Genomic DNA, 288,358 nt, shown 5'->3' with positions numbered 1-288,358 from the left:
TTCCAATGCAGGGGTTGTGAGTCCAATCCCTGGTCTGGGAATGAAGATCCCACATGCCACATGGCGTGGCCAAAATATTTAAAAAAAAAAAAAAAAAAGGTTTAAAATAAAAGAACAAAGCGAGTCACATGAATTTTTGGGTTTCCCAGTGCATATAAAAGTTACATTTACACTATATTGTAGTCTATTAAGTGTACAACAGCATTATGTCTAAAAAAACAATGTTCTAATTTCATTCTTTTACATGTAGCTGTCCAGTTTTCCCAGCACCACTTATTGAAGAGGCTCTCTTTTCTCCACTGTATATTTTTGCCTCCTTTATCAAAGATAAGGTGACCATAAGTGTGTGGGTTTATCTTTGGGCTTTCTATCCTGTTCCATTGATCTATCTTTCTATTTTTGTGCCAGTACCATACTCTCTTGATTACTGTAGCTTTGTAGTGTAGTCTGAAGTCAGGGAGCTTGATTCCTCCAGTTCCATTTTTCTTTCTCAAGATTGCTTTGGTTATTTGGGGTCTTTTGTGCTTCCATACAAATTGTGAAATTTTTTGCTCTAGTTCTGTGAAAAATGTCATTGGTAGTTTGATAGGGATTGCATTGAACCTGTACATTGCTTTGGGTAGTACAGTCATTTTCACAATGTTGATTCTTCTAATCCAAGAACATGGCGTATCTCTCCATCTGTTTGTATCATCTTTAATTTCCTTCATCAGTGTCTTATAGTTTTCTGCATATAGGTCTGTTACATAGGCAGAACACTCTATGACATAAATCACAGCAAGATCTTTTTTGACCCACCTCCTAGAGAAATGGAAATAAAAACAAAAATAAACAAATGGGACCTAATGAAACTTAAAAGCTTTTGCACAGCAAAGGAAACCATAAACAAGATGAAAAGACAACCCTCAGAATGGGAGAAACTATCTGCAAACGAAGCAACTGACAAAGGATTAATCTCCAAAATATACAAGCAGCTCATGCAGCTCAATATCAAAAAAACAAACAACCCAATCCAAAAATGGGCAGAAGACCTAAATAGACATTTCTCCAAAGAAGATATACAGATTGCCAACAAACACATGCAAGGATGCTCAACATTACTAATCATTATAGAAATGCAAATCAAACCTACAATGAGGTATCACCTCACACCAGTCAGAATGGCCATCATCAAAAGGTCTACAAACAATGAATGCTGGAGAGGGTGTGGAGAAAAGGGAACCCTCTTGCACTGTTGGAGGGAATGTAAATTGATACAGTCACTATGGGGAACAGTATGGAGGTTCCTTAAAAAACTAAAAATAGAACTACCATATGACCCATCAATCCCACTACCGGGCATATACCCTGAGAAAACCATAATTCAAAAAGAGACATGTACCACAATGTTCATTGCAGCTCTATTTACAATAGCCAGGACATGGAAGCAACCTAAGTGTCCATCGTCAGATGAATGGATAAAGATTTGGCACATATATACAATGGCATATTACTCAGCCATAAAAAGAAACAAAATAGAGTTATTTGTAGTGAGGTGAATGGACCTAGAGTCTGTCATACAGCGTGAGAAGTAAGTCAGAAAGAGCGAAACAAATACCGTATGCTAACACATATCTATGGAATCTAAAAAAAAAAAAAAAAGGTTCTGATGAACCTAGGAGCAGGACAGGAATAAAGACACAGACATAGAGAATGGACTTGAGGACATGGGGTGGGGGAAGGGTAGCTGGGACAAAGTGAGAGAGTAGCGTTGATATTTACACACTACCAAATGTAAAATAGATAGCTAGTGGGAAGCAGCTGAATAGCACAGGGAGATCAGCTCGGTGCTTTGTCACCACCTAGAGGGGTGGGATAGGGAGGGTGGGAGGGAGATGCAAGAGGGAGGAGATATGGGGATATATGTATACATATAGCTGATTCATTTTATTATGCAGCAGAAACTCACACAACATTGTAAAGCAACTATACTCCAGTAAAGACGTTAAATATATATATATATATACTTGAAGCAAATAAAAGAAATATTAACCTTCAAAAAGAACAATGTACATAACTTAAGTTAAAAATACTTTATTGCTAAAAAAAAGTCAAGGCTATTGTAATAGTAACATCAAAGATCACTGATAACAGATCACCATAACAAATATAATAATAATGAAAAAGTCTGAAATATTACGAGAATTGCCAAAATGTGACACAGAGATAGGAAGTAAACAAATGAACCCATAGACTTGCTCAACGCAGAGTTGCCACAAACTTTCAATTTGTAAAGATGCAATATCTGCAAAGCACAATAAAGTGAAACAGATTCCTTGTATCTGTACAAGGAATGCAAATATTTATCATATGGTCCTCACCTCAAATGTGGCTTGAGATATGGTCCCCTTGAGATTTATAGGAGGAAAAATTTTACCTAATTAGATGTAATATGAACTATACCCCAATATTCCCAACTTCCCACCACTTATTGTTGTTCATGTGTTGCTGCTGTGTCCTAAGAGTAGGCATCAATCAATTAGAAACTATAAATGAAATGTAATGTAATTAATTCAATTAGTTTGAACTGTTCACGCTTAATTCCATTAAAGATGTACCATGAAACTGGTAATAAAGAAACCTTCCCAGTGAAAGAAAAACACATAACAAATATACACAAAGACTCCAAACACACTTAACACATGTTGCTTGGAATCAAAACCAATACCAGGGGCTTCCCTGGTGGCACAGTGGTTAAGAATCCACCTGCCAATGCAGGGGACACGAGTTCGAGCCCTGGTCCGGGAAGATCCCACATGCCGCAGAGCAGTTAAGCCCGTGTGCCGCAACTACTGAGCCTGCGCTCTAGAGTCTGAAAGCCACAACTACTGAGCCCACGTGCCACAACTACTGAAGCCCGCACGCCTAGAGCCCGTGCTCCACAACAAGAGAAGCCACAACAATGAGAAGCCCGTGCACTGCAACTAGAGAAAGCCCGTGCACCGAAGACCCAACACAGCCTTAAATTAATTAATTAATTAATTAATTAATTTTAAAAACCAATACCAGCATGAACTCTCTTAGCTCAAAATTATTATTAATAAAATATTATTTCAAAAGTGTGTGATAAAGAGAAAATGTATGCAAGCTATATAAAGAGATACTTAGTTATGCAATTCACGACTGGGAAATTTTTGAACACTTTTGCTGAGGATTATTTGTTCATATTAAGGCAAAAGAAATGAGACAAAGGGCATAGACAGTGTGTTCTAAAGCAAAGCACAAAAGCTAGGACTGCTAAAACGAGTGACTGAAATGTCTTACAGCGGTGGTGAGAGCAACAGAAGCGGACAAGCACGTGCCTGCAGAGCCATCCCTAAGTCCTCAGCCTGTTTCCCTCTTAGCTTGAGCTCCAGCAAATAGGATAGTATGAAAAGAATCATTAGTGATTCCAATAATTATTTTGATTTTTTTTGCATAAATAATTAAACTTTTTTCTAATTGAAGTATAGTTAATTTACAATGTTGTTTTAGTTTCAAGTGTACAACAAAGTGATTCAGTTATACATATATATTCTTTTTCAGATTCTTTTCCATTATAGGTTATTACAAGATATTGAGTATAGTTCCCTGTGCTATACTGAGGTCCTTGTTGTTTACCTATTTTATATATAGGCGTGTGTATATATTAATCCCAAACTCCTAATTTATCCCCACCTTTCCCTTTGATAACCATAAGTTGTTTTCTATGTGAGTCTATTTCTGTTTTGTAAATAAGTTCATTTGTATCATTTTTTAGATTCCACAAATAAGTGATATCATATGATATTTGCCTTTCTCTGTCTGACTTACTTCATTTAGTATGATAATCTCTAGGTCCATCCATGTTGCTGCAAATGGCATTATTTCATTCTTTTTATGGCTGAATAATATTCCATTGTGTATATAAACCATATCTTCTTTACCCATTCATCTGTTAATGGACATTTAGGTTGCTTTCATGTCTTGGCTATTGTAAATAATGCTGCTCTGAACATTGCATGTATCTTTTCGAAGTGTAGTTTTCTCTGGATATATGCCTAGGAGTGGGATTGCACGATCATATTATTTTAATATTATTAAATAAAAGATCAGATAGACTTTTGTAGAATATGTATAAGCATTCATATTTGAATGATATTTTTCTTAAAGGATTTCCCTCATTTTCTTTAGGGGGTACACAACACACAAACACACACAGTAGTTTCCTCAAAAACTGGCTATGAAAGGAAGGTGCCCCCATGGTCTCAGATGATGGTTCACCACAAATGTTCACATCCACAATGTAGCAGCTCTCAGGATATGAGTGGGAGGTTATCATGTTTCAGAGAGCTCCATCTCCAGCTTAGATGTGAATAGTTGCCATAATATGTTTTTCAAGTCCCAGTAAATTTGGTACAATTTTTCAATAGTGTATTCATCCAGGTCCATCTGGAAATAACAGCAAAACTAAATATAATTTGGGTCTTAAAATTAAAGGAAAATTAGATTTTTTTAATTTGGATTAAGAAGCATTTAACATGCATAGGAAGATTAAAAGTTATGGATGGAAAGAGACTAGCAAGATAGGGCTTCTCTGGGAATTACTGGGAACGTGAGGACATGTTATCTCATAGTCCAAACTGTGCCTTACCAAGCCTATGGAAAGCTAACAGATCAAGCTTTGCTGGCTCCTAATACTTCTGTCCTTGTAGCAGAAGCACTAACTACTGGTGTCATGACCAAAGAAGAAACAAGTACCTGCATTAAAAACAGAACAGGGAACTCAATTCTAAAATCAAGACAATTATCTGAGCAGCAATAAGATGAGTAGCTTTTTTCTCCTATTGTAACAACTAATCCCCCAGGGATGTTCCTTCATTATAGAAGATAATGAATGATTATTCATCCATACCTAACCTTACTTTTACCTCATAGCCAACCTTGCAGAGGTTGCAAATAATTCACATTCAGGAGAATATCCTCTCTGAAATCTGGTTCAGAGTGCTCAGAACCTCTAGGTTGAAGAGTTCTACAGCTCACCCCTACTTTACCATTTCGTTCTAAATATCACTAGAAAATAAGCAAGCCTGTTTTTAGTAACATGGAAATAACCATCTTGTTTATATTCGTCATCTCAGAGTTTTTCTGCAAGATATTGGAGATGGTAAAGGCTTTAGGGATTAACCAGTTCAGCCTCAAAGTGTGAAATGACTTCTTCAAAACATCGGAAAATGAAAACACTTGTTTTCAGTGATTTCCCACCATTGATGTTGGTTTAGAGTTGAAAGTTTGTTCACCCTGTGTAAACCAATGACCCTCCCTAGTGGCGAAGATGGGAGGTCCTAGCAAGTAACCTTGAGAGCAAAGAGATTAGTTATGAACCTAAATTTCCCAAAGGGTATTCCAAGAGACGTTGCTAAGTGCTATAGGAAAGAAAGATTCTGGGCTAAAACAAGTTTGGAGAAATCTGGGCTAAAAAATGAAAACAAATTACTATGGGACCTCTCTAAGTCTTTAATAAGCTAAAGTTGTAGTGAATGTTTACAGGAAAATTATGTCATGCTGAATTTCCCTAAATAAGACGACCATGAAAACTTTGTCCATAAATCATCTTCGGGGACTCTGATGATTCACTAAGCACACCTGTCTCTTGGAATAGAAACTCTCTCTTGGAATAGAACCTAGATTAAGATAAGTTTTTATCTCATATAGGTCAAATAGTCAGCAAAGTTCTTACAAACTCCAGATGGTGATAGCAGGAATGGCATTTTTCTTAGAGGGCAGTTTCCTTATAGGTTCCCCACGTGCATATAGATACACACATTCACACATGTGCACACATACACACACAAACAGGGCAACAGCCTCACAAGAATTCTTGGGGTAAAATGACAGAAATAGTAAGAAGATGAGGAAATATTTGTGGCTGTTCAGCTGCTTTATATATATGGTATCAGGAGGTAATCTTTGCTTCATTTGACAGATGAGAAATGTGAAGTTTAGAGATCCGAACGCAGCTGGATCCTGCATAGACAAGTACGGAGCTGGGGATCAAGGCTATTTCTTGAGCAAGCTCCAAAGCCTGTGTTTTCCCCACTGCATTATACCACCTTGTTTTCTTCCATCCAAAAGTTCAATAACAAAACAATTGACAAACAAATCAATAACAAAAATTACTAATGCCAAGCACTGTGCTAGGAGCTTCAGTACAGTTCCTGACCACAAGGAGTTTGTATCTAGTGGAATAAATACACCCAAAGAAAAAGACAATTAAAATTGATGTTGCAGTCACAATTGTTGTCTATTCCCTAACATCTGTTCCACCCCAACAAATCAAACAAAACCATGAAGGCAATTCTATTCTGCCTACCAGTGACTCATTCAGGAAAGGGCATGTGACTCAATCCTTGCCAATTACACATGAGGAGAGGTAAACAGTGGGGTTCTGGGAAAAGTATTCCTATTCTCAAGAAATCAAGAAATAGGAAAAGTATTCCTATTTTCAAGAATTGCTTGCATCATTTACACACTGTCATATCTGGATGTGATTCCCTGAACTGCTGTCATCATCTTGCTGCAGGAAGTGCAGCAAGAGGGAGCGATGAGCAGGAGATAGAGCTGGAGAAGTAGATAGCAATCAGATTGTCATAAAGCGCTTTATATTTAGGGTGACTATACAATTTACCAACCAAACTGAAACACTTCTGAGAGTGAAAAGGGATGCTACTAATAAATAAGCTGGGACAAGAAGCACAAAATAAATGAATCTACTTACATAACATGCTAAGGAGTTCGGGCTTTTCTGGGTCTGGCTACTTCATGAGTTTTAAAGAAAGAAAGGTTGTAACCCATCCATATTTTAGATACATCTTTCTGGCCACAATGGACAGATACATCTTTACATATTTACATATACATCTTTACATCTTTACATATTTACATCTTTACATCTATACATCTTTACATATTTTAGATACATCTTTCTGGCCACATAGGGACAGAACTAGAATCAGAGGATAAAACAGGAGGCATGGTCCATATGAGGGAGGTTGAGGGACTAAATATGGGAGGGTAGTGAAGATAAAGAGGAGGGATAGATTTGAAAAATGTTAAAGAGGCAAATAATTAAGAGGACCTGGTGACTGATTAGGTTCTGAAGGGAGAAGGTAAGATGGGATTCTGAGAGGGACTCAGGTTCCTGGGTTGGACATCTGCCAGAAAGGTGTTGCCATTTCCCAGGACTGGGAACACATGAAAAGCAGAGTCTTCACCTCATCCTGGGGACACCTAGGCAACTGAAAATCTAAGACTGGGGGAGGCTAAGCTCACTTGAATCTGCTGAGCGGGCTTGTGCCTGAGATGATGTCTTGATGGGAATCACAGAGAGTAAATTAGCGGTGGGGGAGATCGTTAGTTCTCCTCTCAATCTCTCTGGCAAAGATTAAGAATGAGAGAAAAATTTGAAGGCAGAGAATCAGTTAGTGGCTAGAGGCACAGAACAGGTAAAGGAGACAAAACCTCACCTTTGTCTGCAGGAGCTCCTCCATGCCTGGATTCTAGACAATAGCCATGCTGTAGCTCTAGTCAAATCATTCCCTTCCTTCCAATAATCGATCTCTCTCTCCCTCATTTTATCACCTTACTATTTTATCAGTTTTAATATAATTAGGGGGCCTGACTTTTATTAAGCATTCCAATACACGGCTAAGATAGTATTTGAGATATGGTGACTGCCAGCCAGGCAATAAAACATTCACTGTCCTATTGTTTGAGAATTCATTCATTCATTCATTCATCCAACAAATATCTTAAATGAGCACAATTAAGTGATAGATGCTATCCTTTTATTCCAGAGGACAAAAAGCAAGGCATGATCAGTGCATGGACAGCCAACTTCATGGCTATTTATTCATGCCTGTGAATCTAATCTAATAAAGACATCTGATAGTCTAGTCTGTCAGGAAAACACACTACTCTCTCTCCCCTCCCAACTTCCCCTTGATGACTTCATCATATACCTTTACAAGAGCCAAAAGAGCAAAAAGCGAGGAAGCTTACCTGAAGTAAGCTCTGAATGTGACCAAGATAAAATAATACACAGTTTCTGTAGGTTAAAAATGAGTTTTCTCCTTTCATGTTATAGAACTTTTTTTGCAGAAGATTGTTCTCAGTCTTAGAAGACTTTCTTTCTGTGCTCCAACCTCAGTGCCTTCAAAACAACAGTATTTATTACAAACTTACAGCTGGTAATGATCAAAGTGAAAGTGGCCTTGCGATGACTTAAAAAGTAGTTAATCTCTTAAGGGAAAACTACCTTCAGTTAATACAGAACTCTCCTTTATTTGGTCATTCATTGATTGCATGTTTATTGTGTACTCTATCCAAAGTCCCCATCCCAGGTGTTGGGAACACTGAAAACGTGCATATATAACCCTCCCTCTTGGAGCATTTACTCTGGCAGGGGAGCCAAACAATAAGAAAGTAATTATTCTATTAATTTTTAATCATGGTTATGATGAGTGTTAGAAAGAAGTACAGGTGCTAAGAAAGCCTAAAACATATGTGCTGACCTAGTCTGGAGAGTCGAGGAAGGCTTCTAGGAGGGCAGATGATCAAGCTGAGATCCGATGGGAAGGAGAAATCGGCCAGGGAAAAGGAATGGGTGAGGTAGAGAGTTTCCGGAAGGAAGATAAACCTGCGTGAAGGACCTTAGGAGAGAAGCTGCGTGGGGTGATGGGGGTCCTAAAAGAAGAGCAGTATGGTTGGAGCTAAGAAAGAGAAAGGGAGGGGCTGGGAATGAGCTGAAAAGGTCTGTAGAGAAGGCAGGGGCCTCACTACTGAAAGTTTTCAGTTAAGCAACATTAAAATAACATACTTTGGGAGATTTATATAATTATTTCCAAGGCATATGGTAGCACAATGGTATTTCGGGAATGGATTCGGAGACTGGGGCTTTTGTTGGAACAGCTGTAACTAGATAGGAAATGGGAATGTTCTTGACTCACACCAACCCAAGACAAGTGAGGTTCTGGTGCTGTTCACCTAGTACCTTACACGGAACAAAACTTACCAATCCTGTGTTCATTTGTTACTTCTCCAGGATTGCATATACCTGGAAAGTAAGCCAGAGGAAGGGAGTGGGACAGACAGCTGAGCAGTGTCCTTGCAAATTATTTAAAAGAAAAGAATCTCATGATAGTTGTCTTCTTCTCTCAAGCTCTATGGAGTTCAACTTAGCACACGCTGGGTCAACACAAGTATGGATCTCTAATCTCCTGGGACCTTGAAAATGGAATGGTAACAAACCCCTCAACCATAACTAATTCAACATATGTTATAGACATCGTTTGGCATAGAATTATTATTAGTCTAGTTTTCCAAATGGAATTGAAGAACAAACACATCCAAACCCAGGTTAGACAGACAGTGAAGGGCTAAGTCTTGTGCCTGCTAGAGCAGCTTATCCTATCCAAATTACTGAACAGGACAAAGAACTGAATCTCCATTATAAGCTCAAACATTAATATGAGTATAGATACACATATGCACAAGCATGTACATTTATACATATGTGAATAGACACAAATATTCATTACCATATTTTATCTGACCCAAAATGCCATATTTTATAGGATGCAATATTATGTCATGTACTAGTAAGAGAGAAAAAAATGTCAATTAAATTATGACATGCTATTGACTACAAGATGCATCATAATTTCAAAGAAATGAAAATGAAAATTTCAGAACTGACAAAATGAGGTGTATCTGAGTGTGCATATCGTGTGTGTGACACACACATACTTTTTAAAAATATCCTTCACCTGTGAAGAACCAAACATCATGTTAGAACTAAAATAAAACCTTTGGTGATAGTCTTCTATCGCCCAAATCATAAGAAATCAGAAAAAAGATTACATGAGCTAAAAATTAAGATTACGCTGAAATCCCTTTATTCCCACTTAAGTCCCACTTAATGCATGAAGCCTTTTCCAACAGATCTCCCTCTCCTGGCACTGCTGGAACACCTGCCATCTGCACTACACAATTCTACAGTTGAGGAGAGAAAGTCTTGTTTTGACCTCTCGTTGTTTCTGTATTTAAATTGTGTTTCCCTGTCAAGAATTAAGGTCCCTGCAATGTCTGTGTGAGGGGGGGATGGGGTGACTGGGGTCGTGTTTTCTATCTGTCCCCTGCAGTTTAGAGTGAGCCGCCATAAATACCCTGGCTCTTGACTTGCCTCCCATTTCTGTAAAATACAAGAAGTGAGTGCCCTCAATAGGTTGTTCATTGGTGTTCTTGGAGATTTTCAAAAGGGAAAAAGGCCATATAGGAAAATCAATTTAAGATTTCTCACTGTGACCACAAATTCCCCTTTTACTAAATTCTTTACTTAGTTTTAATCCAGGAGTATTTATGAAATAACTGCTAGGCCCTGCTGGGCTAGGTGCTGGGGATACAAGGGGAAGAACTAACACTTGCTGCTTGCTGAGCACTCACCTTGTGCCAGATGACGGCCTGGAGCTGCTCAGAGAGCGGAGTGGGACAGACACACCAACAAGCAAGGACTATGCACGCTGACCTTCTCACGTGACACAAGGAAGGTCTGGCAAATAGGTTTGTTTCTCATGGGCCATAATTGCAGCTGTGTTGAGAAGAATTCTGAAACCCTAACACTTAACAACATATCTGAACCCTTGTAAGGCATCATTGTGAAGGAATTCCTTAAAAAAGCACAGCTGAGCAAAGGAAAGAAGACAAGTCACTCATTAACAACTTGCCCTATTTTGGTAGTTTAGCCAGGGTCATAAAGACATAATTTTTAATTATTTTGTGATTGAATAATGTATGTTAATTGTTGGCTTTTCGAAAGTAAAAAACATGTTACAGGGAGCTAAAAATGATACATAGTCCCACAGATAGGAGAAATACTGTCAACATGTTAGCATATTTCTTTCCAATCTTTTTCCTAAGCATCGTCAAAAAGGAGGAACATTTCAACAACCATATGTAAAGAGAAACCTTCATCTTTTGGTTTCTGTTAAGGAATGGAGAACAGTTCCCAAAGCATATTCATAGAGCACTCTTACCACAAGATACTCTCAAAAAGGAGGTCCGTGTTTAAATATATCTGGGATACACTACAGCCTGTATCCCCATCCTAGGTTTGGGTGAGGGGTAGTGGTAACATAGTATTAGTGTAACCAAGCAGGACCCTATGGGCCTTCCCGGGACAGACCCCACCTCCACCCCATGTCCTCTGTCTGCCTTTTTTCTGTAAAAAAATTTTAGCTTCCTAGGCCTTCCCTGTGTTCCAAAGAATAAATTCAATCAGAGAAGTGAGAAAATGCAGAAACAAAGGAAAGCAGTCAAGCAAGACAAAATAATAATAGTTTAGCCACTAAACAAAGTCAAGGGCCTTTAGTTCCTCCTCAAGGGCTATAGATTATATTCTGAGCCATATTCTTTGAGCTGTTTTGCAGATACAGAAACAGCCACCAGGTGGAAGAAGTTAACTGTATGAAGATCCCAGACAGGTTGAAAAAAGAAGGTTGATGATGTTAACTTCCAATTACCTCACCACCAACCAATCAGAAGAATATCCATGAGCTGATCACAATACCCTGCAAACCTCTCCCTCACCCTGTCTTTAAAAACCTTTCCCTAAAAGCCTTCAAGGAGTTCAAGTCTTTTAAGCACTAGCCACCTGGATTCATTGCTTGGTTTCCTTCAATAAATGCTGCACTTTCCTTCACCATAACCCCGTGTTGGTAGATTGGCTTTAGCGCACACAGGTGAGTAGACCCAAGTTTGGTTCAGTAACACTAGCATAGCAAAGATTTTGAGAAGTTCCACAGAAAAGAAACATATTCTCGTGAAAACTTCTCTTTTTTCTTACTTTCTGTCTTCGTTCCTTCCCTTCTTCTTTTCTCTCTCTCTCTCCTTTCCTCTCCTCCTTCCTCCTTTTCTTGCTTACTTGCTTGGATTACCAACTAACACCTTGCAGCGGATTTACATTCCTGCAGAATACACTTGGGAAATACTTTCTCAGTTGATGTTCCCAGGTTTCCAAATTTATATGCTTCCCAGGTCCAAGGAGCCAAGGTGAGGGAAGCGAGCCTACCTCAAGCAAGATGGTAAGTGATAGGATGCTTGCCTTGTACCTAGTGGTACTCGCTGAGGTATAGTCCCTCAGAAAATACTGTGTGAGCTGAATAAGTTTACCAAGTAAAACCCTACCAGGCTGTACCTACTGGAATTGGTAGGAAAAAAGTCAAAGTGAAGAACTAATAAGGTTTGAAAACTCTTTAAACTTTCAATTTACATAGAGATCTGCTATCTTCATTTCCCAAACCTAAAATTTCTCTTCTATGATCCAAAGCGAAGGCATTTTTATAATTAAGACATATTTCTTACCCACCAACAGTATGACGGGTACCAGCAGCCTCCAGACTGAAGGAGGCAGAACTCCAAATATCAGGTTGGTCATAACTGCACCTGGGCATTCAGCACTGGAACGTGGGCCTTAAGGATGCAGACAGAGGTGCTGTGAGGACCTTATGTCATCAGATTTGTCCCAAGTTGTTATCATCTGCAAGATACCATCCTAAGCAAATGTTCTTTTAATTTTCCTTCAAACTGGATATCTGTTTAGTTTAACAACCATATATATGTGTCCACTATATGAAAGGAGCCTGGAATATAAAAGAAAACTTCCACTTTCCAGAAACTTCTAGTATAAAAACATTGACAGCTATCCTGTGCCTTTACCCAAGAAATGGCTGGGGGTGGGGCAGTGGTCCCAGAGGTGTAATATCCATCACCTCTAGCTTGAGGTAGGAGCTTTCCACACCAGGGAAGCCTCAAAATGAGACACTTAGCCTGGGTCCCATCACACTGGTAAATTCTGCCCCTGTAAAGAAAATCTCAGTCTGCACAGAATTTGTGCTGGCTTTTAGCTATTTTATTCCATATAAAGGTACAGCTTGATCTTTAGTGATTTATTACCCACAGCAGAATTGCTTCACTGTTTTATCTAGTTTAATTCTGGGTGATTTAGTTTAATTATTGAGCATTTATTTTTTAAACATATTTATTATTTGTAATCTTAATTTTAATTTATTTTAATAATAATTTTAACAATTATATGTTATATAACTATATGTTATGTAATGTTATATAATTATAGTAATTATGTTCTATAGTTCTAATTATCATATATAATAATATAATAATTATTTTAAATAACAAATTATTTTAATCTTAAGTTTTAATCTTATTTTTATTCATTTAAGTGAGGAATAGAAAATGCCAATGTGAGTGAGATAGTCCATGTTTGGCCTATGCCCCAAATAAAGGACACCTATGCCTTCCTTACCCCAGTCAGCAGTATAGAAATCTGTTAGCCCTTAAAGCAGATCTCCTGTTGAGTTCCATACATGGTTAAATAAGAAGCTCATAATATCCTCCAGGGAAGGTCAGGTGAATAGTCTTAGACTCAACATCATGGCCTTTGGCAACTCATTATTTATTTTTAATTTATTTTAATAAACACTAATACAGCAGTAGCTACTATATCCCAGATACTGTTCTAAGCATTTTATAAGTATTGACCCAGAGCTTTCCCCAGAAAGAGTAATGAGTCCTATCTCAAGGAGAGCTGAGAAGAGCTGAGAGCTCTGTGTTTCTATCTTATGTTTAGAACTAACACTCTGTCCTTAGTTGAGGAAATCTTTGAACTAAAACTCAGAGTCTCCAACACATAAATTAATATTAGACGAAAAATAAGTAGACAGGAAGTCACAGCCTAGTGAGCCCCACATTTAAATCCCACCATGGGCTTAATTCAAGGAAAAAGGCAGGTGAACCTGAGACTTTCTATAAGAGGTGTGTTGAACTATTAAAATCTGTTACCCTGCTTCTATGAAACCAGACAACTACCAATAGCATAATTCTTTGAAAGGAATCATAACATTGTATATCAACTAGAATTCAATTTTTTTAAAAGGAATTTTCTAGTTTAGTTCTTTCCCAGGTCCTTCCTCATCAAGAAAGCCAACAGGTACTTCCCTGGTGGTCCAGTGGTTAAGGCTCCACGTTTCCAGTGCAGGGGTCAGGGGTTTGATCCCTGGTCAGGGAACTAAGATCCCTCATGCCATGTGGCCAAAAAAAAAAAAAAGAAAGAAAGAAGGCCAACAGACTCTTCAGAAAGGAATATTCTATCATTAACTTATTCCCGCTTTATAGAACACTGAGTCTCAAACGTCCCTTGGCAACTGTGGCTTAAGTAAAAGTCCAGATACCCTCCAGAACAGAGAATGAATAACATTTGCTGACCTCAACCAGCACAAGCCCAGTTTGTACAGGCTAAGCAAGAGTGACTGAAATCAAAAAACTTGACCAGAGAAAGAGAGGGAAACAAATGAAAATGACACCACTGCCACCCAACCTCCCTTCAAGCTACAGAGAGTCTATTATATGTGCATGTAGGAGAACTAAACCTTAAAGACTGTGAACAGCAGTGCTAGATAGTTACACAAGATGGAGATAGATCTGAAAGGAAGATCGGCATAAAAAAATAAAGCATTAATAGGCAAATTTTAAAGTGACAATAACTGGAGATGGTGATGTTATTACAGCAAGTACCTTGAAGGAATATGCTTAGGAAAGTACAAGGAGGATGAAATGTATTGAAGAGGAGGTACAGAAGCCAACAGACTGGTCCAGGACTGGTTAGGTGTTGGAAAGACCCAGCTCAGAGACATGAAAGTGGAAAGATTAGTAGTAGCTAAAGGTAGTAGCTTGTGGCAGACCCAGGACTCACTGCTTTTATATCTTACTAGGAGGGACCCCACGAGATAAAATCTAGAGAAGCATGTTAAGAAAACAAATATCTGGGCCTGAAAGCAAACAGAAAATAAGGCACTAAGATCCTACAAATAGTGTTAGCTCTACATGTGGTGAAGGAAAGGGACAAAAATCGGGAAACAGGTTAAAATTTTAAAAGCTCAGCAGAGCCGCCTAGGAACAGTAAAACCTCAAAGTAAATCTAACGCTACTCGCATAAATTATTCAAAGCTTCCAACACGCAAACAGTGAGAAAGGGTAAAGTTTGAGGAATGCTTGGCAGAACAAGAATTGGTTTTCCCTGGGTCCCCTGAAGCCAGAATCTGGAAGCACTAAGGGCAGCTTCAGTTCAGGTATATGTTAAGGATGATTTTCTAGCTGAGATAAATCTATGACAAGGTGGAGACTCTCCCTAGGATGAAGTTTATATAGGCCTAAAGAAATTCCAGAGCAAGAGACAGTGGCAAAGGCCACAGTGGCATCAGGCTAAAAATGTCTTGAACCCTTTTGGGATGGAGAAACCCAAAGGAAGAGCAAGAGATCAGGACTCGGAGAAGGCCAGACAATTAGCTGTGTGCTTGGGACACACCTACCCCAAATATGTCACTAGACAGAGCCCAATGTAACAGTGCAGCTGGGGACACAGCACTTAAAGGGAAAAAGAAGTGAAAAGGTCTTAAATAGGCACAGAAGGAAAAGAGGGAATTTCAGGCAAAGGCCAGGTGACTGGCCACTATTGTCAACTTTTTAATTTGCAAGATTAAATGCTTCAAATGCTCCTCTCTGACAAAATATGCTTAGGTTCATTTTCCTCCATATATGGTGAAATGTCTTAGTGAACCTCATGACAGGTTATTTCTTCCATAGGTTAAACTCCAGATAGCTGACAGAAAGCCCAGCATCTGGTGAAACTGAAAACTACAAGATTTTCTCTACTCTCATTTTTCACTGTCTACTCCCTTCTCCCCATTTACCACCAAGTCCTCTGCTACAGTCTTTGGTGGGAAAAGCAGCGTGGGTCCTGATGTTTGTTTAGGATGGTTGTGACAGGGGCTCAGGATTTGTCTGTAGTTTCTAAAGTGTTTCAATAGGGTGGAAATGATCAACTGTGTTAACTGCTACTGATGGATCAGTAAGATGAGGATCATTGCAAGTAGCAATGAAGGTCATTGTTGTCCATGATAAGAACTGTTTTGGTAGAGGGGTGAAAGTGCAAGTCTGATTGAAGTGGATTTAAGAGAGGAAGAGAGGTGAGGCATTGGAGACAGAGACTAAAGACAGGTCTGAGTTTTGCTACAAAGAAGAGAAAATAAATGGAATAGTAAGTCCCTTAGGGAAATGGGATAACAAAGTGTTTTTTGTTTGATTGATTTTTTTGTAAAGAAGGAAGACACTGACACCTTCATGCATTCCAGGAATTACTAATTTCCTATTCCATCCTGAAAAACAATCCAATTTTTGTAGTGTCCTCGAGACTTTGAATCCCATTAAAACATCCATGTCTAGCAGCATTTCTCATAGTAGAAATTGTCCTTTCATATTATGGCAATACCTATTCCTACTTATTCACCCTATTCAACATCCCCACACTTTTATCACCACTATTTCATAAATCAAGGACAAAACTAGGCCAAAAAATGAAGACTTTAACTCCAGTGAATACATCTAGAGTACAAAAGTTATCTTGAAAGGAGGTCAGAGAAAAATGCTTCATATTCGGCAGAGGATTAAACATGATTCCAGCGTTTAGATATGCAGTCTGATCTCTGAAAACTGTAAGTGAAACATAAACATGGTATTGTTAGCTACAGCTAGAAAGTCATCCAAGATTATGACAACAAAAAAAAGAAACAGCATTCTTCATTTCAAAAGAAGATAGCCAAAGGAATTGAAATACAATATCATCAGGTTGTAACAGGGAAGAAACTTTGTATTCTATTACAAGTTAATCACTGAAAGGACGTTGCCTATAAGCCTAAATTATACATAATGGCCCATCTCTGCGAACCCTGCCTCCCAGGTAATGAGCATTAAGCTAAAATACTTTTGTTTATCTCACAGTAAACCTCCTGTGAGGCCCACCTGTGATTGGCTGCAGCAAGGACAAAATTAACCCCTCCTGGCCAGAACCAGGACTTTAGCCCCTCCCCTGTTAGTAGAAAAGAAGCCTGACTTCTAACTTAGGGAAGATGGTTCTTTGAGACATGAACGCTTTCTCAGTCTGCTGGCTTTCCAAATAAAGTCTCCATTTTTTGCCCCAACAACTCGTCTCTCAGAGAGCAGTCTGAGCCTGAACTCTGTAACAAATTGAGGTGAAGCCAGCCAGGAACCTTGCTGCCCATGGCTGGCCAGCCCTAGTCAGGGAATTTTGGGGTAAGGCCCTAGCAGCTGCCGGGACCACTTGTCTTGAGGATCTTCCTCTCAAAGTTTCCCGGAAGCAGCACCGGCTACCCCAGCACTTGGCAGTGGGAGAAAGGAATCGATGTTTGGGAGCCGACGGACTCCATACAGCAGGGTAAGTCGCTCTGGTGTGGACAGCCAGAAACTTTACTCCTCTCTGAGGCTTTTTTCTCCAGAATAAGCCAATTTGTTTTGTATTTGAGTGACATACCCTGTTAGAGAGAGGAAAGTACTTTTACCCTATTTGTGAACCAGTTTGTTTGTTACATTGGTTGCTAGCATTTGTGTGCACCATTTGTGTTTTGTCTTTGTATTTCTGTTTTTTAAAACTGAGGAATGTTTCAACTATCCCTAAAGAAATTCTTCTGAGGCGCGTTTGGGATCAGTGGTCTGATTATAGCTAGGAACCCATGACTAAGAGGAAGATGAACCAAGTGTTGGCCACAGTACATGTTTGGATCTCCACAAAGGGTTTAGGCAGGGTTATCTTGGGACCCCGTGTACCACGTACTGCCACTGCTGCTGTGCTAATTACATTGTTTCTAGTTTCCTGTGTTGTTGGTATATGTAAAACCCCAAGATCAAACTTGAGGGTTTATTTAGGGTTTTCCGGGGTTTTTTGTTTGTTTCATTTTGTTTGGTACCATTTCTCCAGTTACAGCCAAATCAGTTTTGTGATTTTTAAAACCTTTACTGATGTCAGATGGAGGAAGTGAACAGAAAAAAAACTCTGTCTGTTCTTGTCTGAGAGTGGGGCATTCCCAGAGACAAAAGTCCCATTTTGTTCCTAAAATCACCAAAAACCCCAGCCCAGAATTCAGCACAGTTGGTTGATGCCAAGACAAAACAGTTAGAGAGGATCAGTTGCTACCTGTGGTTTTACAATAAAGCACTGAGGAATGGTGGCCTTTGAATGGCTCTAAACAATCCTGCAATTAGAGCTATTCTGTGAAAAAGCAGGGAAGAATGATAAAATCCACTATGTGCAAGCATTTGTGTTGTTACATCAGGGAACATAAGAAAAGGAAAGGAACAAGAGTGAGGATATGTTGCTTCAAACCTTAACTCCTAAGGCTGAGCTAGCTGTCACAGCTGCTCCGGCTGTTATGCCAATATATCCAACCCCTTCCACCACCTCCCGTTTCCTATTCAGCCCCAATTCCCAACACTGAGGCTCAGGAAGTGGTCAGACTGACTCCCTTCCTTATAAGGGTCAATTAGAAAATCCTGTTCGTTCCTGGAGCAGAGGGACCCGGTCTGGTATCATCATCTAAGACCCAACAGGGCACCCAGTTGGGGCGAGGAGCCACTCCTGGGGCAAGGCAATTTCCCTTATGCCATTATCCCGTAGGAGGCCTAAATGCAAACTGACAGCCAGCTGGGATTCTACGGATACATAGTTCTTTCTCCGCCTCAGACATTTAATTGGGAAGATCACAACCCTCCTTATAGGGAAGCTCCTCTCTGAATTGTTCACTTCTGTTTTTGCTACTCACTACACATTACGGGCAGACATACACATTCTTAGTAATATGATGCTTACAAGAGACGAAAGGAGAATGGTCATTGATAAGGCCAGGAGAGAAGTGTACCAGCTCCACCTAACAGACCCAAATGGTACACCTGAAGCTTGGCAGTACCCACAGCTGAACCAAATTGGGATCCCAATGAGGGAGAAATGCCCTTATTAGAGCACTACTGTAAGTGCATCTTGGCAGGGCTTTCAAAAGGGGAAACGGGGCTTCCCTGGTGGCGCAGTGGTTGGGAGTCTGCCTGCCGATGCAGGGGACACGGGTTCGAGCCCTGGTCTGGGAGGATCCCACATGCCACGGAGCGGCTGGGCCCGTGAGCCACAATTACTGAGCCTGCGCGTCTGGAGCCTGTGCTCTGCAACAAGAGAGGCCGTGATGGTGGGAGGCCCGCGCATCGCGATGAGGAGTGGCCCCCACTTGCCGCAACTGGAGAAAGCCCCCGCACAGAAACGAAGACCCAACACAGCCATAAATAACTAACTAAATAAATAAATAAATAAAAATTTAAAAAAAGGGGGAAATGAAGTAAAGGAATTTGAACAAAATTCAAATTCAGCAAAAACCAAATGAAGACCCCTCTGGATTTTTGGAAAGGACGTATCAGGCCTACACACATTATACTGATGCAGATCCCAAAGCCCCTGAAAATACTAGAATGATAAATCTGAACTTTTTTGGGCAAAGCACCTCAGATATCCGGAGAAAGTTGAAAAAAATTAGATGATGCATTTGGAACAAACTCTTCTCAGTTGGTAGATGTTGCTTTTAAAGTATTCAACCACAGGGAACAATGACAGAAGAAAGACAATGCAAAATGAAATGCCGTTTTTCTGGCAATGGCATTAGATTCCCAGAAGGTAAGTAACACCAAGAGGTAAGCCACCATTGGGGAAGGAATGGTGCACTTACTGTAAGGAGGAAGGGCATTGGAAAAAATAATGCCTTAGGCTTAATAGAAAAGAAAACAATAAAAGAAAGACAGGAGCTTCTCAGGTGGTAGAAAGAGAGGAACACTCTGATGATAAATGAAGAGGCCCGCAGACTTCCTTGGACTTAAGGCACCCAATTCCAATTTCCCCACAGGAGCCCCAGGTAAAACTGACAGTGGGAGATGAGCTGATTGACTGATAAGTATGGGTGCAGCATACCATAAACACCAAGGTGGCACAGAAAACACCTTAATCCATGCCGGTCACGGGAGTCTCTGGAGAAGTACAAAATCGTTTGTTCTTAAAGAGGACCAAATAGTGGGGTTTCACTCTTTTGAATTTTTAATTGAGATATAATTCACATACCATAAATTTTTCCTTTTTAAAGTGTACAATTCAAGGTTTTTTAGTGTATTCACAAAATTCACTATTTAAATTTAGAATATTTTTATCACCCCACAAAGTAAACCTGTACCCATTAGCAGTCATTTCCTATTCCTCCATTCCAACAAGCCCTGGAAACCAGTATTCTACTTTCTGTCTCAGTGGATTTACCTGTTTTGAGCATTCCATATAAATGGTATCATAAATGTGGCTTTTGTATCTGGTTTATTTCACTTAGCATGTTTTCAAGGTTCATCCATGTTACAGCAAGAATCAGAACTTCATTCCTTTTTTTTATTGACGTATAGTTGATTTACAATGTTGTGTTAGATCTGGAATACAGCAAAGTGATTCAGTTATATATATTTTCCATTATAATTTATTACAAGGTATTGAATATGCCTCCCTGTGCTGTATAGCATATCCTTGTTTTCTATCTATTTTATATATAGTATTATGTATCTGTTAATCTCAAACTCATTTGTCCCTTCCCAACCCTTTCCCTTTTGGCAACCATAAGTTTGATTTCTGTCTGTGAGTCTTTCTGTTTTGTAAATAAGTTCATTTGTATCATATTTGAGATTTCACATATGAATGATATCATATGATATTTGTCTTTCTGTAACTGACTTACTTCACTTAGTATGATAATCTCTAGGTCCATCCTTGTTGCTGCAAACAGCATTATTTCATTCTTTTTTATGACTGAGTAATATTGTATATATATACCACATCTTCTTTATCCATTCATCTGTTGATGGACATTTAGGTTGCTTCCGCGTCTTGGCTATTGTAAACAGTGCTGCTATGAACATGGGGTGTATGTATCTTTTTGAATTCAATTTTTCATCTTTTCTGGATTTATTCCCAGGAGTGGGATAGCTGGATCATATGGTAGCTCTATTTTTAGTTTTGTAAGGAACCTCCATACTGTCTTCCATACTGACTGCACCAATTTACATTCCCACCAATGGGGTAGGAGGGTTCCCTTTTCTCCACACCCTCTACAGCATTTATTGTTTGTAGACTCTTTGACGATGGTCATTCTGACTGGTGTGAGGTATAGTTTTGATTTACATTCCTCTAAAAATTAGTGATGTCCAGCATCTTTTCATGTGACTTTTGCCCATCTGTATGTCTTTTTTGGAGAAATGTCTATCCAAACTATTTTGAATAAAAGTGGCAAGAGTGAGCATTCTTGTCTTGTTCCATTTCTTAGAGGGAATGCTTTCAGCTTTTCACCATTTAGTATGATGTTAGCTGTGGGTTTGTCATATATGGCCTTTATTATGTTGAGGTATGTTCCTTCTATGCCCACTCTCTGGAGAGTATTTATCATAAATGGGTGTTGAATTTTATCACAAGTTTTTCTGCATCTATTAACATGATCATATGATTTTTATTCAATTTGTTAATGTGGTATATCACATTGAATTTGCAGATATTGAAAAATCCTTGTGTCCTTGCGATAAATACTTGATCATACGGTATGATCTTTATTTTTTTTTTACATCTTTACTGGAGTGTAATTGCTTTACAGTGTTGTTAGTTTCTGCTGTATAACAAAGTGAATCAGCTATATGTATACATATATCCCCATATCCACTCCCGCTTGCATCTCCCTCCCACCCTCCTATCCCACCCCTCTAGGTGGTCACAAAGCACGGAGCTGATCTCCCTGTGTTATGCAGCTGCTTCCCACTAGCTGTCTATTTTACATTTGGTAGTGTATAAATGTCAGCTACTCTCTCACTTTGTCCCAGCTTACCCTTCCCCCTCCCTGTGTCCTCAAGTCCATTCTCTCTGTCTGCGTCTTTATGCCTGTCCTGCTCCTATGTTCATCAGAAACATTATTTTATATTCCATATATATGTGTTAGCATACGGTATTTGTTTTGCTCTTTCTGACTCACTTCACTCTGTATGACATACTCTAGGTCCAACCACCTCACTACAAATAACTCAATTTCGTTTCTTTTTATGGCTGAGTAATATTCCATTGTATATATGTGCCGCATCTTTATCCATTCATCTGTCGATGGACACTTAGGTTGCTTCCATACCCTGGCTATTGTAAATAGTGCTGCAGTGAACATTGTGGTACATGTCTCTTTTTGAATTATGGTTTTCTCAGGGTATATGCCCAGTAGTGGGATTGCTGGGTCATATGGTAGTTCTGCATTTAGTTTTCTAAGGAACCTCCATGCTGTTCTCCATAGTGACTGTATCAATTTACATTCCTACCAACAGTGCAAGAGGGTTCCCTTTTCTCCGCACCCTCTCCAGCATTCATTGTTTGTAGATGTTTTGATGATGTCCATTCTGACCAGTATGAGGTGATACCTCATTGTAGTTTTGATTTGCATTTCTCTAATGATTAGTGATGTTGAGCATCCTTGCATGTGTTTGTTGGCAATCTGTATATCTTCTTTGGAGAAATGCCTACTTAGGTCTTCTGCCCATTTTTGGATTGGATTGTTTGTTTTTTTGATATTGAGGTGCATGAGCAGCTTGTATATTTTGGAGATTAATCCTTTGTCAGTTGCTTCATTTGCAAATATTTTCTCCCATTCTGATGGTTGTCTTTTGGTCTTGTTTGTGGTTTCCTTTGCTGTGCAAAAGCTTTTAAGTTTCATTAGGTCCCATTTGTTTATTTTTGGTTTTATTTCAATTTCTCTAGGAGGTGGGTAAAAAAGGACCTTGCTGTGATTTATGTCACAGAGTGTTCTGCGTATGTTTTCCTTTAAGAGTTTTATAGTGTCTGGCCTTACATTTAGGTCTTTAATCCAATTTGAGTTTACTTTTGTGTATGGTATTAGGAAGTGTTCTCCTTTCATTCTTTTACATGTAGCTGTCCAGTTTTCCCAGCACCACTTACTGAAGAGGCTGTCTTTTCTCCATTGTATATTCTTGCCTCATTTGTCAAAGATAAGATTACCATATGTATGTGGGTTTATCTCTGTGCTTTCTATCCTGTTCCATTGATCAATATTTCTGTTTTTGTGTCAGAACCATACTGTCTTGATTACTGTAACTTTGTAGTGTAGTCTGAAGTCAGGGCACCTGATTCCTCCAGCTCCATTTTTCTTTCTCAAGATTGCTTTGGTTATTCGGGATCTTTTGTGTTTCCATACAAATTGTGAAATTTTTTGTTCTTGTTCTGTGAAAAATGCCATTGGTAGTCTGATAGGGATTGCATTGAATCTGTAGATTGCTTTGGGTAGTAGAGTCGTTTTCATAATGTTGATTCTTCCAGTCCAAGAACATGGTATATCTCTCCATCTATTTATATCATCTTTAGTTTCTTTTATCAGTGTCTTATAGTTTTCTGCATACAGGTCTTTTGTCTCCTTAGGTAGGTTTATTCCTAGGTATTTTATTCTTTTTGTTGCAGTGGTAAATGGGAGTGTTTCCTTAATTTCTCTTTCAGATATTTCATTGTTAGTGTATAAGAATGCAAGAGATTTCTGTGCATTAATTTTATATCCTGCTACTTTACCAGATTCATTGATTAGCTCTAGTAGTTTGCTGGTAGCATCTTTAGGCTTCTCTATGTATAGTATCATGTCATCTGCAAACAGTGACAGTTTTACTTGTTTTCTGATTTGGATTCCTTTTATTTCTTTTTCTTCTCTGATTGTCATAGCTAAAACTTCCAAAACTATGTTGAATAATAGTGGTGAGAGTGGACAACCTTGTCTTAGAGGAAATGGTCTCATTTGTCTTAGAGGAAATGGTTCCTGATCTTAGAGGATATGGTTTCAGTTTTTTACCATTGGGAACAGTGTTGGCTGTGGGTTTGTCATATATGGCCTTTATTATGTTGAGGTAGCTTCCCTCTATGCCTACTTTCTGGAGAGTTTTTATCATAAATTGGTGTTAAACTTGTCGAAAGCTTTTTTTGCATCTATTGAGATTATCATATGGTTTTTATCCTTCAGTTTGTTAATACGGTGTATCATACTGATTTGTGTATATTGAAGAATCCTTGCATTCCTGGGATAAACCCCACTTGATCATGGTGTATGATCCTTTTAATGTGCTGCTGGATTCTGTTTGCTAGTATTTTGTTGAGGATTTTTGCATCTATGTTCATCAGTGATATTGGCCTGTAGTTTTTTTTGTGTGTGTGACATCTTTGTCTAGTTTTGGTATCAGGGTGAAGGTGGTCTCATAGAATCAGTTTGGGAGTGTGCCTCCCTCTGCTATATTTTGGAAGAGTTTGAGAAGGATAGGTGTTAGCTCTTCTCTAAATGTTTGATAGAATTCACCTGTGAAGCCATCTGGTCCTGGGCTTTGTTTGTTGGAAGATTTTTAATCACAGTTTCAATTTCAGTGCTCGTGATTGGTCTGTTTATATTTTCTATTTCTTCCTAGTTCAGTCTTGGAAGGTTGTACTTTTCTAAGAATTTGTCCATTTCTTCCAGGTTGTCCATTTTGTTGGCATATAGTTGCTTGTAGTAGTCTCTCATGATTCTTTGTATTTCTGCAGTGTCAGTTGTTACTTCTCCTTTTTCATTTCTAGTTGGTTGATTTGAGTCTTCTCCCTCTTTTTTTTGATGAGTCTGGCTAAGGGTTTATCAGTTTTGTTTATCTTCTCAAAGAACCATGTTTTAGTTTTATTGATCTTTGCTATTGTTTCCTTCATTTCTTTTTCATTTATTTCTGATCAGATCTTTATGTTTTCTTTCTTTCTGCTAACTTTGGGGTTTTTTTGTTCTTCTTTCTCTAATTGCTTTAGGTGTACGTTTAGGTTGTTTATTTGAGATTTTTCTTGTTTCTTGAGGTAGGATTGTATTGCTATAAACTTCCCTCTTAGAACTGCTTTTGCTGCATCCCATAGGTATTGGGTCGTCATGTTTTCATTGTCATTTGTTTCTAGGTATTTTTTGATTTCCTCTTTGATTTCTTCAGTGGTCTCTGGGTTATTTAGTAGCGTACTGTTTAACCTCCATGTGTTTGTGTTTTTTACAGTTTTTTCCTGTAATTGATATCTAGTCTCATAGCCTTGTGGTTGGAAAAGATACTTGATACAATTTCAATTTTCTTAAATTTACCAACACTTGATTTGTGACCCAAGATATGATCTATCCTGGAGAATGTTCCATGAGCACTTGAGAAGAAAGTGTATTCTGTTGTTTTTGGATGGAATTTCCTATAAATATCAATTAAGTCCATTTGGTCTAATGTGTCATTTAAAGCTTGTGTTTCCTTATTTATTTTCATTTTGGATGATCTGTGCATTGCTGAAAGTAGGGTGTTAAAGTCCCCTACTATGATTGTGTTACTGTCGATTTCCCCTTTTATGGCTGTTAGCATTTGCCTTATGTATTGAGGTGCTCCTATGTCGGGTGCATAAATATTTACAGTTGTTATGTCTTCTTCTTGGATTGATCCCTTAATCATTATGTAGTGTCCTTCTTTATCTCTTGTAACAGTCTTTATTTTAAAGTCTATTTTCTTCGACATGAGTACTGTTACTCCAGCTTTCTTTTGATTTCCATTTGCATGGAATATCTTTTTCTATCCCATCACTTTCAGTCAGTATGTGTCCCTAAGTCTGAAGAGGGTCTCTTGTAGACAACATATATACAGGTCTTGTTTTTGTATCCATTCAGCCAGTCTGTGTCCTTTGGTTGGAGCATTTACTCTGTTTACATTTAAGGTAATTATCAATACATATATTCCTTTTGCTATTTTGTTAATTGTTTTGGATTTGTTTTTGTAGGTCTTTTTTTACCCTTGTGTTCTCTTCTCTTGTGATTTGACGACTATCTTTAGTGTTATGTTAGGATTCCTTTTTCTTTTTTGTGTGTATATCTATTATAGATTTTTGGTTTGTGGTTACCATGAGGGTTTTGTAAAGCAGTCTATGTATATACGTGATTGTTTTAAGTTTCTGATCATTTAATTTTGAGTGCAGTTTAAATACCCTGCATTTGTACTCTCCTCCCTTCATAATTACTATTTTTGGTATCATATTTTACATCTAATTGTCTTGTGTATCCCTTATCTGCTTATTGAGGATACAGACGATTTTACTACTTTTGTCTTTTAACCTCCCTAATAGCTTTGTGTTTGTATGATTTCTTACCTTGACTGTCTGTTTTCCTTTACTGGTGAGCTTTCCCATTTCATAATTTTCTTGTTTCTAGTTGTGACCTTTTTTTTTTCCACCTAGAGAAGTTCATATAACATTTGTAGTAAAGCAATGGTGCTGAATCCTTTTAGCTTTTGTTTTTCTGTAAAGCTTTTAATTTCTCCATCAAATCTGAATGAGAGCCTTGCTGGGTAGAGTATGCTTGGTTGTAGGCTTTTGCCATTGTTCACTTTAAAAATATCATGTGACTCCCTTCTGGCCTGCAGAGTTTGTGCTGGAAAATCAGCTGATAACCTTATGGGAGTTCCTTTGTATGTTGTTTGTTGCTTTTCCCTTGCTGCTTTTAGTATTCTCTAATTTTTGTCATTTTGATCACAATGTGTCTTGGTGTGTTCCTCTTTGGGTTAATCCTTTTATGAAACTCTCTGCACTTCCTGGACTTGTGTGACTGTTTCCTTTCCCAGATTATGGAGGTTTTCAGCTATTATCTCTTCAAATATTTCCCCACACCCTTTCTTTCTTCTCCTTATGGGACCCCTATAATTTGAATATTAGTGTACCTGATGTTGTCCCAGAGATCTCTTAAACAGTACTCTTTTCTTTTCATTTTCTTTTCTTCTTTCTGCTCAGTGGCAGTAATTTCCATTACTGTCTTCGAGCTCACTGATGTATTCTCGTATAGTCTACTATTGATTCCTTCCAGTGTATTTTTTTTTCATTTCAGTTATTGTAATCTTCATCTCTTTGGTTGTTCTTTATATTTTCTAAGTCTTTGTTAAAAACTTCTAAGTTCTCATTCTGTGCATCCATTCTCCTTCCAAGTTATTTGATCATCTTTACAATCAGTACTCTAAACCCTTCCTCCGGTAGATTGCTCATCTCAACATCACATAGTTCTTCTTCTGGTGTTTTATCTTGTTCCTTAGTCTGGAACATATTCCTCTGCCACCTCATTTTGTCTCAGTTGCTATTTGTATTTTTATGTATGTGGTAAGTTAGTTACATTTCTCAACCTTAGAGATGTGGCCCTCTGTAGGAGGTGTCCTATGCATCCCAGCAGGGTACCTCCCCTCTTGTCACCCAAGCTATATGCTCTAAGGGTTCCTCCTAAGAGAGCTGCATGCGTCCGTCTGTTATGGTGGGATATGTGGACAGTCTGGTAAGTTTGGTTGGCCCTTAGTCTGGTTTGCTGCCAGGCCCTGCCTTGTGTGGATGCTGCTGGCTGCTCTTCAGTGGAGCCTGGTCACCAGGTGGCTGGTTGTAGAAACCTAGGGGGCCCCAGGGCTAGTGCTGGTGCAATAGTGGGCGGAGTCAGGATCCCGAAGACTCTGGGGCTGTTGCCCACCAGCTGGCAGGTGAACCAGATCCTGGGGTTAGTGCCAGACTACTGGCAGGCACAGCTGGTTCCTGGAGTCTGTCTGCAGGGCCCAGGGACCTCAGAGCTTGTTTCAGATTGTTGTTGGTGGTGGGGGTGTGATTCCTGCTAGAGTTGGGAATGGGATCCAGGGTATCCAGAAGGTTGTGTTTGCCTGCTAGTAGGCAGGGTCAGGGCCCAACTTGTCCCAGGGTAGTGTCTGGCCTGCATTGCAGGATCATAGTTTTCTTGCTTCTGGTGTCTGCCCCTGGTGGGTGAGGCTGGTTTAGAGGCTTGTTCAGGCTTCCTGGTGGGAGGGGCCAGTGCCTGTCCACTGGTAGGTGGAGCTGGATCTTGGCCTTCTGGTGGGCTGGACTGTGTCTAGGGACTGTGTCCATAATGGCCCATCTCTAGTTACCCTGCCTCCCAGGTAATGAGCATAAAGGTGGCTCTGGGCTCTTTAGTCTTTAAGCAGCCTGTCTGCTGATGGGTGGGGCTGTGTCCCTGCTCAGTTAGTTATTTGGCCTCAAACTTTCCATCACTGGAGCCTACAGGCTGTTGGGTGGGGCCAGGTCTTGGTACTAATGATCCAAGATGTCAGCTGACAGGAGTATTAACACAGCTGAATGTTCCCCAGTATACCTGCCACCAGTGTTTATGTCCTCAGGGTGAGCTGCAGCTACCCACCACCTCTCCAGGAGACTACAAGACTAGTAGGTAGGTCTAGCCCAGGCTCCTATCAAATCACTACATTTTCCCTGGGTCCCAGTGCACATGAGATTTTGTGTGTGCCCTTTAAGAGCGAAGTCTCTATTTCTTCCAGTCCTGTGGGGCTCCTGTAATTAAGCTCCACTGGCCTTCAAATCTAAATGCTTCCAAGCCTCATCTTCCTGGTGCTGGAAGCCTGGGATGGAGACCCTGATGTGGGGCTCAGAAGTCTTACTCCTCTGACAGAACCTCTGCAATATAAATATTCTCTAGTTTGTGGGTCACCCAACCTGGGGGTTTGAGATTTGATTATATTGTAAGTCCACCCCTCCTAACCATCTCATTATAGTTCCTTCTTTATGTCTTTACACATAGAAGATCCTTTCTGATAGGTTCCAGTCTTTTTCATTGATTGCTGTTCTGCAGATAGTTGTGATTTTGGTGTGCTCATGAGAGGAGGTGAGCTCAGGGTCTTTCTACTCAGCTGTGGTGGCTGCTTTCCTCTATTTCTTTAATTTTGTTCAAGTAAACAGCACAGGAATTTATTATCTGTATTGGGAACTAGAACAAAACCCCAAGTTTAACTACAAATTAGACAACAAAGTGCTAAGGGGTTTCATCAGGTTTAAATAGTTGTAGATAAAAAGGGATAGAGGACTGTACTATTAAAAGATTCTGAGGAATATTCCCTGTATAAGGCTGATTGACTCCAGTCTAAAATCACCTCTTCATCACTCCATTGCTTCATTGTTCTGCAGGAAGTACTCAGAGCAGTTTTTGTCTCTTTTCCCACAGGATAGTGGAATGGATCATTGACAGTGGGAAATTGTAATAGGGAAGAAACTTTGTATTCTCTTACAAGTTAATCACTCAAGGAATGTTACCTATAAGCTTAAATTATACATAATGGCCCATCTCTAGTTACCCTGCCTCCCAGGTAATTAGCATTAACTGAAATACCTTTGTTTACCTCACTGGAAACCACCTGACCAAACCTACCTGTGAATGGCTGCAGGAAGGACAGAATTAACACATCTCCTCCAGAGTCTGGCCAGAACCAGGACTTTACCCCCTCCTCTTTTAAATGGTATAAAGGAAGCCTGAATTCTAACTTGGGGAAGATGGTTCTTTGGGACACTAGTCCACCGTCTTCTCATTCTGCTCACTTTCCAAATAAAGTCATTATTCCTTGCCCCAACAACATGTCTCGATTTATTGGCCTGTTGTACAATGAGCAATATGAGATTGGGCTCAGTAACAAGGTTGTCTGTTTGCCTTTTGTCCAGATAAATTTACAATATCTGGTTGAAGGGACCTCCCCAGAAGAGAAGACCCTTCCAGAACTTCTAATCAATGTATTTGTTACCACCTTTCCATGGCTCACACTCCGCATGTCCTCACTGCCTCCCTTACCCAGGTGAGATTCCGTGATTTATCATAACCTTTCCCATTTGACTGCTCACTCTCACCCTCACTTAACACCCTCATTTTGGGATGATGTCAGGTAGGGGCATTTCTCTCAGGTTCAGAAGACTGACCATTTTGGCTCTAATCAGTAGCCCAAGGAGATATTTTTTTTTTATTTTAAAAATTATTTCATTAAAGGGAGGAGGGAGCCCATACTGTCATCAAATGAGAGTTGCTCTTTTCCTTTTCTCTATCAAGTTTATCTTGAGGTAAATTATCCTGCACATACTATGCAACTGATACCTGTGTGTGATTAAAACCACCAATGGCAGGTGTTAAAGACAGCAGGCTCATTAACCAGTTTTTAAGTTCTTTGGGGCAAATACAGTGTCATGATTAAGTGTAATCAATGCAGTTAGGAGCAAACAGCAAATATTTTCTGCATGAATTACTGATTGAATTCATTTTTACTATTCAGTATGAGGAAATACCTAACAGAAAAAGGGAGTCTGGTGTAACAAAGTACGTGTTTGGTTTTGTGACACTATCTTTCATTGAACAAATTAGAAGTTTAGAAGGAAGAATGGAGGAAATACAAAATAGGGACCAGGAAGGAGAAACTAGGAGGAGTAGGATATGCAAGGATACAGGTGTTCAAAGGAAGCCAGGTCTTCAGAGGAAGAAAACAGGACTGTGTATTTAAAAGGCAACAACCCTGACCTCTCATTGAATATCTTTGCTGTCTCCCTCCCACATGGTGACAAAATGTTTCAAACGTGTTCTACAATGTGTTCTGAAGGTATAAACTTAAGCAGCTGTCCTATAAGCACAGAGCTGAACACCTTCATTGTGTATTCTTCCTTCACTGAGAAAGATTGTCTTGCCTTATTTTTACATACATTCACAGAGAGAGAGAGAGGTTGGGGTGAGAATGGGAGGGAGAGAGATTGAGAATGCACATACTGTGACCTTGTGAGACAATTTTAGTGTAGTAGTTATGAATACAGAATCTAGAACTAGATGGCCAAGTTTGAGTCCTGACTATTGCTTGCTAGCTCTGAGCCTTAGGCAAGTTACTTAACCTTTTTGCCTCATATGTAAAATGAGAATAATAATTGTGCCTGCCCATAGCATGAAGATTACATGAAAAACATAATACACTTAGATCAGTGCTTGGCACCTGGTTAGTGCTATTTAATTTTTTAACGTAGTTTAATAACAAGATTCTATCTTGTGTGCATTATCTAGGCACTGCTGGGTGGAAAGATCTATTGCAGGAATTATTAAGGAGATCAATGAAAAGGGAAATGGTGAAGATTCAATGGGCATGGCAAAGCTGCACTCATGCACCTAAAAATCTATTTCAGTTAATAGAGAGTGTAGGTAAATACCGTCAATGCTATGTAATTTTAATTGAGACCTTTAAATCTAGTGCCAGCATAGACTATAAATGCAGATTCCAAAAGTAGTTGGTTAATGTCTACAGCCATTTCTTTCCATGCCCCTGCACTAGAAAGGCAAATAAAGTGAAACATCCAGAAACAGAGTCAGCATGCTGAGACACTGAGAGTTCTGGTTGTCTTTGATCCTTTCCATATTCAAAAGGTAAATGATTCTTCCTTCCAATGGGTTAGTCATCGAGTAAGAATTGACAGATGCTACCACGCGGTCACCACAAGCTCTGAGGGCAGGGTGCCCAGTTCCTATTCTGCTTGGTAATTATATCTGGTTGGGGGAAAAGCTCTACACACATCAAACAACTAGAACCATTACATGGCCATGTGGGTCAGGACCACCGGCTCCGAGTGGGGTCAGGGACAGTTGGTTGGTCTTGCCCATCACACTTGGATCTGTGTGATGGCAGGACTCCAGTTCCTGGAGTCTGGCTTGTTTCAGTTGTTCATTCCCCATGCATTCAGGGAGGGGAGCTGAATGTGACAGGATCTCAGCCCTGCCAGGTGATGCAGCCACTGGTCACAGGGTCCCTCGACTCAGTTGGTGCTTCATTTGAGGTCTGGGAGAAGGCGCTCACCTCCTCCCTGATGACCACAACCACCTTCTCATCAGCGTGGTGGGTACGAAAACCAAGCACCCAGCAGCAGGACCACAGACCACAGTTTACTGAATAGTACTTATTTCTGCACCCTGACTGACCCTGTGGCCCCGCCTGTGGCTCAGCTCTTCATCCTTGCCACACCTGAACTGGCAGGGCAGGTAACACGGGCTGTGGGCCCCCTCCACTCTCCTGCTGCCCACTGCACCGGTTCAGCCCCATGCTCACTGCTCAACACCTGCCCTGGTGGCTGTCCCAGGAGAGAGGCCCCGGCTGGCCATGAGGCAGGGCAGGGCCCAGGACCTGCCACCTGTCACACTGGACTCCACATGGTTCCATGTAGTTCCCCCATTGCTTCCATGCACATCCTCCACCACAGGCTTGAACTATTTCTAAAGCTTTTTCCTAGGAACTACAATGTTGAATCATTATTTCACTTGTTCTCTTATCTCATTTTGAATGCAAAGATCAAGCCACTGTGTCATTTGAGTTCACATTCCAATCCTTCATTTCACCTTCTCTCCCGCTGTTGCCATCACACTACTAGTCATGACATCTTAGAGAAAATTCTTCATTTGTCTTGATTTCTTTGTTTACAGGCTGAAGCAGAAAGTCGATTTTGATAAGGAATTGTATGTACTATCACAATATATATAATTTCATGGTGTGGAAGAGGTCATCCACTTCAACTGCCTATGCATAAAACTGAACCTCCATAAAATATTTCGATTGGTTTCTCTTTTTATCCACCTCTCTGGACCATCTTGCCAAATATCCACCATCAAGGGAAGTGACAACTTCATTGTAGGAGGCCTGGAGACAGAATTAAATATAAACCAATCATTTAATATCCTAGAGATTTTTTTCTTTTGGAGCAATATGCACTGGAAAATAAAACAAAATATATAAACTAAAAAAATCAGTACAAGGGGAATGCAAAAAAAAGCCTATGACCACTCTTCTTGTCTAGTTAATCTTCCCAGAACAGCCAGTTACCCTCATAAAACCCAGGTTTTTTATAGGTCCTTCCAGAGATTGTGTGTGTGTGTGAGTGTGTAATACAAATGAAAACAAAGTGTACATACTTCACAGCATCTTGTTTTTATTCACTTTGATAATAATTTGATAGAGATCATATTAAATCTGTAGATTGCTTTGGATAATATGGCCATTTTAACAATACCAATTCTTCCAGTAAAAGACCATGTGATATCTTTCCATTTCTTTGAATCATTTTCAATTTCCTTTATCAATGTTTTATAGTTCCCAGGATATAAATCTTTTAAACTTGTAGTCAAGTTTATTCCTAAGAAATTTTTTGATGCAATTTTTAAAGGGATTGTTTTTGAAAAAGATATTGCTGCGATTTATGTCAAAAAGTGTTCTGCATATGTTTTCCTCTAGCAGTTTTATGCTACATGATCTCACATTTAGGTCTTTAATCCACTTTGAGTTTATTTTTGTGTATGGTGTTAGAGAATGTTCTACTTTCATTCTTTTACATGTAGTTGTCCAGTTTTCCCAGCACCATTTATGGAAGAGATTATTATATAGTCTTGCCTCTTTTGTCATAGATCATATGACATTATATAGTCTTGCCTCTTTTGTCATAGATTTTCTCCATTATATAGTCTTGCCTCTTTTGTCATAGATTAATAGCCAATAAGTGCATGGGTTTATTTCTGGGCTTTGTATCCTGTTCCATTGATCTATATTTCTGTTTTTGTGCCAGTACCATACTGTTTTGATGACTGTAGCTTTGTAGTATAGTCTGAAGTCAGGGAGCCTGATTCCTCCAGCTCTGTTCTTCTTTCTCAAGATTGCTTTGGCTATTTGGGGTCCTTTGTGTCTCCAAACAAGTTTAAAATTTTTTGTTCTAGTTCTGTGAAAAATACCACTGGTAATTTGATAGGGATTGCATTGAATCTGTAGATTGTCTGGGGTAGTATAATCATTTTGACAATATTGATTCTTCCAATCCAAGAACATGGTATATCTTTCCATCTGTTTGTGACATCTTCAGTTTCTTTCATCAGTGTCTTATAGTTTTTGTAGTACAGAACTTTTGCCTCCTTAAGTAGGTTTATTCCTTGATATTTCATTCTTTTTGATGTGAGGGTAAATGGCATCATTTCCTTAATTTCTCTTATCTTTAATTATTAGTGTACAGAAATGCAACAGATTTCTGTGTTTTAATTTTATAACCTACAACCTTACCAAATTCATTGATGAACTCTAGTAATTTTCTAGTAGTGTCTTGAGGATTTTCTATGTATAGTATCATGTCATCTGCAAGCAGAGACAGTTTTACTTCTTCCTTTCCAATTTGGATTTGTTTTATTTTCTTCTCTGATTGATGGGGCTAGGACTTCCAAAACTATTTTGAATAAAAGTGACAAGAGTGGGCATCCTTGTCTTACTCCTGATCTTAGAGGGAATGCATTCAGCTTTTCACCATTGAGTATGATGTTAGCTGTGGGTTTGTCATATATGGCCTTTATTTTTGTTATGTTCCCACTATGCCCACTTCCTGGAGAGTTTTTATCATAAGTGGATGTTGAATTTTATCAAAAGACTTTTATGCATCTATTGAGATGATCATATGGTTTTTATTCTTCAGTTTGTTAATGCAGTGTATCAGGTTGATTTGTGGATATTGAAAAACCCTTGCATCCTGGGGATAAATCCCACTTGGTCATGGTGTATGATCCTTTTAATGTGTTGTTGGATTCAGTTTGCTTATGTTTTGTTGAGGATCTTTGCATCTATGTTCGTCAATGATATTGGCCTATAATTTTCCTTTTTTTGTGATATTTTCATCTGGTTTTTGGTATCAGGGTGATGGTGGCCTCATAGAATGAGTTTAGAAGCGCTCCTTCCTCTGAAAGTTTAAAAACTTTAAAATAGTAGTTTCAGAAGGACAGGTGTTAACTCTTCTCTAAATGTTTGGTAGAACTCGCCTGTGAAGCCATCTGGTCCTGGACTTTTGTTTGTTGGGAGTTTTTAATCACAGATTTAATTTGAGTATTTGTAATTGGTCTGTTCATATTTTCTATTTTTTCCTGGTTCAGTCTTGGGAGATTGTACCTTTCTAAGAATTTGTCCATTTCTTCTAGGTTGTCAAATTTATTGGCCTATAGTTTCCTGTAGTAATCTTTTATGGTTCTTTGTATTTCTGTGGTGTCAGTAGTAACTTCTTTTTCATTTACAGTTTTACTGATTTGCATCCTTCCCCCCGGCTTTTTTTGATAAGTCTAAGGGTTTATCAATTTTATCTTTTTAAAGAACCAGCTTATAGTTTCATATTTTCTATTGTCTTCTTAGTCTCTATTTCATTTTTTTTCTGCTCTGTCCATTATGATTTCTTTCTACTAACATTGGGTTTTACTTCTTTCACTAGTTGCTTGAGGTGTAAGGTTAGGTTGTTTATTTAAGATTTTTCATGTTTCCTGAGTTAAGCTTGTATTGCTATAAACTTTCCTTTTAGAACTGTTTTGCTGCATCCCGTACATTTTGGTTCATTGTGTTTTCATTTTCCTTTGTCTCCAGGTATTATTTTAATTTCTTCTTTGATTTCTTCAGTGATCCATTGGTTGTTTAGTAGCATATTGTTTAGCCTCTGTGTGTTTTTTGGTATTTTCAGTTTTTTTCTCATAATTGATTTCTAGTCTTATAGCACTGGGGTAGGAAAAGATGCTTATATGATTTCAATTTTCTTAAATGTTCTAAGGTTTGTTTTGTGGCCCAGCATATGATCCATCCTGGATAATGTTCCATGTGCACTTGAAATAAATGTGTATTCTGCTGCTTTTGGATGGAAAGCTCTGTAAAGATCAATTAAGTCCTTTAGTCTAAAGTGTCATTTAAGGCCTGTGTTTCCTTGCTGATTCTCTGTCTGGATGATCTGTCCATTGATGAAAGTAGAATGTTAAAATCCCCCACTATTACTATGTCACTGTTAATTTCTCCTTTTATGCCTGTTAACATTTGCCTTATATACTGAATTGCTCCTGGGTTGGGTGTATATATATATTTAAAATTGTTATATCTTCTTCTTGGATTGATTCCTTGATCATTATGTTGTGTCCTTCTTTGTCTCTGGTAACATTCTTTTTTTAAAGTCTATTTTGTCTGATATGAGTATTGCTACTCCAGCTTTCATTTGATTTCCTTTTGCATGGAATACCTTTTTCCATCCTCTCACTTTAAGTCTGTATGTGTCTCTAGATCTGAAGTAGGTCTCTTGTAGACAGCATATATACTGTTCTTATTTTTGTATCCATTCAGCCAGTCTGTGTCTTTTGGTTGGGGCATTTAATCCATCTATGGCAATAATGCCATTTTGTTAATTGTTTTGGATTTGTTTTATAGGTCTTTTTTCTTTTTTGTTCTCCTCTCTTGTTATTTGATGTTTATCTTTAGTGTTGTGTTTGAATTCCTTTTTCTCTTTTTTGTCTGTATATCTATTATAGATTTTAGGTTTATGGTTACCATGAGGTTTTGATATAGTGGTCTCTCTCTGTCTATCTGTCTGTCTGTCTGTCTGTCTCTCTCTCTCTCTCTCTCTCTCTCTCTATATATATATATATATATATATATATATATATATATATATATATACACACACATGATTGTTTTAAGTTGCTGATGTCCTAAGTTCAAATGCATTTCAAATATCCTGCATTTGTACTATCATCCTCTCACAATTACTCATTTAGATATAATATTTGTGTGTGGATGATTTTCTACCTTTACTGTATATTTGCCTTTACCAGTGAGCTTTTTCCTTTCATAATTTTCTTTTTTCTAGTTGTGGCCATTTATTTTCTGCCTAGAGAATTTCCTTTTAGCATTTGTTGTAAAGCTGGTTTGGTGACACTGAATTTTTTTAGCTTTTGCTTGTCTGTAAAGCTTTTGATTTCTCCATCAAATCTGAACAAAAGTCTCACTGGCTAGAATATTCTCGGTTGTAGGTTTTTCCCTTTCATCACTTGAAATATATCTTGCTACTCCCACTGGCTTGCAGAATTTCTGCTGAAAAATCATCTTATAACCTCATGGGGATTCCCTTGTGTTATCTGTTGCTTTTCTATTGTTGCTTTTAATATTTTCTCTTTATCTTTAATTTTTGTCAATTTGATTACTATGTGTCTCTGTATGTTCCTCCTTGGGTTAATCCTGTAATGAACTCTCTGCACTTCTTGGACTTGGGTGACTGTTTCCTTTCCCTTGTTAGGGAATTTTTCAGCTATTATCTTTTCAAATATTTTCTCAGACGCTTTCTCTCTCTCTTCTCCTTCTGAGACCCCTATAATGCAAATATTGTTGTGTTTCACTTTGTCCCAGAGGTCTCTTAAACTGTCCTTATTTCTTTTCATTCTTTTTTCTTTATTCTGTTCTTGACAATGATTTCTACACTCTGTCTTCTAGCTCACTTATTCGTTCTTCTGACTCATTTTTTCTACTATTGATTCCTTCTAGAGTGTTTTTCATTTCAGTTATTGTATTCTTGAGCTGTGTTTGGTTGTTCTTTATATTTTCTAATTCTTTGTTAAAACTTCTTGTAACTTCTCATTCTGTGCATCCATTCTTTTCCTGAGTTCTTGGATCATCTTTATGATCATTACTCTGAACTCTTTCTCAGGTAGATTGCCTATCTACACGTCACTTACTTGCTCTTCTGGGGGTTTATCTTGTTCCTTCGTCTGGAACATATTCCTCTGCCAACTCATTTTGTCTAAATTTCTTACTTTATATTTTTATGTATGTGGAAGGTTAGATGTTTCTCAACCTTCAAGAAGTGGCCCTCTATATGGGATGTCCTACTTGCCCCAGCAGTACACTCCCCTCTCATCACCCAAGGGCCAGGCACCAGCTGGTCCCAGGGTAGTTTCTGATCTACATTTGCAGTCTTGTTCCTCAGGCTGCAGGATTGTAGTTTTCTTGCTTCTGTGTCTTCCCCAAGGTGAGTGAGGCTGGTCTAGAGGCTTGTGGAGGCTTCCTTCTGGGAGGGGCTGGTGCCTGCCCACTGGTGGGTGGAGCTGGGTCTTGGCTCTCTGGTGAGCAGGGCCATGTCAAGGGGGATGTCTAGAGGCAGCTGTGGGCTCAGGAAGTCTTTAGGCAGCCTGTCTGTTGATGCATGGAGCTGTGTTCTTGCCCTGTTGGTTGGTTGGCCTGAGGTTTCCCAGCACTGGAGCCTACAGGCTGTTAGGTGGGGCCTGGTCTTGGTGCCAAAATGTTGGCTCCAGGAGACCTCATGCCAATGTATACTCCCTGATACCTCTGCTAGCAGTGTCGTTGTCCCCACAGTGAGCCACATCCATCCTCCACCTCCTCAGGAGACCCTTGAAGGCCAGCAGGTATGTCTGGTCTAAGCTCCTATGAAGTCACTGCTTTTGCCCTCGGTCCCAGTGTGCATGAGACCTTGTGTTCTTCCTCCAAGAGTGGAGTCTCTGTTTCCTCCAGTCTTGTGGAGCTCCTGCACTCCAGCTTCACTGGCCTTCAAAGCCAAATGCTCTGGGGGTTTCTCCTTCCAATCCAGAACCCCAGGCTGGGGTGCCTGCAATGGGGCTCAGAACTCTCAATCCTGTGTGAGAACTTCTGTGATATAATTGTTCTCCAGTTTGTGCATCACCCACCCAGGGGGTGTGAGATTTGATTATATCACAACTGTGTCCCTCCTACCATCTCATATCTATTTTATTCAAATTCCCATACATCCATCTTGGCTTAGAACTAATGTGTGAGATAGGATTTTTTTTCATAATATTGTTTTACATGATAAATAGTGAATTATTACTCATAGGCCCCAAAGAAAACATATTTTTTTCTTTCTAAAAGTTTCAGAAGTGAGAAAATGAGTGTTTATGACTATGCTTTTTTTCTAAATACAGAATGTAAATGATAGCCATAAATGGAAATCATTTTACAATCAGAGAGAAAATATAGCATCATTACAGTTACTCAATAGAATAAAGTGGAATAGAGTTACTTCCTTGCCCAAAAAAGAAAAGAAATCTAAACATTGCCTATATCTAAAACTGTATTTTTAGCACCTATCCACATTTAAACCCATTCACGTGTCACTACCAAAGAAAAAAAATGTGTGTTTCTTGAACGCCAAGAGTCTCTGGGATTTTTCTTTTCCACTACAAATCCTCCAGAAAACCTCTTAGAATTCCTGTCCTTGAAGAAGGAGTCAAATTAGATAGTGAGAAATAACCCTCAATGAAGGTGAGATGAGCCCTCTCTAATCTAGTAGTTTACTGTCCATTTCTAACAGTACCTGTCTATATTCTCATAGCTATAAAAAATGAGATTTATCACATAAAGAAAATCATTCAGATTTTCAGATGCCAAATAAGAAACATGGTTATTCTCTGGAGTTTCTTTACTAGGAATAAGAATAGTATTACTAGGAAAGACTAATTTCTTTACTAGGAATAAGACTCATTCTACATTCTGGTGGTTCTCAGTAATTTTTAGTTGTTTTCCATGAGAAGAAATTGTATGTATCAGCACAAGGCAGTCTTCTAAGATGATGGTCACAGCAGACAGAGTCTCAAACTCTGGCTTGGTACTCCCAACACCATTATAAATTAAGAGCATGACATTTTCATACAGCAGTTTTTTTCTTTTCTTTTTTTTTTTTAAATAAATCGAGTAAGGCTGTAAAACAGACATATCAAAGAGCAAGATATTTTTATTCAAATAAACCTTTGTTTAATGAATTGCTCAGATATTTATTTATGCAACAAGTATTTATCAAGAGCCTTCTATGTGCCAAACATTGATTTAGTGGTGGGGATACAATAATTAACAATGAAAAAAAACCCCACACAAGTCCCAACCCTTTTGGAGTGCATTCTTTGGTAGGGTTGACAGGCAATAAATGAGGTAAATAAGTGAAAAACACATGATAGTAATAAGTGGTAAAAGAAGAAAAAATGTAGATGAGAAAACTTGAGGGCCATGATGAAATTTTAGATTAGGTGATCAGAGAGGACCTCATTGAAAAGTGAAGAAAATGAAATGAGAATCAAAACACTTCAGCTAACTTCATAATTATCCCTTCTCCCACCTTCAAGGAAACAACTGCAAGGGAGAAGAAAACTATAACACAACATACTAATTTGAACTATGCACATGTGTGCACAATCCAACTTAAGAAATAAAACCTTACAGATACTAATATAAAATCCCATATAATTAATGTTCTACCACTGTTTTATCCCACATTCAAAAGTAACCAGTATTCTTAATTTGGTGTTTATCACATCTATAATTTTTACTTTTCCTACATAGGATTTTATTTCTAAACCACGAGTGAAATCAAACTATGCATCCTTCTGAAACTTGTCTTTATTCAACATTACATATTTTCAGGTTTATCTCTATTGACAAAAATATTTCTAAGTCATTAATTTTAAACTGCTCTATAGAATTTTGTGGAATGACCATCTATTTTCTTGTTAGTTAATGGTCATTTAACTGTTTCTTTCTGATATAGAGAGTTCAGTTGACTTACTTGAAAAGTTAATATGTATTTCTACCTTATTGATCATTTTAATTTTCAGTATAGACAATCATGTCATCTACAATACTTTGTTACTTCCTTTCTGATCATTAGACATTTTATTTATCTGTCATGTTTTACTCTTCTGGCTAAAACTTCTGGTACAGTGTTGAAAAGAAATGTGCATAACAGTCATACATGTTTTGTTCCTATCTTTAAAAGAAATGTTTCAATATTTCATCATGTGATGTTATGGTTATTTGCTAGTTATGTTTGGTTTAGAAAGTTATCTTCTCTTTTGAATTGAAGTATAGTTGGTTTACAATGTTGTGTTAATTTCTGCTGTACAGCAAAGTGATTCAGATTATATATATATTATTTTTCATATATTTTTTCCATTATGCTTTATCACAGGATATCAAATATAGTTCCCTGTGCTATACAGTAGGACCTTGTTGTTTATCCATCCTATATATAATAGTTTGCATCTGCGAACTCCAAACTCCCAATTCATCCCTGCCCCAGCACCCCCTTGACAACCTCAAGTCTGTTCTCCATGTCTGTGAGTTTGTTTCTGTCTCATAGATAGGTTCATTTGTGTCATATTTAGGTTCCACATATAAGTGATATCATATGGTATTTATCTTTCTCTGTCTTATTTCACTTAGTATGATTATCTCTATGTCTATCCACATTGCTGCAAATGGTATTATTTCATTCTTTTTTATGTTTGGGTAGTATTCCATTGTATATAGCACCACATCTTCTGTATCTATTCATCTGTTGATGGACATGTGGGTTGTTTCCATGTCTTGCCTATTGTAAATAGTGCTGCTATGAACATTGGGGTGCATGTATCTTTTGAATTATAGTTTTGTCCAGATATATGCCCAGAAGTGGGATTGCTGGATCATATGGCAACTCTACTTTTCGTTTTTTAAGGAACCTACATACTGTTTTTTATAGTGGCTGCACCATCTTACATACCCACCAACAGTGTAGGAGGGTTCCCTTTTCTCCACACCCTCTCCAGCATTTGTTATTTGTAGACTTTTTAATGATGGCCATTCTGACTGGTGTGAAGTGTTACCTCATTGTAGTTTTGATTTGCATGTCTCTAATAATTAGTGATGTTGAGCATCTTTTTGTTTGCCTATTGACCATCTGTATGTCTTCTTTGGAGAAATGTCTATTTAGGTCTTCTGACCTTTTTTTTTTTTTTGATTCAGTTGTTTGTTTTTTGCTATTGTTGTTGAGTTGTATGAGCCTTTTGCATGTTATGGAAATTAAGCCCTTTTCAGTTGCATCATTTGCAAATATTTTCTCCCTGTCTATAAGTTATGTTTTCATTTTGTTTATAGTTTCCTTTGCTGTGCAAAAGGTTGTTTGATTATGTCCCATTTGTTTATTTTTGCTTTTGTTTCTATTACCTTGGGAGACTGACCTAAGAAAACATTGCTATGATTTATGTCAGAGAATGTTTTCCCTGTGTTCTCTTGTAGGAGTTTTATGGTGTCATGTCTTATATTTAAGTCTTTAAGCCATTTTGAGTTTTGTGTGTGTGTGTGTATGGTGTGAGGGTGTTCTAACTTCATTAATTTATGTGGGGTTCTCCAGCTTTCCCAACACCACTTGCTGAAGACACGTTTTTCCCATAGTATATTCTTGCCTCCTCTGTCAAATGTTAATTGACCCTATGTGTGTTGGTTTATTTCTGGGCTCTCTATTCTGTTCCATTGATTCCTATGTCTGTTTTTGTGCCAATACCATGCTGCTTTACTTACTGTAGTTTTGCAGCATTGTCTGAAGTCTGGGAGGGTTATGCCTCCTGCTTTGTGCTTTATCCTCAGGATTGACTTGGCAATTCTGGGTCTTTTATGGTTCCATATAAATGTTAGGATTATTTGTTCTAGTTCTGTAGAAAAACGTCATGGTTAATTTGATAGGGATTGCATTAAATCTGTAGATTGCTTTGGGTAGTACGACCATGTTAACGATGTTAATTCTTCCTATCCAAGAGAGTAGAATATCTTTTCCATTTCTTTGAATCATCTTCAATTTCCTGTATTAATGTTTTGTCTTTCTCAGATCTTTCACCTCCTTGGTCAGGTTTATTCTTAAGTATTTAATTTTTAGATGTGATTTTAAAAAGGATTGTTCTTTTACATTCCCTTTCTGATATTTCATTGTTAGTGTAAAGAAATGCAATCAACTTCTGTATGTTAATCTTGTATCCTGCTACCATTTTGAATTTGTTTATCAGTTCTAGTACTTTTAGTTCAGAGTCTTTAGGATTTTCTTTATATAGTATCATGTCATCTGCATATAATGACAATTTTACCTCTTCCCTTCCTATTTGGATACATTTTATTTCTTTTTCTTGTCTGATTGCTGTGTCTAGGACTTCCAATACTATGTTGAATAGAAGTGGTGAGAGTGGGTATCCTTGTCTTGTTCCAGATTTTAGCAGGAAGGCTTTCAGTTTTTCACCATTGAGTATTATGTTGGCTGTGGGTTTGTCATAAATAGCTTTTATTATGTTGAGATATGTTCTCTCTATACCTACTTTGGTAAGAGTTTTTTTTTTTTTTTATCATGAATGGATGTTGAATTTTATCAAATGCTTTTTCTGCCTCTACTGAGATGATTGTGTGGTTTTTGTCTTGTCTTGATGTGGTTCGTCACATTGATTGATTTGCATATGTTGAACCATCCTTGTGACACTGGGATGAATCCAACTTGGTTGTGGTGTATGATCTTTTTTATATGTTGTTGGATTCAGTTTGCTAATAATTTGAGGATTTTTGCATCTATATTCATCTAAGATATTGGCCTGTAATTTTCTTTTTTGATAGTGTCTTTGTCTGGTTTTGGTATCAGGGTGAAGGTGGCTTCACAGAATGTTTTTGGGAGTGTTCCCTCCTCTTTAACCTTTTGGAAAAAATTTGAGAAAGATCGATATAAGTTCTTTTTTATCTGTTTGGTAGAATTCGCCTTTGAAGATATCTGGTCCTGTACTTTTGTTTGTAGGGACTTTATTTATTTATTTTTATTACAGATCCTATTTCACTTCTAGTGATTGGTCTGTTCATATTATCTATTTCTTCTTGATTCAATTTTGGTGGGCTCTTATGTTTCTAGAAACTTGTCCATTCTAGGTTGTCAAATTTGTTGGCATTAATTGTTCATAATATTCTCTTATGGTTTTTTGTATTTTTGTGATATTGGTTGTTATTTCTCCTTTTTCATTTCTTTTGTTTATTTGGGTCCTCTCTCTTTTTTCTTCTTGTTGAGCCTGGACAGAGTTTTGTCAATTTTGTTTACCCTTTCAAAGAGTGAGCTCTTGGTTTTATTGATTTTTTTTCTATTGTTTTTTAAAACTCTATTTTATTTATTACCTCTCTGATTTTTATTTCCTTCCTTCTGCTGACTTCAGGTTTTGTTTATTCTTCTTTTTCCAATTCTTTTAGGTGGTTGTTTATTTGGCTTGTGTCGCTATGAACTTCTCTCTAAGAACTGCCTCTGCTGAAACCCATACGTAGAGTTTGTATGGTTCTGTTTTCATTGTCATTTGTCTCCAGGTATTTTTTTTAATTATTTATTTATTTATTTGTTTGTTTATTTATTTATTTATTTATAGCTGTGTTGGGTCTTCGTTTCTGTGCGAGGGCTTTCTCTAGTTGCGGCAAGCGGGGGCCACTCTTCATTGCGGTGCACGGGCCTCTCACTATCACGGCCTCTCTTGTTGCGGAGCATGGGCTCCAGACGTGCAGGCTCAGTAGTTGTGGCTCACGGGCCCAGTTGCTCCGCGGCATGTGGGATCTTCCCAGACCAGGGCTCGAACCCGTGTCCCCTGCATTGGCAGGCAGATTCTCAACCACTGCGCCACCAGGGAAGCCCTGTCTCAAGGTATTTTTTAATTTCCTCTTTGATTTCATTGTTTGCCCATTGGTTTTTTAGTAGCATGTTGTTTAGTCTCCATGTAATTGTTTTTTCTCATCTCTTTTTCTGTGGTTGATTTCTAGTTTCATGCAATTCTGGTCAGAAAAGATGATTGAAATAATTTCTATAGTCTTAAATTTGTTGAGGCATATTTTATGTCCTAGTTTGTTGTCAATCCTAAAAAATATTCCATGTGCACTTGAAAAGAAAGTGTATGCTGGATTTTTTTCTGTGGGGGTGTGGGGGTGTGGATGTAATGTCCTGAAAATATAAATTAAGTCTAACTTCTATTGTGTCATTTAGGATCTCTGTTGCCTTATCGATTTTCTGTCCAGAAGATCTCTCCGTTGATGTGAGCAGGGTGTTAAAGTCTCCTACTATCATTGTATTCCCATAATTTTTCCCTTTATGTCTGTTAGTATTTGCTTTACTTATTTTGGTGCTCCTATATTGGGTGCATATATGTTGACAACTGTAATATTCTCTTTTTGTATTGATCCTTTTATCATTATACAGTGTCCTTCTTTTTCTTTCTTTATGGCCTTTCTTTTAAAGTCTACTTTGTCTGAGTATTGCAACCCCCACTTTCTTGTCATTTCCTTTTTACGAAATATCTTTTTCCAACCCCTAATCTTCAATCTATGTGTGTCCTTTGTCCTAAAGTGAGTATCTTTTAGGCAGCATATTGTAGGCTCTTTTTTTTTTTTAATCCAGTCTGCCACTCTTTGTCTTTTGATTGAAGCATTTAGTCCATTGACATTTGAGGTAATTATCAATAGATATGTATTTGTTGCCATTTTATACCTTGTTTTCCAGTTGATTCTGTATTTCTACTTTTATCCCTTTTGTTTTTCCATTTGTGTTTTAATGACTTCCTTTCGTATTATGCTTGTGTGTTCTTCTTTTTAGATTTTGTGAATCTGTTATATGATTTTGATTTGTGGTTATGCTATTTTTCAAGTATGCTAACCACTTCCTATTTCTACTTGCTTTAAATTATAGTCATTTAGGCTCAAACACATTCTTAAAAAAAGAAGAAAAAATCTACATTTTCTTACTATCTTCCTCCAGATTATATTATTTTTATGTCTTGTTTTACATTTTCATGTTTATCCTTTTGCTGTTCATTGTGATCATCATTGCTTTCAAAAAAATTTTTATTGAAGAAAAATATGTATACTGGCTTATTTAAGTGGTTTACTTTCCAATTGTGATTTTCTCTTTCCTATAGCTTCTTGCTTCTTTTCTGTTTAGAGAAGACCTTTCAATATTTCTTTTAGGATAGGTTTAATATTGCTGTATTCTTTTCGTTTTTGCTTGTGTGAGAAATTCTTTATCTCTCCTTCTATTCTAAATGATAATCTTACTGGGTAGAGTATCCTAAGTTGCAGATTTTTTTTCCTTTCAGGCCTTTGAATATATCTTGCCACTCCCTTCTGGCCTGCAACATTTCTGTAGAGGAATCAGCTGATAACCTTATTGGGGGCGGGAGTCCCTTGTAATTAACTCTTCTTTTATCTCTTGCTGACTTTAGAATCCTCTCTTTATAACTTTTGCCATTTTAATTATAGCACGTCTTGGTGTAGGTCTGTTTGGGTTCATCTTGTTTGGGACCCTCTGTGCTTCCTGTCCCTGGATATCTGTTTCCTTCTTTAGGTTTGGGGGTTTTCAGCCATAATTTCTTCAAATACATTTTCAATCCCCTTTTCTCTTCTCCTTCTGGAATTCCTATTACACACAGATTGACCCACTTTATATTATCCCATGGTCTCCTATGTTGCTTTTTTTTTTTTTTTTTTTTGGCTTTCTGTCTGCTGTGATTGGGTGATTTCCATTATTCTATATTCCATATCACTTATTCATTCTTCTGCATTATTCATTCTGCTATTCATTGCCTTTAGCTCAGCTTTCATTTCATCTCAGCAAAAGAGTTTTCTAATTCTTCTTTGCTCCTCTTTATAGTTTCTAGTTCCTTTTTATAATAACCTTCATTTCTATTGATAGTCTTTCTTAATTCCTTCAGTATTTTCATTATCTCCTTTTCAAACTTGGTGTCTACCAGACTAAAGAAGTCTGTTTCATTGTTTTTTTTCAAGGGAGTTCTCTTGACCTTTTAACTCAGAGTGGTTCCTCTACTTCTTCATTTTACTTATTTCTCTTACTCTGTGATTTTAGGAGAAATGGTTATCTACTGTGGTCTTAGAGGGCTATTTATATGTGGGAGCATCCCTGTGTAGCCTCTGTTGGTTTAATATTTTGGTGCAAGGGCTGTTTTTAGTATGGTTGTCTGCCACCTCTTTCCTCAGTGTGTCATGGCCCTTATCCCCTTGATAGGGGGTATGACTGGTGGTGTGGTGACCACAGCCTACACTAGATGTTGATCAGGTCATCCTCTTTGCTCTGTGGTTGTCACAGCCCTGTCTCAGGTAGGGTCTGCTCCCTAATTGTTGGAATAGAAGCCCCCAGATTCATTTCTGAGCCATGTTTCTGATCTGCAGTGTGAGGTAAGTGGGATTGGAGGGCTCCCACTGGGAAAGAAACCACTGAGTAGTCCTCCACTGGAGCTGTCCACTGGGGAGTGTACTCTGCTGTGCCACCTGTCACAAAGTACACTGTTCTTGGTACTGCCCTCAACCCCTCCTCAACCGTGGGAATGCCAACAGTTGGCCCTGGTGTCACTCAGGTATTGTTTTCAAAAGGCCGCCAGTGAAGATCCGCTGATGTCAAGTCCCTGGACTGCAGTCGTCATGCACCTGGACCCACTATGGGAGCTATGGAAGCAGCTCAGACCCTGGCCCAGCCCAGCCCCCGTGTGCACGCACCCACAATGTCCACACCTGCTAAGGCCAAATCCATCTCAGCCACAGGAGCACCTTTTGTCTGCTCTGATGCCCCGCAGGCACCGAGTTCACAAAGCCAGTGGTGGCTTGCACAGCTGTGGGAGAGATTTCAGTTCTGCTTCCTAAATTGTGTGGCCCCTGGGACTCAGCTATGACTTCAGCCCAGCCTCTCTGTGTGGGCCACCCACTGGCACCTGCTTCAGGAGCCCGCTGAGGTGGCAGCTGGCATGTACACTCCCAGAGCCCACTAAGGTGGTGACTGGTGTGCAAAGAGGCTGCTGTCATGGGCTGCACCCCTCCCTTCACGTGCCACTTAACAGTGGCACTTCACTTCTGTGGCAGGCCCTGGCTTCTTCCATGTACACCCCTGGTTGCAGCCATACCATGCTCCAGCCCCTTCAGGCTGTCTCCGTGCAGCCAACCCCAGTCCTCTCCCTGGGTCTGTCCTCTAAACCCCGAGTTTCAGCACCCAGCCCCTGCCCTTACCAGGTGGACGCACGTCTGGTGTTGGGAGCACAGGAGAGTGGCACAGACCATCTGTGCAGGTCTCTCTCGTTCTGCCTGCTGCAAACTGGTTGTTGTGCTCTCCGCTGAGCCTCTGAAGCTCTCCCTCTGTCCTGGTTGATCTCCCCGCCAGTGAGGGGACTTCTCAGTGATTGGGAAACTTTCCTCTTTCTCAGCTCCCTCACAGGGGAGCAGTTCCCATCCTGCTTTCTTTTTTTTCTTCTTTCATCCTACCCGGTTATGTGGAGATCTTTCTTGTCCTTTCAAATTTTTAACGTCTTTTGCCTGTGTTCAGTAGGTATTCTGTGAGAATTGTTCCATATGTAGATGTATTTTTCATGTATTTGTGGGAAGAGGCGAGTTCCACATCCTTCTACTCTACCATGTTGATTTCAATTCCAGAAGTTTCCTTCTATTACTGATTTGTTAAGATGATTTTATTATACATGAGTGTAGAATCTTATTAAATGTATGTCTGCATATACCAAAAGGATCACATTACTTTTCTTCCTTATTCTTTCAACATAATAAATTATATTATTAGCTCTTCTGGTGCTGAGCTATCCTTGCATTTTTAGTACAAATACAACTTGGTCATGTTTAGTTGTGTTTGTTAATATATTGCTATATTCAGTTATGAGATCTTTGTATTAAGTGAATTTAGCCTACAGATTTCTTTTAAAGTATTATATTTGTCTGGTTTTGATATAAAAGTTATGCAAGCTTCATAAAATGACCTTGGAAAAAGGTACTCCTTTACAAATGTCTGGAATAGTTTGTGCAGGATTGAGATGATCTGTTTTTGATGTTTGGAGGAACTAATCAATAATCCTATCTGACATTTGGGGATGATGTATATTTTTTAATTGAAATTTTTATTGAGATAATTGTAAGGTTGTAGGAAGGAGTAAGAAACAGTAGAGATCCCAGACACTCTTCTTCCAGTTTCCCCCACTGATAACATCTTGCAAAACTATAATTCAATATCAACCATAATATTGACATTGATACAATCTTTTTCAGATTTCCTGTTTTGCATTTATAAGCCTGTCTGTGTATGTATGTGTTTTTTTGTTCTATAGACAATTTATCATATTTATAGGTCTTATGTACCCACCACAATAGTCTAGATACAGAACAGGCCCATAATCACAAGGATCTCTTGTATTGCCCTTTTATAACCACACAGAAAATGAGTGTATTCTTAAAGCATGGTATTTCTTTAATGGTTGTAGGTCCGTTCAGGTTTTCTATTTCTGCTTGTGTCCATTTTGGAAGAATACATTTTTTTCTAGGAAACATTTTCCAAATATTTCAAACAATTGTATGTTTTTCATAGTTTCCTCTCATTTTAAAAATCTCTACTTCTGTAGTTATGTTCCCCTTTTGGACTTAAATTGTTATTAGTGCCTATTCTTTTTTCATATATCCATATCACCAGAAGTATGCCTATTTTTCTTCAAGTGAATCAATTCTCATTTAGTTGTTCTCTTTTCTAATTCATTATCTTCTGCTTTTTATCTTTACATTCCTTCTACTTGTTTTGAATTTGTTCTTTTCTCTAACTTGAGTAGAATGAAGTCAATTTTCAGTCTTTTTTCTAAGCTATTCACGTAAAAATTTCTTAGTCATTCTCATGTGAGTTTCACGCATTAATATGTAGAATTTTCATTGTTGTTTAGTTGCTAATATTTTCTAATTTTCAATATTAACCCTCCCTTGACCCATGAATTAAAAAGTGGTAAAACAGGAGGTTTCATTATCATTTTTTTTCTTTTGGTTACCTTTTTGGAAATGATCTGTGGTCAGAGAAGATGGTTTGAATAATACACATTCTTTAATACTTGTTGAGACTTACTTGGAAGTCTAGTATTCTATTAGTTCATAAATTGTTACATGTTAATTTGAAAATAATATGGTTATCCAACTGGTGACTTGTGGATACATATTCATCAGATCAAGCTCATTAACTGTGTTCTTATGTTCCATATGCTTACCAATTTTTTGTGTGATTAATAAAACAATAAGTGATGTCTATTTATTAAAATTGTGAAATTGTCAATTTCCCCCTTATAATTCTGTAAACTGCTTTTTATATTCTAAGCATCAAAGGTACATATGAATTTATAACTATAATAACCTTCACGGTGTTTTTTTCCTTGTCATTTAGTCCTTCAAAATGCTTTTGCATTTTATCTGGTATCAATATTGCTATACAAGCCTACTGACTTTCATTAATATTTGCCAACTGTATATTTTCTCATCCTTTTACTTTCAACCTTTACATATCCTCATGTTTAAAAAAAAAAAAATTAACCACTCTAGTAATTGTTCCTTTAACTAGTTTATTCCATTTATATTCATCTTGGCCTATTTGAATATATATGTATATTTTTTTACATTCTTGTAGCTTTTTTAAAAAGTTGAGGCTATTGTTGTACAGTATTATATAAGTTTCTGGTATACAATGTAGTGAGTCATAATTTTTAAAGGTTATGTTTCATTTATAGTTATTATAAAATATTGGCTGTATTCTCTGTTGTACAGTATATCCTTGTAGCTTATTTTATACATAGTAGTTTGTATCTCTTAATCCTCTACCTCTATCTTGACCCTCCCCCTTCCTTCTCCTCACTGGTAACTGCTAAAACTAGCAGTTCTCTATATCCGTGAGTCTGTTTTGTTATAATCACTAGCTGCTTTATTTTTTTTTAGATTCCACATATAAGTGATATCATTGTATTTGTCTTTCTCTGTATGACTTAGTTCACGTAGTATAATACCCTCTAAGTCCATCCATGTTGTTACAAATGGCAAAATCTCATTCTTTTTTACAACTGAGTAGTATTCCATTGTATATATAGCCACATCTTCCTTATCCATTCATCTGCTGATGGACACTTAGGTTGCTGCAATATTTTGGCAATTGTAAATAATGCTGCTATGAACATTGGAGGTATAGTATCTATCTTTTTGAATTAGTGTTTTGGGTTTTTTAGATATTTACCCAGGAGTAGAAATGCTGGGTCATATGGTAGTTCTATTTTCAGATTTTTGAGAATATTTGAATATATTTTAAAAATCGAATTGGGGGATTTTTATTTCTCTTTTTTTCTATCATCATCTGCTTCTCCTTTCCATTTTATTTTTTTGGATGGCTTGGGTATTTTTTTAATACCTCTGTTGGTTTAGAAATTGTATATTTTATTTCTGTATAGTAACATTATGATTAAAAATGTAATAAGTACATCAGATATGTTAATGTCTAAAGGGCTATGATTTGTTCTCTATTTTAGGGAAATTGGATGAAATGACTCAGAAAATATATAGAGCACCAACCTACTGACACATCATAAATGACTTGAAATCAGGATTTAGTTCATGTTTAAAATCTCCTTTTGTGTACTTCATGTGGGACAGAATTAAATAATGTTATATTAACTGTGAGTACATTAGGCTATAATATCACAATTCTGCAAGGTAAGCATCAGTATTTTTTGTAATAATTAAGTTGAGGTATAAATTGAAGCAACTTGCCCAAACTCATGCTAGTTAATGGCTAAAATTTGATTCAATGTCTGCCCAGTCCCAGAGCCCACACTCTTCCCCCACATGCTCACACTTGACCTGATGCTGCTCCTAGGTGATGACTCAATATTCGGAAAACAGAGTGGGGAGAGTGGCCATGATGGAAGAATATAGAAAGACCCTGAGCTCACTTCCTCTCACGAGCACACCAAAATCACAACTATATGCAGAATAACCATCAGTGAAAAAGACAGGCACCTACCAGAAAAGATATTCTATAACTAAAGACATAAAGAAGGAACCACAATGAGACAGGTAAGAAGCACAAGCTCACGATATAATCAAATCACATAATGCCTGGGTGGATGATTCACAAACTGTAGAATTATATTGCAGAGGTGCTCCCACAGAAGTAATAGTTCTGAGCCCCACATTAAGCTCCCCAGGCCAGGGTTCTGGCACCAGAAGGATGAGCCCCCAGAGCATTTGGCTTTGAAGGCCAGCAGAGTTTAATTGCAGGAGCTCCACAGGACTGGGGGAAATAGATACTTCACTCTTAAAGGGCACACACAAAATCCAGCATGCACTGGGACCCAGGGCAAAAGCAGTAATTTGATAGGAGCCTGGGTCAGACCTGCCTGCTGGTCTTGGAGAGTCCTGGAGAGGTGGGGGGCAGCTGTGGCTCATCCTGGGGACACAGACACTGGTGGCAGCCATACTGAGGAACATTCAGCCACATTAACACTCCTGGCAGCTGACATCTTGGATCATTAGTGCCAAGACCTGACCACACCCAAAAGCCTATAGGTTCCAGTGCTGGGATGCCTCAGAGCAAAACAACTAACTGGGCAGGGACCCAGTCCCAGCCCCAGCCATCAGCAGACAGGGTGTGTTAAGGCTAAAGAGTCCACAGCAACCTCTGGACATGCCCCTAGACCCAGCTCTACCCACCAGTGGACAGGTACAGGCCTGTCCTGCCAGGAAGCCTGCACAAGCCTCTAGACCAGCCTCAACCACCAGGGGGCAGACACCAGAAACAAAACTATGATACCACAACACAGGTCCTACCCTACCCTGGGACCAGCTGGACCTGTCCACTAGCAGGCCAAAGCAAACTTCCAGACATCCTGCTGCATCAGAAACACCCTCTCCCTGCAACAATCTGAAAAAAGCTCTGGGATCCCTGGGACCTGCAGCCAGACTCCAGAAACCAACTCTGCCTGCTAGTGGTCTGGCACTAACCCCAGGATCTGGCTTCACCTGCCAGTGGATTGGTAACAGCACCAGAGTCTTCGGGACCCTGCCTCGCCCACCAGTGAGCCAGCACTAGCTCCATGGCCCCCTAAGATTCCACAGCCAGTCACACCATGACCAGGCCCCACTAAACAGCAGCCAGCAGCATCTGCACAAGGCAGGTCCTGGCAACCAACAAGACTAGGGGCCAACCAAGCCTATCAGACTGCCCACAAAGTCAGCCACCACAACAGAAGGACCCATGCAGACCTCTTAGGGGGAACCCCCAGAGCATATAGCTTGGGTGACAAGAGGGGAGTGCACTGCTGGGACTCACAGAACGCCTCCTACAGAAGACCACATCTCCAAGGTTGAGAAACATAACTAACTTACCACATACATAAAAATACAAACAGCAACTTAGACAAAATGAGGAAGGAATGAAGATGATTGATAGAACTCCAGAAGAACTATGTGGCGATGGGCAATCTACCTGAGAAAGAGTTCAGCGTAATGATCATAAAGATGATCAAAGAACTTGGGAGGAGAACAGATGCACGGAGCAAGCAGTTAGAAGTTTTAAACGAAGAGTTAGAAAATATAAAGAACAACCAGAGATGAAGAACACAATAACAAATGAAAAATAAACTGGAAGGAATCAATAGTAGACTAAATGATTCAGAAGAAAGAATACGTGACCTGGAAGACAGAGAAGTGGAAATCACTGTCACTGAAAAGAAAAAAAATGAAAAGAAATGAGGACAGTTTAAGAGACCTCTAGGACAACATCAAGTACACTAATATTTACATTAGAGAGTCCCAGAAGGAGAAAAGAGAGAGAAAGGGCCCAAGAAAATATTTGAAGACATAACAGCTGAACACCTCCCTATCCTGGGAAAGGAAACAGTCACCCAGGCCCAGAAGTGCAGAGTCCCATAGAGGAACACACAAAGACACGTTGTAATCAAAATAACAAAGATTAAAGATAAAGAGAGAATACTAAAAGCCAAAAGGGAGAACAACAAATTACAAGGCAACTCCATAAGGCCAGCACAAAATCTACAGGCCTGAAGGGAGTGGCATGATATACTTAAGGTGATGAAAGGGAAAAACCTACAATCAAGAATACTTACCCAGCAAGGCTCTCATTCAGATTTGATGCAGATATCAAAAAGTTTATAGGCAAGCAAAAGCTAGAAGAATTCAGTACCACAAAACCACTTTACAAAAAATGCTAAAGGAACTTCTCTAGGTGGAAAAGACAACATCACAGCTAGAAACAAGAAAATTAAAGACGGAAAAAGCTCACCAGTAAAGTCAAACATACAGTCAAGGTATGAAATCATCCACACACAAAACTAGTAGTGAGGTTCAAAGACAAAAGTAGTAAAATCATCTGTCAACAAGCAGTTATGGGATACGTGAAACAATTAGATGTAAAATATGATATCAAAAACAGTAACTGTGAGGGCAGGAGAATACAAATGTAGGGTATTTAAAACGTCTTTGAAATGAACAGACCAGCAACTTAAAAATAATCACATATATAGAGACTGCTATATAAAAACCTCATCGTAACTACAAACCAAAAACATGATATATAGAAAACAAAGAAAAAGGAATCTACACATAACACTAAAGTTAGTCAACAAATCACAAAAGAGAACACAAGGGAATAAAGATCTACCAAAACAAATCCAAAACAATTAACAAAATGGCAATAAGAACATACATATCGATAATTACCTTAAATAAAAATGGACTAAATGTTCCAACCAAAAGACACAGACTGGCCGAATGGATACAAAAACAAGACCTGTAAATATGCTACCTACAAGAGACTCACTTCAGATCTAGAGACACATACAGATGGAAAGTGAGGGGATGGAAAAAGGTATTCCACACAAATGGAAATGAAAAGAAAGCTGGAATAGCAATACTTATATCAGACCAAATAGACTTTAACATGAAAACTGTTACAAGAGACATGGAAGAACAGTACATAATGATCAAAGGATCAATCCAAGAAGAAGACATAACAATTATAAATATATATGGACCCAACATATATATTTACATATAAGTTCTTCTGGGATTCTCTAATGTGAATATTAGTACACTTGATGTTGTCCCAGAAGTCTCTTAAACTGTCCTCATTTCTTTTCATTCTTTTTTTCTGTTCAGTGGCAGTGCACCTTAATATACAAGGCAAATATTAACAGATATAAAAGGAGAAATTGACAGTAAGACACTAATAGGGGCCTTTAAAACCCACTTATATCAATGGACAGACCATCCAGCCAGAAAATCAATAAGGAAATGCAGGCCTTAAATGACACATTAGGCCAAAGAAGTTAATTGATATTTACAGAGCATTCCACCAGAAAGCAGCAGAATACACATTCTTTTCAAATGCACATGGAACATTCTCCAGGATAGATCACAAGCTAGGACATAAAGCAAGCCTCAGTGAATTTAAGAAAATTGAAATCATATCAAGCAACTTTTCTGACCAAAACACTATGATACTAGAAATCAACTACAAGAATAAAACTGCAAAAAAAATCCTAAGAACACATGGAGACTAAACAATATGCTACTAAACAACCAATAGATCACTTAAAAAATCAAAGAGGAAATCAAAAAATACTTAGAGATAAATGAAAATACTACAGTCCAAAACCTATGGGATGCAGCAAAAGCAGTTCTAAGAGGGAAGTTTATAGCGATATGAGCTTACCTCAGGAAACAAGAAAAATCTCAAATAACATAATCTTACACAAAAAGCAACTTAAGAAAAACAATCAAAACCCAAAGTTAGTACAAGGAAAGAAATCATAAAGATCAGAGCAGAAATAAATAAAATAGAGACTGAAAAACAATAGTAAAGATCAGTGGCATTAAAAGCTGTTTCTTCGAAAAGAAACAAAATTGATAAACCTTTATCCAGACTCAACAAGAAAAAAAAAGAGGGCCAAAATCAACAAAATCAGAAATGAAAAAGAAGTTACAAATGGCCATAAGAGACTCCTTCAAGCAATTATATTCCAATAAATGGATAACCTAGAAGAAATGGAAAAATTCTTATAAATGTACAATCTCCCAAGACTGAACTAGGAAGAAATAGAAAATATGAACAGACCAATTACCAGTAATGAAATTGAATCAGTAATTAAACTCCTAACAAAAGTCCAGGACCAGATACCTTCATAGATGAATTCTACCAATCATTTAGAGAAGAAGTACCACCTGTCCTACTGAAACTATTCTAAAAAAAACTGCAGAGGAAGAAACACTTTCAAACTCATTCTATGAGGCCACCATCACCCTGATACCAAAACCAGACAAAGATGCCACAAAGAAAATTACAGGCCAATATCACTGATGAATATAGATGCAAAAATCCTCAACAAAATATAAGCAAACTGAATCCAACAATACATTAAAAGGATCATACACCATGATCAAATGGGATTTATCCCCAGGATGCAAGGATTTTTCAGTATCTGCAAGTCAATCAACCTGATACAACACATTATCATATGGTTTTATCCTTCAATTTGTTAATCTCAATAGATGCAGAAAAAGTTTTTGATAAAATTCACCATCCTTTTATGATAAAAACTCTCCAGGAAGTGAGCATAGAGGGAATATACCTTAACATAATAAAGGACATATATGACAAACCCACAGCTAACATCATACTCAACTGTGAAAAGCTGAACACATTCCCTCTAAGATCAGGAATAAGACAACGATGCCCACTCTTGTCACTTTTATTCAAAATAGTTTTGGAAGTCCTAGCCACATCAATCAGAGAAGAAAACGGAATAAAAGGAATCCAAATTGGAAAGGAAGAAGTAAAATTGTCTCTGCAGATGACATGATATTATATATAGAAAATCCTAAAGATGCTACCAGAAAACTACTAGAGTTCATCAATGAATTCAGTAAAATTACAGGATACAGAATTAATACACAGAAATCTGTTGCATTTCTATACACTAACAATGAAATATCAGAAAGAGTAATTAAGGAAACAATCCCATTTACTATTGCATGAAAAAGAATAAAATATCTAGGAATAAACCTACCTAAGGAGGCAAAAGTCCTGTACTCCAAAAACTATAAGATGCTGATGAAAGAAATTGAGAATGACACAAACGGAAAGATGTGTTCTTGGATTGGAAGAATCAATATTGTAAAAATGACCATACTTCCCAAGGCAGTCTACAGATTCAATGCAATCCCTATCAAATTACTAATGGTATTTTTCACAGAACTAAAACAAAAAATTTTTAAATTTGTGTGGAAACATAAAACCCTGAAATGCCAAAGGAATCTTGAGAAAGAAAAATGGAGCCGGAGGAATCAGGCTCACTGACTAAAGACTATACTACAAAGCTATAGTCATCAAAACAGTATGGTACTGACACAAAAACAGACACATAGATCAAGGAACAGGATAGAAAGCCCAGAAATAAACCCACGCAGCTATGGTCAATTAATCTACGACAAAGGAGGCAAGAATATACAATGGAGAAAAGACAGTCTCTTCAATAAGTGGTGCTGGGAAAACTGGACAGCTACATGTAAAATAATGAAATTATAACATTCTCTAATACTCTATACAAAAAAAAAAAAACAACTCAAAATGGATTAAATGCCTAAGTGTAAGAGTGGATACTATAAAACTCCTAGAGGAAAATATAGGCAGAACACATAAATTGCAGCAATACTTTTTTGTATCCATCTCCTAAAGTAAAAGAAATAAATAAAAGCAAAAATAAACAGGACCTAATTAAACTTAGAAGTTTAAAAGCAAAGGGAACCATCAATAAAATGAAAAGACAACCTACAGAATGGGAGAAAATATTTACAAACGATGTGATTGACAAGGGGTTAATTTCTAAAATATACAAATAGCTTATACCACTCAATGTTGAAACAAAACCAAATACCCCAATCAAAAAAAATGAACAGAAGACCTAAATAGACATTTCTCCACAGAAGACATACAAATGGCCAAAAAGCACATGAAAAGATGCTCAACATTGCTAATTAGAGAAATGCACATCAAAACTACAATAGGTATCACCTCACACCGGTCAGAATGGTCATCATCAAAAAGTCTGCAAATAGGGACTTCCCTGGTGGCACAGTGGTTAAGACTCCACCTGCTAATGCAGGGGACATGGGTTCAACCCCTAGTCCAGGAAGATCCCACATGCCATGGAGAAACTAAGCCCATGCGCCACAACTACTGAGCCTGCGTGCCACAACTACTGAAGCCTGGGTGCCTAGAGCCCGTGCTCCGCAACAAGAGAAGCCACCACAGTGAGAAGCCCACGCACCGCAACAAAGAGTAGCTCCCGCTCGCCGCAACTAGAGAAAGCCTGCGTGCGCAGCAATGAAGGCCCAACAGAGCCAAAACATACTAAAAAAAAATGTCTACAAATAGTAAATGCTAGAGAGGGTGTGGAGAAAAGGGAACCCTCTTATGCTGTAGGTTGGAATGTAAACTGGTAGAGCCACTATGGAGAACAGTCTGGAGGTTCCTTAAAAATGTAAAAACAGTTACCATATGTCCAGCAATCCCACTCCTGGGTATATATCTGGAAAAGATGAAAACTCCAACTGGAAAAGATACAAGCACCCCTATGCTCATAGCAGCACTATTCACAATAGCCAAGACATGGAAACCACCTAAATGTCCACAGACAGATGAATGGATAAAGAATATGTGATACACAGACACACACACCCACATACAATATACAATGGAATACTACTCAGCCATAAAAAAGAATGAAATAATGCCATTTGCACCAACGTGGATGGACCCAGGGATTATTATACTAAGTGAAGTAAGTCAGACAGAAAGACAAATATCACACGATATCACTTATACATGGATTCTAAAAATATGATACAAATGAACTTATTTATAAAACAAATAGACTCACAGACAAAGAAAACATGATTATGGTTGCCAAAGGGGATAGCAGGGCTGGGGGAGATAAATTAGGAGTTTGGGATTAACAGATACATGCTACTATGTGTAAAACAAACAACAAGGAACTACTGTATGGCACAGGGAACTATATTCAATATCTTATAATACCTATAATGAAATAGAATCTGAAATATACATATATATAAATAACTGAATCACTTTGCTGTACATCTGAAACACTAAGTCAACTGTACTTCAATTTAAAACAAAACATTCAGGAAACAGAACCAACTCTCAGTCAGATGAGACGTGGTCACTCAGTGCCTTACACAGTAATATTTCAACTATGACACTCTGGCTTATTAATCTCTAATAAAAACTTTGTAGTCATCATTCTCAAAAGATGCTCTTTAGTCATTCACATATATCATTGCATTTAATGCTCACTTCATACCCATGAACAGAGGAAGCAGAAAGATAATTCCTTCACAGATGAAGAGTTTGAGATCCATAATAAAGTCCTTCTTCTCAATTAACTGCGAATGAACAGAAGATCAAAAACCAGCTCTGCTTTCAGCTCTCCAACTTTACCCTTCTTTCTTGAAGACAGTGGAGTGTTCAGCCCTCATTTTCACATATGTTTATTGTTATTAAAAATATCTTTAGCAACAAACTTAAAGTATAACCAAAAATCCATACTTTAAAATGTAAAGAAATTATATTTACATATAATTTTTCACATTAACTCATTCAAACTGTAACTCTATTACAGGTGTTGGTTGAAATATCTAGGCATCTTAGCATTTTGTCTTCATATCATGCAAACTAAGTCCTAACCACTTTCGACCACTACTGATACCAGGAGACATTCCACCAGTAATTATTCAATTGGAAAATTTCATTGAAACAATCTGAATAAATCATTTTTGCTGCAAGATTACATCCAGTAAAACGTCATGAAAACGAGTGGGTCAGTAATAAATTTGCAAATTGTGTTAAAGGTCAGGCCCACTATTAACATGGACTAAATCAATCTCAATAAAAGACGTTTTTAAAATAAGAAAAAAATAATTCAAGTGGCCCAAATACATATACTTTTGTTACTATGATTAATTACATGGGCATCTGTATTAGGATTGGTAAAAGCAGCATGTGGAAGAAGAAATAAGGTACAAGACCCAGGAAAACTACTTGAAAGGAACAAGGCTAAGATGGTCACTCAGAGAATGGGCAGTATTTCCTCCTGCTGGGGCAGGTGAAAAGGAGAACCAGTGTGTGTCTGTGTCATGATTATTCAAGTCTACACCTCATCCCATGAAGTGTAGCTGGGGCTCCAGTTCGCAGAATAAACAAATTGTGACTAGCACAATTCTGATATAACACCATTCTTAAGAATATATGATATTTTATCCATCTTTTTCTCACATGCACAAACACATGCACAGTCATAGAGGTAATTCTGAAACAAAGAGACAATCAGAGCTCACAGTTTACCACAAATGCACATCATCCAACTCAGCAGAAACCCACGTGCTCCAGAATCCACAGAAGGCATGAAAATGGTGCTCAGAGAGCACCATTTTCAGCTCTGGTTTTTGGTTTTTTGAATGGTGACCCTAATATCCTTTTCCAGTTCCAGTAAGTTTTGGTAAAATTTTTCAGCAGTGTCTTCATCTAGGTCTATCTGGAAAAGAAACAAAGATAGGGATGACTACAAAGGAAAAATGAAGTGAATAGTATTTGAATAAAAGGGAGCCGTTTAAATAACACAGGTAAGCGAATCCAAAATAGGGCCAGTTGGAATGGGCTGCAGTGGCAGCCATGTGGGGAATGTTAGGAATCCTGAGGACACAATAACTCTCCATCCAAACTCCATCACTCACCAAGCCTACTGATGCTTCCCTTAAATAGCAAGACTGAAAGATCTGAGCTTTGCTGTCTCCCCTAACTGCTGTGTACCTAGTAGCAGAAGACACCAAACATCTGTGTTATAAAAAAGGCCAAAAGAGAAAAATCAAGAAATTTTTTTAAAAATTCCAACTGCTACTTACTTCCTAATATCCACCTTCTTTAGTAAAAGCGCCCTGATCTTAGCTGAGCTCACTGCCCTGCAGATGAAAGACTACATTTCCAGCCTTCACTGAAGTTAGTGGTACCAGGTGACTATGTTCTGGCCAATGAGATTAAGTGGAAGTGTTGTGTGGTACCTACCCAGGACTCTCTTTAAAAGGAATGGGGCACCCCTTTCTTTCTCCCTGCTTCCATGCTGCTCCCCAGAGCTATAAGGATGAGGGCCACACCTCAGGGATGACAGAAGGAACCTGGGTACCTGACAATTTGCAGAGCTGCCAGGCCAGCCTAAGGTTGCCTCTCCAAACTGCTTTACACGCGAGAAACCTAAGCTTTTATCTTGTTTAATCCACTATTATTTTACATTCTTCTGTTTTATGTAGAAAATCTAATTTTAACTTACACACTGTATGTAAAAGCAAACTTTCAGCCCCTATAAAGTGTTATCTCTTTCCAAGTCAACACAGAGCCTAAACTTAAAAAAAAAAAAAAAAAAAGGCTCTTTCTTCATAAAGCTCAAAGGCTAAAAAATGAAAGAAAACTTTATAACATTTTGGAAAAAAATATTTATATTCATTCAATCATATTAGTGTTTTTTCATGTTGTAACCGGAAGAGACATTATAGCTCTCTTTAGTTCAACCCAACCTTTAAACAGAGCAGAGAGCTGACTTCCCAAAATTAATCAAAGGTTAAAACATATTCTGCAATGCATTTCCATGAAATGCTAATAAAATACTTTGGTTTATAGAATTAAACGTTTTCTCCCCTTGGTAAACCAATCATTCCTTTGAGATCAGTAGATAGTAAGTTCAAACAAATTCTGAGGGCCTAAAAGTAAGCTCATTAGTTTACAATAGAGTTCCCAAAGTGTGTTCTTTGGGATGTTGTTAAGCATTATGTAAAATTTAAAGAGAAAAGAAAAAGTTGTACAGTCAAGAACAGCTTGCAAACAGCAGGATGAAACATGTCACGCTTATTTCTTAACTGTATCAACTTCTCAAAGCCTTTACTGGGCTAATGTGCATTGTGCATGTCTCTGAAAGAGGGAAATATAATATAAAGCATTTTTCAAACTTACTTGGCTGACAAACTGCTTTCTGCAAATCTTCTCAAGGAACTATCCCACAAAAGGTATTTTGGAAAACACTGGTGGTTCATAGGTTCATTTTCAGTAAACATATACCATGGGAAGCAAAGAGCCGGGTTCCCCTTAGACCTCAAGCTACTGACATAGACAAGATCACTGACAATTTTGACTCTGACTTAGCTAACTTATTTGCTTCAATCTAATTTTATTTTATGCCGATTCTTCCTCACAATAAGCTAGGCAGTGAAAAATGGGAGGCTAAAGTAAACCTTACTCATGACAAAAATACAACAAAATTAGGACTTCCCTCGTGGCGCACTGGTTAAGAATCCGCCTACCAATCCACCTACCAATGCGAGGGACACGGGTTCGAGCCCTGGTCCGGGAAGATCCCACATGCCTCAAAGCAACTAAGCCCGTGCGCCACAACTACTGAGCTTGTGCTCTAGAGCCCGTGAGCCACAGCTACTGAGGCCCGCGCACCTGGAGCCCGTGCTCCGCAACAAGAGAAGTCACCGCAATAAGAAGACCGTGCACTGCAGTGAAGAGTAGACCCCGCTCGCCGCAACTAGAGAAAGCCCAAGTGCCGCAACTAGAAAAAGCCCGCGCACAGCAATGAAGACCCAATGCAGCCAAAAAAAAAAAAACCAATAAAATTAATCCTTACAGGGTCAAAATAAAATCTTTTTCATTTTTCTAATATGTAACTATGTTTATTTTTATCATTTACTTATCTGGCTGTGCCGGGTCTTGGTTGCAGCAGACAGGATCTTCGTTGCCGCGTGTGGGATCTTTAGGTGCAGCATGCGGGATCATTCTTAGTTGTGGCATGCGAGATCTAGTTCCCTGACCAGGGATCGAACCCGGGCCCCCCTGCATTGGGAGTGCTGAGTCTTAACCACTGGGCCACCAGGGAAGTCCCCTGTAACTATGTTTAATTTCATTTTAGGTTACACAGAGTCTACAAAACACAGCATTCATTTTTTTTCCCAAACTCCATCCCGTACCTCTTCAAAACACCAGTCTATTAAAGCTAATAGTTGACATAAGTGGAACTGAACACTCAAAGGGAAGCTAACTTCACTCAGAAAGATGCTTTATATTTCATCCAACTTGTGACACATTTCTTGAGCACCTGCCATGTGCAAGGGAACATGCTAGGAAAGGGGGTGCAATCCCCCCCTCCTCATGGAGCTTATCCTTGGACAAGGGAGCCCGCTACTGAATGAATACTACACAGAACTGGCATAAGAGGTGAAAAAAGCCTAGCATGAAAGCACCTGACCTGATGTAAAAGGTCACATGAAAGCTGTGATCTTAAGGATGAACAGTAGAAATGAATCAGTAGAAAGAAGAAGGGGAAGAGCAGTTTAGGTGGAGAGAAGGTGTGCCATGGCTGAGAGGCAGGAGAGAACAGAAAGAAATGAAAACAGGCCCATGTGATGCCAGCGAGTGGAGACGGGAGCCCCAGGAGAGAGAAGCTGGGCAGCTGGTAGGGCTGGTCAGGAGCCCAGCAGCAACCTCTTCAGTGAAACAAAGGAAACATTTACCTTTTTGGACGTTACGTAATTGCTTCCAAAGCCAGTGGTGGCACTCAGATATTTCACCAGGGGATTGAGAGACTCGGGCTTTTGGTGGAAAAGCCAGACCTGGAAAGGAAGAGGGTGTCAATGATTCTTCTCTTCTGCCCAAGGTGAGTGAGGCTGGAGGGGATGTACAATCACAATCAGCACTTTACAGAGCCCCAAACAAATTCTCAAAGTCCCCCTGAACAGCAGCAGCTAATTGTGATGCCTTCATGAACCACTACTATAATTCGAAGGAAGACAGCAGGGCAGCCTGCTTAATAGCATACTTTGAAAATTTTATTTAAAGCAAGAAACCATATTTTAGCTGTCTCTTCTCTTAATCCCCAAATTAAAGTTCATGGCATGTGAACCTGAGCTTATTCAGAGTGGATACTCAGCTCACGCCACAGTAAAGTATGGGTCACTGATGTGATACTTTATGAATAGATAAGCACACACACGTACAACTTGCAAAAGATGTACATGGTAAAAGGTCTTCCTCCCCAATTTTCTAGCCACCCAGTTCTCCTCTCTGGAAGCAAACACTCATGCTAGCGTTTTGTATATTCTTCTAAGAAAATCTATTCGCTTAAAAACATATTTATCCATTTCTCTTATGCAAATGGAAGCAAGATATACACACTACTCCACACTTTGCATTTTTCACTTGAACAGGCCTTGGAGATACTTTCAAATCAGTATATGAAAATTTTATTCTCTTTTAAAGTAGCACAGTATTCCATTTCATGGATGTGCCATACCTTATGTAATCAGTTTTCAACTGATAGACCTAGAGGTTCTTTCCAGTTTTTGCTATTACAAACCTCACTGTGATGAATGATGAATACATCATTCCATATAAGTTTGAGTACATCTATAAGATAGATATCAAAGATGGAATTGCTGGGTTAAGGGTATGTGTGTTTATTATTTTGAATGATCTTGTCAAAGAGTCCTTGATAGAGGCTATATCAGTCTGCTCTCCCCCCAGCAATGTAGAAGAGTGCTTATTTCCCTAGACCCCTGCCAATATAGTACATTATCAAACGTTCTAATCTTTGCTAATCAGAGTTGAAAAACAGTTTTTCATTATAGTTTTAATTCACATTTCTCTTAGTAGGAGTAAGATTAGGCATCTTTTCATATGATTAAAACAGTTTCAAAACTCTCTGTTCATGTCCTTTGTCTATTGTTCCAATAGGTTGTTTTTCTTGATTTGTTGAAGCTCCTTAAATATTAAGAAAATGTAACCCTTTATCTATGGTATGAATAGCAGGTGTTTTTCTTCCATTTTGTGGTTACTCTTTCGAGTATATGTGTAGTGAGAATTTTAGTCATGTAAAATTTTTTTAATTTAATCAAAATTTTCAGTCTTTTCTTTTATGGTTACTGGGAGTAGCTAAGCCTCCACACTCTTAAATTATTTTATAACTTCCCCGTTTTTGGTGTTTTTTTGGCAGCACCAAGCAGCTTGTAGGATCTGAGTGCCCCCCCCCGTATTTTCTTCTAGTAACTATATATTTTAATTTTTATGGATAAATCTTTTAACTTACCTAGAATTTTATTTGACTGTAAGGTATGAAGAAAAGATCCTATTCTATTATTTTCTGAATAAACCATCTTTTCCCCATTGTTTTGGAAGGCCATCATTATCATATACCAAATCCCTGTATGCTATGGGCCTATTCTCAACTTTCTATTCTGTTCCATTGATCTGTCAGTTCACATGCCAGAACTATACTTTTTTCATTAAGATGGTCTTCTTTAAAATCTTAAATGCTGAAATACACAGAATCCTTTACAGTAAGCCTTCTCTCATTTACTCCTATAATTCCTATTTTATAGTTAATAGTAAAAAGGCTTAGATGAGTGAAAAAAATGTGCCCAAGGGTTCACAGCCAGAAACTGGAGAAATGGAATTTGAACAGAATTACTATAATTCCATAGTAATAGAATTATATATAGCACATTCTTAACCACTGTGCTTTAGGCCACTCAGGTTCAAACCATTTAAGGAGATAAAACTTATCCAAAGATTGAAGAGCTTCTTGCTACACACGTGGTGTGCTCAAACCCTCATCTGTATCCACCAGCATATATAACCATCCCTAAGTGGTAATTACATCCTACCCATCCAAACTGAAGGAAATTACAGCAGGGTCACAACAAACTTTTTAAACTGTGACACCGGGGTCATGCTGCTCATCTCATCCAAATCCAACCTATCCTTCAGAGCCTGGAATAAGCCCGACTCGGCAAGCAAAGCCTCCTCCAGCTAGTCCAGCCCCACTGTGACCCTCCTTTCTGATTATTCCTACAGTACTTGCCACCAGATGACAGAATGTCTTACTTCCTTGTCTGTTTTCTCTATTCATTCTTTTTTTCTAAACATGACTCTAAGCTCCTTAGTAACTTCTAACTATTTTGACTTCTAACTAGATTTTGACTTCTATTTCCACACCGCCGACACTCAATATATACTTGACCTCTAGACTTGATTTTCAGGGACATAAATGTGCGGAATGAGTACCCTAAAGGACTATTCATTATCTTAAATAGTTTGACATATACATTAAGAAATAATTAAAATTAGTTTAAAAGTACTTGCTTCTACTGTGTTTGTGTCTCTACAATAAATGCATTTGGGCCTTCCCTGGTGGTGCAGAGGTTGAGAATCTGCCTGCCGGTGTGGGGGACGTGGGTTCGAGCACTGGTCCGGGAGGATCCCACATGCCGCGGAGCGGCTAGGCCCGTGCACCACAACTACTGAGCCTGCACTCTAGAGCCTATGAGCCACAACTGCTGAGCGCATGAGCCACGACTACTGAAGCCCGCGCATCTGGAGCCCGTGCTCTGCAACGAGAGAAGCCATCCCACTGAGAAGCCGGTGCACCGCAGTGAAGGGTAGCCCCTGCTCACTGCAGCTGGAGAGAGCCCGTGCGCAGCAACGGAGACCCAACGCAGCCAAAAATAAATTAATTAATTAAAATTAAAAAAAATAAAAATAAAAAAAAATAAATGCATTTGTTTCTGCAATGTTTACCAAAAGAAGAGTGCCAAGTCAATTCCCATAACGTTTGCCTTAATTTCAATTCAGCTACGATTTAAGAATCTTAAGTATGAGCGCTACAGTGCTAGGCTCTCAGGTTTTCAAGATGCCTAGCAAAAATCCTGAGGGAGCTAAGTGGAGAGAGGGAGACACACACACACACACACACACACACACACACACACACAGAACTGACTTTAATACAATAGAATTTCAACCAGATGGTGTAAAGCACAGAGGACAAATAAATGTCATCTTGTATGACGATTCTGATCCATCAGTAGTGGATGTCTTTGGGCCTTGAGTTGAAAAACACTCAGAGACATCATTTATGTAAACAGAACAGAGTATTATGATCCGTTAGTCATGTCTGCCATTGATGAGGAAACACATGCAATCCACCCATGTGTGATTTAAGGAAACGAACTTGTTTTCTAATAAAGTAACAACTCGATTCTCGAATATTAACAGAGAAAAGAGAATCTTCCCATAAGGAAATGGAGCTGGACTTCGTTGCCTCTACTCTTGACCCATGGAACACACCTTCTCCACAGGAAATCGCACACTGACTGCCCAGCCACCGCCTCGCTTTGCCTGCCGCTGCAGTATCCCACGCCGTGCTCTCCTCCGGCTGCTCATGTAGTTTGCTTCTACAGAAGTGCTGCCCCCACAACCATGGTACCCAGTGCCATGAAACATACTAAACTTTCAAAGTTCACTCCTAATGCTCAGAACTTAGTCCTAAACAGGACCTTGATTGTTCAGAGCTTGTTCTCTTATCTTTTCTGTTAAGATTGTTTCTAAGCCAGTGAACTTACAGTCTACATCTGCGAAGTGAATACAATCTATTAAAACTCTAGTAACATACCAGTACTTCTGTTCCATTGTATGGTGTCAACGTGAAAGCATTTGCAAAAAAGCGTAACTAAGAAAAAGAAAACCAGAGTCATTGCGTGGTGGTTTAGAGTCACAAAAGCATTATTCATTTAAATATTAAAAAAAGACAACCTGCATTTCTTATTATAGAGCACTTTTTTAAGTTTCAAAAAATAAAGAAATCTAAATAAGAAGTATCACTTAATCTCCATTACTCCAATCAACCACTTTTAACATGAAGCCATATTTCCTTCTCATCCTTTTTCTCTGCCTGCTATAATGGAGGGATATTTTTTCCCGAGCTCTACAAGGGAGGGACATTTCCTAAAAGCAACATTTTCTAATGTGTGCTGGAGGACACTGGTCCTGCAAGATGCTCAAAATACAAAACAAACAAGCAAAAACATGATTCTATGATCATACAATGCACAATCATACACTTTTGGGGAACTTTTAATGCATCTGGCTACATTAAAAGCTCAGAGAAATCCAGTTTGATATCGTTTAACTCGTTATTGACCAGGGGATTTTTGCAGAAACTAATGCCTGTTGCCGGTGATTTGTTATGTAAATGAATATTGAAACGTCTCCAGTCAATAACGTTCGGGTAACAAAAGACGTATTAATATGTCTCTGAGGCGTATATAACATATTATTGAGACGTAATATATGTCTCAATAATATGTGAACACAGGTTTCCCAAAATTATATAATCATAGAACTCTTGGGATCTATGGTGCATGATCAAAGAAACATTCCCTTAAAGAAAAGTGGACACTCAGATGGTGGTACAGTCAGAATATCAGGTAGTATGAAGCAGAGATTACATACTAAGTAATGTCAAAACCCTTGAGTGAAATGGAATTCTGCCACCTTCAGATTCAATTTCTTATTTCCCAACCCTTAAACACAACTTTTTGGTTCCAACTCGAACAGCTTAAGTAAACTAAGACAAGAAGGATTCATCACTTACCAGCCATATGATTGGCATGATCAACGTCCACACAAAGGGAGGCATAATTCCATATGTCAAATTGGTCAGCACCGTACCTGGGCATGCCACACTGGAATACAGACCCTGGGAACACAGAGAGGGGTAGCAATTAATTTTAATTCAATATACTTTGAGTCACTTATGTGCTAGTTAGTTAAAAAAGGAGATACACAAATGAGCCAGCAAGCCAGGGCATCAAGGATTTATGCTCTAAGTTGTCCTTGAAGCTGGGTAGACCATTTCAGTTTAAGAATCACGTACTGAGAACTCACTATGAGAGGCACTCAGGATGCAAAAAATAGTAAGATAAAGTCTCTACTCTCAAGAAACTTAGAGAACAAAGAATAACCAAGCTTGAAGCTGGACGAGAAAAGTAGGACCCGGTTACCTGAGTTTTCCATGTTATTGGCTTAATTGAAGATCAGTTGACTAATCAAAATAAGCAGTTAAGATAAAAAAAGACATACACAGTAAAGTCTTTGCCTGCAAGAAGTTTCTGATCTAGTAAATACAGACAACTAAACCTCAACTGTGTCTCTGTTTCCTCGCAGGTATATAAGGTCCATATCTCTAGCTTGAATTGGGAGCTCCTGGCATCTGAGAGGAATGAGGGCTGTGTGTGGTTCCACAAAGCCCTCCTCCAACTGAAGATCTCTAAATCAGGTTCTTAGCTCAGGACTCATCATTTTAGAAAGATCTGTTCTATAAAGAGAGCCCCAGTTAACATACGGCACATATTAGTATTAGAAGAGGCCCTGGGTGGTCTTTAGTAATTCTTGGAGCACTGGGATTTGTTTTACTAGTTTATTTGGTTTAATTTTCACTGCATTTTACCTTATTTTGATGTTGACCATTTTAATTCCTATTTTTAGTACTTTTAATATTATTATTTTTCTTTTAAACAAAAATAGAAAATGCCAGTGTAGCACAGTCAGTTCAGGGGACGGAAAGCACCCTGAGCATCAAAAGCTGGAAGGTCTTCTTCCTTTATTCAGTGCTGCAAGGGCCTGGAGGCGCCTGACACGGATAATCCAGCCCCCGAGAGTCCCCCTGATTTACCAACAGTCCCCTGAAAAAAGTCAGGAGTCTTAGAGACCAAAAATTCTCCCCAAGAATATTTTGCCCCAAAGATAGTTAAGGAAAATTTCTTATTCTGGGAACTAGCCAGGAACAGTGAGGGCCTTTTCAGCCCTAAATGAAGACATCTGTGAACTAAAATCCAGGGCTTCCAACACATACAACTTTCTGACATTAAGCAACAAAAGAAACAAGCAAGGAGGCCGTCTTATCCAAGACTACAGTCACCCCACATGTTTAATCCTAGGGAATGAGTGGGACGACCCTGGGTACTTCCACAAGGCCTGTGTGAGGGGTCATTCATGGATGGTTAGTTTTGCAGGTAGCTTGTACAGACCTAACAACATTTCCAGTCCTACAAGCCTTCAAAGGGAGGTAGTTCTTTATTAGCTACTTCTCTATTCATAAAAGCCACGGAGAAAAATCACAGGCTGCAAAACAATCACACAGATTTTAGGAGGCAGCAGCATTAGCTAAATCTCCCTTTTCTGTAAAAGATGAAATCCCAAAACTTATTTGACAAGTGAGACAAGCAAAATCCCAGAGCTTATTATGAAAAGAGAAGCTAATCCACTCTGACCTGACCCCTAAAAGGGAGTTTCCAGAGGACAAGCAGTTGTGACAAGTTTTTAAACATCTCAAGAAATCTCAGGAGGAGGCTCAAAACTGGACCAACACACTGAGCTCAAAGAATAACAAGAAGAAGAAGAACAGTCAACACACAAACACACATAAGCACATGCACACACAGGTGCAGACCACATGACCACAGACACCCATACCCAAGCACACGTACCACATATACAATCACATTCATATACATATGCACACACCCAAAAAACCCACACATGTGCATGTGGATAGGCACACTCACACATGTATGCATGCACGTAAGTACACACCCTCCCACCCATTCACACCCACATGTGTGCAGACACATGCACACATGCACACACGCACACACACACACATACACACACACATTCTGAGCACAAAGCATGGCTGCGACTGCTGCATACCAATCCCATCATTCAAGCCTCCCAACAAATCTGTGAGGCAGGCACTATTATTATCCCTGTTTCTCAGATAAGGAAACTGAAGTACAAGGAGATTAAATAATTTGTCCAAGTTTACAAAGCTGGTGACAAAGCAAGGATTCAAATGCATTTCTAGAGAATATGCTCATAGCTTCTACTTTTATACCACCCTCTTCACTAAGAGGCTTGATTCTAAGAGCCAGTTCTCAGAAGTGAGAATTCCACCTGATGAAGGTCTCCATTGCAGAATCAACCAGGTCTAGACCATTACCGTAAGGCTTAGATTGCTGTACCTAAAGCGTGATCAAAGAACACGGGCAGATAGTTTCTGCATTATCTTTTTATTCTTCCTTCCTCCTCGATTCTAAGCCTGAGCCAGTACCCTAAAAATGGTCAGTCTTTTGTAAATATTAGTGGAATTAAATTTCTCCCCAGTGCCACAATCAAAAAACACAGTCAAAGCAAACAAAGGAAAATGCCCATGGGAAAGACCGGAGATTTCCAGTTAAGATTTTGGACCTGGGCAAGAGAGACACACAAAGAAGCACTAAGTTCCAGACCACAGGGGCCACAAGGAGCCAGCATGACTGATAACAGCTGCTCTCAAAACCCAGGTCCTCACAGAGACAGAGCTCCAGCCTCACCAAAGGTCACTACTCTCCAGAAGGCTTTCTAAGTACCAACTGTCCTATAACATCAGATATAATAAACACTGGTGGCAGCATGGCTTAGTGGGAAGAATCCAAGCTATGAAGTTAGCCGTGGGCTCAACTCTGAGCTCTACCCTTTACTAGCTGCGTGACTTCTGGGTAAATGACTTAAGGGGCTCCAAACTTTCGTGTCCTCATATGAAAATGGGAATACTCAGACCTACCTCACTATGATGGGAAAGGTATTAAATGACATACATAGATAAAAAGGACAGCACCTAAAACATAGCAAATGCTTAACAGTAACTATTGACATTGTTAGTAGTATCATTCTGTTATATAAAATATAGCTCTTGAAGAGCTATGGAATGGTGAGTGAACCCCCATATATCTAAAAGGTCAGGAGCTAATTATCTCGGCCCTAAAACTTTCCTATACACCAACTGTCAGTCTTCATCATGTATTATCTTCTCCTCATAGCAATCCTGCTCAAGAAACAATATTTCACCTTCTAAACTACAATAGTTAATAGAAAGCCAGCCATCTTACTAGGAAATCAATGGTAGTTCAGAAATCACTGCCCTGCCATTTCCATAGCACTGAGACAGGCCTCACCCGCTGGTTGAAGTTCCTGTTCAAAGCCACACTCAGAAGGTCAATAGCATATTTGGAAGAGCTGTAGGGCTCCTGGCCTTTGCTGTGCTGGATGTCCTCAAGGCTGAAATTAGATTTCACTGCATTACGAGATGATGTCCAGATGAGCTGAGACGGACTGTCACTATGACACAGGAGAGATTCCAGTTCCCGAATCTGAATGAGGAATAAAAGAAACAAAAAATGTATCAAAATATACTGGGGGAGTACTAGATAACAATTTTGAAACCGATACAAATGTACACTAGAATTGAACAGGTATGTCATTGGTAGAGTGGGACACAGGTACGCAAGAGAAGGAGACTAGACTGATCTATGTGGTAAGGGATTAGAGTCAGAGACATCAGTGTGAACTCGTGATTAGCTTAATAAAGATTCAGATGGTTACATACAAAATATTTACAGATATTTATACATACATGGGTTAGTATGCACATAGATACATCCTTGCTCTGTTAGCTGAGAGAGCCCAGAAGCAAATGCTATCTCAACAGCAATAAGCACCCAGACCTTGGTTTCTAATACAATTCTCCAATAAAAGGAAACAGATCTCCTTAGGAAAATGGCTGATTCTAAGACTGGGATAGGAAATACATAAGATGAGTCTTAAACACCATGTGGTGCCAGAAAGGATGTGCTCAAAACAAAACCAGAAAGCCATAATGATGAGGGTATGTCAAAGATATAGAGGTTCCACAGGACAGAAAGCCTAGAAATAAACCCATGCAGCTATGGTCAATTAATCTATGACAAAGGAGGCAAGAATATACAATGGAGAAAAGACAGTCTCTTCAATAAGTGGTGAGGGGAAAACTGGACAGCTACATGTAAAAGAATGAAATTAGAACATTCTCTAACACCATACACAAAAATAAACTCAAAGTGGATTAAAGACCTAAATGTAAGACCAGATAGTATAAAACTCCTAGAGGAAAACATAGGCAGAACATTCTTTGACATAAATTGCAGCAATATCTTTTTGGATCCACCTCCTAGAGTAATGAAAATGAAAACAAAAATAAACAAATGGGACCTAATTAAACTTAAAAGCTTTTGCACAGCAAAGGAAACTGTAAACAAAACAAAAATACAACCTACAGAATGGAGAAAATATTTGCAAATGATGCAACCAAAAAGGGATTAATTTTCAAAATATACAAACAGCTCATACAGCTCAGTATCAAAAAACACAAACAACCCAGTCAAAAAATGGGCAGAAGATCTAAACAGACATTTCTCCAAAGAAGACATACAGATGGCCAAGAGGCACATGAAAAGATGCTCAACATCGCTAATTATTAGAGAAATGCAAATCAAAACTACGATGAGGTGTCACCTCATACCAGACTACAAATAATAAATGCTGGGGAGGGTGTGGAGAAAAGGGAACCCTCCTATACTGTTGATGGGAATGTAAACTGGTACAGACACTATGGAGAACAGTATGGAGGAGCTCTACTAAAAATAGAGCTACCATATGATCCTGCAATCCCACTCTTGGGCATCTGGAGAAAACCATACTGCAAAACGATACATGCACCCCCAATGTTCACTGAAGTACTATTTACAATACCCAAGACATGGAAGCAATCTAAATGTCCATTGACAGATAAATGGATAAAGAAGATGTGGAGTACATATATATATACACACACACACACACACACACACCACAATGGAATATTACTCAGCCATAAAAAAGAATGAAATAATACCATTTGCAGCAACACACTAAGTGAAGTAAGTCAGAGAAAGACAAATATCATATGACATCACTTATATGTGAAATCTAAAAACATGATACAAATGAACTTATTTATGAAACAGACTCACAGACATAGAAAACAAACTTATGGTTACCAAAGAGGAAAGGTCGGGGGGAGGGATAAATTAGGAATTTGGGAATAACATATACACACTACCATATAAAAAATAGATAACCAACAAGTATAGCACAGGGAACTATACTCAATATTTTGTAATAATCTATATGGGAAAAGAATCTGAAAAAAAAAGATGTGTGTGTGTGTGTGTGTGTGTATATATACACACACATACATGTACGTATAACTGAATCACTTTGCTGTACACCTGAAACTAACACAACATTGTAAATCAACTGTACTTCAATAAAATTTTTAATAAATAAATAAATTTTAAAAAAAGATATAGAGGTTCCAACTGAAAGAGCTCTCAATGGCCCAAACTAAAATAATTTGAGCAAGAAAATAAAGCAGTATTTATAATACAAAGGAGAAAATATATATCCATGAATCTGAATGGATATAACAAATGATTTTTTTCAGTTTTACTGAGGAATAATAGGCCAATAAATAAGTGATTGAATAAAGATTTAAGTGGAGGAGAATAGACAAATCTCCCTTGCATAAAAATTCCAAGTAAGTCATATAGCTACTCTACTCTTAAGGAGGTCAAGCACAACCCCTTAAGTGTGGGCTACACATAGTAACTCTCTTCCAAAGAGTACAGTATGTAAAGGGAGAAAGAAACAAGTAACTTAATAGTGGAAAAACCTGACAAACACTGATTCAAGTCAGGGGATCAAAAAGAACATCAATATACCTAGAGTCTGTCATACAGAGTGAAGTAAGTCAGAAAGAGAAAAACAAATACTGTCTGCTAACACATATATATGGAATCTTAAAAAAAAAAAAAGGTTCTGATGAACCTAAGGGCAGGACAGGAATAAAGACGCAGACGTAGAGAATGGACTTGAGGACACGGGGAAGGGGAAGGGGAAGCTGTGACAAAGTGAGAGAGTAGCACTGACATATATACACTACCAAATGTAAAATAGCTAGCTAGTGGGAAGCAGCTGCATAACACAGGGAGATCAGCTCGGTGCTTTGCAACCACCTAGAGGGGTGGGAGGGAGACGCAAGAGGGAGGGGATATGGGGATATACGTATGCATATAGCTGATTCACTTTGTTATACAGCAGAAAGTAACACAACACTGTAAAGCAATTATACTCCAATAAAGATGTTAAAAAAAAATCAATACTGATAAAACATATTGATTGGATGTGATGAGAATGGCACTCCATCTCTGTGGTCTTCTTCCTAAAAACACATTTTCTCAAATCTAACCATAGGAAAACAGACAAATCCCAATCAAGGGACCATGCACAAATACCTGAGCAGTAATCCCAAAACTGTCAAGGTCTTCAAAAACAAGGAAAGTGTGAGAAACTATCACAACCAAGAAGAGCCTAAGGAGATTTGACTATTAAATGTAATGTGGTATACTAGAAGGGGTGCTAGAACTGAAAAGGGACATCACACAAAATTAAAGAGTTCTGAATAAGGTATGGACTTTCATTAATAGTAATGTATCAATATTGGTTCACTAATTGTGACAAATCTACCATACTAATGTAAGATGTCAATAATAGAGGAAACTGGGCATAGTGTATGCAGGAACTCTCTTTGCAATAATTCTATAAATCTAAAATTATCCTAAAACTTTTATTAAAGAAAAATCTAGGAAAGCTTCCAGATGTGCAATGAACATTTACATCAAACACAATCAAGAGAACTCATGAACATGAGATTAAATCAGTTACCTGGTTCCACAACTGTAATACTGCACTGTGCCTGGAACTTTACAGAAATTCTCTCTACTCTTTTAACAGCCCTAAAAGTTTGGTCATTTATAATCAAACTGGGGATGGATCCATTTATATAAAGCATTTACATCTGGACATAGAATCCAAGTTTGTGATCCATAAAAAGTTGTAGGATTCCTAAAACTAATTTGGAGAGAGTGGAAGGCATCATAAACCTTCCTATCATTTTATTTGATAAATCAATCCCAAAACCCCTGCTGACAGGCCTACCTATATAAGGATACACAAGGATAAGTCATGTCACAAGGACACCTATAATAACTGTGCCTTTGGCCACAACTCTCCTCTGCCATTCCCCCAACCTGGATTACCCCAATACTAGATTTCCCTGACAACTTAATTTTTTAAACAATAGATTCATCAAAAAATTAACAGACTATTAACAGTAACAATTAACTTACCCTCTATCATTGCCAATTAATTTAGTAATTTGAAAAGAGGGCAAAGAAAGAGGAGAGGATAATGAAAAGATAAAGGAAATATTAGATAATGAATCCCTGTAGAGTTATAAAACATGACCATGTAAGAATTCAATCCCATCCTGAACTATATTTTAACTTTTGTCATTGAAAAGGTAATACCACGTATTTTTTTTTAAGATCCATGTGTCATTGTAAAGGATCTAGAATGACACGTGAATCTCCCACTCATCCCTGATGCTCTGGCACCCCAGTTCAAAGGTATCCACTGTTCCCAATTTCATCTGTATCATTCTAGAAATAGTATATACATGTATATACAATGTGTAAAGATATATATTTTTCTGTTTGTTTATACAAATGAGATCACACTATACATATTACAACCTGCTATTTCTTCTCAATTATGAAATACTAGAGGCTATCCCATGTAAGAGCAAAATATTTATCTTATTTCTTTTAGTGGTTTCACAATATTCCAATGTTTATGTATATCTTAAATTATGTGTATACAGGCTAGTCCTCAAGGAGGTCCAATTTTGAGGGAAATTAGGTTTAAGGTGAAAAAAGTGATCATGAATATAAAAGTGTCAGAGATACAAGTTCTATGCAAGCAAACCCAGCATTAGAAGGAGTTCTTCTAGCACCAAGGAATTAAAAGCAACTGGCAACAGATCTGGCCATTACTTCATCTAGATATTAAAGCTGTCCTGTGAGATTAAACCTGAGGCAAAAGCACAGAACAACCTAGACAAGTTACACATCCCTTGCTTAACTTTATAGTTGCCTGAAACTGTAACACACCAGACTGGATGCTTAAAAAAATCACAAATCAAGATAGTAAAAGATGAACCATGAAGTACTGTTTAATAATGGCTTCCCTGTCACCCCATCCTATCTGATGCAAAGCCCAGTTTCAAAGACCATTTAGAACAGTACTGGTGCACTTTCTCAGTTCTGTACATTGTTTCTGAAGGTGCTTGTGTGTTTATACCTTACTTTCTCTCCAATCTCTAAAGCTGATGTCAAAAGAAAAAATACACCAGTAGGCTGCTTTAAGCAATGTCTTCAAAGAGTAAAGTGATCACCTTATTTAAATACTCAAAGATTTAATGCTAGCCATAAACTAATGAGCTTAACAAAACAGCACTGTGATCTATCTGTGCAAGTGTTTAGGATCACAGCACTAAATGTTGGCTTATAAAGCCCAAAGCCTTTTTACCAGGATAAAGTGGCCAAAGACATTGGTTTCAAACACCTCCTGGAGGCCATCGGCAGTAATCTTTTCACTCTGGGTCAGCACTCCTTCAGCTGTGGAGAATATATGAATCGCTTTTCTGAAACAGCAGAAGACAATTGCATGATTTTTTAAAGCTTCTTTAACTGAAGATACTAAACAGACACCCCCTCCTGCCTTCCCCCACCCCAAAACTACATTTTCCTTGATTCTGTAATAACAGGAACAAAAATACCTATTTCTCAGAGTGGGTTATCATGAGTACTAAATCAAATGCAAAAATGCTTTCTTGCCCCAATTCACAGAAGGACTTACATAGTTATAGCTCATACTGCCAATAGGAACCTGAGTCTCTCAAAAACCTGCTGCAAAAACTCTCGTCACCTCTTTCCAAATCAGGTTACAAGTCAACTGCCCTGGGGGAATAATAGCTATGCCAAGCTATGCCCCTGAACACTGACGTTTAACTGCGGAACAAAGTTAAACAGGCTGTTTTATTATCAGGAATTCTTGAAGCATCGAATATACTAATTGATTTGCTGTGAGATCTATGTCGTAGGTCAAGACCAGCGTGGAATTTTGTGTGTAGGGCTGCGTGTGTTTAATGGCAGAGAAGTAAAACAAAAGTAGCAGTATAGGAAATAGCATGCAGTAAGAGTAATATCTATTTATGAATAAGTACCCTGGGTCACAAAATAAGATTTATTTCTTACTGTAGGTTGTGGTTAAACATTTTTGGAAGCCACTATAATAATGCATATTGAGAATCTCCCAGGAAGGTATTTAGGTCTGTACATTTCCCCAGCCTACTGGTCAGGGCACCGGACATACAGCTGAGAAATGCTTCTAAAGTTGCCTTCCTGGGTATTAGAGTCTCACTGACAACTCTGCCTAGTTCTGAAATGTTCTTGCTAACAGACACAGTCAGGCAGACCAAAATTGACCTGCCAAAACGTCCAACCACTCAGAATGTCCTGGGGACCAAGAACACAATAAGAATCATGACTTGCAACATTCCTCACAAAGACGAAACCTCCTTTCATGACATGGCTGAAACACGCCCTTTCTGTCTTCATTCTTCTCAACACCCCTTCCTCTCCTCAAGTTATCCTACTGAGGGCAAAACTAGGCAAAGTAATAAACACCTTCCTTCCAATCAGTTCACCTAGAAGATGGAAATTACCTTGAAAAGAGGCCACAGAAAAGTGCTTTGATATTTAGCTGTGGATTAGGCATGATCCCAGCATTTAGATATACATAGTCAAATCTCTGAAACCTGCAAGTAAAACCAAGAAAAGATTGTTAGTTATCTCTTTGAGCAATTAGAATAAAGAAGGCCTATGAAGGACAGAAGTACTTTCTGAACCAAAAAGATGGCCATAGTAAGCTAAAGCATCAGTATTACTTTCTCAACAGTTTTTCTTGAGCCATGGTAAATATTTGAGTATTCTTTTTTTTTGATGGGGGCTTCAAACAGAATTTGGAGAGCTATAACGGGCTTTGAAGTCAAATCTCTGATCAATACTCCTTCCAGCTTAATCCTCCCAACAAGGCACTGAAGCAACTTTCTATTAAACCCACTCTCCTTCTGGTCTTAGAAAGTTTTTTGCGTTTTTTTTTTTTTTTTATTATTCACATCTTCCCTCATTGACAAGTAAAATCTATATAATCTGATCCATCAGTGCTGGAATCTGAACGCCAAGATATCCACTAGAGCATTAGATCCATGTGGAAACCTCTCCTTGTTCATGGCCAGGTGCTCTGTGTCATAAAATGATGAAAGCTCACAAGAATACAGTGAGATTATAGAAGCTGAATGGGGGTAAGGTACTCCCGATAGGCTCCCTCCAGGACACATGTGAAATGCTGACTTGCAAAGCCTTTTTCACCAACATAAACCTTGATCTAAGTGTATTCTTTTTGAACTAGGTTCAAGGTAAGTAGAGCCTGTGCTCATAATACTTACAGACACCATGAATATTCAAAATGTCGCCTAGAATTCTGTGCACCACACTGTCTCCATGTCCTCCGTATAACCCAGGACAACACGGGCCACAGCTACTAATGCTGGTACCTCAGGATCATACATGGTTACCAATACATACCACACACGACATTTCCTGATCATCCTATAAGTAATCAACAGCCGCATGGCTCTAATTATAAACTGACTGTTTAAATTGCTCATACTGATACCATCAGGTTATCCATGTAAGAGTCACAAAGACAGTACGGGTCCAGCTATCTAATTTGCAAACTTTCATCTAAGTATACTAACAAATCTCGCTGGGAATGGAGAGGGAATGTTTAGCAAAAAGTGGAAATGGCAAATTTCCAAATTCAGGTCTGGCTGCAGTAAAATGGCATAGTACCCTTGAAAGCTTAAATGACTGATACAATTGCTCTATTCTGGATAAAACGGAACCACTATTCCTTATCAGTTTTCAGCGGCACATATCTAATAGAACAGAGTATCACAGGTGGAAAGACCAGCATCAGGAATGGTGCTGCTTCAGCCAACTGGAAAGGGCCCTTCTCAAGCTCTCTTCACCTCTAAATTTAGGTCCATAGTCGAAGATATCCATTTGGGCCATTAAGTGTAAGACATCCTTCATATAAGCAAGAGATCTATCTGGACACTGTCACATATGCCCAAATTTGTCAGTATCACTACAACCATCATTTCCTAAATTCGGATAATATCACCCACCTCAAAGAGAGCTGTTTTGAGGATTAAATAAATACATCAACGCTGCACTTAAATGCTGACAGGCAGCTGGGACAACACATCGTCTTAGTGCTGCCTTCTTCCCCACAGCCTTCCCCCTTATGTTTGGGTCAAATTACTAAATATCTTACTAAATACTAAATTACTAAAACTGTGATAACCTATCCTGAGCCTTTGAAGGCAGTTGAGAATAGCCAGTACTATGAATGTCGCAACTTGAAATCTCAAAACTGTACTGAAATGGGCTACAACTAACTGAGGATGAAGGTTCTATTGTGCTAAATAAGGAAATAACTAAGTCTATACAAAACAGGATGAGCGAGCCAACTGGCTGAGACGGTTTGGGGATAGAAAGGCTGCAAACACGACTGGAAACTCATAACTGCTCTCCCGACTTGAGGGTTTTTAAATCAGTAAGGACACTGACTGTACAGTTTCACAGACTTGGAGACAAGTTATGGAAAAGCAGATGTGAAACCTAGAAAAGCTCAGTTTTCAGAAAGATAATGTGACAGAAAATTCTAGGAGCTCAGCAGTAGAGGAGAGCAAACCCTCATTTACAAAGGGCTAAGGCTGCAGGGAAAACTGTGGCGAAGTAAACCAGTTTCACTTTGTAACTTGTACATGTGGAACAGGGTAATGCAAATTGCTATCAATAAACATATATAAAATGCAAACTATTATTCTTCAGCCAACGCTTTAACCAAGAAGGCCTTCCTTATGTATACTGGAGTTCATTTTATTGTCCAAGGAAATAAAGCAGCTCTTGCTTTGTGAGGGCCTCAATTACAAAAATGTAATTAATAATTTATTGATTAAATTAAATGACTGATTAAATTTAATTATTCCAGATATTGCTAGGACTCAGCATGGACTAGTGCAGGGTTCTTGACTTTTTGATCATAAATTCCTCTTAGAATTTAATAAAAAGCATGCCCTCTCTCTCCAGAAAAATGCATTGTGCACCCATATGCAATTTATTGTACACAATTTCTGGGAATTTATACATCCAAGGACACTATCCCTTCATATACTAAATATTTATCAAATGTTTATTACATGCCAATTACTGTCCAGGTATGAACAAATTTTTAGTGGCCTGGGGAAGTTTCTTCACTTGTCAGTACCTGCCCTACCACTTAATGAAGTTCTTATGTGAAGGAAAGATGCAAAAAAATGCATTCAAACATCAAAGGAGTTATACTAACATAAGGCTTCACAACTGACCACATGTCAAAATACACTGATAAATTAATCTTCATGGAATGGTCATGATTATGACTGAGAATGAAATTTTGGTACTGAGGCAAGGCAATAACGGGTCACTCTATACAGATTTCCTCAGCGTAACTTCTTTTTATATTGCACCTATTTCTTTTTTAGGTTTTCCTATCCTCTCTTATTCTATTAGCTGTTGTGTTGCACAATCACATGAGAGAAAAGCCATTCACAAGAGGCATACCTTTGCTTGAGCTCCTTGGAGGCCTGGAACACTGACGGCAGGCTGCTGACATCCACCTGCACGGTGGAGACCTCGGCGGTGGGGTGGGAGGCCAGCAGAGCAGTGCGGACGGCTTCCGCTTTGCTCATGTTCCTGCACGCCAAGCACAGGTGAAGCTCATGGTCTTCCTCCAGCAACCGCCTGCAGAGGGCTAGGCCAACGCCACTGAAAGGACAATTCAGATACGGAATATGCATTAAATGAGATGGTGCCAAATAGAAGCATTTCTCCCTGGCTCAGAAGACTGATTTTGTCAACTTGAGCCCCAACCAGGAGCCCAGGTAGACAGAAAGAATTCAAAAATTATGTAAAGAAGGGGGAACTCTCCAACTCTAATAGTCACTGGCTCAGGACGCTGTCCCATTTGTGTTTCTTTCATTCTGCAAAAGCTCGATGACCCAAATAACTCGACTGCAAATCAGAGTTCTCCTTTAGCATTTCTTTTAAGACACAGTTTATCCTGCCAGTGGTTTTCATTTTACACTGATTATGACACTCATGAAAGTGATTCAGTACATCACCAGCAAATGTGGAAAAGAACATCTTATTAGTGTTTTCCGGTGTGCATGTTTTACTCTGCTGTCTAAGTTCCTTAAAGGCAAGGGCTCTACTATCTGTTGGTATCATGGCCACCATCAGGAGCACCAGAAATTCCTGATAAGGAATGGATGAATCTTTCAAGGAAAGGTATAAGTAACATGGCAGGAGATACAAGTCCCTCTCAACTACTACGATTGAATAACCAACAGGAAGAGAAAGAACTCAACATGATTAAGTAGAAGATAGGAATGGGACATATAAGATGGGTACCAGGAGAGAGAAGCAGGGATGAGTACAAGTGTCAAAGATAAATGACCTCCTTCAGAAAGAGCATTGTGAAACCATATAATGGCGAAAGCATTCAGACCAGGTTGGCTGATAACAATGAAAACCTGAGTAAATGGGTTTTCTTCCAAGACTTAAGCTGATTCCAGGCAAAGAGCTTAGTACCATCAGTAACCTGAGCATCAAATATAGTTATGTTTATTCATCCCCACTTGAGAATAGGCCTTTACTATAAATATACAATTGCACATATCACAATATTTGTAAAAGAAATAAACACACAAAATCAAGTCTGACTTATTTAAGCAACTTCCACATAGGAAGCACCGAACCAGTTGTTAAAGTTACTCAGGTGAGGGCACGCTAAAATTCTGCCCATTACAGACACCTGCCAGGTTTGGCTTAATTAACATGGACATGGCCAGATAACTGAAAGTGAACTAATTTTAAATGACATTTAACATATCTTCAGTCGTAATCCCCGCAAAACTCTAAATGCAACAATTAGAAAAATGGTTTGGTTACTTTCATCCTCCACACAGTTCACTTAATTGCAAATGAGAAGTAAAACACACTCTAGAAGAGGCTGAATCCAAATGCCCAACCTGGAGTAATTACTCATTGGCAGTATGGTTACTTGCACTCCTTCCATGCCTTAACAGGAAAAAGTTGCTTTTCTCTGAGTTTCTGAAGAGTATATATACTAGGTGTCTAGCACTGTGTTACATGGAATGAGATTTTTCCCCCCACTGTTCTAACGCTCATGGACGCTGAAATTTACCTAGGGCCAGAAGTCTAGCACAGAAAAAACAGCTGGAATACAAAATATGGCGACCTGGTCACGATTAAATTACCAGTGATGAGACAGTCAAAGACGGGAAGGAGGCGAGGTCTGCGTGGGAAGCGCCCTTTCCCTGGATACTGACAGAATCGGCACTGAGACACTCATCTCTTAGTGGCGCTCTAGTTTTCCTTCCGCTGTCATGTTTAATTCAAAGCACCAGTTACTGAGCCCCTCACTGGGCCAAGTCCAGTACCTCGCGCAGTGGGGGACCCAAGGAAGACCGGGCCAGGGTCTCGGCCATAGTCCCCACCGAGGCAGGGTCAGCGACGGGAGCTCCCGGGGTTGGTCGGCGGCAGGTCGTCCTGGCCCGGTACTTCCTGCTCCCTCGGACCCCCGCCCCGCCGCCGCCAGGATCGCGATGGAGCCCTCACCTGCTCGCCCCGGTGATCAAAACCACTTTCCGCATGGTCACGCACCCTATCACCACGCACCCTGAAGCAGGTACCGCGCAAGGCTTCTCACAAGTACTATACTTTGACCCGTATGCCCGCCCCGGCCGCGCCCCCAGCCCTTCAATCAGGGCCGGGCGGGGCCCCGCCTCCCTTTTGCGTCATCTACTTCGCGCTGGGCCCCTCCTTCATCGCAGCCCGCCTTCCGCTCGCGGTGCCGGGGCGGGGATGGAGTGAGATAGGCCGAGGGGCGGAGCCGCATGTCGCACAAGGCCCAAGCCAATCCGGGCTCTCCCCGCCCCTCGGCGGAGCAGGTGTCCCGCCCCAGACCCTGCGCGCGCCGGTGACGCAAGGCGTTTGTCTTGCGTGGGCTGTGTTCCCAGCAGAGCGCTGGGTTACGGGCTCCGTGGCATACACGGGGTTGATACCCTGGCGCCTCTGATTGGCGCTTTACTGCGGGAAGACCTCAGGATATTTGCACCAGAGCTCCTTATTTTAGAGGAAAGGTTTGAATCTAGGAACTGAAGTTTGGGGACTATCATCTACTTAGTTTTCCATCCAGGCACTGTGCCACTTAACAGCCCAGCTTCTGGTCCCAGAACTCCTCCCCCTCTAAAAACATCATCTTCGCGAAAATGAACATTTGTTTTATTAAGAACTTTACGTAGAATCATGCATGAAGTACCAATTTTCAAAACTTGGAATATGGTATGGAACCAGAGAATCTCAGAACTCTATAGGACGCAATGGGTCGTGTACTGTAACCTCCTATTTCAGTGTATTTCAAACTCTTTGTGGTAAAAGACCCGCTTTGTTTTTCAAAGCCATCCCAGATGGGTACTTTTGTAATATACAATAAAAATAAATTACTAGAAAAATGAAATAAAATGCAAAAGGCATACAAGCCCCAATTTTTTTTATTAGCTTCAACAGATGGGAACTCTGCCGAACTGCTATAAAAAGCTTACTTTAGGTTTCTGGATTATTGTGAACTGGTAACAATGTGACCATCACCAGTCCCGGTCCCCACTAAGGAATACTGCGCATCGTGTATCAAACTCTGTGGAACATACTTTATTTCATAGCCTCTTTCAAAGTTTTAGTTATTTATGAACAGCAATGATCTCTGAAAGATATGACTGAGATCATTTATATTGGCTTTTGAATACCCTAGAGGTTTTGATTAATTTGGTATCAGTTTAGTATGAGATAAATCTTATACCAATAAAATTAGACTGAAAGAATAAATGTGATTATTAAAGGTTCGATTCCTAAATTATCAATTCTTCTTTATTATTTGGGTAAAACTCAGCTCCTATCCTTAATCCCACTTTCAACTATTCTAAGAGGCCACAATTTAATAATATTTTCTCAAAGTCCTAGGGTAAAATTAACCCCATGTTGGGCTGCACCCTGCAGTCTTGCAATCCTTGCAACTGCCCAGTCGCTAGACCAAAGAAAGAACCGGAAGTCAGCTACAGAGACATCAATTATTTATTGCACAGGGAACCTTACAAGTCAGAGGCAATGATCCTGGAGTGACACCCCACTGTGTATGGCCAACAGCAGGCAGGACAAGGCAGCAATCTTCGCTACACAGAGGAGGAGAAGGTTATCAGTAATAGGGGATTTGACATCAAAAGAGCTCCTTGGTTGCCAGGGAAACTGCTGGAAGGTCTTGTTCTTTGGGTTAGCAACCATTGCAAGGGCCAGATTTTCTTGTTGATGATCAAACATACTGGAGTCATTCTGGTCCTCGGGCTAGAACAATAGTTAGCTGGGAGTTGGGCTGATCATAGAGGTAGTTACTAATTAAGCTTTCAGCTTAGGAGAAGGAGGCAGTCATGTGCATAAGGTAAGGGTGAGGCAGGGCCAGGTAGGGCAGGGCTGTACAGAGAGCAAGAGAGCAGCCATCTTATAAGGCCTGACGGTACACCCCACACTTTAGAATCTAGACCCGAAGTCTCCTTTTAGAGTGTCCTAGAGCTCAGAGATGACTTGTAAAACGAATAAGAGAGGGGACACAAGGGTTGTGTGGCTATCCTATGAAAAACTCATTCCTACAAATAAGGTGAAGATGCACCATCTTCACAATCTTAGGATGACAACCAGTGTAGGACTGACTGTGACTTAAGGCCTGAAGACTTCAGAGCAAGACCAGCAGTCTCCTTCCATCATGACGTCCATCCAAGCCAAGTGAGGAAACCTCGGTCTCCTCTTCCTTCTTTCAAATAAAGTTGCTACTTTCAAGGTTCTGCAACCTTTGAAAGACAGGCTGAACTGCTAGAGGTGCCAGAGAGACAAGGAGAATAGAACTCTGTTGATGACAGACATTTAATTTTGTATTTTAAAAATATTTTATCACATGTAGGATACTGCTCAATAAGAGTCATAATGCATTTTTATTTACAAGTAAGTAAATGTAATTTTTTTTATCATCTCAAACTAGTCACCTTGAGTTTGTATTGTTCATGGACTATTTTCCTGGAAATACCAGATGGAAACATGGTACACAGTTATCCCATTTATCCCAGTCCTTGGCCCCATGTTTGGAATAGTAAATGTAACCACTTTACCTTTGACTCTCTATTCACTACTTCATATAATAAATCTGCCTTTACCCTAAACCCTGAAACTGATCTCTGATTTCTTTTATCGTGCCTGAAATAGCTCTTAGGTAGATAAAGATGAGTAAAGTTATCTTTAGCCTCCATAACAGAGCTCTGTTCTGGGCCCTTATAATCCTCTCCAGAACTAACTTCCCTCTGGTTTGCAAACAGGGGCAAAAGAACAGCTGCCAGTGGGGTCACGTGACTTTTCTTGTAGATGTCTTTCATCTCTTTTTTTCTTCAAATCACTATACAACCAGCCTGGTGCAAAACTACTTTGAGAGTGGGATTTTACCCATTTCATTAGATAGTAAAAGGTCATATGTTGCTTATACATAAGAAGCTATTGTTCTGGAGGACTCAAGAACCAGAGGATAAGTGTATACATTACTTTTTCAAATACAAATGAGTATAAAATTATAAATGGAGATATGTCAGTTTTCTAGTTCTTAGCACTTAAAACATGCAGTGCCCTTCAAGTTGTTTGTTAAAATGTAAAAGAGCAGACATAATCTCTGTCCTCGGTAACAAATTATATTTTCAGATATATGCATAATATGTATCTATGGCTTATCACATATGGATGCAAATGTATCACTCATATCTGCCTTTAAACTTAGGCAATAGGTGTTGAGAATAGAATTGTACCTCTCTGAGCATCTCTGCTGTTCCTGTTTATTTTTTTTCTCCTTCACCCCCAATACCCCTCTCTCACTACACCGATACTTGAACACCTGGCCTTTAGTCCTGGAATCAAACCAGACACTCTGGTGGTCAGAGTGTACATTCATGAGTCCTCTGGTTATTCTCTGGGAATTTATATCCATTCCCTTACCTACTATGTTTGTCACCGAAAAAAAATAAGTTCATATTACTCAGATTATTAAAAGTATAAATGTATTCTTCAGGGACCAGGTAAGACGTATGTTGTTTTGGGTGGTTCCATCCTACTCTCTATTATGAAGACTGAGTCTGTATTCTGGTTGTTCAGTTTTTTGTTGCTTTTTGTATGCTTGAGCAGTCTTGAGACAGACAATATTTGGATTTAGAAGGGATTTCTGTGTATCAAACAAGACAACTTTGTAACAACAATAATAAAGGATCCCTAATTCTGGACTAGATTCCCTAGAACTGGACCAATGTGAAAACATAAAATCCCAATCTCTAGTATGTTTGGATATGCCAGGGACCAAGGTGATTTTCTTCCAATAAACAATCAACTAATATATGTGAGACCTACGTAAATAACCCTCTGTTGGATAACCCTCAACAAACAGGCATCCACACCACATACACCCCTCAACTGTGTCCCCACCCCCCATCACTTCTCCAAAAAGGATGTAAGGGAGTAAGGAGTTAAGGGTAATAAAGCCCAGAAGCAGTGCTATTTTCACAGAAAAAAGGATCCATCAGTAGCATATTTCTTTAATCATCGTTATTTACAATTTATCATCTGACAGACTTACAGAGAATAAATAAAGAAAAGACAATATACAATTGGTATATCTCATTTCTTCTTCTAATACAGAGAATTTTTATGCATTCTATTTTGGAATGACTAAGATAGTTTTAAGCAAAAATTAAATCAGTTTGCTATTTACCCCTTGACAAGACACATCATCCTCCAAAGCCTGCAGAATAAAGCCCAGATGTTCCCTCCTCATAGGAAGAGTGCACCACATTGCTTCAGAAAGTCAATCCTCAGAAAAAGTTACCAGACAATGGGGTAGAAGAATAGGATATCATGAATAGTAAAGGACATAAAATGAATAGGCTAGATTACAAACTCTTGGTGCGTTTGTAGGAATCCACTCAACTTTCAATTATTTCCAAGCCTCTTTTCAAGAAAACAGTTTTTCACTGCAAATGATTACCTTATCCCTTTGTGCTTTCCCTTGAGTCTCTTTGCAAATTCCTTTACATGAAATTGTGAATGTGGGTAAGCATGGGCTAGCTTGGGACTCCCATCTTTCTCCTTTGGAGGCCTGTGAAGTTGTTGACAAGGTGTTTGCAAGAGAAACTAAAAATCTTGTTCCAAAAGAGCTGGGTTTGGGGCCAGGGTCGCTCCCTGCTCTTGTTGGGGTGCCATGTAGAGAAGTACCTTGCATTTCTGTCTAAATACCTCAAAGAATAAGACATTTCCATAGATCAATTTCACCATCATTAAACCTAGAAATGGAGGATGTAACTTACAGGTACAAGTCTGGGCACTTTTTCCTCTTTCCTCATTTGAAAATAAACCCTCTACATTACAGAAAAGCAATTTTCCCTAAATTCACCCCAGTTATGCCAGATGACAAGTTTCTGCTTCTACCTTTTATTCATTCAAAAAACAACATTCAGCAAATATTTGTGGTGTGCTCACTATGTGTTAGGAACTTTACAGGACATGGGGTATACAGAGGTGAACTCAGGTATAATCTTGTGACTCTTAAACAGGGCAGCTTAAAAATGCCATCACAAAACTCAAAGCTGTAATCCACAAAACCAGAGTTTCAACTCCCCTATCCCATCCGAACCTCTGGGCCAGGTTGCAGCTGTGTTTGCATCTTATTTGGTCCAATGTGGTTGCTATTCCATTTAAGAATAGACTTTTAGGCAAATGAAACTTCCCTACTATTCTGAGAATAGTGTTTTGCTACTCACTAGGGGTCTCTACCATTGTACTCTATTCCTTCGGAAAGCTCTCCCTGGTGCCATTAATGAAGTGTCACCTTAGCTCTTGACCAAAATACTGATTTATTCTAAAGTCCTCTCCTTGCCATCATACAAATCCTACTCGTAGGAACTGCAGAAACCATCTATAATTAATTTCCTTCTATCCTAGCTAGTGAGCTGTGGATCTTACTGTCCTTTGTGTTGCCTGATTTTTCTAAGCTGTTCTTGGATTGTTTCAGATGCTGAACAGCCAAACTAGTCAGAAAATGTGGAAACAGTCTAGGTAGGATATTGCTTATTGACAAAGGAACAGATTAATTTGTTATATTCTCTTTGGGATTTTATAGAATTGTATCCAGACAATGTCTTTCCTGATGTAACCAAGCAACACCAGGTTACAACTCGGCAAGGGTTAAAACTATCCAGAAATGAAATGTGTGCATGTGAAGAACTGGTGAAATCTGAGTAAGGTCTGTAGTTTAGTTAATAGTATTATACCAATGTCAATTTTCTGGTTTTGAAACTGGACTATGGTTATGTAAGATGTGATCAATGGGAAAGCCTGGTGTTAGGGAAAGGCCACTCTGTACTATTTTCTTGTGAGTCTTAAAGCATTTCAAAATAACAAGTTGAAAAAAAAAAAAAAAAGGATACAGCAACTAAACAAATTACCCACCATGGTCTGAGCCAAGCAATGTAGCTAATTGTAGCAGAGAACTCAAAATGCCAGAAATCCAATAAACATTAACCATTCCAGTCTCTTTCCATCTCAATTTAGCATTCCAAGACATTTACCAAGTGGAAAAGACATTCATCTGTTTCTATAAAAATGTTAAATTTTAATTCAGAAGGAAATTCCAGCATGGATCTGGATCTGTGTCTTCCAGAAACCTACCATATGCACTGCCAGAGGTCAGAGGTCTTACTGAAAAGACTAAGATGGCAAATTCCAGGTCTATAAACTCAATTTAGGATCAAAGCCTTACTACCTCTATACTGGGAGTAATTTAAGCTTTAACTGTAATTTTCTTCATTTTTTTGGTATATTTGGGCAAAACAGATGCTCTTCTGTTTTAGACTATTTCCTTGGAACATCTTCACCTCTTTCCCCTTCTTCAGTTCTCCTTTACTCAAAACATACGGCTTAGCCCCACATCATGGCTTTCTTGTAGGAAGTCTGGATGAGACTAGAAAAACACATGGTTCCAACATGGCACGTACCTCTTTGTGCAGATATCAAACAAGATTTAGTCTAGTTTAACTTAAGCCTGTTGTTCCAATGTTTCCCTGTGGCCTTTCTAGGCACAACAGTGATGAGCATTATTTAAAATGGATTTCATTAACAGAAGCAAAGAAGGGAACACAAAGCCTCACGAGCTAACATAAATTCCCCATCTCTTGGTCTTCATTTCCAAAGCAGCACTGGGAAAGCCATGTCCTGTTCAGACAAAGAGTTGATTTCTTCTCACCACCATTAAACCCCAGTACTTGAGGTGGTCTAGAACACACGTGTTCAAACTGCCTCCCTCTCCCACTTCCTGTGAGATGAAAAGGTCATTCCCTGGTGGTTGCTTGTGTGTTTTTATGTTCATGCTGGGCTTCCCTTTTCTTAAATCTCTGAAAAGCTCCCTTCCATGTCATACTCTGCACCTGACTTTTCATTTTTTTAAATAAATATTTTTATAATCTCTATCATCCAGAGTTTCTTCTCTCTCCATATACATCTATCTTTTATCTTCAACACACTTACTCTTTCTGTCCTCTCTCGGCTCCCTCTTCAGAGAGATCTGCTTTCATGCTTCAGAATGGATTCTCAACAGCACCCCCTGTGTCTATCTTGCTTGCCCTGACCTCCCCCGTCCTTCTCACGCACTCTCCATTATCCTTTATTATGTAGCCTTCTTTCTAACTCTCACGTGCCCCATCCAGTCACATGAACGTTCATTTATTCATCCTTTGCTCCACTTCTATACAATGCCCTTTGTCATACAGTCTTATACATTTGCGAGTGATCTTTCCATAGCATTAAAACCACATTTCCCCCTCGGGGGCCTCTTTCTACTCCAGATCTTTTCTTAGCACGTATGTGTCTGGACAGCACATCAAGATTTGGACTTAGCTATCAGCACTTTCACCAGCAAAAGTATATATTTAAATCTGACTACCCCAAAACCACAATCTGGACATAAAATATTTCACATATATCATGAAGAGGATAACTTCCTAGAAAGGTAACAAGGCCCCACAGTTTCTCATCCCTTTTCCTATCTCCTTTTCTACATAATTCCTAGCTTCATTCTTCTAATTTGGATTCCAGCTACCTTTAAAGTCTACATACTAAGCCTTCGCCATTGCGCCCTGTTGGGTCTCTCAGATTTGTGCTGCTAAACTCGATGGGTCTGACTAAGGGAGAAGTTAAGACTGTGTCTGTAGTACCAAAGCCTTAGTGCCAGAAGATGGTGACTCCCTCATCTCAGAAAAAGATAACTGTACCTGACAATACACATTTGCCAGCTGCTTGAAATAGATTACCTCTATGACTCAAGGCCAGAAAAATCCAGACATACTAAGTTCATTTTAAATATGACTTTTTATGGGATCATGAAATGCAGTGTATCGAGGCAGAATTGTAAAAAGAAGTAAGTAGAGAGATATTAGGCGAAGGAAGGGGAAATTATGTCTTTCCTCTTTCCACATAGGAAGTCATGGCCTGGTCTGGATGTACTCCTGCCAGAAGTACGTGGATAAAGGAGAATAAGCTACAGGCCCTGATTGCAAGTCCTTATGATTCTACTGAAGTGGAATGATTAACGTGTCAACTTGACTGGGACATGTGGCTCTCGGATTAAACATTATTTCTGGGTGTTTCTGTGAGGGTGTTTCTGGATGAGATTAGCATTTGAATTGGTGAACTGAGTAAGGCAGATTGCCCTCTCCAATGTGGGTGGGCATCATCCAATCCAATGAAGGCCTGAATAGAAGAAAAAAGTAAGGAGGAGTTTGCCCTCTTTGCCTGACTGCTTGAGCTGACACATTAGTCTTCTCCTGCCCTCAACTGGGACTTATACCATTGGCCTTCTGGTTCTCAGAACTACACCACCAGCAGCTTTCCTGGATCTCCAGATTGCAGATGTCAGATTGTGGGACTTCACAGCCTCCATAATTGTGTAAGCCAATCCCCCAATTCCATATACATATATAGTCTGTTAGTTCTGTTTCTCTGGAGAACTCTGAATAATACATGAAGTTAACACTGATCTTGAGAATGTGGAGAGTGTGGCAGGTCCCAAGTATAAAAGAACATGTCTGGTCCTGCATATATCAAATGAGATAATGTATGTGGTACACTACAAGGTGAACTTTAAAGCACTGAACAAATGACAGGTGTTACTATTACTACGATTATAGTGGCTTCCCTACATGATCTCTTTTGCTGACCACGATCTTCAGAGCAGGAGATGATCAGATAACTGAGTCTGCATCAATTGTAGATCCAGTTATCCGATGAGCACTGAACATATCAGAACTGGAAGAGACTTCAAGACCATCTCATCTAATTTGTTCCAATAAAGAAACAAAAGTCCAGAGAGGCAAAGTGACTTGTCCAAGATGATACACTTGGCTTGAGGCAGAAATAGGGTCAAAGCTCCCAAACTGACGTTCTCTCCAAAGTTAGTCCTGGGATACACTGAAGACCAGACTCACAAGACCACCATGGGGAAAGGGTATTTTCTAGGGGAAGGAAGATGACCCACAAAATGAATCTTGGGGATTGGGGATTTATGCTTCTGCTGTGGCCTGGAGCAACGCTGAAGGCTGGACAGGGGGAAACACTCAAGTTCCTGAGAGACTGTGTAGAAGGTGGGCTGGGTGAAGGCAACAGAAGCAGACCCAAGGGGTCAAGTCTATTTCTTCTAAGTTTGGGAAGCTTATATTGTGATCTTTTCTTGTTTCTCCTCAGAGGGAATTGAGGGTTCTCTTTTCCTGTTTCCTACTGAATCTGAGGATCTGTGGAGTGTGAAAGCTCAGAATCTGTTCTGAGGGGACTCTTATTTGACAGTGTTATCAGTATCCATGGATTCTGAAGCCAGAGCCTCAAACTTTCTTTTTCTGCTGGTCATACCATCTCCAAGGCAAGAGTGTGAGCACCAAGCAGCAGCCGTGGATGACTCCTCCACGCTCAACCTGCTCCTCTCAAGGGACTCCTAGGGTTAAAAGGACATTAAACATCATCTCCCACAACCACTTAGGTTTGAAACCCTATTGACAAAAGGACAGTGACAAAGGACTCCACATCTCTGGAGGCAGCCCATTCATCCTTGCATGTTCTACCTCCGGTGATGTTTTCCCTAATAAGGAGTGGAAATCAATCTCCCTGTAACTTCCCCTCATTGGTCCTCAGTCAACCCTTTGGGAGCGCTCAGAACATATCTATTCCCTATTGTACATGACCTTCAGATTTATGCCTGAGAAATTCAATCACCAGCCCTTGGGTTCCATTGGGTATTCATCCATTAAAAGAGTTGGAAGATTTGGAGAAGATGAACCAAAAGGCCTAGGATCAAGATATCAAAAAACAACAGTTTGTACTCACTCAAAATCAGGCTCTCACTAAAACACACACCTGAAAATGTCTGAACAAGACAAGAGGAGGACCCTCTGCAGAAATGAATATCACATCTGTTACCTGTCCTCCACAGGCCTCTTCTCCTGTGTCCATTCTCTATTCAAGAATACTTCCATGCACGAGGCATTTTTTTTTTTTTTTGCAAATGACGATTCCTGTTCATATAGCCTTGCAGTAGATATTCTTTCCTATGTACATCCTCTGTATTTCCTGTGCATATAGATCTCAACCCTGATCCCTGCCATGAATGAACAAAACACCCATTCCAAGGAGCTGGGTTTTTTCAAGCATGTTAACATCTACTTTGCCAGGAGAGGAAAATGCAGAGTTCAGGACACGTCTACAGGCCAAATTAGGAAATTAAACCATTGGTGACTAGTTACTGAATACCATTTCATCAGATTCTCCACACTTACCAAGTATTTTCCCTAAGTCTAATCTCATGTTTCCTAAGACATTACTATTCTTCAAGTTTTTCTTTCTGAAACCACTTTTTCAAAAGGTGACATGTAAAACATATTGTAGAATCTGCACATTCATAAACACAAGCATATTTAACCTTTATAAATTATCTAGCCTTTGTTATCCAACATTTTTAGTATATCAAGTAAGATTCTTTACTAGATTTTATCTGCCCTATTCTGCCCTAGGCTTTTTTTTTTTTTCTTTTTTAGTTCTTTAATGTAAAAAAAAGTATATATGTGTCGGGGTAGAGAGTGGGGGAGTGGAGTGGAGGGAGACGAGGGACAGAAAGAGATAAAGGCAAACAAGCCTCTGTCTCTCAGGTCCATTCAATGTCCAAATGGAGTGGCTTAGGCGTGGGTGAGTGGTAGGTCTTGTGAGGAGGACCTGTTGCCAGGCATTGACAGCGTCACTCGTCCCCTTGCTGAAGAAGCAGAAGGTGGATTTCCTGGAATGAAGGACGGTGCTTGGTGTCTCTTCTCCAGCAGCTGAGCATCAGCTTATACACAGAGTCAGGGCAGATGGCAGGCTGGGGGAGGTAAGTCTTCGGAAAGAAAAATGGACAAAAAAATGAGAATATTAAGAAGAGCGCAGAGAAAGGAAGAGCAGTTGCATCATAGTATGATTTGCCCACTCCCCATTTTCTTGGACTTGGAAAGTGAAATGGGTGGGGTGTCTATTCTTCCTATTCATGAGAATTCTAAATCCCATCAGCCCTTTTTCCATTCCTTTTGTCTTTTCCAGTTCTCTGGAGCAGAATTTCCTGATGGGCCATCCTGTGGTCCCTACCATCATGCAAAAGATGAAACTGAAGCAAGAAGACATCTTAGACTGGAAAGCAAGTGATTAGAACACCAAATCCTCTATTTATAGTCTAGCCACGATGAGGTTTATTCTGATTGAGCCAATCATGGCAAGGGCAGAAAGTATATTATTTGCCTCAGCTCCTTTATTGGAATAAAATCCTAGTCACTGAGATGCGGGATATATCCATGTAGCTCCTAACCATAACCTCTGTGCTCCCTCTCTCCTGTACTGGCCCAGGGAGAGAAGATTGGATTTCTTCTTTACATTATTCACCAATATTTGTACATTTACCCCCTCTACAGCCCTGCCCTGAATTCCAGCCTAGAGTTGTATTTGGCTCTACTCCCAAAGCACCAGTTACTGACTGCTTCCACCAGCAAGATGCCACTCTATTGACTCCAGGTCATCTTCTGCTTGCCTGTAATCTATTGCTGCCATTTCCTTACCTATGTTTTTTAACACCTTGGTATACTGACATATTCCTGAAGCAAACCTAAATTTCTCAAGCTCTTTGAAACATGGGTCCAACATTTGCAGCTAGTAAACTATTAACTATTTCCATCTTGCCTTCTCCCACACCAACACCAGCTTATGTCATGCATCATAGGATCATAACGTAGCTCTATCTTTAATTTTTTGAGGAACCTCCGCACTGTTTTTCACAGAGGCTGCACCAATTTACATTCCCACCAACAGTGTGCAAGGGTTCCCTTTTCTCCACATCCTCACTAGCACTTGTTGTTTCTTGTCTTTTTGATAACAGCCATTCTAAAGTTGTGAGATGATATCTCATGATGGTTTTGAGCATTCATTTTTTTTTTTTATTTTAAACTTTATTTATTTATTTATCCATTCATTCATTTATTTTTGGCTGCATTGGGTCTTCGTTGCTGTGCATGGGCTTTTCTCTAGTGGTGAGCGGGGTCTACTCTTCGTTGTGGTGTGTGGGCTTCTCATTGTGGTGGCTTCTCTTGTTGCGGAGCACAGGCTCTAGGAGCGTGGGCTTCAGTAGTTGTGGTGAGCAGGCTGTAGAGCACAGGCTCAGTAGTTGTGGCGCACAGGCTTAGCTGCTCTGCGGCATGTGGGATCTTCCCAGACCAGGGCATGAACTTGTGTCCCCTGCACTGGCAGGCGGATTCTTAACCACTGCACCACCAGGGAAGTCCCAATTTTTAATTATTTAATTCCATTTAGACCGTGAGCTTTTAAGAAAAGTGCTATCTGAGAATTCTTTACAGTTTGTAAAAATAAATTGAAAACAAAAATGTCAAATACATTTTAAAATTATTGAAATTATTGTTATAGACTTCCAATTGAATACAAAAGATTTAAGATTTGCTTAAGCTGTGAGCCCTAAGTATAAGATTCTTTCTAGAATTTGTGCTACTGAAAAGTTTTCTTCTGCATTATATCTGCTATGTTCAACAAGTTGGTGACATTGTGCCATATGAAAACAAATTAGATCACACATGTGTAGTCTAGAGACCATAAAATCCATCTAGCAGCTGATAGTGTTGAGAAATTACTGTCCTTAATTCTAATGTCAAACTTTTAAAATTTGAATACTGAAATTTTAATAAAATTTAAAGTAATTAAATTTTGTAAATTGTAATAAAATACAAATTTAATAAATTACGTTTAGTAAGTTCATATGTTAAATTAAATAAACTTTTATCAAAAATTTAAACTTATAAGTGAGAAGCTTACTCAGCATATAATGGTAATATTTGGCTTTCGCCTTGGCTTCAGTCAAATATTTGACTTTACTATTCAAATGCAAAGCAGACAGTGGACATAAAGTGGGGGGAGGGGAAGCATGCCTTTCTTGCCTGAATGTTTGACAGTTCAATTTTGCCTCATGTAAATTTTTTTTTTCCATGTGGGATTTCAGTCACTGAATAATAAGATGAGGGAAACTGAAAGGTTTAAAATATTCCTCCCTTTGCCTACAATTCTAGGATGTATTCAAGTTAGAATCATTATGATAATAAAATTACACTTTCTAATTGAATGCACCACCTTTAATTGGCCACAAGAATCTAGTAGGTCAACCAGGTGGCCACGATGTGCTACTAGACCAGGAGAAAAAACATTTTTCCTTGGTCTACTCTCTTATCTCATGCACACTGGAGTAAATCTGCCCTTTGCCAAGGTAAGAAGGCAATTACCTCATAACCGAGATAGATAATTTAGATCTCCTGCTACCAAAATATCTGCAGAGTATCAAGATAAAATTCTAGGACCCCTCTTTCCTATTTTTAAGCTGCATATTGTACAATCTCTAGTCATTCCCTTATCTTTTGCTTGCTTTGATCCATTTAAACCACAGAGGATCTACTTTTAATCTTCTGCAAGAGCCTTCTCCCTCTCAACTGTTATCATCTTCCTGCCTGAGATGCCACGCTCCAAGTGTGTGCTGTAGCCAGGCCACCCTGGGGGCTCAGTGCTCCCACCACCAGCAAGCTTTCAATCCCACGTCTCACAGGAACTTTAAACACTGAGTCATCCAAAGGAATCTTGTAGTATCTTAACTAGGAATTGGGGCCCTTGTAAGCTAAGAAGCCCAGCTTTTCCTGAGTCCTGAGATGCCACAGCAGCTGGGTCCAGAGGTGCCTTCCAAGAACAGCAAGGCCAGGATGCATCTGAAGGTCTCTGGACATGTAAGTTGAGAAACATTTCTAGACAGTCCAAACCAAATTTTTAACGAATGCTAATAAATCCCTTATTCACTTTTAAGCTTACATTTTTGTTCCTATGTTTCTCAACCAGGAAGACAAACCATACAGACTAGACCAGGAAATAGATCAAACATGAGAGATAGGATTTTATTTTCTGGTATCTTTGAGCTGGGGAGCAGCCTGAGGGGACCCCTCATGTTCTCCAATGACCAATGGGTTGACACATGGATAAAGCAGAGTGTATGGATGCCTAGGGAGGACCTTGGTCTTTCATATCACCTAGATAATTAGTGACAAAAGTTCTTGGTCTTTTACATTAGCTGGATAATTAGTGACAAACAACTATGATCCAGGTAGCCCATTTTCCAGCTCAGACCTATCCTGTTAAGTCAGAACTTTTCTTTCTCTCTCCTTCAAGAGCACCCAAGGTCACATCTCTCCACCCCCAACAGTTCTCACCTGCCTCCCTTGGTCTCGGAAGAACTCTCCAGTATTCTCGATGACCTGTTCATCTGACAGCTGGGAATAGGGCTGTTCCTGGCAAAAGGTGAAGGTCTCCCACAGAGTCACCCCGAAGGCCCACACATCACTTGCTGTGGTGAATTTGCCCTGTTTAAATAAGAAAAAGAATAATTTGTGCACAACAAGAGCTGATTAGGTTTTCATAATCTGGAGTTTTGCCACTTTTAAACCCAGGGCAAGGAATACTGGGACTGCCAAGATACTCATGGGCGATCTGGAAACAACAATAGGAAGTTGTTTTGATGCCAAGCTACAGGTCCTTTTCTCACCCTCAGGATCTCTGCTGAGGTCTACTTCTCTTGGAGATGAGATCCAAGTCCTGAAAAGGATGCAGCCCTAAGCTATCTGACTCTCCCAGTGCATGTTAGAAGGTCAAACTCTAGGATCTAGGGTAGCCTTGGAGAAATGCCCAGGGGAAAGGCAAAATTAGAATGGGAAGCAATTGTTTCTATGTGAGAGATACAGAAATCTAGTGTAAATGCCCGGAGTAGTCCTTGTTCAATGATCGTCACAGTCTTGAAGGATAGACTAACGAGTGACAGCAATGAGATTCAGATGCAATCAGCATGTATTAAATACTTGCATATGTTCTATTCAATAAATACAGTGCTGATGTAGATGATATTATTTATCCTTATTTTTCAGATCAGAAAAGTGAGACGAGAGGTTTACTAAAATTCCCAGGTTAACAAGACCATTAATAATGGAAAAACTGAGATTTGGACCAAAACCCTCTGAATATTGGTCTAATAATCTTTTACAACACCACACAATACCTTTAAAGGGAGCAAAGCTTAATAATCGCATTAGAAATGAGTAAAATACGTGATTCATCTATATAGATGATAAAGAACTTTATAAGGATTTACATAAAATGGTATATATCACAGCATCATTTATAATTGAAGGAAATTGGGAAGTACTTAAGTATCAAATTATAGTGACATTATTAAATTATAGGATATATCCACACAATATAATATTATGCAGCAATTAAAATCATGTTTTTGAAGAATATTTACTGCCAGTGAGAGAGAATTGTATGTGCATAGTATCATCCCAATATGTAAAATAATTACATATATAATACATATATTCAGAGAAATATATGTATAGAAAAAATCCTCAAAGGAAATACACTAAAATATTAATATTAATAGTGGTTATCTTGGTGAGAGGAAGGGAATAACTATACATTTCTTATTTCAATATTAATTATGAACCCTATAAGATATGAACAAGAAACAAACAGATTAATAATAAATTAACAAAACTAGATCACTATCATGCTTTTCTCTGCAATATTAAATGACAAAAGACAAAATTACACATATACAGCATTGTAGGAAGTAAAAGTTTAAAGTCTAATAATTCTATAAATCAGCTAAGTGGTATAAAATCAACAGTAAATTGTCCCAAATATGCATGGTCAGAAGATATATCTCTAAGAGGCATTTGGAAAAAACGTATTCACTTGTGATCCAGAATACCAAGAGCTGGATAAAAATTATAAAGCAAAGAATGAGGACCTTAAAAAGTAAATGGTGAAAATCATTAAAATACAAATATAGAGATCAATCTAAATAATTAATTAGAAACATGGTTATGAAATTAATACAGAAGAAAAATATTTTGTGTGGATAACAGTTCTTTAAATGACAAGATTTTAATACTCTAAATTAATTAAGTCAGTAGCTGGAAAGGGTAGAGATTAAAAAAATGGTACTAAATCTCTTCTCATTATGGGTATATTTTTAACCTTTTCCTCCAAACTTCCTACAGTAAGCATGTTATATTTTACCAGCAGAAACAGGCAAGTGTTAAAAATAATAATTAGTACACAAAGTAAATCATCTCAAGTCAGAGAAAATATCAAAGTCTATTTCTTGTCTGCCTCCTGCTGTCTCAGGTGCACCCCTACATGACATCTGTATCTGCCTACATGCCAGTTGCTAGGGCAGAGCTCAAAAACACGGGAAACTCACCAGCAAGATGCTCTCCCAAGACATCCAGCGGATCGGGAGTACTGCCCGGCCCTGGATTCGGTAGTAGTCACCACTGTACAGGTTTCTGCTCATTCCAAAGTCAGCTATCTTGATGGTATAGTTCTTACCCACTAAGCAGTTTCGTGTGGCCAGATCTCGATGAACAAAATTAAGCGAGGAAAGGTACTTCATGCCAGATGCAATCTGGGTAGCCATAAACTTCAGGTTGGCATAACTGAGGAAATATAAAGGAAGAGAGAAAGTAGCCTCTGGAAAGAGGAAGCTGTGAAAGGTACACACCCTATAGTTGGTACCAACAAACTAGGGTTCCAACCTCAACATCCCTTCTCTATTCTTTATGAATTTCTTTGCTTTCCCCTAAAGGACAGCTGCTTTATTATTCCCTGCATACTAACCTCCCCAACCATTCCAGAACAATGATGAACTTTAAGGCTCACTGCTCCCCACCTTCAGATCCCAGCTTAGTCTCATGAACACAGGGAAGAGACAGAAGACCTGGCGTATTTACCTGACAGTGGGTACGTTGCTGAAGGAAGAAGTGGGGGGCTCGTGGCGGGAAAGAAACTGATTGAGATCTCCATTCTCCATGTACTCAGTGATCATGCAGAGAGGATCGTCAGTGATACACACAGCTAAGAGATGGATGATGTTTGGGTCCTTGAGCCGGGACATGATCTTTATCTCCTTAAGAAAATCATTCCTTTGGAGGACAGAGACATAGATAAACCAGAGGTTGCCAGAGTTAGAATCAAGAGGGGAAAGAAGACACAGCAAAGTCTAGTCCTAACCATTATACTGAGTCTTGTTTCCCTTTGGATTACCTTTGAGAGAACAGAGAAATTGGTACCTGGAAACTGTCTCATTCTATTCATCCTGGAATGAGATGCACCCTTATTCAACTATAATTTGGCAGGGGGAACATGGACCGTGACATGCACATTTGCATCCCTAGTATCCAACAGAAGGCCTGCCACATAGAAAGTGATTAATATTTGCTAAATCAAATATATGTTGCTAAAAACTAGTCTTAAAAATAAAACCTTCAACTGAAAGTCATCTCTTAAGTGCACTGGGGTCTTTACCTTTTTTAAAAGCCATGGAGGGACTTCCCTGGTGGCACAGTGGTTAAGAATCTGCCTGCGAACGCGGAGGACACGGGTTCGAGACCTGGTCCGGGAAAATCCCGCGTGCCGCGGAGCAACTAAGCCTGTGCGCCACAACTACTGAAGCCTGCGTTCTAGAGCCCACAAGCCACAACTACTGAGCCTGCGTGCCACAACTACTGAAGCCTGCGCTCTAGAGCCCGTGCTCCACAACAAGAGAAGCCACCACAACAAGAAGCCCACGCACTGCAGCGAAGAGTAGCCCCTGCTCGCCGCAACTAGAGAAAGCCCGCATGCAGCAACAAAGACCCAATGCAGCACCCCCCAAAAAAGAAAAACAAACAAACAAAAAGCCGTGGAGTCACTCTGTAAGTAAAGTGAAGGCACTTTTTATAAAGTGAATAACCACACTCTGGTTTAATCTGATAATTTTTTATTTTCTCATACTGGTTTCTTTTAATGCAGGGTGCACCAGCAGTCAGTCACAACACATATTTAGTAGCCTGTTCAAAACAGCTATTTAAAGTTCATGGTGGTAATGCAGGGTCATTTCAAAAGAAGTACTCACTTGGCCGAAACTAATAATGTTTGAATAGATGGTGACAACCACCCTTGAGTCACAAAGTGGGCTATAACCTTCCAAGTAGCAATATTTGGGTTAGTGAGACCACTAGCCCACATTCTCAAAACTATTGCAGCAGATCTGTTATAAATCTCCCGTGAGTTTTCTAGGAATTCTGGACTGGAAGTCATACTATGTCAATATAAAATCCTTGAAATCAGTGTGGTCCTGATACAACACCTCTCCTCTTTCATTACCCCTTCAATCTCAAACCCAGCAGGGGGTCCATGGCTTGGGAGAGCTCAGAGCCTAAGCCATCCATCATTGCTAAATTGGAGTGGGCACAGGCGGGACACCAAACGTCACCAAAAATAAACAACGGGCAAAGGCTTTGTCACATCCCATAGTTTTTTTCTTTCATCTTGCCACCTTCTCCAATCACGTGCTAAGATTAATATCAGGAATATTCTATCTCTCTATGGGACCCAGAGGATGTCCCTTTTCACTCATACTAGTATCATTAAGATTGAAATTCTCGCAGTTAAAATTCCAAAACCTCCACCGTTCTGTTCCCTTGCCTTTCTTTCTCCTTCATGCCATATCCTATCAATTGCAAGACTTTTAATAAAACCCTATCACCATTCTTGGAATTTATGATAATTTAAGGAATAGGGATCATAAACTTTCTCTAAATTTGAATATCAGTGAGACACATCAAGCCAACACAAATGGGGAAATACATATGTTACCCAGATGTGCAGATTTCTCTGAGACACATACAACCAGCTTTCAACCAGCATGCCTCTCTGGGTGAGGATTAACTCACCATTACTGTAATGGAAAGGCTGTCAGACAGCGGAGTGTGGCTGGAAACTGCAATTTATGTAGTAAAGGATCCAAGAGATTATTAGCCAGTTTGGAAAACTGCTAAAGGACTGTGGATCCTTTTGCTTTGAGGTCCATGGATACTTTTCCAAGTAGAGGTAGCTTCTCATTTGGGGGGTTGCTGGACATAGAAGAAAAGGAGCATAAAAGAGAAAAAAGGGGATGAGAAAGTAAATAGAGATGTGGGGAAAAAAGGAGAATGGGAGAAACTTAGCAAGAAAGATGTGTGTGATTGTGAAAAATCTGCAAGGGGAGGTAATGACATTCAGGAGTGTGTCTGTGTATAATGATTGAAGAGGTACGTATTTGGACTTTAGTGTATGTTGGGGTGTACAGTGCTGTGCAAAGGGGGTTAGGAAGTAAATGTGTAGCATATCCAACAGAAAATGTACGTTTGTTTTTGAGAGAGATGAGAATGAAGCTGAGGACTACTGACCCATCAGAAAAATAAAGCACAACAATGGAAATGTGAGGCAGCTCACAGACCTTCCCATCTCAAAAAGAAACAAATTGCTCAGAAGTTTCCAGGAGTGTTCCTGATCCTGAAGACGAAACACATAAAGGAAAATTTTAAATGCAGACCACAGACCTGGCATTCTTGTTGGCATCTGCTCGGAGCATTTTCACGGCCACCAGGACAGGCTGGTTGGCACTGACATCTAGGGCAAAATCTTTGTCTTTGAATTTTTCCATTCCCTCCACTTCACAGAGATGAACCTAGACAAAAGTCATCTAGTCTCAGCATCATCATTTCTCCTGAAGATGTCTCAGTACTCTTGCTGGGCATTTCCTGGAGATAAACTAACTCTTACAACTCAGGCAAAATAATCAAAAAGACCAGTAAGAAGATACGTGTAACACATCTTTGACTCAAATAACTGATTTAAGAAAATGGTAAGGTACCCAGCTAATGTGATATGTTACTGCTTTATAAAAGAAATACAATGATTGGAACATTAAATATGGGACTGAATCTATAACATGGTATTTTATTACAGCATAGCTCACTATAAAATGTTATTCGGTATAAATACTTGAACTTTGATTCAAGGAAGTTTAGTTATGGGATCGTGCAAAACATAAGGCAATTTCTTCTCTAAGGTAAGCCCTTAGTATGGGATTAGCCTTATCAGGAATGTCTAGGCATTAGTAACTGTAGAACAAGCCTGTGTTTTCAACCCAGGAGACAGAATGAGTGTATATAATACCACAGACAGATGCCGTGGACCCTTCTACCTCCACCACCACCAAACCTACCCAAGGTTAAAGCATGCCACCCATGCTGGAAACCAATAACATATTTTATGAAACCAAATTACATTTGCAATTTAGATGGTGGTGTTTGGTGTTTAGATGGCGGTGGAATTAGATGGTGGTGTTGAAACCTACCCAAGGTTAAAGCATGTTACCCATGCTGGAAACCAATAACATATTCTTATGAAACCAAATTACATTTGGAATTTAGATGGTGGTGTTGAAGAGCTTCTGTTGCCACTTAAATCATTGCCTTGAATTCTCAGAAGGCTCATGTGGCTGATGTAAGAGTGAAAAGTCAAATATTACATGCATCACTCTGAGGGCAACTGAGACGTGTGCTCCTCCTTATCTTGGTTAGTGATTCATTCCCTAGTGGCCGGTTCTGGGACCAAAGGCAGGGGCGAGGTTGTTTTTGACCATTTTACATGTAACTCCAATTAAAAGGGAAAAAAACAAAGTGGCTATCCAACAGCAGGATGTTCTTGGACAGTTTATAAAAGATGATCACATCTTATGGGTCCCCACCCTTTGTAACCTGTTGTAAAAATTTTTGAAAATATTGAATGCTTTTCAGAATATCTAAGTCTAGTGACTTTCCTGCTTTAAAAACTCTTATACAGAAATCAGAATTCCCAGGATTTCCACAGCTATTTGACAAAGATGAGGCTGACCAGTACTAGTCTTCTAGAGAACAATGCAAGGAGAGACAAGTGGAGGAGACATTTGGTGTGAATCCACTTTGGATGGGACACTTTTCTCTACTGACCATTTTTATTCAACCACTTCCTTTGAACTACTAAGGACTGGAGGCCCCACTCAAAGAATCAGCTCACCTCCCCAAACTGGCCTTCTCCCAGCTTCTCCTTGAAAGTTAAGAGTTTCCTGGGGAACTCTTCCACAGCCACGTCTTTCCCCGAGAGCAGGTCCATGGTAATGGCAGGCACGGAGTAGGTGTTGCCTCCAGTCACCCCCTGGAGGTTCACAATGTCAGCCTCTGCATAGTGGGGCACACCCTCAGGCCCACTGGGCTGGACTGGCTTCACAATGCCACTGCAGCCTGCGAAGACAAGGACAATGAGTCTCATTCCAAGGGGTCTCTTTGGAGAGATCTTCAAGAAAGGAAATCTGAGAGGAGAGCTAAAACATGCCCCCAAGACAGCCTAACTAACCTATGCCATGACATTCTTACTTGGAGAATGGTTCCTCTGGAGATTCTTTCTTGTGGCCTCCAGAATGTAGGCACCATTTTATCTCTTATCTTCTCCTCATACTATGTGATCATTAACAACCTCCTTGGTTAATCTTGTGGAATTGTGGTGAAGCTCCAGGAAGGCTCGCTATACTAGTTAGGGTAGGAGTGTTAAAGTTTTAGGATTTAATGGCATATTTCCTTAATTTTAAGATATAATCACTGATTTTAATAACTTATTTCAGGGATTAAAAACTGTGATTAAATTTATATGATCTAGCTTAAGACACATCCTAACTTTAAAAAATATTAAAATATGAGAGGGGATGTGTTAGACTTCAGAAAGTAGGTAGATTACTTTGGTTCGGCCTAGGAAATACATTACATCCCTATTCTTGCTGTCTCTGTAAAATTCCCATAGTTCAATACGCTCCTTCAATGTATGCTATCCACTGAGTGGTAAATACACATTAGTTTCCTTTCTTCCTTTGGAAGGACTCCCTTGAAAAGCCTCTGCTCTCATGGTTAGTCCTGCTACTTCTCCAATCAGCTCTCCCCTGAACACCATCAGTCCTCTTCCACTGACTGGGGTCACTCCTTGGTTGCTGACATTATGGAAAGAAAAACTGCTGTGAGCCTCAGCGATGACCCCAGCATCCCCTCTGATGTCACCCTGCAGCCCTTTTTAAAAGACACTGGGATGTGAATCAATTGGCACCGTTTTACCGAAGCAACGCTTTATTGAGAAAAAACAAGAAATATTTGCTCTCGTAATAAAATCTTGTATTAGTCAAGTAAATTTTCACCAAAGAGAAATGAACAAAAGTTCAATAACTCAATTATCTAGGTGACTAAAACCTGGGAATTCTAGGATCTCTTTAGCTTCGTTGTTTTTTCTCCAAGTGAAATTCTAGTCCTGAATTTACCCCTATTGGTGTTTGATGTTGGGTGAGTACCTTATCTGGGCCTCCTCACTTTCCTCCTCTGAAAAATGAGAAGGTTGGACTAGTTGGACTGTTTAGGCTCTTCCAGTGTTAACGCCTTAGTAACACATTTTATTTATTTTTCTTCTTCTGACATGTGGGTCCCTCCAAACATCTGCTACGTGCAGTAGCAAAGGAGAGATGCCCAGATTCTATTAGGAGCAGCAGTAGGCCAAATCTAGAAAGAGAGTGTGGACTTCCCAGGAGAAGGTGGACTTCTCTAGGCTAAAATTAGACTTGGTTGAGTAGGAGCAATAGTGTCACCCCTTCATAAATCTTGTCCCTCAATTTTCTGCTCACTCTTTCATTCTCACCTGATTCTTCCTCCCCTGGAGCAAATTCTGGGAGTTTCCGTATCAGCCTGGACGGCTCCTGGTAGTCAGGGCGAAGGGGAAAGATGCGATCATAAGTGGAGTTGGACTCCTGCTCGCTTGGCGATGAGGAGCGGTTATTGTTGAACATGCTGGACTCGCTTGGCAGGGAAAGGCTGACTGTCATTTCATCATCCAGCATCCTCCGGGAAGCCTGAAAGAGAAGGACAGGGGAGAAAGGCATGTTGACACAAAAGGGATCATCACTCCCTCCTCTTCTTAAACCCAGGTCTTCCACTCAGATGAAATAACTCTTTACTACTCGAACTCCAGAAGCAATGCAAGTGACAGGGGTTCAGTCTGGTTCCACAAATGCCTGTGTTGTAGAAACTCAGAATCATCTTTCTTTTCTTCAAGGCAGAATTTGACTTCCAAATTTCTGCACTGCCAACATTAATTAACTTCCATTACAAGCATTATTTACAAGCATTATTCACGTGACACCATTAGAAGCATTATTACACTTACAAGCATTATTCACGTGACACCGTTAGAACCAATCAGTAGCCAATCAAAGAATTTCTCAATCTTAGAGTTTTCAATGTTCTATTAAATAATGGGTTTTCCTGACACCACTCAACTGATTGATTTTGTGTAGGCATAAATTAAAATGCTCATTAACGCAACAAATGTGCTGTAACATGATGAATCTGTAGTTCACCTGACCACTCTGGCATTGTAGATTAAGGTAATACCCCCTTGACCCCGCATTTTTACTAACCAAAAATAAAATGGCTACAAAATAAGAAAGGAAAGCCCTAGGTGCTAGGGATACTAACATGAATTATACCTAACAGAGGAATAAGAAGAATAAAACAGTTAATTGTTCCGTCTTTCTATTTAATATGACCTGCCTGCTCCTTCAAAAGGAAAATCTCATAATCTAAGTATATGTGACTATTTGGATTTAAACATGTGAAAAGTTCTACTCCAACAAACACACTTTGGGTGCTCAGTGGAGAAACTTAGATGTCTGCTCCATACCCTAGACTGAGAGTTCCTTTGTTGCAGTAATATCCTCAATACTGAGCATGGAGCCCAGCACATAGTAGGTACTCAATAAATATAGGTTGACTCTCTCAAAGAGAGAATTCTGAGGACACCATTGTAAGTATCCTGCAGATAATGCTACAGCATAAGGCTATTTTGAGTAATGTATTTGGAATACATAGGTATGCTTAAGGGTCTTCTACAAAAAAAATTCTTTCCCCCAGAAGAAATCCTGTGTCATTCCAGAGCATCTTGAGTTATCTTACTCAGGATGTACAGGGACAGAAAGAATTTCTTGAAGGACCAAGTTAAATATACAAGGGCAAAATTTTTGTTCTCCCTTTTACCTGGAGAGTCTCCAATCCAAAATTCTTCTCCCAGCCCATGAATATATTCCAGTGGGACTCAGAAGAAAGACTCAAAGAGTGGTAAATTCTGGCTCAAATAAAGAGAAAAATAGTTCACAGAGTAGAGAGCACAGACTCTCCCCCCTCAACTAAAATGCAGTCATAACAGACTGTTCAGTAAGAACACAGCTTCAAGCTGTCCAATGAACTGTCAGACCATCAGCTTCTACCATCACCACTCTTTGCTATCCCGCATCTTGGAATTTAGATACCAAGTGTGTTCTAGCATTCTAAAGGACAAAATGTTTTGATGTTGCCTCATCATGCCAGTGGGTGAGCTCTCTGTGGATTCTGCCTTTCAGCCTTCAGTCACTATTTATGGTTTGAAAGCTTTAATTTAATTTTTAGACTAATGTTAGAAGTCTCTGTGGGAAGCAAAGAGACCCTCTCTTCTGTGAAATATTCCTGCCTAAAGACCTTAAAATAAACCTCAATCATCTCAGAACTTGAATGTGTAACAGATCAGAAGGAATTGCCTGCTACTTGTCTGGGTCATTCCCCTCACTTCTCTGATTTCAGCCCCTTCCTCTTGCCCCACCCACAAAGAGTTCCGAAGGTTCCAGTCCATTCTCACAGTGCCTTTTCCCCTCTTCTAGTATGTACTCTACATAGGCACTGGTCTCCTCTGAGATCCCGTCCCCAAATACATAGGCTATAAACACAATCAGCCTATACCCTCCCTCTTGTTCCCTGCCCTCGACGGGCACCTCAAAGCCTCACAGCCCAAAGTATCTATGATCTCTCAGAGTCCACATCCATTTGAGGTCATTGACCAGGGACGATGTCCATGACCAAAGGTAGAAACACTTTATCATCAGCAAACCCCAAGAGTATCACACATTTAGCAGCAGTGCCCAGAATTGCTATCTGGTCTAGGACACCAAGAAAAGTCATAGATATTCCATCCGTGGTGGAAGGTATATATTTTAGAAGAAAAGAAGTCAACAAATTTCAAGACTGACAATTAGAACAAGCATAGAAAGCAGGATATTAACTGTATGACCTTGAGCACATCACATTTTCTCATCAGCAAAACAGTTAAATATAACTACTCTGCCCAACTCACAATTATTCAGTGAGGTTCAAGTAAAATCAAGGAAAAAGTCTTTGCAGACTGTAAAGTGTTAGGTAAATGTGATAGAAATTCTATAGATCATTTGGCCTAGACTAAAAGAATCTGAGGAGGCACTCAGAAGGATGCATAACCATAAGTTTCTTTTTTTTTTGGCCGTACCACGTGGCATGCAGGATCTTAGTTCCCCAACCAGGGGGGAAGCATGTGCCCCCTGCAGTGGAAGCACAGAATCCTAACCACTGGACTGGCAGGTTCTCCCCAACCATAACTTTCCAGTACAAAAAGAAGTAGCAATAGAATTGTGAGAAACTTGGCTTGGATATTAATGAAGCAGCACAGGAAAGGATGGAGCAGCTTCCTACCCCATGATTGTCCTGCACTTCCTCACCTTCTCCAGCATTTTCTGCCAGAACTGCCTCCAGAGGATGATGACAATGATAGCCAGGAGGATGAAGATGATGGCCACTAAGCAGCCAATCAGGATTCGAGTGTTGCTGTCATCAACTTTAAGCATTGGATCTGTAACCAGGAAAAGAAGGACGAAGAATATTATCATCTCAAGGGGCAAGGAAAAGCATAAGGGCTTGGACTAGAGATAAGAAGGCAGAACCTATTCCTTCAGGATAATTCCACAGGATGCCACTTAACACTTGGTCTTGCTACTCTTGTATTACTGTGCTCCTATATCCTACAGTCCTCATCCATGGGACAGTAGCTTCCTCTTCCTCATGTGTTAGACTGGATAATGGAGAGGTTTTCCATTCCTCCCAAATTTTTGCTCCCTTTATACCATGGCCCCTAATCACACCTCATGAAAAACAGGTGAAGAATCAGTTTCACTCTGCATTGAGACATGCCAAGGTAGCTGAGAGTCCTCTTTGGAGACACTTGATCATGTGTTTCCCAGATTGCTGACTTATACAGCCAGTGACTGTCTGAAGCAATGCATACACTTTTCCATATTTCTCTCCAATTGGAGAGACTAGCTTTTTGTTCCATTCATTCATTGATATCCCTACAATGGGTCTCACCTAGAAATATCCCTTTCCCTGTTTTTTGCTCCAAGCTTCCCAAACTTCTAAGAAGCATTTGGAAAAACTCCAGACTCTGCCTCAGCAGAAGAATCACATGGACCAGCAGGGAAGAGAGTGAGGTTGGGCCCTTAACTTTGGAGGTGGACTATCCTATCTTTCCAGAGCTACTCTTCATTGAAAGCCACATGGTATCAAGCCTGCTACACAGTCAAGCCTTTGCAAATCTCCACTCTTCTTCATCCTCCAGGAGGTCCCTTCAACTTAATTTTTATAACCAAGAAGCATACATACCATAGGTTGTGGGTGCCACAGGCGATGTGGGCAGGGCTCCAGAGTTGTTGTACATAGCAGCATCTGTCACAAAACAAGGGTGAGTCAGAGCTGGGGAGAAGACAGCTCGGTAGTGGTTTTTCTGAAGGCAGGTTCTAAGCTAGCACTTTGTGAAATCCATTTACTGGGTTGCTACAAGCCTTTCTTAGAAATGAAATCATATAATATATTAAGTAAAAAATATCGCCATTCATCTAAGTAGTAAGGGCAACTTTTCTTTTGTAAAAATTTTGCTTCAATTATTACCTATTAAGTGTCATGGTACAAAAAAGTTAAAGAGAGCGATCAGAGGGCTGTGACCACACATTATCATAAATCATGCATAGGAAGTGAGATCCAAATTCAACAAAATGTAGAGAGAATACAATGGGTAAGTAGACATAGGACAGACATAGGGTTAAGATGCTCTTTCCCTTCAAGGAAATTACGGTGTTTTACAAAAGAGTTTTCACTATGCCTCATAGTCCTAGCTCTTTAATTTATAAATTAAGCCTTCATCCTTAGAAATAAATTAGAGTAGCCTTTACAGTGATGTTGAAGCTTCTAGGACTAGCTCCCAAAAGTGTATTCGACAGATTGATGTTGGTAACTAATTTTTCCCTCTGACTTGTCTAATCAAGGGGGTCAAGAATTAGAATAAGCAAAGACTATCAGTAATAATAAATAATAATTAGTCAGCAATAATAAGTTATTGGAGTATTTGTTACAGTAGCCCACCCTACCCCAAATAATATACTCCTGCCTCAGTCTGATTTGGATTTACTTCTTCTTTGGCTCCGTAGTACCCAGTGCATATGTCATTTAGTACATACCACAGTGTTTCATATTTTAAGTTTACTCATCCATCTTCTATGAAACATTGGGCACCTTTAGGTCAAGGACATTGTCTTATTTGTCATTGTAACCTAATAACTAAGACAGTGCATGGTACATAGTAGATGCTCAATAATGTTTTATGCATGAATGCACACATGTTCATTGTAAGTAGTATATGGTATAAAGAGGAAGTAACAGTGAAGGAGATATACAAGGAACAATCAGATAAGTGCTGTAAAAGTCAGACCCTTAAGACTGAGATTCAAGACAGTGTCTAAAAGGACCCTGATCAGTAGAATAAAAAAGAAGAGATTCTCAGGAAGAAACTGTATTGAATTAAATAATTATATTCCTCTTTGAGATGTACCATTGACCCTTGAACAACGTGCAGGTTAGGGGCACTGAGTACTCTGCACAGTGGAAAATCTGCATATAACTTATAATCAGCCCTCCATATACATGGTTCTTCCATATCCAAGGTTCTGCATCCATGGATTCAACCAACTGTGGATCGTGTATTACTGTAATATTTACTACGGAAAAAAATCCATATATAGATAGATTCATACAGTTCAAACCCATGTTGTTCAAGGGTCAACTGTACCTATATGATATTTAGTGACTTCTATTTTGAATAAGAGATGGATGCTTCTCTAAGGCAGGTAAAGAATCCTGTCATAAGATTTAAATCCTCAGAGAGGGAACTTCCCTGGGGCACAGTGGATAAGACTCCACACTCCCAATGCAGGGGGCCTGGGTTCGATCCCTAGTCAGGGAACTAGATCCTGCATGCATGCTGCAACTAAGAGTTCACATGCCACAACTAAGGAACACATGTGCTGCAACCAAGGAGCTGGTGAGCCACCAGTAAGAAGTCTGCAAGCTGCAACTAAGGAGCCTGCCTGCTGCAACTAAGACCCAGCGCAACCAAATAAGTAAATTTTTAAAAAATCCTTTTTTTAACACACCTCTAAAAATGTGTCCTCTTTAATGTTAGTGAGGATGAAGAACAAAATAAAATCTATTAGATACCACTGAAGGTTGCTAGAGCATTGACTCATTACTCTGTAAATTGATGAAAAAATTAATTATGTATGCTGTCCTTCCAATGTGAACTGTATTTCAGGGTTAACAAGCATATGGGGAATAGTTCTCCTATTCAGAAGAAATTCAGCTAATAAATGCAGAAGGAATAAAAGAATTAGAAAATCACCATTTAGCAACTCCTAATGAAATAATTTAAGCAGTGGTCATCAATGGAGGATAAAACCTAAGGAGAAAGTTCACTGGGAACTTTTCCATGAAAGGATAACCACCTGAGCCCAGAGATCAATCTTAGCATCACTAAAAGTAAGAGATTCTAACATAACATCCCCATGATGAGGTTCAGCATCGAGTACACAGCACTATCCATGAAAAATCCTTGGCAAAAATGAATATTGAATTTGAATCAAATTCACCTGTAGATATAACCACCAGTCTACAAGATGACAGAGGATAGAAGCTCCAGTAAAATTATACCACAGAAAGTAATCAGCCAAACCAGAATGGAATTTTTTTTAAAAACTGTTTTAGGTTAAAAGAGATACCACCTAGTAATATAATAAAGGAAATACACCAAGAGGGGCTAATTAGTTGGATCCTAATTCAATCAAGCCAACTGTAGTAAGACATTATGAGACAATCAGGGATACCTGAATGTGGACTGGCTATTATATTATATTAAGGAATTATTTATTAATAAATTTGTTAGATGTTATAATGGCATTATTAGGAAGATAATGTTATTTTCTCAGGTGTATTCTAAAATTTTAGTAGTGAGATCAAATAATGTCTCAGATTTGCTTCAAAATACTATACCAAAAAGGGAGGAATAAATGAAACAAGCATGACAAAAAAAATCAATGGTTAGTAAAGCTAGGTGATGGATGGGGGTTCATTGTTCTCTTTACTTTTATTTAGACATCTTCATTTAAATATTTTAATAATGTTTAGGTGTGCTTCCCCTTAACTGGCTTGATTTACATAAAGGTTTTAACATATTGTACTCATTTTCTTTAATCCTTTATCTTACATCTCTTTTAGACAAATGTGTGTGAGAGCCAAGTAAACATTCTGTCCACTTCCACATCCTCATCCCTACCCTTCCACAACTACACTAGTCACAGAAAAGAGTCCCTCTATCTACCCATGAAAAGCCACCTGTACAACCATCCTCCTTTCAGACACCCACCAGTGAGAAGCTCTGGACACCGCCTTCCTCCTTCACCACCCTGCTCCCAGTTCCCTAAGGGGCCCCCAAGCTCCCAACCTGATTGGAAGGTGATCTCACTGAACATCATCCAGGTGTCAGCAAAATGGTATTGGCACTTGATGGCACTGGCCATGCGGTGGTGGAGGGGCACCGTGACGAACCGAGCACTGGGGTTGACGTCATCCAGGACAAGGGGGAAGGAGACAGCGTTAGGTTCCCATTCATTGGCTTCAGAGCGAAAGTAGCACTGTACCTCCTTAAAAATCTTCACACCTTTAGCAAACATGTTGTTGCAGTGGACCTGGCAGAGAAAGAGGCATGTGAGTGACAGGGTGACCCTGTTGGGTGGCACTGGGGACACAGTGCAACCTAACCCAGTAAGATCTTAGACCTGCCAAATCGCTCTGAACACCACCCTTGGTGAATAATTGGTGCTCTGCAGTCTTGCATTTTTCCCTTCTAGGAATCTCACAGTGGCAGTGATACCTTATAAAACCTGGGCTGCTACCCCAGTCACCTCTTTGCAATTGCGCTCCCCTGGCTACCTCACTGCATGCTGCTGGGAGTAGTGTCCTTATCTGTTAAATGAAGGCTGGACCAGCATCCTCTCAGTTCCTTCCTTGCCCTTAACACTTTCTGCTCTATAACCCTCTCAACCACTCCAATCCTCTCAACCATGGCTGCTATCTGCCCAGAATGGAGCTACTCTGAACTACTTTCTCCTATGTACATTCCAAAGCCAGTACACTTCTTTCAACAGGTTTAGATGAGAAACCTGAAATAATACACAATCCAATATAATTTCATCTTTCTCTTTAGAAATCTCATTTCGACTGCCGGGTATTAGCATTTGTCAGCCAGAAACACAGAACTTAATTATCTCTCTTAATTAAATTCAGTTTAGGTAAAGCCATTCTGATGAGAGCATCAAATCTTCCTCATAGATATTTTCTGAGATGAGAAAAGAAGGCCTTTAGGAAGGTAGCTTTTTTGTTGTACCTTCCTTGGGATGAATTAACAGTTTTAGTTTATTGAACACACGTAAATGGAACAAGGTTAAGAACAAAATCAAAGAAATACCAACTACAGCTTCAATAGATTTTTCAGATGTTTTGAAATCTGCAAAGTGTTGGATAAGTAGCCTGTGGGGAAGGTAATAATCTTTCCTATGGATGTTTAGGGAATCCTTCTAGAATGCAAGTAAATAGCATAGGATTTCATTCTCCTGTGGACTTAATATATTTATGTAATAAATAGAATATATTTAAAATTGCATTTATATATATGTTTCAGAATCTCTTTCAATTTATTTTTTCTTGATTTGTATTATAAAATTTTTTCTATTTTATATTTTTCCAAAGAATAAGCTCTTGGATTTATGATCATTTCTATAGTGTTCTGACTTTAATTAATTAGTTTATGCATTTATCTTTGATGTTAGACTGATGAACCTAGTGGCAGGGCAGGAATAAAGACGTAGAAATAGAGAATGGACTTGAGGACACGGGGTAGGGGGGAAGGGGGAAGCTGGGGCAAAGTGAGAGTAGCATCGACATATATACACTACCGAACATAAAATAGATAGCTAGTGGGAAGCAGCAGCATAGCACAGGGAGATCAGCTCAGTGCTTTGCAATGACCTAGAGGGGTGGGATAGGGAGGGTGGGAGCAAGGCTAAAGAGGGAGGGGATATGGGGATATATGTATACATATGGCTGATTCACTCTGTTGTACAACAGAAACTAACACAGTATTGTGAAGCAATTACACTCCAATAAAGATTTTAAAAAAAATAATGAAGAACGTATTCAGTACCATGAATTTTATCCAGTGTAGTTTTATATGTATCTCATTTGTTTTGATATATGTAATTTTTCATTTTCTAAATGCTCTGTGGATTTGCTTTTCTTTTAAATGCTGTATTTTAACTATAATCAGGGCAGGGAGGGAAATAGGCAGTACTTTGCCTAAGAAGCAAAAAACTACTCTCTAGAAGACTTCAGTGACCTGAAAGTCGTCTTTTACTTTTCATTTGTCTCAGAAAAATTAAAATATGGTAGACACCTGCTTGGCCTGCTAATCCTGAGAAAAGTAGCTCTGAGTCAGCTCCTGAGAGGTTTCTGGCACCTTCTAAATGCAGACATATGCTTTTGAATAATTTTGACCTGTGATAAACTAGTTAAACAGGATCTGCTGGGGACTCAGGAAGATCAAAGTCAATTGAGCAAATATGGGGACTTTATGGGGACTTTAAAATACATTTCATTATTTGTGTGACCAGAACTTCTCCCAATGATATATAATGAACTGATACACATGTTCATAGGTACATATTGGGTATACACATTATTCAGCAATACAAATAAATTTTTCCTTGAAGCATACACAGTTTTGTTACTGTGCATATTTCCCTCCACCCCCCATAAACCTGTAAAGAATAATGTGTTAACACACGATTGCACACACATTTTACAACTTCCCAAGAGCCATTTATGAGCAACACACTGGCAGATTGGGTATGTGTTGATCTTTCTGTTCTCATCATTTAACTAATAGCTATTAATCCAACTAGGAGATATTATCATCTTAACATGTGAGTGTGATATAGTAGACATGCATTTTCTTTTTGACTCCAGGTTTGTGCCAAGAATAACAAATTTTTATTTACTGGGAATGATACAGTTTCCCTTCTTCAGGGTCCCCATGTCATTCTACATACCTTCTTTTGCAAATAAATAGTGTCTTCCCCCACTGAACTGCAAATTGCCCCAAGGTAGGGACCATTTCTTATTCATCTGTTTACCCCCAGAACCTAGAATTCAGCTTTAACATCTAATCTGGTCACTTTTTGCATGGGCTTTTCTTCCATTCCTTTCTCTCTGAAACATACTTGGGATTGAGTAAGAGAAAAGGAAAAACGATCATTTGAGCTAAGTATCAGGAAACTCACCATACCAACAGAGAGGTCCTCAACCCTTACATCCAGGGTAGGCTCTCCCGAAAAGGCCCTACCCCAGAGAAAATGGAAATCAGGCCTTAAGTCCCCTCCTCCAGTTCTTCTCATGGTTTGCACTTAACTCTCCCCAGAGCACACCCAGTCTGGGCTTTTCCCAGGTCTTTCAGCTTCCATCCAAGTACTCAATGAAATTTACCTACTCACTCTTAACTACTCTGTAATAATTAACTGATAAAATAACTTCTGCTATTGCATTTAAGACATTAATTTTTTTTTTTATTGTTTTACTCTCCCTGAGGTAAAATACTTGCATTTTAATACAGACTTCTGGGTGATGGTGTTTCAGAAAAAAGAAACAAAAAACCTAATAATTTACATTTGAGGCCTTAGAAAAGACTTGGGTTAAAATGACCTCACCTCACCCTTGAATCTCACTCATTGGATAACCAACTCCTCTGACCGGGCAAAGAGTCACGGAGGTCCCACAGAGAAGACAAACTGAAACCCTGGGCCTGAGGTCTAGAATCCGGATGGTGGCCCAGCCAGGAGTCACAGCAATTCCTCCTGTCTGGCCCCAGTCCTTCTTCAAGTTTCTGTTTATAGTTAGGAAAATACTATTATATTTTCAGTGTCTTATTGATGTTCATCATATCTCCTCCTCCTTCTACCCAGGTGGCAGAGATATTTATAACCATAAATGGCTAGAGTAGGCAATAAAGGATATCATTTGTTCACTTGCAAACATTTACTGAGCCTGTATATATTAAGTGCCAGGCGCTTGGGTACAAAGATCAGAAAGCAGAGCCTGAGAAGGAGCTTGAGGTCTAGTAAGGGAACCAGACACATAGACAGATAAATGATAATAGATAGGAGACAAAGAACTCTGGGAACAGAACAGTATGGGATCTTCTGCCATGATTTCTTCGTGCTGTGGGCATGGAGGAAACACTCAGGGGTGGGAAGTGGTTCAAAATACAAAGCTCCTTCTTCTTCCATTGAGAATCAGAGCTGCAATGAGACACCCTTACTGATAAGAGCGTGTCCCCTCCCTGCAGAGTGCTGGGCAGGGCCATGGAATGACTTCCAAGGGCCCTCGTCACTACTGCCTTTGTGGGCCACTCCCTCCACAAAAAATATGTTAAAATTATATCTTACAACTCTTTTGTTAAAAAGGTAATAACTTTCGACGTTAAAGCTCATTTCTTTTACTCTGACAGTAAAAGAAGTTAAACCATTTCCATAGGCCATACAAGTATCGTGGGTCCCAGACACTGTGCCCACTTTGCATAATGGATATGTCCACTCTGGTGTTGAGACAACAATAGCGAAATACATTGTGAAACAGTGACCTAGTCTAACATCCTTATTTACAAATGAAGAAGCAAGCCCAGAGAGATGAAGTGACTCAAGAAATGCATGCAGCTAGTTAGCAGCAGAATATGTACTTGAATGCCATTCTGCTGGCACCACCCTAGGGTTCTTTCCAGCATGCTTTTCCCTACACCATGATTTTGGCTTCTACGCCTAACTCCACTGACCTTCATAGTAGTAAAATTCCTGATGCGGTCAAACTCAAACATGATCTCGATGTAACCATTGGTGGCACTCTCATTTCTCCAGCCCACGTAGTCATAGCCTGGCCACACATGGTACTCATGGGTCTGGGTGAAATCATCCAGGCCAGACACCCCATCGGTCAACTGGCCCAGCCCTTCAGTCATGCTGCTCAAGCCAAAAGAGGAGAAGGAAAAGGGAGAGAGGAACCTGGAGTTAATTACATATTCATGGAAGAGCTTTTACCCAGTTTCTTCACCCCAGGTTTTGTAAGAGCTGATTATCTTGGAGGTTGAAGAATTATGAAAAATCCAATATATTTTGTAGTACTGACTCATTTATCCTGCATCAGTGGAGAACTAAGAATTTCATATAAATGAATTTTACAAAATATTTGATGCTTAACTCTATAATAGCAAAGCTTTTAAACACCTTTTTTTTAATCATTTTATATGAAAAGCTTTCTATGATCTATTATATCCTTACCTGCTCTTATATACTTAACATAACAAGTCTTTATATAATGATTCAATATTATCAAATGCATTTGACTAATTCATCCATTAATGAGTAAATGAATGAATGCACAGAACAAATACTACAGCAGATGGTGGCACTTGCTCATCACTAAATAAATGGTCCCAGAGCTGGTTGGAAACTTTTCTGACTCTCCTTTGACTGCATGTTGTCATTGTTCAGTGAATCAAATCCAGGGAAGCCAGTCATGCCTTCTTCTACCCCACATCTCCAATAACTTGCGTCGATATCAAACAAAAGGGGGAAAAAATAACTTCTAACAAATTTAAATACTGATTTATATTTAACTTTAATTACATTTGCAGAATACTAGACTCATAGAGTAAAATGTATGGACCAAATGAGAGTCTCAGGCACTGGATTTAGTTTTATTTTCTAGCTTGGCAGCCTTTTCACTTCCGAGTGTAAGGCTCTGTTTGAATGGCTGAGTTTGCCAGAAGCCTGACTGCTGGGTGGGATGGATGTGTATTGATGTTAATTTGACTACGTGAAGAACATAAAGAGACCCCCTTCCTTCTGTTTATGGAGGGACAGAACAAGAACCCATCGTGTGGAACTTCTCTCTCCTCAAGCTCTGGAAGATATGTCAATGAGTCTCCCAAATGAAGAGATTGGGATATTCACACTCAAGCAATAATCCATGTGACCCATGAGGTTATAGGCAGACCAATGTTATGTAAAATTTGTGAATTACCAAAAAAAAAAAAAAAAAGGATTAAGAGTGATTATGCCAGCCTTACAGATACATTTTTAAATATATTTGTTCATTGAAAAATGTTTGGCAAATTATAAAATTTGACTGGCCTTATCCACAGTGACCAGAGCCTGGATCTCCCTTCCAAGGTTTTGCCATCTTTTTCTTCTCTCTACAGATCAGAAGGCTAGGAGAACATAAGTTTACTTGCAATGAATATATTTCCCATTATCCCCAGAAAAATAAATCCCCATGAAAGTCTTCAGAAAAGCAGTACAAATTTAAAGGAATGCTTATTCAATTTCTCTTTCATCAAAATTTAATCAATAAGGAAAGAAACTTTCCCTGTTTACTTCATATACTTTAGAATTGTTAGAATTTCTATAACAGTATATATTCCTTTTAAATTTTTTTTAAATTTAAATAAGTAACTTTTGATACTATGACTATTTATTTCCTGAGAGCTTGAATTAGGTAACTCTGTATCTCATCACTTAGCCACCCCCCAGCTAGATAGCTCATGACCTCAATTATTAGGTGGAAGCTGACTGTGTCTAAATCTCTGTGATTATTTTGTTATTTTTCCTCTGGGGTTCATCCAGAGCCATATTTCCAGTTACCTGCCTTATTTCTCTATTTGAATGTCCTGTCAGTCCCTTGAACTTATATTCCAAACTGAATCCATCACCATCCCCTTCTAAACTAAGTCTTTCACCTAGGTTTCCCACTTCAGTCAATTATACTTCTCTTCCATATCCACTAAGAGTCCCTGGCACATGATAAGCATTCAAAATATGTTTGTTGAATGAATAAATGTCGTCTCCATTGTTTTACCTAGACTATTGTTTCATCTAACTCTTTTTCTCACATTACTGTCTTGCCCCCTGTATCCAATCAGACTACAAATGTTCCCTAAATGAGTATCTTTCTCATTCCCATTCCCACAGTCAGCATTATGGCCTGAGTCATTAATCCTTTTCATCTGACAGAATTTGGAATTAGAAAATATCCCCCTCATCTCCTCCCTTCCTATTCAAATCTAATCTTTGAATGCAGCTTGATTAATCTGTCTGAAGCACAGCTCCCATCATGCTCTTCCCCAGCTTTAAAAACCTTCAGTGACACATTGTGTTGATGATGTTCGTAAAGAAGAACTCCTCTTCCTCCCCTCTTCTTCCTGGCCCTGACATTCAAGTTCCTCCAAAATATGACAAAATCCGCCTTGCTATGCTTCTAATCTACTGCCTTGCTACGTAAATATGGCCCATGGTTAACTAAACTGCTGATCTTTCCCAGACATTCCCCTAAACTTTACAACCATGATTCTTTTGTCATCACGGTATTCCCTCTGCCTAAAATGCCATTTCAAGATTCTTTGCCTGTGAAAGTTCTACCCATCCTTTGGGGTCATTTCAGATTTCATCTACTCTATTACATTTTAACTGGCCCTCCAATCAGATAATAACTTACATGTATATAGCACTTTATCTCTACAAAATGCTTTCCTTATATACTTTTTTTTAATCACTTCAGCCTCAGAGCAAACAAATAATTTTAAGAGATGAATCCAGGTGTTTTCACTCCCAATGCTCTGTTTTCCTTCTATAGCTTCCTTGTTTCTTTGAATCCCAAAGCACTCATCGTGTATCTCTTACTCTTATGCTTGTATCATAGTAATTTATATCCCGGTTTAGTCCCCATTCCTAACTGTGAGCTTCTTAAAGGTAGAACCAATGACTTTATTATATTTGAATCCCTACCAAATTCCTTGCACATAGTAACAGTTGATTAGCAAAGACTTACTAAACTAAACTGAATTCAATTGATCTCTGATTTCCTCTGTGCCTTGAGTTGATGGCAGTTGGGTGTGGCTAAGTGAAATGATGCCAAGACAGATTATGTAAAAGGGGAAGAACAGTGACTAAGTAGATGGAAAGGAAGTGATTAGTAACAGAAGACCGGATGAGTCGGGCATGGAAGCTTCACACAAGGCATGGAAGCTGGAGGGCAGTAGTTTATTCTTCACACCTAAGACAATGGAAGTGCTGTAATTCCACACTCCTCTTCCTGAGACTCACTAATCTCTCTCTCAACCACCAGCAACCTCCATCATCTGGTGTGGACTTCACTATGGTCTAACCTCTCTGCCAGGCTCAATCTTTGCAGACAAAGATTAACCTAAGAGAGAAAAGTGTTGAAGTGGGGTAGAAGAAGAACGGCAAGACTTGGAGTGAATTGGGATAGGTGGGAACATCTCTCATCCAACCCTAAATTCATTCTGTATCTGAACATACTTCACCATGGCCCTCCCTTGGTTCATTTCAGGTATCCACTGGTCCTTCTGCTGTTCCAAGTTCTAGCTTCTGCTATAGTCGGGCCATTCTGGTCCTCATCCCTGATTCCCTTCCTCTGCTCTCTGCTACCTACCTCCTCTGCTCCAATTATCATCTCATCCTAGAATCTTTCCTTGTCTATTGTAATAGTCTTACATTACTATATCTTAATAGTCTTCTTTTCACAATTTCTAAAGCATTTACATTTCTGGGGTTCATTCTTTCTGAACTTCTTTATCTGTCCAGTTTATTATACTTGTAACTTCAAATCTTCTGTCCCTTTGTCTCCATAAGTAGGCTATTATTTGTGTCAGACCACACTTCTTGTTTTGAGGGTCAAAAATTATGGCTACGGTACTTAGAGCCATACCACAAAGCTTAACCCTTACTTTGTGTAATTTGTTGTTTTCCTTCTGATTACTTTGTCTTCCCAAACTAGGCTCTTAGTTCCTTCCAAATAAAGACTACATATTTTACTTCACCTAAATTTATCTCACAATGCCTAGTATAAGGGCTAAATAAACATTGGCTAGTTGACTGATTGAGTCCTTGATTATTGTTCCCAGGTCATGATGAAATATTATTCTCTTATGGTGGCCATTCCCCCACTCTGATGATTAAAGTTTCCCAGAATTTACCTGTACCCAACGGCCCCATCATAGACAGAATCGTTCAGATAAATGACGGAGCCTCCTGGTAGTACAAACTGCTGTCCAGCTGGAGCATTATAAGACACCAAGCCATCTGCCAAAGGAAACACAGATGTGTCAGTGCCTTTGGGAAGGAGATGCACCTGCTGCTCAGAACAACTATCCCAGGGAGCTACCTGAGGCTTCAAGACTGCAATCTTGAGCAATGTGTCCACCTAGGACTCAATCTGGGCACACAGGGAGTACTCCTCAGCAATAGTCAGCAAAGTGACTTGGAATGCAGTATGCCAGGTGTGGGGCACCAAGCCCTGGGTGGATGAATAATATTCCTTTCTTTACTCTAACCAAGAGGGGATCACTTCTTGGTGATTAGTAATTCCGGTGAAATTCTTGGTGAAAGTAATTCCTCTTTCTGATTTGATTGCCTTTATTTCCCAGGGGCTGGGGTTTTTAATAAGGTCTACACACTCTCTCTAGAGACCTACCTAGCCAGACACAGCCATAAAGCTCCACCCTCATGCACACATTCATGGAGTGATCAGTGACTGGGATAAAGCGGACAAATCTGGCCACAATGGGTGGCTCCAAGTCCTTTAGGAAAATGTCATAGGGGTTGCTATTTCCATCCAGCACCTGAGGAGAGATAAAAGAAAGAGTGAGAAGATGCTATGAAGTTATGTTGACTCTTCTTCATTCCCCAAGTCATTATCTCTTTGATGGAACCTCTCCTTTTAATTCAAGGAGCAGAATGCAACCACTCAGCAGCCTTGCTATCCCTATGTGTGACCCCCACCCCACCCTCCTTCATCTTGGGTTACACATTTACAAGGGCATCCCAGGTCTGCAGACACACATACCTACATAGACAACCTGTGTACTTCCTCTTCTAGCCTAAGTCAAAATATGGTCCCAGACATCCCAGGGTCTGGATGTGTCTTCTTCTCACCTGTTTCCCATGCCTGTTCCGCCAAGAGATCCAGCGAGTGCCATCCCGACTGTAATTGATCTTGTACATGGGGGCAAACTCAATGCCATGGCCCCCTGCATGGCGCCCCTGGGTCCCCACCAGAGTGATAAAGTGCAGGGTGTGCAAGTCAATCTGCAGAAACTCCTTCAGGTCATCAGGTTCCACTGGAATCTCAGGACACCAGGCTCCGTCCCCTTCTTCTGAGTCCAGCCTTGATTGATGAGGGTTGGGGGTAGAGGAAGGAACCACGAAACCACAGAGTTATTTACCAGTCCCCAGCAAGCAGCTGCCCAGTGCTGAAGAGAGAGAGCAGGCTGGCAGTCTAGTCCAGATGGACTTTTTGGGCTCTCCCTACCAGTCTGACTGTCACCACAGTACCCACTTGTGGTCAGTTCCCTCTTCCTGGGGCACCATGAAACCCAGAAAGACAGTCACCACCAGGGAGCTAGAGGCCTTCAGATGACATGGAGCCTTTATTTCCCATCCTGATTTAGAGATCTCAAGGGAGGTCCCATGCAGTGAAACCCTTCTTACCCTCTATTCCCCACTGAGTTATTTTACCACCCTCACCCCCACCCCCCATTTTCAGTCTCAGCATAACAAGGCTAACCACTCCTTGCCTGGATATCAAGTTATAAGAGTGGGGAGGGAGGAATCATAAGATCTGTAGTGTGGGTTGTGTAATGTAGTGGAATTTTAACCAGCAGGGCGAGCATGGCAGCTCAGCAAAAAACCATGGAAACCTACGGTGAAAGTGAAGGGTAAGAGTATGTCAGGGAATAGTAAATAATCTGGTTTCATTTTACTACCTCCAGGCTGAGCTACCCACAAACAAAACTGTGAACTCATTATAAGGCTTATTTTGGGACGCTCTTACCCCTTTCCCTCTTCCCTGGAATGTGCCTTCTCTCACAGACGGCACCTACTCATTGTTGCTCCCTTCCAACCCCACCAAATTTCACTCTAATCTTTCATACACTAAGACAGAAATCATGGAGAAGGTTTACAGGATTGCTTTTCCTATGGATGATTCCATTTTAACAGAAATCAATGCTTTACACCAAAAGAACTAGATTCCAAGAAGAAGGTTACTTCCTAAAAGCTGAATAGTTTTTGACAATAATTTTTGACAAGCAATAGTTTATTGCTTTAAAGGACCCCTGATATTAGACCACAAGAAACCCAACATACTTTGTTTATGGATGAGGGTGGCCCTTCTATGTGAGGTATCCTTGAGAGGAGGGAAGAATTTGTTGGATGCCTCAATGTCTATTTAAGGCCTCGATGCCTTGCACTGTGATTGATGTTTCACAGACACCCACTGAGAAGAGGACTATGTCTCCTAACTCTCAGTGACCTACCTAATCTGCACTTTTCCATATGTACCACTGTAGTCCACTTCCTGCAGTAGCTCATGGTGAGAACGTGAGATAAAGCAAGTGCACTGCATATCAATAAGCCGATCTGCTGTGGGTGGTGTGGCTCTAGGGCCCCTGTGGTTAGGGTGAGGTTGCTAGACCAGCACGTGCTGCCAGGCCCCAAATTCTCTGCATGAAAACATGCAGAGCAGGTCCACTTTGATGTCCTTCCCCCATTCCCACCAGCTCCCACCAAGTACCACGCTTCTTCCTTAGACCCTTGAGTCAGTAATTCTGTCCAACCCAGAGCTCAGGTTTTCTTGAGGCATCCATTCTCACCTTCCATATTTGGCAGCTGTGGACTCTGACCACTGACTAGAAGCTGTGATGTCCTCATCTGGAATGTGGCCTCCTGACATGCCCAGAGGATAGCGGCATATGGCTGAACCAAGAGAAACCAAAGAGAAAAGAGAGGAAATCCTTTTATTTTATTTTCAGAGACCCCCAGCTAGAAGGCAATTGATTATTAGACAGGAAAGAGGGACTAGGCCCCTCTATGACCCCAGTTTGACCACTATGACTCTCTCAGCCTTTTCTTCCTGGTCCTGCCTCCAAACTTATTAGTGTTCAATTTTCCAAGCATTGAACCTCAGCCAACTTTATCTTTTGGTCCAAACTCTGACAATACTGTTATATGCTGATTTATTCTTTTATTTGGTAATAACTCTATGACCCATCCCCATTTCCTTATTAGCAGACATGCATTTCTAATCAGTTTCCCAACAGTGGTGAGTCGTCCTCATAATCACTAGGTACCTTTTATGATCCATAGCATTTTCTTTTCCTAGGTAGCTGATTTCATGAAACTATGGAGCAGAGCTAAAAAAAAAAAAAAAAAAAAACTCTCCTATAAAGGTACTGAACACACAGCTTTGGCCCCCATTGGTACCATGTTTTGGACTCTGGCTAAAAATAATAACCTCTGGAATTGGACTTCCTCCTCCATCCAAGATAGAGTAATAAAGACCAGATTTATTCTCCTGGGTGAAACAACCGGAAAACGGGAATAGTATATGAAAAATTGGATTTCAACATAATGAATATCAGACAACAAAGGGCAGCAATCCCTGAGAGACAGGAAACAAAGAAGATGAACCCCACAACTGCAAAAGCTTACTTCCATGAGAGAACGTCCAGCCTGTAGCACAGTGAGTGAAAACTCAGGCAGAGGCTGGAGGATTCCCTGAGCTCAGAAGACAAAGGTAAGAGTCTGTAGAGGTCAAGGGGACTAGAGCTCTTAGGACATAGGATTGCCGATAAAATACAGGATCCTTGGCTAAATTTAAATTTCAGATAAACAATGAATAATTTTTTAGTACAGATATGTTCCATGCCAAAAAAAAAAAAAAAAAAAAAAAACAGGCTTTAAGAGAAGCAGAGAAATAGAACCTATAATAAGAAAAATAAATAAATCAGTTGAAACTGATTCAGAATTAATATAGAGGTTAAATTAGAAAAGACGAACACCAAAATAGTTATAACTGTGTTGCATATGTTCAGAAATATAAGGGGAGCAATAGAGGATAGAGAAAAGAGGTAAATCAAATTTCTAGAGATAAAACTTGAATGTGTGAGATGAAATACGCTGTATGGAATTAAAAGCAGATTACATATTGGAGGGAAAAAAATAGGAACATAAAGACAACTATAGAAACTATCCAAAATGAAACAATGAAAGAAAAGAGAATCAATCAATCAATCAATAAACAAAAAGCAGAACATCAGTAAGATATGAAACAATTTAAAACATCTAGATATACATGTAAATGGATACCTTGAAAAAGAGGAGGGAGGAAGACAGAAAATTATTTGAATAAAAAATGGTGGAAAATTGTTTTAATTTGATGAAAATTATAAACCCAAGAAACTTAACAACCTGAAGCACAAGAAACATGAAGAAAACTACACTACAGTATATCATAATCCAATTGCTTACAGCAGACAATACAGAGAAAATTTTTAAAGCATCTAGAGGAAAAGGACACATTATGCAACGAGGACCAAAGATAAAGATGACAGCAAATTTCCCAAAATGGCAATTACATGGTAAATATATAAGGTGATTTTTAATGTTATTTATATCTCTTTAAGTGGTAACTGGCTATTTAAACAAAAATAATAACAACATATTGTGGTGTTTACAACATACACAAAAGTAAAATGCACGACAACAATAGCATAAAGGCTTAAAGGGAAAAATGGAAGTTATCTTGTTGAAAGGTTCTTATACTCTATGTGAAGTGGTATAATATCACTTGAAGATAGACTTTACTTAGTTAAAGATGTATACTGCAAACCCTAAAGCAAGCACTAAAGTAATATTTTTTAAAAGACTTATAGCTAATAAGTCAAGAAAAGATAAAACAGAATCATTAAAATTCAATTAATTGAAAAGAAGGCAGAAGAAAAGGAAACAAAGAGCACAGGACAAATAGAAAACAAATAGCAAGAATATAGATTTTAAGTTAATCATATAAAAACTCCCATTAAATATAAATGGTCTATATACCCTAATTAGAAAGTAGAGATTTTCAGATTGGACTTTTTTAAAAAAGCAAGTTTAAACTACATATGGTCTATGAGAAACACACTTTAAATATAAAAACACAGATAAGTCACAAGAAAATATGGAAAAAATATACCATGAAAACTTAATCAAATGAAAGGTGAAGTGGTTATATTAATACCAGACACAAAAAATTTCAAGACAAGGAATAAAGATGGTATTTCACAGTGATAAAGGGGCTTGTTCATCAAGAATACATGACAGTCCTAAATACTTATGCATCTAATAACAGAGTTTCACAATAAATGAAGCAAAAAAAAAATTACAAAATAATGGACAAATCCACAATTGTAGTTGGAGATTTCAATTATTCCTCAACTAACTTCTTTCCAAAGAAGACATATAGAAGGCCAATAGGTACATGAAAAGAGCTTAACATCACTAATCATCAAGGAAATGCATATCAAAACCACAGCAAGATAGCACACATCTGTTAGAACGGCTATTATCAAAAAGATCAGAAATTACAAGTATTGGCAAGGATGTGTAGAAAAGGGAATGCTTGTGCACTGTTGGTGGAAATGTAAGTTGGTTCAGCCACCATGGAAAACGATATGGAGGTTCCTCAAAAAATTAAAAATAGAATTACCATGTAATCTAGCAATTCCACTTCTGGGTATTTATCTGAAGAAAATGAAAACACTACTCAAAATGATATATGCACCCCCATGTTTACTGCAGCATTATTTACAATAGCTAAGTTATGGAACAACCTAAGTGTCCATTGATGGATGAACGGATAAAGAAGATGTGCTATATATACACATACATACCATACATATGGTTTATTTAACCATAAAAAAGAATGAAATCTTGCCATTTGTGACAACGTGGATGGATCTTGAGGGCATTATGCTAAGTGAAATAAGTCAGACAGAGAAAGACAAATATCATATGATTTCACTTATATGTGGAATCTAAAAAACAAACAACCAAAAAAAAAAGCTCATATATACAGAGAACAGATTGGTTGAGCCAAATGGGTATAGGGGATCAAAAGGGACAAACTTCCAGTTACAAAATAAATAAGTCACAGGGATGCAATGTACAGCATGGGACTTAATAATCTGTATTGCATATTTGAAAGTTACAAAGAGAGTAGATTTTAAAAGTTCTCATCACAAGAAAAAATTATTTTTGTAACTATGTATGGTGATAGATGTTAACTTAGGCTTATTATGGTGACCATTTCTCAATATATACAAATACAGGATCAATATGTTGTATACTTGAAACTAGTACACTGTTATACGTCAATTATAACTCAATTTTAAAAATTATATTGGAATTTCCAGATAAAGCAATAAGTCAAGGGAAAAAAATAGTAAAAGGCACCCATATCGGAAAGGAAGACATAAAACTGCCTTTAATTGCAGATAACAGGATCAGTTATGTAAGAAATCAGATGAAATCTACAATAAAGCTGCTACTAGAACTAAAAAATGAGTTTGATAAGGTTTCAGGACATAAGATCAATATACAACAATCAGCTGTGTTTCTATAAACTAGCGGTGAACAATTACAAGTTACAGTAGCACCAAAAATTACAAAATACTTAAGGATAAACATGACAAAAGATGTGAAAGACCTGTACACTAAAAACTACCCAACACTGCCAAAAGATATTAAAGATCTAAATAAGTGGAGATAATATACTACAATGTTCATGGGTCAAAAGAATCAATACTATTAAGATGTCCATTCTACCCAATCAAAGTCTCAGCAGGCATTTTTGTATAAACGAACAAATTGATTCTAAAAATCATATGGAAGCTCAAATATCCCAGAATAGTCAAAACAACTTTGAAAAAGAAGATCAAAGAGGAAGAACTAACATCAGATTTTAAAACATTATAAAACTACAGAAATCAAGACAGTGGGATGTTGGTATAAGATAAACAAACATACCAAAGAAACAGGAGAAAGTCCAGAAGTAGACCCATATATCTATACACTGATTTTGTCCTGCAGCCACTCACTCCTAGGCATTTGTCCAAAAGAAATAAAAGTGTAAGTCCATACAAAGACTTAAGAGTGTCCTTAACAGCTTTATTTGTAATAGACAATGCAAATTGGGAAACAATCATATGTCATCAACAGGTAAATGGATAAACAAATTGCAATATCCATGCAGTGAAATACTACTCAGCAGGGCTGGGATTAGAACGAAGCAAGTGAGATGCTTAGGGTGCAAAATATAAGGAGGTGCCCACTCCCGGGGTCATGGAAGTCCCAGTTCTGCCTCTGCAGGATCTTGAGGGTGAGCAGCTGCTTGCACTTTGCACCCTAGGCACCTCCCTTGCCTCACCCTAGTCCCATCTCTGCTACTCAGTAATAAAAAAGAATACTCTATTGATACATGCTACAACACAGATAAATTTCAAAATAATTGTGCTGAGGGAAAGAAGAGTACCAACCAGGCAAAAAGAGTATATACCGTATGCTTCCATTTATATTGTATATTATACAATTCTAGAAAATGAAAACAGGTCAATCTACAGTGACAGAAAGCAGATCAGTGGTTACCTAGGGAAGGAAGGAGTGGGCAGACGGAATTACAAGGGGACACAAAGAAACTTTTGACAGTGATGGATATGGTCATAATCTTGATAATGGTGATGATTTCACAGGTTTATACATATGTCAAAACAGATCAAATTGTGCATTTTTAATGTGTGTAGTTTATTGTATGTCAATTATATGTCAGTGAAGCTGTTTTTCAAAAAGTAACCTCTGGGGTGGGATAATATATTGAGATTTTTATTTGTATATTTTCACGCCCCTTTCCAAAGCATGTAGCCAAGGCCTTCTTGTTCCTTCGCCCCATGGGAGATTTATGTTTACTGGGCAGAAATAAGAAACTGCTTGAAGACTAATGGCTTCCTGGAAAGCCTGCCCTCATTAAGGGACCATAGGATGAAGTAGAGGTGGCAGGAAGATGGGTGAGGTTTCCCTAGGCTAGAAGGAGACAAAGGTAGGCAACTTACAGGGCTAACAGGAACCAAGCTCCTTTCCTAGAAGTTCCCTGGAGAGGTAGCAAAACATCAAAGGGAAAATGGTTTCATGTGAGCATCGTGCCCAAGCTTGGCACAGAAACAGCCAAATTGCTGTCCCTGAAGAACATGGAGGGCTTGGAGAATAAGGATATCCACTATAATCATGACAAGCTGAAGGCAAGAAGCCCTTCTGTCCGTATCACACCTAGAAAAGCTCCTGGATTCTTGTCCAACCGTAGGAAAGGGAAGGATGACTCGAGTCAAGGACCAGCTGACACTTTAAGAAACAGTATGATTAAGCAAAACCATATAAAGGCAGCTTTGACAAGAAACATGGCCATATAGCCAACTGAAACTCTTCTATGTTACGGTCCACTGCATTTTCCAAGTCAGATTTGAAAGTATCATCTTGCCTATTCTTGTCAAATGTATAATTTCTCCATCAGAGGTGATTGGTTCTGCAGATAATCATTATGCTTGAATCTGGGTGGTTCAGGAATGAAGCATCAGATTCTCAAAATCTGAAGTCTCTGGAATACGAAATTGAAGGGAGGAGTAAGGATGAGGAAATACTAATACAGGATCCCAATGAGGCCAAAATTACCAATGAGTGAGGTCAATGTATGCTTCAAAGTCACACACAGGGCACTGTCCTCTCTTCTGCTTCATCCCATCAGGCAGCAAAGGCCACGCCCTGACTAAAGGTCTGCTCTGGTCCCCTCCTCAAAGTTTTTCCTACATGTTGTTGCATGTGCTAAGTGTTTTAGCCCTTAGCATCAGTGACTTAATGGGCAAGGAGAGGCTTCTGGAGGCCTTTAACCCACACGCTACACGCCCCAGTCCAGTTTACCAGAGCACCTGCATTGGCATTTAGGACACAAGCCCAGCTACTGATAAAGTAGAACTTTGCTTTCCCTTTGCCACTGTCCCCTGTGTGTATATTTCCCTCAGGGACATCCTGGCGAGGGGGCCTCGCTCGCCACGGCAGACATTCCTGGCTCTTTTGGCTATCAGCCATGTCATAGAGTCCCCAATTGCCATCTTGAACCCTAAAATACAATTCTTCACAATTTGAAAAGTGCTGTCCAACTGCCTACCTCTTTTTTTAAAATTTTGCAACACAGGAAATATAGCCAATATTTATAACGACTTTTTTTTTTTAATAAATTTATTTATTTATTTATTTTTGGCTGCATTGGGTCTTCGTTGCTATGCGCGAGCTTTCTCTAGTTGCGGTGAGTGGGGGCTACTCTTCATTGTGGTGCGCGGGCTTCTCAGTTGCGGTGGCTTCTCTTGTTGGGGAGCACGGGCTCTAGACGCGCAGTAGTTGTGGCACGAGGGCTTAGTTGCTCCGCGGCATGTGGGATCTTCCCAGACCAGGGCTCGAACCCGTGTCCCCTGCATTGTAGGCGGATTCCTAACCACTGCTCCACCAGGGAAGCCCGCCTACTTGTTTTTTACCCTCCCAGTAACCCGATGTGGTAGGGAGGGCATGTACTATTATTTTCAAATTGTATATGAGGAAACCAGCTGAAGTCCCATGGCTATTAAGCGATAGGGGTTTGACTTAGATCACATCTCTGAGTCCTAACCCAAAGTTTGTCCCAGTGCACCAGACTGCCCCGCTCTGGTTTAGCCAAAAGAATGACCGGAGGAAAGCTGTCTCTCCCAAGATGGCAGGATGCTGATGGCATCAGCAGCAGCTCAGCAGATCAGTAAGCGAGCTGCTCTCTGGCACCCTCCGTCCCTTCTGAAGCCAAAGTTCGTTCCCGAATCCAGTCCAATCTCAACATCACCCACCGCATGATAATCTACTTGCTTGCTTGTTGCTTACCAAATCCATGGTTTTAAAAATATCCTATTGTTATTCATTCATTCACCCAATGATTGGGGGGGGGGATTTTTATGGGGTTACAACAGCAAACAAAGCAAAGTGCCTTTCGTCACAGAGTTTACATTCTAGGGTGGGAGAGAAGACAATAAGCATGTAAAAATTTAATAGGGGAGGAGATGGTAAATGCTGTGAAGAAAATAAAGTACAGAAAGGGAATAGGTGCTCTTTTAACTAAAGAGATCAGGAAGACCTCTGAGATAAGCTGACTGAGCAGAGAGCTCAGTGAAGGAAGACAGCAAGCCAGGTGACTCCAGAGGGGAACGTGCTTTGTGTAAAGGGCACAGGAAATGCAAGGAAAGAGCGTTCTTGGCTGCTGGAGGTACAGCAAGGTCAGTGTACCTGCAGTGGAAAGACTAGCCTAAGTTATTATCTAGCACCCTCCTTTTGCAGGCTAATGAACTCATACTCAACTAAAGCAAGCATTTCTGAGGGAGGATAGTACCACTTCCAATAAATTTCTCCTTCCTCTGATTTGTGACATTTTCAACATCTCTGTTAGAGCAGTAGGTACAGACTCCTATGTAATATAATTATTTCTGTGAGTCCTATCTCCCCTACAGATGGCAAACTTTTGGAGGGAAAAATAAAAGGACTGTATCTTGTTTGTTTTGATTTCTTTTGTTTCTCAGTGCACATCTGGGGAGAGAATAGGTGCTTAAAAAACATTTATCGAAAACAGAAGGTAAACCTTTGAGATAGATATAGATCAGGAATAAGAAGAAAGTTGAGTAAAATATAGTCTCCCTACAAAGCTCATTCCCTAGCTTTTTCCATTTCAGCCAACTCCATTCTTCCAATGACTTGAGCCAAAAATCTTGAGGCCCATCCTTGACTCCTTTCATACTTCATATCCAGTCCATCAGGTGATAGTAAATCCTATTAGCTACTCTAAAAATATTCCTGTATCCCACCTACCTTTTGCAAATATTGTGCTACCAATCTAGGCAGATTCACTGTCCCCTATCACCAAGAAGAGAACAAGAACCTCCTACTGGCCTGCTTTTGTCCCATGTATCTACTAAAATGTAAATCAGATCATGTAACTCTTCTGCTCAAAGCACTCCATTAACTTCCCATCTCACTCATAATAAAATTCAAAATCCTTACACATCATCTGTGCCCTGAGTGTCCTGGACCTCGTTTCCACCCTACCCTTCCTGTCAGCCATGCTGGCCTCTTTGCTGTTCTTCTAGCACACTGTGTGCTTCTTCTTCAGAAATCTGCATTTATTGTTGAAGTATTTAATTTAATAACATAATAACCTTCGTAGGGTGGAGGAAAGAGAATTGGAATACCACATTTCCCTTTTTTTTTTCACATGCTAACATCTTTACAAATCTGAGTGCATCTTGCAAGCAAATAGTGAGTCATAGATAGTTTTGTTTTGTTTTGTTTTTTCCTTAGAGGCACAGAAAGTAATGATACATCTTAGAGTCAGCAGTTTCTTAAATTCGATGAAATATGGTAAGAATAGCATCCATTTAGAAGCATTTATCAAGTGCAGGCAACGAGATAAGAATTCTGTCACTCATTATTTCAAGTTTCCCACTTATTACCCATTTTACTAGTAAGAGTTTATATAACTGCCCAAGACCTTTCACTGAGGAAATACTAACTCAGATTAGAATCTGACTCTAGAGGCTGTGACCTCACTAAACTATACAACCTCTGAAAATCAAGTGATTTCAAATTCATTCCTGGCTCTTCCACTTAAACCAGCGGTCCCCAACATTTTTGGCACCAGGGACCGGTTTGATGGAAGACAATTTTTCCATGGATGAGGGGCAGGGAGGGGGTGGGGCGTGGGGGGTAGGGGGAACGGTTCAGGCGGTAATGCGACCAATGGTTCGGGCAGTAATGCGAGCAATGGGGAGCGATGGAGAGCGAGCAGCAGATGAAGCTTTGCTCACTCACCCACTGCTCACCTCCTGCTGTGCGGCCCAGTTCCTGACAGGCCGCGGACTGGTGCCGGTCCGAGGCCTGGGGGTTGGGGACCCCTGATTTAAACTATGCAGGATCTGAGCAAACTCCACACATCCTCTTTAGATCTCAGTTTCTTCCTGTGGAGAACAAGGGAGTCAGAGTAGACGTTCTCTAAGGCAGTGTTTCTCAAAAGCCAGTCCATGGACCAATTACTTTAGAATCACTTGGGGATGTTCTAGAATACATATTTATGAGCCTCCTCTTAGAGATTTGTTTTTGGCATATCTGAAGCTGAGCCCAGGAACCTACATATTTCTAAAGTCTCCCGGGTGATTCTGCTGTGCAACCACACTGCTCCCAGATCCCTCCCAGCCTGGACCCAGGATGATCCTCTGGGACTCCGCCAGACAGCCAGAGAAATCCTCATTCACAGTCCCACTGGGCTTTCATTCCTGGCTATCATGTATCTCTAGTCACTGAGCCATGAGTGTAATGAGAACTGCTTCCTGGAACATCTAAAGTAAACCAGAAATGGGGAAGGAGGGTCGCACGGGGTGAATCATGATCTTGTTGCAAAGAACTTCCCCACCAAGGCGCTGCTTATCCCGGGAACAGCAACCTAGAAGTTTCAACAGAGATGTTGCTGCTGTAGCTGCCTTCATGGAACATTTCAGTTCCATTATATTTCCCGGGCTCAGGGATCCTTTCTATTTTGTGTTCTAACTAAAGTCTTACAAGAACTTACCCTGTTTAACAGAGAAAGAGGAAACGAGAGAGACTGAGATCCCACATAGGATACTCTCCTGGGTGTAAAGGAGTATCAGCTCCCTCCCGAAGGCTCTGTTCTCCTTATCTATCGCTGTGGTAGAGCCCTGGTCCTCAAAGTATGCTCCCAGGACCAGCAGCATCGCCATCACCCAGGAACTTGTTAGAAATGCAAATTCTCAGTCTCCATCCCAGTCCTACTGGATCAGACACTCTGGGGATGGGGCCCAGCAAGGTATGGTGTCGCCAGCCCTCCAGGTGACTCTGATGCACAATCAAGTTTGATAATTAGAGGACCCGGGGGAGAAGACGAGGCTTCAGCTCTCCACATAAAAAAATGCAAATGTGTCAGAGCTCCCTTCGTCCTCATCCCCTCCAGCCCTTCCATCACACCGAAGCATCACACAGAAGGGTTTGAGCCGATTGCGTGTAGACAGCAGAGCGGCAACAACATTGACGAAAACTAGAAGGGCTCTCCCTGAGTCAGGAGCAGGGTCTCTGAACCTCTGCCTGGAGATGGATACAGTGTTATTGGAGAGGAGGAATTCAGGATGATAGGTGACATGTTACCCCTGCTAAGAGGCAATCAAGGGGTGAGATGTAAACTTGGCCTCTGAGAATCACTGGGCCCATCAGTAAATCCCACAAATTTATCACCTGCAAATTTCTTAAGTCCAGCTATTTCTCTCCTTCCCCACACCTCCTATGCAGGGCCCAACCTCCACCATCTCACATGTGGACAACTATAATGCCTTCTAGCTCTTCTTCCTGGTTCCCCTATTGTCCCTTCTCCATATAGTAGCACAGGTGAGCTTCCTAAAGCCTTATCCTAACATAAACCTTCTAACAGCTTCTCATTCTTCTCAGGATAATGTGGCTTCATCTTGGGACATCCCAGATCTTTGCTCTCTATATTCCAGCACACTGGTCTTATTTCAACTTCACAATGACACAAAGTACCTTCCAGCCTCGAGGTCTCTCTAAACATGATGTACCCTTTGCCTGAAATGTTCTTCCTTTCCCCTCCTTTACCTACTAACTCCTGCTCATTCTCCAGCTCTCAGACCACGCCTCCCTTAGGGAATTCCTCTGAGCCCCCAGCTAAATTAGAAATCTCTGTTAAATGCTTATAACGCACTGCTTTTCCTTTATAGCACCTTTCACACTTGTAGAACAAATAATTGTTTAATTTCAGTCTCCCCACTAAACAGTACATGTTTTGAGGGCAGGATCCTGACTATCTTTCTCTCTGTTGTCTCTCTAGTTTCTAGTAGGGTGTCTGGCGTTAACTGAGTCCTCAATAAATATCTGTTGAAAAAGTGGTAAAAGAAGAGTTTTATGTTGTTTATTATTACAGAACTTAAAAACAAAGACCTGGGAAGTCAGAGAAGGATAGCCCCTACTAATGACATTTAACCAGGCAGCAGACATCTGAGACTTCCTTGTAAGCCTGGGCCATTACATATTTTATTGCAACCTATCATGGATTTATTCATGGATTTATTCATGGATTTGTTCATGGATTTATTTAACAAGTATATTTATTTAATGACTATTTGTGTATTTATTTAACAAATAAGGTTCTGCTCTGTGTAAGGTACTATTCTGAAGGTAGAGTAGTGAAGAAGATAGAGAAAATGATTTATCTCATGGACCTTACTTTCTGGTAGGGGAGACAGAAAAAAGGCAATAGATTTGCAACAATCAAATAGGCAATCAGGGCTTCCCTGGTGGCGCAGTTGTTAAGAATCTGCCTGCCAATGCAGGGGACACGGGTTCAAGCCTTGTTCAGGGAAGATCCCACATGCCACAGAGCACCTAAGCTTGTGTGCCACAACTACTGATCCTGCGCTCTAGTGCCAAAGAGCCACAACTACTGAGCTCGCGTGCCACAACTACTGAGCCTGCGTGCCACAACTACTGAAGCCCACGTGCCTAGAGCCCGTGCTCCACAACAAAAGAAGCCACGGCAATGAGAAGCCCGCGCACCGCAAGGAAGAGTAGCTCCCGCTCGCCGCAACTAGAGAAAGCCCGCGCACAGCAATGGAGACCCAATACAGCCAAAAATAAATAAATAAATTAAAAAAAAAATAGGCAATCAAATTGTCTATTTGACTATAGTTCTTATTAGCTATTACTATTTCAGGTAGTGTGACAAAACTATGGAAAACACTAAAACATGGTATGAGGATAAAAGTGATGGTGGGGAAAATGGGGGGTTCTTTTAGGTAACAACCTTCGCCAGAGAGTTTCCATTTTACTTGTGCTTGTTTACCTGCTTATTGAAACTGTAAGCAATTTTGAGAATAGTAATCATATCAGATTCTTTCTTTTCCCCCTCACCATCTGCCAACACAGAGCACCATTAGATGCTCAACACACATTTGGCAAGTAAATAAGTAGACAAAGAGGTAGAGAGATGGGTAGATGGACAGAAGGATGAATGCAACAATGGATGAATGGAGTCTGTGAACTTAACCACAAGTTGAATTCTTCAGAGCAGGTGCTGCAACTGATTCATTTCTCTGCCCCCGAACCTCCCAAAGTGCCTGGCCACAAAAGATACTCAGCCCATGTTTGCTGAAAAACTACCCTGCTCAGTTGCATTTCCCCGACAAGGGTCAAGATTTGTCAGAGTGAGCGCCATCTTGTTCCCAGCTCACAGCCATCTCCAGAGGAGAGTGAGCAGCAGGGATGCTCTTTCAAGGGCTTTGTGGGCATTTGCATGAAAGGAAGAGAAGTTCTGACATGAATATTAGTCAGTGGAGGATCCCCAGCTCAAGCTAGAATAAGGCTCTGGGCCACAAGTGTTACAAACCCTCTTCAGACAATGGAGTGGGGCTGGAGGTCTAGAAGTTGAGACCAAGGAATATAAGGATGAGGAAAGGGAATTCAGAGACAAGAGCCAGCAAAGCAGCCATTAGGCAAAGTGTCTTGATGAATCAGTATTGCCAGGGGCCTCAGAGAAAGGACACAGGAAAATAGACAAGATGATCTTGGATGGCCTTTCTCATCCTAGTGGGTCTTTGGAACCAGGATGAACCTTGGCCCAGGGCAGCCAACGTGGCACTTCTTAGCAGTACCAATGTGGTTTTCCTATTGAATATGACTATTTTTGGTAAACTCCTTCTGTGGAAGGGATCCCAGCCAATAGCAAAGACTCAGAATTGCCAAGTAGGCCCAAGTCCTAATTGTCAGGTCCCCTTAATTTCCCTCAAGCCTACCTCATTGTTTATCAGAGCCCATCCATCTGCCTCTGAGCTCCACATTATGAAATATAAAGCAGCATGAAAAGGCAGAAAATAGCAAGGGAAGCAAGAGACCCTGCAGCAAAGAAGTATCACCTGATTTTGCCTGCTGAGTTGTCTTGGTGGTTTCCTGATGCCTCCACTATCCACCAGTCTCCTGGACAGAGAAGCCAACTCACTTTTCCAGTTTCTCGGAGTGGAAAACTACCAGTACTGGCTGCTACATGCCCAGGCGGGAGCTTGGTCCATCCTGAGCTCTGGTAGAACCTGGCAGGCAGGCTGAGGAGAAGCAGCGGCCACCAGGCCCCAGCTTCCAAGAATTATTTTCACACTGTGCTGCCAAAGTTGAGAGCCTGAAAGGGCTGCTTGTTCCATGATGTTTACCATCTCACTGTTAGCTCCAGACCACAGGCCCCCATCAATGAGTGTCCTATATGCAGCTTCCAAGAAAACACACACACGACACACAGAAGGCCTGAGGCACGAAGAGCTGACAGCTGGGCCTCTCTGGGCACAGGCAAGGTAAGACTGACGGGGGTGGGGTGCAGTTATTAGGGTCAACCAGGGGACCCAAGACAGTCTCTGGCCTAAAGGAACATTTGCAACCATAAAACCTTAGAGCCAGGACTTTAGGAAACCAATCCCTTCAACGGCTCCATGTTAAATATCAGAATCTCTGAGGCCCAGAAATGTGAATTGACTTACTCAAGGATGCACAGCTGACTAGGGTAATCAGGACTGAAATTCAGATCCCCTGATCCCTGGTTCCTCTTTCTTCAAGCTCAGGCTGCCATGACCTAGTTTTTTCAGCTCCAGAGAGGACAAGGTGATCCAGTTAAAGAAGCTGTTATTTGGGCCCCTTCTCTCCATAAGCTCTACCTAGCAGGCTACTTCAGACTGGTTCACTGTGCAGGTAAATATCTACATAAAGGGATCTTGCTAGGTGCCAAGAAAAATTATTTGGGTTCCTCTAGGTACAATGAAGTTATTTTGCCAAGACCTCTTTTGCCCAAGTCTAAATTCCCCTTAGGAACAGTTCTTTAGAATTGTAGTTTTCCTAAAAGCCCAAAGTATTTTCCAGAAACAGTTATTGCAGAGCTCCAGAATACGGGTCCCCAAGTTATACTGGATTTCCGGGTACTGAGATGAGGGTCAGACAAGATATGTTCTTCTTCCTGGTTAACAAGGTCAGCGAAAGACTCGTAGTAAAATAGTGTGTTCATTCCCTCAACAGGGAGGTAGGTTGAAGACACAGCTGGGTAGCCATGAGTCAGGAGTTGAGAAGAAAGCCGCGGCATAGTTTGGAATCAAAACAGGTCTATGCTTAAAACTTGATTCTGCCATTTCCAAATTGCGGGACCCCCAAGACAAGTTACTAAGCCTCTCCGAACCTCAACTTCCTAGTTTTTTAATAATCCTGCCAAGCAGGGTTGTTGTGGAGATTTAATATAATGTATGCAAAGAACTTAGCACACTTCCTGGAAGGCAATAGGGCTCAGTAAATGATATCTAGGAGAAGGAGAGGGGATATTACATTCACGTTTTCTTAAGCAATTAAAAGATTTTATGGCCTTAGGAAGATTAATTAAACTTTAAGCCTCTCAGTTTAACAGTAATAATAGTACTTGTTTATAAGAATGTTGTAAGGAAATATGAGTTATATATGTCAAGTACTTAGATAGTAATGTTTAGAACAGAGTAATGCTTAGAACAGTAACATTTAATAAAGGTTAGGTGTTATTTATTTTCTTAACTATTTTTACTCTGATTCATTCTAAAAAAAAAAGATTGGAATCGACTTCCAAAGCTGTATAAGATATTAAGTAAATAAATAAACAAACAAACAAGTGGAAAAATGTGGGTAAGGGGAAAGAGAACAGGGACAATAAGATAAGATGGAGCTAAGGTTTATATCCAAAATATTACATTTGGTTCTATACCTTTTGCTGGTGATGGGCCTCAAATTTGTCTCTGAGCTTCCTACTAGCCAATTCGAAAAGCAAAGCATAATCAGTTAATATGAATCACAACGGCAACGAGATAAAAGTTAACTTTTTATTTCTGTTTCCAGGTGGCATGGAGTAGCTTGCAGTAACCCTCCCCCTGAGGATAACTGGAAGAACTGAATAAAATTCACAAATCATCTACTTGAAGGCATCTGATTGCTGCTGAGGTAGTGAGAACAGAGAAACTGAAGCTTCAGAGAAGGGAGAATCTGACAGGTGGCATAACTTCTGTAGTCATGTGTAGCCCTTTGTCAACTGGAGGCAAGGGCAAGAGGCTGACTCTGGGCTTTGCACTGGTTAGAGGGTCACTAGAGGACAAAATCTAAGAGCTTTTGAAGTAGACCTGGGATCCTTCTAGCAGGCGGCTTTTTTCTTGCTCAGCACATTTGCCAAATGATGGGGCTGTGTAGAGACGCAGTGGAGAAACCTAAGGAGAAACCCTCTGAAGGGCTGAACTGAGTTTTTGAGTCTGACAAAACAAAGATTAGAGTTCAGGACCCACCAGGAAGAGAGGCCACAGAGAAAACACAAGAGTTTTTAAAAAGCACTGAATAACCAAGAATCCAATCTTATACCCTTACCAATTGCCCAGAGTGAAGAAATTCTACCCTACCAAGTAAAGGCAGATCCAACTGCTTTCACTGTTGGCCAATCTGGACTTTGGGTTCACCTCCTCTTAAGAAAATCAAAGATCCAAACACATTTCTAAAGAGAAGACCACCCCAGCCTCACAGAGAAGTGGGCCAAGTCAATTTCAGGACATCTTAATGGTTATAAATAAAGAAAAATTTGTTTGAATTTACCCCAGTATTTGTAAATTTCTTACTCTTGGCACTTCAAGAGAGGAATTTAGATTCATCCTCATAAAAGAAATTAAGGATTAATTTTACTTAATCAAGAAACACAACCAGTAGCCATAGATATGCCATGTCGTTGTTGCTGTTATCATTAGTAGTTGTAGCAGTAGTAGTAGTAGTAGCAGTAGCAGCACTAGTCGTATAGTTGTAGTAGTAGTAGGATAGCCATCCATCACTATTGAGCAAGTTCCTCAATAAGAAAAGCTATGGTGGGCTTCCCTGGTGGCGCAGTGGTTGAGAATCTGCCTGCCAATGCAGGGGACATGGGTTCGAGCCCTGGTCTGGGAAGATCCCACATGCCACGGAGCAACTGGGCCCATGAGCCACAACTACTGAGCCTGCGCGTCTGGAGCCTGTGCTCCGGAACAAGAGAGGCCGCGATAGTGAGAGGCCCGCGCACCGCGATGAAGAGTGGCCCCCGCTTGCCACAACTAGAGAAAGCCTTCACACAGAAACGAAGACCCAACACAGTCATAAATAAATAAATTAAAAAAAAAAGAAGAAAAGCTATGGCAAAGTCCTAAGTATTGGTCTAACCTACTAGAAACAAACAAACTAATATTATAGCTTTCTCAAGGTGGTTTTAGCCTGTCCCCATAGCCAGGGCTTCTCTTATGCCAGGATGAACCATTTCTTAAGTTAGCAATGCTTATACATAGAAGATACTCTTCATTGTTAGACCTTATATATTGACTACAGCTTACAGCACCCAAAAGATTAAATCTGAATCCCTCCCTTGAAAAGTCAAGAGTAAAAGCTTTACACGTATTTGGGTAAACTTAAGCACATTTTTCTTTATTTATAACCACTAAAATGCTCTGCCCACAGGCCAAAGGAGGGAGACCTTAAGCTTTTAGGAATAAACAGGGGCTGCACTCTACCTCTGCAAGGCGAAGGGCTCTCTCAGCCCTCGGACATCAGAGGCTGGACCTCTTTACTGCACATTAGTAGCTGCAGCTCAGGGAACTTCAGTCTATCATCCTTCTACTTTGCACTCCCGTCATTTAAAGGGATGATATCATATGGTCTCTTCTCAGCTTCTGAACATCTTTGTGAGATCAAGTCTCACATGGCATAATTTAGATCCATTTTTGTAGAAAAAAACAGAGAAGCCTGGGAGCTTCTTAACTTCCCTTCCTTCCTGCCTTCTTTTTATTCCTTAAATATTTATTGATTGTCTCTATAAGCCAAGCACTGTGATAGGTGTCCGTCATGAGGACACAAGAGATCGACACCACACCAAATAAGATAATAGCCAAAGTCATAAACATCTGTGAAGCAGGAAAAAAAGAAGTTGCATACTTTTTAACAACTCACCACCTCCCACTTAAGTCCCCCCCGCTCCAAAACCCTCATTGTTTTGAATGTCTTAACTTTTGCTTTACTTTACTGTGTATGTGTCCAAACCACTGAAAAATTCTGGGAGGGCTATCTTACCACATCCATGCTCTTCAGAGGCCTGTTGGCTAAGACCAAGAGCTAAGTCAACAATCACACTATTCTCCCCAGAAAAAATACACCGTCATGGATATGCTCAGCCTGGGCACACGGCCCTGAATCCCTTGGAATTAGGATGGCCGGAGTTCAGGGCTGTTAGAAACCCCTATTCTCCAAAGGTAATTTGAGTCTCTCTTGGAGACCACAAGGGATGATAATAGTCACTAATGAACACTTTTTCTCTTTCCTCCTCCATCATCTGCTTGATAGAAACTATTGTTTTATAGTGTTTGGGTTATTTTAATTTCCTTCTCTTCCAAAAGTAACAAATCACAACCCTTGATATTTGCATATAACTTTCCAAAGCCCATTGACTTCATTATCTCATTTGGTCTCCCTATAGTAACCCTGTGAAGTGCAGAAAGCAGAGTTTATTCTTCCCATTTTATAAGGGAGCAAAGTGAGGTGCAGAGATTTAACTAAAGTCACTAAGCTAGATAGTGACAGAGCTGGAACTAGAATCTAGATCTCTCAGTTGCTGTGGTCTCTTCACCATCTTTGTTGTCCTCACACTCTGCTGTCAGCACATACTCTCCACGCTGTCTATAATATGACCTCAGGGTCAAGAAGAAACACCAATTTAGGGGACAATCTAGAAAGAGGGCCCAGAGAAGCTTATTGCTTGTTTAGATTTAGAATGTCCTGATCCCAGATTTGTTGAAATCTTACAGCAAAAGGAACGTGCATCCTGGGAGGGAAGACATTGGCACAGCCTTTCATTATCACTGGGTGAAGGCAAAGCCTTTGATTGGAAACACTTGTCACATACTGAGGATCCTAAAAATCATGTGGTTCCTGTTTTTGGCAACACCTTGACCTCATCTTTGCCCTATGACCCCTCAGTGACAACCACCTCCAGCCTCTTGTTTTTCTATTTGTGGCTCTGTGCCTTTACTTGAGCTCAGTGCTCTCCCTTCCTCTTTTCACTGAGACTGGCAAATTCCTTTATCTCTGGGTCACACTCATACCTTCACCATCTCAGCCAGCATGACATTGGAGACTTGATGTGATTGGGTAGCACAAACATTCAGTGAGTCTAACACTCCAGGAGGCGGTAGAGCACAGAGGTCAAGAATGTGCTCCCCGGAGGAGGATCACATCCCAGCTCTGCTACTTGGCTAGGTCTATAATCTTGAGTTACCTAATGTTTCTGGGCCTCAATTTCCCCTCGGTGAAACTGGAATAACAATACCACCTACTTCATAAGATGATTGTGAAGATTAAATTTGTTGATGCCACTTAGAATGGTACCAGGAATATATTAAGTGCTCATTAAATATTAGTTGGTATTCTTCTTCAAAATTTGCATTCTCTTTTCCCCCATTTGGCACAACTAAGAGTGCTTAAGGGGCAAATGAGTTCCTGTTATCCCCAGAGAAAGATCCTTTTACTGGCAGGAAGGATACCAAAGGCCACCCTGAGGCTAGACTCGATCAACAAACATACAAGCAAGAAAGAGCCAATCTGGGCAGCAGCTAGCATTGCTCACTTACGAGAAATTCAACCCAGGAGGTGCCTTCCCAGGGCCCTGCTCAAGCCATATAAGGTACACACGTACACATACATACAAACACACAGCCTTAGCACCTCAGGCCTGATTTCAGAAACCTGGAACTAGCACCACATTCTGATTAACAGTTGAGGCCCCATAAACCCTCTCAGCACATCTCTGGAGAAAATGAATAATGAGAACCCTGGGAAACAAAAATGATTTTTCAGTATGGAAATGTGTGTAGGTAATGTAGCAGGTATCAGCCTTGGTGGGGGACGAGGGAGTGGGGAGAAGGGGGCAACTCTGTGCAGAAAGCACCAGAGCATCTCCAGTACTTTGGTTTCTTTGCAAGGGTGAGTTGGTCCGGAAGGGCTTCTAGCTCTAGCCTTGCTTGCTGAGTGTGCTAACAAGATCGAGGTTCCAAGTGTGACCTCTATAAGATCCTGTTGTCTTACCCTATTCCTTGGCTTCAGGCTGTCCCTCAAACCCAAATTACCTCTCACCCCTATAAATGTACATCAGAAGTCACAGAAAGGAAACCATGAGGCTGCCCAGCTACACATGATTATTAGAGAAAGATCATTTCCTCAAATGGCTCCCAGAGGAGTGGGTAGTCTGGTGGAAGAAACCTGGGGTCCCTGCTTTGCCATTAGCTATGTGTGCAGTCATGGACAAATCATTCACCCCCTTTGATGCCCAGTTCCTTTATCTGTAAGATGAGAAGGAAGGACTTAAATATTTCTAAGGTTCATTGCAGCATGAATAGCCTAGGATTCTAGGTCCCTAGACCCTAAGAACTCACTGAATGCAGGACTGATGCTGGAAAGAATAAAACCACAGGGATGAACCGAAAACCAATTTGGAGCCAGTAGGAGAACTCCTCTCTGAATCTCAAACCCTTAATGTCTTTGTTCCTCCTTTCAAAGTGGGAACATTCCAGATACCAAAGGAGGACTCCCCCACCCCAGAGCTCTGAACTGCTAGCAAGTTGCCTGCTTCCTATGCGGGGAAAATCTAGGATGGAAATGCGAAGTCCCAGCATTGCCTTGCCCTGGCTCTGTACCATGGATCCTAAATGCCTGGGTTGCCTGTTGGGGAGAAGAGGTGTTCCTCCCTTTTCCAACCACAAGTAGTTGTCACAAGCCAAGTCAGGAGAGTGGAGCCAATTGCCCCTGTGCTCTTCACATACAGCAGTTATCTAGATGGCTGAGTGAGTCCTCAGGACTTCAGGTTTTCAGGACTAGGTTTTCAGGATAACCAGGTTACTTCTATTTCTTCCTCCTACCTGGAACTCCACAAGGTTCTGGACCCTTAATGGCCACTGAAACACTGGTTTTATACATTCTGGAGGAGCCTGACCCTGGTGACTGATGAAACAACTTCAATAGCCAGGCGTATTCTTGTACTTCATTGTGGAGTCTAGAGGTGTCCATTTCCCATGGAGGTAGCCTCGGCTCTCCTATTAAGTCCAGTAGCCCCAGCCCAAGTTAAGAAAGAGGGTTCTTGACCCACGGACCCTACCGGAGGATGGCAAACTGCCCTATTGGGTCCTTCGCTCATCACCCTGCATGTGTACTCTCCCTCCCTCCCAGCCATTGCTTGTGCTATTTCTTCTGTCTAAAAGGTTTCCTCTTGGACCCACCTCTAGAGAAAAAGATGCCCTAGGGAAGGTGGCTTCTAGTACTATGAAGCTCCTGCAGGCTAGGCTGGGGCAGGGTTTCTGGACTCAACTTCTCACTAGGGAGCATTTTAGGATTTACATTGTAAAAATATTCATCAGCTATCTCCTATGTGTTTAGCCTTAAAGGCAAGATTCTTCTGAAGTTCAGGCTTTAGATCCTTGAGCCTGGGAAGTGGCAGGGAGCTGGGGACAAATGGTCTTTCTTACAAATAGCCATGCAAGTTCAGGGACCCTGTTTCCAAGCCCAAAGCCTAGCAATATCTTCCAATATGGGCAGTAAAGTTCCCATACCACTAAATCATAGTAGGTTTGTGACAAAGGATCTCATACATTATCTAATCCTACTTCATTTTACTACTGGTGAAAGGATTAAGAAAGTACAAAGGAAAATATAATGACTTAGTGTTATGCAACTAATTTAAGACCAAGCCAAGGGAAGCAACCTAAATGTCTTTCAACAGATGAATGGATCAAGAAGATGTGGTGTATATATACAATGGAATACTACTCAACCATAAAAAATAATGAAATTTTGCCATTTCACCAACATGAATGGAACTGGAGGGCATTATGTTAAGTGAAATAAGTCAGACAAAGACAAATACTGTATGATATCATTTATATGTGGAATCTAAAAAATACAACAAACTAGTGAATATAATGAGAAAGAAGCAGACTCACAGATATGAAGAACAAACTAGTGGTTACCAGAGGGGAGAGAGAAGCAGGGAGGGGCAATACCAGAGGGGAGAGTAGGGGATTAAAAGGTGCAAACTATTAGGTATAAAACAAGCTACAAGGATATACTGTACAAAATGGGGAATATAGGCACTATTTTATAATAACTATAAATGGAGTATAACCTTAAAAAATTGTGAATCCCTACATTGTACACCTATAATATTGTACAGCAACTACACTTCAATTAAATGAAAAAAAAAAAAAAAAAAAACCAAGCCGGGATTGTAACTAGGATTGTTCTCAAAATAATTTTCTAAGTGAGTTAAATATTATTTTCCAAATGAACTGCAAATCATTCATTAGAATGTTCTAATAATATCCAAATCATTTGATGATTTGTAGAAATGTTGTTCAGAAATTGTTGGTATGATTCTTTGATGCAGATGCCAATAGCTAAATGATTCTCCTGAGACAAGATGTTGACAGAGGGAACTGCCTCAAACTTTTCCAATGACTTCCTCCTTGAACTGACAGTCAGTAGGTCCCAATCCCTGATGCACTGTTGCAGCTAGAAGAGGGCTAGGCACACTTTTCACACTTCAAGACTATGTACACACACCTGTATGTCAGTATTTCCCATGTGGACTTGCAAACCTTCCACAGCAGCCCATAGTGACAATACCAGTTTCAACACTGCCACTACTGGAAATGCTACTAACATCACCTGACCCACTACCTGCTTTGCTGCCACTGTCAAAACTCCAGTGCTTCATAGCAGTGAGCCACCAGCCCAACTGCCCTCATGCCTTGACCTGTATCACACTAGCACTACTCGCAGCCTCCATGGGGGTGGCAACTGTAGGACACTTATGATCTCAGTTGTAGAGAATTTCTCTAAATAGCAACATTATTCTCCCTCTGTTGGCTTCTGCTTCTTTGTCTAGATTGATATTTTTAAATATTCAATATCCTTATTATGAATAAGTCATACTAAGACAGAAGACTCACTGACCAATGGCCATGGTGAAATCTTCAAAATGAGCTTAAATCAGTGTTTGTTTTAGACTTTATATATTAATTGAATTTAATGCTTAGCCCAGTTACTATTTGCCAAACAATAATTATACTTAATAATCCATTAAAACATATTTCAATATTTTAACAATAGATTGTATATAAGATTTGTTTACAACCCAATTCTCCTAACTTAACGCCAACATTTCATCTACTTATACCAAATGGCCAGCCTGTGGGGAAAATCTAACTGGCCAAGAATTTACTCTATTACTTTCAGTCCTTCGGTGACACCAATAAGGACTTCTGAAAAGTCATCCTTAAATCAACACGCATTTATTATGTACCTACTCTGAGTTCATCATTGTGTGCGAGCCCTAAGCCTCCATGAACCCCAAGCTTTGCGACTAGACTCACTGCTTCCCACTGCTTGTCTCCAGCTTAACTTGGTAAAATACCAGAAATGGTAGAGGGAAGTATTATCCCCTCAACATACCTCAAATATTCCATGTTCCTATAAAGATCTTTGCAAGTCAAGACCTTTATTTCTTTTTCCTTGGCAGAAAGAGCCAGTAGAAATAGTTGATGCCAGGAATGGGGGAAAATGTTTTAAAGATAACTGCTTGCTGTCTTCAAACAGCCTGTTTTCTGTTCCAGGGCTACAGCAATGTTGTCAAACACAGATGGCTAGCTCTTTTGGTTTAGTCATTTAAATAGCCTCATGTCATACCAGTCTCTATGAGTGTGCCAAGCACCAAAACATCCTACCATTCTGTGCATTCACAGCAACTCTTCCTTGGAGACCAAAGCAGGGAGAATGACACTGGGCTTGGTAAATGTAGTAGGAGGCAACCAGACTTCAACTAGGTGAGAGGAATACAAAGCAGAAAAATGAAAGAATGGTGTCAAAGTTCAGATCTGAGATGCACCAACTAAGCTTATTATAAGAAAGTAATAAGGTGAGAATTTCACAAATGTACACTCATGCTATATGAAGAAGAGGAAATGAAAATGCCCTCAGGAATCCAAATATAGAATGAAGCCACTGGAATGCTCATACACTGCCATGGGGTGTCATATTGGTAAAATCACTTTGGAAAACTCTTTGGCCACATGTAGAAAAACAGATTATATGAAACATATAAGTCACTTCTAGGTATATACTCAAGTCTTTTGACTTGAGTATATACCTCTATCAAAAGACCTTTACAAGAAGGGTTACAGGAGCTTTATTCATAATGAGCTCAAACTGGAAATGATCCAAATTCCCATCCACAGTAGACTGAATAAATAAAATATTCAAATAAAATAATAATATACAACAATGGAAACATTCACCAACTGCATGCAATGATATGGATGAATATCATGAACAAAATATTGAATGAAAGAAGCCAGACACAAAAGATGACTCCACTTATATAAAGTACAAAAACAGGAAGAATGAATTTATGTTGTTAGAAAACAAAATAATGACTACTCTTGGGGCGAGGGTGGGGAAAATTGACTGAAAGAGAGTGTGAGGAGAGCTTCTGAAGTGCTGGTACAGTTCTGTTTCTTAATCTGGATACTGCTTAGATGGATGTGCTCAGTTTGTAAAATTCATCAAATTGAGCACTTATGCTATATCTACTTTCCTATATTTATATTTGTGGCAAAATGAAAAAAATGACTTCAACCCTTCACACTTCCCTTCCCTGAAGGTATTCAGACCTTCCCTGTGTAATTTTTTTGTGCTCTCCACTCTGACTCTGGGCTTGGCCACGTGACTTGCTTTGGACAATGATATCTCAGAGAATATGACTCAAGCACTGGCTTGAAACATGCTACATGTTTCCCTTTCTGCTCTAGCTGCTGTGCAATTTCCATTAAAACATATCTATACTAATCTGCTGGAAGAGAGCACAGCAAAGTTGCCCCAGTTGTCAGAGCCAAGGCCATCCTCAATGAGCCAATAACCAGCTTACTCCCAGATATGTGCATGAATCCAGAAGAGACCAGAAGAATAGTCCAACAAAGACCAGACTAAATCACCAATTTTGCATAAGTTGTTATGCGGCATTACTATGGTAATAGACAAGTGATACAATTGTATACTTCAATTTAAAGTTAAAATATACATGTAATTTTAAAAATTGGGGGAAGGGGACTAACATACCTATTTTTGAGCATGGCCACACCCTGTAGGAAAGAGAAACTGCCTGAGATCCTACAAGACCAGGGTCCCCAAAGCATAACATGACATCCAAGTAAAATACAGGCCTCAGACAGCCAAACATAACTAGAAAACCAACCTGCAGAATTTCTCCAAGCTATCTAAAAATTCTCTCCTTCAGTATCCCAGAAGATGAAGAAGCAAATGTTTGCTTCTTCCATTTCCCATTTTTTAAAATTTTCCTTTTATTCTACCCTACTCCATATAAGAAGCCCTTTCACAATATTCAACATGTCATAGAGAGAGTATAGTAATTTCTGTTCCTGCTATGGCCAGGTTTCACCATGGAGGGAAAAAAAGGGAGGGAGGAATGACCTTTTGGGCCCCTTAGCAGTGCCTTTCCCAAGATGAACATTGATGGGCTTGAGTGTTCAGCTGTCTTCCAGCGTGGGGCTGAGCAATGGCTGTGTTACCTGGGTTAACCTGAGCTTTTGCAGAACTCAAGATAGGCAGCAGCAGGAGCAGCACCAAGGGCATTCTGGGAATCAGGATCATCTCAGAAGATGGTGTTGGAACTGGAGCCTGCAGCCCACCAAAAATGCAGGAAAACAAGAAAGACAAGGAGAGGAAATGAGTGAGGCAGTTACTTTCGACATGAATGAACACAGCTTGCATCTTTGTGTTCTTACAGTGTTTATTTCTATTTCAGAACTTTAAATCACGAATTTTAATACTTGAATGGGACATTCAATAGTCACATACTATAAGAATTTTCAGACTCTGGGACATTCAATAGTTATGTAATATAAGAATTTTCAAACTCTATTAGATCATATACTCATGGAATTAAAATTAGCCAAACTATAGGTGGGTAACAAAGTTTTAGTAAGATAAATACTTACCCAAATTGTGAATGGTGATAAAGTAAAACTTACATTTACAATGTTTTCATAATTTTAAGATTGATTCCAGTATTAAACCAAGAAAAACATTCAATGACGTTAATGTGTTTGCCTTTCAAAAGATGTAAGGTCAATATTTATCCTAATTTATTAGCTCTGGAATGATACCTGAAATTCTGTATTTTTAAGCTCCCCCAGAATAATCCATGTTATTAATGGATTAGAGTTGAGACATCAGCATGAACTCACATTTAGCTTAATAGAGATATAGATGGTCACATATGGAAATATTTATAGATATGTGTACACACAGTACACACACACATATATCTATCTCCTTGCTATATAAGCTAAGAGGGCCTAGAAGCAATGACACCCCAAGAGCAGTGAGCAAACCTAGTACCCAGATCTTGACTTCTAATACCATTCTCCAATAAAAGAAACCAGGGTTCCTTGGAGAAACTGCTAATTCCAGGACTAGGGCAGGAAATACGATGATCTTGGAGAATCTTTTAGTGCCAGATGAGCCTGGAGAATTTTTAGTGCCCCAAATTGAGAAAGCATACACAAAAATGATGGGGATATGGCAAAGGAACACGGAGCCAACAGAAGGAGTTCCCAGTGGCCAAAGCTGGAACAACTTAAGCAACAAAATGAATAAAGTAGTATTGGATTATAACTCAAGATATAAAATAAATATTTACAAGTCCATGTTGATATAAATAAATGATTGAATAAACAAATGGAGGAGAGTAGACAAATTTCTCATGCAAAAGAATTCTAAATAATTTATGTAGATACTCTCTACTCTTAAAGAGGTGGTGCATAACCACCCCTCTCACTTCCCCACCCCCGACTCCTTAAGTGTGAGCTGTACACAGTGACTTTCTTCAAAGAGTATAGTATGGAAATGGAGAAGGTAATTTTTCAGTAGAGAAACATGACAAACACTACCTCAAGCCAGATGATCAAGGTTAGCATCAACTTTGATAAGTCACACTGATAGTATGTATCCTTGATATGATGTGATGAGAATGGCACTTAGCCTCTGTGGTCTTTTTCCCAAAAACCCATTACTCCAGCCTAATCATGAGAAACACATCAGACAAATCTCAATTGAGGGAAATTCTACAAAATTCCTGATACATAATCCTCAAAACTGTCATGGTCACCCAAGACTAGGAAGTCTGGGAAACCAACACAGCTAAGGGAGACAAAGAAGACAGGATGACTAAATGTAATGTGACATCCTGGATGGGATCCTGGAACAGAAAAAGGACATGTGGGGAAAACTGAGGAAATCTGAATAAAGTAGAGACTTTAGTTAATAATGATGTGTCAATATTGGTTCATTAACTACGACATATGTACTACACTAATGTAAGATGTTAATAATAGGGGAAACTGGGTAGTGGGTAAATAGGAAATCTATGTACCATCTTTGCAATGATTCTGTAAATATAACACTGTTCAAGAATAAAGTTTATTTAAAAAAGAAAGTCTCTTCCAGGTAACACTAATAGTCAACAGACACTGGATCCACTGTTAGAAAAAATATGTAAAACAAAATTATAAAGGGAGACAAAATCCCTTTAAGCTTGAGTGATCAGAAAAGGTTTCATGAGGAAATCAGCATCTGATCAGATTCTTGAAGGATGAATAAGATTTTAATGGGCAATAATGGGAATAGAGTAAATAATAGGATGACATAGCTAAGACACTTTTTTGAGGAAATAGGAGCTTTCTATGATGTTTTCTAGGCAGTAGAACTCTGACCCACCCAAAGTGGTAAGAAAAAAACATAGGTATTCAGATAGTTCTGCCTGAAGGGGATGGTGCCAAAAACTAATCAAACACAAAAGACTAAAGGGGCGTCATGGTAGGGGGCAGGGGCAAGTGATCCACAGACAACAAAAGGGTGATGACCATAATTTCATGACATTGATTTGGAGAGATAAAATATGTCTCAGTGCCTACTCACTGCCAGCAGCAGGAACACTGTGTTTCTATAAATGAGTCCACAAACAAACATGCTCAGAAAAGAAACACACAGGCAGACCTTGGAGACATTGATCTTGGCTGTAGTCTAGCACTAACCCATGACCATGATCCAGGATGTCCTTCTACAAAGATCTGAGCTCCCTGTGAGCAGCCATTCAGCCTTGCGAGCACTGCCTTGGGTAACCACCCTCTCTTAGCAGCCTTTTGAAGAAGAGTGCTACAATTCTCTTTCATGACACCTTCCTTGTGGGTTCTTGGCCATTACTTTCTCCCCTCCATGACCTTCCCCAGTGGTTCCTTCTTCAAGGACTGTCTCCTACACCTCATTCCCTTCATACACTGAATTTGCTTCTATTAGATCCTCCATAACATTGTTATAAAATTACCCGTTTAATAATTAGCTTCAAAATGACTCATTCTTGTATCTCCAAAAGAATACATTATATCTCGTACAAAGGAGGTTCTCAAAAACAGTTTTTAACTGAACTAAGGATTCACAAGTTGCTCAAAATGTGTTGACTGAATTTTCTTTTGGAAACACTTACTTGGTTGCAGGCTGTGAATCTCCAATACCAGTGATTATTTCTGCTTTGTTTGCTTAAAATTAAGGTGTCCAGCAGCTAACAAACACAAAAGAACCATTAACAAACCTAGGAGTACTATAACTATACCATGGATATCTAACACGTGCCAAGGACTACCTCATGTAATATTCACAGTAACCCAATGAGGTTTGTTTTCATCAGTAAGGTAATTGAGGAGGAAGAGGTTAAAACTGATCTGGTTACACAGCTGATAGGCACCAAAACTCATACATGAACCCAGGGTTTGTATCGCTCTAAAATCCACTTAGGTCCTTCTGTTGCTGTTTATTTTGTTTTTCTCTTTGTTTGTCATTATACTACACTCTCCTTTTTTTTTTTTTTTTTTAACATCTTTATTGGAGTATAATTGCTTTACAATGGTGTGTTAGTTTCTGCTTTATAACAAAGTGAATCAGTTATACATATACATATGTTCCCATATCTCTTCCCTCTTGCGTCTCCTTCCCTCCCACTCTCCCTATCCCACCCCTCTAGGTGGTCACAAACCACTGAGCTGATCTCCCTGTGCTGTGCAGCTGCTTCCCACTAGCTATCTATTTTACGTTTGGTAGTGTATATATGTCCATGCCACTCTCTCACTTTGTCACAGCTTACCCTTCCCCCTCCCCATATCCTCAAGTCCATTCTCTAGTAGGTCTGTGTCTTTATTCCCGTCTTACCCCTAGGTTCTTCATGACCTTTTTTTTTTTTTCCTTAGATTCCATATATATGTGTTAGCATACGGTATTTGTTTTTCTCTTTCTGACTTACTTCACTCTGTATGACAGACTCTAGGTCCAACCACCTCACTACAAATAACTCAATTTCGTTTCTTTTTATGGCTGAGTAATATTCCATTGTGTATATATGCCACATCTTCTTTATCCATTCATCTGTTGATGGACACTTAGGTTGCTTCCATGTCCTGGCTATTGTAAATAGAGCTGCAATGAACATTTTGGTACATGACTCTTTTTGAATTATGGTTTTCTCAGGGTATATGCCCAGTAGTGGGATTGCTGGGTCATATGGTACAGCCACTATGGAGAACAGTATAGAGGTTCCTTAAAAAACTACACTTTCCTTTGATCTGGCCTCTGCTACGTCACCAGAGCTACACTCCTGCTCAACATTTCTATTTAGCTACTTTCAGACTTCTTTCATTTTTTTCTTTCATTTCCTACCACCTCAGGGCCTCTGTTAAAAAGTTTCATTCCTCTCTTCATCTGGTTCAAATCTCCATTCAATGGTTACTTCCTCAGTGAAATATTCTCTTACCCCCTTGATTGTACAGGCACTGAAAGAATCTTATAATTCTTCTACGTAGAAATGATCATAGTTTATAATTGTATATTCGTTGCTGTGGTTGTCATATTAATGTCTGCACCCCCATAAGCTCCATGTTTATTTTACTCACCATTGCATTCCCAGCACTTACCAGAGTGCTGGATAAATAGTTGCAGAATGAATTAATGATTGTCTTGAGCCACATATTCAGTGATTGTATCTGGCTATTCCAAATTCCATACCCTGAAAGGAAGTATCTCCAAAGTTTGTAATAAACAGACATCACCGTTTACTGCCTCTTTGAATGAATTTTTTCCAAAGGTTCAATATTTAAGCAATGTGACGTGAATAGAATCCATAAACATACATGGAAGAATTTCAAGAAGACAAAAGGTCCTTCTCTACCCACTTCTTTGGTTAACAGTGCAAATTCCTTTGAAAAAAATTTATTCAAACCTTAAAAATAAAAATAAAAAGTCATTGGCCTTCATTCATTCGTTCAGCAACTATTTTCTGAAAGTCTATTAGGTGCTGTTCTAGGTGCTAAAAAAGGCAGTGAAGACCCCTGTCATCATGGAGCTTATAATACACAAGCAAACAAATAAATAAATAAGAAACCTAAAAAGATATACATGCCATGAAGACAATAAAATGCTGTAATGTGATGGAGAACGGATGAGGGCTATTTCAGGTAAGGTGGTCAGGAAAGGCCTCCCTAAATACAGGATTGACAAATAAATAGATAAATAGAACAATGAAGAGAATAGACAATACTCATATACACAAGAAAAAACTCATATATAAGTGGGAACTTTCTATATGAGAAAAGGGGCATTTAGAATCAGTGAAAAGTTTCAGATGATTCAATAGCATTTTCAAAAACAAATAAAGGTATCTTCATATCTCACACAAAAATAAAGAGCCCAAAATGTAAAAATAGAACTATAAAATTATTTTTGGAAAATATTGAAAATCTACTGTGAGCTAAAGGAAAACCTGCATAAATGAGACATAGAAAGCAAAATCCACAAATGAAAAGAATGATAAATTTTTTCATCAAAATTCAAAACATCTTTGAGGTAAATGACATCATAAACTTAATAGACAAACAACAGGCTAAGATAAATATTTGAAATTTTAGAACAAAACAATGTGCATGTATTTTTCTGGTATAAATAAATAACCTCTATAAATCATTTTTTAAAAAACCACTAGAAAAATGGGCCAAATCAATAAAAAGCATTTAACGGAGGAAAAATATAATGCCAGTAAACATCTAAAAGCACTCAACCTCACTAGAATCAGAAAGACAAACATTAAAGCAGTAGTTGCATACCAATTTTATCCATCAGATTGGCAAAAATTTTGTGTGAAACTATGAAATTTGGCAGTAGTGTGGAGAAATAGATACTCTCATACTCTGCCACTGGGTATACAAATTAAAAGATACTTAAAACTTATATATAGACTCTGATCCATACATTTCACTTATAATTTACCCTAGGGAAAGATTTACATATGTGCACAATGAGGTAGGCACAAAGAAGTACTTTGCAATATTTTTAAAAATTATATTTTATTACGGTAAGAACAATTAATATGACCTTCCCTCAACAAATTTTTATTTTTTTCTTTTTATTTTTTTAAATTTTTAAATTTAATTTTATTTTTTTATACAGCAGGTTTTTTTAGTCATCAATTTTATACACATCAGTGTATACATGTCAATCCCAATCGCACAATTCATCACACCACCCCCCTCACCCCTCCGCCGCTTTCCCCCCTTGGTGTCCTTATGTTTGTTCTCTACATCTGTGTCTCAATTTCTGCCCTGCAGACCGGTTCATCTGTACCATTTTTCTAGGTTCCACAGATATGCGTTAATATACAATATTTGTTTTTCTCTTTCTGACTTACTTCACTCTGTATGACAGTCACTAGATCCATCCACGTCTCAAAAAATGACCCAATTTCATTCCTTTTTATGGCTGAGTAATATTCCATTGTATATATGTACCAAATCTTCTTTATCCATTTGTCTGTCGATGGGCATTTAGGTAGCTTCCATGACCTGGCTATTGTAAATAGTACTGCAATGAACACTGGGGTGCATGTGTCTTTTTGAATTATGGTTTTCTCTGGGTACATGCCCAGTAGTGGGATTGCTGGATCATATGGTAGTTCTATTTTTAGTTTTTTAAGGAACCTCCATACTGTTCTCCATAGTGGTTGTATCAATTTACATTCCCACCAACAGTGTAAGAGGGTTCCCTTTTCTCCACACCCTCTCCAGCATTTGTTGTTTGTAGATTTTCTGATGATGGCCATTCTGACCTGTGTGAGGTGATACCTCATTGTAGTTTTGATTTGCATTTCTCTAATAATTAGTGATGTTGAGCATCTTTTCATGTGCTTCTTGGCCATCTGTATGTCTTCTTTGGAGAAATGTCTATTTAGGTCTTCTGCCCATTTTTGGATTGGGTTGTTTGTTTTTTTAATATTGAGCTGCATGAGCTGTTTATATATTTTGGAGATTAATCCTTTGTCCATTGATTTGTTTGCAAATGTTTTCTCCCATTCTGAGGGTTGTCTTTTCATCTTGTTTATGGTTTCCTTTGCTGTGCAAAAGCTTTTAAGTTTCATTAGGTCCCATTTGTTTATTTATGTTTTTATTTCCATTACTCTAGGAGGTGGACCAAAAAAAGATCTTGCTGTGATTTATGTCAAAGAGTGTTCTTCCTATGTTTTCTCTAAGAGTTTTAGAGTGTCCGGTCTTACATTTAGGTCTCTAATCCATTTTGAGTTTATTTTTGTGTATGGTGTTACGGAGTGTTCTAATTTCATTCTTTTACATGTAGCTGTCCAGTTTTCCCAGCACTACTTATTGAAGAGACTGTCTTTTCTCCATTGTATATCCTTGCCTCCTTTGTCATAGATTAGTTGACCATAGGTGCGTGGGTTTATCTCTGGGCTTTCTATCTTGTTCCATTGATCTATGTTTCTGTTTTTGTGCCAGTACCATATTGTCTTGATTACTGTAGCTTTGTAGTATAGTCTGAAGTCAGGGAGTCTGATTCCTCCAGCTCCGTTTTTTTCCCTCAAGACTGCTTTGGCTATTCGGGGTGTTTTGTGTCTCCATACAAATTTTAAGATTTTTTGTTCTAGTTCTGTAAAAATTGCCATTGGTAATTTGATAGGGAATGCATTGAATCTGTAGATTGCTTTGGGTAGTATAGTCATTTTCAAAATGTTGATTCTTCCAATCCAAGAACATGGTATATCTCTCCATCTGTTTGTATCATCTTTAATTTCTTTCATCAGTGTCTTATAGTTTTCTGCATACAGGTCTTTTGTCTCCCTAGGTAGGTTTATTCCTAGGTATTTTATTCTTTTTTTTGCAACGGTAAATGGGAGTGTTTCCTTAATTTCTCTCTCAGATTTTTCATCATTAGTGTATAGGAATGCAAGAGATTTCTGTGTATTAATTTTGTATCCTGCAACTTTACCAAATTCATTGATGAGCTCTAGTAGTTTTCTGGTGGCATCTTTAGGATTCCCTTTATATAGTATCATGTCATCTGTAAAGAGTGACAATTTTACTTCTTCTTTTCCAATTTGTATTCCTTTTCTTTCTTTTTCTTCTCTGATTGCCATGGCTAGGACTTCCAAAACTATGTGGAATAATAGTGGTGAGAGTGGACATCCTTGTCTTGTTCCTGATCTTAGAGGAAATGCTTTCAGTTTTTCACCATTGAGAATGATGTTTGCTGTGGGTTTGTCATATATGGCCTTTATTATGTTGAGGTAAGTTCCCTCTGTGCCCACTTTCTGGAGAGTTTTTATCATAAATGGGTGTTGAATTTTGTCAAAAGCTTTTTCTGCATTTATTGAGATGATCATATGGGTTTTTTTCTTCAATTTGTTAATACAGTGTATCACATTGATTGATTTGCATATATTGAAGAATCCTTGCATCCCTGGGATAAATCCCACTTGATCATGGTGTATGATCCTTTTAATGTGCTGTTGGATTCTGTTTGCTAGTATTTTGTTGAGGATTTTTGCATCTATATTCATCAGTGATATGGGTCTGTAATTTTCTTTTTTGGTAGTATCTTTGTCTGGTTTTGGTTTCAGGGTGATGGTGGCCTCATAGAATGAGTTTGGGAGTGTTCCTTCCTCTGCAATTTTTTGGAAGAGTTTGAGAAGGATGGGTGTTAGCTCTTCTCTAAATGTTTGATAGAATTCATCTGTGAAGCCATCTGGTCCTGGACTTTTGTTTGTTGGAAGAATTTTAATCACAGTTTCAATTTCATTATTTGTGATTGGTCTGTTCATATTTTCTATTTCTTCCTGGGTCAGTCTTGGAAGGTTATACCTTTCTAAGAATTTGTCCATTTCTTCCAGGTTGCCCATTTTATTGGCATAAAGTTGCTTGTAGTAGTCTCTTAGGGTGTTTTGTATTTCTGCAGTGTCTGTTGTAACTTCTCCTTTTTCATTTCTAATTTTACTGATTTGAGTCCTCTCCCTCTTTTTCTTGATGAGTCTGGCTAATGGTTTATCAATTTTGTTTATCTTCTCAAAGAACTAGCTTTCAGTTGTATTGATCTTTGTATTGTTTTCTTTGTTTCTATTTCATTTATTTCTTCTCTGACCTTTATGATTTCTTTCCTTCTGCTAACTTTGGGTTTTGTTTGTTCTTCTTTCTCTAGTTCCTTTAGGTGTAAGTTTAGATTGTTTATTTGAGATTTTTCTTGTTTCTTGAGGTAGGCTTGTATAGCTATAAACTTCCCTCTTAGAACTGCTTTTGCTGCATCCCATAGGTTTTGGATCATCGTGTTTTCATTGTCATTTGTCTCTAGGTATTTTTTGATTTCCTCTTTGATTTCTTCAGTGATCTCTTGGTTATTTAGTAATGTATTGTTTAGCCTCCATGTGTTTGTGTTTTTTACGGTTTTTTCGCTGTAATTCATTTCTAATCTCATAGCATTGTGTTCAGAAAAGATGCTTGATATGATTTCAATTTTCTTAAATTTCCTGAGGCTTGATTTGTGACCCAAGATGTGATCTATCCTGGAGAATGTTCCATGCGCACTTGAGAAGAAAGTGTAATCTGCTGTTTTTGGATGGAATGTCCTATAAATATCAATTAAATCTATCTGGTCTATTGTGTCATTTAAAGCTTCTGTTTCCTTATTTATTTTCATTTTGGATGATCTGTCCATTGGTGTAAGTGAGGTGGTAAAGTCCCCCACTATTATTGTGTTACTGTCCATTTCCTCTTTTATAGCTGTTAGCAGTTGCCTTATGTATTGAGGTGCTCCTATGTTGGGTGCATATATATTTATGTTATATCCTCTTCTTGGATTGATCCCTTGATCATTATGTAGTGTCCTTCCTTGTCTCTTGTAACATTCTTTATTTTAAAGTCTATTTTATCTGATATGAGTATTGCTACTCCAGCCTTTTTTGATTTCCATTTGCATGGAATCTTTTTCCATCTCCTCACTTTCAGTCTGTATGTGTCCCTAGGTCTGAAGTGGGTCTCTTGTAGACAGCATATATATGGGTCTTGTTTTTGTATCCATTCAGCAAGCCTGTGTCTTTTGGTTGGAACATTTAATCCATTCATGCCTCAACAAATTTTTAAGTGTGCAACACATTATTGTTGACTATAGGTATAATGTTGTACATCAGATCTCCGGAACCTACTCATCTTGCTTAACTGAAACTTTATGCCTGTTGATTAACTCTCTATTTCCTCCTCCCCTTAGCCCCTGGCAACCACTGTTCCACTCATTAATTCTATGAATTTGACATAATTGGTATCATGTACTATTTGTCTTTCTGTGACTGACTTATTTCCCTTAACATAATGTCCTCAAGGTTCATCCATGTTGTTGCATATTGCAAAATTTGCTTTTTTAAGGCCAAATAATATTCCATTGTATGTAGAAACCACATTTTCTTTATCCATTCATTTGTCAACATTTAGTTTATTGCCACATATTGACTATTGTGAATAATGCTACAATGAACATGGGAGTGCTAATATTTCTTCAAGATTCTGATTTTAACTATCTTGGATAAATACCCAGAAGTGGGATTGCTGGGTCATGTGGTAGTTCTATATTTAATTTTTGAGGAATCTCCATACTGTTTTCCATAGAGACTGTGGCCAACTGATCTTCAAGAAGGATGCCAAAAATATATAATGGGGAAAAATGAGACTCTTAAATAAATTGTATTTAGTAAACTAGGTACCTACTGCAAAAGAATGAAATTGAACCCTTATCTTACACCATACACAAAAATCAACTCAAAGTGAATTAAAGACTTAAATGTAAGACCTGAAACGTTAAACTTCTAGAAGAAAACACAGAGGAAAAGCTTCATGACAGTGGCCTTGGAAATGACTACATTGATATGACTCCAAATGTTCTGGCAGCACAAACAAAAATAAACAAGTGAAACTACCTCAAACCAAAAAGCTTTTGCAGAGCAAACAATCAACAGAATGAAAAGGCAACCTACAGAAAAGGAGAAAGTGTTTGCAAACAATATAATAAGTGATTAATATCCAAAATATATAAGGAACTCATATAACTCAATAGCAAAAAAGAAAAAAAAAGAAACACCCACACAAACAAAAAAACAAAAACAACCAAAAAAAACCTAATAAAATTCCTTAAAATGGGTTAAGGACTTGAATGGACATTTCTCCAAAGAAGACATGCAAATGGCCAACAAATATATGAAAAAATGTTCAACACTGCTAATCATCAGGAGATACAAATCAAAACCACAATGAGATATCACCTCACATCTGTCATGATGGCTATTATCAAAAAAGAAAAAAAAAAAATGAAGGACAATAAATGTAGACAAGAGTGTGGAGAAATTGGAACCCTTGAACACTGTGGGTACAATATTTTTTTTAAATAACAAAACTTGGGAAAATTTCTATCAATAAGGGAGTACTATAAACTGTGGCATATTCCTGCTATGAAATACTATGCAATAGCTTAAAAGTATGAGTTAGAGCCACATGTAATTGCATGGTTAGATGTCCATGACATGGTTTTTAGGTGAACAAGCAGGTTTCAAGATTTATATGAAGCACACTATATACTTTTATGGATATATACACACACATTCACATACATTTATATATACATAAAAGATCTAGAAAGTTAAACACCATGCTGATAACAAGCTTTAATCTAGTGCACACTCTAGTGCTCAAATAGGTTGGTATGTGAGGATAGAGCAAGGAACCTTAGAAGGCAAATGCTGATAATAGTAGTTCCCTCAGAGATCACAGTGTTTGGCAGGGGAGATTGGAAATGGTGATCAAAGGGAAACTCTAGTCTTATTTGCGATGTTTTGATTTTAACAAAGAAAATATGTTCCCTGTTAATGTCATTCACATTGGTTTCTCTGACAAAAAAAAATTCCTGGGGGCAGTCTATCAGAATCTCGAGGGTGCTTTCCAACCAACCATGCATATCCCACAGGTTCAAGGTATTGGGTGAACCTGTCTTATATTTTGAGAATCACTTGCAGTATTGAGAGATATTATTGATTAGTATATCTTGCAGATAAATAGAGAAGCAAAAGAAAAAAAGGTTGAGAGTTGCTACTTCTACCTTTCTTTTTTAGAACACCTGCCCCTTAGTACATACGTACAAATTCATAATCATCAAGCCTTACAATAAGCCTGAAAGGAGAGATTACCACCTGCCTTTACAAAGCAGGAAAGTGAGTCCCTAAGTCACTTCACCCACAGCCTAGGCAGACTTACCTGGTCTGGCTGCTGGTTCCCACTCACCATGCTGAATTACAGTTCTCTCTGTCTTTCAAGCCAGACTGTGAGTCATTTAAGGTTAGGGATCTTGCTTCTCTCTACATCAAAATCAGATTAATTCTAACTTGCCTGGGTCACAAAACTAGAGACAGAGTTAAAACTCTTCCAGTTCCTCTGACTCCACGGCCAGTGTTACTTCACCCACAGCCCAATAGTTTCCAAGGAATGTCAATGACTATGTAGCTCAAAGAGGATACGTCCTGTGTAATGAAAACCCCACTTCCCACTTCACAGTCAAAATCCCCTGCCCTAGCCAAGCTGGATGAACGCTCCAAACTGACTCCAAAGGAGCCATGACTCAGGACCTCCCAGATCCGATGGGAGATGATTGACTCTCCATCTCAGGACTGCCCACACCAGGTTTAGACAAGCCATGGGTCAAAGCCATCAGAAAAACCAGGAAGTAAATGGAAGGTTAGGCAGATGGGAGTGTGACAGCCACAGCCAGAAATTATCAGGAATTTTTTAAAAAAGAACCTAGAATCAAACTTCTTACAAATTGGGGCTTCCCTCGTGGCTCAGTGGTTGAGAGTCTGCCTGCCAATGCAGGGGACATGGGTTCGAGCCCTGGTCTGGGAAGATCCCACATGCCGCGGAGCAACTAAGCCCATGAGCCACAACTACTGAGCCTGCGCGTCTGGAGCCTGTGCTCCGCAAGAAGAGAGGCCGCGATAGTGAGAGGCCCGTGCACCGCGATGAAGAGTGGTCCCCACTTGCCGCAACTAGAGAAAGCCCTCGCACAGAAATGAAGACCCAACACAGCCATAAATAAATAAATGAATAAACAAAATTAAACATCATTTAAAAACAAAAAAACTTCTTACAAGTTATTTCTGTACTTGGGTGAGCTTCAAAGGCCTCTTTCTGAAACACAGCCAGGGCCACATCATGGTTTAAGAGCGAGTCATCAGCACATCCTGCCTGATACCATCCCATTCTGTGCAGACTTCACACAGATAGGGCTCGCTCCTGGTCAGTCCCGTGTCTCCTGCAGCTCCAGGTTATACACAGCTGAGGCAGTACCAAACTCCTCTTTTCCAGCTGCCTTAAAAAGTCAGACCATTTCCTACTTTATGCTATCACTTATATGTGGAATCTAAAAAAGCCGAACTCGGAGAATCAGAAAGTAGAGTGGTAGTTACCAGGGGCTGGGGGTGGGGTGGAATGGAGAGATATTGATCAAAGGGTACAAACTTCCAGTTATAAGATGAATAAGTTCTGGGGATCTAATGCACAGCATAGTGATTATAGCTAATAATACTATATTTTGTACCGAAGCGTAGATCTTAAATGTTCTTACTACAAAAAGGAAATGGTAATTATGGGACAGGATGAAAGTGTTAGTTAATGCTATGGTGATCATCATTTTGCAATATATAAGTGTATCAAATCAACACGCTGTACACCTTAAACTTACATAATGTTATATGTCAATTATACCCCAATAAAGCTGGAGTGGGGGAAAGTCAGACCACATCCCTAGTAATAAGCTCTACTCTAGTGCTCAAATAGGAGAGTGAGTGAGGATAGAGCTGCGAACCCTGGGAGATGAGTGCTGAAATGACTTTTGAACCACTGAGTAAGAAAGGGTGAGCAGGAAGCTAAGGTCTCTCCCCTAACTCAGACACCCAGACATCTCAGGGTATGAGGATCTCTGTACTAGTGGAGCAATAGCTTTCTGTGCTCCAAAACACAAGCCCTACTACAGTGTCTGTTTTTTACTATAGGACTGATAGATGGTAGATAGATAAATAGAGAGAGAGAGAGATAATAGACACATGGTAGAGAGGTAGATAGATGATATAGATTTAAATATAAAAAGAAACACTTTTATAAGTGTTGCTAGAATAGTTAACTGCATTTATTTGGAAAAATAGCCCCATCATTCCCCCTCAGTGATAAGGAAAGTAAGCAAAGCAGGCAACCCTTCGGATTTCTTGCCTTAACAAAACAGAAAGTTTGAGTTCTTTGTTTCTCCCAAGCCCCTTTGAAGTGACTGTAACTTACAGATAGTAGAGCTCTCATTTTTCCCCCAGGTCTGATTATTAGTAAAAACCACCTCTTTCTCTGAAGCAGTGCTAGAGGTATATCCCACTTTAAGAAATGTCTGAACTTGCCAAGCTCATAAATCATGCAATGTTTATCCACATTACAGAATAATTCTTTGAAAAAGCCTTCAGTGCTGGGTACCTTTGAATAACAAGTTTGCACACAATACATTTAAAATAACATTCAGTATAATGTTCCATCTACTTACCAAACTCATAAATCATTGAGGGAGTCTCCACATTACAAAATAATTCTTCACTTCACAAAGGGATCCACAGCTGGGTTCCTTTGACAGCAAATCCTTCCAGTAATTCAGAATATGATTCAGTATACCTAAATCCAGTTTGTACTCAAATTTTCAGGAATACAGTTTCTATACAAAGCAGGGCACATCTGATTTGGCAGATGGTCGTTTTCCCCAGACAATCCATTTTTCCAGGTCCAAAAGCTAGAGACAATCTGAGGTGCCCACCACTTTGTCGAAGAATAAAAAGTCTCAGATTTCCGAGGGATCTTCACACTGAGCCCGTGAAAGGGGCCAAATAGGAAGTGCCTGCCCTTCTGGAAAATCAGCTGTGGCCTGCAGCCAGGGTCCCTCCACCTAAACTCGGACAGATCTTCCTACAGGAAGGGGTAGGGCCCTGGAAAGGCTGGAGTGGGAAGGGAAATTAGATAAAGGGACTTGGGTCAAACTGGAGCTGATTCGAGGTGCAGTGTGTGCACAACTGTGTGTGGTACTTGTGCTTGTGTGTGTGTAGAAGGACTTGGTGGGGAGAAGAAAAGCCACATGCTTTACAGCCATAGATTTTCATTCAGAGGCCATTCAGGGCATTCAAGGCTTGTTTTCCTCTCTGCTGAGTCATTCTTCATTTCAGATTCAACAAATAGAAAGAACAATCTTTGGAGTATTTAATACTCAGCAAACAAATATGCAGAAATGAGCTTGGTTTTGGCAGAAGATGGGCCACACACACCCCTCACACACACCCACACCCACACCCACACACCCACCCACACACACACACCATCGCTGTACCAAACACCCTCATGTTTTATCTTGATTCCCAAGGATTTGTTGATGTCTTTCTCATTCCCAGCTTTCCTCTGGGAGTCCCAGTCTCTTGTTTCTCAAAATGTAGCTGCTCAGTGCTGAGCCAAAGGCCCAGACTGGCCCAATCTGTAAGTGTTTATGCACAAAGGCTGACCCAAGGTGACCTTCACTGCTCAGAGGAGGATGCAACAGCAAGCTCTGCTCCTGCCTTTGTTAGAAAAGCGCTTTGCTTTCCTCACTCTTTTCACCTTTTTTGGAGGCAACTAGAGTTTGCCAAAGCGGTGGAGGGTTGGGGGGGAAGAGCCAGACAGCTATCTCATCCTCTCACTCGCCATCCAGGAAGAGGAGAGGATGCTGAGCGAAATCACTGTCACAGAAGACACAACCCCTGCCGGGGGCAGAATGGACCATGAAACATCCACGGTGCGGCGTCATTTGCCTGTTATCCTTTCTATAGTATAAGCACTAGGGATGTCAAATCTAATGCCATCATGAGATTAGTGGGAGGAGGAAGGAGAGTAAATACAAAGTGAAGGCAGGGCATTTTCCAAACACAAAAGGGTCCGCTAGAAGCTCAGTATCCCTAGGCCTGCTAAGACCTCGGGCAGCTTATTTAACCTCACTGAGCTCTAGCAGCCCCGGGCTCTCCATGGGGATATTTCACTCCCACCCCTGACTTCCACTATCCCACACTTGGGCACCTGTCCCACCCAGCCCCTCTCATTTTCTTTCTGCATCCCACCCTCTACCTCAGGCTCCTCAGACCCCTGACGCGTGTGTTGATGAACACAGGGCTGCCTGCACCACTACTGAGCACACTGAGGTCGGCAGGAGGGCCTACGGTTGGAGGGTTTTGATGGTTATGAAATAAAGATGTTAGTCCTCAAAAGTATAGACCCACCGCCACGAAAGCTTGAAGGTACCTGAATGCCCATCTTTCTCAATCCTCTGTGGTTAAAGGTGAGGAAGGTAGGGCAGCCCCCAAAGCAGACAGGCCTCCACATGGCCAACATCTGGTCAGAGGCAGGGCCAGGCCTCTGGTCACCCAGGTTAGCACTGGTTCTCTGGTGACACTGCCTCTCCCTGGCCCAACCTCCTGTTTTTCTTTCCTTAAACTCTGAGCTCACACACCTTCTTTAGGCCCTGCCCATCTCAGTAACTGATTTCTTTAAACCGGAGTGAAGTTATTTGGAAAATCTCTGTGATGGTTTTCAAATGTGTCCACAAATTCTCTGACACTCTCCCATGGGGAGATCTAATTTCCTTTCTCTTGAATACAAGCTCGACTGAGTGACTCGCTTCTAACAAAATGAATACAGTGAAAGTGATGGCGGTGAAACTCCAGAGCTAGGTCTCAGAAGGTGATACACATCCACTGGGCTCTCTCTCTCTTTCTCTCTCTTAGACTTGCCCTGGGAACCCACTGCCATGTGGCGAGGGAAGCCAGGCCATGTGGAGAAGCCATGTGCAGGTCTTCTGGCCAATACCATTGCTGAGGTCCCTGCAGACAGCAGCAGAAACTCTCACACTTGTGAGTGGGGAAGGCTCCCTGGTGACTCTGGTCCCAGCCACCATCTGTGGCAACCACAGGAGAGACCCTGGGCAAGACAGCCGAGCTGAGGCCAGTCACCTCAGAAACATGAGTAATGATAACAATAGCATGATTGTTGTGTGTTAAGCCACTAAGTTGCGAGGTGATTTATTACACGGCAAGAAATAACTGGAAAAACCTCCTTGGGTAAGTAAGGCACAGCCTCCTGCAAACGTAAGTGTTGTGTTTTGAACATTGCCAAGTTTTTACTTATCATCAATCTGTCCATTGCCTCAAAGCCTAGAACGAAGACTTAGGCCACACAGTAAAGGGGTCAGATGGAAACAATGGTAAGCAAGAGACACAGCTCTCTCATTAAACCCAGAAGTGAGTTGAAAGACTAACCGTCTACACGTACAAGATGCCTTTCCCTTGAGGGCTTGGCAGTGAATCCAGAAGCGGCATCTTACTCACTGGATCCCCCCTTCCTATTGCAGCTGGGCCCCTACCCCAGAGGTAGGACTAGCTCTCTAGCTAGTCCTTCTCAGCCAGCATGGCCAAAGCCAGACTTGCTGGCTTTGAATCCTGTCTCCTCCTGCACCAGGTGTGTAGACCTGGCCACACACACACTCCTGAACCTTGGCCTCTCTGTTTCCTCACCTGTAAAATGAGGGCAATAATGGCACGTGCTCCTGTAGAATGTCGTGAGGATGGAATGAGTTATTACACAGGAAGTACTTAGAACAATGCCCGGCTCACAAATGTCCATGTATATTTGTATTTCTATTTTATTTTTACTGTGCCTAGGCCTTGTCTCCTCAATAAATTTGCAAGTTAGGGGCAAAAAGCATGCCTCCCCCATCCATCTCCTTATATTTGTATCAGCTGACACCTACCCAGTGGGTGCCGGTTGATTGGCAGGTCATTTCAATGGTAATAAAACAGGCAAGAACAACAATACAAACTCCTCGCCTTTGACAAACACACTAAACCTTGCTGGGTACATCCTGAGTGATGCTGCCTCTGGAGAAAGTGGCTTGACCCTTTATGTACAGTCCTTCAGAAGTCATGAAAGACTCATGCACTTAACTATATGAGCCAGCACAGCAGAAACCAGCCTGGGGCTGAGGAGAGAAGGGCGGTGGCCACGTCTTGGGGGACAGTGATGTGATCGCACTGCTAGATCGAGTGCTGTTCTGTTCCCGCGTGAGAGAGCACACACGCCCCCACGACCTTCCAATCCAGCCGCCCAAAGCTGCGAGGGCCAAGAACTTGTTCCAGTCATGCAGTTTCCACCAGGGCTGCCCTATTCTTGGGGCCCATGGCCGTGCTGCCCTCTTAAGAACACATGACTCTATCAGGCTGTTTACTAATGTGCACAGGCCCAATGAACATGGGTTTGAAGCACCTCTGGGACACGAATACATTCGATCTCATCCAGCCATAGGAAAGCCTCCTGAACCTCAGAAGAGATTCGGTGTGATGCCAATGAACACTGCTCCCAGTTCCCTGCAGGAGGAACTCCAGGGAGACACTTGGATCCACATTCCCAGACAACAGCCAGCAACTGCCCTTTCAGCAAAGAAACCTAGTGTCTTTCCCTTAACATATTCAGAGACTCCTGTATACGAACGTTAACACCAGTGCTCTTGCCACGAAGAGAAGGGAGATCCCTCACCTTCTCTGAAACCATCAGCTGAACGAGGAAGCAAGGATTTCACCTTTTAGGCCTTTGCAACCATATTCTGTAGTGAACATTTTCAGCAATGATACAGGTCAAGCACTTCTAAAACAGCCAGAAACTAATAAACCTCTGGGTTGAAAGACACTTTTCTTTTCTTTTTTTGCTGGGCACAATGTTAATTTTTTTTAACTTTTTATTTTATATTGGTGTATAGTTGATTAACAATGTTGTGTTAGTTTCAGGTGTACAACAAAGTGATTCAGTTATACATATACATGTATCTATTCTTTTTCAAATTCTTTACCCAATTAGGTTGTTACAGAATATTGAGCAGAGTTCCCTGTGCTATACAGTAGGTCCTTGTTGGTTATCCATTTTAAATATAGTAGTGTGTACATGTCAATCCCAAACCCCCTAACTATCCCTCCCCATACCTTCCCCCGCCACCAGTAACCATAAGTTCACAGCAACATGGATGGACCTAGAGATTGTCATACTGAGTGAAGTCAGACAGAGAAACAGAAATATTGTATGATAATGCTTATATGGGGAATGTTTTTTTAAAAAGGACACTTTTCTATAGATCTGGAAAGTACAAAATATGCGTAAAAGTAGAAAATGGTGTCACAATTAAAATTAAATGAGATGATGCATATAAAGGGCTTAAAGCACCGGTGCCTGGGAGATAGTAAGTACCTATTAAGATTTAGTATGCTAACACATATATATGGAATCTAAAAAAAAAAAATCGTTCTGAAGAACCTAGGGGCAGGACAGGAATAAAGACGCAGACGTAGAGAATGGACTTGAGGACACGGGGAGGGGGAAGGGTAAGCTGGGACGAAGTGAGAGAGTGGATGGACATATATACACTACCAAATGTAAAATAGATAACTAGTGGGAAGCAGCCACATAGCACAGGGAGATCAGCTCGGTGCTTTGTGACCGCCTAGAGGGTGGGGTAGGGAGGGTGGGAGGGAGACTCAAGAGGGAGGAGATATGGGGATACATGTATATGTATAGCTGATTCACTCTGTTATAAAGCAGAAACTAACACACCATTGTAAAGCAATTATACTCCAATAAAGATGTTAACAAAAAAAAAAAGATTTAGCCATTAGTAGTGGTATTATGAATAGAATGGTGCACAGGAAGAAAAAAAGATCAGTAGTCAAGGTGACATGTATATATTGGGCATCTATTGTGAGCCCAGGATAGGTTGGGTCACCAGGAGGTAATACAACAAAAAAGCATCAGATTTACATGGCTGGCACACATGAACATTTGGAAAAACAAAGATAGCAGGCACACAAGTTCACGGCAGGCCATGGCTACAAGGATGGTGTGTTAGAGGAGGAGATGTGCAAGAGGACCTGGACAAATAGACTTTAGAAAAGACCAAGAAGGAAAAGTACAAAATAAGGAATCATGAAAAATTGCAACGTTTGAATGGTCTGGCCAATGAAAGAGGCAAAGGCTCAAGAAGACCTTCAAGGTTGAGAGAGAAAAAGAGAAAGAGAGGAATTCAGAGCTGACCAGCTTATTTGCCATCACTACCATGTTCTGACACCTTGTAGACCCTCTCAGGGACTTGGAAGGTCTTTTTAGACTCAAAGGTCTTAGAAAAAACAAAAAGGGCAAGGACATGGAGCAGTAGTGATAAATTTAATCTTCTCATTTTGCTCTGAGTTTAGGAGTAGCAGAGCAAAGTGGAAGATGGGGTATTATGCAGCTACTGGCATGGGGACATATAGACACTAAGAGTGAAAGCTCATGGGTCCCAAGACCTTGGACAAATACAGCTCAGGAGTTCCTGCCCAAATCCCAGAGCCTGAAAACTTCATTCAGCAGTTGGGTTAGGACAAGTGTCTGGGATTCCTTTCCTGGATGCTACACTTTTCTTCAAGCAAGTCACTCCCTCTGCACCTGCAGCTCCTGCAATCCTTGCCCAAATAATGATGTCACTGATGAAGAGAAGTTCAGCCTCTAACCATTTCTATTTCATGCTTCCTTCACGTTGCTAGCTGGACATTCCCTTCTATGTTACTTTCACTGGCAGCCTCTGAACCAAGAGGTGCAGAAAATATAAGTTTATTTAAGGCTATGAAACATCTGCAGACTTCATCTGACTTCAGGAAGTTTCCCTTTGCATCACCAGTGCCTGGCACTTACTCTTTTTTTAAAAAAATTATTTATTTATTTATTTTTGGCTGTGTTGGGTCTTCGTTTCTGTGCAAGGGCTTTCTCTAGTTGCGGCAAGCGGGGGCCACTCTTCATCGCGGTGCGCGGGCCTCTCACTATCGTGGCCTCTTTTGTTACGGAGCACAGGCTCAAGACGCTCAGGCTCAGTAGTTGTGGCTCACGGGCCTAGTTGCTCTGCGGCATGTGGGATCTTCCCAGACCAGGGCTCGAGCCCGCGTCCTCTGCATTGGCAGGCAGACTCTCAACCACTGTGCCACCAAGGAAGCCCCTGGCACTTACTCTTGATGTGTAAAGAGCCTCCTCTCTCCAACCTGCCAGGCCTAACCCTCTCCAATTCCTAGCCCAGCTCAAAGACCCTACATTGCCAGGGCTAAGTGGGAGACCAAAAGCCTGCCCCATCCTCGTCTCAAAGCTTCCCCAGTCTCAGCCTCAGAATGTTCTAGTCAACTCCACCTCTCCTGCAGAAAGACTCACATCTACCAGCTCTTTGAATAAGACTTCATGGCTTTTGAGTTGCCCCTTTTCACCAAGTAGACCCATGCTTTCCTTCAAACTCTTGTTCTGAACACCTGTCTGACTTCCCCCATCCCACCTTTGGGCTCAGATGATTGGCTTGGAGATATAAATAGATATGAATGTAACATTTGTCAGTTGCAATATTTCTCTGCATGCTCCCTCCCTAGCTAGACTGTGTAAGCTCCTGTAGGGAGGCACCTTTTCATGCCTTCTTTGAATTCCCAGTGCAGAGTCTAGAGATAATCAGTGAATGTGTTGGGCGGATGAATGGATGACCAGAGGGGTCCTTAGAATCCAGGAGTGGCAGTTGCCCATTCATCTCACTGCTAACAGCTGAGATATGAAGTGCGCCGGCTTTTTCAACTAGTCTCTTACCTCCTCTTTGGCACTTCTTCCAGGTCATAACGGAGTCTCCTCTCTCGACTCCATCACATCTATACTCCGTAACTTAGCAGATACCATACAGTGACTTACATTGCTTCCTAGTTGTGCTTGTATATGTCTGTGAAAATCTTGTCTCCTCAGTAAAACTGTGAGCTCCTGAAGGGCAAGAATATTTCTCATCTCTCAGTGCTTATGAGAGTAATAATAAATATTTCTGGAGCACGTATTATATACCAGGCAATATGAATTTTCTCATTTGGCCCTCATAACAACTCTCTGAGGTTTTTATTATTATTATCCTCATTTTGCAGATGAGAAGATGGAGACACAGAGTGTCGATAATTTGCCCAAGATCACACAATTAGCAAATGCAACAGCTTTCAATATATGGTTACTTATGGGATGGTTGATGAGGTTTAGGGGCTGGGTGCTGCCACATTCTCCCCATCCAGTCCCGTTTAATTGGACATTCTCTTCTGGCACAAAGGTATGCTCAGCTCTCCTCTATTTGCGAGATTTCTATCACATTGCCAGCAAGTGAGTCTGTCTTCCGGAGGCAGTCCCTACCTGCCTCCACCTCTTTTTTAAATTAAAGTAGAGTTGATTTACAATTTGTGTGAGTTTCTGGTGTACAGCAAAGTGGTTCAGATACACACACACACACACACACACACACACACATATATATGTATACATATATATTCTTTTTCATATTCTTTTCCATTATGGTTTATTACAGGATATTAAATATAGTTCCCTGTGCTATACAGTAGGACCTTGTTGGTTATCTATTTAATATATAGTAGTTTGTATCTGCTAATCCCATACTCCTAATTTATCCCCCCATCTCCTTTCCCCTTTGGTAACCATAAGTTCGTTTTCTATGTCTGTGAGTCTGTTTCTGTTTTGTAAGTAAGTTCATTTGTATCATATTTCAGATTCCACATATAAGTGATATCATATGATATTCGTCTTTCTCTGACGGACTTCACTTAGGATGATAACCTCTAGGTCCATCCATGTAGCTGCAAATGGCATTATTTCATTCCTTTTTATGGCTGTGTAATAGTCCATTGTATATATGTACCACATCTTCGTTATCCATGCATCTGTAGATGAACATTTAGGTTGCTTCCATGTCTTGGATATTGTAAACACTGCTGCTATGAACACTGGGGTGCATGCCTCTCTTCTAATTAGAATTTTCTCCAGATATATGCCCAGGAGTGGGATTGCAGGATCCAATGCACCTGCCTCCAACTTGTGCTCCTTGTTTCTCATTGGCTGACCTGGAGCCTCTCAGGTACCTGACCTCAGAGCTGCGTTTGGCATCATAGCACTGGGACAGCTCAGTGTTCACATCTGCCCCTTCCCCTCACACACACAGGCAGTTCAGTGTAGTAGAAAGGTCTGGGCGGGGGCAGATGCTTCTGTGGCTCTTGAAGCTTAGACCACTGGAAGGGTCCATTTTATTAAGAAATATAATATAAAATTACAAATACAAAGTTAAGTTCAGGGCCTCAAATGGATCTTGAACTAATGAGGAGGGCAGAAGCAGAAGCTGCACCCACTATCAGCAAACCCACCTCAGGACCCGAGTCCTAGTCTCAGGTCTGCCGCTAACCATGCTACTGCCTGAGCGATCTCTTTCCCCGAACGGGCTTAGCCCCCTCCTGGTTCAAATAAGGGGCCTGGGATGAGCGAGAGTGGGGGACCTCTGCGGCCCCTCTCAGCCCTGGTGCTTGAACTCGGTCAGCCACGGCTCCAAGCACTTTCCCAGGCTCTCCACCGCAACATCGCAGAACAGCCCCTGATCCAGGAGGGGTGCTGTTCCTCCCTCCAGCCCAGGCACATACTGTATTACAGTAATGAGAGCTTAGGTTGCTTTAAATATCACAAAACAAAAACAACGGGCAGCCCGGGTTCATCATCATTCCCTGCCCAGACCACAGAGGAGAGTGCCGCCAGACCGAGGCCAGGGCAGAGATGGTGAGAGGAGCCCACACACCCCTTTCAGGAATCCACTGGCTCATGTCTAGAACGAAAATCACTGACGACGTCAGGGGCTGTGAAGAGCCAGTCGGAGGGAGAGCCCGTGAGGTCACTCTGGGACACAGAGGCCCTGGCTGGAGTGAGGCTGGAGATCAGGGTCCTGGATCCACCAGAGACGAGCTGGTGCCAGGCCTGAGGCTGCAGGAACCGCGGTCTCTCACCTCTAGGAGAGCCAGAGGAGTCCAGCCAAAGGTCTCCACAGAAAGGAGGCTGGTCTCCCCCCAGGGCCCTGGGAAGCATCCGCTGAGCAGAACAGCAAGCATTCATCAGAAGGGAAGGAGCTGTGGCGACACGGAAAGGACTTTCTCCCTCAGGGCTTCCCCAAAGCCAAAGGGCAAATACTCAGGGAAACCTGGCAGACCCTACAAGGCCCACTCCTTGAAGCAAGAACTGAGCTGTTCAGCTCACCATAAAGAGTCCCTAGTCAACCCACGTTCTGTAAAATGGTCCGTGACTGATCAGAGGCCCCATCAGATAGTTGTTTGAGGTTGGCATGTGTCAAATTATGGTGAAGGACATGCACACATGCAACCCTCCACAAAGACAGGAAAAAAGGCCCACGCACATATTCTGCAAACCTGGCTCCCCTGCCCCTTACAGCTCTCAGGCCGTGTGACTCCACTGCTCCAAGGCTGTCCCTGGTGGTTAGGGAACATGGCACTTAGGACAGATGGGGGTTAGGGCCAGGGAGGTGTCCTTTCTACACCACGCCAACCCCATGCCCTGAACCCTCTAATACGTGGTGCCTCCACCAGAAAAGGAAGTGAAGAGGAGAGTTGCCAGTGATTTGTGTTTGACAGCAAACACACGTGGGCACCTCTCTTCTAAGCTTTAGGATCTTTTCAGGCTGAGGTTTCTCAATAACTATGTCAGTCAGACATTTTCAAAGGGAAGCGGAAGGTCTGAAGTTAAATGAAGGATTGAGCTCCTTTTGCCAGGACCTCACTCAGCAGTAACTACAGGAATGTGCATCGAGCAACGCATCCAATGGCGGGTGGTGTCACCAATCCGTGGGGATCCCAGCATGCTCACAGAGGATAGAACTAGGCCTGGGAAAGACAGAGACTTGGCAGAAGGCCGGTGCTGGGTGGAGGGAAAGAAGCTACTGCAAAATCCATTAAACAGGGAAACCAGGACCTGGAATAGCTGGTTCCTAGCACACGGCCTGACCGGAACTTGAATTTATGTTCCACGAAAGCAGAGAGAGCATCTCCCTTGATCATTGCTGAATCCCCAACACCTAACACACTGCTTGCCATGGAGCAGGTACTCAGGAATTAATGTATAGTAGGTGCCCAATAAACTCTGTTTCCCTTTTTTTACATTCTTAATCTCTTCCGTCTCAGGAACTTAAGCTGACTGTGGGTTTGTGGTCTGTTTGCCACTCGTGGCTGGAACTAAATGGATAATACTCTTCTGGAGCACACCTGTTTCTCGCTTTCCATCTGGCCTCCCTTCCTTCCTCATACTCACCACCCTTCCAACGAGAACAACATAATAGTAAGCCCTCTATTACCTTCCCTTCTCTGAGCTCCTCATTGCTCTTGACATATTCTCTCTTGGACTGGAAGTTAATTTTTTTTTTTATACGATGCAGTCTTGTCTCTATTTTTATCCCATTTGTATAGTGCCAACTATATTCCTCTCATTATAAACTCACTGAGATCAGGGACTGAGTTACACATGCTTTGTAGGCACCATGGCACCCAGCATGATGCTTTATCTATCTCTGAACAAACTCACAGTCTCTCTCTCCCAAGATACAACTTCCCCAGTTATACTTAACTCCTCATTACTCAATATGGTCTCTTCCCCTTAAACATCTTCCCAACTTTCAAAAGGAAAAAAAAACAAAACTTTAACCATCTGTTAACCAGCTTTTATTGAGAACTTACCGTATATCAGGCAATGTGCTAGGTGGCAAAAGGGAAAAGATGAACACACACACACACACACACACACACACATACACGTGCACACAACAGAGGTCAGAAATATCACAGTTTAAGCCTCCTGCTCTACTAAAGTCAAAAGAGTTAGCTAGCTAAGTGGTCTAGCAGAAACAGTATCTGACCAGTTGCTCAACTAATGATGTAACCTTGGATGAACCAAATATTCTCCCTGAGATTCTGTCTCTTAATCTGCAAAACAAAGGGAAGGAATGCCAAGGACATGCCCTCTCTCATATTCTGTTCCTTCTTGACAATGAGCAGTACCAAAGTTTATGTGATTACATTCTATGGTAGAAAGTAAAAGTGCTATAGCTATTGAGAGGAAAATGAGAGCCATGAGGTTGAAATAGTTTGGAGGTAAAATTTAAACTACCCATAGAAGCAACTACTGTTAAGCCCACATCAACGAACTGCATACCCAGAGACTTTAGTAGTGATAGACACTCGACAAATCATCTATACTCAGAGTCTCACACATGAATCTAGTTGGGTAGACAACATCCAAGCAAAATGAGAGTGAATATAAGACTTTACATTGTTCTTGGTCTTTTTGAACTCATAGGCTGCAAATATAATCTGGTTTTACAGCTGGAGGAGAAAGAAAAGACACTAAAGATATCTCTTTTTTCTGCAGATTATGAAGAAGTTAAAAATTTTCAAAGGACAATGGAGGAAATAATCCAAGAAGGAAAGCAGAGTGACAATAACTGCAAAGGAGCAAAGATAAGAAAAATGATTCAGTACTCAATGCACAATAATGCCTGTGTGATAAGAATGCTGAGAAGAAAAATAAGACAAAGAGGATCAAGAGAAGAACTCAAAATTGTACAACTGGAACTAATAAGAAGAATGAGACTTTCCTCAGACAGGGTGTATTAGACTTTGTGGAAGTCCAAGGAAGCAGAACTTCCAGGATCCACAGGTTCAAGGAGTTTAATACACAATGAGTGGGAAGAGGGGAGAGGTTATTTCTCTACAAAGCAAACAAAAGGATTCACTGAAGGAGACTTTGGAATGTTCCAACTGGAAAAAAAGAAGACTCCATTGGGAGTTAATGGTCTTCATATACATGATACACTGTCCTGAAGTAGAAGGATCCAGGTCATACAACAGACATTCAAAATCATAACTAAGGAAGTTTCAGAGAGGAAGACTTTGACCAAAACTAAAGGGGAACATCCTAAAAATTAGAACCATCCAAAATTGGGGTGTATTTCTTTGTGAGAATATGAGCTCCTCATTGTTGGAAGTGTTCATTCAAGTGAAGGCTGAATAATCATCTTATTTAGGAGACTGTAGGAAAGAGTCCTTCTCTGTGCAGGCGACTGTGCTAGCTAACTTCAAAAAGCCCTTCCAATATTTTTTTTATAAATTTATTTATTTTACTTATTTATTTTTGGCTGCGTTGGGTCTTCGTTGCTGCACGCAGGCTTTCTCTAGTTGCGGCGAGCGGGGGCTACTCTTCATTGCGGTGCGCGGGCTTCTCATTGTGGTGACTTCTATTGTTGCAGAGCACGGGCTCTAGGTGCGTGCGGGCTTCAAGAGTTGTGGCACGTGGGCTCTAGAGAGTAGACTCAGTAGTTGTGGCACATGGGTTTAGTTGCTCCGCGGCATGTGGGATCTTCCCAGACCAGGGCTCGAACCAATGTCCCCTGTATTGGCAGGCAGATTCTTAACCACTGTGCCACTGTGGAATCCCTCCCTTCCAACTTTAAGAATCTATGTGCCGCGATGAAGAGTGGCCCCCGCTCACTGCAACTAGAGAAAGCCCTCGCGCAGAAACAAAGACCCAACACAGCCATAAATAAATAAATAAATAAATTTTAAAAAATATATGTGTATACATATAAAATAAGAACCGTTCCCTTTAATAAACTGAAGTATTTTTAATGCAAAAAAAAAAAAATAAAGAATCTATGTGTCTGTTCATCAGAGCACAGAAACAAGATAAGCTGACACCAGCCTGACATACAGGACAGAGAGGTACCCATGAGTTGAAAGAACAACTTATTTATGCTGATACAGATTGGAAGTCTCACATAATGATAACTTCCGGCCCAAGAGTCATATGGCCTGTAGACATACAGACTCTCTCACATGCTCACACCACATACACATGCACACATCAGAGCTGGTCATTGTCACTTTTCATGTTATGCATATACCATCTGGTCCAGACTCTGTAGCAAAAGTGGCATAACAAGACTTTAGTGGCATAACAAGACTACTCTCTACTACAGCCAAATTGTTTACAGCAACTTTGAGCTTCAGTCAGAAGTGGATCTGGAGGGTAAAACTGATCACTCTTCCAAGAAAATATGGTCAACCTATTTCATGCCACTTAATAGTTGTAAAGAATAATTAGATTTATTGTAGTCAGTCATAAAATCCTAGTTATTCAAGTGTTTTAATTTGTAAGTATACATTGGTAAATAATCTTTGTTTTTCAGTTCCCCCTCTCATGTCCTGATCCCCCTAAATCCTGAATTATTTATCAGGGTCTTGAATAACATTGAAATATAAGCCAACACTGCTCAGTGTTTCTCTTATTTCATTTCACTACAACATATGTAGAAGACAGAACATGGGAAGGTAAATATTGGTTTAATTACACAGAGTATAGTTTCCTTTTCTGTCTCTACACAGTAGCTATAAGCAATTTGAGGGCATGGACTCTGTCCTGTTCCTCATAGTGCCCTGTAAGAAATTAATGTCTCTGAGTAACACCTCAGAGCTGCATCATCTCAAGAATATCTCTTCCAATGGCTTGTCATGGTCCCAAATCCCAATGTTAGAGTCCTGAAGTGCCATTGCTCCTAAAATTTTGGTTAGAATGTACATTTAAACATGTTTAGTAAAAGAATGACCCAACTCAAGCATGCTCATGCTTCTATGCAAATAACTTCCTCTTGTGTAGAGATTTGCATGTACAAAAGGATCCCAATGCTGAAATCATATGATAAAAATTCTGAAAGCTCAATACCATCCTTACAATCCTGGAGTCTCAGAGTCTCAGGCTGCCCAGAACAAAATATTCACCTGGGTGTAAATCTTCAATATAGCACTCATGAGATTCATGATGTCCTTGACCTAGCTCCCTGAAAAGGGGTGTAGCATACACAGGGATCTATGTCATGGCTGTAGGGTCCATGACAGCCCAATAGGCATAGCACTCACAAAGTCCCAAGCCTGGGTAGGGGATCCAGGGCTGATAGGAAGGAGTACATTTGCCCAAAGTGGCCGAAGACAGCGTTCCCAGTGGAAGCCAGGGTATTGCTACTGAATGAACATCAAGTGAAGGGTGAGCTAAGGCTGAAAACAAGAAAGCAAATCCTAGGATTTGGATCCTACAATATTGCAAACAAGAAACATAGTGAGAGATAGGCTCACAGTAAAGTTACGGTCACTGCAAATGTACTCGATGCCACCTCTGTGTGGTCCATGGCAGTTTAAAGGAGCTCTCTCATGAACGGACTTATGGTTCCCAGGGGGAAGGGAAGGGGGAAAGGGATAGTGAGGGAGTTTGGGATTGACATGTACACACTGCTATATTTAAAATGGATAACCAACAAGGACCTACTGTATAGCACAGGGAACTCTGCTCAATATTACATAACAACCTAAATGGGAAAAGAATTTGAAAAAGAATAGATACATGTATATGTATAACTGAATCACTCTGCTCTACACCTGAAACTAACACAATGTTGTTAATCAACTATACTCCAATATAAAATAAAAAGTTAAAAAAAAAAAGCTACAAGGATATATTGCACAACACAGGAAATATAACCAATATCTTATAATAACTAGATATGAAATATAACCTTTAAAAATCACGATGTTGTACACCTGAAACTTATATAATATTGTACATCAACTATACCTCAATAAAATAATAATAATAAATAAAAGATTATTAAAAGGTAGGAGAAAAAAATAAAGAAGCTCTCTCATGAGTAACAATATCTGTTTGAAAACGCCTATGATTGTACTCAGGGCATGTGTGGGACATCAGTTTCCTGACTAACTGAACCACATACCAACGGACATAACAGGCCAAGGTGAGAATGGAAGCTAATCAGGAAGAAGAGATCTTTCTGAGTGTTATCTAAACTCTTTGCAAATCCAAAACTCTTGGTATTGATGTTTAAGAATTTTAGTATAGAACTTTTGCTCTTATTCTTATATCCATGGTGTTATGAAACTAAAACTGGGTTTTCACTTGCATAAAATTAATGGCATTTGTAGAAATAATGAGTGATTCTTAGAGAAAGGAAATAAAAACGAACTTAAGAGAAGTTGAACACGTTGAAGATACCCTACATTTGGCTTTTATTTTCTCATGCTCTAAATGAATCACACACAAAATAGAGAATGACATCCTGTATCCAACCACCAGCCTGACAGTTTGTAGGAACCAGATCACACAACCACATTCAGCCTCCAGCTGTTCTCCAACAACACCCCATCCTCTTCCAAGCCAACGTCCATAAAAGTAACCAACTCCAAGTTAGAGCAACTACGACAGTCAGTTTTTCACAGAAATTGCATTTGCAGCGCAGGACAGGGTAAACATTATTTTTCAAACAACTGACATTAGGGAAGTGTCCAAAATTAATGCAGAATTGAAACGATGGGATGTAAATGAATGTGAGTGGAACCAACATAGATCTTATGAAGGCAATCATTAAATCGTTATGGCCTAGCAAGGCCTGCACTTAGAATTATAATACTAATGAGACAAGTTTCAATTCAATTCAGCAAACAGTTTTTTAGACGGCATTGACAAATCCAAATGCCTCTAGTTAGTTCTCAAAATCTCCTTGCCCTCTGCCCATGTTCCCAGGCATCATGGTGCATTGATGTAAGTTAGCAGTCTATGCCGGCCTTCTCCTGCATTCCCTGCCAAGGGAGTGTCCTGTTGCAGATAATTCTGGTTAAATAAGGATATGGAGAGCCTCAGAAAATACACTCACAGCACCCCCAAAGCCCCCAAAGGATTACATATTGAAAGCTCCTCGCCCTGTGAATCAAACAGAGCAATTTCAGGCTTGGGAGAACCTACTAATCTCTCCTCCTTTTCCTCTGAAAACCCAGGACAGGTCTTTAGGAATAAAGCATATTCTTTAGGAGCCCATGACTGATGAGAGAAGCCCTCCAAAGCTAGCAATGGGAACAGTTAGGGAAGAGCCCTCTGAACAGGTTCCTTGGACGCCCTTGTAGTTCAAGAGGAGAGCTGTGTGTAGCAAGGTGCCTACGAGCTTCCCAGGGGTCAGCCTCTGCTGGTGGACACATTCCTCACCGCGACCCTCTCCAGCCCTGAAGATGCGTAAGCTGTACCCACACAGCAGGAGGCAGGGGAGAGTTGGGAGGAGAATAACCCGGCCCCAGTCATTGGGCTGGACCTCAATCCGGCTTGAGATAAGTACTATTCTTCCTTCTCCCCTGAAAAATAATCACCACGGCACATCCAGAGTGAAAATACAGGAGATGGAAGGGTAAATTAAAACATCCTTGTAAACCGGGCAGGCCTAAAGGGGCAGCAGGATTAGACACCTTGAATGAGTCAGAGACCGTGCCTCCCCTGATGTGGTGGGGGTTTTTTTTAATTTCTTAATTGAAATATAGTTGATTTACAATATTGTGTTAGTTTAGGTGTACAACAAAGTGATTCAGTAATATTTTTTTTTCAGATTATTTTCCATTATAGATTATCAGAAGATATTGAATATACATAGTTCCCTGGGCTTTGAACAGCCTCAAGCGTGCACACAGCAAGGGGCTAACTCCCTCTGGTAAGCAGAGCATCTACCTGGACAGCTTCTGAGAACTGAATCCCTGGATTGCTCTGCTTGGACACAGTACCCCACAGAGCTTTGCCATTTGTCTGATCTCTCCCCCTTCTCAACTCTCCCACCTTCTGGGTTTTCCCCTCCGTCAGCTATCCCAGTGTTCAGTTTCCTTTAACAAGGTGTCCTGAGAAGACAGTTCTAAGGCACACTGACAAGAAGATAAATGACAAACATCCGTCACCAACAAATTCCTAGATTCCGTTCTTGGTCTCAGAGAAGATTTGTTTAATTGGCACTTGCTAGCATTCCAATCAGTAAGTCTAGATCCTCAGGGCTAGAAATGGAGAACCCTAGACCGTCTAGTGCTGTAACCCCTCCTTCAACAATCATAACAAGCAGCATAGCTCCGTGGGTGAGCCACAGGCCCTGGAACCAGATCGCCTGGCTTTAAATCTCTACTCTGATCTTTACTAGCTGTGTGATTTTAAGTAAGTTATGTAATGCTTCTGCCTCAGTTTCCTCATCTAAAACATGGGATACTAACAGCAGAACTTCCTAAAAGGACCACCGTGATTTTAACACTTAGAACAGTGCTTGGCTTCAAATCTTAGCTATTATTATTACAACTGGAGCCGTTTAAATGACTGGAGCATGTCTCATCTCATAGTAAATATATTTTGACTCTCCTTAGTACATGGCTAGTACAGGGCTCATCCATATAAAAATAAATAATCATGACATTACAACCCCTTGGCAGCAAAACCAAACATACCAAAAACAAACAAAAAGCTCCGCCTCCTTTGCCCTAACTAAAAGCAGTCCAGGTTAGCATGCAAAGTTGCCCGATTCATTCTCTCCCTGGAATATAGTCCTCCAAGTATGTCTAATGCTACATTAGTTATAAAGTAATGGGGATACTTCAGCTTTCAGCAAATGATTATGTGAGATTTTGCAGTTTCAATTTCTTCTTGTCAGGGGGGTCTCACGACCTGGGCTCTCCGACCTTCCCAGGAGACCACTTTGTCTCCGATAGCTGAGTTGCTCTGTGCACTCCTGGAAGACAGTCCTTGGTTCTTCTTAAAAACAGTCTCTAATTTCATCTTGTCTAAGAAACACACATTCTAACCAATAATCTTAAACCATGAATTCTATGAAGTTCAACAAACAAATTAGCAGAGAAAGAGTTGCTTATAAATGTGTTATTAATTCTCTTCTGTGCTTTCGCCCTAAGATCATGCTCAGGCGCCAGATGCCTGAGTCCCCCCCCAGTCTTACCTTCACCTCCACCCAGAGGGGTGATGGGGGATTCAGCAAGAGGAGGAGTGGAGGCACAAGGAGAGGGCTCTGGGTTGGCCTCTTATGGAAACCTCAGCAGGGAAATGGAGATTCTAGGCAGCTAAGTACAGGGACACAAGGTCCAGAAATCCAGAAGTGAATTCTGGAGCCTGAAGCAGAGGATTAACCCAGTTAAATAAGCAGGGGCTTTCTGTCAGAGGAAACTAGTGGCTGGGCAGAGGACAGAGCAGGGAAGAAGGCTGTGAAGCACATGGCCTACCTCTGATTTCAGCAGGAAGAGCTGGGCAAGCTGCAAGAGTGTGGGTGGGGAGGAGAGGGAAGGGGCCTCTCTTAATAAGGTGGTGGTTTGGGCCCCAACCAGGAGGGCGTAGCTGTCAGTTTCATTTTGGGCTGGGGATGGGTGAGGTGCTTGTCCAGCAATCACCCCCATCAAATGTGCATCCAATCAGTGTCATTTTTCAAACCCTCACCCTACTTTGGCCAAGGAGGCAGGGATGAAAGCCAGGGGCTCAGGCTGAAACAGGCGGGAGCCTGGAGCTCTGTGGCAGGCTCTGGCCCTCGAGCTCACGAAATATGACACCTAGAGAGGGAAACTGCAGGAAAAGAGTCACAGCCAAACAAACACACCCTCAGCCAGAGCTCTGAGCCCAGAGGCCAGAGACGGGGCCGCTGGCCCTTCGGGGAAAGATGGCCAGCCGTTCTCTCTCTTTCTCTCCAGGATCAATGTTCCCCCAAAGAGGAGGGACTCTTTTTGCTCAAAGAGTATAGTCACCTGCCCCACCCACAATTTAGAGATCTTCTTTTATGAATCCTTGCTTGGTGAAGTTTTTTTAGTGTTTTTTGGTGAAAAAGATGACGCTTCAGTGTCTTCTGTAGTTCAGATGCCCACATTTGCATGGAGTTTGCTATTGCTTCTCTCCTACCCTTTAACCAGAACAGAAGCGTAATGGGTGGATTATGCCATGGATAATCCATAGGAATAGATAACCTAAAGTAAGATGCCTTCTGCTTTAGAATGAGTAGTTGGTTTGTCTTTTGATATGGGAGGCAATAGAGCCTAGTGTTTAGGACCCTTGCACATTTCAAGCCAGAGAGAATGGGTTCATAGCTCAGCATGACCACTGACCTGCTGTGTAACTTAGGGCAAATCACTCAACCTCTCTGAGCCTTACATTCTCATCTGCAAGATGAGGATATAATGGTATTGATTCCACACAAATGTTATTAGAATTAAGTAAGATTGTCTACTTAAAGCAGTTATATTGCCTGGCATAGAGCAAGCGCTCAATAAATGGCAGCTATGAGTGTGTCTGATGCTCAAAGATTTATAATCCTCTAAATAATCCTGTTAAAACAAATTTTCAAGGTCAATTTGAGAGGCTTTAGCACAGTGCCCCATCCTCATTTTAAGTCCCAGCTCAACTCTCTTCTCGTTCTCATGCCTCAGGTATCAGTAGTATCACTTGTCACCTAAGTACAAACCATCAGCATAAGAAGAACTACTTTCCCTGTTTCTATTATTTCTTTCTCTTGCCTCTCCCACTCTCTCATGTTAAAAGCTTTCATTTCCATACGTGATAAATTGGAAAGAACGTCCACCTACCAGTCCCAAAACTTGACAAAACTAATACAGTTTAACTTGGAAATTTTTTTCTAGAAATTCTCAACTCTAGCAATAAGTCACAATAATGATACTGCTCTTTAGCCGAGCAACATATTTGGGTCTCAACATTTGAATTTTTTTTTTTTTTTGAAGATGGAGTGGGTGAATTTTTTTTTTTTAATTTTATTTATTTATTTATTTATTTATGGCTGTGTTGGGTCTTCGTTTCTGTGCGAGGGCTTTCTCTAGTTGCGGCAAGTGGGGGCCACTCTTCATTGCGGTGCGCGGGCCTCTCACTATCGTGGCCTCTCTTGTTGCGGAGCACAGGCTCCAGACGCGCAGGCTCAGTAGTTGTGGCTCACGGGCCCAGCTGCTCCGCGGCATGTGGGATCTTCCCAGGCCAGGGCTCGAACCCGTGTCCCCAGCATTGGCAGGCAGATTCTCAACCACTGCGCCACCAGGGAAGCCCATCAACATTTGAATTTTTTTGCAAATAGATTCGAAGCTCTCTGAATTGAAGTTTTACATGGGATTGAGTGAAATAAGATAATCTTAACATTTGAAAGATAATATTTATGTGTTTGAGAAATTAGGGAACACAAAATTACCAGGAACAGGAACTTAAACACAAAGCTGGTCTGGCTTTTGAGAGTTAATGAAGGTTGTTTTGACTGTAAACTATTTCTATCAGTGACTAATAAAAACACTCCTAGACTGTTGTCATATCATAGGGATCTAGTTCAACACACATTCATTCATTTAGTATTTATTGTGCAATTTCTAAACGTCAGGAACTGCGCTCGGCACTGGGACACAAAACAGAAACAGTTACTTCCCACCTGTGTCTTAGAGTTTATCGAGAGGTTCAGAAAAATAAAAGGCAATTACAGAATGACATAAGAGAGCAATGAGTGGGAGACACAGAGTGCTATGAGAGCCCCTGGGGAGGACACCTGGCCAACAGTTAAGGGGCAGGAAAAACTTCCCAGAATAAACAATATCAAGGCAAGACCTGCAGGATGTGCAAAGCCTGAAATAAGTAGGTGGGGAGGGGAAAGAATGCTGCAAAAGAGGAAGCACCCTCATGTGGAAAGTCCCAGAGACCAGAGGCTCAGAGGGAATCTGGGGAAGTGGACTCATTTTGGTTGTTGACTGGAGCATGGGGTACAAGGCACAAGCAGCAAGAAATGAGACCAGAGAGGAAAGCAGGAGTCTTGTAGGGCATTTACTCTGAGCACAAGGGGCACCCCATCAGAGGACTCCAAAAAAAATGGGACATGAGAAGGCAGAGTTAAGAAACCGTTGCCCGAATAGGCAAGAATACTAAGGATGGAGAAAAAGTGAAAAAATTAAGAGATGTTTCCCTATGGAATTAAATGGATTTGTGGTTTGGTTTGAATAAGAGGGTGAAGAAGAGAGAAAGAAGCCAAGAGTGAGGCCCAAGTTTCTGGCTTGGGAAGCTGGGGGGTCTCACCACAGGGCCTTTGCACTTACTGTTCTCTCTGCCTGGAATACTCTTCACTCATATACCTTCTAGGCTCTTCTGTCACCTCATTCAGGCTCCTGCTCAACTGCTGCCTTATCAGAGTCTTCTTCACCCTATACAAAACTTAATCAGTACTCGAATTCTCACCCCAGCCCCATTACTCTCTATACTCTTAACCCCTAATATTCCTTCATAGCAATTATCACCACCTGACATTTTATGTATCTGTTTGTTCAACTGCCTTTCTGTCCCCATGAAAATGTGGGCTCCGTGATAGCATCATTTTTTTCTATTTTGTTCCCTATATATCCACAGTATCTAAAATAGTTCCTGGCACATGGTCACTCTCAACATATCTTTTAATGTTTAATGATTAAATTCACAAAGGTAGGAAACGCTGAAAGAGAAAACACAAAAGTGGTTTAAGAAAACACACACTTGCCTCTATTTCTAACACTTTGGTTCAGAAGCTCCTTTGTTTTTCAATGAAACTATAAGACATACAGAAAGGTACACAAATCAGACATGTATAGCTCAATGAATTATAACAAAATGAATATACCATGTTATCAGCATGCAGAGCAAGCAAAAGAATATCATCAGAGCCCCCAACATGGCCCTCCCAATCACTCACCCCCTTGTTCCTCCCCAGAGGTAACCAGGAAACTGACTTCTAACCCCATCAATAGTTTTACCTGTTCTTGAACTATGTATAAATGGAATAATTTCATTTGTATTCTTTGTGTCTTGCCCCTTTCGCTTAATATTAGATTTGTGAGATTCATCCATGTTTCTATACAAAGCAATACTTCCTTTTCTTTTGTAGCTGTATGGGATTCCACTTTATGAATGGTCCACACCTTACTTTCTACTACTGATGAACATCTGGTTGTTTCCAATTTGGAGCCATTACTACTGACACTGCTATGAACATTCCAGTACATACCTTTAGGTGACCATATGTATTTGGGAGGGTGGGGAGGGTGGGCTATATATCTAGGAAAATAATTGCTGAGTCATAGAGTATGTATATGTTCAGTTTTAATAAATACTACCAAAAAGTTTTCAAAATAATTGTATCAATTCTAACTCTCATCTGCAATGTATGTTATTTTCCATTGTTCCAAATCGTCAACAATACTTGGTAGTGCAAATCTATTTCATTTTAGTGGTGGATGGGTGGTGGTATCTCACCTCCCCAATGACTAGTGAAGGTAAGTATCTTTTCATATATGCCATTTGGGGATCCATGCTTGTGAAGTTCCTGTTCGAGTCTCTTTCCCATTTTCTGCCTTTGTCTTATTGACTTGTAAGGGGTGTTAATACGTTCTAAATACAAGCTCTTCATTGGTTAGAAGTGCTGCAAATATTTTCCCTGACCCTGTTGTTTGCCTTTCACTTTCTTAACACTGACTTTTGATGAACATAAATTCTTAACTTTGATGTAATCTGCTTTATCAATCTTTTCCTTTATGGTTCACGTTTTCCGTGACTTGAAAGAGTTCATAAAGGAGGGTGAGGAAAGCAGAGAAATGGAGACAAAGGGAAAGTGTTTTGCAAAGGAGGGATATAGTGTGAGCTAAGGCAGGGATGTGTTCCCAAGACCAGAAGAAAAGGTTAGCCAGGAAAGGTGACGCTAGACTGAGAGGGGCTTTAAAATTGGCCAAGGTGTTTCCTTTTGACCTGAAGACAATGGGGATGTTTTAAGGTCCTGTCTCCACCTACCCATCTGCCTTCCTTACACATCTTTCCTGCCCCTGCAGCTCAGGGGACATGCCCATCACCATCTTCCACAATAACTTTCTACCTTGTACGTACGTCTATCTCTGCCCTTATCATATTGCATTGCAATTTATCTATGTTCCAGCCTAAACTGACAACTTCTTGAAAGCAGTCATTGGCAACAGAGTACAGGACCAGCTTGTACAGGCTTGTGAGAGCTGACTATTAAATTTTCAAGAACTCTGCAAGCCAGTTGACATTATGTCAGTAGCTTGAAATCAACCATGGTATTTTTTTTTTTTTTTTTTTACTGACCACAGAAAAATACCTGTAATAAATGCAAACACAGAATGGTATCTCGTTTTACAAATAAAATACTAACTAGTATTCTTTTCTTGCTATATTAATTCTTTAAAAATATATCTTTTAGCCTTTTGATTTCAAAATAAATGCTCACTGTAAAAAAAAAAAAAACTAACTTTTTATCGTATATGCTTCTCTATTGTTTGAAAATCCCCTCCCTTCCTCTTCTCTAATTACACTCCCCAAGGTTAACTACTAATAATAGTTTAGTTTTTTGTTTTGTTTTGTTTTGTTTTTTTAACATCTTTATTGGAGTATAATTGCTTTACAATGGTGTGTTAGTTTCTGCTTTATAACAAAGTGAATCAGTTATACATATACATATGTTCCCATATCTCTTCCCTCTTGCGTCTCCTTCCCTCCCACCCTCCCTCTCCCACCCCTCTAGGTGGTCACAAAGCACCGAGCTGATCTCCCTGTGCTATGTGGTTGCTTCCCACTAGCAATCTATTTTACATTTGGTAGTGTACATATGTCCATGCCACTCTCTCACCCTGTCACATCTTACCCTTCCCCCTCCCCATATCCTCAAGTCCATTCTCTAGTAGGTCTGTGTCTTTATTCCCATCTTGCCCCTAGGTTCTTCATGACCTTTTTCTTTTTTTCTTAGATTCCATATATATGTGTTAGCATGCAGTATTTGTTTTTTTCTTTCTGACTTACTTCACTCTGTATGACAGACTCTAGGTCCATCCACCTCACTACAAATAACTCAATTTCGTTTCTTTTTATGGCTGAGTAATATTCCATTGTATATATGTGCCACATCTTCTTTATCCATTCACCTGTTGATGGACACATAGGTTGCTTCCATGTCCTGGCTATTGTAAATAGAGCTGCAATGAATATTTTGGTACATGACTCTTTTTGAATTATGGTTTTCTCAGGGTATATGCCCAGTAGTGGGATTGCTGGGTCATATGGTAGTTCTATTTTTAGTTTTTTAAGGAACCTCCATACTGTTCTCCATAGTGGCTGTATCAATTTACATTCCCACCAACAGTGCAAGAGTGTTCCCTTTTCTCCACACCCTCTCCAGCATTTATTGTTTCTAGATTTTTTGATGATGGCCATTCTGACCAGTGTGAGATGATATCTCATTGTAGTTTTGATTTTCCTTTCTCTAATGATTAATGATGTTGAGCATTCTTTCATGTGTTTGTTGGCAATCTGCATATCTTCTTTGGAGAAATGTCTATTTAGGTCTTCTGCCCATTTTTGGATTGGGTTGTTTTTTTTTTGATATTGAGCTGCATGAGCTGCTTGTAAATTTTGGAGATTAATCCTTTGTCAGTTGCTTCATTTGCAAATATTTTCTCCCATTCTGATGGTTGTCTTTTGGTCTTGTTTATGGTTTCCTTTGCTGTGCAAAAGCTTTTAAGTTTCATTAGGTCCCATTTGTTTTTATTTCCATTTCTCTAGGAGGTGGGTCAAAAAGGATCTTCCTGTGATTTATGTCATAGAGTGTTCTGCCTATGTTTTCCTCTAAGAGTTTGATAGTGTCTGGCCTTACATTTAGGTCTTTAATCCATTTTGAGTTTATTTTTGTGTATGGTGTTAGGGAGTGTTCTAATTTCATACTTTTACATGTACCTGTCCAGTTTTCCCAACCATGGTATTTTAAATGAACCAGAGTATTTTTACAGTGTGGAAATCAGCAAATGCTCCACATTAGGGCTCCTCCCTCCCCCACAGGGCCCGCTGTTAATCGTTTGCCAGCACACCACTAGACGCTGGTATTATTCATCTCTATATGCTTGTCACTGAACATAGTGCCTGCACCAACATTTATTGAATTAAATTGTATTTTTTCACAACCTATCACTCCTTATAGAACCCCAAGTAAATAAATTCTCATTATAATTGGACATTATGCTAAGTGAAATAAGCCAAACACAGAAAGACAAGTATTACAGGATTCCATTTACACAAAGAATATAAAATAGTCAAAATCATAAAATCAAAAACGGGAATGGTGGTTGCCAGGGGCTGGAGGAGGGGGGAAAGGGAAATAGGGAGTTATTCATCAACAATGCATAAAGTTTCAGTTAAGTAAGAGGATTATACTCTGGAGATCTGTTGTCCAACATGGTACCTACAGTCATTAACAATGTCCTGCACACTTAAAATTTGTTCAGGGGATAGATTTCATGTTCTGGTCAAAACTAAAAAAAACAGGGACTTTGCTGGTGGTCCAGCAGTTAAGACTTCACCTTCCAATGCAGGGGGTGCAGGTTCAATCCCTGGTCGGGGAGCTAAGATCCCACATGCCTCACAGCCAAAAAACCAAAAAAACATAAAACAGAAGCAATATTGTAACAAATTCAATAAAGACTTTAAAAATAGTCCACAACAAAAAAATCTTAAAAAAAAAAAACACTTTGGCGCTTCCCTGGTGGTGCAGTGGTTGAGAATCTGCCTGCCAATGCAGGGGACACGGGTTCGAGCCCTGGTCTGGGAAGATCCCACATGCCGCGGAGCGACTAGGCCCGTGAGCCACAACTGCTGAGCCTGTGCGTCTGGAGCCTGTGCTCCGCAACAAGAGAGGTCGCGATAGTGAGAGGCCCGCGCACTGCGATGAAGAGTGGCCCCCACTTGCCACAACTAGAGAAAGCCCTCGCACAGAAACGAAGACCCAACACAGCCATAAATAAATAAATAAAATTAAAAAAAAAAAAAAAAGAAAACTTTGGAAGAATCCTGCTCTCTGCTTCTTCAGGACAACCAGCATGTTTGTCGTGCTCACTTACTATGCATGCTGACACCATACCTGAGAGTTTATATGTGAGTCCCCGAAGCAATTAGAGAGCAGCATGAGTAACGCATAAGCAAGTGCAAGGCAGTATGTTAGAGAAGCCCATCTTTCCAGAGCCCATTTCTCAGGAGGCACTTATAAGCCACTTGGTGTTCCTAACAGGTCTGTGAAGCATCGTTCCCATGCAAATTTCAAAGTACAAACAGCCCAGACATTTCCTAGAGCCAAAAGCTTCATCTAACAGGGCCACTGAAAGAGGAGGAGCCTGTGGGCCTCTGTGTCAGACACATGGGCGTGTTCCTTGGTGTTCCCTCCATAAACAAGATGATGAAACGTCAGATGGTGAGAGACCTCATGACTTACGACAATGCCCTGGTTGGGGAAAGGGGTTTTCAGTTAAAGGAATGAGTAAAGTTTTATGTGCCACACAAACCCAAGAGCGTAAACTTGGTGAAAGAATGAACACAAATTAGACACAATGCCAACATTTCAAAGCAACTGAAAATTTAACTGTAGATCCTTTGTTGTTAGAGTGAGAATACCATCCCAATGATTCTTCACCGAAAGAATGCCAAGGGTTGGGGGGTCAGCATATAAGAATCTCCCTAGGGGTAGGGATGAGGGCCTGTGTTATTCAAAACAAAAATTACTCAATATTATAATTGCTTGAATTTGTTTTTAGTCATGGTAATTCACTTACTTGGAAATTTCAAAAACCATTAGGGAAGGCGTAATATTTTATATTTATAAAAAGAGGCATGGGTTTTCAAAGGGATGAGAAATGTTGTAATATATTTTAATTCTTGTCTTTTACAGATGAGGAAACTGATAATTCAACTGTAAACTCTACAAGAGCATGGACCAAGTCTGTCTTATTCACCAGGATTTGTCCAGCACTAACCACGCCTGGCACACAGTAGGTGTGCTATAAACAGTTGCTGAATGAATGAATGAGGACTGGAGAAATGGCCAGCATTACACATGTTGACATTTTGGCAGAGCTGGCATGACTGTCCTAACTCCAGTGATCTTTCCACCCTAAAGTGGTGGTTAATTAAAAGCATGGACTCTGGAGCCAGACTGCCTGGGTTCCCAGACCAAGCCCTACCATTTACTAGCTGTGTGACTGCGAGCAGTTTATATAACACCCTTGAACCTCAATTTCATCTTGCATAAGATGGGAATAACCATAGTCTTCTCCCAGAAAGCAGTTGCGAGCATAAGGTGAGAAAACACACATAAAGTGTTTAGGAAGTGCCCAGATCACAGGATGTGCTCAATATACAATGGCCATTATTATCAACCACAGATAATAAGGTGGGACTAAATGATCTTATGCCCTAATGGCTCCGCATTGCCTTCTGTATTCTTGGGAAACCCTTTGGAAAATTTGCCTGAGACAAAACCTCGAAGCATTACTTATAATTGACACTTTATATTTCTTCCAGAAGTCCATCAACTTAATGTAAACCCAAAGACTACCAAACACCTAAATAAATGAGACAATCTTTGAGGGAAGGTCCTGTGTTATTTGTCACTTCATCCCCCATGAAGCCTAGCAGAAGGCAGCTGGGATAGCCCGGTGGTCAAGAGCACAGATGCTGGGCCTCAACTGCTTAGCTTTAAATGCTAATTCCTCCATTTGTTTACTGAGTGACCCGGACCAAGTTACATACCCTCTCTGTGCCTTTGCTTCTACAATTGTAAAATGAGTTTAATAACTGCACCTACCACACAGGGTCATGGTGAGGACAAAACAGTGACCGGCACCTGGATGGCACTACAAGTATAGCCATCACCACACACGACAGACATTCATGGGAATTCACGTGTGTTGCCATGAACTCAGCTACATGACAGACTGTGTTGTTGTCTTGCCATTGGCTGTCTTTGCCACTGTTGATCATGTTACAACTGGCACCAGAACCATGGTCCCAACCCATAGGGCAGCCCTGACACTGGCCTGAAGAGATGCACGGAATAACACATATGACAACACTGATCACTGGAACAAAGTCCAGTCGACCAGACTGAATTAAGGAACCGCATCACACAACAAAATGTGGGCGACTCCCTGGCAGAACACTGTAAGGGAATCCCAGGGGAAACAAAGCTGCCAAAGTATCAACTCATTGACAAGACTCTGGGGACAGCCAGCACCACAGCCAGGACCAGCCGAGCCACGGATCGGCAGGTGCCCAGGGGCCCCCGGGAACTGAGCATTCTCAGGTTACCTTTCCATCATTTGTACTTTCCTGGACCTTCTTCAGCCAGGGTTGTGGCAGCTGTAACAGGTGAGTTCAACCTAGGACAGCTTTTGGATTATCTTGTCTACTGACACCCCCCGGCAGAGTCTTCCTTACAGACAGATCTATAACCCACACACAGTTCAGATGTTTAATAGAAATAGAGTATAAATGCTTTGCAACTAACAGAGTTTAAACTCAATAACCTTGCAGATTTTATAGAGACAGTATAGCATTGTGGTTAAAAGCCTAGACTCTAGAGCCAGGTGCCCCCTGAGTTCAAATCTTGGCTGAACCATTTCCTTACCTTAGGTAAGATCTTAACCTTCTGAGCCTCGGCTGCCTTATCAGTAAACTATAACAATTATACCTACAGCATATGACTTCCGTGAGACTAAAGGAGGTAACATGTAAAACACTTAGGAAGTATCTGACAAATGGTAAAGGCATCTGGGTGGTAAAGGCATCTGTGCACATGAAGAGAAAGGAAACACAGAAGAAGTCTCACACTGTACAGAACAAGAGACTATGTTCATTTGTGTGTGCTGGCGCTTGATGGGACAATTATGTTAGTCTCACATGTTTCACCCTTAACCCATGCTCAAGTATTCCTCTTGGTTAAAGTCACTTAGAATGTGTCCAGAGCAAAAGTTCTTTCAAGTGCCTTCATCCCTTCACTTGCATAACACCGGAGTCGCTGAACCAATCTCATGCAAATTTTCCAAAACAGTCACCTTTGCACTGAGTCAGCCTGGAAACTTTTAGTAGATTGGGTTGCAGTTTCTAAAAGCTGAGAGTGAAAACACCAGATGCCCACCTACACCATGTCTTGTTTCTCTGGTTTTACCAACTTATAAAAGGGGACCCACAAAAATGATCCACTCAATTACCCATTAATGCTTGGTATATGTACTCTAAACACTCATTATTCATTGTGGGATCAGGTTAGTAACTATATTGGGGCCCAAATTGATGAGGTCAAGGTCTTAGAGTTCAAACTCTTCCCTGTCCCCAGTCTGGTCCAGGCAATATCACCTCTGGTTTAGTGCCTCAAGCATTTCCTCCATCCCCACCAGATTTGTATCAGCACAGTCAACAACAAGAATGATAAATGTTTACTGAGGATCTATATGAAGCTCCAGGTATTCTCACACAGACCCTCTTCTTTAATTATTATTTGCCTAGCACTGCCTGGTGCTGAATAAAATGCCTAGCATGTGTACCCTCCATTATCTGCGTATGAATCCCAGTTCTGCCACTTAATAGCCACGTGACCTTGGGCAAGTCATTTAGTCTCTCTCTGCTTCAGTTTCCATATCTATAACATGGGACTAATGATAAAGCCTTCTTCATAGGATTGCTGCAAGGGTTAAACAGGTCAAAGGGCTCAGAAAAGTGGCAGCTACAGAAACAGTGCTCGATGAATATCTACCTATTTATTATTAAGCTTCCATAGGAAAACAATCTCTTCATCTAAGGAACACCCTGTCTCTTCAGACATTAGAGCTAGAAAGGACCTCAGTGATCATACAGTTCAGCCTCCTCAGTGTACAGGTTAGAATGAGGTTCAGGGGGCTTCCCTGGTGGCGCAGTGGTTGAGAATCTGCCTGCTAATGCAGGGGACACGGGTTCGCGCCCTGGCCTGGAAAGATCCCACATGCCACGGAGCAACTAGGCCCGTGAGCCACAACTACTGAGCCTGCGCGTCTGGAGCCTGTGCTCCGCAACAAAAAAAGAGGCCACAATAGTGAGAGGCCCGCGCACCGCGATGAAGAGTAGCCCCCGCTTGCCGCAACTACAGGAAGCCCTAGCACAGAAACGAAGACCCAACATAGTAATCAATCAATCAATAAATAAATCTTTAAAAAAAATAAAAATAAAAAAATAAAAAATAAAAAAAAAAAAAAAGAATGAGGTTCAGGGACTCCAACTGATTTCTCCACAATTATAAACCTTATTAACAGGAGCCCAGAGATTATACCCAGGCCCCTAACCCAGGTCTTCAAACTGCCTCTCAGTCTAATAAGCTGGTTTATAAATCACTCCACCGACCCACCTCAAAAAAATATTTGTATTTAGTGACTCAAACAAAGAAATGAATAATGTTGTAGGAGTATTGTGGCAACAGTACCATGACAAGATATATGGAGAAATTATTTTAGGGCAGTGGGCCTCCAACTGTCCCACTCCATTCATACATTATACGAAAGAACACAATTATTTCTGCTTTACTCTGTTCTAAATGTGTTTTACGCATAAGAGCTCAGCATAAATTATTTCTTCAAATCCTCACAGCAATCCTATGAGATAGGTATTATTCCAGTTATACTGAAGAGCAAACCAGGCACAAAGTAGTTAAATAATATGTCTAAAAACATAGCTAATAAATGGTGAGATTGTGATTTCAACCCAGGCAGTCTGCCTCTAGAATTCATACTTCTAACCACTATACTGTACTGCCTCAGTAGCATAAGAGGGAAAAGTTCTCATGGCCCAGTTAAAGTTTGGGTGTTAATGACATCTACATATTTTAAATTTTCTTACTTGGTTTTAACCAGGAGTATTTACGGTACTAAACACAGAAGGTGACATAGGTGCTAAGAGTGCTATTGCTGTGTGTGTGTGAGACTGTATGTGTGTGTGTCTATCTGTGTATCTGCGTTCCATGTATGTGGCTTTCGAAGCTCCCAGTACCCACACAACATGAATTTACATATAATCCTCTTTGGGTTCTTGGCTGATAGTTGGTTGAATTATTTCAAGATTTTTCTGCCCACACAAGCAGAAGTATTCTACTGGGAAACACAGCATCTATCTTTGAAGCTCTCTTAAATTACTATAAATGTCTTATTCACAGACATTCTCAGGAGTTTATTACATAGCCAAACCCAGAGCTTTGGGCCTTGGAGAACTCCAAAAACAGTTCCACAAAAATGAGTCCCATTCCTCATGCTCCTTAAGAAGTCCAAATGAGGAACTGATGGTGTTAGAAAGAAAGAAAGAAACCAAATTAACAAATTACACTAAAGCTCTTGGCATTTGACTTTGGGGGCACAGAGTCAAGTTCTGATGGTGTTGAGGTTTATTAAGAATTCAATCAATGTTGGACTTCCCTGGTGGCGCAGTGGTTAAGAATCCACTTGCCAATGCACAGGACACTGGTTTGAGCCCTGGTCAGGGAAGATCCCACATGCCACAGAGCAACTAACCCCATGAGCCACAACTACTGAGCCTGCGCTCTACAGCCCGCGAGCCACAGCTACTGAGCCCGCGTGCCACAACTACTGAAGCCCACGTGCCTAAAGCCCGTGCTCCACAACAAGAGAAGCCACCGCAAGAAGCCCACGCACCACCACAAGGAGTAGCCCCCGCTCTCCGCAACTAGAGAAGAGCCTGCGTGCTGCAGCAAAGACCCAATGCAGCCAAAAATAAATAAATAAATAAATAAATTTAAAAAAGAAAAAAAGAGTTTCATTTAAAAAAAAAAAAGAATTCAATCAATGTAGTAATTCTTTTGGCTTGTAGAATCCTTGATACATAAAAGAGAAAGGTATTTTGTCACCCTCCTGTAAACAGAGGGTTGGAAGAAAGAGGACAGGATGTCCCCTTTAAATAGAAGAGGAAACTGAGACAGAAAAAGTTAAGTGATTTAGACCCAAAGAATCAAAGACTTTTAGAACTGGAAGAAGTCACTGGTTCAAGGCCACACAGCAAGTGAATAGTAGTCCTGGGACCTAAACTTGGGCCTCCTGACTCTGGATCTAGAGCTTTTTTGCAAAATAAAGCCACCCAGAGCCATGTTTATGTGGGTCTATTTCTGGATTCCCTATTGTGTTCCTTTGATCTGTGTGTCTATTCTTTCTGCCCGTACCCACAGTCTTGACTACTGTAGCTACTTAAGTCTTCAAAGAGGGTAGACTGATTCCTCCCACTTTATTATTCTTTTTAAAAATTGTTCTAGTTATTAGAGTTCCTTGACCTTTCCATGTACATTTTAGAGTAATCTGGTCTGTATTCATTTAAAAAAAATTGCTAATATTTTCATAAGAGTTGTGCTAAACCTATATATCAATTTGGGGAGAACTGGCATCTTTACTATATTGAGTCTTGATCCATGAACATAGTATATTTCTCCATTTATTTAGTCCTTTTGATTTCGTTTCTCAGGTTTTATAATTTTCAGCAAACAAGTTCTGTCCATGTTTTATTAAATATATATGTAAGTATTTTTGAGTGATATAAATGTCATTGTACTTTTAATTTTGGTGTCCACATGTTCATTGCTAGTATACGGAAATACAACTGATTTTTGTATCTTATGAGCTTGTTGAGTTTGTATCCTATAACTTTGCCGAACCACTTTATTGGTTCCAGGAGGGGGGTTTTTTGGTAGGTTTCTTGGGATTTTATAAGTAGGCAATCCTGTCATCTTTAAACATAGTTGTATTTCTTCTTTTCCAATTCCTTTATTTCTTTTTTGCAATGGCTAGAACTTCCAGGACTATGTCGAATAAGAGTGTCAAGAAGAGACATCTTTGTCTTGATCCTAGTCTTAGGGAGAAAGCATTCAGTCTTTCATTATTAAGTATGCTGTTTGCTATAGACCTTTTATAGATATTCTTTATCAAGTGAGGCAATTCCCCTCTACTCCTAACTTGCTGAGAGTTTTTATCACGAGTGGGTGTTGGATTTTGTCAAATGACTTTTCTATATCAATTAATGTAATCATGTGATTTTTCATATTGAACTATCCTTGCATAGCTGGAATAAATCCCACTTGGTTGTAACATACAATTCTTTAAAAAGAATGTATAAATACATTGTTGTATTTAATTTGCAAATATTCTGTTGAGGACTTTCACATCTCTTAATATAGCCACTCCAGCTTTCTTTTGGTTAATATTTTTATAAAATAGCTTTTTTCATTCTTTTTCTTTCAACATGCCTATATCATTATATTTGAAGTAAGTTTCTTAGACAGCATATAGAAGTCATGTTTTTAAAGCACTCTGCTAGGGACTTCCCTGGTGGTCCAGTGGTTAAGACTTCATCTTTCAATGCAGGGGGTGTGGGTTCAATCCCTGGTCAGGGGGCTAAGACCCTACATGCCTTGCGACCAAAAAACCAAAACATAAAACAGAAACAATATTGTAACAAATTCAATAAAGACTTTAAAAGTGGTCCACATCAAAAAAATCTTTAAAAAAAATAAAACACTCTGCTAATCTTTGTTATGTTTATAGGTTTACAACAGTTAAAATATCAGCAATTACATATGCTTCAATCTAATGTATTAGCTCATTTAATCCTCAATATAATATCCTCAAGACCCTCAAAATACACCCATTTTACAAATTAGCAAACTGAGACACGTTTGCCTAAGTTAACAAATCCAGGTAGCAGTGGAGTTGGCATTTGAACCCAGCCTAGCTCCAGCATGCTTGCTTGCATCCACTATGCTTCACAACCTGAGCTAGGCAGCAAGCAGGCTACCCTGTTCTTGCCCCAGGAGTAGTTCAGCACAGGCTATGTGTATTCTAACAGGTCCACCTACCCAGGAGCTTCAGCCCCAGTAGGGAGAGAAGTGAAGTTCTAGTTCACTGGCTAGACCTTTGACCTGATAGTACTTGTAGCCATGCATGCTGGTCATAATTGACTGCTATTAGATTTGGGCAGGCAGGGAGAAACAGTGCTCTCCTTATGATCCCAGAAGACCTGAGCAGTAGGGGTTGAAATCATCGGCAGACCAAGTTCAGGGGAGAGAGTCCCTGAACAATTAAAAAAAGAGAGGTATACTTCAACCTGAGCCAACAAAACAGCAGTGTCCAGTTCAAGTGAGGTGTACCAAGATAAACATTGACCCCCATGCTCCACCCTCATTGTGGATAGGAAACAGGGCAGCACCTTGGGTCTGGTCCAAAGCAGACACACAGACACATCCAGGGGCCTCATGAGGTTACTGTTCAAGGCTATCCTGGATTTGGCAAGAGTCCGCTGAATGTTCCAAAGGGGACCCAAAATTAACCTTCCTCTCTTGAAGTGAAGCAGCAAATAAGATGACTCAGGGCAGAGGAGTGGAGTTCTGCACACAGCTCATGGCTCCCTTCAGCTGTGAACGTCTCTGCACTGGGAACATTCACTCTCCTACCACCCCCATCATCTACGCAGGGTCTCCTGGGATCTGGGTTGGCTTAAGTGGATTAATTAATGAAAATAGAAGGACAAAATGATCTGGTAAATGAACCCTGTTGCCACAGAGAGGAGAGGACCTGGAGCATAGAAGAAAAACAGATAGTAAAAGCTCTCAATCAATCCACAATTACAAATCATATAAATCAATCAACTAAATTGCAGTCAAAGACCACACAGATGAGAATTTACCCTGAGTCCCTGGAAACGTTTTGTCTGTGTCAAGACTGAGCACAGTACCCAGTAAACCAGCTGGTAACTGTCACCGTGCATCAGTAACCTATGTTATAAAAGCTAGAAAGCAAATCCAGAAAGGTGAAGACACTTTCTCAAGGTCATCCAACGAACACAGAAGCAGAGCTCAGGCTTAGAGTCTGGTGTCCACCACATCCATCACAGAAATAGACTCCAATGCTCCCATTTGTAAGGATGCAACGTTTTCCTCCCCCAAAAGAAGCCAGACTGACTACCCTGAGAATAGTCAGCAAGAGCAGGACTTGAGTTTTCTTAGAAATGTTTAGCTCTATGATTTCAACTTTATAAAACATTGTGTTTATAGAAAAAGACTCAAATGTGTTCAGCTGATAGGATGATGAGTAAAGTCCTCTCCGCCAGAAAAAAAATCTTCTCTAAGGTTGGGCTGTATTATTTTTATATTTTTTTTCTTAAAGGAGTCCATTTTCCCCAATGTCATTGTAAATACATCTAAGACTAGTGAACTGAGGCCTTTAACAAGAAAGAAATGAGCTAGGGACCATCATTTTTGTTAAGAACATGCCTCAGCATTGCAGGAACCATCACGACAAAAATTTCCCAAGTCCTTGACTCAAAAATAAGACGTTCAACTGTATCTTTGAGAACTTTTGTGTTCCTCATTCCCTATCAAAGATTTCTTTACACACAGGCCTCCAGGACACTCAGACTCCACTGAACTCCCCTCACCAAGTTCAATCCGGGCATCAGTGGCTGGGGCAGTTTCTCTACCTCACTGGTCTTTGAACACAACCTGTTATACTATGTTATCTGAGAGACTCCCATAGAAATTGTGCCACTGTTTGAGGGGAGATGGCTTTACTGGGAGATATGAGGTCACACCTGGAGGACTGGTCCATCTGCCCTCCAGGCCAACGATGGGCAGCTCTGTGAGAAGAAACGTGTTCTGGGCAACAGACAGGACACTGTTTGCTAATGCCTCCGTGACTCACTCTGCGACCTTGGGCCTACGTTTCCTCAACTACAAAACAGAGTCTCTAAGGTTCCTCCCACCCTTAACTTTTTTGCAAGCCTAGGTTTCTAATGCTAAATCCCAGAGGGTTTATTTGAGAGAGACTGACATACCAGGTGGGACAGACTTTATTTAGACAGACCAAATATTAATAATAGCTCATTTTAATGAGTGTTTACTGCATGTCATGTACTATTCTGAGTTTTCTATATGTATCGTGTTATCCAATCCTCGCGGCAACACTATGAGGTAAAAATGATTATTAAAAAAAAAAAAAAAAGATTATTATCACTAAGTTACATACGAGTAAATGAGGCTCAGAGAAGTTCCCTAACCTGCCCAAGGCCAGACAACTGGTAGGTAACAGAGTTAACTCTTGAACTCAGCCAGTTTGGCTGCAAGGCCATGTTCTTAACAGTTATAACTATATATATCTTACATAACTACTATATGTTGGAAGATCTGTCTGCAGAACTCAGGGTCTCCCAAATGAGTGACCTTTACTGACTTCAGGTCTCACTAAATTCACCATCTCCCTTCCCTACAAGTTGCCCAAACTCTTCATGGATCCCCTTCCATAATTTTTTTTAAACCCTTGCCCAAACCCCAACACATAGGTATAAATACTATGAAATGAGAGAGGTGATTAACAGTGTGTCTAAAGTAGAGATCTAAGCCTAAGGGAATGAAGCTAATATCCAGCAGATGAGGGAAGTGGTTTTGGAAGTAGCATACCTTCCTGCAACCCCCAAATCCCTGACTGCCTGAAATTCGTAACCTCCCATGTTCATTTCTGCCCAGTTCCCAGGGCTTAGGGCTCCCTGGGAGGTGCTATTCAGTCCCAAGATGCTACATAAAAAGACTGTGTGGATGAGTCATCCAAACTGGAGAGTGTAGAAAAATCAGGCAGAAAGAAAACAAGCTAAAACACCTCCCTTGGATACCCCCACCTGCCCATGCGGGAGAGCCTCCTTTGTGCTTCCTCTTTCTCCCTGGGTTACCCACGACAATGAGAAACCCACTGGGAAAAGAACTAAAGAGCCTGGAAAGACCAACTGTGATTTATCCATGAATGGAGCCTTGCAAAGACTAACCAGCCAGTTAGGACCCATCAACAAATAAAATATTAATAGAATACCAACTACATGCAAGGCAATCTGGAGATAGGGAGTCTTTGCCTTTCCATTTGAATCCACCATAGTAACCAGAGTTGGAAATAGCAAACCCTCAGTAAAGTTGGAGTTTGCAACCCAGTAGCAGCAGAATTTGGAAGTGACCCCCCCGGAGTAGAAAGCATCCTGCCTGAATGCTAGGGGAAGAAAAGAAAAAGGCCAACATTCGAGGGAAGGGGAATCTTTATCCTCAACCCGCCATGAGCTTGGAATTCAACTGAACGATTATCATTCCTCCTGTGCTCCTGGGAACCAGCTCCCGGCCTCCAGTGTTGGAGTTAACCCAAACTGGCCACATCTCTGGGATAATATTGTTTTTGGTTCCCTCTCTGCAACTGGCCAAACCTCCTTGAGCATAGAGGAAACACTGTTTCCTTCGACCAGATTAAACCTTTCATTTCTCACAGGAAGGGCAGTGACTTTTGCCATCATGCAAGAAACAGAGTGCAGGGATGGGGCACCACAGGGAACGGCAGGCTGCAGGGCACAGGAGTTAAGGGGCCAGGTTTTGGTTCCAGCTGTAGCTCTGTACTTTCTAGCTGTGTAACTTGATAAGTGACTTGACCTTCATGAGCCTCCCTCTGTCATCTGTAGAAGGCAGTTGATAATATTCACCTCCTAGGATATTTTAAACTCCAAGGACCTCTAGAAACATTGCACATAATGTACCTGGCATCGTAACTGGCACATAGCAGGTTCTTTAAAGTTGGTAACTATTATTAGTATTGTTTCCAAAATACAGGAGGAAATAATGAGACTTTGCTTTGGAGACTTTAGGTTTTGGCTAAGTAAGCTACAAAACTGCTGCTTTTCCTTTAGCTTATTCAACAAACGTTAGAGAACCTACTATGTGCCTGAATAAGTTAGGCTCTGGGGATAGAAAGATAAATGACGCGCTTTCCCATCCATAAGGATTTCACAGGCTAACAAGGAGAAAGTATTATATAAACTCGTAAAAATAGTGGAGTGACAAGTGTAATGGAGGAAAGTGCTGTGTGAGCATAAGGGGGGGAGTGATTAATTAAGTTGGCTGGAAACAGCTTAGTGTGAGTCAGGGAGGAATTACTGGGCTGGGCTGTTCTGCCCATTTCTGCATGTGACTTGGAGCATGTGATCGGGAGTAAGGCATAAGGAGCACTTCATGAGCCTTTAGACCAAATAGATAAGCAATAGTAGAAATCATTTTTGACTGCTCACTTGCGCATTCCTACATGTATGCGTGCGCGCGAGCACACACACACACACACACACTTTCCAACTTTCTCTCTCTAATGCACACATGCAACTTAATTGTGCCCACACATTCCAATCAGTTCCCAGACTGTGGCTTTCCATCTGCCTGTCTCTACATCTCCACACTGCTCAGCCAGCCCCAGGCCTTCTCCCTGGATTATATAACCATCTCTGAATGCCCTTCTTGTCCACACTTTCAGCTCTCACCTAATGCTATGACCCTTCCTGTCTGTGCTTATGACTTCAGTCTCATTCTCTCCAATACATCCTCTGTTCTGCAGCCAAAGGGATTTTTTTAAAAATTGCAATTCTCTTCCCTGCTTAAAGAAGACTCCACTGGCCACCTCTCAACTCCCATCACCAGCCCTAGCACAGCATATGAGGCCCTCCATGACCTTGCCTCTCCCAACGTCTCTGGCCTTCCCCTGCCACTTTTATCCACTCATTCATTTACTGACTATTAACTAAGTGACTACTATGTGCAAGTCTTTAGGCTAGGCACATTCTCTTTGAAACACACGCTTCAGCAGGCCAAAGTGTGGTTCCTTGAAAGCCCCAGCCTATCTCCAGGCTCCAAGCCTTTGCTCATCTGTTCCTTTTGACTGGTAAACTCACCACCAACAGTGACATGATCACCAGCCTCCCATTTCTCACCATCATGCCCTCACAGAACTGACCACATGTCCTCTGTGGTCCCATCCACTCTGCTGTGGGGTGAGTGCTGTGCCAACACCAGCATCCCTTTCTTCCACTCATTCGTTTACATTCCCATCCTCCCACTAGCCTGTGATCCCTGTATTATCCATTCCCATATCCAGAGGGTCCAGCATCGTCTCTGGACCACAAGAAGCCCTTAGGAAGTGCTTGTTGAATGAAGCAATGTCTCTCCTCGGTTCCCAATTGTGAAAAGTTGGTTTGCAGTATTTATCCCTCACTGTTAAAGTGGTTCTAGAAAGGAAACTCCATATGGGTTTCCAACATTGATATTAGCTTTAGTAATAATAATTACAAAGTAATTAGCAAGTGATAAGTTTTGTACAATATTCTCCACCAGAATATGAGTGAGGGGGCAGAAATAGGACTCAAATTCAGACTTCTGACTCAATTGTATGTTCAGAAGAACTGGTGAAAACAAAAGTGGGATCAGAGAGACAGAAAGTAGAATGATGGTAGCCAGGGGCTGAGGGGAGGGAAAAATGGGGAATTATCATTTAATGGTTATAGAGTTTCAGTTTTACAAGATGAAAAGAGCTATGGAGATGGATGGTGGTGATGGTTGCACATTATGAATATATTTAATATCACTGAACTGTATACTTAAAAATGGTTAAAATGGTATTTTTATATCATGTGTATTTTACCACAAGAAAAAAACTGGAAAAAAGGGAGATTTGTTGGTGAAATAGTAAAGCAAAAGGCATGGTCTGCTCTCACCAAAAGTAAATGTCACACTTTACCCTGTTCGTTGACTACCTATGAAAATGCACTAATCCTGCTCTGAATTATTCATTCCTAGGAGGCAGAGTGTCTGTTACTCATTCATTCATTCCTCAATATATATTACCAAGTATAGAATATGTTCCAGGTTCTGTGTTAAATGCTGGATAACCTCATCAGTGAGTATATGAATTGCTGCCCTAGTGGAATTTACATGTTGGGGAAATAATTACAAGGCATGCTGAGTCCTGTGACAGAAACTTACAGCACACAGGGATTGAGAATAATAAGGGTATCTGCAGATAGAAGGCCTTCCCTGAGAAGGTGAAACTCAGACCTGAAGGGTAAAAAAGCATCACCAGGAGAAAGGGCAGAAGCAGGGGGTGATGCTAGTTGTTCCAGGCAAATAAAATAGTTTGCATAATGGTCCTAAACAGAAAAGAAATTAACCTGTTCAAGAAATGAAAAAGGGTTAAGAGTGGCTGGATTGAAGATGATCATGGTGAGTGGAGAGTACCACACCACAGAAAGCTTCAAAGCCAGGGGCTATAGACAGACTTGTGTCTCCCCCAAAATCCATATGTTGAAGCCATAACCCCTAATATGACTGTATTTAGAGATAGGGCGCATAGGGAGGTAATTAAGGTTGAGTGAGATGATAAGGGTGGGGGCCTGATCTGATAGGATTAGTGTCCTTATAAGAAGAGAACCCGAGAACTCACTTTCTTTCTCTATGCCACGTGCAAGAAGGCAGCCTCTGCAAGCCAGAAAGGAAGCTCTTACCAGAAACTAAACCCTGCCGGACCTTGATTTTGGACTTTCCAGCCTCCAGAACTGTGAGGAAATAAATTTCAGTTGTTTAAGCCACGCAGTCTATGGCATTTTGTTATGGCAGCCCGAAATGATTAATACACCATGGTAAGAGATTCAAGTTGTATACAAAGGAAATCCATAAAATTTTTTAAGCAAGGGAGTGACATGAACCAATCTGTTTTGGTTTTTTTTTATAACAATTGCTTTTGCTGGCATTGGGGGAAAGATGAAGAGGGACAGGCACCGAAGAGGAGGAAACAAGAAGCAATTGCAGTCAGCCAGGTGAGCAGCGGTGGCAGCCCGAACTGGGATGCTGGTAACAGAGAAAGAGGGAACTGAACAGATTTAAGATACTTTCTGGAGAAAAAACAAGCCTTGCTGATGTCTCACATGTGGAAAGAGGGACCACTGAGGATGACTTTGAGGGTTCTGGCTTGGCTAACTGAGTGGATGGTGTTGTCATTTACCGAGTCTAGGAAGAATAGAAGAACAAAGAGTTTGGGGGAAAAGTAAATTCAGTTTTGGACACATCAAGCATAAAATACCTACGAGTCATCCGAGTGGGAATATCAAGAGTTCTAACTGTTATCTGAATCTGGAGCTCAGAGGAGAGGTTGGGGCTAGAGATATGAATTTGAAGAACAAAAGCATATAATCAGCATTTAAAGTATGAGACCAGTGAGATGCAATAGAGAGAGTCTATATATGCAAAAAGAGAAGATGAAAGGGCCAGGACCCTTACTAAGGCTCTTTCTACTCTACCAAACTCTTCTTTTTGCTTAAATTTATAAATAGGGGCAACTTGATAAATATGTAGAATGTATAGCATGGCCCATAGGGAAAAACCCTATCTTTTAGGTCTTTTTTTAAAGTACAGTGTTATAGCTAGAGAAAGAAATGAAGAGAGATCTGAATTATTGAGAGTTCTTGTAAAATAAATTCTAGTTTAATTAAAGTCTGTGCTTGTTAAAAATATAAGGCAATTGCACTCTCTCTCTCTCTCTCTCTCCCTCTCTCTGATGATACAGAGATGATAGATTGATAGATAGAAACATAGATAGAAAATCAGCTGCCCATACACAAATAAAAAATATAAACTTCATGAATCTAAAACGCCTTTTCATCTTCAATAAGTCACAAGAACCTACTATATAGCACAGGGAACTCTACTCACTATTCTAATGGCCTATATAGGAAAAGAATCTTAAAAAGAGTGGATATATGTATATGTATAACAGATTCACTTTGCTGTACACCTGAAACTAACATAACATTGTAAATCAACCATAGTCTAATAAAATTTTTTTTAAAAACACAAAGTTAAAAAAAATCATAAGTCACAAGAGAAACGAAAAGCCAGAGTTGCTCTAACATTAGTTCCTTCCTCTCCTGAGATTCATTAAGAATTGAAGTCCCCTTAAATATTCCAGTCAAGAGAAATTGGTTCTATATAAATAAAAGGAGTTCTCACTGCCCTAGACCCAGCAAGGTCTCTCTGACACGAAGCTGCACAGTCTACAGGGAATATAATCAGGGTAATGCTCCCATATCCTTCCCATGAAAACACCCACTGGCTCCCAAAAGCTGCCCTCTGAGACGCTCCTTCTGTGCACAAACTTTTTAGTGATATATTAATTTTCTTTGAAAGGTAGGGTGGGGGAAAGAATCTGGAAGTATATTTGAGCTGATTGTAATATCTACAAAATTAACATCTTTATATCTAATTACAGAACTAAAATAGGCAATTAGAGACCATAATTAAAAGATGTACATAATGATGAAATTACAGTGTGCAATGAGTCGGGAAAAATCCTAACTATACTCTGTGAACCTGAAATCCCTGGCACTACCTCACATAGTTATTTTCATCACAGAAACCATTTACATGAGCTTACCTAAGGAAGGTTTTCTGTGTCTCTTGAGTGGATCCATTTCACAGGGACAGAGAGTCCCTGAGAACATCGCCCCTGATAATTTTCACTAAGACCAGTCAGCAAATCCACCCTTATCAGAAAGATTGGGACATTGAAAAAATGTATACATATATATATATATATATATATATATATATATATATATATATATATCATGATTAGTGGGGTGGAAAGCTATTCTCTGGACAGTTTTGAAAAATTAATCTTTCACCATCACACAATAAGTCTTTTTCTTTTTGAAGCATTATCAAAACATTGAGTCAATTAATTAAGAAACAAAGAAGAGAGTATATGTGAATCTATATATATATGTGTGTGTGTTTGTACAGTTCAGTACATATATGCATATGTGTGTATACGTGTTATAGTTTAGTATATATGTATGTATTTATATGTATACCTGTGTGTGTGTGTGTGTGTGAGAGAGAGAGAGAGAGTTTTCAGGAAAATGTGAAGAAAAACAAATATATCATGTATCATGCAGTTCATGTAGGTCCAGCCACTAGTCTGTGGACTACTTTGCAAACAATAATTTAGAAATATAATATAAAATGAGAGTTAGAAAAGCAAAAAGTTAAGGAACAAGAGGAAAAACATGGAGAAACAAGGGGTCAGAGGATGTACCTCGATGGAATGCTGATATTATATCAGGCACTTTAATAAGCACTGCACACGCATTGATTCATCTAACCTTTGTCACAACCTTATGAGATGGACACGACTTGTTTACAGATGAAATAACTGCAACACAGTGGTTAATAACTTGCCCAGGTACTAAGCGTAGGGCTAAGTGACTGGCAGGTGTGATAGAGAGGGTAGGTCAAAGGTGACTAAGTTTTTAACATAATGAAAAAAAAAGAATTGTGATAAAATTCTCAAAGACAGAAAAGGGAAGAAAAAACAATAAAGACAACGTTGAGTTCTTCCACAGATGTCATGCCTTTGAAATGCCTGAGGGTTCCCATGAGGTGTCCATCACGCAGCTGGAGATTCAAGACAAGAGCTTGAGCAAAAGGTCGGGCTAAAGAGGATGATCAGAGAGAGGTCTTTGAAGAGAGTAGACAAGCCAGGGGGTGGCCCGAAACAGCCAAGGGACAGGACACAGAGCAGAGGAAAAGAGGTCAGAGAAAGGACATGAGTCCAAAGTAGGAAAAGCATTAATAATTCGTCATCTTCTTCCAGAGTCTCCCCTGACCTTAACGTACACTAACTCCCTGCTTCTTCCATCATAACCCACATGCTTGGGACAGGATAACCCTCAGGAAGTACTAAGGATAGGATCATTAGTACTCCTAGCATATGCTCGACAGTAAGCTCTAAAAGGACAGGGGTAGATCTGTCTTGTTCACTATTCAATTCTAGAAGGCTACTGCTTAGCCTGGCACTAACTCAGTATGTCCTAGGTAATGAAGGAATGATTAGAGGATTGGAGAAACCTCACAGATGAGAAGTAGTAGGAGTTAGTGAGCAGGAGGAACTCCTTCCCAGGCCGGTGCTGTTTCTACCACGCTCCACCATCTCCCCTCCCCTCCCCTCCCCCAGACCACTGCCCACATTTCCTCAGGAGCAGCCCCCGCACCCTGCACTCCCATGTTACAGAATATGCGTGTGTGCTGACAGGGTGCAGAGCGGCCAAGCCACAGCCACTTTCCCCTAACAGACCACACCCCTCATTTACTGTGAACCTCCTGGCGCATAAATGAAAGATCAAATCCAGCATTTCAACCACCATAACAAGCATAAAATGCTTACCGAGGCCAAAGGCAAACGCATCATCCCACCCTCTGGCCCCGCAGAACTTGTACCAGAGTCAAATCACTGAAATTAGTGTGCTGGTTCCTCAGCTACCATAACCACTCGCTTCTGGCAAATCAGAGAGGAGCCACTTACCCTTCCAGACCACTCGAAACTTTGAGCATCAACAGATGACAGAAGAAGCTCAGGGTTGACACTTTTGCAAACTTTAAAGTTTTGCAAACTTTAAAGCAACTGAAGTCAGAGGGAGCAACAAAGCTGAAGTCAGTCAACGTCATCAGAAGTATTCAGGTTGATATTAGCTATGCTGTCGATGTCCAAGAGGAAACTAGAGGGCAGTGTCTTTAATCACCAGTTCATAGTCTTTTTCATCTGTCAACTTGGCTACGCTCTAGTGCCCAGTTATTCAAATACTAATCTAGGTGTTATTGTGAAGGTGTTTTGTAAATTGATTAAAATCCATAATCAATTGACTTTATGTATGAGAGATTATCCTAGATAATCTGGATGGAGTCAATTTGATCAATAGGAAGGCTTAAAAGCAGAGCTGAGATTTCTCTGAAGAGGAAATTCCACTGTAAACAGAGGCTCCAGCCCGTCCTTCCTAATGGTCTGCTCTATGGATTTTGGACTTTCCTAGGCAGTTGCCACCGTCCTCCAAGCTAAATCCTTGCAATAAACCTTGTAATATATATCTCCCACTGGTTCTGCTTCTCTGGTTGAACGCTGAATGACACAATCTGGAATCACCTCTGAATAGATGCACTCAGTCAGTAAATTTTTTTTGAGCATTTACCAGGTGCCACGTCCTGTTCTAGATGGCAGAGATGCTACAGAACAGAATAAAGACAGGTGAAGGGGGCTGCTGCCTGTATCTCGTGGTGTATGAGTGACAGAATGCCTGCCTCACCAGAGGTGCCTCTCACACTAGCCTGAAACCCCACCTTTGGGGCTGGTGGTTGCCGCAAACCCTCTTAAATGCATGTACAGTACCTGGAACTCCCCTTTCCCAGCTGTCTCATAGATGTGGACTCTAAAGGGAATAAGGGAATAGGATTCATCTGATAGACGTAAAACCTTTGAACACTTTTTCCTAAGATGAGGGAGAACTCTACAAAAACAGCAAGTTTCTAAGCAGTGAAGTTAGGAGGGGTGGCCAAGAGCAGCCCTGGGCACAGGGCTCAGGGAAGTAGATTCGAAGTCACAAAAGGATGAAGGAGCCCAAAGGGAAAACAGGGCAACCAACACAAACTCTGTCTTCCACCGCCCGGCCTAGGTCAGACCTTTGAAACCTCGACCCCGCCACGCACCCCACCTTCAAATGTTCTTTTCACAGTTGGGGGTGGGGAATATAGTGCAAAGATGGATGGTTTTTTTAGCCTCAACGAAGGCATATATTTTAGAGGTTATAAGTTCGAGGGTATACACTTGAACCCCTGCCACTTGGAAACTCAGGCAAAATGAGAACAGAACGATCGTTTTAATATGAGTCCAGAAATTCCGGGTCTCCCACAGATTTTTCACCTGAAACCAAAGGTCCGGCTGGGATTCCATACTGCACACGTGCAGCAGAAAGCCTGTGTGGAGTTCTCTGTGGGATTCAGATATGTTCTAGCCTGGGTGGAGGGATTTTGAGATGGAATTTTCTAGAAGTCTGTCTGATTAGGGACTGAGGTTCCACCAGGGAAACTGCTCATCCTAAGGAAGAGAGAATCAAGATTATAAGCTTGGGCCACTTGACCCGCCTCCGTGTTGATGGAGAAGATGGCAACGAGTTCAGTGCAGTGTGTCATACTCACGCCAGCCACTGCTGACACACCTGGTGTCTGAGCACCTGGGAAAGGGATCCTCAACCTAAGGCTGAAAAAAATCTGTTTTGAATCAACATTGTGAAAATGACTCTACTACCCAAAGCAATCTACAGATTCAATGCAATCCCTATCAAACTACCACTGGCATTTTTCACAGAACTAGAACAAAAAATTTCACAATTTGTATGGAAACACAAAAGACCCCGAATAGCCAAAGCAATCTTGAGAACGAAAAATGGAGCTGGGGGAATCAGGCTCCCTGACTTCAGACTATATTACAAAGCTACAGTAATCAAGACAGTTTGGTACTGGCACAAAAACAGAAATATAGATCAATGGAACAGGATAGAAAGCACAGAGATAAACCCACGCACATATGGTCACCTTATCTTTGATAAAGGAGGCAAGCATATACAGTGGAGAAAAGACAGCCTCTTCAATAAGTGGTGCTGGGAAAATTGGACAGATACATGTAAAAGTATGAAATTAGAACACTCTCTGACACCATGCACAAAAATAAACTCAAAATGGATTAAAGACCTAAGTGTAAGACCAGACACTATCAAACTCTTAGAGGAAAACATAGGCAGAACACTCTATGACATACATCACAGCAAGATTCTTTTTGACCCAGCTCCCAGAGAAATGGAAATAAGAACACAAATAAACAAATGGGACCTAATGAAACTTAAAAGCTTTTGCACAGCAAAGGAAACCATAAACAAGACCAAAAGACAACCCTCAGAATGGGAGAAAATATTTGCAAATGAAGCAACTGACAAAGGATTAATCTCCAAGATTTACAAGCAGCTCATGCAGCTCAATAACAAAAAAACGAACAACCCAATCCAAAAATGGGCAGAAGACCTAAATAGACAGTTCTCCAAAGAAGATATACAGATGGCCTACAGACACATGAAAGAATGCTCAACATCATTAATCATTAGAGAAATGCAAATCAAAACTACAATGAGATATCATCTCACACCGGTCAGAATGGCCATCATCAAAAAATCTAGAAACAATAAATGCTGGAGAGGGTGTGGAGGAAAGGGAACTCTCTTGCACTGTTGGTGGGAATGTAAATTGATACAGCCACTATGGAGAACAGTATGGAGGTTCCTTAAAAAACTACAAATAGAACTACCATACGATCCAGCAATCCCACTACTGGGCATATACCCTGAGAAAACCATAGTTCAAAAAGAGTCATGTACCAAAATGTTCATTGCAGCTCTATTTACAATAGCCAGGACATGGAAGCAACCTAAATGTCCATCGACAGATGAATGGATAAAGAAGATGTGGCACATATATACAATGGAATATTACTCAGCCATAAAAAGAAATGAAATGGAGGTATTTGTAATGAGGTGGATGGAGTTAGAGTCTGTCATACAGAGTGAAGTAAGTCAGAAAGAGAAAAACAAATACAGTATGCTAACACATATATATGGAATCTAAGGAAAAAAAAAAAAGGCCATGAAGAACCTAGTGGCAAGACGGGAATAAAGACACAGACCTACTAGAGAATGGACTTGAGGATATGGGGAGGGGGTGGGTTGAGATGTGACAGGGTGAGAGAGTGTCATGGACATATATACACTACCAAATGTAAAATAGATAGCTAGTGGGAAGCAGCCGCATAGCACAGGGAGATCAGCTCGGTGCTTTGTGACCACCTAGAGGGGTGGGATGGGGAGGGTGGGAGGGAGGGAGATGCAAGAGGGAAGAGATATGGGAACATATTGTATATGTATAACTGATTAAATTTGTTATAAAGCAGAAGCTAACACACCATTGTAAGGCAATTATACTTCAATAAAGATGTTTAAAAAAAAAATCTGTTTTCATTTTACATATATATATATATATATATATATATATATATATATATACACACTCACATACATATATATGCTCTGTGAGGCATTGAAAACACCAGACAGACTGGATCCTGGCATTAAAGTAGGATGAAAATGATACCTCCTTTTCAGTGAAAAACCCAGATGGTGGCATCAAGAGGATTGGGGGGGCTTCCCTGGTAGCACAGTGGTTGAGAATCCGCCTGCCAATGCAGGGGACACGGGTTCGAGCCCTGGTCTGGGAAGATCCCACATGCCGCAGAGCACCTGGGCCTGTGAGCCACAACTACTGAGCCTGCGCATCTGGAGCCTGTGCTCCGCAACGAGATAGGCCGCGATAGTGAGAGGCCCGCGCACCGCGATGAAGAGTGGCCCCCGCTTGCCACAACTAGAGAAAGCTCTCGCACAGAAACGAAGACCCAACACAGCCAAAAATTAAATAATTAATTAATTAATTAAAAAAAAAAAAAAGAGGATTGGGGTTTGGCAAGACTGGGCAGGTGGGGTCCAGCAGAGTTGTCTCAGTGCGGCTTTGGTGCAGCTGCCAGGGGTGGACATTCATGGGTGATTCCCTGGGCTGGGTTGGGGCAGGAGGTGCGGCTGTAGAGGAAACAGTGGTGGCAGCGGCAGGAGCTGACACCTTCCCCCCTGCTGTGCAGGCATCAGAGCCCTCGAGGGCAGATGCGGGAGTGGAGAAAGAAGAGGAGAAAAATGGAGCTGCCTCGGGGTAGAAGAGAGGGCTGTGTTCCTGAACCACCGGAGAGACGTCCCCTAAGGATCCCTGCAGCTATTAGAAGAGATTTGAATGCCGCGAAAGGGAAAGAGTTGGTGGTTCTCTAGTTGGGGATGCAGACAGTCAGAAGATACTTTTTTTCTTTTTTCGCTGTTTTAGTAACTCAAATTTATCCACACCAGACTAAAGAAACAAAGGTAAAACAAGAGAAAATATGAAACTATGACAGTCAAAAAATTGAGGTAACATCAGCACTGTGGCAAGAAGGGCCCTGTACAAGCCAGTAGCACTCTGCCACAACAAAAGGCCCAGTGGCCCTGTATTCGGTTTCTATTGTTGCTGTAACAGATTATCACAAACTTAGTGGCTTAGAACAACACGAATTTATTCTCCTGAGGTCAGAAGTCCTAAAAATCAATGTATTGGCAGGGCTCTCTTCCTTCTGAAGGCTCTAGGGGAGAATCCATTTTCTTGCCTTTTTCAGCTTCTAGAAGCTGCCTACAATCCTGGGCCCACGGTCAGAAGTATAGCATCTTCTCTCCTCTCTGACCTCTGCTTCCATCTTTACATCTTCTCTCTGTTACTCTGATCTCCTGACTCCCTCTTTTAAGGACACTTGTGATTACATCAGGCCCATCCAGATAATAGAGAATAATCTCTCCATTTCAAGGTCAACCTTAATCCATCTGCAAAGTCCCTTTTACCATGTAAGGTAACATATTCACAGGTTCCAAGGATTAGGACATGGACATCTTCAGGGGACATCATTCAGCCTACCACAAGACCCTTGTCCTCTCCCACTAGATTACCTCTGCTCTCAGCCATCCCAGGCCAAAGAGCATCCAGGTATAGTTGTTCACAGCTCCTTGTGCCTGTCCCATAGTGCTAGGCTGCAGGGTCAAACTAGATCAGCACCCAGATGAGCTCTCTGCCACAGGACTCCCTCATGCTTCTAGGGCACTTCGGAGTTTACGGGGAAGTTTTCCATTCCCTCTCTCTTTCACTTTCTCTCTCTCTCTTGCTCGATCACCACTGAGATCAATCACATGAGGCAAGAGGAGAGATGCTATTCATCTCATTTTACAGATAAGACACAGAGGGGTTGATCACACTGAGGTCACACATTTACAAAGCAGCCAAGTGCAGATCAGATGCCTGCCTCTCTGCTCCAAGTCAATGTACATTCTGATGCCTGCACACTACCCTGGGTGAAGGTGGAGAGCAAAGTGTTGTCTTAAGTAAGGAGTCATGCAATGGAAAACTTTACAGCTATTTCACTTCTTTCCTATTGACCCATCAGCCCTCTATAAGGCCACACCCTGCTATCACACCCACGCACACACACACACACACACACACGCGCACACACACACACACACTCCTAATACAGCATCACACCCAAGCCCTCATGAACTCACAGATAGAATCAAAAATGAGAAGGGCCCAACAGGGTTCCTCCAATCCAGAAGTTCCTAACCCATGGAACTTTTGTGCCATGGACCCTTTTTCCAGTCTGGTAAATCTTCTGAGCCTTTTCCAGGAATAATGTTAAATGCATAAAAAAGAGAACATAGGATTACAAAGAAAATGAATGATACTGGTTATAAAATATTTGAAATACAGTTATCAAAATATTTTAAAATGTATAGTAGAGTAATAGATCTTATTAATCCATTAAATAACAAGATCTAGTCAAGGGTCTAATAACCCTATAGTTTCAAAGGGCTGATGAGTATATACAATATTTTGAGATAGTTGCTAAAATTATAATGTGATATAAAAATACTATAAATTTCTACTAATTGGAAGAAATGCTAAATTTTGGTCAGAGTTTAGAAAAATAAATACAGAATATTTTTCCTATCCAAGGTTAGCACACCCCCCCTCCAAATTTTACCCAGAGACCTCGTGTGTGAACCTCAGATTTACAGATCTTTATTTTGGTCCCTTCTCCTGCCTCAAGACAAGTGCATATTTAAAGCAATTAAATGTTGGGTATTTAAACAAATTTAAATTTTCAACAGGAATGGAAAGTCCAAAAACTCCTTTAGTCACTTAATTCAAATTCTGGGACTTCATTTTTAGACACTTTCTAAAATTATATATTTATTTAGTTTCTACTCATTCTAGTTTATAATGAGGGATAAACTGAATTAAAATAAAATAAGTTCAATTTTACCTTTGTACTATAAAAAAAATGTTTACAAAGCAAATCAATCACTTCCACAAACTACACTGCAGAGAGAAGTTTAGCCTTTTTGAAAAAGCAAACTCTTTCCAAGCTCTTAAAAAATGTTTTAGTAGTTTAATGAATGTATCAACAATGTACATGTTCATGACAACTGATTTCTCTCTGTTCATTACAGCAGGACTCACTACTTCACCGGTGCCAACAGCCCTTGCTGGCCATGCTTCCTATGTGTTCAGGTTAAATGCTCTCATACAGAAAACAGCCTATGTACAGAATTATCTCTACATGGGCTAGTGATCCTTGACCAAAAGCAGAAAAAATATGTAGGCCATTTCAAACCCAAGTAAACAGAATACTGTTTTTAAGAAAGAATTACTGCATTAGTAAGTGAAATAATGCACATAAAGGGATCTATCCCTGTGTCTGGTACATAAAAAGCACTCAAATATTACCTATTATTATTGAATCATTAACTTAATTATGATACATTTATTAATTATATAATAATCATGGATTAATGATACAATAATCAAAATAACTAATATTATTATTGCTGATACAACTAATTGTACCTACACTTTATATAGCATGTTAATAACAACAATGTTCACAAAAGGACTATGCCCCATTTGTGTTTTGGAACTTGGCTGGGATGTGTCTGAAAAACGAGAGGAAACAGATTTGGTTCCCATGTACATCTCAGCTTATTTAAAATTCAAACGATATCCAAAGATCCCCACTGTTTTACCACCTTCTAGCAGGTCTTAGAGGCATAATAGCTGTATTGCATGAACCAAAAGTCAGGATGCTAGGTCTGACAAAGGATTTTTTTCCCCTGGTTTGTGCACTTATGTGAAAAATCTCTAAAAGTTATCATATTCATATCATGAATCCATATTATACTCATAATAAATTAGTAAATTGCTTTTACAGAAAAAAATAAAATGTCAACAAAAGAAATATAAAATTAAGCAAAAAGATTTTCCAGTCACTATCATTTGAATATTTGAAATCAGGACTACTCTTAAAAGTCCTGCACCTATTTCTCTCCACGTCCATTAGCAGAGGTTATAACATATGCACCCCAAAGAAACCAGACTGTATTTCCTTAAATATTTCCTTAGGTATATAAATCATGGCAGGCATTGGCCCATGCCTCAGCTGCCAGATTCCTACAAACAGATAATATGTTTCTGCTGCATCTAAGTTAACTGCTCCCACAGTGCTTAATAGTGTAGTAGGTCAAATGGTGTCCCCCTGCCAAAGAAGAAGTCCTAACCCCTAGTACCTATGAATGGGACTTTATTTGGAAACAGAATCTTCACAGGTGTTATCAAGTTGAATCGAGGTCATACTAGATTACGATATCATCCAATGACTGGTATCTTTAGAAGAGAAAGGAGAGGGAGGTTCAGGCACGAGACCTAGAGACACACACGGGGAAAAAGGCTAAGCGACTACAGAGGCAGGGATTGGAGTGACGGCAGAGTCAGCAGAAGCTAGAAGAGGCAAGGAGGGACGCTTCCCTAGAGCCTTCAGAAAGAGCATGACCCTGCTGACACCTTCATTTTGGCCTTCTAGCCTCTAGAACTATGCGACAATAAATTTCTGTTCTTAAGCCAGCCAGTTTGTGACAATTTGTTAAGGCAGCCCTAGGAAACGAACAGAAATAAACCCACTTATTCTTTTTCTTCCGGAGTATTTTTTCTGTAAATCACAGCCTAAGGTTGATATGTCTAACATCCACATGCTTAATCAAGGCTTTCACGTGTCAGAGAATTAGCTTGGATCTCCCTTGCTGCTGTATTTTAATATGGTGTTATTTATCTTGATCACTGGGTGTCTAGAGCCCCTTTAAGGTTCTACCGGAAGTGAGTGCCTCCCTGCCTCACCCCGTCTCCAGCCTTGTTCCCCTAAGCCTTTTCCCACTGTATCCATTAGTCTGCATTTTTCCAGGCTGAATTGTTCTTCTTCCTGCCAGCCTCCCCAACAGTCTTGATGCCTGTGAAACAATTCTTGGTCTCCAGTGACTCTGACAATTGACTGCATCTGTGAATTTTACATAGCATACTTGATATTTCCTGCAGATAATTGAGGAAGATGTCAATTAAGGCCAATCCTAAGCTGAAGCCTACAGGTCCTTTCTAGATACTTCCCTGGGGTGGGATGGGGTGGGGGTAATGTCATTGTTGGAACTGTTGGGGTGTCCTTTGTAATTCTCCTGCCACATATGTGCAACCTAAGCCTCCCTCACCTTTTCAATGTCATCTTGAGAATATTTCAAAAGAGATGATAGCTAGATAAGAACAGGTCATCATATGCTGGCCCCCCACTCACTGCTAGTGCATTTCTTCCAAATAATGTCTTTTAAATATGTTCGGCCTTGAGTTTTTTTGTGTTTTCTGTTTTGTGTGTTTCTTTTTTTTTTTTTTAATACACTTTAATGCAGCTGCCTGCTCACTGATTCACTCTTCTCTGTCTGGTTGTGGCTGTTCCCTCTTGATTAGGGCTTTATTTGAGTGCTTTGTCACACCTGACTGTTTGATAAGAGGAATTCTGAGCTAGAATTCAAGGCACCGGGAACTCCTGGCTCTGCCACAACTCAGCTGCTACTTGTTCTCTTTCATCTGTAAAATGCAGTAACAATATCTACCCTTCTCATAGTGGTTATGAGTCAAGAGAATAATAAACGTTTAAGTGCCTTGTTGATAAAGTAAGTGCTAAACAAAAGCTTACAAATGTATATGTATAAGGAAGTTCATTGCAGCATTGTTTGTAACCACAAAACAGTGCAACTGTGGCAATGGTGGTACATTATGGTATATTCAAACAATGAATAATTCTGCTATCATTCAAAAAATAATCAGCTTAGAGATGATAAATGATAGGTAGGTAAAAGATAGATAGATAGATAGATAGATAGATAGATAGATAGATAGATAGATACATAGGTACATAGATAGATAGATAGATGGATAGTTAGATAGATAGATGATAGATAATTGATAGGCAAATAGATATGAATAGTTCCGTGTTGAAAATGTGGGTATGTGTGCATATAGATATGCCTATGCAACTTTGCAAAAATATCAGGAAGGATGAGCATCCAACCTTAAATGTTAAGGACAGTAGTTATCTCTGGGGAATTAAAAGAGGTGGCTGAGAAGGGAAATTTCACTTCTCATTTCACATCATTCTTAAATGATGGGATTATGGGTTGTGTTTCCTGAGTGATTTTCAGGTTTTTTAATTTAAAAATATTTAAGGAAAAAAAGTGCCTGCTCTTTAGCTGCAACCATGTGCCACATGACTTTGCATATACTCTCCTTAAGGTACACATTTTCCATCACAAACCACACACACACACACACCTCACACACCTCACACTTTTTCAACAGCTGGGGGAACTAACCTCACAGTGATGAAGGAGCTTGCCCAAGGTTACATAACCAGTAAGTCAGAGCAATGACCCACCCACCACTCTGACTACCACCCTGTACTCTTTCCATAGTTCACACTGCTCCCGTCACCATCAGAGTCTGTCTGTCCTTCATTTGTTCATTCACTCATTCTACTAACACTTACTAATCCCTACCCTGTGTTTAGCACCACACTTGGTTCCAGAAAAAGCTGCAAAGATGAACAAGGCAATCCTCAAAACTATCATTTCAAAAGCTTAAAACCTATACACTTAACCATATCCTCAATGCTGGCCACTTACATTATTTCTTTTTTGTATCTAATGCTTCATCTTTGTGTATAAATTTTGTCCCTTTCAGGATGTTTCCTCAGAGCAGAGTCATAAAAGTTAAATTCCTACATCAAATAGCATGGACATATTTTTAAGGTCATTCATTCATCTTGTTGAATTGATTTATAATTCTGGGAGTCTTTTTATATATATAGAATTGCTAGAGTTTTTAACTGAATGAAAGCAGTTTCTCCTTTTTAATGGCTCTTCTCTAATTACAAAAATATATCATATTTGAAGAAAAGAACAATCTCCATAAAATTAGACTGCTGGGGCAGGGCAGGGGGCGGCAGAGGGTTTTTACATGAAATTTAATGTCTACTCACCCTTGAGCACTTTTCGTATTGCTGCTTTCTCCTGTCTTCTGATTAGGGCTACATCCCTCTTCCCTTCCTCACAACCTACCTCACCCCTCTCCTCTCCCAGCCTCTCAGATTCTTGGATATAATCAGTTCTGTGATTTATCAAGGGAGACTCCATCTTGTATATCTTAGTAAAGAGGGCAAGTTCACACACAGAGGCTTCTGCACCCTTGCCCAGGGCTTCGGGAAGTAAAGTTTTGCAAAAAAAAAAAAAAAAGATTAGTGGTGCTTTCCTGATCTTCATGGCCTGTGTGTTTCTCATTATCTTCCCTTGCATGCAGTCATTGGTTTTCGTTCCAAAGCCACTCGAAGCTGGTCATTGCTCCTCCCAGAGCAGGGAGACTTCTCTAGGGCTAATGGTAGGGAGAGAAATGAGTCACCAGCCTCTCGTATAGTCAGACCCGCTCCTCTCCGTCCCTCCTGGCAGAGCTCTGCTTCAGATTCCCTCACTGCCCAACTGCTCTCTTGCTGGGCTCCCCACCTCCACCTCCTTCCTTTCCCTTCCAATCTTTCTCATACACCGCAGCAAGGTCAGGTCTCCCTGGAGCAGAAGTCATATCATGTTACAACTCTGCTCCAACATCTGCAGCAGTTCTTTGTTACCTACATGGGAGACAGGGCCCAACAGTTTGCGGTGGATCAATAAATGTTTAGCACGTGCTTGTTAATGAGTGAGCACTAAGCACCATGGGAGCTATACAGTGAGCTCTATGTCTGGTTCTGGGAGCTGAAACAGACACGTGAAAAGTTAAATAACAAGGCTCCACCTCCCACCGACTTCCAGTTCTCCAGCCCTGCATATCTGACGGCTGGCTCTCACACTCAACTTGTTTCAAACGGAACTTACTCTCTTCTCCCGCAATCTACGTTTTCTATAGAATGTTCCCACTATCCAGGTTCTCAAGACAAGACAGATACAAGCCAGGAATATAGGGAGATATGGGGGTCAGGAGATTTTGGCCTTGTAGTGCCCATCAAAATCCAGGTATCTGGGACTTCCTTGGTGGTCCAGTGGCTAAGACTCCACGCTCCCAATACAGGGGGCCCGGGTTCCATCTCTGGTCAGGGAACTAGATCCCACGTGCTGTGACGAAGATCCTGTGTGCCGCAACTAAGACCCAGTGTAGCCAAACAAATATTTAAAAAAAAAGAAATCCAGCTATCTACTTAATCACTCTCCTAGTAGTGAGTGCTTAGGAACACAGAAGGGTACAGAAATAAACAAGGCATGCCCCCCTTGCATAAGCAGATAATCTAGTGGAGGAGACATCGAGTTTGCAGGAGGGCGTCCCCTATCCAGTGTCAACTCATACACCCAAACCATGCCTCACAAACCTAAGTCTCCAGGTCCTCCCCCATTCAATCATTTAGTTTAGGAAAAATGGACTAGGACATCCCCACGTATCCTCATGATTCTCTTGGACTGGTCTTCTACCAAATCGCACTCAATCCAGACATTAGAACAACCACAATACTGCAGACACTTTATATTTACAGAACACTCTTTCAAACATTCCGAACTCTTCACACAATATCTTGTTGTGATTTAACCCTCACAACAAAATCACGAGGTATGTTCTTATCATCTTCATTTTACAGATGAGAAAACCACGCTTTAGGGAAGTTATGTCACATAGCCAGTTCCTTTCTGTGCTACAGACATATGTTTAAATTCTAATGTGTGTCAGAAATTAGGGTGAACAAGTATTCACAAAGATCTCTGCCATCAGTGACTTTACAATCTGGGGAGAGAGACAGATACCTAAACGAATAATTTCGACGTAATATGGTATGAGGACAGATTATGCAGAAGTTGCACCAAAAGTAGAGACAAGACATCATCCAGCCCAACCCACAGATTCAGGGAGATTCAGGGAAAGTGGGTGAGGAGGGAAGAAACATGTCAACTCACAGATGGGGAAACTAGAATTTGAACTCAGGTTTGTCTGACTCTCCAATTCATGTTTTTCCCACCATCCTGTGACATGGTAGGTTTTCAATGGATATTCATTGAGTAACAGAAGAAATGAATGAATGAATGAATGAATGAATGAATACATTATGCTTCTTCCAGTGTAGAGAATGGCTGAAATGTCAGCCCAAACAGTAACTTTGGCTTTAAAACTCCCACATTCTGACCAGCTGAGCTAAACAGCTAATGCACCTTAGAGAATTCCAGGAGGGCTCCCTGGCAACAAGGCAGATGGTTCTCAACATATGGGGCCCGAATTCACTCCTACAATCTCTCAGAATTGGTTGATAGATTCTAGAATTGAGGAGAGGACTCACCACTTTTGTCTACTCCACTGCCTCAAAAAACCTTTTTTAGTGTCCTGGGCTTCGCAGACAGAGGGAAAAGAAAGTAAGATCAGAGTTGCTAGTGCTACGGCAAAGATTCCCACAGAATCCCACACTAAACCCCTCTGGCTCCAGATAACTCTGCGTAAGGAAAATGGATCCTAATTCTCCTACGCCTACCTCCTCTGAAATTTGGTTCTGGAAGGAGGAGAGCCAGGATCTCCAAGACTTGAAGATCAGAGCAATGCTCCCACATCCTCAAGTGTTTACACGGGGCTGCCCGTCTCCTCCCACAACCTCCTGTTCCACTGTGTTTGTGGAGCAGATGTCGCCGTGCCAGCAACCCCCCTTCTGTACTTCCTGCTTCTCGGCCCAAATCTCTGCCTTCTGTCTTCGTGTGCTTGGCATACACATGCAGCAAGCTTGGAGCTTGTGTGTGCCATCATTGCACAATTCAAAAACCCCAAATAAGAGACAGGTGGTAGGATTCTCCCAGGGAATTAAAAGAAAGACTCCAAGCCCATGCCGTCTGAGTCTGGCTGCCCAGTGAGCAGCCTACGGGTGGGTTGGGCTAAGGCTACTGGTTCAGTAGTTAAAAGGCAGATTCTACCAAACCCATACAAGGCCGTCTTTATTCCTTGGTCCCAAACATTTCTACTCAGAATTTCCTCTTGGCTCTTTCCAAGTCTTGAGGAAAGTCTAACTTATTTTGAACAATTAATGGAATCAGTTTGTGGAGGAGAGTCATATCAATAAAATCACAGTCATTTCTTTAGGAAGGGAGATATGAAATGGGCTTTGGATAGTCACAGACTCTTTGGTACCATTATTTGGATCAGTTTGGGGCTCAACAGCCTTCATTGCCTGCTTGGAAATTAAGATTTAATGATTCAGCTACTCCATAATGGATTAAAATGGGCTTGCAAATTTTACCACTGGGGCAAAAGATCACAGCTACTGTCCTTTCCTTTAAGGAAACAGGGCTCATCTCATATGCTGTGGGGGGGGGGGGGTGGGGGCGGTCAGCAGACTTGTTTCTGTAAAGGCCCAGATAGCAAATATTTTAGGCTTTGTGGGCCATAAGAATTCTGTTGCAACTATTCAACTCAGTTGATGTAGCACAAAAGAATTCACAGACAGTACGTAAATAAATGAGCATAGCTGGGTTCTAATAAAACTTTATTTACAAAAACCAGCCTACCTGTTCTACCATTACCTAAGTAACCCCTAAAAAAAATCAGAGCCTACATTTAACATGATCTCCAGGTGATTTGTATACAGTACATCTGGAAACCAATGTGTCTCAAATACTAATCAAATTATATTGATAGATTCTGAGGCCTGAGGTTCTGTAGTTTCAACAAGCTCCCAGGTGATACTTATGCTGTCAGTGGATGATGTTTAATTAGCAAAGATCTATTTTGATGATTCTCTACAAAACCCAATACTGGAGTAGAACATGGGAACTGGTGGGTACCAGCAGCCCACCACTACCCACCCAGTTTCTCTACCTCCAAACAGAATAATGCATGCATAATACTATGCTAAATGTTATGCCAAAGCAAAAATATCTGACAGAGACTGAGACCTTGACTAAGAGGGTCTCACAATCTTTTGAGGGGGGGGACCTCATATAAATAAACAAGTAATCAATACAAGAGGTTGTATGAATGTCTCTTGTAAGACAATACGACATCAGTGAAAAACCCTGACATATGCTATGAATGTCTAGCAGGAAGACTCTCAATCCCTCCCATCCGTCATAAAGGGAGGAACCAGGGGATCTGTAACCCAGGAAGCAGGAATTTTGAGTAGATTCAGGGTCAGGAGGAAATTCAGTGAACATTTCCAGCCAGGAACACAGCACGATTCCTTCAGCCCACAATCTCTGAATAAAAGAGCTGATGTAATATGAGAAATTATAAGGCATTGAATATTCAAACAATGGAAATAAGATTCTACCAGACTTAGGTAAACTCTGAGGGCAATACAGTTTGTGGCTGACCCTTAAATCTACTCTTAAAAGCTACAAAGATCAAAGCAAAAACAAGAGACTGAGATTTTAGAAAACAGGCTCAAAGTGTTTCATGCATATGTATTTTTAGGCCGCCAGATACTTCCCCTGAAGGCTTATTATTACGACACCTTAAATCTGGTTCCGAACTGCACCCACACTCAGCAAGAGGGGCATCGGAAACGAGCATCTCCCAAAGCAACGTCATCCCCGCCTCCTAGAGCATGTACCACACAGATGCTCAGTCCCGAGGATGGCATCCAGATGTCTCAGCCCAGCCAGCAGGCAGCGCTCTCCCCAGGCCGGCAGCCTCCCTCCTTTCCAGCTTTATCTTCCACCTCTCCTCGACCCCAACCCTCTGCTCCCAGGAGATTGCTATTTCCTCCTTCCCCTCCACCCACGTGCCCAATCCGATCCTTGTTTACTGGTCACTCTGCATCTTTGTTGCCTAGGTCCGCTCCGCCAAGAATGACTGACCCACACCTTTCTGAGTACCGAATCCCTGCCCGGCCTCCAAGGTTTGGCCCAAGCTCCACGCCCTCCATGGTCAAGGCATTTGTTCTCTGACCAGCCCAGCCACAAGTGCTCTCTCCTTCCTTCAACCTTTCATCACCCTCTTGACACATCCTTACCTCCCTGGAGCGTACTTCTCTTTTGTGCTCCTTCCCTCTCCTATTAGCCATGAGCAACTTAGGCTGGGTTCTCTCTCGTTTATATTTGAATCCCTTCAGGTCACTGCCAGAGTCCCTTACACATCACAGGTGCTCCGTAAACGGTGTTATTATTTTAGTAAGTAAAAATACCATGCAAAGTCCTTGGATAACCATGAACAACAACAAAAAAAGAGCATGTTGTCTAGCCCATTGGTTCTTTTTCAGATCACCATGGTCCGTTCTCAGTTTCTGCTTTTCAGAACATTTTCGGAGCCCTGTTCATCCAGAAACGTCCAAATCAACCTCTGGCACATCTAACCCTCAGTTCCCTGTGATGGGTTTGCTTCCTCCGTTTCTATTGGGCTCCCCGCGTGTCCTGCGGTGGCACACCCACCATACCTGTGTCTCCCTGATTAGTTAGATGCTGACCCGGACCTTGCCTTCTCTAAAATGATCCTGGCACAGCCCAAAGTCCAAAACCTCAGACGTTCGGGTTTATGCAGCATCACGATCACAGTGTCTCATTTGTCCCAACTGTAATCCATTCTGTGACAAGCAGACGCCTCCCAGGCTTGCTCCTGTCACGGCCCCAACTTCCCCCCACCCCCATGGCCTCCCCCCTCCAACACCCCCCACCCCATGCTGTCTTCATGCCCTAGCACACATGTCCCCCAGGGCACATGAAACCAGAACCTTCCATCAGAGTAGCTTGTGAGAAACAGACCACTTGCAAAGGGAAAACAGTTGGAAATACAAGCTTTTCCTTTAAAGGAGAAAGTAACGTTGGCAGCCGTGCTCTTCTCAGCTGCCCTCCAGCAGTGTTGAAAGAGCCATTTTGGGAGACAGAGGGAAAGGAAGGAAGTGTGAGTGACAAATGGAGAGCAGAAAATAGTGAAAGAGAGGGAGACAAAAGAGAAAAGAAGAGGGAAGACAGACAAGGGCGGGGGGGGGGGGGGCACAAACCGGAAGGAGGTGGGAGGCAGAGCAAGAGAATGAGGGTCAGAAACAAAAGGAGGAGAAGGGAGCAGCGGAGGAGGGGAGGAAAGGGCCGAGGAGGACGGGCCGGCACCGCTGGGTCTCACGAACACGGGCCACCAGTTCTGCGGCAACCCTGCCGCTCTCCCCCGGGAGCTGTGTCATCCACCAGGGGACAGGCTCTCCACTGGCTTATTAGAAACACTCAGCGCTCTGAAGTGTATGTCAGAGTCCCCTGGGCCCAAAACAGACAACTGAACAGAATTCAGGGAGTCTCTCCCCAAAGGCTCTTGTTAACCTTCGGCACTCAGCCTTCATTAGAAATGCAAGATCTTTGAAAAGTCGGTGAGCACACATACAGACGAAGCCTCGTGTTCCAGAGTTTCTGTTAATAACGTCCCCTTTCCCTCACAAGCGTTCCGGTTTACATGCTAAGTTACTTGCTCTTCCTATTAATAAGAGACACAGGAAGTTGAAACTTACTAAGTCTCTAAACAGACTGAAATACTTAGTCTCATCATTCTCAGAAAAGGAGGAAGCCTGCATTGGTGACCAGAAGAGACCAGAAGAAACCAGGACTCCTTCCTGGGGGAGCCAAAGTACTTGAGATCATTCTAGGCATAATACTATGATGGTAAGGGTGGGGAAGGCACCCAGATTAGGCTCCTCAAGCCAAGGCTATTTATAGCACGTGCCTTGGATATTGAAATAATAATTTCTAGAAATAGTCATTTAAGGTTGGGTGGCAGGGGAAGAAAAGACCACAATGATAGGTAACTTTACCCTTCTGAAAGGTAAAGCAGAATGAGTCACAGATAAATAATGTTTGAGGAGTCAAATGGAATAAAGAAACTCTGCAGTAACCTGCAGTAACCTCTGGTTAGTGGTTAAGTGTAGCTATGGATTATTCATTCTGAAATGTACACCATGAAGGCTCAAGTTAAGACTGCTTAGCTCTCCAGTATCAAGAGTCTATTGGAAGGAAGGAAGGGAGGGAGGGAGGGAGGAAATTAGTTTCAAGGCAATCTATGGGAATAAAGGGACCCAAGATATTTTATCACCACAAGGAAACTAAGGAGTAATGCGGAGGGAGGGTGGGTAGGATTACCTAGCTAATAAACAGAAAGGAGGATATAATCCCAGGAGCATTTGATAGTGAGAAGAAATCTCCTGGGGAATGTGAGGAAATACTACTTTACCCTCCCGTCCTCATCCTTCATCCCAAGGATGGTCCACATTATTTACTCAGTTGCGCATTCATTTAACAGGTGTTACGGAAGCTGTGAGCGATGTACGTCTAAATCCAGGCACTGGGTCCTCAATGAGCATCTTCCACATGCCAGACCCCATGCTAGATGCTAGGGATGGAGGCATGAAGGAGATATGGTTTCTGCCTTCAATAAGCTCCAGACTGAGAAGGTCTCAGACACATGAAATTGCTACAATTCTAGTTTTGTTGATGGGATTTGAGTCTCCTAAAGAATGAACCGAGAAGTCCCATTCAGACCAAAATTCACCTACAGCAGACCACCTAGACCTGTGCAAATGCTTTTGGTTTCCTCATGAAAGCTCTGCAGTGTATCATGCTTCTCTTTCTGCCTTGGGTCGCAGAGCTAAGTAGTACACCTAACTGCAATAAGCATCCCTGGGCTAGGTTTTCTTGTACATTTAACTCTCCCAAAACTTATTTCAGGGCTCTGGTTCTCTTACCCTGCTTTTAGTAGTTCTGTTAGGTATTATTTTTCTCTAAACCACCTCAAATTATTGCTGGAAGAGGGCAATTTATTTAAAAATTTATAAATGATATTTTCTATTAGAAGAGGCCCAGATTGATCCAGGAACTCCAGAGATTCCAGTGGGTCTTATAGGGACAGGGAAGGCCTAGAGATCCTGGGTCACTCGAAGCTGGGGACACAGGACACCCCAGGATGGGCCTCTACTCTGGGCTGGCTACAACTGGATCAATGAAGTACAAAGAGCAAACAGACATTCAATATCAGGTTCCCTGTACAATCAAATCCATGATCTTTTCATTTGATATCAGCTCTGGGACAGAACCCGAGGCTCACCTTTCCCCGTGACACCTACCGGGGTAAGTGAGGGGCTCAAGGGGACCCACACTGTCACCCCCAATCTCCTGTGGTGACCCAGCTTCAGTGACTGGCCCTACTTACATCAACGGGTGCAGAACATCCTCCGAGGGGCAGGATCCCCAGGAACAGCTGGCCTCTGCTTCGCTTCAATTATTGCAGCTTCTTTGCTTCAAGCCACAAGTCTCGGCACTTTCTAGAGCATTGAACCCCCAACTAGTTGTAGATCTCCCTTTACAGAGGGGGAAAAAACGGAAAGCAATGTTTTATTACAAACTTTTTCTTCATTCACGTTTTCTTTCCTGTTTGACATTTCTGCCCACCACTATCAAACTGAAGCCTCCCGAGGACCCCTGGCTCTGAAGGAATTTGACAAATCCTCAAAGAGTTTTTGTTTATGGGGGTTATGCTATTGATATTTATCAATGTAGAAATTAAAAACTGAGCATTTTTAATTTATTACTTATTCATTCATTAAAATAATAATTCCATGTTAACACAAATAAGAATTTTTAATAAACATTTTTCAAAAAACATGTAGTGAGGGCTTCCCTGGTGGCTCAGTGGTTGAGAGTCTGCCTGCCGATGCAGGGGACACGGGTTCGAGCCCTGGTCTGGCAGGATCCCACATGCCGCGGAGCAACTAGGCCCGTGAGCCACAATTACTGAGCCTGCGCGTCTGGAGCCTGTGCTCCGCAACAAGAGAGGCCGCGATAGGGAAAGGCCCGCGCACCGCGATGAAGAGTGGTCCCCGCTTGCCGCAACTAGAGAAAGCCCTCGCACAGAAACGAAGACCCAACACGGCCAAAAATAAATAAATAAATAAATAAATTTATTAAAAAAAAAAAAAAAACATGTCGTGAGAAGAGTGACATTGTTTTACATTTTTAAAAATCTCTTTTATATCTGGCTTAATCAAACAGATTCTATCTGCTTCTGGATTCAATTTGTTGCAATAATAGCACATGTCATTTAACCTCTGGAAAATTCCACCATACACTTGTGGGAGAATGAGAGTGAAAAAAGCAAAAACATCCTAGTGTTATTATGAAACTAGTTTTTATCCTGTGGACCCCCTGAAAGGGTCTCAAGAACTCGCAGGGATCCCCCGAGCACACAGGAACCAGTGCTCCATACGGTCAAAAGAAGTCACGCTTCCACCTCGGACTATCGGTCCCCTTCTGCAGATGCAGCTAGTTATCAGTTACCTGAGTAGTCTTCTAGCACTATCCTACACATACGTAAAAACATATGGATGGACAGGATTTTTTTAATTAAAAAAACTCAATGTATATGTGTAGCTGATTCACTTTGTTATAAAGCAGAAACTAACACACCATTGTGAAGCAATTATACTTCAATAAAGATGTTTAAAAAAAAAAAAAAAAACTCAAGTATTAGCATCCCATATATTTCACCTTGGGTTTTCTGTTATACATGTTGGGGGCAGTTGCATTTTAGCACATGTAGCTACATCATTCCTTTTCACAGATCTATAGTATTCCACTCAATGGATACAATGATATATAACTCTACAGAGTGCCACAGGGTCCAGGTGGGCTGCTGAACGGCTACTATAAGTTGCCAATTTCTTCAGTGAAGGATTTAGAACTTAATGCGAATAAAGTGGCCACATGGAGCAAGAACGGATGTCACATATATTAGTACAGCCTTCCTCTGACTTCTAGTTCCCTAACAAGGCATGCAGCTGAAGTCTTCAAAATTTGAGAAAATATCCCAACTTTTGCAATACTACTGTCCTTTTATACTTGGGGCTTACCTCAGTGTTCCAGAAAAACTTGTACTAATATCTCTGTGCCTGTTGGTACAGGAATGTTTACAAACATCAACCTCTTTTGAAACATACTATCATCAGTGACACATCATCATGGGGGAAGAAAGCAGGATCAGGGTCCAAGTGTCCCCAAACAGTATTTCTGAAAACTATTTCCCTGTGGTACTAAGGTCGCAAAGTTTAGCCCTGTTAGATCACAATTTCCCTGACATAGAAAACCTGTCACCTAAAGGAAACCCTCACCTCATACGGCTAATTTGGTCTAATTACATTGCAGGCTTCAAATGCTAAAATGTATGCAGACTACCTGCATTCATTTCCTCACTCTGAGATTTACTAGCTGTATAATCTTGGGAGTTACTTAGCTTCTACTTACTTGTAAAATGGAAATAATGATAACTATCTCACATAGTTATGAAGAAGAATAATTGTAATTCTCTATTAAATGTGCCTGCCACATAGTAGGTGCTCAATGCTCAGTAACTGCTAGCCCTCTCCCTTTATTGTTCTATGAGCAGAATAATGTGTGAGACCGATCTTATGTCCTGGACTGAGCTGGCTTTTCAGGGAACCCCAATAATCTAGTCTTTTAGGAAGTCTGGAGCTATAAGAGACTGGGACAAGAGAAGATGGTGGAGATTTTTTTTTTCCTCTTGTGAGATATTTGTCATTTGTCTGATTCAAAATGAGAGACACAGGTCTGCTTTCCTCCTCACTAGGCCAGGAAAACTGGCACCAACATTTCCGGCATTTCTGTTTCAATTTTCCTGTCTGTCTCTGAAATTATATAGGCCAGTGTGGTTTGCACTTTTAGGCCCACAGACTCTACAGAAAATCCATCAGGTTTGGGGGAGCCCCTCAGGTGAGGATGAGCAGAGATTTACTTCTGAACAATTCCCAGGAGTAGAACCAGCACTTACAATAATTACAGACAGATATATTATGACCTCCATTTACAGATGAGGAAACTAAGGTCTGGAGACATTAGGTAAATTCCCCAAGGTAACACAGCTAACAAGGGCAGGGTGGGAACTCAAAACCAGGTTTGTCCTACTCCAAAGCTCAAATTTTTAACCACATCATCATATGATGCTCCAACTAGAAAGGAAACCAGGCCTGTCATGACATAGCAAGGCCGGCAGCTTCATAGAAATGGTCTTACAAGAGAGAGAAATTATCCTTAACTGTAAGTTAAGGATTTACTAACCAAACAGTGTAAAAAAATCAAAATCAAAATTCTTCAGAAAACCATACCTCAACTAGATGCAAAGAAGAATGGCAGGACACCAAAACCAATATTTTATTAGTTTTGGATTTGTAGATTATCATATTTTATTTGCATTGGATTAGATCAATTATTAAGATTAATAGGTTGTTTCAATTTATAGATTATTATTTTAAAAAATAGATTAATAATTTAATATTAATTTAGCCAATAATATTTCTAGCTCCTAGTATACATCAAGTACTATAAGTGTTAAAGATGAAGAAAACATGTTCCTTGGCCTTGAAGAAGAAGATATAGTGGATATTATAAGATATAATAGATATAACTACTATATATATATATAAAATATATATATTTGGGTTGGTGAGGTAATAAGATAGAAAAGAATAAGATACTAAAAGAAGGAGAAATCAAGCCAGTGGAGTGTTCAGGGAAGACTTGAAGGAGGGAGAAGGAATCATTTGACCTGACTTTTGAAATATAACTAGGATTTTGTCAGAAAAAGTAAAAATAAAAGTCTAAGAGGGGCTTCCCTGGTGGTGCAGTGGTTGAGAATCCGCCTGCCAATGCAGGGGACACGGGTTCGAACCCTGGTCTGGGAGGATCCCACATGCCACGGAGCAACTAGGCCCGTGAGCCACAACTACTGAGCCTGCGCGTCTGGAGCCTGTGTTCCGCAACAAGAGAGGCCGTGATAGTGAGAGACCCGTGCACCGCGATGAAGAGTGGCCCCCACTTGCCACAACTGGAGAAAGCCCTCGTACAGAAACGAAGACCCAACACAGCCAAAAAAAATAAATTAAATAAATAAATAAATAAGTCAGGAGAGCTCTTTAGAAAAAAGAAAAAAGAAAACAAGCAAAAGAAATTGGGAAATATAGTTAGAAATAGATACGCTTTCTTTACAAAAAAAAAAAAGTCTAAGGAAAGGGAACAATTTGAATAGGCAAGTTATGGAACGAGGATATCAGTAAATAGTGGCTGGAGGACAGGAACGGTTCAGTAATTGAAGCTAGAGCTGGAAGATGGTTGAGGCTATGGATGCCGGCAAGAGGTGAGCACAGGCGACCTAGGAAAAGCTTTGGAAGAGGAATGGCAGGGTGAGGGAGGCTCTATAAGGCTTAACCTGGCATGTGGGATGCTTTAGAGGAGAGAGAGGGGCAGAATGACCAATGGGAGCCTGACCTAGAACAATGACATCAGGAAGGGAAAAGAAATAACGTGGAGGTATGATAATAATCAGGCGGAGAGGACTGAGGATCGGTCAGCGACTAGCTACAGCAGGGAAGAAGGAAGGAGTCAAGGAAGCCTGCGTTTCCAGCCTGCAAGTGACCAGGAGCACTGCCACATAGTAGGTGCTCAATGCTCACTATGTATTAACGAAACCTGGGAAAACTGGAAGAGGAACTGGTTCACAAAGGATGATTGTGAGTTTGGTTTTGAACATGAAGAATTTGGTTTCCTCTCAATGGAAACAGATTAATACATCGAGCAGAGGAGTAGAAATCTGAGTCTGGCCTTCAAGAGAGTTTGGTTCCATCAATAGATGAATGGATAAAGAATACACACACACACACACACACACACACACACACACACACAATGGAATACTACTCGGCCATAAGAAGGAGAGAGTTTGGTGTTATGGATTCATATCTGAACATTAAGTCTATAAAAGCAATAATTAAAGTCTGAGAAGATGAGATGATCTGGGAAGAAGGAAAAGAAGAAAACTAAAGACAGAACCCTGGGGCCCATCTGCACTGACTGGTGGAAGAACATCTCTGCTTCCCCTACTACCCTCTGGGTGAGACTCAAGGCAACTTAAAAACAGTTCCTCCTCACAAAACATCAGGACTCCCTGATCTAACCCAGCTCCCTTAGTTCACAGATAAAGAAGACTCAGGCCCAGATGGTTAACTGATTTATCCAAGGCCTCACAGCTGCTTATCAGCAAAACTGAGACCAGACGAATGAAGTGACTGTTGTGAATTAGTCTTGCCTTAGCAATTGGATAGTTGCATGTGCACCGTATGACATGCTTGGATTCAGAGATGCCTGAGAGCAAACCAGAAGCTTCATTTACCTCTGCTCCATCAGTCCAGCACTGTGACCCTGCCCAACCATATAACCAGCTCAGGGGTTCAAACCACATCTTACTCATCTTTTTGTCACTGTTCCTCTGCCCTCACTTTCCTTACCACTGTCTCTGCCACCGGCGTTATTACAGAGTAGAAAAATCAGATTATTCTCCTCTTCTGAATATGCACATGACCACAGACTTTCGGAGTTGAAAGAACATAAGAATTCATCTAGTATTAGTATAGCCCCTGTGCAAACAGACCCAGAGAAGTTCAATGACCAGATGACCAGTTAGCAGTAGACCCCAGACTAAAATTCCAAACTCTTTTTTTCTTTCCATTACACTACCAACCTTTAGTGCAAGAGACTTATTTTTAAGACAATGTTTCTTGTCTTTAATTTCTTGAAATTATGCTATGTAGCCCTCTCCCCTCAAGATGCTTCTTTAAAAAACAAGCTCCATGGTCCAAAAAGTTTGTGGAGTGCTATAAGCTATACCTCTCTTGGACGGTCAAAATGCTTATTACCATATTAAAGACCTTGGGAAGTCCTTGCGGTAAAGAAACCTGCTCAATTCTCTAAGAATACTTCCCAAACTTATTTGGCCACAGAACTCTGGCCCTGGCCCTGCCCCTATCGTTCTCTATTTAAAAACCCACTGATTTCCAAGGATTGTACTTTGGGAAGCACCATCTTTGCCCAATTAGCAAGATTTCCTTTGTTAGGTCCCAAGAAGAAGTGCCAATACTGAGAGGTCCTCCCTGTGTGAACCCGGTGGGGTAGCAATGAGAGACAGAGAAGGAAAGAGAAACAACAAAGGGCCCCAGTCTCATCCAGAGCCATCTGCCCTGCCAACATCAAAGGGCGAAACAGCTACTTGAGAAGTTTTGACTCAGGATCCTGGTTATAAGCTTAAGGCAGTTGAAGGTGAAGTCATCTCCAACCTAGACTTCTTGTGGGAAAATGGGTTTCCAGGTTCTCAAACACTCCACATCAGCTAGCGTGCGAGTTTCACCCTGCCTCTGCCCCACCATTAGCAGCAATACTCTCTCATCCGTGTCCTTCAAGTTACATCCACAGCGGCTCTAGCTTGTCCTTGCTCCTTCCACCACCCTGGTCGAAACCCTGTCACTTCACCTCTGGAGGACTGACAGCAGCCTTTGGATGGGTCTCCCTGACTTAAGTCCTGCTCCCCTGCAATTTCCCTGACACGCTGCAGTCACATTAATCTTCTTAAAACAACACTGTACCTGCTTTAAGATCAAGGAAAATGTTCAAAACTCCATGACATCCACAGCGTTCCTTAATGTAATAAAACACATCTATACAAGGCTATTTCTCCACGCTCTCCAGTGCAAATTTCCGCCACCCCAGGCTCACATCCTCACCGTTCAGAGCCAGCCGATCATAAGCAGTCTGATTACCAAGCCTCTGTTCTTCCTGTTCTTTGCTTCCTGCCTATCTAATTCCATCCAATTCTTACTCCACTTCCAGTGTCCATCTCAAGTCCCCTGACAATACTACCCCTTCCCTGCACTCTTGTGCTTGCAGACACTGAGCAACTAGCCCCACGTTTCCTTGACCATTTCCTGAATTTTCTAACTGATAACAAACTCAGGAAAAGACTGTGCCTTATGACAGTCAAGGCACTTAGTAAATGCTCAAAAAACAAAACAAAAAAATAACCTTTTGCTGCATAAAGGAATACATCCTTTATTGACCTCAGAACCAAGAGTTAAGCAGAAAATTTCATGCCTACAAAACACTAGGAAAACTAACCCCCTTCTGGGCCTCAAAGGCATTTATACCTTTTTAGTTCAATTGATCTTAGTTTTAGGAAAGGGGAAGAAGATTGATTCTACCCCATCCCGGGGCAGCTGGTGAGTTTCCATTCTTTTTCTACAGACAGAGCTGTGCTTTCTGCCCCCTTCTCATAGGCTCCTTGCAATGCTTGGCCTCCAGGAGAGAGAGCCTAGACTGAGTACATTAAGTGATATTTAAACATGTATCTCTAAATTTTCCACGGGTCTAGCCAAAAGAATGTTCTTTCCAAGAACATATCCTCTACTGACAATTGTTCCTTCCTTCATTCATTCTCTGAACTATTTGACAAACATTTACTGAGTGAATCCTTGAGCTACAAGGGTGGATAAAAAATCATGGTCCTTGAGGCACCCACAGTCAAATGCAGTTTTACCCTAAATGCAGGCAGAGGAACACCTGCAACAGAATCACCCAAGGGAGGTTGTTAAAAAAAACACAGGCTCTCTGGTGCACAGAAAATTGCTAATTTAACCAAGTCTGAGGTGGAGCCTGGGATCTGCATTTTTAAAAAGAACTCCAGGTGATTCTGATGTATACTGAAGTTTGAGACTCACTGCTTCCATGGAAGGACAGGCATATAAGGAGAAGATTATAAAACAGCGGCGTCTACTTGCAAAAAAAAAGAGATATCCACAAGGTATGACACAGGCTCAAGGAGAGTAACGAAGTAGTGGTAAAGAGTTAGGTGTTGCAGTGAGAAAGACCTAGGTTCAAATTCTTATTCTGCTACTTATTCGCTATGCGAGTGATCCTCTCTTAGTGTCATGTGTTCTCCTATATAACATAAGAAAAATACCCACTTCACACAATTATTATAAGGTTTCAATGATATCAAGTATATCAAGTGCTTAACATAAATCTTGGTACACAATAAGCACTCATCACTACGTTGTCATGATAGTTTTTTTTATATATATAAATTTACAAACGGACCTTTTATTCTGTTGTTTTTTTTTTTTTTTTTTTTTTGGCTTGCAGGATCTTAGTTCCCTTGACCAGGGATTGAACCCAGGCCCCAGCAGTGAAAGCTCTGAGTCCTAACCACTGAACCACCAGGGAATTCCCTAGACATTTTTGATTATTAATGAAATTTAAAGAAACAAGGGCAGATCAGAAAGGTTTTCCTGAAAAAAAAAGTAGCTTAAATTTAGTTTTAAAACAGAGTATCTCCAAGTGTAAATGTATTCTTTCAGTCCTCAACATTTCTAGAATTTTTAAAAGTTTATACCTTTGATTCTATAATTTGGAACTTTTCATACTAATGGTAACCAAGCACTGCCATGTGATTTCAGGGCCTGCCTTTTCTTTGTGTTTACAATTGTCCAAATGCCAAATGAAAGTCAGAGCAAGTCAAAGCTAGAAACAGAGGAAACGGCCGTGGGAGAGTTGAGTCATCAGGTGGTATGGGGCAGTTTAATCCGCTCAGCCATTGTGGTCAGTGCCGTGTTCATGCAGCAAGCAGCTGTTTAATGCAGACTCTGACTCTATATACCGAAGCCCATCAGTTTATAGGCAGAAACCTATAAGGCATAAACACACAAAGCACAGTGGTTCTGTCACTAATTCTATTAGAAATTAAATCAGATACCCATTTTGTAGCAACTTCATCATCACCCCCATGCTAACCTTATCTTCAAGTGAATAGACAATTTAACAAATTATCTAATGATACCAAATTAAAACTAACATTTGACTATTGCCTACCAGCAGAGCTTTGGTTATGTAAGTATGAGGTCTGATTCCCACCCCCGCAACACATAAACCCTTGAGGCTATTAATAACTATCTGTTTAACTCACTCCAATAGGCATTTTCTGCATGAGTATTAATTACTTAAACAACAAACCCAAATTAAATATAGACCAGGCCCTGGGGCCACATGTGTCCACTCTATCTTTAACCTCCACACTAGTGGTTAGTTTCAACAAACCAAATCATCTCACGCATAAAAATAATGTTCTGTTATTTTGTTGAGTTTATAACTATATTTGATTTCACTTAAATCTGCTTTGGCTGTATAGCTGCAGAAGAACTAAAGCATAAGAGATGTTGTGATATTGTGATTTATAAGAAATATATAGTGTAACTGATTCACTTTGTTATAAAGCGGAAACTAACACACCATTGTAAAGCAACTCTACTCCAATAAAGATGTTAAAAAAAAAAAAAAGAAATATATATCTGGTCATTCAGAGGACCAAAATATATTTCTCATATATATTTGGCCTTCATCCACGGATGCAGGCTCACAGAGCTCCCAAAACCCTTGGAATTTCCTAAGTGACAAGAGCCATAAAGGCCTTTTGTTAGGTTAATGAGGTGATTCTAGGACCCCACCTAAGGGTGGGAGCTGGTTGCCAGGGAAACCAACCTTGTGATTAGAGGGTTGGAACTTTCAGTCCCACTCCACTGAGCTCCGGGGAGAAGAGGGGCTGGAGGTTGAATCGATCGCCAAGGGCCAATGATTTAATCAGTCATGCCTGTGTAATGAGGCCTCCATAAAAACTCAAAAGGACAGGGTTCAGAGAGATTCCAAGTTTAAGAATACACGGAGATTTGGGGAGAATGGTGCCTAGTGAGGGCATAAAAGCTCCTCTCCCTTTACCCATACCTTGCCCTATGCATCTCATCATCTGGCTGTCCCTGAGTTAAATCCCTTTATGATAAACCTGTCATCTAGTAAATAAAATGTTTCTCTGAGTTCTGTGAGCCGCTCTAGCAAATTAATCGAACCCAAGGAGGGGGTCTTGGGAGCCTCTGATTTACAGCCGGTCGATCCGAAGCACAGGTATCAGCCTGAGTCTGCAAATGGCCTCTGAAGTGAGGTGTAGTAAGGGTGTCGGGGCAGTCTTGTGGGACTGAACCCTTAACCTGTGGAATCTGATGCTATCTCTGGGTAGTGTCAGAATTCATTTGAATTGTAGGACACCCAGGTGGTGTCCAGAGAACTGTTCAGTGTTGTGTGGGAACACCCCCACACACACACACGCACACAACACACACGTGGAAATTGGGTCCAGGAACCTCATTTAAGTATATACCTAGCTTTATGTTTGTACATGTTTTAATAGTGTCCAAACAATCCATCATCCTAAGGAGCTGAAAAAAATTCCCCTATAAAATTGGTCCATATATTGTTCAGGTTTGAGTAATACCAAATTAGATAATCCTAAGGGAAGATTTTTAGAGCGCTGAGTCTATTCTGTCTCTCTTGAAAAAGCCTGTCCTGCCTTTTCACCAAGGGAAGCAGTAGAGAACCTGCTCATTTAGAAACCCATGACTAAAACCATCGCTACAAGATGTCAGTTTCCTACAGCCTCAGCAGCTGTCTATCTTCCCAGTGGACCCTACATCAGCAGCAGCAAAGCTACTATGTTGGGGGGAGGGGTGGGGAAGATGATAGTACTTTGAATGTGGAACACCATTCACCTTACACGTGAAGCCATTTACTTGGCCTTAAGAAGTGTGGTTAGTGATGGGGGATAGATTATTGAGCTGTGATGAAAGGAAATGACATGGGTCTAAATATCCCAATGCTTTGTCACCACTCTCACCTAACCTTCCTATATTCACGAGAAAGTATTTTAACACCCCATGATCAGTGGGGTGGATATTTTTCCCCAATACCTATTACTGACTCGTGCAGTGGTAACCATAATAACATCCTCATGGTAAGGATGGACTTGAACGTATTTTTGAAGAGCATCATAGTACTTTTCCCAGTAGCTCTGAGGAATGGTGACTGAGTACATTTAGGAACAAGTTGTGGATGACAATAGCTTCTGTTCCTACAAAGGGCTGGATTCAGACCTTTAGAGGCTCCAAGCACTGAAAATATTATAGCAACCTCCCCATTCCACCTCACCAAGTACTTTGTTATAAAAAAATAATGCTAAATGTAGCATTAACTATAAGAACATTCAGTAAAGTTCCTATTTTTTTTCATTATGACTGTTTCAATAACTTTTTTGGAACACCCAATTTCAATTTATTTCCAAAAGAAATTGGAGGTGTCCCTGCTAGTGCCTTAAAGACCTTCGTGTAAAGCAACATTGTAAGTGAATTCAGGGTCCTTACCTGCGTCATTTCACTTGAAACCAAGGCTCATTTGTTGCATCCAGTCTGCTGATAACAAATATGCAGCCATGTTTTATGTGTCACACTCTTTTCTTCCTATTTAACTGCCCAAGGACTTCTTCACCAGACTTCTCTTTGCCCTAACCTACCCAACTCAAATAAGGATTTAGATCTAAAAAATTGGAAATTCATTTCAATATCCGTACTACTTAGTAAATTAGGGCTGGAAATTAGAACTTCTGCCCTATTTAAAGCAATGCTCCTTTTTTTTTTCTCCCAGATTACTTATGCCCAAGGCAAGAAGGTAATTATCGTAGGATCATCAGGAAATGCAGAGTCACTGAAGTTTACATATGTATATTGGATAACATTAGACAGCCTGAGGTCTTTGACAGAATATGTTTTGTAAATGTTGGCAATACTTGATCAGTTGGAAAATGAAAGTGAGGAGCACCCAGGAGCCTAGAAGTGGAACTTCCTACAGCTGAGCAAAAGGCACAGCACAGCCCCCTTTTTATAGAGGGTGTGGGGTGCCTGTGGGTCTAGGAGAGGGCAAGAAGTTAGCACCCTAAGTCATGAAAATGAAAGATGTAAGTAAACATCACAGTTGTGAAGAAGAGATCATGGGAAGAGCTTCAATCAACTTTTAACCTGCAAAGGCCAAGTCCCTCACCAAAAATACAGCAAAAGGATTAGAAACTTTTCACACTCCCTCGAGGGATCCACATAAGTCTAGAATTTACATCCTAGCTTGACATCAAAGCTTGACACCCCTTTGCTAATGAATGACTGAACAAAAGGCTTAGAAAAATCTTCACCTCCAAACATGATGTTAAGTAGCAGTTAATTTACTCTTTACATGACACTAAATGATCAAATGAGAATTTTTTTTAATGCAGGTGGTCTCAGGGAAGAGTGACCACTCAGTGTGAGAGGGAAGAGTGAAAGGTAAGCACTTCTATTATCAGAGGTCTGGACACACCTATGAGGAAAGAAGCATGATGAGGAGAAAAACACCAGCTCTGCCCCATGGTCAAACCAGGAAAAACCAAATCTGCAGCTGTATCCTGAAACCTAGAATGACAATCATCACCCTCTGGGAATAACCATTTTCTATTTATTACTTAAAGAAAAATAGCCCTGTGTGCATTTTATACCCAGGACACTCCAAGTATTCGTATGTGAGCTTATCTGTTCCTCCACATTTGTACTCATGAAGACATTACTGCCTTCAATTTTCACAACTAAAAATAGCACGATCTGAACCCAGTGGTTCTGAGAGCAAGCTTAGGGCTTACACCAGTTCTCCATGACCTGGCTCTCTTGAGATTCCAATCTTACAGAATAACCAAGTAATAGAAAATTTTTGAGCCCCATTAAATCCACAAAAAGGATAGTATGTGAGGCTTCAATTACTCCCCTCTAAGAATTTTTCTGGCAACAAGTAAGCATTATGCGAGGCATGTAATAAGTCTTTAACATACTATATCTTGAGAACTCAGTAAATATTTATGGGTTATGTTCTAAGATGAGTTATAGAGATCACCTAAGACATGACCTTTACTAGACTAGGTGATACTGACCAAAAGAACTAGGGATTCCAAGAAGTAAGATCTGAGCTGGCCAGAGGATTGGAAACTTAAGCTAACCTTTAAGGAACGGTGGTATTTGGCTAACATGAGAGGAGAGAGGAGGATACTTACAGTATGGCGGGGGGGGGGGGGGGGGGGGGGGGGGGCGGGGAGTGAAAACTGAAGTGGAGACGAATGATTCAACACTTAACTATGAAAGTGAATATGGGGGTATGGGCGCTGGTATAGGCAGTGATTAGCATAATTTAACTGGAAAATGTAGAAATTTTATATTGCCCTTTACAGATGAGAAAATTGAAGTGCAATTAAGTTAAAAAATATAGTTGCACAAAGTTCAACTGCTAGTAGGTGGCAAAGTTAAAATTTAAATCTCACCCTGTTAACTCCTGGCCCATCACTCTTTCCACCATACCATGATTTTAAGTGAGAATGTTTGTATTTGCATTAGTTAAAACAATTTCAATGAATATTCTTTCAAGTGATAAGTTATTCTAATTTGAATGATGTGACAAAGAGATTTCCCAAATATCTGCTATTAACCTGTTGAATTAGTCTTTCTCGATAACTTTAAGTTTCTGCTTCCATTAGATTTATTAAATAAAATAATATTATTAAAGTTTAGGATAAACTGGCAATACTTAACTGAAAAACAAAATTAATAATTATGACTCTATTATATAACTATATTACAAGGTCTGACATCAAATAAGAAAGAAATAGCCAGGATAAAATCAGAGTTTTGGGAATTTGGGATTTGGGACTTTTTTTAGAGCAGTTTTCAGTTCACAGAAAAATTGAGCAAAAAGTAGAGAGTTCACATATATCTCCACACGTACACTCACAACCTCCCCCAATATCAACATCCCTCACCACAGTGGTACATGTGTTACAATTGATGAACTTACACTGACACATTATTATCACCCAATGTCCATAATTTACATGAGGGTTCACTCTTGGTATTATACATTCTATGGATTTGGAAATTTTTATGACAGGTATCCACCACCAACAGAATAGTTTCATTGCCCTAAAAACCCGCTGTGCTCTGCCTATTCATCCCCGCCTCCCCTGTAACCTCTTGCAACCACTAATCTTTTTACTGTCTCCATAGTTTTGCCTTTTCCAGGATGTCATATAGTTGAAATGATATAGTATGTAGCCTTTACAGATTGGCCTCTTTCACTTAGCAATATGCATTTAAGGTTCCTTCTTGTCTTTTCATGACTTGATAGCTAATTTCTTTTTAGTGCTAAATAATACTCCATTGTCTGGATGTACCACAGTTTATTTATCCATTCACCTACCGAAGGACATCTTCGTTGCTTCCAGGTCTTGAAGTTATGAGCAAAACTGCTATAAACATCTGTATGTAGGTTTCTGTGTAAACGTAAGTTGTCAATTTGTTTGGGTAAATACCAAGAAGCACGATTTCTTGATCATGCATAAGAATATGTTGAGTTCTATAAAAAAACTGCCAAACTATCTTTCAAAGTGGCTGTACAATTTTGCATTTCCACCAGCAATGAATGAGAGTTATTATTGCTCTATATCAGCACCAGCATTTGGTGTAGTCAGTGTTCTGGATTTTGACCATTCTAACAGGTAGGTAGTAGTAATTCATTGTTGTTTTAATTTGAAATTCCCAAATGACATATAATGTTGAACATTGTTTCATGTTTACTTGCCATCTATATATCTTCTTTGGTGAGCTGTCTGTTCAGATCTTTTGCCCAGTTTTTAATCAAGTTGTTCATTTTCTTACTGTTGAATTTTAAGTTCCTTATATATTTTGGGTGACAGTCCTCTATCGGATGTGTCTTTTGCAAATATTTTCTCCCAGTCTATGGCTTGTAGTCTCATTGTCTTGATACTAGTTTTCACAGAGCAAAAATTTTTAATTTTAACGTAGTCCACTTTATCAATTTTTTCTTTCAAGGATTGTGCGTTTGGTGTCGAAAAGTCATCACCATACCCAAGGCCACCTAGGCTTTCTCCTATGTTATCTTCTAGGAGTTTCCTGATTTTGCATTTTACATTTAGGCCCATGATCTATTTTGAGTTCATTCTTGTGAAGGATGTAAGGTCTGAGTCTAGAGTTGTTTTTTTTGCATGTGGATGTCCAGTTATTCCAGCACCATTTGGTGAAAAGACTATCTTTACTCCATTGTATTGCCTTTGCTTCTTTGACAGAGATCAGTTGACTATATTTACGTAGATCTATTTCTGGGCTCTCTATTCTGTTCTGTTGATCTATTTATCTATTCTTTCAGCAATACAACACTGTCTTAATTACTGTAACTTTATAGTAGTCTTAAAATCAAGTAATTTCTGTCCTCTGACTTTGTTCTTCTCCTCCAATATTGTGTTGGCTATTCTGGATCTTTTGCCTCTCCATATAAACTTTAGAATCAGTTTGTCAGTATTCACAAAATAACTTGCTGGGATTTGGGGGGGGATTAGGATTTATTTTTAATTCCCTTTGATATTATTTTAACATTGTTATCTCAATTTTAAAAATCTATATAGTGTACACATTCTAGAATTAGACCTACATCCGTCTGAGGAATGACTAGCTACTCTTGAGTGAATTTAACTCCCACTACTCTCTTCTCTAGATCAACTTGTTTCCCCCGAATCTCAAGAGAGTACATCCTAAAGGACAAGCCCCAGCAGCCTTTGTAACCTTCACCACTCGTCTAAGTTTTATATGCTTCTGGGAAGTTACAGCCCTGCAAGGCATGTTGTTGGTATAGCTCCCATGAGCACTTCCAAGGCAACCTTGCACACAGTAAATTTTGCTGGACTAGCTACCTATGAAATGCGTTCAAAAGGCATCCCCACCTACCATCTTCATAGGCACAGTGCTTTCCCCTTTACAAAGTTCCTGACATGTTCCCTTTTCTGAACATAAAAGAAGGATATAAAAGTACATGAGGGAAACAGATGCGGAAATTGAGGACCACTGAAGGTAAAAGACTTCTTTGAGGTAAAAAATCTAGAAAATGATGGTGCTGAGACCAAAACTTACTGCATATTCTCCTCACTACCTGTTGCACACAAGGTTCTATTCTTATAAGCCCTCCCAGTTACACCCACACCACGTAGTACACAGCATTAACCTCTGACCAGTAGGTACAAGGGACTCCTCAAACATTTCTTTGGGGTCTCGCTAGGCACAAAACACAAGCCACAAGACAGTTGAATGAGTGAATCCATTATAGACAATGCCAATCTCCTGGAGAAGCCTAGCTGAACCCAGGAGTTTCAAAGTAAGTCTAAACACCATTTAGAACCCTTCTGCCTTTTCACTGCTCTTCCAGGCCTCAGTGGTACTTGGGCTGGCTCAAACCTAACCTTTCTTGGTGCTTAGAGACCAAAGTGAGATTCCATTTAATAAGTATACAACTTGCCAAATGCTGGGATCTCCATTGCTTGGAGAATTACAGAACTTGGAAACATCAAATAGTTCCATGCACAACAGGAAGGACAGAAAGCAAAAATAAGAAAGAAAATCAAAATAAGAAGAGAATTATTTTCAGCCAAATCATATCTGAATAACATAGGCTCAATCATAACAGGTCCAAATGCATGCAAATAAAATATAAAGAGATGGAGAAAGTTTAGAGAGACCATCACTTTAGCCATTAGGTGATTGGTGTTTTGATGAATATCCCCGGGCAGGCATCTGGACATCTCAGTTCCTTTATTAAGCTATTGTTATTAGAAAATGTTAAGCAGAGTACCTTACACTAGGAAGCAGTCAATAAATCCTTGCTAAATAGAATTAAGCCAAGTAAAATAAAATTGAATTGCCGAGGGATTCCAGAACAATCAGGGAGAGAAACAGGTTAGAAACTACTGAGAAATGTAGCCAGATGGGGAAAAGGGGCAGAGACTTGGGCATTAGGAGTAGGAGAGGAAAAAAATGGTGAACATAAGTCAAGGCCAATTTTCCCCCAGTGGTCCCTCCAACTTGGAGGCCTTGGTGGGACGAGCTAGTTGCTGGATGACTTCTACAGAAGCACAAAACCTGTGCTTCTCTTTTGTTAACTCATCTGTCCCTTTCCTGAATGCATTTCACATTTAGTTACAACAGCAGTATCAATTGTGACCCGTACTGTTTTATACTGCCCTCTAAATCTTTCCACTGTAATAGGATTATCTTGTCTAATATATAATATATAGTATCCCTTCTTCCCTACCTGCCCCAAACTACCAACTCCTTTTTTTCTTCTGGTGTTATACAGACCCCTAGCCAAGTAATCTACTCTTGTGTTTAGTTCCCCTGTAAAGATAGCATTATGCACAAGTGTGTTTTGAGCATTAAGAGAAAGGTTGGGTGAAAGTGAGGTGGGAATGGATGAGGGAGTGGAGGCAAGGAGATGAACTGACAGCTGTCTTTTCAAATCAAAGAGGGCAAATTTCCAAGAGATCGCATCCATGATCAAACCAAAGTGTTCAAATGAAAGGGATCAATCCAAGATAACAATCTCGATGGTTCACACATGACAGGCTTTTAAACCACAAAGCATTGAAGATTCCACCAGAAAAAGTAAGAGAAGTGACACTGAGTGAGCATTCACTTACTCAGAGCATCTACTACGTATGAGGCTCTATGTTGGCCTCTTTGTATATCTAATGGCACCTATTTCATATACCAAACCTATGAGATAAGAAAAATGAGACTTGGAGAGGTTCAAGATCTCGTCCAAGGTTACACGGCTAGTAAGTGGTGGCAAAGCCAGAACTTAAACCCATATCCTTTCCACTGCAAAAGTACTTTGAGGAGCATTATTTGTAGAAGGGGATTTTGGTGGGTGAACATTGCTGCCTGGAAGAATGTTTTTGGACTAAGGATATGGAAAAATAGCTGGGCTGGTGCTATGTGGCTGAACAAGCCAAAGCATCTGTGCCAAATTAATAATAAAAGCAATCATCATCAACTTCATTTATTAACTACACGCCAAACATTATGCTATGTACTCACAAGAGGTATCTGTAATACCTATTAGATGGGAATTATGATCCTTGTTTTACACAGTAGGAAACTGAGAGAGTTGAAGCGGCTTGCCCGAGATCACACAGCCAGTGAGTATACAGCTGGGAGTGCAAATCAGGTCTGTCTGACTTCACATCAGAAAGAGTCTGAGGCCTGGGCAAGTGTCCACTTAAGGGGAAAAGGCAGGTTGTGGACACCATGAGGTGGTCTTGACCAAGCTCAAGGAAGCCAGCTAGGGGAGGGAGGCACTGACCCTTAAATTCTTTACAGGACAACAGGGGTGGGGTTGTCCTATAAAGGGTGCCCTTACTCCCCACTGAGGAATGGCTAAGGCAACGAACTTGGAGATTTATCAGCAGAGGTTCAGCTTGGAATCACATGGGGAACACTTCAAAATACTGAAGTGTATTCACTTCAACCCCTACCCTCAGATACTCTTATTTAATTGATCCTTAAGGTCTACCCGAGGTTCCTAACGTAGTGGTGAGCAGCCCTCATTGTGGATGGTTGCTGACTTCAGAGAAGCTCTGGGAGGCCTGGGGATGTAGGACACATATCTGGACTGAGTAGTCAGTGTTAGGAGAGGGTCAATTCATACCTTGCGTGGCTTCAAACAGGTCAAGGGGCATAAAGGATCCAGCGTGTCTGAGCTGAGGGCAGGTCACCATTTATGTCAGCTGGCACATGACATCAGGTCTGTGGAGGTCCGTTTTCAGAGGGGCGGTAGCTTTCTGAATGCCCGTGAGATGTGTGTTTGGGTCGTGTGTTTGAGGTGAGGGTGATGTAAAGTGCCTGAAAGTGGACCTTACAAAGGAACTTGGGAAGAAGTGCCTGAGAGTTAATGCTAATTTTAAATGGTGTGACATTAGTATAAGGGGGGGAACCTCTAATTTTTTAGTGTGTCTATTAAAAATGTAATCATATGGAAAGGTCTGAACTAGATTTGTTGCATGTGATAGATAATTCATATGACAAAGTCTGGGACGTGACTATGTAAGAAGGGAAGAAAACAGTGAGTTGACAGAGAGGCTAGGGGAGAGTGAGGAGGTGATGAGACTCCTTTGGATGACACTCCCACTCTGTGCTTGGACATCGTCTAGGAAAAACTCACTTTTTTCCCCTACTAACATACTCACTGCCTGGAGCTAGTGCAGACCCCACAGGTTAAGGGCTCGGACCCACAAGACCGTCCCCCCAGCGCAGACACCAATTACGAGTAGTAGGTCCCCAAGTTACCCACAACTTCTTTCCAACTTGGCTACAAATCAGAGGTTCTCATGACCCCTCCCCTACTCCCAGCATTGGATTCAATCACTTGCTAGACCAGCTCACAAAACTCAGGGAAACACTTATGTGTACTAGTTTATTATATAATAAAGGATACAGATAAACAGCCAGACAAAGAAATATATAGAGCAAAGTCTGGAAGTGTCCCCAGCATAAGATCTTCTGTCCCTGTGGGGTTGAGGTGCACCAGTTTCCCAACACATGGATGTGTTCACCAACCCAGAATCTCCCCAGACTTGATACTTCGGGGATTTCCATCATGTAGGCATGATTAATCATCAGCTCAGTCTCCAGCCCTGCCTCCCTTCCTGGAAGGAGGAGGTGGGGCTGAAAATCCCTAGCTTCTAACCATGGCTTGGCCTTTCTGGGGACGAAGCCCCCATTCAGGATCCCACCCAAAATCACCTCATTAGAACAAAAGACACTCCTCTCACCCAGGAAATTCCGAGGGACTTAAGAGCTCTATGTCAGGAACAGGAGTCAGAGACCAAATATTAGAACAAAAGATGCTCTAGTGCTCTTATCACTTAGGAAACTACAAGGGTTTCAGGAGCGCTGTGCCAGGAACCAGGGGCAGAGACCGATATATATTTTTTGCATATGTCACAGACATGGATACCGTTGGAGTCACAACTCGTGGATTCTAAGTAAAAGAATCTGGAAACGCCTTCCCCACTTCCCTTACCTTTAGTGTTTATAAAGCAAACAGATCTTAAGGAGAAGCAGAGGCAGGGCCCTCCCCACCGCCTGCTGGGCCTCCAACCCCACCCCCAGGAGCAGCTGCATTCCTTCTGATGACAGGCACAGAGGAGGGAACATGAGGAAGGTCCAGGGTCAAGGATCTACCCTCAACTAGATATGAAGCTCCTCGAAAGCCATCTCCTTTGAGGAGAGACTTGTGGACTGATCCTAACTAAACCTTTCTCGTTCAGAGACCGCACAGACCCAGGCAAGGGAAGCTTGAACACCATGGTGTCCTTCAGCTTCCACTGAGCTCACTGGGTGAGGAAGCATGGCCAAGCCAGGCACCAGAGGAAAGTTTCAGATAGAAAACCTGGGACTATTCCCCGTGAGGAGGGACTGCTTCCACTCAAAAGAGACGGGCACTAAGACCAAGGCCACCCATTCCAGGGTTTCACACACAGCCCCATACAGCCACCCTCCCGCCGGCATCAGCACCACCTGCTGGACCCAGCATGGCAGACGCTGCCTCACATTTTGTTCCAGTGTTCAGGGGTCACTGTCACAAGAACTGGTATGGGGAAGGCCTTCACAGCCTTCAGAACGCGTTCACGTCCAATGTCTCTTAAAACAATAATACTGCTGACTTCCCTGGTGGTGCAGTGGTTTAGAATCCGCCTGCCAATGCAGGGGACACGGGTTCGAGCCCTGGTCCGGGAAGATCCCACATGGCGCGGAGCAACTAAACCCGTGCGCCACAACTACTGAGCCTGCGCTCCAGAGCCCACAAGCCACAACTACTGAGCCCACGTGCCGCAACTACTGAAGCCCGTGCGCCTAGAGCCCGTGCTCCGCAACAAGAGAAGCCACCGCAACGAGAAGCCCGTGCACCACAACAGAATAGCCCCTGCTCACCACAACTAGAGAAAGCCCGTGCGCAGCAACGAAGACCCAACGCAGCCAATAAATAAATAAAATTCTTAAAAACAACAACAACAACAACAATAATACTGAAAAGTATCGCTATTTTTACCATGTAATAAATACAGAGGCCTAGGTGCAGGAAGGTAAAGCAACTTTGCCAAATAATAAAAGGTAGAGCCAGAACTTGAACTTGGGTCTTTGGAATCTAAATCCGAGGCTCTTTGCAGAACAAAGGTAAGTATATACCAAACACCCAGAAATAATGCAGAGAGCTGCCCACCCGCAGCCCCTTTCCGGTACCCAGATAAATACCCATCCAAGTGCGGAAGCGGCCTTCAAGAGAGGATCTGCACTGCTCCCCTAGCCCGACACCTTCACCTCCTAGTCACCAGTCACCGAGGGAAACGTGGAACTTGACTCGGAAAGTAGTCAAACGTGTGTGTGGAGTGGGGGAGGGCAGTGTTATTGCAGAGTGATTCAGAGCACAGAGTTTGGAGTCAGACATGCATGAGTCTCAACCCTACTAGCTGTACTTCCTTAAGCAAATCATTCTTCTTCTCTAAGCTTTAATGCCCTTATTCATAAACTAGGAATAATGCCTCGGGAACTGTGAAGATTCAATCAAATTATGTATGTAGAGCTCTGAGCATGGAGCCTGGTGCAGAGCAAGCACTTAGCTTTTTTTATTTTACACACAGACACACAACCAAATATGACCACAGATACCACCTGCTGATGAACCACCATTAGCATCCTTTCTTGCTGATAAGTGATGTCCTTGCGGTGACTTGTTAATTAAACTGCCTCTATCACCTCAGTCTCGAGAGAAATGAACATGCACGTAGAGGTATGGAATGGAAAGAGCACTGATTAGCAGTAAAGAGAACTTGGATTTCATCTGCAACTTCGCTAATAACATGCTGTGTTGACCCTGAATGTGTCAATCCACCTTCTGTCACTTCCACCGCCTGTGAAATGAGGGGGTCAGAAGAGATCTCTAAGACTCTTTACAGACTCTGGCTCTGTCGTTCCTCCAGGGAAAGGAGGCAGAAGGCAAGCAGTCAGCAAAATGGTGCTGAACGCCTCCTGGCTTGAACACTGCGAACTCCCGCCTCAAATGGCTGGCCTGAGAGTTTCAGCCACTTGGAAAAATTCTCTTTCCCCTTGGATGGGACTCTTGAACCTCAGCCAGGACTCAGAGGTCCCAACTGCAAACAGTCCCAAGTCATTCGGTAACAAAGGGAAAGGCACCCAGGCCAGAGAAATGGGGAAGATGAGGTTCATCACCAACTGAAAAATGCCCCATCCACCCAGACCCCCGGCCCAACCACCCCAAACCTCAAGGTGCAGTCACCCGTCACCCAAAGTTGTCCTCCTCACAGTTAAGTCAGCGACTCCCCTGAAAAATCAAAAATACAAAAAGTTGTCCTCTCCCAAACTCAGGACCCTCGAACGCCGCTACTAAATGCCGAAAACCTAGCTCCCGGCTCGGGTTTCTCCATCCCAGAAACCAGCTCTGCGATCGGCCTGTCTTGCCTGCCAACAGTTTCAACCCTGCGAACGTTGTTTATTGTATCTTGCAGCTGCGATGGATTCGTTTATTATGCTTCAGTCTTCTTTGGTTAGCAGTGCTTTACTCTTCTCTCCATAACATAAATCCAGCCCCCCCAAAACGTGAAATCTTGGATTTCTCGTGCCTAGGGTGCCCCATTCCCTTCCCTTCCTCGCCTGACTTGAAACCCCCTTCTGCCTCCTTTTTAAAACTTTTCCTGAGACACCAGGAGAAGGATATTTAGAGCTTTCGTTTTCGGAAAAGAAAGAAAAAAAAAAAAAACAATGAAGGGAAAAAAAACCCCAAAACACACAACTTACGTTCATCCAGGAGTGCACAGTTTTGGAAAGAAGAAAAACAGAGCTATAATCCACTGCGTTCCCCCAACCCAAAAAGAAGAATCTGTTGTGAAACGCTTCTTTTTCCACTTTGCCGGTGGAGGAGCCCGGTGGTAGGCATACATCCACAGGCTGATGCAAGATGCCTTTGAGAGAAACCTCACATTCTGAGGATTCCTGGGAAAGCGCCAGGGATCCCAGCATCCAATATATTGCACATTTGGTTTCAATTAGGAAGGGGGTTGGGGAGGGAAGAAGGAAAGTCACCAATCAGAGCTGTTTTCTGTTTAGAGACTATTTCTTTTGACCCAAGGGACCACGGGCAAAGCTATAATTTACAGCAAAACCCATTCATAGAAGAAAAAATACGTATAACCGTAGGACAGACTTAAAGACATAGCTCCCTTCCGCCTTATCCCCGCTGCATCCATCCCCAAGCCCTCCCCTTCTTCCATCTAAGACTTGATCCCCACCCTGTGACCCCCACCTCATTTTTCTTACTTGAGCTGAAGCTATGAGCACAACTTAAGGTTTGGATTCTCTTCCAATTGACGCTTCCAGGACAGTTGGGTCACACACATGGAGTTGATCTTTAGTGTTTTATCCATGAAAGCCCAGAGCTGAGCCCTTCCCCTAAAAGATTTGATTTAATCCTCCCCCCTCCCGAACTATCTCCCCCACCAAAAAAAAAAAAAAAAAAAACTGGATAGTTTGAGAGTCTAGGATTCCTATTTTTTTTCTACTCAATTCCCAGTTGGTTGCTCCCTCTGAGGGTCTGTGGCTGTATCCATGCTGCTAAATGAAAACACAAGCGTTTGTGAGGACTTCCTAAATTATTTTGAGACTTTTTTCCTCTTTTTTTTTTTTTTTCTATCCACCGCCATGAAGAGAGATCATGTGAAAGGGGAGTGTAAGTGACAGGGAGGAACCCTTCCTTGGCTCTTTAAAAAGAGTAACTAATAATCCTCCCCATCCATCAAGGCTCCTGACATTAACCCTTCCAAGCCTGGATCATTCTTTACCAAGCACAGGCTTGGTCTGCCCTAGAGGTCTTGATTCTCTGTGAGTACAGGAAATGCAGGGTAAGCAGAAACTCAAGTTCAGGAGATCCGTGGAGAAAGGTAGATGGCAAAAGAGAGGTTAAGAAGACCGAACCCACCTCTGAGAGATGGCCTCCTCGTAAAGAGACTGCCTGCCTCTGGGCTCTTAAGCTATCCCCAACTCTTCTCTGCTTGTACTTTGGCAGGCAATCTGGGATTGCATGCCCCCACGATGAGCAAGAAGAGAGGTGTGACACACAGGAAGAGGAGAGTGGAAAGAGATCATGGAAGGACATCCCCATGGTAAGTTTGGAGCGAGAGATACTTCAGGAGAGGAACAGGGAGGCAAGAAGACCTCCAACTGGGATGGCCATGAGGAGCCAAGCTGCCAGTGTTCAGTCCCTAAAAAGCCCTTAAGCTCAGTCAGAAAGTGGCCTTTCTTATCTGTACTTTCCAGATAGAAGAGGACACAGAGAATCCAGAGAGTTCTTAGAGGGCAGCCACAGAGATGATTAAAGGTAGAAAACAAGACCTAAGAGGAAACACTAGAACTAGGGTTATTTTACAAAGAGAAGAAACAGTGTAGAGATAAACCTATTAAGAAGACTTCAAATAACTTAGAAAGCCCAAAGTTAGCTGAGGGTGACCAACTCAGCTCAACTCAATAAATATATATTGAGCATTTATCAGGCACTTTACTGGGTGCTTGCCTGAACCAACTACAGACATCTTGGTAGAGAAATAGTCCTAGAATCCTCCCAAATATCTAGCCCTGTAATTGTTTACCTCTTTGGCATGACCATGAAGAATGCACTGATAGCCTGACCTATAATTTCACAGATTTGGTGAGACTATAAGTCAAATATGGAAAACAGTATAATAATTTCATAAAGCCAGAAGCTAATAAAGGACAGATAAAGTATGTATCCTCAAACACCAGTATTTAAGGTGGTTCTACTCCATAGTCAGGGTTGGTTGTTTGTCTGTGTATGTGTATAACTAGGAATCCAGCTTGAGCCAGTGATGCTGAGTCCAAAACTCAGACACACTGGGGTCTGTCTGAGGAAGGATGGGTAGCCCTGTCAAGAGTCGATTGGTATGCAGACCAAGGAGACTTTTGGGAAGAACTCGCTCAGTGAAGAAAGAACCAAGGGACAAAAGACAGGTACCAAGTGCAACAAAGCTGTGTCAAAAGTAAGGAGAAGCTCTAAGAAAAATACCATGTCTGTAACTCAGGTTACTCTTAGGCAAATCTGGGGTCTAATCTTGAACTCTAAGAAGAAGATGCTACCAAAAATAGAGTAAGGAAAAGCTGAAAGCAGTATTTTACTAAAATATTTGAGGGATACTGAAAGCATCAGGAGGGATCATCATATTTGAGTCTACAGCTCTGGTTTGGGGAGAGGGGTATGCTCCTTCAGATATGACAACAGCCACTGCTGCACGAAGCCATAGCTGAAAAGAAAGACAATGGCAAATGCCACTTCAAAGTTGAAAGCAGTGATTCGCAGAATACACAGAAAACATTTCCTGGAGATTCTCATAATTATTTGACAGAGTTTTGAGTAAGGCTGGAATTCTTAAAATTGTGGGAACAGATGTGGAGAAATATGATTTCGTTACTCTTTTGTGAACAGATTTTGCCCCCTGGACTGGCTTGGGAAACATGAGTCATTGCAATCAGAATTATTTATGTTCCATGGGAGGTAACATATCCTAGTTATGAGGACTGTTTCACACTAGAAACGAATTACTGACAAACAGTATAGAATTCCATTACCTGGCCTTCACTAAAAATAAGATCTATCTGGAATGGTCAGGATGCAGGATTAACTAGAAGAAATGTGCAAGATTACTTTTCAAGATCTTTTCTAGTCTACAAACCAAGGTTCAAGTAAATACAAGTGTTAAGAGTTGAAATAACTATAGTATTTCTGTCTCCAAATTCACAAGGGTTGGATACATTTGTGGTGCCTTAGGAAGTCAAATAAAGGATGGAAATAAAAGGAATGTAACTAACTCAGTTTAAGAAATACACACACACACATACACACACAAATCTTAAGAGGCTATATGGGTATTCACAGAAACCAAACCCAGTTGGTACATTTAAGCTTCACAAGGAATTAAAATCAGAAATTAGCCACCAGTAACCTAATGCCTAATTAATTGTCTTCTATTTACTCTTTCTTTTCCTTCTCTTTCTCCTCCTTCTTCTTTTCTCCCTCTCCTCTCTCTCTTCCTCCCTCCCTCCCTATATCTCTCTCTCTCATTCATTCATTCATTTCCCATCTCTCTCTCCTTATCTCTACACATCTTGCTTTAACCTGTTCTTTTTCAGCAGACCAGACTTTTCTACTTCTTTTCACACATTATTAAAGGTGGTTACCCTAAAATGATGTCTTATCTCTCAAATATATATATATATCTCCTCACTTCAAGTGAATGAGAAAGAATGACTAGTTCTTTGAAGCCCAGTTCTGGAATCCTGAGATGAAGAATTTGATTGGTCAGGTGTGTTTCATGTATTCATGCTCTATCTCTAAACTGTGAGGGCAATGGGTCATGTAATATGAAAATTGCTCCATCACGTTCACAGGTGGGTCAATTCTCAGAAAAGTGGTGTCATACATTGAAAGATAAGCCAGTATCTCTGGACAAAACTATAATTCAAAAAGATACATGCACCCCTATGTTCATAACAGCACTATTCACAATAGCCAAGACATGGAAACAACCTAAATGTCCATCAATAGATGAATGGATAAAGATGTGGTACATATATACAATGGAATACTATTCAGCCATAAAAACGAACGAAATAATACCATTTGCTTCAACATGGATGCAACTAGAGATTATCATACTAAGTTAAGTAAGTCAGAAAGAGAAAGACAAATACCATATGATATCACTTACATGTGGAATCTAAAATATGACACAAATGAATTTATCTATGAAACAGAAACAGACTCACAGACATAGAGCACAGATCTGTGGTTGCCAAGGGGGAGGGGGTGGGGGTGGGAGAGAAAAGGACTGGGACTTTGGGGTTAGTAGATGCAAACTATTACATATAGAATGGATAAACAATAAGGTCCTAGTGTATAGCACAGAGAACTATATTCAGTACCCTGTGATAAATCATAATGGAAAATAATCTATAAAAAAGAATGTATATATGCATATAACTAAGTCACTTTGCTGTACAGCAGAAATTAACACAACATTGTAAATCAACTATACTTCAATAAAAAATAAATTTAAGGAAAAAGAAAGACAAGCCAAAAGTATCTGCTACATCAATAATTAACAAAGCCTGACAATCCCTGGATTTTAAAGAAATTATACCTCACCAAACAAAACAAGAGAACAAAGAATACAGTGAAGTCATATTGTGTACATGTTTAACTTAAGTATCAATTTTACAACCTAATCCTTAAAATAAGATGTCTTTTTATTGGTTAATCTGTCCATAACAGATAAATCCATTGACATGTATTAAGTCAGAAAGGCTTAATTTTTGAAAAAATCAATACAGAGGAAATCTTGTAGGCAATAGAAATACTTTGATTTTCTTAAAAGCAGAGTGGTCTTAATGTCCAGATAGCTGCATATAGACTTTCATTTGGTTTCTTCCTGAGTTTAGCTCATGATTCAAGAATCTTAGTGTGCTTAATAGTTATCCTATGGAGTTGCATCCACAAAAGCATGAATATTACATTTATGAGTGATTTGAAGTTCTCAAAGATAATCTTAACCCTAAGAGATCTTTCCCTCAATGGGCTGGGTCTTAATGCTACATACTACTAGATGTTATTCTTCTCTGATGGACTTTAGTGGAAGATAACCCACATCCAAACCCCTTGTGAGCAGAGTCACCTTGAACAAGTCATTAACTTTCCCATCTATAAAATGAAGGATGATATGAATGCACAACTCACAGGGTTGTGAGAATAAAATTAGATCAGAAAAGAATAACTTACTGAGTGCTTACTGTATGCAGGCATTCCTCTAGGAACTTTACATTTATTATTTCATTTCTCAAAAGAACTTTATGGGGTACATACTATTATTTCCCCAATGTCCATATGTGGAAATTAATGCACAAAAATCCTAACTTGCCCAGGATCATACCTGGTGAGCTAGACCACATGTATGTATATATGTGCTTTGCTGATAGTAAAGTGTGTGTGCTTATGGGTGAACAGGAAAGATGTACAGTGGGTGGGAAAGAGTCAGTTCTTAGCTATTCAGGGATTGAAGTCTGGTAATCCATGTGGAGAATCATCTACATTATTTTCCTTTCCATTCTTTCTCCCCTGAAGCCCATCTTTATGTCACTGCTTCTTAGCACTTCCACCAGAGAAAGAAATGAGAAATTTTTAAAAAATTAAAATCATTCTGTCTGTGACTCTTCCATGGACGAGCTGAAAAGTCAAGTAAAGAGGAAGCTGAGGTTAATGGCCAAAATAATGTTCTTATTCACTTGTGTTTTTAACAATGCCACATATAATATTTCACAGTTTAAAGGAGTGCTTTCACAGACATGACTTCATCTGATCCTCAGACAGCCCCAATATGTACTCAGTGCAGATATTAATATCCTCATTTGACAAATAAGGAAAATGAAGCTCAGGGAAGTAGTAACTTACTTGAAGTTGTTGCTGGTAAATGGCAGAATCTGAGTTTGAATCCATTTCTTCTGCTTCGCAGTTCTCTTTCTGCCCATTTAGCATCCACAAAAAACCTGAGAGCCTCTAGCCTCTTGATTTACACCCAGTTCTAGTTAACTAGGTTATCTGGTTTCCCTGCCTGTTTTACTGTTCTTCCATTTCCTTTTTCACTGTGGAGAAAGAATAACAAAACCCTCACCTCGGTAGAAATTCTGAGATGAGGGGTGAGAAAATAGACACGGAGAACTCAGAAGTGTAGCTCAGCCTTAGATTTCCTAAGGAGAGTGAGGGCTACAAAAAGAGTTTTTAAAACAATGCATTTCACAGTCTCATCCTAGGAATGTAACCCTTCTCCAGGCTAAAGTCTGGAAACCTAAACTGTCCTTGTCAGATAAGAAAGTAACCTACTTTTAAATATCTCCAAGGGAACAGGATCTCTCAACAGCCTGCGTGTTTATCAACACTCAGTGTCAAAATTTCTGTTTTTTATCTACCCCGAATCTCCCCTGCTACCATTTTACCTCCTCCTTGTCTACACTCAGTGAAAACAACCCTCAGCTAAATTATTTCCCAGCTCCTTATACACACATATTTCAGAGCAGAGTGGAGTTTGAGCAGCAGTATTATTTTTCCGTGCTCAGGCCCAGTTTGGAGCAATCATCTTATACATAATGATAACCCTCCTTATGAAATTTGAAGACCCTCAGCTGCCTCTCGTCCAGGCTGGGGTTTTTCCGGCGTCTGGAAGAGGAACAACATAATCCCCACTGACTGTCCTGTTAGGGATCCAAGAAACTTGGAAAAATCAAAGGACTTTTAGTTATTTGAGTCTTGCTTTTAGGAATTCATCCTCCTTTCCTCATGTATCTATGGAGGGCACTGAGAAGCTTGAGAGATTAATATCTCTGAGTTCCTAAGGGGGGTGGGGGGAAGGCTCTACATAATTATCAAATATTATTTTATCCTCTAAAATATCTCACTTTAGAGACTTTGTTTGCTTAACGCCCTATCATTCATCTCTCAATGCATAACTCCATCCCATTGCCCTGAGTTACACCGTAAACACCACCTTTCTGTTTCTAACACACAACATATTTCAAAGCGGAAAGGAATTTATAGGCCAATGTTATTTTTCCATGTACAATTCCAGTTTGGAATGTCCAGCAGCACTCAAATTGCCTTTCAAGATAAAGACCAGATTCTGATTCTATGTAATCCTGTGTGCTTCTGGGAAAGCTCAGATGTTAGTCTTATGGATGGAATCCACGTTCTCCAGGGCCCTTCATATCCCAGAGAGGAACCATTTACACCAAGCCAGGCTCCATCAGAATTCTCCAGTGGCCTTTTGCCAGAGCTCTCACAACTAGCAAGACAAGTTTCAGTTGTAAAACCCGTGCAACACAAAGCAAGGGCAAGTTCTTCTACGCTGACCCCAGTTCAGTGTAAGCTGGAAGGAGCCTCCGAGGTCAACAAGCCTAGCGCTCTTGTTTTACAGCTGAGTCCCAGCACAGTTAAGTGGCTTTTCTGAGGTCACACAAAACAGGAGGGGAAAGCACAGCACAGAACTCACATCTCTTGAGTCCTTATTCATTACTCTTTCCAAAGCATCATGCAATTGCACAGAATACTTTTACTTTAAACAGTTAAAATATTTAAGGCCAACAAAATAAATAGGAAAAAATAGGTAAAGCATCTATAGACCAAGTGAAGGCCAGGGGAGTGGCAAGATGGAAATGGAGTCTGGAGAAGATCACCCCATGAGATGTCAGCGGTCTCTGAGAACACAGATGAAGTCCTACAATCTCTTGTTCTTTGCTTTTGCCCATGGGCAGCCCCAGTTTCTTCAACAGGATGAAGGTTAGAGGTAGAATTATTTTGTCATGAGGGATCTAAATACACTTGAGAGAGATCTGGCAGAGGTGAATGGAGAGATGAATCTTAAGTCTGCATCCCTTCCACTCCCTACAGTGGAGGCCCCTGGATCCTCACCTGCAGACTCAGTTGCACCCCCCCTCCCCCCACCTTGTTAGAATCACTCTGAGCCTGATATAGGAGGATCTGTGCAGTCATGGCTGGTCTGTCTTTGATTAAAGACCTACATCTTGTCATGGCCCTGATTCCAAGTTTTATCAACATGCCTGAGGCCAAGGATAGTAAATATTTGTAGGTCTGCTCAATCCACAGTGACCTCAGTACTGCCCTCTCTCCTACAGGGGTGGACTACCAAAATCCATGCTTGTATTACGTAACCTCCACTTCCTTGGCCATAATTGAAGGGATCAGGAATAGACAAGCTATTTTCTGAATAGTGTGTGATCCAAGCTAGTGATCCAAGCTATTTTTTGAATTATATTTCATAAAATGCAAGAAATCATTCCATAAAATTTGAAAATGGATCAAGGAACTGCAACTCCAGTCTGAACTACTTTCTTAGAAAGAGGAGATCTTGACTCTGAAACCCTAGGTGGTAATAGTCTCTGCATCACTTGGACCACGGAAGCAGAGAAAGCTGGTCTACAGGGAGAAAAGAATGAAGTCAATGTACAGAAAATGCAAAGGCAACTGAGAATCCTGGCAGTTTTCTAGTTCCCAGTCCCAAGCTCCTCCCAAGGTCAGGATGCATTTCCTGCTCTTGGATCCCATAAGACACTCTGTATCCTTATAATACATTCACATGTGTTGCTCAAACTGCATCAAGTGGGCTTCTGTAACTTGAAATCATACTCTTTTTAGGGCTCTTCACAGGCATCTCTTCTGGTAAATTAACACTTCAACAAGAATAGAAGGGGGGTATCCTTATGCCAATTATAACTGACAAGAAAACCCACTCAGAGTCTCACCTAGGCATTCCCAGTAACTTTTTGGCTACCTGTTGACCAACTTACTTGTATGCCTGGATTCTTGAGTAATATCTCCCTCTTGAGTTCTGTGCTCTGAGTTCTTCTCCTGTATCAGTCAGGATCCAGTCAGGAAAACACACCATACTAGGTATTTCAACAGAAGGGATCTTACGTAAGGAATTGGCCACAAAGGTATTGGAGGGCCGACCAATCAGAAATAATAACTGCAGAAAGCAGCCACCACCCTAACACTGGGAGAATAAAAGGGGTTTGGGCTATGAGAACTTAGGAGCTGGAAGGAGGGGGCACCACGTAACTACAGCTCACATATCTAAGATGGTTCATAATCTGGTTTCTGATGGTACCATTGACATGACATGTTGAGGCTGGTTATGGGAGTGTGGAAGGAAGCTGGAACCTGGAACAAACTGCCCTGATGGCATGAAATGCTACTGCTGGAGCTAAGGTCCACTACTGGAGTAACAACTCTGATACCAAGAAACAGGAAATGACTCTCTTCTCTTCTCTTCTCTCCTCCTCCCGGCTATCACTCATCTCCTGCCTCTTATTGGCAGAATCTAAAAGGAGGTCTGTTGGTAAAGGAATCTCTGAGACCCAGTTCCAGCATCACAGAACAGAACATTTAAAGCTGAGAGACAACAGGCAGATCACCACGACTTGGACACACTCTCCACCCATTACCAATGTCTTGTCTAGATTGTCACCCACGTGTGCCCTCCTTACTTAGATGCCAGTCTTTGCTGTGCCACCTGAACCTTCTTTCAATGGCTATACCTGGTTTAGTGTGCCAGGCACCATTCCTCTCCACAGAATGTTTCTAATCCTAAACCATGGCCTTTCTAAGGCAGCTCCAACTTGCTTCACCTATTCCAATATGCCAGTATGCCACCTTAGATCAGATAACCAGCCCCAGGGCCTTTGCACTTGTTATTCCCTTTACATGGAATAATCTTCCCCACCTAGTCACCTGGATTTCTCCCTAACTTCCTACAGGACTTTACTCAAATGCCACTTTTCAGTGAAATCTGACCACCATTTCTAATATTTTACTCTAATACTTTCTGCCATTTCTTTTTTTTTAAATTTTAGAACTGATTTACACACTATATACTTCTTTATATCCACTAGAATGTAAACACTATTTATTTTGTTTACTACCATATTCCCAAATGTCTATAATTGTTCTCGGCATATAGTAGGAACTCATAAATATTTATTGAATGTTGAATGAATTAATTAAGTAATGCCCACAATAAGAACTGAGAGAGGTGGAAATGTGTGTGTTCTAAACAAAAAAGACGGAAAGAAAGCAGAGAGAATGTCTCTTGCCCATCCTAGAAGTCACCTCTAGGAGTCACCTGGAGAGAGGTGAACACCAAAGCTCCTAGAGCCTTCAGAGCCATTCTGGAATGAGGACTAAAATGAACAAGGTAGGGGGAAAGGCAGGGGTCAAGAGTACCCAGCTCTTGGGCATATATCCAGACAAATTATAATTCAAAAAGATACATACACCCCTATGTTCATAGCAGCACTATTCACAATAGCCAAGACATGGAAACAACCTAAATGTCCTTCAACAGAGGAATGGATAAAGAAGATGTGGTACATATATACAATGGAATATACCTAGCCATAAAAAAAGAATGAAATAATGCCATTTGTAGTAACATGGATGGACATAGAGACTATCATACGAAGTGAACTAAGTCAGAAAGAGAAGCACAAATATCATATGATATCACTTATATGTGGAATCTAAAATATGACACAAATGAACTTATCTATGAAAGAGAAACAGACTCATGGTTGCCAAGGGGGAGGGCAGTGGGGAGGGATGGATTGGGAGTTTGGGATTAGCAGATGCAAACTATTATATATAGAATGGACAACAGAGTCCTACTGTATAGCACAGGGAACTATATTCAATATCCTGTGATAAACCATAACGGAAAAGAATATGAAAAAGAATGTATATACATGTATAACTGAATCACTTTGTTGTACAGAAGAAATTAATGCAACATTGTAAATCAACCATACTTCAATAAAATAAAATTTTTTAAAATGGGTATCCAGCTCTTTCAGCAGCTCTTACTCCAATAAGCCAAATGAGCTAGTGCAGCATGAGGTATCTAAACCTCATAGTGGAGAAAGATAATTTGTTAAAAGATAAAGATGAAGCAGGGGCATGTATGTGGCAGTATGGGAGCAGTGGGACATTCAGGATGTGGATGGGATGGAGACTTTGGGGCTTGGCACTCTTTCCATCCCTTCAGAAAATCCCAGTATAGGTCCAGGCTAGCTATGAGCTTTGTTCCTTGTCCTCAAAACAAGTTATGCTTGCATAAGTGGAGAGAATAGGATTTTCTCACTCAGGAATGAAGAATTCCAGGCATCATTCACTCTGTTATGTCTCCATCACTGGAGGATGAGTCACAATGACTTGAAGAAAAACATGGTGCTAGTGGAGCCTGAAATCCCAGCAGTTCTTAGGAAATGGCCTCCTTATGCCAGTAACTGAGACTCATAGTGATGGGGGAACCCAAACTAGGGGCCAGCCTGATCCTAATACTTCCTTAAAGGGGCTATCCCTGAACCCTTGTTCTCGTTTCTCTGCCTCCCAAAATTTCACATTTCTCCCTCACCTGCCAATGCATTCTAACCAGAGAGGAATAAAAGCTTATGGCTATGTAGCAAGGGTTCCCTCATTTCACCAGCAGCAGGAAAAATCCAAAACAATATAGGAAACAGAGCAGTAAGGAGCAGGGGCTCTAGAGTGAGAATTACAGAGCTCATTTTTATCAGCTTTATTGAAGTATAATTGACAAATAAAAATTGGGCTTCCCTGGTGGCGCAGTGGTTGAGAGTCTGCCTGCCAATGCAGGGGACACGGGTTCGAGCCCTGGTCTGGGAAGATCCCACATGCCGCGGAGCAGCTGGGCCCGTGAGCCACAACTACTGAGCCTGCGCGTCTGGAGCCTATGCTCCGCAACAAGAGAGGCCACGATAGTGAGAGGCCCGCGCACCGCGATGAAGAGTGGCCCCCGCTTGCCGCAACTAGAGAAAGCCCTAGCACAGAAACGAAGACCCAACATAGCAATCAATCAATCAATAAATAAATCTTAAAAAAAAAAATAATAATATTTATTTAAGGTTTACATGTGATGCTTTGATTTACATATACATTGTCAAATGATTACCACAATCAAGCTAATTAACATTTACATCATCTCACATAGTTACCTTTTGTGTGTGTGTGTGCGTGTGTGTGTGTGTATGTGTGTGTGTGTGAGATGAAAATACTTAAGGTCAACTCTCTCGGCAAATTTCAGGTATACAATACAGAATTATTAATTATAGTCACCATCCTACATATTAGATTCCCAGAACTCATTTATCCTCTATAACTGAAACTTTATACCCTTTGACCATCTTATTTGTCCCACCATCCAGTCCCTGGAAACTACCATTCTGCTCTGTGCTTCTATGAGTTCAGCTTTTTTAGAGTCCACATATAAGTGAGATCATGCAGTATTTGTGTCTCTTTGTCTGGTTTATTTTACTTAGTATAATGTCCTCCAGGTTCATCCATGTTGTCACAAATAGCAGGATTTCCTTCTTCTTAAATGCTGAATAATATCCCATTGTGTGTGTGTCTCCCATTTTCTTTATTCATTCATCAGTCAGTGGACACTTAGGTTGTTTCCATACTGCATTTCCTTTGGGTATATAGCCAGAGGTGGGACTGCTGGATCATATGGTACTTCTATTTTTAATTTTTTGATGAACCTACATGCTGTTTTCCATTATAGCTGTACCAATTTACATTCCCATCAACAGCATTCAAGGGTTTCCTTTTCTCCACATCATGGGCAACACTTGTCATCTCTTGACTTTTTGATAAAAGCCATCCTAACAGGTATGAGCTGACATCTCACTGTGGTTTTGATTTGAATTTCCCTGATGATTAGTGATGTTAAGCACTGTTTAATATAACTATTGGCCATTAATATATCTTCTTTTGAGAAATGTCTGTTCAGATCCTTTGCCCATTTTTAAATCAGGTTATTTGGTTTTGGGCTATTGAGGTATTTGAGTTTCCTATATATATTGGAAATTAATTACATACCAGATGTATGGTTTGCAAATATTTTCTCCCATTTCATAGGTTGTCTCTTCATTCTGTTGTTTCCTTTGCTGTGCAGAAGCTTTTTAGTGTGATGCAATCAGACTTGTTTATTTTTGCTTTTGTTATCTATGTTTTGGGGATCATATCCGAAAAATCATCATCCATACCAATATCAAATAGGTTTTCCCCTATGTTTTCTCCTACTAGTTTTACAGTATCAAGTCTTACATTTAAGTCTTTAATTTAATTTAATTTGATTTTTGTATATGGTATTAAGATGGGGATCTAGTTTTATTATTTTGCATGTGGCTGTCCAGTTTTCCCAGCACCATTTATTGAAGAGACTATACTTCCCCCACTGTATATTCTTGGCACCCTTGTCTAAAATGAATTGACCATATATGCATGTGTTTATTTCTGGGCTCTCTAGTCTCTTCCATTGATCTATGTATCTGTTCTTTTGCCAATATCATACTGTTTTGATTACTATAGCTTCGTAATATAGTTTGAAATCAGGAAGTGTGATGCCTCCAGCTTTGTTCTTTTTGCTCAAGATTGCTTTGACTATTCAGGATCTTTTGTGGCTCCATACAAATTTTAGAATTGTTTTTCCTATTTCTATGAAAAATGCTATTGGAATTTTGACATGGATTGCATTGAACCTGTAGACTGATTTGGGTAGTGTGGACATTTTAACAATATTAATTCCACTTCATGAGCAGAGTATCCTTCCATTTATTTGTGTCTTTTTCAATTTCTTTCATCAATGTTTTGTAGTTTTCAGTATACAGATTTTTCACTTCCTCAGTTAAATACATTTCTAAGTATTCTATTCTATTTGACTCTGTTTTAAATGGGATTCTTTTCTTTTCTTTTCTTTCCTTCTTTCCTTCCTTCCTTCCTTCCTTCCTTTCTTCCTTTCTTTCTTTCCACACAACGTGACTTGTGCTACCTTAGTTCCTCAATCAGGGATTGAACCCAGGCCCCCACAGTGAAAACACCAAGTCCTAACCACTGGACCACCAGGGAATTCCCTAGGATCGTTTTCTTAGTTTCTTTTTTGGATATTCCATTGATAGTGTATAGAAACACAAACGATTTTTGTATGTTGATTGTATATCTTGCAAATGTACTGAATTCTTTTATCAGTTCTAACAGTTTTTTGGTAGTCTTTGGAGTTTTCTATATATAGGATCATATCATCTGCAAACAGACAATTTTACTTCTTCCTTTCCAATTTGGATGCCTCATTTCTTTTTCTTGCCTAATTTCTCTGGCTAGGACTTCCAGCACTATACTGAATAAAAGTGGCAAGAATGAGCATTCTTATCTTGCTCCTAATTTTACAGGTAGAGCTTTCAGTTTTTCACTGTTGAATATGATGTTAGCTGTAGGCTTGTCTTAATGACGTTTATTATGTTGAGATACATACCTTCTATACCTAAGGTTTTGAGAGTTTTTATCATGAAAGGATGTTGAATTTTGCAAAAGCATTTTCTGCACCTTTGAGGTGATCATATGATTTTAAATTTCACTCTGTTAATGTGGTGTATCACATTTACTGATTTGCAGATGGTGAACCAGCCCTGTATCCCAGGGACAAATCCCACTTGATCATGCTAATGTGCTATTGAACTTGGTTTGCTAGTATTTTATTGAGGATTTTTGTGTCTATGTTCTTCAGGGATATTGTCATGTAATTTTCTTTTCCTGTAGTGTCCTTGTTTGGCTTTGGTATGAGGGTAATGCTGGCTTAATAAAATGAGTTCGGAAGTGAACCCTACTTTTCTATTGTTTTGGAAGTTTGAGAAGGGTTGGTGTTAATTCTCCTTTAAATGTTTGGTAGAATTCACCAGTGAAGTCACCTGGTCCTGGGTTTTTCTTTGTTGGCAAGTTTTTGATCACTGATTCAATCACCTTACTCATTATTCGTCTGTTAAAATTTTCTGTTTCTTCTAGGTTATCCAATTCATTAGCATACAATTGTTCCTAGTAGTCTCTGTATTTCTGTGGTATTAGTTGTAATGTATCCTCTTTCTTTCACTATCTTATTAGAGTCTCTTCTTAGTCTAGCTAAAGGATTGTCAACTTTGTTTATCTTTTCAAGAAACCAAACAAAGTTCCTGCTGAGAAATCTGCTGTTAGTCTTATGGGGCCCCTTTCTATGTGATGCATTGTTTTTCTCTTGCTGCTTTCAAAATTCTCTCTTTGTCTTTGATTTTTGAGAATTTGATTATAATACGTCTCAGTGAAAATCTCTTGAAGTCCAGTCTATTTGGGATTCTTTGGGCATCATGAATCTGGATGTTCATTTCCCTCTGCAGATTTGGAAAGTTTTCTGATATTATTTCTTTAAATAAGCTTTCTGCCACTTCCTTATTCTCTGCCCCTTCTGGGACTCCCATAATGCATATACTAGTTCTTTTCCTTTTGTCTCATAGGTCATGTAGGCGTTCTTCCCTCTTTTTTATTATTTTTATTCCTCTAATTGGATCATTTCAAATTACTTGTCTTTGAGTTTGCTGATTCTTTCCTCTGCATGATCAAGTTTGTTAATGAAGTTCTCTATTGAATTTTTTGGTTCAGTCATTGTATTATTCAGCTCCAGGATTTCTTTTTGGTCTTTTTAACAGTTTCTATTTCTTTGCTAACCTTCTCGTTTTGTCCGTGTATTGTTTTCCTAATTTTGTTCACTTGTCTGTGTTCTCCTGTAGCTCATTAGGGATTTTAAGATGATTATTTTGAATTCTTTGTTAGCAGTTCATGGCTCTCCATTTCTTTAGGGTTGGTTACTGGAGCTTTATTAGTTTCCTTTGATGGTGTTATGTTTGTTTGCCTCATTCTTCATGATCCATGTAGTCTTGCATTGGTGTCTATGCATAAGAGCAGACACCTCCTCCAGTCTTTACAGACTGGTTTTGAAAGACCTTTTCCTGCTGGGTCCCTGGATTAATGGGACTGCCCCCAGAACTGTGGTCAAGCAAGGCCCAGGTCTTATAGCTGTTGCTGGATCTGCAGTCAAGTCTGCAGTTGGCAGGCCTTTTACCAGGGGTGCAGTTGTGTGTGGCTTCTGCCAGGTCCCTGAGCATGCTCCTATCAGGTGACTTAGCTGGTCCCTGAGAATTACAGTGTTTTAATCCAAGTTCCACCATTTTTCCCTACCTTTATTAAGATACAATTGACAAAAAATGTACATATTTAAGGTATACAATTTGATATTTTGATATATCCATACACTGTGAAAGAATCACCACAATCAAGCTAATTAACATATCTATCACCTTACATAGTTATTTTCTGTGTGTGGAGTGAGAACACTTGAGATATATAGCCTTTAGCAAGTTTCAAGTATACAATACAGTATTATCAACTATATTCATACTACTGTACCTTAGATCTCCAGAACTTATACCTCTTGCATAACTAAAACTTTGTTCCCCTTGACTCATTTCCCTTTATCTGCTCTGCCACTTATTAACAATGAAAATTTGGGCAAGACTTTTACCAAAATTCTCACAATGAGCAAGGCAAGTTTTCATTCTAGGATTCTGTGCAACTTAAAAGGAAACCATTCTACCCATGACCTAAATTTTCTGGGCCTCAGTTTTCTTACCTGTAAAATGGGGATGTTAATAGTATCTATCCTGTGGAAATGTTAATAGGTATAAATGAGTTAGTACTGCAAGACTTCAAGAGTCTATAATGGTGCTGGAATTCCGCAGTTAGTATTAGCCATTATTACAATTATAATTATACCATTATATATTACCTTTATAATATAACTATCATTCTTAAATGCAAGCTTGACCAATTCCCTTAATGGTCTTTCTGCTCACTCCAGGCTCCCATCTACCATTTCCTTCAATCCTACCCAGATCTAATTTCATCAGTGTCTTAATTCCCTCTCAAGTGTTAAGTGCTCCCACCTGGAAAATATAACAGTTACTTTCCTAAATGATTACAATAAGCCTTGAGTGTCTCTGCCAGAAATTTTCCCAAAGAAAGAAGGGTCCTCTACACAGTTACAGAACATGATGATTAACTGGGGTCCATTAGTCTCTCCAGGAAGCCCTCCCACAGAGGCATATTTGCAGGGAAGCTTCAGTTTCAGTACCCCTACCTGGCATAGTCCCTTCTCCCTCCTGTCCCACATCTCCATGTTGAATATTCAAATGAGTGTCTCCTCCACCATCCTCAAAACCTCTTGAAAATTAATATTGTGCCTTATTCATCTTTGCATTCCCAGTATCTCTGGCTCATAGTAGGAACTCAATCCATGCCAGCAGAATTATAATGCATGGTAGAAAATAAATGCCATTAGTGAGGGTTATATCAAATGTTATATGATTTTAGAAGAGAGAACATCCTGTTGGATGGATCACAAAGGCTTCATGGAGAAAATAGCATTTTTCAAAGTCTTGGAGAACAAATACAACTTGGAATTCCAGGCAGATAGAACCAAGCCAGCAGAGATATAAAGGCCAGAAAGTGCAGACCACATTTTAGTGGCAAAAAGAAATGATGACAAGGTCCCAAATATGCCTGTGTGTATCTGAAGTAGAGAAGAGAGGAAGGCATTTGTGGTTGATAGGCAGAACAAAAGTAAAAACCAGGTACTGTCAGAGAAAATAACAACAGAATGTGGAGGAGAAAGAGGTACTGAATTAGGTGTTACAACTCTTAAAAATGGGAATGAAGGTCAGCTTGCAAGGTTTTGAGGAATGAGTATTTGGAGGAAAGAAAGAACAGTGAGGGCTTCCCTGGTGGCGCAGTGGTTGAGAATCTGCCTGCCGATGCAGGGGACACGGGTTCGGGCCCTGGTCTGGGAGGATCCCACATGCCGCGGAGCAACTAGGCCCGTGAGCCACAACTACTGAGCCTGCGCGTCTGGAGCCTGTGCTCCGCAACAAGAGAGGCCGCGATAGTGAGAGGCCCGCGCACCGCGATGAAGAGTGGCCCCCGCTTGCCGCAACTGGAGAAAGCCCTCGCACAGAAACGAAGACCCAACACAGCCAAAAATAAATAAATTAATAAATTAATTTAAAAAAAAAAAAAAAAAAAAAAAAAAAAAAAAAAAAAAGAAAGAACAGTGAGTGAGGAATAATATTTTATATAATTTTATAGTGAAAGGCAAAGAATAAAAAGATAGTAATTTGAAGCTGTATTAAGATGTAGCATAGGATTCTTACACAAAAGTGATACAATGCAGCAGTTAAGAACATGATTCTGGTACCTGGCTATTTGAGTTTAAATCTTGAGTTAAGCTACTTGCTATCAGAGTGATCTTGAACAACTTATTTAATCTCTCTGAGCCCCATTTACATGATATATAGCTTGGATTCTTGTTGCGAGGAATAATGAGCTAATAAATATAAAGTAGTTACAACAGTATCTGCCTCATAGTTACCACTCAATAAATGTTAACTAGCTAGAATACAGAAGACAGAAAGACACATACACACACACACACATATATATATATAGACAGAGGATGATTATCAAGGAAATTGGGAAAAAGTCAAAGGCACTGGGGAATTAAGGCTTTTATTGCATAACTAGAAATATTTCTTTTGAGTCATAGAATAATATACTTAAAGCTCACTGAACCCAGCTCTTTCCCTGCCACACACTCTGCTTCATTCTATAGATGAAGAAACCTGAGGTTCAGAAAGAATAAATAACTTGACCCCAGGTCACCCTGGTTAATAACAAGGCAGGATGAGGACCTAAGGATCGTGATTCCCAATCCAGTGTAGGGCAACCATCTCACAGAAAATGCTGTAAAGGTGACCCAACCAGCTGATCAAGATCTGAAGTGACTTACTAGAATAAGAGGGAGACTCAGAGAAGTTAAGATGTGAAGGTTACTGAGGACCGGCTGCATTGAACTGGCCTCCTATCTCTCAGTTTCAATCCTCTGGCATTTTTATTTCCATTTTGAAATTACTCTAAAAGACAGTGGCTCTAGAAACAACCCACAAAGTATCCAAATCTGAAACACAATATTGTATAATCATAATCATATCCCAAAATGTACATCTGAGAATAATGTCTCAAAGAAAATGAAAAAAAAAGGAGAAAAAGCAACCACACAAAAACCTTCTGTGGAATGATAAAAATAAAAACAAAATATTGGTTAAACTTTTAATTTTCCACTTTCAAATTTTATCAAATGATATAATTTTGGTATATCTTGTTTTGTACTAAAAAGTCTCTGTTGTCCATGGAAAACTAGATGAGAATGTCTCAGTTAGAAATTGAGATATACTATTCTCAGATATATTAAACAAAATTTGGTTACCCAATAGGTCAGATTATGTTTCTGATTAAACAACTTGCTGGTTAAATATAGGACTTAAACCAACAACAGATTACCAGTGGTTTGCTATTGTTCGGTTCTTCACAAAGGAGCAATTATTTGAGAAACCAGGGATGGAGAAAAGAAAGGAAGCCTGTTTTTGGAATAATATAAAGGGATTTAATTTGTAGTTTTCAAAGAAAAGAAGAATCAAATGAAAATAAAATTGGTGTTCTGGGTTTGGGGACCTAAACAGGCCCAATATAAAAAAAGAAAAAAAAATAGATTACAGAAATGTGAAACTACCATCATAATTTCAGCTGCACACTTGAAAAAAAATAAGAAAAAAATGTCTAAAATAGAACTTTTATTTCATCTGCCAACTGAAAATTGATGTTTTCATTATGCTTTCAGTCAAGGGTTTATTTGTAAATACTAGGTAGAGTTTTCCTCCATGAGTTAAACAGCTTTTTCCTATACAGAATCTTTTGCAGAGTATGGGAAATAAGAAAAGCAACGCGTTGGGAGATTTTTTAATGACAGCAGAGAAAGGGGCCTCTAGGTCTCATTTTTTGCATTCCTATAAAGGTGTAGCAAAGCTCTGGGTCCAACTTTACTACTCATTAAATCCTTTTTGGTTCATTCACCTAAACTAAGTAAGATGAACAAAGGCTCAAAGATTAATGGTTCTTAGCTAACTATAGGTTATAAATTATTCTGGTCTGAACCATAAATTTAATGCTTCAGTTTGTCCACTTATAAAAACGAACATTGGGCTTCCCTGGTGGCGCAGTGGTTGAGAATCTGCCTGCCAAGGCAGGGGACACGGGTTCGAGCCCTGGTCTGGGAGGATCCCACATGCCGCGGAGCGACTGGGCCCGTGAGCCACAACTACTGAGCCTGCGCGTCTGGAGCCTGTGCTCCGCAACGAGAGAGGCCGCGATAGTGAGAGGCCCACGCACCGCGATGAAGAGTGACCCCCGCTTGCCGCAACTGGAGAGGGCCCTCACACAGAAACGAAGACCCAACACAGCCAAAAATAAATATAAAAAATAAATTAATTAACTTTAAAAAAAATTTTTTTTTAATTTAAAAAAAAAATGAACATTAACGACAATGTCTGTATATATTTAAGGGAACTGTCAAGAGAGAAAAATATTTGTATCTTTTACCTGGTATCCTTTAAAAATAAGGCATTTGGATGCATTGCCATCCACCAGTTTGTATTCTCTCCAAAATTCAAAGTCACTAGATTAGTCATGAGATGTGTTCTTTTTTAAGCTAGAACTCCAGATTTTAAGGTTATGTTCACAAACCTTGAGACATGATTATAAAATAATTTGCCTGTGTGAGATGTGTTGAGGCCAGTATATTACAGGAGGAATAGTAATATAGAGGTTCAATTATTAAAAAATCAATTTAGCCATTTCAAGATGATGTATTTACATGCATTTCTACCTTCTTCCACCTGAGTTTGCATGCAAATGTTAGGAAAAGGAAAAGCACTTCCAGAGTGGTGGAGTAAGCACCTTCAAAAATCTACTTCAGAAAAGAAACAAAACACTGAAAAAATTGTCCAATTCACCTTTTTCAAAACTGGAAATTAACCAAAAGCTTGCAACAATCTGGGGAGTACTTATTGAAGAAAAATGGCTGAAACCAGGTAAATGAGCTTTGTAGAGTTTTAACTTGCTATATTCTCATCCCCTTTTGCCCAGCTTTGTGGTGACCCTTAAAAAACCCAGTAGCCTCAAAGCCATGATATCTGTGAAAAACAGCACCCTAGTAGCCACTAGAAGGGACAGAGAGGGGTTGGATCTCTCCAAAAAGCAACATCCCTAGAAAACTGTCACTATTTTTCCTGATAGCTCTCTGGAGAAGGTCCATTCACAGGGCTTGATCTGACTCAGATCTCAATCAGTAATAAAACCCTATACCTAAGACCTTTGGAGTGGCATGTACTTATATATACTACCAAATGTAAAATAGATAGCAAGTGGGAAGCAGCCACATAGCACAGGGAGATCAGCTCGGTGCTTTGTGACCACCTAGAGGGGTGGGATAGGGAGGGTGGGAGGGAGATGCAAGAGTGAGAAGATGTGGGGATATATGTATATGTATAGCTGATTCACTTTGTCATAAAGCAGAAACTAACAGACCATTGTAAAGCAATTATACTCCAATAAAAATGTTAAATAAATAAATAAATAACAATCAGTGGGGGCTTCCCTGGTGGCACAGTGGTTAAGAATCTGCCTGCTAATGCAGGGGACATGGGTTCGAGCCCTGGTCCAGGAAGATCCCACATGCCATGGAGCAACTAAGCCCATGCACCACAGCTACTGAGCCTGTGCTCTAGAGCCCATGAGCCACAACTGTTGAGGCCACGTGCCACAACTACTGAAGCACGAGCACCTAGAGCCCATGCTCCGCAACAAGAGAAGCCACTGCAGTGAGAAGCCTGCGCACCACAATGAAGAGTAGCCCCCACTTGCTGCAACTAGAGAAAGCCCACGCACAGAAACAAAGACCCAATGCAGCCAAAAATAAATAAATAAATTTATTTAAAAAAAGAAAAAAAAAACAATCAGTGGCAATGGTTTAACACTGCAGTGATGTAAGACAGCAATACTAGTTGAGGCAAACAAGAGGCTTGCCAAAAAACTGAAAAGGAAAATCTGGGTATGTTATGTCCATAGTGGACTTTGGAAACTCCCAAAATATTTCTAGAAGGCCACACACATATATATCAATCTGTAGGCATGCCCAGGAAGGATCTGAGAAAGACCTAAACTCTCTCCTCTAACTAACATCAAGGCTCTGTGCAAATAGGAACTAAAGACTTAAGGAGAATTGTAAACTGATGGCCAATGTATTGAAGGTGTGTGCAAGACAGCCCCTCAGCAAAGAGTGGTAGACTTTTTGTTCAAAGCATTCAAGAAAATCTCTGTCCAATCAATAACTGACCTCTAAATTAATACAGCAGAGATTCCAGTGGCCACACATGCAAAGAATACAGACTACAGAATTAGTCAAGAAAAGTCACTAAACAAACAAATAGTAATAACAAAAAACCAACAAGCCCTGCTGAGAGAGGAGAACCTGATTTCTAGGTTGCCACATTATTATATTTGAACTGTCCAGTTAAAAAAAGACACATGCACACAACCAGGGAAGTATGGCCCACAAAGGAAAAAAAGCAGTCAATAAAACCTATCCCTGAAGAAGACCAAATGTTGAACTTACTAGCCAAAGACATTAAATCAGCTATTATAAATATTTTCTAAGAACTAAAGGAAGCTATACTCAAAGAATTAAAAGTATGAAAACAATGTTTCATCAAATAGATAATATAAATAGATAAAAGTTACAAAAAATAACTAAGTAGAAATTTTGGAGTTGAAAAGTACAATAACTGAAATCAAAAATTCACTAGAGGGGGGCTTCCCTGGTGGCGCAGTGGTTGAGAATCTGCCTGCCAATGCAGGGGATACGGGTTCGAGCCCTGGTCTGGGAAGATCCCACATGCCGTGGAGCAACTAGGCCCGTGAGCCACAACTACTGAGCCTGCGCGTCTGGAGCCTGTGCTCCGCAACAAGAGAGGCCGCGATAGTGAGAGACCTGCACACCGCAATGAAGAGTGGCCCCCACTTGCCGCAACTAGAGAAAGTCCTCGCACAGAAACGAAGACCCAACACAGCCATAAATAAATAAATAAATAAAAACCCAAAGTTTAAAAAAAAAAATTCACTAGAGGGGCTCAACAGATTTGACCTGGTAGAAGTGACAATCAGTAACTTGAGGAGACATCAATTGTGAGTATCCAGTCTGAGAAATATAAAGAAAAATAATAAAGAAAAAGGAACAGAGCCTCAGAGACCTGTGGGATACTATCAAATGTACCAACATATGCATAATGGAAACCCTGGAAGAAAACAAGGGAGAAAGGAACAAGAAGAATATATGAACAAATAATGTCCAAGAATATATCAAATTTGATGACAAAAATTAATCTACACATCCAAGATCAATGAACTCCAAGGAGAATAAATGTAAAAGATCTACACCTAGATATATTATAGTCAACCTATTGAACACTCAAGACTAAAACAGAATCTTTAAAGCATCAAGAGAAAATTGACTCATCATAACAAGAGATCAAAATTAAGATTAAATGCTGACTCCTCATCAGATACCATGGAGGTCAGAAGGCAGTGGGATAACATATTTAAAGTGCTGAAACAAAAAGAATGCCAACTGGGCTTCCCTGGTGGCGCAGTGGTTGAGAATCTGCCTGCTAATGCAGGGGACACGGGTTCGAGCCCTGGTCTGGGAAGATCCCACATGCCGTGGAGCAGCTGAGCCCGTGAGCCACAACTACTGAGCCTGCGCGTCTGGAGCCTGTGCCCCGCAACGGGAAGGGGCCGCGATGGTGAAAGGCCCGCGCACCGCGATGAAGAGCGGTCCCCGCACCGCGATGAAGAGTGGCCCCCACTTGCCGCAACTGGAGAAAGCCCTCGCGCGAACTGAAGACCCAACACAGCCAAAAAATAAATAAATAAATAAATAAAGTAGCTATACAATTTAAAAAAAAAGAATGCCAACCAAGAATTTTATGTCCTGTAAAACATCCTTCAAAAATGAGAAAGAAATTAAGATATTACCAGGTATTTTTTAAACTGAAAGAATTTTTGGCTAGCATACATTCTCTGAAAGAAATACTAAAGCGAGTACTTCAGGCTCAAATGAAAGAATTGTAGACAGAAACTCAAAACCATATGAAGAAATTAAAAGCACTGGTAAAAGTAACCATACAAGTATATGTGAAAACAGTATAAACGTATTTTTGTTTTTAACACTTTTCTTCTAGTTGATTTAGAAGATAACTACATAAGCAAGAATTATAAAAATGTGTTGATGGACTTATAACATATAACAATATAATTTGCATAGATAATCATAGCAGAAAGGAGTGGGCAAGGAGTAGAGCAATAGTGGATACTAATTTTTGTATACTATTAAAATTAAATTGGTAGTTTTTTATTGAGGTGACATTGATTTATAACATTATATAAGTTTCATGGGTACAACACTGTAATTTGACTTCTGTATACACTACAGCATGCTCACCAGGAAACGTTTAGTTTTTACCCATCACCATACAGTTGACCCCCTTTATACATTTTGCCCTTCCCCAATCCCCCTTCCCCTCCAGTAAACACTAATCTGCCTTTTGTATCCATGTGTTTGTTTTTGTTGTTGTTGTTGTTCATTTTTTTCCCCACATATGAGTGAAATCATGATATTTGTCTTTCTTTGTCTGACTTATTTCACTTAGCATAATACCCTCCAGGTCTATCTGGGTTGTCACAAAAGGCAAGATTTCATCTTTTCTATGGCTAAGTAGTATTCTGTCTTCTGGTGTGTGTGTGTGTGTATAACATCTCTTTATCCATTCTTCCATCAATGGGCACTTAGGTTATTTCCATCTCTTGGCTATTGTAAATAATGCTGCAATGAACATGTGGTGCATATATCTTTTTGAATTAGCATTTCCATATTCAACCAGATAGATACCCAGAAGTGGAATAGCTGGATTATATGGTAGTTCTATTCTTAATTTTTTGAGGAATTTCTATACTGTTTTCCATAGTGGCTGCATCAATTTACATTACCACCAAGAGCGTATGAGGGTTCCCTTTTCACCACATCCTCTCCAACATAAAGTTGGTATTAATTTGAACCAGATTCTTTTAAGTTAACATGTTCATTGTAATCCCCAGGAAAAGCACTAAAAAATAATGAATATATAGTAAAAGAAAAAGGAAGGGAATTAAAATGATACACTAGAAAATACTTATTTAACCCACAGAAGAAGGTATTAATGTAGGAACAGAGGGTAAAAAACACATAAAGCAACTAGAAGACCATAACAAAACGGCAGATGTAAATCCTACATTATTGATAATTACATTAAATGTAAATGGATTAAACATCCAATTAAAAGGCCAAGATTAAATATATATGTATGTTTGTGTGTCTGTATATACATACACACTATCTACCAGAGACCCACTTTAGATTCAAACACACATATAGATTAAAGTTAAAGGACAGAAAAAGACAATTAAAGGGAAATTTGCAGCTGTAAATGTATATATTAAAAAAGAAATATTGAAAATAACCTAACTTCTACTTCTAGCTTCTTTCTAATTAATAAATTAGAAAAAGGAAAGTGAACTAAAGCAAACAAAAGCAAGTAAATAATAAAGACTAGAGCAGACATAAATAAAGTAGGGAATAGAAAAATAATAGAGAAAATCAACAAAACCAAGTGTGGATTCTTTGAAAAGATCAACAGAATTGACAAACTTTTAGCTAGACTGACAAGAGAAAAGAGAGAGGACCCAAATTACTAAAGTCAGAAATGAAAGAAGGACATTATTATCAACCTTACAAAAATAATTTTTAAAAGAGAATACTATAACTGTATGCCAACAAATCGGATAACTTAGAGGAAATTGACAATTTCTTAGTAAAACACAAAGTACAAGAACTGACTGAAGAAGAAACAGAAAATCTGAATAGATCTAAAATAATAAAGGAAACTGAATTAATAATCAAAAAGCTACCCACAAAGAAAAGCCCAGGCCCACATGGCTTCACTGGTGAATTCTACCAAACATGTGAAGAATTTATGTCAGTTCTTCTCAAGTTCTTCCAAAATATAGAAGAGAAGGGATCACTTTATAACTCATTTGATAAGGCCAGCATTACTCTGATACTAAAGCTAGACAAAGACATCATGGGAAAGAAAACTACAGAACAATATCTCTTATGAATATAGACAGAAAAATTCCTCAATAAAATACTAGTAAAATGGGGACTTCCCTGGAAGTCCAGTGGTTAAGAATCCACCTTCCAATGCAGGAAACACAGGTTCAATCCCTGGTCAGGGACCTAAGATCCCACATGCTGCAGGGCAACTAAGCCCACACACCACAACTACTGAGCCTCACACTTTAGAGCCCACGCACCACAACTAGAAAGATGTCCACGAGCCGCAAGAAGAGCCCTCGTGCCACAACGAAGATCCCGTGTGCCACAACTAAGACCTGATGCAGCCAAATTAATTAATTAATTAATTTAAAAAAATTTAAACTTATATGGCAATATACTAAGAGGATTTTACACATTACCAGGTGCTATTTTTACCAGGAATGAAAGAGTGATTCAATAGGTAAAAATCATTCAATGTAATGCATCACATCAGTAGAACGAAGGAAAAGGCACATGATCATCTAAATTAATGACAAAAAAGCATTTAACAAATCCAACACTTTCATGATAAAAACATTCAACGGTCTAGGAGTAGAAGGAAACTTCCTTAATCTGACTGATGGCATTTATGAAAATTCACAGCTAACATCGTACTCACTGGTAAAGGAGTGAAAGCTTTCCTCTTAAGATCAGGAACAAGACAAGGATGTCCACTGTCTCCACTTCATTTCATCATCACACTGGAGGTCCAGAGCAATTAGATAAGAAATAGAAATAAAAGGAATCTAGCTCAGTATGTAGGAAGAAAAAATATCTCTATTCTCATGTAACATGATCTTGTATATAGGAAATACTAAGGAATCCACATACACACATGCACACACAAATGGTTAAAACTAAGAAACAACCTCAGCAGGGTTGCAGGATGCAAGATCAATATACAAAAATCAATTGTAGTTCTAAACATTATCAATGAACACTCCAAAAATGAAATTAAGAAAACAGTTTCATTTATAATAGTAACAAAAAGAGAAAAATAATTAGGAATAAATTTGCAAAAGAAGTGCAGGACTTGTACACAGAAAATTGCAACAACAACAAAAAAAAACTGTTGAAAAAAAAATGACCTAATGAAAGGTATTCCTTACTCATAGATCAGAAGACTATCATTAAGATGACAGTATTCCCTAAAATGATACACAGATTTAACACAATCCCTATCAAATTCCCATCAGGCTTTTTTTTTTTTTTTTTTCAGAAATTACCAAACTGATCCAGCAATTCAATGTAAATGCTAGAGACGCAGAACAGCCAAAACAATCTTGAAAAAGAAAAACAAAGTTGGAGGACTCGTATTTCCCAATTTCAAAACTTACTAAAAAGCAACAGTACTCAAGACAGCCCTCACATTATGGCAGTTGGGAGGTACTACTGTAACAGCTTACTCTTTGCCTATCTGTACTAAAATAAAAACTACTAGGAGAAAGAAACAATCACAGAGTTCCCAGGCAGCTGTATTTTCCTCCCCTTAAATACAAATCGACAGCTGACTACCAGAATGTGAGGAATAGCTGCAGCAGGAAGGAAGGATCAAGTTTAAAAAAAACAAACAGAAAAGAGAACTAGATATTATGTACCTTCTGGCAGACACCATCCATGACATATTCTGGCCAAAAAAAAATTGAATATGATATAATCAAGCCTCTCATCTCACTCTAATTCACAAAAAAATACTGCAGTTTGTTACATAGGGTTGCAATCAATAAGGTCCAAACTGTGGGAAGCTCTTTACCATCTTCTTAAAATAATAAATTACATAGGGAGTAAAGAGAGAGAGAGACCCACACAGAGATGGCGGGATGTGAAATTTATAGCTTAAATAAGACATAAGAGACATATAATTAATTGCAGTATATGGACTTTACTTAAATCCTGATTGGAAAAATCTTGTAAAAACACAAAACAAAAGAAAGGACAGATCGGGGAAATGTTTAACACACACTGGATATTTGGAGGATATTAAGGAATTTTTATTAGTGTGGTTTATAAATTTTAAATTCCTTATCTTTTAAAGAAACAATGAATTATTTAAGGATAAAATGATATAATGTTGTTCATTTTCTTCAAAATAATTCAGTTGGGGGGATAATCAAGGGTTCAAATGAAACAAGATTGGCAATAAATTGATCATTGTCAAGATTGGGTGAGGGGTACATGAATGCATGTAAGTTCATTATACTATTTCTATACTTATATGTTTGAAATTTTTCATAATAAAAAGTTTAAATTAACTATTTAATTTTAAAAGACTACCAGAAAAAAAGGGAGGGGAGTATCAGGATACATACTCTGTATTAGGCATATTGTGGTGAAATTTCATCTCCCAGAATACAGGGAAGATTCTTAAATCTTCCAGAGAAAAGAAAAATAATTTACCTATAAATAAACAAGAATCAGATTGGCATCAGGCTTTTCATTAACAATAATAGATGTTTGAAGATGATGTAGTGAGATTGTCAAAGTTTTGAAAGAAAATTCTTTCCAACTTAGAATTTTCTACTCTGACAAAATATCTATCAAGTATGAGAATAAAGTTTGTAAGAACTCAGAAAGTTTAATTCTCATTCACACTTTCTGAGGATGTTGCTTGAGGACACTTGGAGCAAACTGAGAATGAAAACCAAGAAAGATACAGCTGTGATTTCAAGAAGAATGTGGCAGAAAGAGGTAGATGTGTCTTCAAGAAGAAAGATGTAATAAATTCCAAGCAATAGGAAGAATTGGTAGGAATATTATAGAAAAGACGTATGTTCTTCTGCTAACAAGAGAAGCATAAACAAAAATTTAAAAAGACAAAAATAACTGTATGAAGTATGAAAACTGTTCATCCTCACAAGTAAATAAAAAATACACATTTAAATAACAAGATACCATTTTTTTAACCTATCAGATTATCACAAAAATGTTTGGAATTATATTACCCAGTGAGGTTAAGATTGGGTGAAATAAACAACTTGTCTATTTTCGGTGTGATAGGTAGAATAATGGCTCCCAAAGATGTCTATGCCCTAATCCCAGGAACTCATGAATATATTACCTTACACAGCAACAGCAATTTTGCAGATGTGATTAAGAGCACAAACCTTGAGATGGGGAGATTATCCTTCATTATCCAAGTAGACTCAATCTAATCACATGAGCCCTTAAAAATGGAGAGCTTTTCCTGGCTGGATCAGAGAGATGAGATAATGGAATGCAGAAAAGTCAGCTGGAAGACGGCAGGATGAGAAGGATTCAATACCTATTGCTGGTTCTGAGAAGTAGGGGCCATGTACACAGCAGAGAAAGGCCCCTAGGAGCTAAGGGCAGCTGTCAGCTGCCAGCAGCAAGGAAACGGGGACCTCAGACCAAACCCATGGAAGTGAATTCTGACACATGATTGAGCAAGGAAATAGATTCTGCCCTAGAGCCAACAGAAAGGAATGAAGTCCCAATAACAACCTGATTTTAGGCCAGTGAGAGCCATACCAGACATCTAACCTGCAGAAATATAATAAAGGTGTATAGTTTAAACCACTAAGTTTGTGGTAATTTCTTACAGTAACAATAGAAAATTAACATAGTTGGTAAAAGTATAGATTGGCAAAATCCTGTAGGAAAGCAATATTAAAATATGTAATCAGAACTTTAAGAGTATTTATATCCTTTAACCAAATAATTCTACTTCTGGGAATACATACACAGGAAATAGTCATAAATATGGAAAACCCCTTATTTAAAAAAATATTTGTCACAGCGTTATTTATAGTAGCAAAAAGTTGAAGAAAAATATTAATGTTTAACACTAAGGAAAAGGTTAGACCAACAAATCCATCCAAAGAAACATTATTCAGCAAATAAAAATTAGCTTTACAAATATTAAATAACAATATGCTATCATGTTAATTACTTAAAGACTTTTTAAAAGTATCAATACATAGAAAAAATATCTGAGAGGAAAACACAAAAACATTAGTAGCATCTGCATTAGAGAAGAGGTGACTTTAAATACACTTTCCATTTCTCTGCATTTCCGAGTTTCCTTTAATGAGTGTGAATTCCCTTAATCTGCTAGAATAAGGCAGATGAGTGCAAGCATGGATGATGTTAGCACCTCTCCGACGGTGGGTGGGTTTTTACTCATTACATGTAACTTGACCTGGCTTTAAGGGTAGATGAATTAGGCAGATTTCTCCATGGTATAAATTTAAGAAAAACCAGGAAGGCCTGTGGGCATTTCACACAACAAAGATAGAGAAGGAATGCTTGGCTTGGCAAATCCTAAGGAAATACATTGACTTCTTTCAAAAGCAATTCTATTCAAAAGCAGTAGAGAGAGCAGGGGACATACACGTAGCTCCAGTATAAATTATAGAAGTATCCTTTTTGCTACTGTACTTTTAATTTTTTTTTTTTTTTTTTAATTCACGTTCTTTTATTTATTTATTTATGACTGTGTTGAGTCTTCGTTTCTGTGCGAGGGCTTTCTCTAGTTGCGGCAAGTGGGGACCACTCTTCATCGCGGTGCGCGGGCCTCACCATCGCGGCCTCTCTTGTTGCGGAGCACAGGCTCCAGACGCGCAGGCTCAGTAATTGTGGCTCACGGGCCCAGTTGCTCCGTGGCATGTGGGATCTTCCCAGGCCAGGGCTCGAACCCGTGTCCCCTGCATTGGCAGGCAGATTCTCAACCACTGCGCCACCAGGGAAGCCCTAATTTTTTCCTTTTGATAAACTTATTTTGGAATAATTTTCAATTTATAAAAGATAGTACACAGATGTCCTATATGACCCTCACACAGTTTCCCCCACTGTTAACATCTCACATTTGTCAAAAAGTAGAAACTGACACTGGAACATTATTAACTAAACCTCAGATTTATTTGGATTTCACTAGTTTTTCCATTAATATCCTCTTTCTATTCCAGCATCCAATTCATGGTACCACATTGCATTTAGCTGTCGTGTCTCTCCAGTCTCCTCTGGTTTGTGAGTTTCTCAATCCTTCCTTATTTTTGATGACTTTGACAGTCTTCAGGAGTACTGCTAAGTGTCCTGTAGAATGTCTGGATTTGTCTGATGTTTTCCTCATGACTATACTGAGGTTATAAGTTTTTGGAAGAAATAGCACAGAGTTGAAGTTGTCTTGTTGCATATCAGATGATAGATGACATCCACATGACATCACTGGTGATGTTAACCTTCATCACTTGGTTAGGCCAGTGTTTGCAAGGTTTCTCCACTGTTAAATTAGTAGTGTCCCCTTTCCCTACTCTAATCTTTGGAGATAAATCACTAAATCTAGCCCACTCTCAAGGGGAGGTGGATGATAATTAAGCTTCACCCCCTGGAGAAGGATGTATCTGCATATTTCACCTAGAATTCTTCTCTAAGAAAGATTTGTGTCTTCTCCCCCATTCATTCATTCACTCATTTATATCAGTATGGATTCATGTATTTTTATTTCATACCTTAGTGTATAATCCAACACTGCATTATTTCATTATTTATTTTGTTACTCAAATTATTCCAGCTTTGATCATCAGGAGCTCTTTCTGGTTGACTCCTGTGTTCCTTTGATGTGCCCCATCCTTTTGGTTGATTGTGTACTTTCTTCCTGGCACTACAAGATGCTCATTTGTGTTTTCCCTGTCCCAGCCATAGAATCAGCTGTTTCTCCAAGAAGCCCTAAGGAATGGTATTTAGAAACCAAGATCTGACACTGGGTGTGCTTACTGCTACTCAGTCTACTGTAACTTTATAAGTTTCATGTATCTACAACTTCACTTTCTTTATAGCTATAAAAAGGCTCTAATCTTTGTTTCAATTCTGGGACGACTAAAAGATCTTATAGCAATCCTAATCTCTTTGCAGTTTCTATTGAGAAGGTATTTTTAAAATACTTTTCTATTTCTCTATGAGTAGAAATAGTCTCAACTTTTCTTCCCAAATGTCATCAATAGCTTATTTCTCTACAGAGGAATTTTATTTGTGCTTTAAAATTTTATTTTTTTAGAAAAGTAGCATATGATATTCTTCATTTATAATTCTCTACTATTTCCTCTCTGAGTCAAACTGCCCTCACTCATTCACCTGTATTTTTTTTAAAGACAGACTCTTTTTTCCTTTTAAACTACTAAGAGGCAGTAAACAGAAATGATTTTACTTTGTCTTGTTTAGTTTTCAATAAACATTTCTTTATAGTCTCCCAACACATATCCCACTCCATCTCCCTGCCCTCCCCAACACAAAAATCTCTGAAACAGCTGTCATTATATCCAAAATTACACAACTAGGAATTTGTTTCTCTGACTTAAAGTTCTAATTCTAAAATATAAACATAATACTTCCTAACTAAATATGGTGGATTGATCATGTGGGACAGGAAGCAATAGTGAAAAAGGATTTCAACAAATTTTAGGAAGATAAATTAGATTGAGGATGGTTAACACACTTAGCAGAGCTGAAGTATCATAAAGCTTAAGTGCCTCCACAGGGAGATGTGGATGAAAAGTGGGCCACATTGTCCCCAGAGAGCACTGGAAAAGCTTAGGACCGGGAAGCCCCGTGTAGCCAAGCAGGCAGGGATGAGGCACAGGGCTCACAGGAGAGTGAGACTCTCCTCCACAACCCAAGCAGTCAGGATCTCCGATTTGTGCCCACTCTGCCAGGGGAGAACCAATGTTTATTCTCAGGGAAATTTAACCAGATAGGCTCTGGGCTCAGGAGCATCAGGCACAGCACAGGACAGCAGAAGGCACAGATTTGAAAGCAGAGTGAGCTTGGTGAAGTTGTTTGCACAGCCTGAACCAACCAAACCGCCAGCTAAAACCCATCTAGACCCTGCAGTCAAACTCACAAGGACACAAGCCTTGCTGTGCACATGGAGTTTCCCTTTTTTTTTTTTTAAGAGCTACTCTTAAATATGTTTATAAATAAAACAAATACAATTACTGTATATAAATAAATGTTAGAGGAAAACCTCTAACATGAAATACACTAAAATAAGCCAAAAAAGAAGGGTATTTGGAGAAAATATACCTAATGCAGAAAACAGAGGTAATACAGACAAAACTTAAAACCTTCAGGATAAAGTTTGTTTTTATGGAAGAAAGTGGAGGGATGACACTATACATAAAATAAGATGTTATATATATTTTTTAAAAACATAATTGATTATGGAAGAGCTCCTAGAAATTAAATAAATATGATAGACAAGATAAAAAGTTCAGGAAAAAAGGGGTTAGGGACTAAATACAAGGAAATCCCCCATAAAATAGAACAAAAAGAAAAGAAAAGTAGATTGGAAAATATGAGAAATTAGAGAATAAATTCTGCGGGTCCAATATCTCACTGGAGTTTCATAACAGGAAGAGCAAGGAGATTAAAGGGGAGGAGATTACCAAAGAAATAATACAAAAGATTCCCAGAATTGAAAGACATGAATCTCAAGTTTGAAAGCATCCTCAAGAGGTCGGCAAAATCAATGACAGGAATTTTATCATGAAATCAGAACAATAGCGATAAAAGATTCTCAAAGCTTATAGAGAGAAAACAATACACACAGAGATCTATGCTGAGAATCAGTATTGCATCAGATTTCTCAGCAGCAGTACTGGAAGCTAGAAGGCAATGAATCAATGCCTCCCAAATCTGAAGGAAAATCTTTTTTAACCTAAAAAATTGTACCCAACCAAACTATCCATCAAGTATGGCAGTAAATAAAAATATTTTATAGTATGCAAGGACTCAAAAAATTTACCTGTCATACACACTTTCTTGGGAAGGTACTGGAGTATGTTCTCTATCATTGCAAGGGAGTAAGTCAGTGAAGAAGACATGGAAACAGAGAATCCAACAATAAAAAGCTGCAAAAGAAAGAACCTGGACAAAAGCCATGAACAAGGCTTAGAAAACAACCAGTTCATGTGGGAGCATAGAGGGAAGTGGAAGGGAGGTCTGAGGTGTTTGAGAATTTTGAAAATACTATTGCTTGTATTTGACAGATTTTTTGGAGTATTCGGATAAAATAGCAGTAGGTAAATAGAAAGCAAAGCAAATGGAAAAAATGAGGAAATTATTAACCCTAGGTTGACCAAAAATTACGTATAAAAGAAAGCATAATCACAGCATACTACTTGGAGCAATTATGGGACACATTTATATAAACATAATACTATAAATATTGTGATATAATTATATTAGGAGAATATTAAGAGAATGAAGGGGAGATAATTAAGAGAAGGTGTTAGAAAGCTCGTTCCTCATCTACAATAACAGAAAGTTAATGGGTAACATCTAAAATTGATAAATTAATAAATCATAGTATATACATATACAAATACATGTGTAAATTGTCCCTGACTTACGGTTTGACTTAACGGATTTTCAAATTTAAGATGGTGCAAAAGCAATATGCATTCAGTAGAATGCATACTTCGAATTCTGAATTTTGATTTTTTTTTTTTTTTCCAGCTAGCAACATGTGGTGCAATACCCTCTTGTGATGCAGGGCAGCAGCAGTGAGCCACAGCTCCCAGTCAGCCAGTGGTCATCAGGGTAAACAATGGATATAATGACAACCATTCTGTACCCATACAACCATTCTGTTTTTCACTTTCAGTACAGTATTCAACAAATTACATGAGATATTCAACACTTTATTATAAAATAGGCTTTGCGTTAAGTGATTCTGCCCAACTGCAGGCTAATGTAATTGTTCTGAGCACATGTAAAGTAGGTGAGGCTAAGCTATAATGTTTGGTAGCTTAGGTGTATTAAATGCACTTCAACTTACAATATTTTCAACTGAGATGGATTTATTGGGACGTAACTGCATCGTAAGTTGAGGAAAATCTGTATATGGAAATATGGAAGTAAATACCAGAAGAAAAAGCTACAAGAATTTAAAGTGGTTACTTCTACAGAACAGGACTGGGAGGGAGGTTCAGTAGAAGTGGGGCAGAGGATTAGTATTGTTTTAATAATCCTTGCACTATCACTTAATTTTCTAAACACATCAAGGGAAGTAACAAATGAAATCTGTGAAGCATCATTTTAGTATTAATAAATTTATCGGATCCTTTTCGCAAAAGGGCTTTTGTTGGAGCAAAATCTGGAGAGAGCATATGAAAGTAAGAAAATTTCACAAATTTCTTTTTTTTTTTTTTTTAAACATCTTTATTGAAGTATAAGTGCCTTACAATGGTGTGTTAGCTTCTGCTTTATAACAAAGTGAATCAGTTATACATATACAATATGTTCCCATTTCTCTTCCCTCTTGCATCTCCCTCCCTCCCATCCTCCCCATCCCACCCCTCTAGGTGGTCACCAAGCACCGAGCTGATCTCCCTGTGCTATGCGGCTGCTTCCCACTAGTTATCTATTTTACATTTGGTAGTGTATATATGTCCATGACACTCTCTCACCCTGTCACATCTCACCCCACCCCCTCCCCATATCCTCAAGTCCATTCTCTAGTAGGTCTGTGTCTTTATTCCGTCTTGCCACTAGGTTCTTCATGGCCTTTTTTTTTTTTTTTTTCCCCTTAGATTCCGTATATATGTGTTAGCATACTGTATTTGTTTTTCTCTTTCTGACTTACTTCACTCTGTATGACAGACTCTAACTCCATCCACCTCATTACAAATACCTCCATTTCATTTCTTTTTATGGCTGAGTAATATTCCATTGTATATATGTGCCACATCTTCTTTATCCATTCATCTGTCGTTGGACATTTAGGTTGCCTCCATGTCCTGGCTATTGTAAATAGAGCTGCAATGAACATTTTGGTACATGACTCTTTTTGACCTATGGTTTTCTCAGGGTATATGCCCAGTATTGGGATTGCTGGGTCGTATGGTAGTTCTATTTTTAGTTTTTTAAGAAACCTCCATACTGTTCTCCATAGTGGCTGTATCAATTTACATTCCCACCAACAGTGCAAGAGTGTTCCCTTTCCTCCACATCCTCTCCAGCATTTATTGTTTCTAGATTTTTTGATGATGGCCATTCTGACCGGTGTGAGATGATATCTCATTGTAGTTTTGATTTGCATTTCTCTAATGATTAATGATGTTGAGCATTCTTTCATGTGTCTGTAGCCCATCTGTATATCTTCTTTGGAGAACTGTCTATTTAGGTCTTCTGCCCATTTTTGGATTGGGTTGTTCGTTTTTTTGTTATTGAGCTGCATGAGCTGCTTGTAAATCTTGGAGATTAATCCTTTGTCAGTTGCTTCATTTGCAAATATTTTCTCCCATTCTGATGGTTGTCTTTTGGTCTTGTTTATGGTTTCCTTTGCTGTGCAAAAGCTTTTAAGTTTCATTAGGTCCCATTTGTTTATTTGTGTTCTTATTTCCATTTCTCTGGGAGCTGGGTCAAAAAGAATCTTGCTGTGATGTAACAAATTTCTTTAACCCATACTTTTGGTACTGTTTCTGGGACTCGGTCCGGGCCCCGTCCTACTCTGCCCTTCCTTGTCTTACTCTACGGTCGTTACCATTTTATCCACATCTAGACCTTTAATTACTTTCAATAAATTGATGACCCCTAAATCCTAACTCCAGCTCAGACCTAGAATCTAGTCTGAATTTTGTCACTAATGAGACGTGCGACCTGAGAGGAGTCACTTCTCTTTGGCTCTGGGTTGCCTTGTCTGTAAAGTGAAGTACTCAGATGAGTGATCTCTTAGGCCTTCCATCGATAAGAGTGGTAATGGAGGAGACATGTTTGTGTGGGTCTGATTGTGGTAGGACTCCTCCTGAAATGTTGATCTGGAGCGGGAAGTGGACTCATGGAGCACTTATGCTGGCATTCTGAGATACACATACATATTCCAACATTCTGGAACCTCAAGTTCCCACTTTTCTCCTAATGGCTGAGCATTTGAAACTGCTGCCCTCTACTGCACAGAAATAATCCCACCAGGAAGGCTAGGAGGCCTCCAAGAACCAAAGCCAGCCAGGACAAGGCCCTCTGGGAGGCAAGTGAGTCACAGGAACTAGTCTATAATGCAGTCAGAAAATAAGTGAAAAATCAAGCTATAAAAATCTGCCTAAGCAAATACATTCTGCTCCAGTACTTCAGATATGACCTCATCATTACCCTCAAGTTTTGCTTACTCCAGCCCCCTGATAGCCGGGCAGATTAAGGTAGGACAAGCAAGGGGGCCAAGGGCTGCTGCCACATTCCAGAGGACTCCAGAAAACTCCAGAAACAAGTCCCTGGGAGTGTCACTATTGGAAGGCCACTGAAACATGGATACAAGGATAGGGTGAGGCAAAAAAGCTCTTTCCTAATAGCTGTTAGTTGAAAGAGTACTATGGGCCTTTAATTTGATCACCATTAGGATATTCTCATCTCTGACTGAGAATAGGCCAATAAGCAAAGTAGTTAGTCTTACAACTTTGTTCTCTGTGGGGGTAAGTTTTCAACTTCCACCTGCAACCCAGTGTACAACTGTAGCTTTGTGTTTGTTTTTCTTCTCACTCCCCAGAAGCAAGTTATCAAGATTCCCATTCCATTTCCCAACAGCTCAGTAAATGGGATTGAATAGAATTTAGTGTCCTCTGGCCTTTTTCTCTGCTGAGACAATCCAACCAGTGCCAAATTCAGCCTGCCAAATGCACTGCCCCTTAGTATGGCTTTTATGAGCAGTGGACAGATGTGGGCTGAGAATACAAGAAAGGGAGGGGGAAAAGTATGAGAAAAACTTTTCCATTGAAACAACTACACTTATCTAAATATAGCCCAAGTCTACTCTCGAATGTTGGTTACTCTCAGAACTGCTCTTTGCTATTCCCCGCAACTACACACACACACACACACACACACACACACACACACACACACACACTTTCCTATAAAGAGGAAATGTAGCGTAGGCTCAAGAACAGTAATTGGCTTGGGACTGGTGTTGCATAACCTTGTCATGATTCCCCTTATTTCACACTGACTTGAGCATGGCCCTGGCGACAGCCATCTGGTCCTGATCATCATCTGGTATCTCTCTTGTTGTGCTTAAAATCCTTCCTCCTTTGAGACTGTAGGCCAAATCAATCTCTTACCAAGTTGCCTTTCAATTGAACTGCTAATTGTGAAGTTCACTGAAAGCAACTGCTCTCCCTTCACTATTAGTTTTTTCCATTCCTCCTCAACCTTGACAACTTAGGAATTGCAACACACAACTATTACATTCCTTTTCTCTTTCAAAAGCTATAGTTGGTGCACATAGCATTTTTTAGAATGTTGCTGGGATTAGGAGAAGGCACGGCAGGAAGCAGATAGCATAGTAATGAAAAACAGGGATTCTAGAGTCAGATAGAGGTGGATCTTCATTCCTACTGTTCCATCTACTAAGTTATGGAATTTTAGATGTTATTTAAACTTTCTCTTTGATCAATGAATTATTTTTAAATGTATTTTAAAACTCAAAACGCATAGGGAGTAAGATATCTATTTTTTCTTCTTAATTGAGGTACAACTTCGAAGAGTAAACCAACTTATTAGTTCTAATAACTTTTATGTAGATCCCATAGGATTTTCTTGGTAGATGGTCATATCATCTGCAAATAAAGACAGGTTTACTTCTTCCTTTCCGATCTGGATGCCTTCTATATCTTTTTCTTGCCTTATCACACTGGCTAAAACTTCCATACAACACTGAGGTGGCGAGGATGAACATACTGCCTTGTTCCTGATTTGGGAGAGAAAGCATATAATCTTTCACCATTGTGATATTAAACTGTAGATTCTACATACATGACATTTGTTTATCTCATTCATCCCTTCTATCTCTAGTGCAGTAAGACTTTTTATCAGGAAAGGATGCTGAATTTTGTCAAATGCATTTTCTTAATCTATAATTTGTCTTTTTTAGGCTGTTAATATGGTGAATCACATTGATTAATTTTCAAATGTTAAACCAATCATGCATTCCCAGGATAAATCCCACTTTGTTATAATACATTATCCATTTTATATATCATTGGATTCAATTTGCTAAAATATTAAGAATTTTACAACTATGTTCATGGCAGCCAGCCTCTAAGATGGCTCCCAATGATCTCTGCCACCTTTAAGCAGTCCCTTCCAGCATTGCACAATAAATGACCAATACAGTATTCAATAAGTGTTGCTATGTGACTCCTGAGATTAGCTTATAGAAGCTGTGGCTTCCATCTTGCTTGCTTTCTCTCTCTTGCTTGGATCACTCATGCTGAGGAAAGCCAGCTTCCATGTTATAAGCAGCACTCTGGAGAGGTCCCATAGCAAAGGAACTGAGGACTCTTGCCAATGGCCACATGAGTGAGTTTAGCTTCAGATTCTCCAGCCCTAGTCAAGCCATCAGATGATTTCCACCTTGGATGACAGATTGATTGCAACCTGATGAGAGAACCTGAGCCAGAACCATGCAGCTAAGCCTGGATTCTGAATCTTCAGAAACTATAAGAAAATATATATGGTTTTGTTATGCAGCAATAAAAAAATAATACAGACATCATTAAATTATGTGGAAACAGTTTGATCCTTTTGGTCTTGCTTTTAAGCTTTGTTAGGCTGCACAAGAACTGCACTTAGTCTAAACAAGAACTTTCTTAGTACTCTACCCAATAATGTGAATTATGAGGTTTTCCACTCCAAGCACTGTTCTTTCAGATGGTTTTTTCCTCAGCCTCAAGTAGTTTCTCTATACACATGTTATCATACTCAACTGAATACTCAAAGAAGTGCCTTTGCAGATCTTGTTTTCTTTGTGCAGCTCTCTCTTCTCTAGTATGCTGTGCTACGAACTCCAGCTACTTTGGCTTTCCCAAACTCCTAGCTCTATTTCCTCAACTCTGGGAGACAGCCATATTTTTCCTAGTTCCTCCTTCCTGTGCTATTGCCTGCAAATTCTCTCCAGGCAGCCATCTGGGACAATCACAG

The 288,358-nt window shown here is 40.2% G+C and overlaps 2 protein-coding genes across 6 annotated transcripts; both read right to left on the bottom strand.

The window, feature by feature from the left end:
* Positions 1 to 58,174: 58,174 nt before the first annotated feature.
* HSD17B7 (hydroxysteroid 17-beta dehydrogenase 7) lies at positions 58,175 to 83,100 on the bottom strand. 3 transcript variants are annotated; one of them, XM_059903106.1, is made up of 9 exons: positions 82,870 to 83,090; positions 80,791 to 80,994; positions 77,784 to 77,876; positions 76,586 to 76,700; positions 71,257 to 71,451; positions 67,857 to 67,961; positions 66,876 to 66,932; positions 62,941 to 63,039; positions 58,175 to 59,915 (listed from the first exon to the last, which is right to left on the bottom strand). In XM_059903106.1, exons 1-9 carry the CDS (start codon positions 82,902 to 82,904, stop codon positions 59,814 to 59,816), a joined length of 1,005 nt encoding a protein of 334 aa, XP_059759089.1. In that variant the 5' UTR covers positions 82,905 to 83,090; the 3' UTR covers positions 58,175 to 59,813. The 3 variants fall into 3 exon arrangements, with proteins under 3 accessions (XP_059759089.1, XP_059759096.1, XP_059759101.1); XM_059903113.1 differs by having other exon boundaries at positions 59,823 to 59,911; positions 82,870 to 83,093; XM_059903118.1 differs by lacking the exons at positions 58,175 to 59,915; positions 62,941 to 63,039; positions 66,876 to 66,932; positions 67,857 to 67,961; positions 76,586 to 76,700 and having other exon boundaries at positions 71,289 to 71,451; positions 82,870 to 83,100.
* Positions 83,101 to 86,914: 3,814 nt separating this feature from the next.
* DDR2 (discoidin domain receptor tyrosine kinase 2) lies at positions 86,915 to 248,776 on the bottom strand. Of its 3 annotated transcripts, XM_059935227.1 has the most exons (19): positions 248,589 to 248,776; positions 234,383 to 234,674; positions 226,310 to 226,457; positions 148,870 to 148,978; positions 123,901 to 124,003; positions 122,183 to 122,414; positions 121,722 to 121,869; positions 121,225 to 121,330; positions 117,007 to 117,190; positions 112,570 to 112,813; positions 109,404 to 109,466; positions 108,467 to 108,597; positions 105,550 to 105,760; positions 103,897 to 104,120; positions 102,396 to 102,523; positions 99,765 to 99,956; positions 99,236 to 99,470; positions 97,188 to 97,337; positions 86,915 to 93,787 (listed from the first exon to the last, which is right to left on the bottom strand). In XM_059935227.1, the coding sequence occupies exons 4-19, from the start codon at positions 148,949 to 148,951 to the stop codon at positions 93,653 to 93,655; spliced, it is 2,568 nt and encodes an 855-aa protein (XP_059791210.1). In that variant the 5' UTR covers positions 148,952 to 148,978; positions 226,310 to 226,457; positions 234,383 to 234,674; positions 248,589 to 248,776; the 3' UTR covers positions 86,915 to 93,652. The 3 variants fall into 3 exon arrangements, with proteins under 3 accessions (XP_059791210.1, XP_059791202.1, XP_059791218.1); XM_059935219.1 differs by lacking the exon at positions 234,383 to 234,674; XM_059935235.1 differs by lacking the exons at positions 234,383 to 234,674; positions 248,589 to 248,776 and adding an exon at positions 248,055 to 248,175.
* Positions 248,777 to 288,358: the final 39,582 nt, after the last annotated feature.

The sequence above is a fragment of the Balaenoptera ricei genome, chromosome 1, assembly GCF_028023285.1.
Source record: "Balaenoptera ricei isolate mBalRic1 chromosome 1, mBalRic1.hap2, whole genome shotgun sequence".
NCBI lineage: Eukaryota > Metazoa > Chordata > Mammalia > Artiodactyla > Balaenopteridae > Balaenoptera > Balaenoptera ricei.
The sequence above is the reverse complement of the archived record's forward strand: the minus strand, read 5'-3'. Positions and strand labels throughout refer to the sequence as shown.

Coding starts and splice junctions, on each gene's coding strand:
- HSD17B7 (XM_059903106.1), bottom strand. CDS start 82,904: ATGCGGAAAGTGGTTTTGATCACCGGGGCGAGCAG. Junction 80,995..82,869: donor TTGATCACCGGGGCGAGCAG/GTGAGGGCTCCA, acceptor TTGTCCTTTCAG/TGGCGTTGGCCTAGCCCTCT. Junction 66,933..67,856: donor TCATGCCAATCATATGGCTG/GTAAGTGATGAA, acceptor TCTTTTTCTTAG/TTACGCTTTTTTGCAAATGC.
- DDR2 (XM_059935227.1), bottom strand. CDS start 148,951: ATGATCCTGATTCCCAGAATGCCCTTGGTGCTGCTCCTGCTGCTGCCT. Junction 121,870..122,182: donor GGAACAGGCATGGGAAACAG/GTGAGAAGAAGA, acceptor ATCTCTCCTCAG/GTGCTGGATGGAAATAGCAA. Junction 109,467..112,569: donor TGAGATCACCTTCCAATCAG/GTTGGGAGCTTG, acceptor GTTTTGTGACAG/ATGCTGCTATGTACAACAAC.